Below are 288358 nucleotides of genomic sequence, written 5' to 3'. Positions count from 1 at the left end.
TGTGACTTCCTTGATTCCTTCCCCCCCCCTTTTTTAATGGTTCTTCCTCCTCCTCCTCCTCTAGGTCTGAGTTGGAGGTGATTTCCTCATCTGTCTCAAAAACATTTAAACGTACAAGCTCTTCAATAGGGGGATACAGCCTGGTAAAGGCCCCTTTAGTCCCTTTCTCAGGCAAGTGATGACTTATTTCCCCCATCTCTTCAAGCTCCTCCTGCAGGCTTTTATCTTTATCTTGTATATGTTTCTCCTTCTTTATATCTCCTTTTTTCTTAGGCCTAACTTTTGACTCCCCTGAATCAGACTCAGAAAGACTATCCTGATGTCTTGCTAGAGCTTCTCGTCCCCTTTTAATAATTTCTATGTGGTTTCCTTTACTTAAACAAGAATGGATAAGGCGCCAGAACGGCATCGTGCCTTTTCCTATTCTATCCTCCTCCTTTGCCCGTTCTAAATCGCGACCTAGCTTCTCCCACGTAAGGAGGGAAAGATCACCCGACACCGCGAACCATGGCGCGATCTCATCTAGGTTTCTGACTATTTTCTTAATGGTCGCGGATGAGATCTTAATGTCCCTCTGCTTAAGCAATTCTTTTATGGGTTGGACAAAATTATCGGGTGCAAACTTTGTACTCTGAGAATTGCCCATGGCACACGCTGTTATCTACCAGTGATTTATCCGCCTAACAAAAGAAGCAATACAGTGAGTGACAGATCGAAAAACCTTGTTATCTACCAAGGTCTTTTATTTTCGATTCCGTGCTGCGAGGTTAGTCCTCACCTAAGCAGTGACACTCTCCTCAGGTTCACAGCAACAGCAACACAAAACAAGAAGGAGAAACCACACAAGAAGCCAAATGGCAAGAATAAAATACGGGTCCGTCAATAGATCTAGCATGACTGGGGTAACTTACCGCGGTCTTCCTCTCCGTGTGTCAAGTTCTGGATCCTCTTCGGCCCCTCGCCTGATGCCCTTCTGGCACCCGGCGTCCCGGGCTTCTCGGCACCACTTTGCTGTGAGCTTCCTGACCAGCAGGATAAGAACGACCAGCAAACAAAGATCCTTCTCGATCACACTTTATTGGAGAGCCTCTTGGTTAACAGAAAAGTTGATGGCGAGGGGCCGGGGCACAGGAGTGTAGCTGCTTTTATAGGGTGTAATACTACTAGACACCTACGGATTGGCCGCCACCTGCTCCCCCATCACCCAGGGCCATGGGATAGGCCCAGGATGCATTACATCATGTGCACGCGCAGCATCAAGCAAGACTGTTGCCAGGATATGACCAAGTAGGGGGTTGTTCGTCACCACTCTCAGCAGGAAGCCAGCGCCATCTTGTAATGGCGTCTGTAGCCGCTCCCTGCAATAAATGATCCCTTTTTGTCTAGTAGAGGAGATTGACATCTTGTGTATTTAAAAAAAAATATGAGTGAGAACCTGCTACCTTGGGAAAGGACATGACTGGACCTGTTACCCTCAGTGAGTTAGAGAAGGTCTCATTCTTAGAGCTCTGGAAGAAGCATAACGAGTTGAATACTGGAGGAGAAAGCCCATTGTTACCAATTTCCTCAAATCCAAAGTTCCTTTCTGAGAGTAACGCTGGCCTTACTCTGCCGGCTGGAGGGAACGCCACAATGGCACAGTGGTTAACGTGTACAGTGCAGCAGGTACCTGGGGCTCAGTTTCCAGGCAGACTGTGGGTTCATAAGGGCAGCTGGCTGCCAGGTGTGTGCCTGCAGCTGCTTACATCCAGGCCTGGCCAACCTGCTCAGGCCTTGTGTGGATACACAGCAGAACTCACCTTTTCTGTCCCCTGCAATCCAAAAGGAGCAGAAGGCTCTCATCTCAAAGGGGATGAGAGGTAGTTTATTCTGGAGCCAAGATGAGTGACATGGTCCGGGAATACAGATTTAGATCACCTCAAATTTAATGTTCTAATGTCCAAAAATTTTATGAAGGTTTAATACTTTCAGAACAAAAGAAAGTCATAAATCAAGGCATTTTTAAAATACATTGGCTGACCATCAGGTAGGCAGGTTACAGCAAAGCAGGGAAATCTCCACCATAGGCCTTAGAGGCTATTTGATGACATTAGTTCTTGGGTTGGTGGAAGCTGGGTGTCCTTGCATTCTAAAAAGAACTACACCTGATCAACTGATAGTCACCAGAATGTTAGCTCATACACACAGGTAGGCAAAAATGGCTAAGGGGTTAAAGGTAGCTCAAGGTAATTTGGATCTGACTTGCAACATTCCATCTCTGTGATCATAGGTGCTTTATCAGTCCTTGTTCAAAGTAGGTATAGCAGGTATAGCTGTCTTCTGGGAACTTTAGTTCACAGTTCCCCCTGTTGGCCAAGCATCACATTTGGTGCATTCAGAGGCCAAACATAATAGTTAATCTGTCCCACATAGCTAGGAAGGCTCATTCCTAGGATCTAGTATAGATGAGGCTGAGTCATTGGCAGGAAAACCTTCTTCAGGAGAGAGGAGTTGCTGCTAAAGCCATTAAGGAAGAAACATTTGGATCATGTTAAATCTATTAGCCATCATGATCCAGGTATACTTAATGTTTTGTTGTTGTTTTTCCTCTGTTTCCGATATAACATGTATGCATGACATATAAAGTTAAATATAATCAAGAATAAGTCTGGCTTTGTAATGGGTCTGGGGTTGCTCAGAGATTCACCAGTCTGACATGAACATGGTATTAATAAAGTAGAGGCATGTATTTCTGGCCAAGACTACACTTGGAGCTGGGGACTTGAGTGCAGCCCCCCAGTTACATCTAGTCAGGGGTTATAAGGAACAATTGCTAAACAAGTCTATGTGATAACAGTCAAGAGTGTAATTACAAAAGCAGAGAAAAAAAAAATGGTTAGTGATTATCTCACTCAAGCAAATGGTCTGGTATCATCCTGCATACCAAAGGTAACATTTGCAAGACACCACATCCTACATACCAAAGATAACATTTCTTTGTCACATTTCTTTATCCATCACATTCCCATGTTCCCTTATCCATCACATTTCATTATTGACTTATCCATCATAGCCTAACAGCAAATGAGGGAAGCAGAACTTTTTGAACCAACTAGACATTATTTATTTAAAATTAGACTGACCATACAGACCCTTGTGTTTATAGTTATTTGTATTTTATGAAATACTTTATTCATAATGTTTAAAATAATTTATTATCTTTTAATTTTGGGGGGCAGTTGAACTTTTGTGAATTGGCTAGTTCTAATTTTAGAAGAAATTATTTTTAACATGCAAATTATTGCAACTTGTATTTGTAGATAATAATTTGATCTCTATTATTATCTTAGTATTATTGTATCAGGTCCCCATGTGGAGAATATGGACAGTCAAAATCACTGAAGAAATCAGCTAACAATACAATATTACAACAGTTGTCTTTTTATTTTGACTAAATATTTTAGTGACTAGAATAGAAATGTAAAGGTATATTTTACAAATTAGGATTTGTAGGTTTCGTGGACATAACTAAATGTTATTTATTATTTTAGAGTCGGAAAATAACATCTGGACTCTAATAGGAGTCATTGTTAATCTCAATTGGCTGTACTATAGGACATCTTAAATATTGACTGAAGAAATATCAACTTTTGGACCCCAGTTTCCAGGCTCTTCCCACATCCCTGATCTGGGTTCCCTGCCCTGGTCTGTGTGTGAGTAGGCACAGTGAATGGGAGTGAGGAGGCCAGATACCTGTTTCCAGGCTTCTCCCAACTCCCTGTTCTGGGTTTCCTGCCCAGACAATGTGCAGGTGGACCCTGCTGTGTAGAGTGAGTAGGCCAGACCCCTCCTTTCTGGCTCCTCCCATTCCCTGATCCAAGTTCCCTGAGCTGCTTTGTGTGCTGGAGGGTGCTGCATAGAGTAAGTAGGCCAGATCCCTATTCCCTGGATCCTCCCAGTCCCCCAGTCCTGGTAGGTCCCATTGTGCCTTGCTTGGGGAGGCCAGGTCCCTGCCTAAGCTGTGGAATCAGGCCTTTGGGTAGCAACACCCCTGTTCACCTGAGTCAGAGGGTGCACAGGCCAAAGGACAAAAACTTGCTTCCTCCTCAATGAAATAAAGAGTTTTCCTAACATGGGTAGATAACAATGCAAAAAAGCTAATGAGGGCTGGAGGGATGGCTTAGCAGTTAAGGCATTTACCTGCAAAGCCAAAGGACTCAGGTTCAATTCCCCAGGACCCTCGTTAGCCAGATGCACACAGGGGAGCACATGTCTGGAGTTCGTTTGCAGTGGCTGGGGGCCCTGGCATGCCCATTCTCTCTCTCCTTCTTTCTCTGTCAAATAAATAAATACAAATACTTTTTAAAAAAAAACAATAAAAGTTAGAAATCTGAGAGAACTCCACCAAGGATGCCTAGACCTACAATGGATGCCTCCAATGAAACCATACAGAAATCAACAGAAGAAATTCATTCCCAAAATGAAAACTCTGATCAAAGAAATCACTGAACAAGGAGAAAACCATCAAAGAAGCAGCAATAATATCAATGAAATTGAACAGAATTATCTTCTAGAACATTCAGCTTTTGACAGTAGGCTTAACTTGATTGAAGAAAATGTTAGAATCCTCAAAAAGATATGAATAAATTGAGAGTAAGTCAAGAAATGGAAGATCTCAATAATCAGTTGATTAAGCTTAATGAAGACTTGATCAAATGTAAGAATGAACTCCAGGGCTGGAGAGATGGCTTAGCGGTTAAGCGCTTGCCTGTGAAGCCTAAGGACCCCGGTTCGAGGCTCGGTTCCCCAGGTCCCACGTTAGCCAGATGCACAAGGGGGCGCACGCGTCTGGAGTTCGGTTGCAGTGGCTGGAAGCCCTGGCGCGCCCATTCTCTCTCTTTCCCTCTACCTGTCTTTCTCTCTCTGTCTGTCGCTCTCAAATAAATAAATAAAAATATTTAAAAAAAAAAAAAAAGAATGAACTCCAGGTAGCATATGAACCCAACATGGCTCAGACAAATTTGCAGAAGGGGGGCAGAAAGAATATTAGAGCCACACATGATACACAGAGACAATGCCTCCTACCCATAACTAATGGATAATCCCACAATGCACAATGCATATTCCCCAGTGTCCCTGCAGAGGGGGAATTACAAATGGCAAACACACACTTAAGAAAATGTTCAACATCCCTAACCATTAGGGAAATGCAAATTAAAATAATTATAAGATTCCACCTTACTCCAGTAAGGACAGCAAACATTAATAAACCAAATGAAAACAAATATTGGCAAGAATGTGGAGAAATAGGAAACCTCATTCACTGTTGGTGAGAATGTAAGCTGGTCCAACCACTATGGAAATCAATGTGGACACTCCTAAGAGGATGAATATATAGTTACCAACAGACCCTGTTATTCACTTACTGGACAACCAAAAAGCTTCACATCTCAGTTCAGAAATATTTGCTCAACCATGTTTATAGTTGCTCAATTCATAATAGCTAATAGAATCAACTCATGGTGCCCATCATTGTATGAATAGAGAACACAATGGAATTCTACTCAGCAGTAAGGAAAAAAAAATGGCACAATGAAATTTGGAGAATAATGGTTAAACTTGGAACAAATCATTCTAAGTTAACTCACAGAAAGACAACCATCACACGGTCTCACTCATCTGTGGTTCCTAACCTAGATCAGACCACATGACTGACATACCTGAATAGCATCTCCAGGCTTGGACAGGAGGCAACAGAAAACTGAACCCAAATTGAACTGGTATCATATAATCCTATATCCTGAAAGTCAGACTAACAGGTGGAACCCTCAAGCAGACCTTAGGGGGAACACCTAAGTTGAAGGGACCTGGGGAGGGTGAGAAGAAACCTAACCTTAAATTTCTCCTGTTTCTCTTTCTTCTCTGTCTTTTTCTTTACCCTTGGCATAGGCCTGCAATTTCCTGTACCAGGATGTGGTCTATATCATATTGAGCTATTGATCAGAGAGACTAATAGATCTCCCAAAACAAATAAGACAGACTTCTGTCAGAGCACTTGATTACCCACCAGAGGCTAATGGTAAAACCCTACTGCTAAAGACACCATATGTTGTTGGCACAGACCATGGAGAGACCTTGTTGGAATCCAGAAGAGAGCCAGTACACAGAAAATTAGCCCATCTAGTGCTTGAAGGCCCTAAAAGAGCTACTGGGGGAAAGAGGCCAACATCTGTCCAAGCAACTCAAAATCTAAGTGACCCAGAAACAAACAACCTGACATGATGCTCACACAAGTGCAATAGTGGCACACAGCCATGGTGGGTAACCAGCTGCTCTTGGATAGGACAAAAGATACACTCAGTGGAAAGGAAACCATATCTGGAACTGGGAAACAGGTCAGAATCATATCCAGACAATGAATCTGCTTTCCATTGTCAAGCACCCACTACTCTAGGGTATAAGATGGTATACACCCTTGTAATTCTCTCTAAATTAATAATGGTTATCCCATTTAACTGGTGCTGACTTCACTCTCCATTGGAGAATCTGCTTCTTTTTTTCAGAGAGGAGCTATACCTGAGGAGATAAATAACCCATTGCCCTTCAGTCCAGCCCCAGCTAAAACCACAGAGCAATTGGGTAAATGAGCAAGGGTGCTGCTTTCTTAGTGAATCTGATACCAGCACAAGGGTGAAGGAGATAGACACTGAGGATATTTATCACCTACCTAACTAGAGATCCAGAGGCTCCTAAGTGCCCATCACTGAAGTAGAGTTAAAATGCTCTGAGCATGGCTTAGAGAATTTTATGGAAGAGGGGGTACAAAGATTTTTAGAGCCACAAGTTCACACATTTTGCACAAAGACATCCCCTTTCGCCCACTCTTCCCCCCATAATGCATGACCCACAATCCCATGGGGCTGACTTGAATCCCCCAATAAGGAAGGCCTCTTCAGAAAAGGGTCAGGGAAGAGGTAAAGGATGCTACCAAAGTGTGTTGTTTATATACCAAATATGTCCATATGTAATAAAATAAAAAATAATTAAAAGAAGAATCATAAACTCTCGAGTTATAAAACAATATTGTATGAATATTATTAGAGATTGATGCCTTTTGTATAATTTAGATACAAAGAGTTAACCCAAGTCTTTAGGTACTTCTATGAGTAAAGGAAATTAAACTTACATTAAAATTGTCAGTTTGAATAGTAATTTAATTGATTACATTTAAATAATATATATTTGGAATACATATAGAAAAAAATTTATTTTTGCTCTAAAATTTTGGATTAAGTTTTTCTTAAGAAGGTTAGAGAAAATCTTTGTCAATTTAAAGTTAGACATTTGTTTTGTAGCTACATTACATTGAATAATGAGAACAACTTGAATTCTTTTAAATGTAAAATCTTGACGCAAATATTGCAGTTTAGACAAGCAAACAATTATGACAAACACATGCTAAATGAAAGAACTTGATCTTATTTGATCTTATTTGATCTTATTTGTAGCTGCATTAAAACCAACATTAGAATTATGTTTGCCACTTAAAGTATACCAAAGAAAAATTTAAATATCTTAGACAATTTTAAAAAAAGTTTAAATGTAAAATGATTTAAAAATATAAAATAAAAGTTAGAGATGTTTAGTTACTTGGACTTATTTAATTGCTGATGAAATTGAAGATTAGTGTCACCCAGCATTTCTGAAGTCCCTGTGGATGCTTAGATGTTTGAAGAGGGAAATATGAACCTGAGAGTCCATCCCTTGAAATTCTGTAGCATAGGAGTTAGAAGTACTTGGTAGAGAACTTTCTCTGTAGGCATAAGTCTTTTATTTTTTTATCTCCCAATAGCTTATTGTGGAAAAACTGTAAGACATCCTGCTGGGCTCTGCCTTCAGGCAGGTAGTACTGAGGAAGGACCAGACCTGCTGGTTCCTCCCAAGGGGTTGAGAAGGAGGGTGAGTGTCATATGACCCAGCATCTCTCCTAGTCAGTGGAGAAAAACCACACTGAGTCTTGTGGAAGCAGGAACTCACAGGAACTCACTTTATTGCTATGAGCAGTTGCCTATATAATGTTGGGGATGAAGGCAGGGATTTTAGGATGGGGGTGGGGTGGAGAAGTAAGGGCCAATAGTAAACTGTGACTATTGAAATGGAATTTCAACTGCCACACAGAGGTGGCAGGCAAGAAGCCATTAGGCATCTTGCTGAGTCCTAGCTGGCCAGAGACAGGTTGCCAAACTTTAGCTAAGCTCAGGAAGTTCCACCAGGCCTCATGCCTGGGCCTTTCAGAGCCCAACATCACCCCCTTTTGTTTTCATAGAAACATTAGTCTCCATGGCCCCTGTCTTAGGTTGTCTCCCTCTGGGGATCTTACCGTCATTGGTCACATGGAGGGCAGAGGAGGTGGCAGTGGGTCATCTGAGGAAGTTAATTTCTGAGTTGCCAGCCTGTGATAATGTATCTCGACCTGATGAAGTTTTATTGCCTGTAGCCATTGGTGAATAAATTGTGTAATCTTATTAATTACACAAGGCCCAACAGTGAGGAGAAGGAGAAGGAGAAGAAGGGGGAGGGGCCCAAGTAGAGGGAGAAGGTAGGGTAAGAAGTCATGTAAGCCCATCTGCAGCAGGTTGTCCTGGAGGTCCCACTGCCTCCTCTCCAAGTCTTCCTGGAACCTCTTCATTTTGTCTTGGACAATTCCCGATTTATTGGTGTAAAAGTGGCATTTTTCCTGTAAAAACAAACATACGCCTCCCTTTTTGGCCCTTAGTAGGTCTAGTCCTCTCCTGTTTTGTAGGACTACCTCAGCCAAGGAATCTAGCAGTTGTTGGAGATAGGTCTCCCTCCGATATAATCAAAAGAGGGCATAGGGAGGGCCTCAGTTCCAGGAATGATATCTACATCTGTGATTAAGGTGGCTGGGGCACAAAGGCCCATCCATCTGGTGGGCAGAAAGTCATAGGCCATCCTTCCTCCACAAGCATAATCCATTCCAGAATGCAGGCAGCGTTGAGCACTGGGCTCAGTTGTGTTAAAAAAGGATGAATGTATCTCACATCTATACTGGAATTATTAGGGAAGGCGGGGCCCAAATGCCCAGAGGAAACATTGGGAAAAGCTGGATGGGGATGGGAAAGGCGGCTGAGCAATTTTTTAAGGTCGTATGGACAACTGTACTGTAATTAGCCAGAGAGACCCAGATCGGAGGCAAAGCCAGCAATCTTCCACAAAGGAGGGAATTATTTAGTTTAGCAGGGTGAAGGACCATTTTAGGAACAGTCCTCAGGGTGGGACACTCCCTAGAGAAGTGATTGTTAGTGTCCCCTTGTTGGGACACATATTTTAGGTCTCTCGCTGGTACCCAAATGGGCCTTTTTTTTTTATATAAAGTTTTTCCATGGACAAAAATTCCATGAGCTTCATATAAGTTTCTATCAAAAAAACTCCTTTCTGTTACAGAGTTTCTGTACTTTAATTACTTCTCAATACAAAGGTTGGGAAACAAACAAACCCTTTGACCCCAGCAATACAAACATAAATCTTAAGGAATGGCCAGTAACACTGAATGTGTATAATCTTGTTTACATGTAGGTGTTAAAGTCTTGCTGTCAAATGGCCCAGAGCTATGGATACAAGGCCAGCCAAATGGCTTTAGACAATTTACCCTTGTTTATTTATTATTTTTTATGAACTGAGCCCTTCTGGGCCTTGGTGTAGAAAGACTGTGTCTATCTTAGGTTGTCCTCTATGATATTTAGGCCTTACCCATCATCAGTACACGAATTCCATCATTCATGCCCTGTCTTAGGTTGACCTAACTCAAGAGAATCTTACCCGTCTTTGACTACCAGCCTCTGTAGGGGCTTTAAGATAATGTCTCAGGAAGCTGGGGTTAGGTCTGTACCTGTATTCCGTGTATTTCTGTACCGATATCCATAAAGGATCTTAAATGGCGTTTAATGAGTAAGGATAGCAGACACAGAATCAGCAAAAGACAAACACCTATAGTAGCAAAGCTTCCTATCTAAGAAGTGAGAGAATTCAATCTAGGCAAGGCAGACTTAAAAGTATATATTAAATCATCAGCAGCTTTAGCTGCATCAAAAATAAGATGATTATTTTGTAAAGACAAAATCTCTGAATGTAACCGAATCAGATCTAAGGAAATATTATCGCTGTGCTAAATATCTCTTAAATGCTTTTTCCCAATGCTATTGATTGTTATTATATTTTTTAGAAGTATCACAAATTCATTGAAAATCTACATGACACTCCAAACAAGTTTTAACTTTCAACCCTAGTATATAGAGCGTCTAACAGGTGAAAATGTATCTAGGGGAAGAATAAAGCCCAAGATCTTAAAGGGAGGTATAGTTTGAACTTTTTCAGGAGCTACTTTAAAGCTGTGAGTATGAAGGATAGCTAGACATTAAAAGTACAAGCCTGAAGCCAAATGTCACAACACACTTTAGGAACTCCTGCTAGGCACACTTTGTATATCTTTAGATTGAAATCTGAAACCCACCATCACATCTTAAGATAAACAATTAAATATATTGGGGGCCATTTATTTAAATTACCACATTTTGCCCCTAGCTCTCAATTGATTTATAACTATCACACATTATAAATTGCTAGAAAAATTTAGAATATTTAGGGTAAATATGCCTTTTTTTTTTTAGCTGGTCATGTGGGGGTAAGGATTCCCCCTTTTGTTTTTGTAATTGAGACTTGAGAGTTTGATTATATCTTTTAACAATAGCCTGGCCCTGGGGGTTGTATGGAATGCCTGTGGAATGTGAGCTTTTCCAGGTCCGGAGAAAATCTACAAAGTCCTTGCTTACAAAGCAGGGGCCATTATCTGTTTTAATTTGATCAGGCAGCCCAAGAGTGGTGAAACCTTATAGCATATGACTACTGGCATGTTTAGATTTTTTCCCAGCATGTGCCGATGCCAAGTAGGGGTGGGAAAAGGTCAGTGAGCCCAGTCACCACGAGAGGGCAGAATTCTCCCCTGACCCCACCTTGGTCAGTCCAAGGGGGCCACGTGGCCGTCTCCCAGGAGGTGGATTGCCTGCCAATTCCCAGTACAGGAGGGTCAGGCACAAGCTGCCAGGAGGGGGGCCATCTATTTAAATTACCAAATTCCACCCCTGGCTCCCAATAGATTTATAACTATCATATGTTATAAATTGTACTCAATTCAATTTTAAAGGTCCCCACAGTCTTGACCAATTTAAGATATTATGACCTGTAAAATTAAACAAGTTAAACACTTCTAACATATAAAGGCACAAAGTAAACATTTTTTACTGTTATAAGGCATAGCAAGGAGAGACTAAAACAATGTAAACTGAACCACCATCCAAAAGTGTTTGTATTTTTGATATTCTTCCCTCAGGCATCCTTTCCATGGTAAAGCAATTGGACCATCTTCCTTTAAGATTGTTAATGTGTTTGACAATAGCAGATTCAGTAACCTAAAATTAGTCTCAGTACCTGTAATTTTAACTTGTTTGAGGCTTAAAATCTTAAGTCTCAGCCAGGAATGGTGGTGCACACCTTTAATCCTAGCACTTAGGAGGCAGAGGTAGGAGGATTACCATGACTTTTAGGCCACCCTGAAACTCCATAGGGAATTCCAGGTCAGCTTGGACTAGAGTGAAACTCCACCTTGAAGCACCAAAACAAAAAAACAAAAATTCTTAAATCTCTCAGTCTAATATCTCTAGCCAAGCACATCAGTCCATTACAAAGTTAACCTTGATTAAACTCTCTGGGCCTGGGCAGCAGGACACAACCAGCCCTTATTCCAGTAGCCCAGTTCCAACAGAGTCCCCTGTAGTCTTTCCTTCCCCTTAGAAAGCTCATAAGCCAAGCCTCAAAGTTTAATGCTGACTTTACTTAGTATTCTCAGACTCTCATCAGAATAGCCCATAAAATTTGGCTTACCACTCCAGAAGACACCTTCAGTTGTAAGCACCAAGTCTATGCCTTTTTCTCCAAAACAAAGTGTCCGACAGATTAACATCCACATGGTCAGGTTCATCTCAGTTCATTCCTCAGTAAATATGAAGACTGCCTCATAATTCATGAGGGTATGCTCATCTGCACACCGATTGACCTCCTCAACGAATGCCTCTCATGGGGCACTAGTCTGCCAGGTTCCCAGAGCCCCACGTTGGGCGCCAGATGCCGGGCTCTGCTGGTGGGCAGGTAGTGCTGAGGAAGGACCAGGCCTGCTGGTTCCTCCCAAGGGGTTGAGAAGGAGGGTGGGTGTCATACGACCCAGAATCTCTCCTAGTCACCAGAGAAAAACTACACTGAGTCTTGTGGAAGCAGTCACTCACAGGAACTTGTTTTATTACTATGGGCAGTTGCCTATATAATGTTGGGGGATGAAGGCGGGACTTTAGGATGGGGGGAGAGGTAAGGGCCAATAGTAAACTGTGACTATTTGCCGCACAGAGGTGGCAGTCAAGAAGCCATTAGGCATCTTGCTGAGTCCTAGCTGGCCAGAGACAGGTTGCCAAACTTTAGCTAGACTCAGGAAGTTCCACTAGGCCTCATATACCTGGGCCATTCAGGGCCCAACAACAGCCTGATTTAGTTGTTATTTTAAATTAGCTTTAAACTCTCCTTTCTAGAGATGACATTGTAAAGTAAGCAAAATGTTATATTTTCTACATTTCTTTATACCTAGCTTAGAGAAAAATAGAAGTCACTTCCTTGCAGGAGCTCATAAAAGAATGGAATGAAACATTTGTTTAAGCAGATGGGGATGATAAATAAACAGGAGGCTCTGCTAATGGCAGGTAAACAGGATGCCCAGGCCTGCATTGTTTAGCAAACTCCTTAAGGGAAGATAAGCTGGAGACTTTGGGTCACCTGCCTACCTCACACCCCCCCAGGCTCTTCCTATAACTGACTAACACACCTGTTTACAAGTTCCATTTTTTCCTCTTCTAAGATGCACAAAATTCCCCACTATGTTTAAGATTGTTTTTATGGCTGTAACTGTCACATGTAAATTGTGGTTTATGGTTTAACTCCCATCCTGCTTTGTTTTGTTTTGTTTTCCCTATAAACATCATGTGGTTATTTCCAATCAAAGCTGACACTCAGAACAATTTGGTACTGCACTTTGAGATTCTGGGGTGTAGACCTGATATACCAGACTTTCTTCTTTTTCTTATCTTTATTTTTTACCCAATAAAACTTTGCCTCACATTCTGTTGACAGTCTTACTTGTTTGTGTGACACTAGACCCCATAACATTTTGGGGGCTCACCCTGGACCCACATTTCAATTCTTCCATTCCCAACTCTGGGGTGATTAAACTTGGGAAAGACCCCTAATCTTAGCCCAAGAACCATATCCCATCCATCTGCATGTTCCTAGTTTTGGAGTTGGTAGCAAGCCATTGATGGGGAACTCTTGCTTAGGACTGTGCCCCCCCCCCCCCTTTATTGTGTAAGAAACCTCTGGAGGTGCTTTTTCCACTCTTCTTTTCACTTTTCCTTTTTTTCTGATTTTTCCGGTTTTCTGGTTTTTTTTTTTTTATTTTATTTATTTATTTGAGAGCGACAGACACAGAGAGAAAGACAGATAGAGGAAGAGAGAGAGAATGGGCGCGCCAGCGCTTCCAGCCACTGCAAACGAACTCCAGACGCGTGCGCCCCCTTGTGCATCTGGCTAACGTGGGACCTGGGGAACCGAGCCTTGAACCGGGGTCCTTAGGCTTCACAGGCAAGCGCTTAACCGCTAAGCCATCTCTCCAGCCCTGGTTTTCTGGTTTTGAGTGCTTTTCTGGGTCCAAGAAAGAAGCTGGATGCAGCATTAATTCTCCTGGACAAGGGATCACTGTCTCTGGCTCTGTTCAGAGATTTCAAACATAGGTCTGTTTCTGGTTCAGTTTTTGTTTGGCAGCTGCATGGCAGTGTCAGGAAAGCTATTATTGCTAGCATGTTTGTGTTTGGTGTTGTGTTTGTTTGTCTTGTCCTCTTTTGAAGATATGGGTTAAAAATCATTCTGCTGAAAAATCTCCTTTAAGACTGGTTAAAAAGCACTTTAAAGCTCTCCAGGGAAAGAAAGATAAACAATAAAATGAGCTAAGCATATTATCCTAGCTACTTGGGAGGCTGAGACCGGAGGTTCCAATATGATAACCTGACTCCACATTTTAAACCATGTAACTTTTAAGTTGCTTGATAAAAATAAGTACATAATTTTAATTTGAACTATGCCTGGTACTTCCTCTTTTGTTCAGGCTTGAGACAAATAAGACATTGTTTATTAACACATTTTGGTTTCTTTATTAATCCAAATAGTCCAACAGGTCTCTCCTAAAGTTTTTGTTGACATTTGATTTATTTCAAGGTTTTTGGTTTTTTGTTTTTAAAAGTCAGATTTAACTAAAGCTTATGGCTAGCTAAAATTTTATGTAAATAAATACATATTTTGTTACATGAGCTCATAAATATAATAACTGAGTTTATGTTCTAGGTCAACTTCAATTTACATAAAGGATTATTAAAAACAACAAAGTTCTTTCTGAAGTGATGACTCATAATTTGCCAGGTATTTAAAGGATTATAATGTCCTGTTATTTAATATGAGGAGGCAACTGGCCTGAGTTCTAGGCCAGCCTGTCTCAAAATAGAAACAAATATATGCCTTAGTTACTCCTAAGGAAAACATTTCCAAATGTGTTAGAGGTATTGATAAAGATTATCCCCAAAATGGTTGTCATATTTGCCTCTATTCATAGATAGTATATTTTGTGGAGTTTATTAATAGAAGCTATCTCAAATCAATTGGTTATATAAAAGCTGAAGGTATATATATATATTGGTATTATAAAGCAAGTCTGGTTGTCAGGAAGATATTTTTTGGTGACGTAAATACTAAGGAAGGCTTTTTCTCTACAAATTTTCAATAACAAGATGATTAACTCTTTCAAGCCAGACTACTTGCTTCTTTGTCAGTGGGTAATAAGATTAATCAATTTGGTGTAGTTTTCATTTATAGTCTTACAAATAAAGATGGTTAATTATGGGCTAAGATGAGATTGTTGATGGAACTGGGAAGGTACTTTTTAATGTTGGACGTAGAATACTTGTTAAAAAGCATTTTTGAGTGAAACTTAGATCAGAATGTTAAAGTATGTGGACAAAGATGTGTGTATGTAGAAAGAATGTAAAAGATCTAAAAAAAAAAAAAAACCCCGAATTTTGCCCAAGATTAATTTCCTTTTAGAAGAAACATCAGGCTAATTTTCAGGCTAAACCTAAATACCATCCTGAAGTTACAGACTTGCAAGGATGCTCTAAAAGTTTTACATAGGGACATAGACTTAGTGCAAATTCAGGTGATGTCCTATGCTAGGTGGGTGACAAAGTCATAAGCACAGATGTAATTCATATTCTTTAGAGGTCTAACCAGGTTAGACATAGGCAAGACCCTATCACTTTATGTATTACAAATGAACATAAGAAATTTCCTAGATTAAAAAACAAACAAACTTCAGAGTAAGACAAGGAATAGGAATGTCAGGATGCTTAGCTCTCTGCTCTTGCTCTACCATTTGCTTTTGCTCTTGCTTACTAATATAGGCTGATTAAAGTCGTGGCAAGCTGGACTCTGGAAAAAGGGATGATACCCCCTTTTGACCCAAAGCAACTTTAAGCCATGTGTCCCCCTGACCCTGTTCAGAGATGAAATGGCCAATTGTCTCTGATAAGGAAAAGGGAATGACAAATGACATAAAACTTTTTTTCTTTTTATAGTTCGTCTCTTTGGAACACCTAAAGTCACATTTGTTAGATAAAATTTCTCAGTAGACAAAAAGTTAAATAGGTAAACCGAGTCAAGGTACTTGATCAAGTTACAAACTCCTTACATAAGACAAACATCAGACTTACCTAAAATGTATATCAGAATACAAACAGATGAGCCGGGCGTGGGGCGCATGCCTTTAATCCCAGCACCAGAGAGGCAGAGGTAGGAGGATCGCCGTGAGTTCAAGGCCACCCTGATACTACATAGTAGTGAATTCCAGGTCAGCCTGGACTAGTGTGAGACCCTATCTTGAAAAAAAAAAAAAAGAAGAAGAAGAAGAAGAAGAATACAAACAGATGATTAAAAACAATAGATCAAATAAATGTTGGCTTAATGGTTAAAGTGCTTATCTGGGAAGCCTAAAGGCCTAATTTAGGTTCCCCAGAACCCCCATTCTTATTACTAAACCTAAATCTGTTTTAAAGCAGGTTCTCTGATATCCTTTCTCTAAATAGTCTTCTATCCCATCAGCCCTCATGGGAAGACTGTCAGCAAGTCTTACAGACCCTCTTCACCACAGAGGAACATGAGAAAATCTGAAAGGAAGCCAAAAAACTACTGTTGGGAGCTGACGGCTACCTCACAGAGAACCCTAATGTTATTGAAGAGTTCTTCCCTTCCACACACCTGGACTGGGATCCCAACACTGCTGAAGGTAGGGCATCCTTTAACCTCTTTCACCAGACTCTGATGGGTGGTCTCCAAGCAGCCATTCATTTGGTGCCCTACAAATTTGTCTAAAGTGAATGAAATGACCCAAGGGCCCACAGAATCCCCTGCTGCTTCAAAAGCATATAGGACATGCCCCCAACCCCATAGATCCTGAGGCCCCTGAAAATAGGCAAACTGTTAACATTGCTTGTATAACTCAGTCCACACCAGATATTAGAAAGATTAAGAAAATAAAAGGCTTTGAGGGTAAACATCTTTCAGAGTTAACAGAGATTGCTGCCAGTATATTATTATATTATATTGTATTATCATATATTATACATTTTTATGTTTTATTATATATTAATATAATATATAATATATTATTATACATTATATTATTATATTATATATAATATAGATTATATTACACATATATTATATATATATATTAGAGACACTCTAGAAGATAGGCTACAAAATGGCTAAGGTTATGGTGGCTACCTTCCAGAAGGCACAATGCCCCATGAGACAGCCCTTATACTTAGCTCAGTATGACTCCACCTAAAAGGCAAATATATAATGTGCTGGACCTAAAAGATGCTTTCTTTAGTATCCTATTGGCAAAGAAAAGTCAACCCATTTTTTGCATTTAAATGGACAGACTTGGAACAAGGCACCAGTGGGCAACTAACCTGGACTAGGCTCCCACAGGGATTTAAAAACTCCCCCACCCTCTTTGATGAGGCTAGGCCATCACAAAGAAGCACCTAAAACCACTCTCCTACAATATGTGGACGACCTTCTCTCAGCTGCAGAAATGGTGGAGGAATGCCTCTCTGCCATCTTCTGGACAACTTAAAACATCTGGGCTGAGTGTGATGGTGCATGCCTTTAATCCCAGCATTTGGGAGGATCACTATGAGTTCTAGGCCACCCTGAGAATACAGAGTGAATTCCAGATCAGCCTGAGCTAGAGTAAGAACCTACCTCAAAAAAACAAACAAACAAACAACAACAATAATATATATATATTATTGCGTATCAGCCAGAAAGGCTCAACTGTATATAAATCAGACAATCTACTTAGGGTACAAACTCCAAGGAGGTAAAAGTATGCTGTTGGCCTCTAGGATTCAGGCCATTACTCAAATCCTTACTAAGAGACAGAGTCAAGAATTCCTTGGAGCTCTAGGGTATTGCAGAATTTGAATCCCAAGATTGTTGAATTATCCAAGCTGCTATATGAGGCCACTAGATGACAATAATAATAATAATAATAATAATAATAATAATAATAATAATGGATTTTACTTAGGCTGAAAATGGAAAACAAACATTCCAAGAACTGAAGACAGCCCTGACATTAGCCCTTATCCTTGCACTTCCAGACTTAGCCAAACCCTTCCACTTGTACATGGATGAAAAGAAGGGGACAGACAGGGGGGTCCTAACTCAAAGTCTGGGGCCATGGCATTGCCCAGTGGCCTACTTGTCTAAGAAGCTAGACCCAGTAGCTGCTGGTTGGCCCCCTTGTCTCTGGGCTATTGCAGCTGCTGCTATTCTGACAGAGGATGCTGACAAATTAACTTGGGCTGTACTTTATCAATTATGGTCCCACATGTGATAGAGACTCTTTTAAAAAGCCCCTGTACTGGTGACTCTCCAACTCTCACATAACACACTATCAGGCCTTTCTTTTTTTTTTTTAAATATTTTATTTATTTGACAGAGAAAGAGGGAAAGAGAGAGGGGGGATGGGTGTGCCAGGGCCTTGTGCATCTGGCTAATGTGGGTCCTGGGGAATTGAACCTGGATCCTTCAGCTTTGCAGGCAAATGCCTTAACCACTAAGCCATCCCTCTAGCCCAGGCCTTTCTTTGAAATCAATCAAGGATACAGTTTTGCCAAACTGAGGCTTTGAATCCAGTCTCCCTGCTGCCAGAAACTGATGAGACATCAACCCCTCTGCATGACTAACTAGAGATCACCTCCGCCTTCCATGGACTCCACCTGGACCTGACAGATGTGGCTTGGCCCGAGGCTGATCTGGTGATGTATTATGATGTCAACAGCTTTGTTGTGGACAGAATCAGATATGCAAGTGTGCCTATGGTGACTTTGGAAGAAACCCTGTGGGCTGAGGCCCTAACTTGGGGTACATTGGCTCAGAAAGCTGAACTAATAGCACTGACCAAGGCTCTGATGCTGGGAAAAGACAAGACTGAATGTCTACACAGATAGCTGTTATGCTTTTGCCATGGCACATGTAAGAGAGAGGGCTATTAACAGCAGAAGGTAAAGACATTAAAAATTAAGAAAATATAAAATTCTGGACTTATTGGCTGCCATTTCAGTGCCTACTAAAATGACTATAATCCATTGTCTGGGTCATCAGAAAGGGGATACCACAGAAACAAGAGGGAACAGACTGGCAGACCTAAAATCGAAGAGTGCTGCCTCTCAGCATCCATCAGAATGTCTGGTCACCCTCCCGGCACCCACACTTCCTGAGTGACCAACATACACAGGACAGTACCTATAGCTCATCTCTCTTCTGTTAAAGAAATAGACCCTAGAGGATGGTACCAACTGGAGAATGGACGACTGTTGCTGCCCCAAGCCCTAGGGTGGAAACTGGCTAAGCAACTACATGAAGGAATTCACTTAGTAAGCAACAAACTAGCTGAGCTAATAAGGAAATGGACTCAATCATCAAAGGCATCACCACCCAAGGCCTGCCAACAGACAAATGCCTCCAGGGGGGATGAAAAAATGGAAAACAGAGCCAGATAGATATTGAGAAGTTAATTTCACAGAGGTAAAGTCAGATCAATATGGATATAGATATTTACTTGTTTATGTTGATACCTTTTAAGGATATATAAAAAAAATCTTTCCCAACCAAGACTGAGAGAGCCCAAATAGTAAGTTAAGAAATTGTTAGAGGAAATAATTCCCTGCTATGGGTTTCCACTCAAGATAGGATCAGATAATGGGCCTACCATTGTGTCAAAAATCTCTAAGAAATTGACTAAGATGTTGGGGATTAATTGGAAATTACATTGTGTCTATCATCCACAAAGTTCAGGACAGATAGAAAGAATAAATCGGACCTTGAAGGAGACTTTAAATTAACCCTAGAGACCAGCAAAGGATGGATGGGATTCCTTCCCTTTGCCCTGTTAAGGGAAAGGTGTACCCCATATGTAAAAGGAATTACTCCACTTAAAATTATGTATGAACTACCCCCCATCCTGCCATGAATGGGTCTTGAACCGATAACTGACTTTACTAATGAAAGGCTTCTTCTGTTCTATCCAAGTCTTGACAAAGAGTCCAGGAGTCCATTGTTCTGGCAGTCAAGGCTGTTTTTCAGACACACTGTGTTTGCCCCCATCCCTTTCAGCCCAGTGATAAAGCTTGGATCAAGAGACACTGTATTGGGACATATTGGAACGTTGAAAGGGCCCCCACCAGGTCATCCTAACCACTCCAGTGGCTGTGAAAGTAAAGGGGACAAAATAAAAGAGGATTGGACTTACTTTTTATAAAACAAGGAGGCCTATGTGTGGTTTTAGGTAAAATAATAATTGATTTCAGTTTATGTTTAATTGGTCTCCATGATGAACTTCCCTTATCTGTTCTACTGCTGGCCCCCTGATACTACTACTCTTTGGCCTTACCATAGGACCCTGCATTATTAATGTTTTAAATATATATAGTTCTGTTAAGCTTATTGTATTTTAGACATAATATTCCCTAACTGAAACTGAACAAACGCTAGACTTTATCCCTCACAAGTCAAACATTCAACTCAGTGCCATGTCAGAGGGGGAAATGTAAAGTGAGAAAAACATTATATTTCTCTACATTTCTTTATACCTAGTTTAAATAAAAATACTTCCTTGTAGGAGCACATAAAAGAATGGAATGGAACACTTGTTTAAGCAGATGGGGATGGTAGATAAACAAGAGGCTCTGCTGGTCTGAGTGGCATTACCCAGGCTGGCATTGTTGAGCAAACTCCTTAAGGGCAGATAAGCTGGACACTTCTGGTCACAGATCTACCTCACACACTTCCTGTAACTGACCAACACACCTGTTTACAAGTTCCTTTTTTTCATCTTCTAAGATGCACAGAATTCCCCACTATGTTTAAGATTACTTTTATGGCTATAACTGTCACACGTAAACTGTGATTTCTGGTTTAACTCCCATATTGTTTTTTTTTTTTTTCCTGTAAACATCATGTGGTTATTTCCAATCAAAGATGACACTCAGAACAATTTGGGGCTTCACTCTTGAGATTCTGGGGTGCAGACCTGGAATACCAGACTTTTTTCTTTTTCTTTTCTTTCTTTTTTACTCAATAAAACTTTACCTCACAGTCTGCGAGTTGATGGTTTTACTTGTGTGAGACTGGACCATATATATATATATATATATATATATATATATATATATATATATACACACACACACACACATATATATATATATATACACATACACACACATATACATACACACACATACATACATATATAATATATACATACATATATATACAAACATATACATGTGTATGTATATACACATACACACACATATACATACACACACATACATACATATATAATATATACATACATATATATATACAAACATATACATGTGTATGTATATACATATACACATACATATACATATACATATACATATACATATACATATACATATACATATACATATACATATACATATACACAGAGCAAGGTTTCTTAAATATTCTGTTTTTGCCAAAATAACTTACAAGGCTTTAATGTATCATCCTTTTGCTAATGAAACCTATGTATTGCCATAGTAGGCTATGGTTAAATTACATCTAAATGCTAAGTTCATATGCTTCCCCATTTAGATAAGCCTTCATTTATTAGATTAAAAACTTATTTAAAAATTATTTACTTATTTATTTGAGAGTGACAGACAGAGAGAGTTGTAAGTGTACAAGTAGAGGTTATTTAGCAAACAAAATAAAGGCTTACTCTAATGAAAAACATATAAATTTAAAACTTTTGTAAACCTTTTAGTGTGCATTAGTAAAAGCATGGTAATACCCAAAAAAACTATTGTTGGAAACAGAATTAGACATTTTGTAAACATTACTAAAAGCAAAATCATTTCAGCAAAATTTGAATTTTGGATTGTAAAATTTAGTAACCTTTTTTTAAAATATATCTTATTCAGGAACTTAGTAACTTTTGACCTAGATATTTTATTTAACATCTTAAGCTTAGAAATATAGTTTTTAATTTCTTTTTGTCTCTTAGACCAGTTCTCAGTCACAAGTTTAATAAAAAGGACCCTCAATTGATCACAAAAGTGTGGTGGTCTGTAATTCTTTTTTATGTACCATAATACCTTAAGTCAGTTATGTTCTTTGAGGGTAGAGGTCAATTTTGGTCTCTCTGGTGTCACATTTCCCAGGTGAGGACTAAAGATTAGCAGGACATAACATTCTCTCTGTTTGAGCTAAGAACTAATGTTCCCAGAAAACAGCTGTATCTGGTACACCTACTTCCAGCAAAGCTGAATGGACTGATAAAGCTCCTGTGATCACAGAGAGATGGAATGCTACAAGTCCGAGCCAAATTACCTTGGGCTACCTGTAACCCCCTTAATAGGCATTTATTGCCCAACTCTGTGTCTGAACTAACATCCTGGCAACTAACATCCTAACTAACTAACTAACATCCAGTTGACCATGTGTAATCCTTTTTGGAATCTAAAAACAGACCTTGAGCTTCCACTACCCAAGGACTAAAAATGTCATCAGATAGCATCTGAGACCTATGGTCGAGATTTCTCTGCTTTTTTTTTTTTAACCTGCCTACCTGATGTTCACCCAATATATTTTTAAAACTACCTCAATTAATGACATTATTTTGTTCTCTATAAAACTCTCATGAAATTGTGAACACATTAGAACATAAAATTTGGAGTAAAGTAAATCTGTGTTTCCTAGCTACTATCTCTTCTCTCCTTTGAAGTGAGAGTTGTGACTTTGGGGGGTCAGTACTTACAGTGCCCAATGTGGGGCCCGAAGGACAAGCCACTTCCACTTAGCTGGTCAGAGCCAAGGTTACCAACATGGGCCCCTTGTGTACAACCATCTTATGTTGTCTCCTTAAGTGCAAATTGGTAAGTTCATTCTGGGGCTTGGACCCCCCTTTGATTTGGTAGATGCTCCACTTGTTTATTCTGAGCTGGTTTTAGGATACTTTTTTGTTGTTGTTTGTTTTGTTGTTGGATGCTTTTCTTGGTTTTCTCTCACAATATTTGTTTTAAGGTATCGATTTTGTTTGTTTGCTTTAAATTCTGGTTTTGACCTGTTCCGTTTGTTGTTTGCATGCAGATCTTTGAGAACATTTTGGTTTCTGACTATTGTGTTCAGTTTGTCTCTGTGAACATTAAGCATTTTTTTTTCTCTTACCATTCCTCCAAAAAAGGGAGGAAATGTTTGAGGAAAAACTACTGTTTGGTACTCCAGCTGGTATGAAACTTGTGTTAACTTGCAAGTATTTGGGAAAAAGTGAGAACACCTAACTAAAAATAAAGTGGGTTTACATTTCCCACAATGGGGAACATTTAATCCTAAATTGGGGTTTATTTTATTATTTTTTAATTTTTTGAAATGCTAAAGTCCTAGACAATTATTTTTTGTTCTAAAAAGAAAATCATCATGGGCAGTCTACTTTAATTAAGAATTTTAAACATCTAAAAAATAATTAAACTGGTAATTTACAAACTAATCAATAAGAATTCTAGAACCTGTAAATTAAAAGGACATATTCAAAATGAGTAAGATTAAGAAAATTTGAAAATAAAGATAAACTGTACAGAACCTATTTTCATTTCCTCTCCTTTCTTTGCCCTTGTCTCCTGCTCTCTCCAAGCATAACAAAATCTGGTATCAAATAAAATATTGCTATTTGTAAGCTAAAACTCTCTCCTAACAGACTCAACACCCATATTCTCAGGTATGCTTTCACTCTGCATCTGAGTACCCCTTCCTTTGCCTAACCCTCCTACTTAAGTCCCTAAAATTTTTCAAGTATGTTTGATACTGGCTCTTCCTGGAATTCCATTAATCCTAGAAACAACCTGGGTTGAGGTCCCTAAAAGTATAGGGGGACTCTTCAGGCAGTCCAAGATGACTATGTGGAGCTGTGTCTCAGTCTCCTTGCTGCTGAAATTTTGGGGGCTCACAAAAGATTCATCTAAAACATTGTGGGTAAATCTTGATAACTACTGTTTTCCTCAACTATATTCTTTGATTGTATGACATCTTGATTAATCTATTTTGGGGGAGGGGGGAATTCATATAGTGTTTAATGAGTGCCACAGGCACCAAATATAAGAATCCCTTATACCCTGTTCCTGGGTCAGATGGAGTAGTACATGGCTTTTCTGGGGCAGGGGAGAGACGTCACATAAGGCTTGATCCCCAGGTGTCCTAAGGCACTCTCTTGCCCCCAAGACAACACTCTGAGGCACAGTGAAAAAAAAAAAAACAAAAAACCCGACTGCTAAAAACAGCACATTCTGGATCCTAAACACAAGGAATCGCCACTTGTCTCTTGATCTTTCCTTGTCTATCTTCTTGCTCTCATCTTATCTACTCTGTGAAACTGATAGCATCAGACAAAGAGATTCTGCCTAATGTTGTCCTACCAGTCTTTCACTTAAAAGAAGTTATAGCTATACCTTTCTTCTTATGAGCCTGAGTCTGATCTGTCATTAGATCTACATCATTACTGGATGATATTTTAAATGAGTTTTCCTAGCTTTCAAGACAAAAGTAGATCATTTGAATAACGAATAAGACATTTCCATCTGTAAAAATCTTTTCTCCCTTTTTAGCTCTCAAAAAAGAACAGGAATAATTATCTGCTGTATATCTGGTCTGGCACACAAACACGCAAAGAATTCCAAAAATTCAGCAAACAACAAAGGATTTAAAAAAAACTGGGGAAAAGATCTGAAATAAATGTATCTTATAATTGCATTGTTACAAAGATGAAAATAGCAAATACATATAGTATATGAAAGGATGCTGAGCATCAATGTCTTCAGGGAATTTCAAATTCAATCAGCAATGAAATATCACAGCACATCTATTGGAATGCTTAAAATATCAAGCACTGACAACATCAAGTGCTGATAAGGATCTAAGGCAACTCACTCATCAGTGATGGGAATGTAAAGGAGAACAGTGTACAGTTTCTTATAAAACTGGAGCTAATTTTGCAATACAATCTAACAATCATACGCCTAGGCTTACCCAAATAAGTTAAAAATTCATCTACAACTATAAATTCCAACATTATTATACTTAGGGAAAGTAATAAATACTATGGAGATAGTTTAAAGATTAGAGGTTGCCAAGAAGCTCAGAAGAAAGAAAGAGGAAGTGGCACATAGAAGAGAATTAAAGATAAATATTTTGTATAATATTTCAATATAACATAGCTCAAAGGCAATGCAAGTATAGACCACCCAACCTGGAAGAATATGTTCAAAATAGTGTATAATACTCTACTGAAAACAATATTCCTATGCTATTTTCCTTTCAATTGTAAGTCAAATCACTTCAAACACTGTGGAGGCCAATAGCACAGAAAACCATTGCTTTTCTAAAACCCAACTCAGTAGCATATACACTATGTATTTTCCACAACTTCTAGTTACAGGAACTAATGCTTTCATAGGAGACTGCTATGCTGTGAATATAGATCAGAATTCTGCAAATTTATTTCATTTTAATGTGTTTAATGTTGAGTAAAAATTGAAAGCATCTTTTCAACATGAACATTGTGAAATATTTCATTTCCTATATCTGCAAAAGTGTAATTTTACAAATGAGGAGCCTTATGACCCATACAAATATAAAATGAATGCAATATGCTTTTTTACAACTCATAGAATTGTTAACATAACACACAATTCACATTTTTTCATAGCTCAGAATTGTTCAAAAATAAGCATTATGATAAACTATGGACTTCAGTTAAAAAAATCAATATTGGCCGGGCGTGGTGGCGCACGCCTTTAATCCCAGCACTCGGGAGGCAGAGGTAGGAGGATCACCATGAGTTCAAGGCCACCCTGAGATGACAGAGTGAATTCCAGGTCAGCCTGGACCAGAGTGAGACCCTACCTCGAAAAACCAAAAAAAAAAAAAAAAAAAAAAAAATCAATATTGGGCTAGAGAGATGGCTTAGCTGTTAAGCGCTTGCCTGTGAAGCCTAAGGACCCCAGTTCGAGGCTCGATTCCCCAGGACCCATGTTAGCCAGATGCACAAGGGGCACACGCATCTGGAGTTCGTTTACAGGGGCTGGAGGCGCTGATGTGCCCATTCTCTCTCTCTCTGCCTTTCTTTCTCTGTCTGTCACTCTCAAACAAATAAAAATAAACAACAGAAATTTTTTTAAATCAATATTAGCTCACCAATTATTTGAAATGTACTATACTATAATACAAGATAGTATAATAGGGAAACTATATTCAGAAGTAGAAAGAGTTAATAAATTTTTAAACTGTTTTTTGTTTATTTTTATTTATTTATTTGAGAGAGAGAAAGAGAGAGATGGAGGGAGGGAGGGAGAGAATGGGTATGCCAGGGCCTCCAGCCACTGCAAACGAACTCCAGATGCATGAACCAACTTGTGCACTGGCTTACATGTGTCCTGGGGAATTGAGCCTCCAACCAGGGACCATAGGTTTCACAGGCAAACGCTTAGCCAATAAGCCATCTCTCTAGCCCCATAGAAACCTAAAATGCTTCTATAAACCAAGTCTATAAAGAAAACTTCAGGGTACATAAAATGTTTAATACCCACATGAATCTCTATGGTGGGCTACTGGCAGAGTATTTGGAATATAGAACTCTACTATTAATGTCTCTTAATTCACATTCAATAAAAGTAAACAATCCTAACAGTAATATCCCTCCTATAATCCTATTCATTTTATTTTATAATTTTATTTTACAATCCCTATTCATTTTATTCATTGCTGACCAAAACTCTCTGATGGAAAAATATTAGTATTGAGTCAAATCTTTAACCATTTCCCTGCACTCTTGCTCACAAAAGCTATAGTCAGTTCTTCCAGATTCTTGTCTCTCTACCATGAGGAATGGCGTGGACAGGCAGTGAAGGGTAAACAAAGAGGGCTTTATTCACAGGGAAGCACAACTCAAAAGGAAAAAAAAATAAGTAAAAACTCTGAATTCTTGGTGGCAGGATAGCAATTGCAGTGTTGACATGCCAAGCTCTTGGAAGGCCTTGTAATACTAGCCAAGAATGGTTTTGTTGAAATGGGAGCCTGGACCTCCTGGAGCAATGGATCCCATCAGAGTAGAAGCTGGAAACTATAGGTCTCTCTCTGAGGCAGGAGGGAGTACAGACACAAAAAATGTAGGTTTGATTACTGCGATCAGCTCTGGTAGATCTCAGAGGCAGAAGCAGGTTCAGCACACAAGCTCAATTGGCTGGGGGTAGGGAGGAATGTTTGAGACAGGAGTGGTCAAACAGCCCTAGCACAAATGGATTCAGCATCTGGCCCCAAACCCAGAATATGCAGTGACAAGTCAAATGAGCCAGAGTCAGGGAGATTATACACAGGGGTTTGTGTAGGCCCAGGTGGTCCTGATTAGTTAAGGGAAGGCAAAAGAGTTGAAAATCATGGTGACCAATCAGGAGAGAGAAATGGCCAAACTGAGAAAGGTAACTGAAAGCTAGCCAAAAGATGTGATCTCTAGTTCCCTTGTTTCCATGACAGTGACAGCTATCAAAAATCAAGTGGGAAAGCAATTTGCAGCTGAGGTTTTGTGTGTGTGTGTGGGTGGGTGGTGGTGGGGTTTCAATCCCTGGCACATCTAGGTGGAAGGGCCCTGCTATCTCTTTCACTATCATTGTCATTATTAACCTAAAACCACTTACAGACACTGTAATGGGGAAATTGGGGTTCTGGGTGCTTCCTGGAACCCCAACCCAGAGTTCATATCTACAAATTAACCTAAGACATGGCAATTTCAGATTTAAGAGAATGATTTTTATTTTTAATTTTTTATTTTTATTAGCATTTTCCATGATTATAAAAAAAAATCCCATGTTAATTCCCTCCCTCCCCCCACACTTTCTCCTTTGAAATTCTATTCTCCATCATATTACCTCCGCATCACAATCATTGTACTTACATATATACAATATCAACCTATTAATTACCCTCCTCCCTTCCTTTCTCTTCCCTTTATGTCTCCTTTTTAACTTACTGGCCTCTACTACTAAGTATTTTCATTCTCACACAGAAGCATAGTCATCTGTAGCTAGGATCCACATATGAGAGAGAACATGTGGCGCTTGGCTTTCTGGGCCTGGGTTACCTCACTTAGTATAATACTTTCCAGGCCCATCCATTTTTCTGCAAATTTCATAACTTCATTTTTTCTTTACCGCTGAGTAGAACTCCATTGTATAAATGTGCCACATCTTCATTATCCACTCATCTGTTGATGGACATCTAGGCTGGTTCCATTTCCCAGCTGTTATAAATTGAGCAGCAATAAACATGGTTGAGCATGTACTTCTAAGGAAATGAGATGAGTCCTTAGGATATATGCCTAGGAGTGCTATAGCTGGGTCATATGGTAGATCAATCTTTAGCTGTTTTAGGAACCTCCACACTGATTTCCACAATGGCTGGACCAGATTGCATTCCCACCAGCAGTGTAGAAGGGTTCCTCTTTTCCACATCCCCGCCAGCATTTATGTTCATTTGTTTTCATGATGGTGGCCAATGTGACAGGAGTGAGATGGAATCTCAATGTAGTTTTAATCTGCATTTCCCTGATGACTAGTGATGTAGAACATTTTCTTAGGTGCTTATATGCCATTCGTATTTCTTCCTTTGAGAATTCTCTATTTAGTTCCATAGCCCATTTTTTGATTGGCTTGTTTGACTCCTTATTATTTAACTTTTTGAGTTCTTTGTATATCCTAGATATTAATCCTCTATCAGATATATAGCTGGCGAAGATTTTTTCCCATTCTGTAGGTTGCCTCTTTGCTTTTCTCACTGTGTCCTTTGCAGTGCAAAATCTTTGTAATTTCTTGAGGTCCTAGTGATTAATCTGTGGTTTTATTGCCTGAGCAATTGGGGTTGTATTCAGAAAGTCTTTGCCAAGACCAATATATTGAAGGGTTTCCCCTACTTTTTCCTCTAGCAGTTTCAGAGTTTCAGGTCTGGTCTTAAGGTCTTTAATCCATTTGGACTTAATTCTTGTGCATGGCAAGAGAGAAGAATCTATTTTCATCCTTCTGCAGATATATATCCAGTTTTCCCAACACCATTGGCTGAAGAGGATGTCTTTTCTCCAATGAGTATTTTTGGCATTTTTATCGAATATCAGGTGTCTATAGCTACATGGTCTTACATCTGGGTACTCAATTATGTTCCACTGATCTACATGTCTGTTTTTGTGCCAGTACCATGCTGTTGTTGTTACTATGGCTCTGTAGTATAGGTGAAAATCAGGTATGGTGATACCACCAGCCTTATTTTTGTTGTGTAAGACCCCCAAAACGAGGACCCCACGCTCTGCCCAGATATGGTGACACCCCAAATCACTCACGAGAAGCAGTCTTGATGCAAACTGCAAGAGGATTTTCTTACAAGCGTGCTGGGGCCCACAGTCGTACACCGCACAGGGGTAGAGGACTGCAGAGCCCCGAATGCAGGAACGGGACAGTTTTTATAGGGTTTCTAACAAAGCCTGTGCATTAGACCAATCATTTTTTTAATATCAGGAGCCTGCGGGGTACGAGCCAGTCAGTTTGTGCCACTCCATAGTTTCTAAGCCAATTAGTTTAATTTGTTCAAGCCCCTCGTGGACCAACCAGTCTCTTATGACCTTGGTGGTCAGCATTTGCGCAGGTCTTTGGGTGGGAGTAGCAGAGTGTGGTATCAGTCTCCTATGACCTTGGTGGTCTGAGGCAGGCTGCTACAGCTTATGGTGCAGGCTACTAAGGCTTACAGTGTGGGCTATTAAGGCTTATGGTGCACGCTATTTACAGAAACCAAATAAGTGGTTTACTTCATTACTCATTTCCCATCCTTGAAGGCTATCTCATGCCCTTTTTACCTAGTTTTATATTAGGAGCGGGCTCTGATATAATGAGAAGAGGGATTCTTTACTTGCTTTCAACAGAGAGTAAAGCCTGGAGTTTGAGGTATGCAGGGGCCCGCTTAAGCTCCCTTTGGAGCGTGATAGTATTTCTGGGCTTCTGAATTCTTGGGCCTTTCAGTTGCTCAGTATTATTTTAGATATTCGAGGTTTTTTGTGATTCCAAATGAATTTTTGGATTGTTTTTTCTATTTCCATGAAGAATGCTTTTGGAATTTTGATAGGGATTGCATTAAATGTGTAGATTGCTTTTGGTAAGATTGCCATTTTCACAATATTGATTCTTCCAATCCAGGAACAGGGGATGTTTCTCCACTTTCTACTGTCTTCTGCAATTTCTCGCTTGAATGTTTTAAAGTTCTCATTGTAGAGATTCTTTACTTCCTTGGTTAGGTTTATTCCAAGGTACTTTATTTATTCTTTTTTTTTGATGCAATTGTGAATGGGAGTGATTCTCTGATTTCATCCTCTGTGTGTTTGTTGTTAGCATATATGAAGGCTACTGATTTCTGTGTATTTATTTTGTATCCTGCTACATGGCTGTAGGTTTTTATAAGCTCTAACAGTTTGTTAGTAGAGTTTTTAGGGTCCTTTATGTATAGAATCCTGTCGTCTGCAAATAATGATAACTTGATTTCTTCCTTTCCAATTTGTATCCCTTTTATGTGTGTCTCTTGCCTTATTGTTATGGCTAAGACTTCCAAAACAATATTAAATAAAAGTGGGGACAGTGGACACCCTTGTCTTGTTCCTGATTTTAGTGGAAAAGCTTCCAGTTTTACTCCATTTAGTAATATGTTGGCTGTAGGCTTGTCATAAATAGCTTTTATTATATTAAGATATGTTCCTTCTATTCCCAGTCTCTGTAGGACTTTTATCATGAAGGGATGTTGGATTTTTTCTAATGCTTTCTGTGCGTCTAATGAGATGATCATGTGATTTTTGTCCTTCAATCCATTTATATAATGTATTACATTTATAGATTTGTATATATTGAACCATCCCTGCATCTCTGGGATAAAGCCTACTTGGTCAGGGTGAATGATCTTTTTGATATACTCTTGTATTCTGTTTGCCAATATTTTGTTGAGAATTTTTGCATCTATGTTCTTGAGAGAGATTGGTCTGTAATTTTCTTTTTTTGTTCTATCTTTGCCTGGTTTTGGTATCAGGGTGATGCTGGCCTATAGAAGGAGTTTGGTAGAATTCCTTCTTTTTCTATTTCCTGGAAAAGCTTAAGAAGTAATGGTGGTAGCTCTTCCTTAAAGGTCTGGTAAAATTCAGCAGTGAATCCATCTGGGCCTGGGCTTTTTTTAGTTGGGAGATTATTGATAACTGTTCGGATCTCCATGTTTTTTATACGTCTATTTAAGTGAATAATCTCATTTTGATTTAATTTAGGTAGGTCATATAAATCAAGGAAATCATCCATTTCTTTCAGATTTTCATACTTTATGGAGTATATGCTTTTATAGTATGTCCCTATGATTTTTTGAATTTCTCTGTAATCTGTTGGGGTGTTACCTTGTTCATCTCTGATTTTATTAATTTGTGTCTCTTCTCTCTTTTGGTCAGATTTGCTAAGGGCTTATCAATCTTGTTTATCCTTTCAAAGAACAAACTCTTTGTTTCATTAATTTTTGGATTGTTTTTTTTTTGTTTGTTTGTTTCTATTTCATTAATTTCTGCCCTAATCTTTATTATTTCTTCCAATCTACTGATTTTTGGTTTACCTTGTTCTGCTTTTTCCAAGGCTTTAAGGTGAAGCATTAGGTCGTTTACTTGCTACCTTTCTAGTTTCTTAATATAGGCACTTAAGGCTATAAATTTACCTCTTAGAACTGTCTGCATTGTGTCCCAGAGATTTTGATATGTTGTGTTCTCATTATTGTTTGACTCTATAAATTTTTTGATTTCCTTCTTGATTTCTTCATTGACCCATTCATCATTTAGTAATGTATAGTTTAGTTTCCATGATTTTGCGTATGCTCTATAGCCTTTCTTGCTACTGATTTGTAGTTTAATTCCATTGTGGTCAGATAGAATGCAAGGAATTATTTCAATTTTCCTGAACTTTTTAAGATTTGCTTTGTGTCCTCATATATGGTCTATTTTAGAGAATGTTCCATGTGCTGCTGAAAAGAATGTATATTCTGCAGCCTTTGGATGAAATGTCATGTATATGTCTGATAGGTCCATTCCTTCTATGACCTCATTTAGTCCAGATGCCTCTCTGTTTAATTTTTCCCGGGATGACCTGTCAATTGATGAGAGTGGAGTGTTAAAGTCACCCACAACCACTGTGTTTGGTGTTATCTGTGACCTTAGTTCTTAAAGTGTTTGTTTGACGAATTTGGGAGCCCCTATGTTAGGTGCATATATGTTTAGGATTGTAATGTCCTCCTGTTGGAGTGTGCCCTTAATCAATATAAAGTGACCTTCCTTATCTTTCTTGACTAACACTGGACTAAAGTCTACCTTGTCAGATATTAGGATAGCAACCCCAGCTGGTTTTCTAGGCCCATTTGCTTGAAACACTGTCTTACAACCTTTCACCCTAAGATAATGTCTATCCTTTGTAGAAAGGCGAGTTTCTTGGAGACAACAAATTGTAGGATCCTGCTCTTTCACCCAGTCTGCAAACCTATGTCTTTTCGTTGGGGCATTGAGGCTATTGATATTAAGAGATATTATTGAAAGGTGTGCATTTATGTTTGCCTTTTTTTTTTTTTTTTTTTTTTTTTGCAGTTCCGGTTCTACCTGTGCTCTCTTGTGTTAACTAGTATTTGAGTATTGTTTGTTTTTTCTAGGTTCTTTATATGTGTGCTTTTCCTTTGCTTCAGCATGGAGGATTCTATCAAATATTTTCTGTAGAGCTGGTTTTGTCTTCAAATACTCCTTTAACCTGCTTTTGTCATGGAATGTCCTTATTTCTCCATGTATTTCTCCATGTATCTTTCAGAACTTGGAATATATCACTCCAAGCCCTTCTGGATTTAAAAGTTTGTGTTGAATAATCTGCTGTAATCCTGATAGGCTTGCTTTTGTAGGTAACTTGATTTTTCTCTCTAACTGTTTTCAATTTTTTTCTTTGGTGTGTGTGTTTGGAAGTTTGATTATAATATGGCGAGGAGAGGTTCTTTCCAGGTTTTGTCTGGCTGGGGTTCTAAAGGTTTCCTGTGTCTGCATTGGCACCTCTTTCCCAATTTGGGGGAAATTTTCTTCTATGATTTTGTTGAAGATGCCTACTTTGCCTTTGGAGTGGAATTCTTCTCCTTCTACTATGCCCTGAATTCTTATATTTGATCTTTTCATAGTGTCCCGAATATCTTGAAATTCCCACTCATCCTTTTCTATAAGTTTGTCTTTCTCTTTGTTGGACTGTATTAGATCTGCCACCTGGTCTTCTACCTTAGATATTCTGTCCTCCTCATCCATCCTACTGGTGAGATTTTCTACAGAGTTTTTTATTTCCTTAGCTGTGTTCTTCATTGCTAGTAATTCTGAGTTGTTTTTCCTTATTATTTCTATTTCCTTATTTATGTTTTGTATTGCCTTCTTTATTTCATTAAATTGGTGTCCTGTGTCTTCTTTGATTCCTTTGATTTCCTCTTTGATTTCTTCTTTGATTCTTTTGATTTGTTCTTTGACCTCTTTGAACATATTTACAATCATTCTTTTGAACTCTTTCTCAGGCATTTCCTCTAACTCTTTCTCACTGGAGGACATTTCTGATGCATTAATACTTTTAGGTGGATTTATATCGTCTTGCTTTTTAGTGTTTCTTGTGTTATAATGTATATATTTTTGCATCTTGGATTAAGTTAAAGCTTGTATTTTCTAGCTAGCTGGGTAATCTTAGCTGTATCAATTGATTTGATGATATATATTTTCAGGGTAGGAGCTTAAGGTGTTAGGTGTGCCTCTTAAGACTCTCAGAGTATCTACAAAGGTGTTCCTAGGGGTTGAGTTTCCCTGCTATGGGAGTATTCAAGCAGGCTGAGTGGGATAAAATACAGGTAGATTCTAAAATTTAACTAAGCACTGTACACATTCAATCAAAAACAGCCCCAAGTATGTATGCAAGAGTAGTTATTATAACGACCAGATCCTCTATCAACAAAGAGGTTAATATTTCTGGTCTGTTGAGGGATCCAAGTCAGCTTGTGACACAGTGAGACCCTTCCCTGGTGCAATCCCAGTTACCTTGGATGATTTTGGTCTCAGTCAAGTTGCTGCCTGGGCAGTCAGGCTGCTGTTCTGATTTCTGGAGCTGGGCACTGGCTTTTCCTACAGGGCAAACCGAGCCTGGCAAGTATGGCCCTGCAGATCAGCACCCCTGCTGATGGAACTGCTGCTGCTAAAGTTGCCGCTGCTGGGTCTGTAGCCGCTGATGTTGAAGCTGCTGCTGAGCCCACTGCTGCTGCTGCCTCTGCTGCTGCTGTAGCTGCCACTGCTGGAGCCACCACTGCTGTTGAAGCTGCTGCTGCTGGGTCCACTGCTGCTGCTGCCACTGAAGCTGCTGCTGTGGGATCTGCCACTGCTGCAGCTACTGGGTCTACTGCTGCAGGGTCCTCTGTTACCGGTGCCGGAGCCGCTGATGTTCCTGCCGGACTCTGCTCCTGCTTGGGTCCTGCTATAGGCCCAAGTTGGAGTGGCCGGGTCCCAGATCGCTGCTCTGTTCTCTGGAGCTGTGCTCAGGCAGTGGGGGAGGGGAGGGAGCCGCAGCTGCTCTGGTTCTCTCGCTGTTCCACGTGTTCTTCTACCTCGCGGTCTGTTCCTCCGTTGCTCACTGCTGCTCTCCCTTCACATTTCCTGAGTTGCGGAGAGCGCCGGTGTGAGTGGAAGCTCCCGCACCTGGCTTTTCCTGTGGCTGGAGGCGAGTCTGGCGCCTTTCTGGTGCGCCGCCAACACCGCCCTGGTTGGCAGAGCTGCCAGAGCCACTTTTGCCGGCCTGTGCAGTCTCTGGATGCTCTGGATCTCTTCTACTTCTCTGCTGCTGCTTCAATTTCCTATACATCTCACTTTTTAGTAAAAGGGTGTATTTTGCTGGGTTTTTTTGGTCTTTTGTTCCCTCCAGCTGCTTTGGCATAGTACCTACACCGCCATTTTAACTGGAAGTCAAGAGAATGATTTTTAAATACCACATTTTATTCATATTTTATAAAGGCGTGTGGAAAGGAAAAGGCTGGGAGGTAAGGGAAGAACAAGTGGGAAGAAGAGAAGTACACCACTTGGAGGCCAAAAGTCCATGTGGGCCACGTGTACCCCAGAAATCCATGTGACCAGATTGTGGGGGGGGGGGGAAGTGGAGGCTCATGGAAAGAAAAAAGAAATTTGAAAGAACTCCTGCCATGTGGGGAGCAGGAGGGGACAAAAAACCCATGACGAGAGTAAGTTCTAGGGAGCCCTCCTGGCTGGGCCCTGGCTAGGGCCTAGGCTTAAGCTCTCCCAGATGGGCATGGGCCTGAGCCTGAGCCTGGGCCAAGCCAGCCCAGGCCCAGAGGAGAGACAAACCTACAGCTAGAAGTTTCCAAGTGATCAGAGAGAGCAACTGCCCTCCCCTTTCAAAGGTATTTATAAGTTTAGGGTGGTGGGCTGTCTTTTGGCCCAGGTGAACCAGAGGGCCAGCTGGTTTGTTAGGCCTAGGGCTGTCTCAGAAAGGGATTAGTTCTGATACCAAGTTCTGGGGGCTGAACTTGAGCAACCTAATGCTTAAATCATATGAAAGGCCTCCCTCTCAGGAAGGGTCCTTATTGTGGAAAAACAGGTCTCTAAGAAACTATGAGATTAAAAAAATCAGAATATCTTTGATATTTAGCAAGTGCAAGCTTTCCTGTCTGTTTCACTTTCAGGGGTCCAGTCACCCTAACTACCCTAACTCTACCCCCTTTCAACACTTCCTATCCCACCATGTTAAGCAATTTTTGGTTCCCTGCAATACTGAACTTAAGTAAATTCCATTAACCACTTGCTACTTTCAATGACATTTATTCTAGACATTGTTCTCTCCATCTATCCCAGGAGTTGTCAGCATTTTAGTTATTGTGATACAGGATTTTGTGGTGTCTTTGAGAGCATCAAAGTTCTTGGGTGTGTACTAATTCATGAACTAGGACCCAGAAGATCAATGGTCATAAGAAGCTTTCAGAGTCAATGGCTTTTCCGATTATCTTTATTATTTTCAACAAATGAAATCTAAAAGACCAGAGGATAAAATTCAGAAAGATTTTCTGATAGTTTAGGAAAGGAAGAGCTTAGACCTTTAAAAAAAAGAAAAGAAAAAGAAAAAGAATAAAACGCAGGGCTCCTGTTCAGTGAGTTTCTCAGAAAATAGGAAAATCCACCCAATATCCAGGTTGGGTCTTTTATGGGAGTTGGGGAGTGAACTAATTCAGTCCTGATATCAGGTGGTATCTGGGGTCAGGTTTTCTAGGAAAAGACAATCGTCTCAGAACTCTTGATCTTTCTGGAAGGGGGAATTATCTCTCCTAGGATGGGAGAACACCTCAAGGGGAAGAGATAAGAAAAGGCCAGACCGTTCTGACATTTCTGACTCATAGCAAAGTGGAGTTACCCGGATTCTGCCCCTACAAACTCCAACATATTCCTTGGTTTTACTTTGGAGTAGGGGAAAGCTTGTTATCCCTAAACTGCCTCAACTGCTTGGTATACTGTCTGTGAGTGGACAACACAGCTGTTGAAGACAACTGCCCAAAGATGCTCACTGAATTTAACTATTTTCATAATAGACTCAAGTGCAACACAAAGAGGAGGGAATAAAGAAAATAATAGGAGGAAACTATGAGTCATTATTTACATTCATGAATATTGTCAATAAAAAGGTTTTAAAAATTCATTTTAAAAAGATTGAAGGAAGGCTTGAAAAGATATGTATCTCATATTACTTATAAGATACTGAACATTTTATTCTAGTTCAAGGAGTTTTAAAAGTCATACCTTCTCACACACACTTTCTATACATTTCCTCTTTTTTTTGTTTTTTTTTTTGGGGGGGGTAGGATCTTGCTCTAACCCAGGCTGATCTGAAATTCACTATGCAGTCTCAGCCTAGGCTCAAACTCACAGAAATCCTCCTACTTCTGCCTCCCCACTGCTGGGAATAAAGGCATGTGCCACCATGCCCATCTTACTCTGGATTCTGAAATAATCTCTATCATAAAATGACTCAGCTATGAACATAATGAGTTTTGCAACCCATACCTTTTTTTTAATTATTTATTTATTTATTTGAGAGCGACAGACACAGAGAGAAAGACAGATAGAGGGAGAGAGAGAGAATGGGCGCACCAGGGCTTCCAGCCTCTGCAAACGAACTCCAGACGCGTGCGCCCCCTTGTGCATCTGGCTAACGTGGGTCCTGGGGAACCGAGCCTCGAACCGGAGTCCTTAGGCTTCACAGGCAAGTGCTTAACCACTAAGCCATCTCTCCAGCCCAACCCATACCTTTTAAAAGCATGCTTTCAATAGATTTCCTCTGGATTCTTAACTAGCTTCTCTCATAGAAATACTCATAGTCATGAACATAATAGAGAGTCTAGATACTTAAAATATTAGTGAAAATGGGAGTGTGGAGTTCAGAAAAAATTTATTAACTCCAACTTTTGGATTTTGTCTATTTTAACAAAAAATTAAGATAAACAGACTGAGAATCACTACATTTATTTAGGGGACTTCATGAATCAAGAGAGGGGGCTGGTAGCCTATATGAGAAGCTGAGCATGAGAGTAGAGGAAAAACATGAAGGGGCCTTTCCATGAAAATTGGAAAAGGAAAGGAAAACTAAAAGATAAGAAGAAAATAATAATAAAAAACTTTGGGGTTGGATTTGTTCTTTTACCAATGCCTTTAGGTGGATAGTTTAGGGATTTATTTGATCTCTCTCTCTGTCTTTGTTATGAAGGCATTTAGTGCTATTAATCAACTTTGACAAAGGAGCCAACAACAAACACTGGAGCAAACAGCATTTTCAACAAATGATGCTGGAGAAGTTGTATAACCACAAGTAAAAAAAAAAAAAAAAAAAAAAAGGAAACTAGACCAACTCCTCTCACCATGCACAAAAATCAAGTTCAAATGGGTTAAACCTCAATAAAAGACCTGAATCTCTCAAACTACTGGGTGAAAAATAGGGGGAACTCAACATGATATAGGAGTGGAGAAAGACTTCCTGAACTGGAAGCTTCCCCAGTAGCCCCGGAAATTAAACAATCTTTCAACCAGTGGAATCTCATGAAGCTTTTGTACAGACAAACATACCATAAGCAGGGCTAACAGACTACCCACTGACTGGGAGAAAATCTTCACCAGCTATACCACTGACAGAGGTCTAATATCCAGATTCTACAAAGGACTCAAAAAAATGTAATAAAAAAAATCAAATAAACCACTCAAAAAATTGGGCAGAGAACTCAATAGGGAATTCTTTTTTTTTTTTTTTTTCGATGTAGGGCCTCACTCTCAATAAGGAATTCTTAACAGAAGGAAAACAAATGGCTAGTACTTAGCTAAGAAAAATTTCAACATCCTTAACCATCAGAGAAATGCAAATTAAAACAACTATGAGATTATACCTTACTCCAGTCAGAATGGCAATCATTTAAAAATAAAATGACAGTAAATGCTGGCAAGGATGTGAGGAAAAAGGAACCCTCATTCACTGCTGGTGGGAATGCAAACTTGTACAATATGGAGATTCTGGAAAAAGATGAATATAGAACTACCAACTGATTTAGCTATTCCTCTACTGGGCACCTACCCTAAAGGCTCTACTTCTCACTGCAGAGGTATTTGCTCAACCATGTTTATAGATGCTCAATTCACAATTTCTAAGAACTAGAATCAACCCAGATGCTCATCATTTGATGAATGGATAATGAAGAAGTGGTACAAATATACAATAGAATTCTACTCAATAGTAAAGAAAAACGATATAACAAAAATTTTTGGAAAGTAGACAGACTTAAAACAGATCATACTAAGTGAACTCACACAGCAGAGAACTGCAAGCACTGCATGGTTTCCTTCATCTGTGGTTCCAAAACTGCAACAACCTGAATTGCTGCCACAGCGGACAGCTGTGTGAGTTCGCTTAGTATGATCAGTTTTTTGTTTTTTTTTTCTTTATGGAGGAAGGGATTTATTGAAGCTTACAGATCCAGGAGAAGTTCCATAATGGCAGAAGAAGCTGGCCTGCCTTCACAGGCCCAAGCAGACAGAGAGAAGCACAAGCCTAAAGGTCAAAAGCCACAGCACACTTCAGGAACTCCAGCTAGGCACACTTTGCAAATCTTTAGATTGAAATCAGAAACCCACCACCACACCTTAAGAGCCACCCAGTGACATTGCCTCCAGCCAGGTAGCCAGCAGATACAAACTACAAACAATAAAGAACTGAATATATTGGGGGCCATCTATTCTATTCAAACCACCACATTCCACCCCTGGCCCCCAATAGATTTATAATCATCACACATTGTAAGTTGTACACAGTTCAATTTTAAAGGTCCCCACAGTCTTGACCAATTTAGGATATTAAGACCTGTAAAATCAAACAAGTTAAACATTTCTAACATATAAAGGCACAGAGTGAACATTTTTAACTGGTATAAGGCACAGCAAGGAGAGACTAAAACAATGCAAATTCAACCACCATCAAACAAACATCAGTATGATCAGTTTCAGGTCCATCCACTTTCCTAAAATTTTTGCTGCTATATGCTATATCCTGACAAAATGTACACACCTGTGCAATAGTAGTACCTATTCTAGGTAGGTAACCAATGGCTTTCTGATTGGCTAGGAAATCCACTCATTGGAAAGGAAATCATAGCTGGAACTGGGAACCAAGTCATAACCTTATAGAGACTAAGATTATGGACTCTAATGAGAAGCTTCCACTAGTCTTTGCCCCAAAGTGAGGCTATACACATCAAAATCTCTCTAAATTAACAATGCTTATACCCTTTACCTTGATTTTACTCTCCTGTTGGAGAATATGTTTTTCTTTTTCAAAAAGCAGTGAGAACTGAGGACAACCAAAATCTACCAGCAAGACAAGGATAGCTGACTCCATGTAAACCACTCCTAGCACAGCAGCTAGGGTCCAGGTAAAAACACAAAGGAACTGGCAAGATGAGCAAGAATGATACTTCCATGGTGAGTATGACAAGCTGAGCAGGGTGATGCATACAGACACTGAGGATGCTCAAAATGCACCAAAGCAGAAATCCAGAAGCTGCAGAAAGCTCAACTCTAAAGTACATTTAAAGCACACTCACCACGGCTCAGGGAATTTTGTGGAAGAGGGAGCAGAAAGGATGTCACAGGATAGAAAGGAATATCCAGAGACATTGGACTGCACCCTCCCTCCCCCACACAATTCCTGACTGCTGCTCTCACAATTCATGACCCACAACTCCATGGTGAATACCAGCAATCTCATTAAGGGGGCCCCTCAGTGGAGTGGGGACAGGTAGGAGGGGAATGATGGTACCAACACTTAAAATATTTAGACAACGTTCAACTAAATTAAAAAAAAAAAGTATTTATTTACTGGAGGAAAAAAAAAGAATCATCAAATCTTGAGGGGGAAAAATGTAAACAGCACTGGTTCCAGCCTAGCAGCACAACAGCAGGGTGAGGGGAAGCAGAAACTTCATCCAAAAGGCTAATTAGGGGGTCCTGGTAAAAAGCAGACTTACATTCAAGACTATGGGCCTCACAATCCTCAAAGCCAGTTGTGAATTTTGGTTAGACAGTGATTTCTCCAGTAAAACAGGTCAACAATGGAAAAAAGTACTACTTTATCATTCCCCACAAGACAGAGGAGTGTGGCTGGGAACCATCTTCAGAAGGAACCTATTGTTTAAAATTGAGCCACATGGAGGTCCAGAGAACAGACGATAATCATGTTAGAGAGCATGAAGTCAAACTTCCACAGTCCTTTGGTGAGAGATAGCTGCAATTGACTTCTGACAAGATAAAAGAAATTATTTTGATTCTTTTGTATATATTAAAATTTGCTATATGACCTGAAATTTGGTCTTAGAGAGGTTCCACATGTTGCTGAGAAAATTGTGTATTTCAGTTATTGGTTAGAATATTTTAGAAGTGTGTTAAATGAAGTTTCTTTGCAGATTTGTTTACAGAGACAGAGCTCAAGTTTCATTCATTTACTTGTGGATATCCAGCTCTCTCAACATAATTTCCCAACAACCATTGTTAAAGTGAGCCATAAGAAGGCGCGCGCGGGAACATTTCTAGTTGCTCATCTCTGGTCAGCAGACTGCTTGCAGATCCTATCTTTTGCAAGGGGGCGGAGGCCCCCAGAGCTAAGTATTTCTGGAATGTCCTGTTGAGCAAGCGAGCATGAGTTACAGAAGCAAAGGTCGGCACTTTAATCAGTTAGTTCCTTATCTGAGCCGAGCCCGGGATCCTCCTTTGTTTACAATGATTTGTCCTACAATGGCAGTGTCATTGTTTAATTAGTTACGTGTTATTTCTTTCTGGTCTCTCAGTAGCAGCATACAAAATGGCCAAAGCTTATTACGTAACTATGATTCAACACCTTTTATGCAGATGAGATCATTATGTGGAGTGCGCCTGTGCATGCACTCCCCATATAAGCACCCTGTAACTGGAATAAAGAGCTCATCTCAGTTCAGTTCTGTTCTGCCCTGACTTCCATTGCAACTGGTATCTGTGAATGTCTACTCCCTGGTCCTTTTTCCAGATGGGCTTACCCCTTCCGCAAATTCCCCTGGAGCTGCCTACTTCTGACACTTTGCATAGTTGGCAGTCTGAGGATGAGGATGAATGAGTCCTCAGTCCTTCCAATACTACCCCATGGTGATCCCACTTGGGACATGTGCCCTACCCCTGACTGAATGGTAGTATCTGGTGGCAGCCTTCTTGATGGACTGGGTTCCTCCTGAAGATTGGGGAGTGGAAAAGGCCCTGGAAAAATTGAAGGGAGGAACCCCACTGGCATATTGGGAAATGGCCAGTCTGATGGCTTGACTGGTTCTGTCTGTCTTGAGGCAAATCCAGCCAGACAGCCAAGATATCCAGGTACTGAAAATTAAGGTTCTGACTGTATGGAGACAAGTCTGGGAGGATGGCCAAGATTTGATGAGCAGCTGTTGGCACTGAGAAGAAACTAAAACTTGAAAACAGCCAAACAGCAGTGTAACAACATTTGCAAGTCTTGGCCTTAAAAGAGAACCTTGAAGACAAAACTTCCATAGAGGTGAGTCCCACTCCCATGAACTCCTGGCATACAGCCACAGAATTATAGGAGCTGACCAAACAATGGCAGGGGGAGACAATTCCTACCTGGCTGCTGAGTTTATGGGATGATGGGGATAACAATATACAGCTGACTCCCAAGGAAATGACAGATAATGGCTAGGCAAGTTCCTTTAACTTTGGGAGCAGATGCTGGACATGGTGGCACATGCCTTTAATCCCAGCACTTGGGAGGCAGGGGTAGGAGGATTGCCATGAGTTCGAGGCCACCCTGAGACTACATAGTGAATTCCAGGTCAGCCTGAGCTAGAGCGAGACCCTACCTTGAAAAACAAAAACAAAACAACAACAACAAAAACAAACAAAAACTTTGGGAACAGGACAACTTCCACCTTGTCACTAACACCATGTTTGTGTCACCCATAGCTGAGTAGATCCTGGGGCTGGCTGTGCTGCAAAGCTTGCAAGTTACCACAGTGGGAGGGGACTTTTGTCTCCATATACATACTGTGGGATGGTGGTGTGGGAGCATCCACACCATGCCCCAGTGCAATTACCACAGACCTTCCTAAAAGTGATGGTGAAGGAATATCAATTGCCATGAAGACATGCAGAGGTCAGGTCTACTATTCTGAAATTTGAAGAAGCAGTCATCATCTGGCTGACCCATAGCCCATACAACTTCCCAGTATGGTGTGTCTGGAAGCCTGATAATGCCTAGAAAATGACTGTGGACTATTAAAAACTGAATAAAGTTACACTGCCATTGCATACTGTAATATCAAATATCAGAACCATTATGGACTGCTTAACAGGGAACTTATCATTATGTCCTGGATTTAGCTAATGCCTCACACTGTGCCTGAGAGCCAAGATCAGTTTGCTTTTATTTGGAAAGGCTGACAATGAGTTTTCATTGTCCTTATCCAAGGCTTTTTACATAGCCCACAATATACCTTGGCTCGGTGGCCCAGGACTTGGCCATGTGTGAACACCCAACATCTGTTTGTGAATATCACTATGTTGACGAAATAATGCTTACTTCTTATTCTCTTGCAGATTTGGAGACCAATGCAACCAGCCTAGGATTAGGTGAATGGAGGTGGGTGGTGAATGCCAGTGAAGTCCAAGAACCTGGATTGTCTGTCAAATATTTGGGTGTTATGTACTTGGGTAAGACAAAGACATTGCCTAAGGCTGTCATAGACAATGTACAGGCATATTTCTGACTAGAAACTGAAATAATTTCATGTTTTTTGGGGGTTTGCTGGGGTTCTGGTGTACCTTTGTACCCATTTAGTTCAGATGAAAGGGCCCTTATACTGTCTAACAGAAGCAGGAAATTTAGGATTGGACCTTTGACACAGAGTCTACTTAGGTGCAGACCTTAATGGTATTAGACCCATATGACCCCTTTCATTGAGGTGAATGTTCCTGTAACCCTAGAAAGGTATAGTTGGGGTTTGTTGCAATTCCAAGGGAGAAAACGAGTCCCTATAGTTTTCTGGTGTCAACTGTGGAAGGGAGTTGAAGAATAGTAACCTCTATTGAGAAACAAGTAGCTATGGCCTATGCAGCCTTGCATACCAGAGCCTATCACTAGGCACCAAGCTGTACAGGTACATCCATCCAGTAGAGGGGTGTGCCCAAATATGGGTTGCACAAACCCAACAGGCTTGTTTTTACTCTAGCCAGCTGTCGCAGGAGTTGCAGACAGTACTTGAGCCAGTGATAGATGTCACTAAAAATGATATGCCATGTGAGGAATCAGGAACTCCAGACCCTGTGACTGCCCTAATGGGCTTCCAAGGAATGGGAGTTCGGGAGACAATCCTTGTGGGAGAATATATTTGGCAGGGACTATGGGAAATAGGTCCCTGAAGGGGACTCCAATTTATCATGTTTCAGGGCACAAAAATTAACCTGTCCCCTATTAATGATACAACATATACTGTGACACAGGATAGTACACAGGCATTACAGGAAATGGATACAGAAATTGACACAACTCAGAAACTTTACTAAAGACCCTCTTGGTAAGTATACTAGAGATGTACCTTCTCTAAAGTTTGGTTTCACTTGCAGAACTAGGTTGTTCTTTATATTGCTGTTGTTTGTGAGCACAAGGCTCTACTCTCTGGGCAAAAAAGTGTATGCTCACCTGTTCCCTCAAGCTCAGGGGTGGAATGCACATACTTTAATAGGCTTAACTTTCAGCTGAGCATACAAAATGGCTAATGCTTATTACCTAACCATGACTCAACAACCCTTATGCTAATGAGAGCATTGTGCAGAGTTCATCTGCATGTGCACATGTAGATGACATCATTTTATGGAATGCACCTATGTGTGCATGTGTGGATGAAATAATTACATGACATGCACCTGTGACTGGAATAAAGCATGGCCCTCTCCTGATACCTAACTTCACTTCTCCAATACCTTCATGATGATTTGTTAAACAATCAGTCTGCTGTTGCTATGTGGATTTAATTCTGGGTACTGTATTCCACTGATTTACATGCTATTTTTGTCTACTACCCTTCTATAATATAATCTGAGACCAGGCATCACCATTCTTCCAACTTGGTTCCTTTTGCTCATGATTGCTATGGCTATTTGAGATCTGTTGTATTTCCATTTAAGTATTAGCATAATTTTTCCTTTTATTTTTGTTTCTTTGCAGGGTAGGGTCTCACTCTAGCCCAGGCTGACCTGGAACTCATTCTGTAGTTCTAGGCTGTCCTTGAACTCACAGCAGTCTTCCTACCTCACTTTCTGAGTGCTAGGATTAAAGGTGTGCTCCACAAGGCCTGACTCATTTTCCGTATTTCTTTGAAAAAAAAATGGGATTTTGATGGAGATTACATTGAATCTGTATGTTGATTTTGGCAATACAGATATTTTTGCAATATTAATTCTGCCAACCTGCAAGCTTGGCCGGCATCTCCACCTCTCATTGTCTTCTTCAACTTCTTTCTTCAAAGTTTTAAACTTTTCATTGTAGAGGTCTTTCATTAGGCTTGTTCCAGGGTACTGGAGTGGGGGAGGGATATTGTAAATGGAATTGTTTTCCTGATTTCTTTCTCAGTGTGTTCATGATTTCTATAGACAGGCTACTAATTCTGTATATTGGTATTGCTTCTAATTATTCGGCTGAAAGTGTTTATCAGTTTTAAGAGTTTTCTGGTGGATCTTTTAGGGTCTCATGTATAGGAGCATGACATCTGCAAATAAGGTTATGCTGACTTCTTCCTTTCTCCTTTCTTTTCTTCTCTTGTCTTCTTGTTCTAGCTAAGACTATATATCTAGCAAGTTCTATATTGAAATAGGGTACAGAATTTGGACAACCTTGTCCCATTCCTAATTTAACTGGAAATGCTTTTTTTTTAAACCTTACTTACTATAATGCTGGCTATAGGGATGGTATATGATTAAACACCATTGAAGATGGGTCACTGACTAAACTGAAAGGGAAATTTAAAAATTCCTAGAATCATACGAAAATGAAAACATACATGTCTAAATCTGTGGGTTACAATGAAAGTGTACAAAGAGAGCAGGTTATAGCTATAGTGCCTACACTAAAACCTCAGAGCACTCAAATAAAGAACTTACTGATGTACTTTAAGAGTCCCATGGGGGGAAAAAGAAGCCAAACCTGCCAAACCTGAACTTAGTAGATGGAATGAAACAATAAAGAGCATGATAGAAATGGGTAAAATGGAAATGAAAAAAAAAAATACAAAGAAACAAACAAAAAGATGATTGTTTAAAAACATCAGCAAGATTGCCAAACCCTAGGCTAAACTAAAAAAACACCCAAATTAATGAAATTCAAGATAAAAAAGGAGACATTATACAGGCACCAATGACATTTAGGCCATACTTTGAAAACCCAATTTCCAAAAAATTAGGAAATCTAAAATAAGCAGATGTATTTCTAGGCATATATGACCTACCAAAATTAAACCAAGATGATATAAACAACTTAACCAGATCTGTAACTAGTAATGAGATTGAAACCATAATAAAAAGTCTCCCAGTGAAAAAAGCTTAGGACCAGATGGATTCACTGCTGAATTCTACCAGACCCTTAAAGAACGAAAAGAAATGCTCAAGTTCGTCCATAAAATAAAAAGGGAAGGAACACTACTTGAACCTATTACATTACCCTGACATCTAATCCAGATAGACGCTACATAAAAACTCTCTAGATAAATTTCCTGATCACAGACATAAACATTCTCAAGAAAACATTTGTAAACTGAAGTCAAGAACAAATTACAATTATATACCTTGAATAAATTGGTTTCATTCTAGAGATGCAAAGATAGTCTAATAAGCAAATAAATCAATAAATGTAATACAAACTTATACAGCACTAATACACACACATATACATATGTATGTATATATAATGTCATACAGCATTATATAGACTTAAGTACAAAAGTCACATGATCATCTCAATAGATATAGAAAAAGACCTTTAACAAAGCTTAATGATAAAAGCTCTTTGCAAACTAGTAATAGTTGACAATATCCCAACACAGTAAAGGCTATATATGACTGACCTGTAGCCATGATAATACCAACTAGGGAAAAAGTTTTCTCTTGTGAAATCAGGAATGAGACTACAATGTCCATTCTCTGCATCCTTATTCAGTTCAGTGTTTAAAGTCTTAGCTAGAGCAGTAAGAGAAAGAAACAAAAGGGCTACACATAGGGAAGGAAGAAACAAATGATCCCTATTTGCAAATACATTACTCTATTCTTAAAGTGTCTTAACGACCAGAAAACTGTCAGATCTGATAAAGAGAACAAGGCAGCAGAACATCTGCACACAAAAACCCATTTTCTATATACCAACAATAAACTTGGAAAGAAATAAGGAAAACATCCTATTCACAATAGCCACAAAATAGAACATAAATAAAACTAAATGCTTAGTATAATGGTTGAATTATATGTCTGTCATAAACTCATGTGTTTTGAAGGCTAGGTTCACACCTGATGGTGATTTGGGAGGTGGAGCTTTGCTAGATGTGTGTTATGAGGGTTGGGCTTCTGGATGTTATAGCCTCTTTCCAGACCTCAACTGATTCATTCTCCTGCTGTTGCTTGCCACCAGCTGTAGCAGAGGTGATGTCAGCCTGTGCTCATGACTGTTTTCTCCTACCATCATGGACTTTTCCCTCAAGACAGAAAGGCAAAATAAAGTTTCTTCCCATCAGCTGCTTTTGGCTGGGTGCTTCATTCCAGTAACACAAAGGTGAATGTAACGCTTAGGAACACACCTAACCAAGGACGTGAAAGACCTCTACAATGAAAACTTTAAAACACTGAAGAAAAAGAATTGGAGGACACACAAGAAGATGGAAAGACCTCCTATACTCAAGGATTGGCAGAATTAATATTGTGATTAATATTATTAATATTAATATTGAAAGTGATCTCCAGAGCTAACACCATCAAATAATAACCATATCAGAAGAATGAAGGGAAAAATTCCACATGATCATCTTAATTATACAAACAACATTCAAATATCTACAATATAGTATTATCCTCTAAAAATATTTCACCTGAATCTAATCATGAGAAACAGACAAATCCACACTGTGGCACAATCTAAAAGTAACAAATGTTATAAAAATCCATATATTCTCTGCAAAGGGGCCTGGGAGAATTGTTTAGTGGTTACAAGTACTTTTTTTTTTTTTTTACATCCAACAAACTTTTTACTACATATAAGTTTAGTATAACATACATGTTATTCAACTGTTTAAATATACCTTTCAAATATTTAATAAGAAAACAGGAAAGAACAGAAGCACATTTTGTTAAAATCTACTACAAGTTTCTGAAGGAGAACAACCACTTATGGTGAAAACAGCGCCTTTTTACAATTACTGTAGATATTACCATAGCTCCCGCCCCTCTGTTCTCCCTTGCTGCTTTTCAAACTACTCCTGGATTTTGACATTCAATGCAATTCAGAATAACTCGTAAGTTTGTTCAACACAACCACTCACACAAATAATACACATCAGTCCTGACTCACTGCTTAGTAACTGAGTACCTCACATTATGTGGGCAATCAGTTACATTTTCATACATGCACATTACTTACAGAAACATACATTTATATTAGTTAGAGTATTAGGGGGCAGATGCGTAATAATTCACATTAAAATCCAACATTTTTGTTTTTTAATTCATGGCCAGCACTCGGGAGGCTGAGTTAGGAGGATTGCTGTGAGTTTGAGGCCAGCCTGAGACTACATAGTGAATTCCAGGTCAGCCTTGGCTAGAGCAAGACCCAACCTTGAAGAACAAAAAATACATGGAAGGAAAGCTAGCTGTTAAAGAGTTATTTTGTTTTAAACTTAGGTAAAGAAAAAAAAAATTGATCCTTCTAAAAAAAACAAAAACCCAAAATTACCAAATAATCTAGCCAGAAAAAATTAGTTTTGTAACTGAACTAACTAATTACCAAAAAGGATGTAAGAGGATGTATGAAGTTGACTCCCAATTCTGTCACAATGATGTAAGAACCATGAAAAGGCATCACAAAGAAGAGACAAGCTGGTATTTCTTCCCAGAATTAATGCACTTCTGTGAAGAAACGAAACCAAATATAAAAGCTACAAACAGAGGTAACTCTCCAATATTAAACATTCTAGTAGACTTAGAGAACATATATCAATATCTGCTCCCCAGCAAATAGGCAATAAACCAAAAAGACATGGACATGAAAATCATATAACAAAACAAAGTTCGGAAGGCACAGTCTGAAGAGTAGACTCCAGTAAATGAAGGAGAATGAATACACTAAGAAAACAACATTCTCTGTAGCTCTTGAGGCTTAGGAAACAATTTTTTTTTAAATTTTTTAAATTTATTTATTTGAGAGCAACAGACACAGACAGAAAGACAGATAGAGGGAGAGGGAGAGAATGGGCGCGCCAGGGCTTCCAGCCTCTGCAAACGAACTCCAGACGCGTGCGCCCCCTTGTGCATCTGGCTAACGTGGGACCTGGGGAACCGAGCCTCGAACTGGGGTCCTTAGGCTTCACAGGCAAGCGCTTAACCTCTAAGCCATCTCTCCAGCCCAGGAAACAATTTTTTAAATGATACCTTTAAATCTCACATAGAAACAAAACTTTCTTACAGAATTAAAAATTTTCATTATCATTTAGCTCTAAAAAAGGGTTTAAAATTTCACAAAAGAAATGAGAAAATTTTCTTCCAATCTGAATTTTATTTTATGAAGCACCTCACCTGCTCCTAATTTCTCCTTAAGGCATAAACTAAAAGAGAACCAGTTACTGTTACTATGGAAGAGGGCTCACTGCAGGCTTGCTGCTGTTTTCCTTATTCTGTGTTTCTTCGTTCTGTGGTGCCTCTGGTTCATTTCTGCTGTGCTCTCCCTCACTGGAGTCACTGTCCATTCCACGTTGGGCTGGAGACTTGTTTGTCCCAGGAAGAGCTTTCACAGGCAGGAATAGCTCCTTTCCTCTGGGGTAAGATAGTGAAAAATGCCTCTTGCCAGTCTCTTGTCTCCAAGTACTCCAGAATGATTTCAAATACATGATTAACTGCCAAAACTTTTCGACTATTCATCTTCACATAATTTCCAAGGGGGAGCTGTGCATGCTCAATTCCATAATCTGATGCTTGTTTATACGTGAACCCCTTGTGATGGTTGTGATCTACCAACCCTCCAATCACATAGGCCTTTGATTCATCTAATTCCTTCAGTATATTTGGTGAATCTGATGTAAGATATACCAGGTCTTCTTTATGAGTTCACTATAGTGTTATGCTTTGATGTTGATATCCTTCCAGTTGACCCATCCTTTGTCATTTTCATCCATATTCTTTTTTTTTTTTTTTTTTTTTTCGAGGTAGGGTCTCACTCTGGCTCAGGCTGACCTGGAATTCACTATGTAGTCTCAGGGTGGCCTCGAACTCTCGGCGATCCTCCTATCTCTGCCTCCCGAGTGCTGGGATTAAAGGCGTGCGCCACCACGCCCGGCTCCCATATTCTTTTTCAGTTGGCCTCCATGGCTTGTCAAGTAAAACACAGGATGCAGTGCTCATCTATTTTCTGCATAACACCGTTCAATCTGCTTATGAAGTTTCTTAATGTCCTTTAATACCATCAAATCATCAAAGCTACAGTCAATGATAAGACGGAGTGTGCTATGAACACCATGTCTTCGAATATGTTTTCTGTCATTTCCATCTGAGTTTGATTCCAGTTGACATTGCCGCTCTAATTTCTTTCTCTTGCGTTTTTCTTTTCGCTTTTGTTTGCGGAGCTCTTGTTGCTCTTCCCACTGTTTCTGTTTTATTAGCTTCTTCATTTGTCGTTTAGATAATGGTTCAAGCCCTTCATCTAATCTTGGTTTCTGTCCCTCCTCTTGAGTTCCACTTAAGTATTGTTTTTCTTCCACATTAGAAGCTTCAATACAAGCTGGCAACATTTCAGAAGACATATTTGTTGTCTCAAGCTGAGGAGCTGATGGGGAGCATGAGAGCGCGTTCAGAAAGCCTTTGTGGAGTGGTCTCGCTACTGCTCACCCGGTCCTCCTACTGGTTACAAGTTCTTGCTGAGCAAGAATGACAACTGGAGTTTAGAACCAGGACTCAGATAAAGCTAGACACCAGCAGCATATGCATCTGTAATTCCATTGTGACTATGGCAATGGGAGGCTGAATCAGGAAAATCTTGGAGCTCACAGGTCAGGTACTCTGGCATTTGCAGTAGCAAAATATCAGTCTCCATCTCAAACAGAGTAGAAATGAGGACCAACAACCCAAGGTTGTACTCTGACCTCCACTCATGTGCATGTGTGCGCATGTACACATGCACACACAAACACATGAAATTCTCTGCAAAAAACTTAAATGTTGTCTTTGGAGATGCTAAGTTGGAAATGTCATGAGTCTTAAATAAATACCTGGGTTATATGTTATAGCTTAAAAAGTGGCTTTGAAAAAAATCCTTTTTTTTTTTTAAAACCTCTTAGTGTCTGGCAGCATCTTATTTGCAGCAATTTAGAACTCAGTTCAGTGGAGCAGGGGAAATGGAAATGAACTACTTGACAAATGTGAAAAAGTCAAGGAAGATGGAATCTTTGAGTTGACGACTAATTGTGTTAGAACATAGTATAGAAGATGGAATAGTAAGACCAGATGCCACTTCTAGATTATTAATCCCTGGAAACTGTGAAACACATTAGACTCCATGGCAAAGATGAATTAAGGTTGTAAATGAAGTAATGTTACTAGACTACACATCTGGGATGTCCTGTCCAAAGACCCACGTGCTAAAGGTTTAGTTAACAGCTTGGCACTGTTGATAGGTGGTGGAACCATTAAGGGATGAGCCTATTAGAACTTCTAGTCACCAAGAACATGTCATTTTAGAGTACAGGAGTATCCCAACCCCCTCCTCTGTCTTCCTTATCACTTCCCTGCCACACAGAACATCTGGTCCCACTGTGAACTTCCCCATGTGTTTTGCTTTGTCACAGGCATAGAGCAATAGGCCAATGGATCATGACCTAAAACCTCCAAAATGTGAGCAAAAATCAGTTTCTCTTTACAAATTACCTCAAGTATTTGTAACAACAACAGAAAGCTAACCAGAGTTACTAATTAGGTGGCTTTCAAATGTGGGGATGATCCAAGTAGGCCCAATACAACCCAAGGATCTTAAAATGAAAAGAGGGATGCAGAAAAGAACCAAAGAAATGGTAGTGTGTGAGTGACTGAGTCACTCTTGTGTAAAGTGGTGGTAGCAGTGATGTGTGTGTGCATATGTGTATGTAATGTGGAAGTGGTATGCCTGTGTATGTTTGTGTGTAATGTGGTAGTGGTGGAGTGTGTATATAATGTGGTAGAGATAGTGTGTATGTGTAGTATGGAGGTGTGTGTATGTGTAGTGTGGCAGTGGTGTGTGTGTGTGTGTGTGTGTGCATAAGTTGTGGTGGTATGTGTATATAATATGCTGGTGGTGATGGTGTGTGTGTGTGCATATAATGTGGTAGTGGTGGCGGGTGTGTGTGTTTGTATGATGTGGTGGTGGTGTGTGTATATAATGTGCTGGTGGTGGTGAGTGGTTGTGTGTGTATAATGTGGTAGTATTGTGTGTAATGTTGTGATGGTGGTGGTATGTGTGCTTATATAATGTGCTGGTGGTGGTGTGTTGTGGTAGCAGTAATGTATATAATGTGGTTGGTGCTGGTGGTAGTGTGTGTGTACAATGCTGTGTTGGTGGTGGTGTGTGTATACTGTGGTGGGGGTGGTGTGTGTATAATGTTATTGTTGTGGTCATGGTGTGTGGGTATGTATGTGGTGATGGTGGTGTGTGTGTATACTGTGGTGGTGTTGTGTATATGTTATTGTTATAGTGGTGGTGTGTGGGTATGTATGTGGTGATGGTGGTGTGTATACTGTGGTGGTGGTATGTATGTTATTGTTATAGTGGTGGTGTGTGGCATGTATGTGGTGATGGTGTATGTGTATACTGTGCTGGTGGTATGTATATGTTATTGTTATAGTGGTGGTGTGTGGCATGTATGTGGTGATTGTGGTATGTGTGTATACTGTGCTGATGGTGTGTATATGTTATTGTTATAGTGGTGGTGTGTGGGTATGTATGTGGTGATAGTGGTGTGTGTGTATAATGTTATTGTTGTGGTGGTGGTACTATGTGTATAATGTTATTGCGTTGGTGGTGTGTGTGTATGTGGTTGTGATGTGTATGTTTAATGTTGTGGTGGTAGTGTATATGTAGTATAATGTGGTTGGTGGTGGTGGCGGTGTGTGTGCATAATGTGTTGCTGTTGGTGGTAGTGTGTGAGTGTATAATGTGGCAGTGGAGTTGGTGGTGTGTGTTTATATAATGTGGTGGTAGTGTGTATAATGTGGTGGTAGTATATGTGTATGTATAAAGTTATGGTGTTGGTGTGTGTGTGTATAAGGTGGTGGTAGTGTATATATGTGTGTAAATTTATGGTGATATATGTGTATAATGTTGTGGTGGTGGTGTGTGTATGTGGTTATGGTGGTGGTGGTGTGTGTGTGTGTGTGTATATAATGTGGTGGTGGTGGGTGTGTGTGTGTATACTATGGTGGTGTGTGTCCGTGTGTATAATGTGGTGGTAATGTGTGTGTGTCTATGTGCATAATGTGGTGGTGGTGTGTATTTTACCTTTAGGCAGGGTTTCTACTTCCAGGTTAAATAAACGAAGATATTCTCATGACTCTGGAAGCTACTTTATCTTCATAGTTTCTTAACCACAAGTTTAGTGAGAGAAAATACACTCCACATGTCCTGACTTCAAAGAGTAAGAGAACAAATGCTTCATAAACTATGGAGAGTCATGAAACACGGGTGACAATGTGACAGAAAACAATACTCCAGGGGGTATAAACAAGTGTCTCTGGTGAACAGGAGCTATTTTCCCAACTCTGACTCTCCATTGTGAATCACTAGGAGACAGCTTTTGGGATAGGCAGATAAGGTAAGAGCCCGTTGGTAAAAGATGGCAAAGACCATCTGATTCTCCTTCCTTGCCTAGAAGTACTAGACACACCTTAAACCAGCACCTCTCACCTTCGCTCAAGCCCAACAACTACACCCTCCCAGTGGGCGGGGCTTCCCATTCAATAAGTTTCCTTCCCAGGGAAAACAAGTATTTTCTGATCTCTTGGTACACCCTCCTCTCTGAGGAGTTTGCACTCTTTTTTCCTTTCTTCTGCTTACTCTAAAATAAACTTTATTCTTTTAAACTACTTTCCTGCCTCTTATTTTGTAATAAAAGAAGAAATGAACCCCAAGTTACCCCTAGACAGTATCAATTGACTTTTGTAACTTACCTTCTCCCCAAAGTGTACAGAATATGTGACTCTCAGCCACAGAACATATATCTATATAGCAATGTTAATTTTTCAATTCTGAGTTCAAGAAATCAGATTATTATGAATAAAATAAACATTCATTTACAAGTCTGTTAATGAGCATTTTTTATTTGTGTAAAAAGATGGTTTTAAGTATGTTAAGAACCTGACCAGGGTGGTGTATCTTTCATTCAAAACTTTAGAAGGCAACCCAGGTGCAGAGATTATATTTAAGTGTGAACAGCCTGGCTAAAATGGATTGTTTTTGTTGGTGTTAAGAACAGCTTTAGTAAACTTCATCAAAATTTTATCCTTCCTTCATACTGGAGTCTTTCCTAAGAGTCAGAGCCTCTGCATTTGGAAACTGCTCTACTGGACCTACACTTGGGTATCTTGTACTAACATTAACATATATCACACTCTTTACAAAAAAATGTGCTTTCTGCTTTTTGACATGGACTGAATCTGTCTGGAGACAGTAGGCATAAAAAAGCTCAAATATTAGCAAAATCACTGGGATATGCTCCATCAAAAGCCTTTTTGTTGATTCTCACATCAAAATATTATAAATTTTTATATTTTTAAATTTGAAGTTTTTAAAGCAGCAGTTCCTTTATTGTCCACCTCAGACATACATGTTCTAGGACTTAATATCATCTAATTGATTGTAGACAGGGTCTCATGTATTCCAGGCTGTCTCAAGCTTGCTATATAGCTGATGCTGGCTTTGAACTCCTGCTCCTTTTGCTCCCATCTCCTCTCTCATGTACTTGCAATGTATGTGTATAAGCATCCCAGGCCAATTGTCCCTGAAAATGAATACCATATACTTGTGCCACTTATCACATCTAGCTTACATGGGTGGCTTGGAAATTGCACCTGGGCCAGCAGGCTTTGTAAGCAAGCATCTTTAACTGCTGAGCCATCTTCCCTCTGCTCTTATTTCTAAGATATGAGATTGCAATTTAGGGAATCTGTGGCACCAAACTGCTCAGATATGTACAGACCCTTTCCTGATAACTGACTAAATAGCTCACTAACTACCAACAGCAATGCCAGAGGAACTGAGTTACAAAAAGATACCATGACCACCTTCCTGGAGAGTGAGACCACTGCTTAGATGTTTCAGAACAAGGGTGGCATTTATAGGGTATCTCTAGACTTCCACTGGTAAAGCTGAAGTGTCAGGTCCCATCCCAGGCTACATTTACATGTTTTAGTAAAGTCTCAGTCTTTGATTATAATGGAGAAAACCCACAAGATTGACTCCCACACCTAATGTTTTGGCAATTTGGAAACTTGAAGCCAAATCTGTTGGAAAACTAGAAAGATGTCTTACAGAAGTTCATAACGAGAAGACAACACTATTCGCTGAAATATACAGATTGGCCTGACTATGTATTCATGGTACTTATGTTCTAAAATCCCCATACCTTGCTAGAAAGGCTGTGAGGAAAGAGCTATTTGGTCAATGATAATAAACTGTGAGAAAGAGTAAGTCTTTGTGTTCTAGTCAAAGGTTTCTTCTGTGTAGCATATTTGTGTCATTGAAAACTCAGGGTGGAAGCCTGGCATTAAAAAAAAAATTATTTATTTATTTGAGGGGGGATATGGGTGTGTCAGAGCCTCTAGCCTCTGCAAACAAACTCCAGATGCATGCACTGCCATGTGCATCTGCCTTACGTGGGTACTGGGGAATCAAACCTGGGTCCTTCAGCTTTGCAGGCAAACACCTTAACTGCAAAGCCATCTCCAGTCCTTTAAAAAAGTTTCATTTTTATTTATTTATTTGAGAGAGAGGAAGAGAGAAGGGGGAGAAAGAGAAAAGAGCCTGGCATTTCTAGAACATTCCTGTGTTAACATTAGGCATCAGAAAGGCAAAAATCTTTTGTAAAAAATTTATTTCTCTGTAAATACAAATTCCAACATCAAGAAACAATAGTCCAGTGGAAAAATACTACCATTAACATTGAAAACATTTTTCTTAGTTTAATAAATAGAACTTTGGCATTCAAATTTCTAGCTGTAAACCCTATAAAATAAAAAGCAAAAACTCCTTTACAAAAAAGGAGGCAAAAATGATAGGTCAAAAGGCATAAGCCAACCAGTGGCTTCACATTTATTTTTCTTAAACAATAACTGCATTTGCATTAAGTCATGAACACTGTATTTACACATGAGGTATTCTGGGTGGTTCAGAAACTGAACCTAGTTTACAAAAACCACCAGTCACAGTGACTGATTATGCACTCTGCTGTGCTTTTAATTTAACTATCTAGCACCTTCTACTTCTGCTCATCACACCATTGTGATGCTGAATTTCACACTCACTTATATAAATAACTACTACATATATGTACACATATATACATAAATCAATACATTCTAAAGGAATTTCCTGGTTACTATAGAGAGAAGGCTTCAAACACACACAGATATGATAGTTCTCTCATGTTTACTAAGGTAGTCAGTCAGTCACCTTGGAATAAGAAATTTCTCCTTGTTTTAAAGTAAAAAATACCAAGTCCCTTAATTCTATTTACAGGAGAACAAGGTGCAATAATCAACACTGCTATAGCCCATATAAGATAGAAATAAACACTGCTGGCAAAAGGCACAAAAGGTTCTCTCTGTGTGCAGTTGCAACAGTGTAGATGATTTACTGATTTAATGTACACGTATAGTATATTCAAGACCTACTTTAAATAAGAAAACAAAATCCAAATCTTTCCCCTTCATGATTAAATGTATGATATAATCACAGAGCAATTACCACCAATCACATTTTGGGGCAAAGTTGGAAATTTTACTTTTATACTAAATAGAAAAGTACACTGAAAAGAACTGACAGAAATGCAAATGAAATGAACTGATGTTAGCTCAGAGCTACAACTATCAGCAGTTTCCAATGATGCAGTCTGACTGCATGGTTATCATGAGAACTTATTACCATAACCGCATATCTACAATGACAGAAATCTACATGAGAGAATGTCAACAATCCAAAGTAAAGGTATGAACTGAATTAGGCTACTGAAAACACAGTTCAGGTGCTGTTTGATAGTTACCCAAAGAACTATCACTTAGTTTAAAAGAACACTCTTCAATATATAGTTCCACTACAGATATCCTCTAAGAGATTCCTATTCAGTCTTGCACAATAACAGAATTAACATTCAAGACAATAAGTCAGAAATGTATATATTTAGTTTAGTAATACTTTCTAGCCCTGAAGATTGTTTCTAACAAGCTATTGAAATTAGTGTAATTCAGTTTAATAAACTGCTATGACCAAAAAAAAAAAAAATCAGTAAGATATAATACTGTTAAACCATTAAATACTGATTTGGCTTTCAAAGGTGAAAAGGGACCATAGCAACAAAACAAATTTCATGTATATCTTACCTACTCAAGACTTACACTTTAAAAATCAGAGGCCACTAAATATTTGCTAAGTTTAAAATCATCCTGTTTTTCTGACATCAAATGAAGACAGCTATTGTGCCCTTGATTTAGCTACTTTTATCTGATAGAGTCAGAAGGAGCTCATTTTGAAATGATGAAAAATTCATGTTAACACTGACACTTCCTAGGCAGATAAGTACTTAAAATACAAAAGCATAATTTAAAAGAAATGTCAATACCTAAGAAAATTTTAGGTTACTTCATTTCAGATAAATATCATTATAATAACTTCCATATATATATATATATATATATATATATATATATATATATATATGGAATATATATATATATATATGGAATATATATATATAATATATATTTCAAAACAGGGATGAAATGCTATAATATTGCTATTTGCCCAATTAACCTAATCATAAAACCTTTGTTCTCAATGTGACACTACTGTTATTACTGTTGTTACACAAAAGGGTATCCTGAGGAGAGGTATTTAAAAAAACTTCAAAATAAAAAACACAAATATTAACTAGAATACTACCAGTTTAATTTTCCTCAAAATCCCCTCCAAGGCTGTCTACCTATTGTTGAGGCCTACTAACTAACTCCAGCCTTTAAGAGATTATATTCTGTAATCCATTATAGTTATACTATCATACCTTAACACCTTTTAAGGTTTAGTACACAATTTAGAAATTGAAATGCCTCAGTAGCACTTTATTAATTTCCTAAGTTAAAAATATCAACTCCAAAATGTGAATTAAATTTTATAAGAAAAGTCACTAAAACAGCATTTCATATCAAGAGGGTAAACCTTGAATCTGTACCTACAAATTAAGACAAATAACTATAAATTTGTTTCAACCAACCATAACAATAACGATAAAATCCCCAAAGTAAACTAAAACCTAAAAGAAACTCAAGAAACTGCTGATCAGAATTGGTAACGGTTTCTCATGAGGTCTACCATTTTAAGCCTTTCTATTTCTGAAGTCATGGCAAGGGGGTGGGGAGAAGATAAAATGCCCCCTTGCTGGTATCTCCTGTATGGGGTCATCTGTGCAGATATTAATTTTTGCAAAGAATTTTTTTGTATCTGAATTTTGGCACAAACTTATGACTTCTTGATTGTCCTTAAAGCACTAACATTAACGAATGAATGAATACATTTTCATCCTAAGAGAAAAGTTGGGGGGAGGGTGGAAACTCAAGCACTAAATAGAAATCTAATGTCTTTATGATGTATTATAATAAATTCTTGAAAAATAACTATAGAAACAACTTTTGGAGAGTATAATATAAGCCAAAATTCTGAACTGAGTGTCTTTATAGTCTCCTTGAAAGCCCTATCCCACGATCCTTTACTATTAAGAAAAACTTTTTCTAGAAACAACCTTTACATCAGTATATATGTGATATCCTCTCAGTCAAGATCCTGCTTGTTTCACATCTTTTCTTATTTTTTAGTGTAGCCTGAATGAAACTTGGTTACATCAAAAAAATCAAATCAACTTTTAAAAGACAATATTTTACCTACACTTTAAAGAATATAGTGAATTTTCCGAAGGTAATAAACTTAGTATAGTCTTTACAAATATCAACTGAAACATGGACAATATTCAAATGGAAACTTAAATGACTGTGTATGTCTGTTTAAAATCAGTTGCATTTTGCCGGGCATGGTGGCGCATGCCTTTAATCCCAGTACTCGGGAGGCAGAGGTAGGAGGATTGCCGTGAGTTTGAGGCCAGCCTGAGACTCCATAGTGAATTCCAGGTCAGCCTGGGCTAGAGTGAGACCCTACCTCGAAAACCAAACCAAACCAAAACAAACAAACAAACAAAAAATCAGTTGCATTTCATAGTAACACCCTGTGTTCCATATGAACTAGCCTACCAATTTCATGCTGCATGAAAAACTCTGTTTATAATGTAATAAGCCAAATAAAACATATTAAAATAGCATTGACACTTAGATTTTGTTTCATGTTAGTGTTAATTCAGACATAAATATAGCCAGGCATGGTGATACTTTTACCCTAGCACTCAGGAGGCAGAGGTAGAGGATCTCCATGAGTTTAAGGCCAGTCTGAGGCTACATAGAGACTTCTGGGTCAGCCTGGGCTACAGCAAGACCCTACCTCAGAAAAAACAAAAACCAAACAGATGTAAATATGAACTGGTTCTCTCTTAAAGTAGTTTCAACTCTAAAGTAGAAATTGTTAAAATGTAAATAAGCAATTGTTCCACAACTATTTTGTTAATTTTTCATTTTACAACAGACATTTGAGGTTGTAAAAGGTATTAATTATACATGGCTTTGCTTATATTGGTATACATACAAATATATAAAAAATTGTAAATAATAAGGGTCATGTTCAAATTAATTTAAATTATGTTAATTTCCCTTCTAATAATAAACTATAATGCTAATGAAAAAGATCATTGCATCAAAATTTTACACCCCTAAGACGATCCATCATCACTGTGGAAAAACATATCCGCTCAGTACTATCAGTCCAATCCTGCACCTGACCATCTACACACAATGATTCTTTTTGTTGTCTGCTGTCCTCCTATATCAGAACACTGCCCTGGTGTTGGAGGTCATCAGCCAACCCTTGAAAAATCCCCAACAGTAACAGAAGCCTCTATACAAAATGAATAAACTGTGTGCCTTTCTTAGAAGCTTTGCTTTATGACTACTGAAATCTGTAGGATTTTCTGAATAAAGTGCATACATACATGCACAAACACACCCAGAAAACAGGAGAAAAGGAAGCCCTAACCCTTTGTCTGAAGGGTACTGTTCACAGCTTGGTCCTACAATCAGTAGTTTGAGAATACAGATATTTTTCTTTTCTAGTAGGCTTTGTCTCAGTTTTCAAATAGGAATTTGATTTTTTTTTGGCCTGATTTGATAACTTAATACTTCCTCAATAAAACAAACAAAAACCCTATATGCAAGGCATGTAGCTAGGAATTTTCCATTTCAACTCCTAAAAAGAAAAACACAGAACCATGACACAGCAGCATTTAACTATGAATCATTATTGCTGTGGGACAAACACTTCGTCACTGTGTAACACAGTTGTCTCCCATGTCCTGAGCATAGCGGTCTGATATTGTAGTCCTTAATTCATCAATGTCCCTCCGTAACTGGCACACATCTGACAGTTTTTTAGTGAGTGCTTCTGGACTGTGATCATTTTCAGTCTCTTCAGCTGAACAGTTCATTGCTGTGGAAATAAAGCATGGAGAAAATGTCTCATTTCTTTGAATAAATGTTTTAGGATTTTCATCTTAATCATAGATATATGGTATACACTGAATATCAATGAGGCTAATGTTTAAATTACATCATTTGATAGTAAATAGATATTTTCTGCATGGTCTTTTTAAACTTTGTTAATTAAATATATTAAATTCATACAGTGATTTACATAAAAATTCTTTATGTTTAATGGACATTTTAATAAACAAAAATCACATGCTCTGATGTCTCTTCTAAGCTCAACTGGAGCACATAATTCTTCCTGCTTGTCAATGTCTGAAAGTTTGCAGTGACAGGGTGTACTTTAAATTTTTGATTGCAAAATGGGTTATTATTGGCATACAAATATTAGTTTTCTTCTAAATAACTGAATCAAACTGATAGCTAGTGGCCCAGTGTCTGAATAACAGATTGAGTTTCTGATTCAAGCTTGTAGTTGCTGATTCTAGTTTCTCTTCATAAGCGTGTCCCAACGTAAAGGCACATAGATCACAAAACAGACCCTTCCTTCTACCATCATTAGCCTTGGTAGTAGAGGTATTAAGAATCAGATAATTCTTAACAAACATGAATTGAATATTTGCCATGATCAAAGGGTTATGGTGTAAGTTGAGGTCAATGGCTTATCCTCAATGCTTTACATATAATTTCATAAACAAATGGACAGTCTATATTGAGCTAGCCCACTACTGCCCACAAGACACAGAGGCACAAAAAGAATACATGGATGTAACTGAAGAAATGATGGGTATTTGTTCACTGGGTGGGCTAAAAAAGCAAACAACTAAGTAGTGTCAAAAAATTTGGGAAACTTCAAGAAGATTTGTGTCTAGCTCTAAAATTATGGTAAGAGTTGTAAGGAGTAAAGCTGCAGAGGCAGGTAGGGAGATAACCATCCCTATTAAAGGGAGTGTAAATTAGAGAAGCAGAAATACAAGCCCAGGTTCAGGATTATGAAAACCTGAATTAAGGCAACAGCAATAATTTATATATAATGGTAGGCAGAAATCAGTACAAGACCTAAGACAGCCCAATTAGCATCACTTTGGGTAGGGATCACAGATGAGGAAAAAGCAGAGTAGAGTATAAGATCTGGGCCTGGGTGGAAGTAGGATGTAAGTGCAGGGAGGGGTGTCTACTTACTATAAGGAAGAATAGGCTTAGTGGAGGTAACAGGTTCTGTTTTAGCCATGCTGAGTGTCTGATAACTGTGAAATATCCAGTTCTAATATAGACACAATTGACCATAATCAGGAGACCTAAGAGACAGGCCTTTTAGGCAGCACCAGAGACAAATGTTTATATAGGAAAAAGGTATGGTGGTAACAGAAAACAAGAGTACAAGAAAAAAATTACTGAGTGGCAAATAAAAGGAGAACTAAACAAAAAACCTAACAACTCACAGTTCTTGGGGTCCCAGTAAACAAGTTCAGAGAAGTGCACAGAAGATGAAGCTGAGCAGTCATAAAGGTAGAATCAGAATGTGGAAAGTGATGTCATGGAACTCAAGGAGGCAGAGAATTTTAAGAAGAGTGGGCTATGGCATTCATATATGTGTGTATATATCTATGAAATGGAATTTAAAATTCTTCCAACATTACTAAGAATATATATTGTTTCATTTATCAAATGATATATTTTAGGGCATTATTTAATTTTTTGGTACCACAATAACTACTATAAATTTGGAAATAAAAACAGTTTTCTCCAGTAACCTATAAGCAATATTATAAGGCAAATAATATAATGTAGACTTCCTCTGCTCTTTACTATTTTTATTGAAGTCTATTTCTGCTATATTAAAAAGAAATCCTCGCAACAATAATCTACTACTTGGAAGCCACATGCAGAGATGAGCATTCCTATGAAGCGGCAGAGAAAAGAAAGTTCACGGGTTGGCTATTGCTCACAGTAACTGTGAAGGAAGAACTGAGGCACAGAGGAGAGCTGGTGCATGGAAAGAACAGCTGACAGGCATGCCTGACAAGAGCAGTGCATCTGTGGGGTGTGAAACTGACTCATGGGAAAGCTACTGGCATTCAACACATCCAAGTGGTGAGTATATCTTACAAATAAATGTTCTACTGTGGACATAGATGGCTGGCTCATTCTATGGAAATATATGAAAGCAAAAGAAAGAATCATTACTTTTTTTGGTTAATTTTTATTTATTAATTTGAGTGCAACAGACAGAGAGAGAAAGAGGAGGAGGAGAAAGAGAGAGAGAGAATGGGCACGCCAGGGCTTCCAGCCACTGTAAACAAACTCCAGATGCCAGCACCCCCTTGTACATCTGGCTAACGTGGGTCCTGGGGAATTGAGCCTCGAACTGGGGTCCTTAGGCTTCACAGGCAAGCACTTAACTGCTAAGGCATCTCTCCAGCCCCAGAATCATTACTTTTAAAAGAGTAATTATAAAACCATTCCTAACTACACTGAAGGCACACATTTACAGACTCAGTGGAAAACATCTTTAGGTATTCTTCCAAGTGGCAGTCCATAGAAACTATGACCTTACTAAATTCCTGTTCTTTTCAAAATATTTATTTATTTATTTGGGGAAGCAAGGAGGGAGAGAGAGAAAGTGACAGAGAAAATTAATTTGAATGAATGAATATGTAAATGGTTGTGCCAGGGCCTCCCTGCTACTGCAAATGAACTCCACCTGCATGTGCCACTCTGCATCTGGCTTTACATGAGCACTGGGGAGGTGAGGACAGGGTGGCAGGTTTTACAAGCAAGCACCTTTTACTGCTGAGCCATCTCTCCAGCACCTTGACCTTGCTGACTTTCATACGTATTAATTAGGTCAGTTCTAATAATGAGGCAGTGACCCATACAACTAATCCAGATTGAGTCAAATATTTGTAAGTCCAATTAGAAAAGATGATCACAAAAACAAAGGGGATAGAGGCAGTCAGAAGCTCCTGAGTCATGAAGACAGGTTTCCAACTGTTAGGCAATAAAGTAAGGACAAGTCAGCAGCTACTTACATCGGATTCCCAGTAATAATGAAAGGTTAGGCTCTTTGCCCTGAGCTCGCTGATTAAGAATACTGCACAACGCTTTCAAATCAAACAAACAATAGGACATTTCCTTGAACAGCTGATCAATCACAGTCAAGTCAAATCGAGGCCATTTAGAATGAGTAGTCTGTTGTCTAGATTGGTCTGCTTCGTGGCTCTGATCTAATAAACAGCATGTCTCTTCTGCTTGTCTTTGGTTCTGCAGTGGATAAAAGGAAAAAAAAAATGGTTAGAACAGAGGAAAGGTACCCTTAAGATATAAAGATTAAAATTTTCCCCCCAAACCATAAATAAAAGTCTAGTATCTAATATCATGTTCACTTTAATCAAATTTGATTGTACACATAATAGAAAAACAGAAACTTATTAATCTAAACCCAAGAAATGATTCATCTGTGCTGTCTGATATCCTGGGTGACACAGTTCTAGGCTTTCACACATAATAAGCATCTGGATTGTGCATATATTTTTCTATAATGAGATCTACTCTAAAAGCAAGAAGAACTTCAAGGAAACTTTACAACTTCTATAATGTTGTCAGTAGCAAAATGACTTAGTTTGAAACTATTTTTGTATATTGAAAAAAGCATGTTAATGTTGGTAGGAAACAAAAAATTTAGTTTCAGACAGAGAAATACAAATATAATGTCAAAAAGGGGAAAAACTCAGCCATTCATAAGTGTTAAATTGGAGGTAGCAATATGAATGCATGATTTATACTTAAAATATATTATAAAAATGCCAGCTAGTAAGTGTAAGAGGATGAAAGAAATAGCAAAATGGTCATTTTTAAAATCATCTGCTGATCTGGGAAGTAATCACTGATAGCAACTAAATCCATCATGGGAGAGGTGCTGGCAAACTGTATGCACTCTACGCAGATGGCTAACCACTTGCAATGCTGTGCCTTTATAGTGGAAAACCAGGCTGCTGCCAGCACCTTACTCCAGAGTGATCAGTGCCATATGTCACTTAGTATGGGATGAAGTGTCAACAATTCTTACAAAGTGTTTACTCACAGTAAAAACTTTGACATGAATCTCATAAGGCCTTTAAACTTTAGTGTTTGGCTTACTAGAAATAGGAGAGTAAAAATGCTAAATGACATTAATTTGGAAGAAATAAAGTGTGACAATTTGAGACAAATAAGCTTCATGTTTCTTCAAAAAGAAACGGATCTTAGATTTATGAGACACTATAATGAAATGTAATGCCTGGTCCTTTATGGAATAATGTATTCAACAGACACCAAAATTGTTTTGAGTGAAGTGGAAAAATTACAATATATACTAGGAATTATCACATATCAAGAAGTTACTATTTTTTAATGGGTGTGATAATCATATTATGGTTACATGAACAATATCCTTAACCTTAGGAGTACTTAAGTACTTAGAGGCAAAATGTGATGATGGGAGTTAGAATATGTAATACTGTATTATGTGTCCTTAAACATGGGTCACATACTTCATCTCACACTTAGGACAATGGGTGATCTGTTACAATAAGGTTCCATTTATATTCAATTTATGCCTCATTTGTTTGCTTTGGGACTTTACTCAGTTAAGTCCTGAAAGTTGTATCTAAGACATAAAAAAAAGTTAGGGCTTGTCTTCGTATTAAAATTTTCTTAAGAAATCTAGTGGATTTACTTAACTGGCACATCGAAGTTAAGTCTTCAATTTAAAAATGTTCCATTAATTAAAATGTGTAACATAAACACTGACTTAAAAGTTAAACAGGTAGTGGATCATTCTTGCAGGTAACAGAGTTTCTACTCACTTCTCGCAGGGCTTTTGTCAATCTCTGCAGGTTTCTTTCTTTCTTTTCCAATTCTTCCATCATGTTTTCTGTAGCCAATTTCTCTTTAGAAAGTTTCCCTTGCATGGACTAAAATGACAATAAGAACAGTAAAGCAAATATATATATATTAAAGATTTTATTTTTATTTATTTATTGGAGACAGAGAGTAAGGGAAGGGGAGAGGGAGAAGGAGAGGGAAAGGGAAGGAGAAAGAGAGAGAGAGAGGGAGGGAGAGAGGGAGAGAGAGAGGGAGAGAACGGGTGCACCAGAGCCTCTAGTCATTGCAAGCGAACTCCAGATACATGTACCACCATGTGCATCTGGCTTACGTGGGACCTGGAGAATTGAATCGGGATCCTTTGGCTTTTCTGGAGTTTGCCTTAACTACTAAGCCATCTCTGCAGCCGGTAAAGCAAATATATTAACACAAAAAGGAAAATGTTAATCTAACATATGTGAATAAATACTGGCTTGAAGCCTTTTAGACTTTGTTTTTCTTCCTAGTCTTGGATGATAAAGATAAATCTTTAATAAAATAATTCATATTATTTATATACAGTGCACCACTCCAAAAGAAGGGGAAAAATACAAAGAAAGTTTAAAATACATAAAACATGCCAAAGCTACAGTTACTATTTAGGGTTTTATTATACAAATTGTTTTATACATTAAGAGTGTGTTAGCAAAAAAGTAATACTTCTTAACATTTTCTTTATTAAAAAATATTTTATTTATTTACTAAGTTGAAAAAGAGGGAGGGAGGGAGGTGGGGAGAATGGGTACACCAAGGCCCCTAGTCCCTGCAAATGAACTCCAGATGCAAGTGCCACCTTGTGCCTCTGGCTTTATGTAGGTACTAGGAAATTGAACCTGGGTCCTTTGGCTTTGTAGGCAAGTACCCTAATGGTTAAGCCATCTCTCCAGACCCTCCTTACATTTTTCTTATGGTTAATATAATGTAAACTAACAGCATCATTAAAAAAAATCTTATTTTCAGGCAGGGAGGGGAGGGAGAGCCTGTGCATAGTCTGATGTGGAACTTCATGTTTTTTCAGGTGTTAGAATTATTTAGATTGTCACTTAATCTAAAATGCCAAATATCATACTGGTTTTATTATAAGACTATTTAATGGGAGGCTGTCATGTCAAAATATGGCCCAAAACATGCATCTCAGTTTTTGTCATTACAATATAACTTAAGCATGTCACATAATATCCACATAAAATTCACCATATCATATTACCACCACCACCATGATCACTGACAACTGCAATAAACAACATTGATAACCATGACAAAAAATCTTATTTTCCATTATACTAAGCATAGCTAAGCTCTCTTCTCTCTGTTTTTATTAGTGAATATGATGTTTCACACAGCCAAAAGGTCTCTTAGGGGGGATTACTCCACTATAAAATGCCAAATTATGTAGGGAAGCTATTATTTTAAACAATTATGGGTATACAAAAGCAGCAAAGAAAACATGTAAGAATATTTGGGTCATTTCAGCTGATTAATCTCATTTTTAGCTACACAACAAAAGAAAACTTGCCATAAACCTGTAGTTACTAGGGAAGTCCAGATTTTTCTATCATTTTTCCCTTTGGTTAAACCATAAAATCAATAAACATATGATCAGAGAGGAGGAATAGCATTTTTCTCAAGACTATATTTATTCTTAATTCTGAAAATACTTCAACATACTACTGACTACCTTAAGCAGCATACAATCTATGATGAAGCTTTTAGCCCCCTTACACTATACCATACCATACACACAGCCACATGTAATGTGTGCGTGTCAAAAAAAAAACAAAACAAACCAGACAAAATAGTGTCATTTCAACATGTCATGTTGGGTAACCACAAGTCCCAAAACAGGGGAAACAGCTCACAGATATGAATATCCTAAAATGTCCCAATTCTGTATGCTTCCTAATATACCAGTAAGAATTTGCCTAAAACATTAATGACTTTGTTATTCCAAGTTTTATGCAAAACTCATGTTTAATTCAGGTTTAGAGAAAAATAGGAAGAAGAAAATTTTGACACATCTTCTTATGGTCTCCTCAGATTAAAATTAAGAAAAAACAAAAACAAAGAAAATGAAAAGAGAAACAAAGCTTGTTTATTAAGCTAGGTCTCCAAAATTAAACACAATTCAGCCTATATACTATCCCCATACAATTCTATTTCTCTTTAAATCATTGTGTTATTTAGCAACAGAAGGAGCTGTTGGTAAACAGTTCTTTTTGGCATTTTTTAAAAAATTTATTTATTTATTTATTTATTTGAGAGTGACAGACACAGAGAGAAAGACAGATAGAGGGAGAGAGAGAGAGAATGGGCGCGCCAGGGCTACCAGCCTCTGCAAACGAACTCCAGACGCGTGCGTCCCCTTGTGCATCTGGCTAACGTGGGACCTGGGGAACTGAGCCTCGAACCGGGGTCCTTAGGCTTCACAGGCAAGCGCTTAACCACTAAGCCATCTCTCCAGCCCTCTTTTTGGCATTTTTACCTAATGTTCTTATGAGCTTTTGAAATATAAGTATTTATAAATGCAAATAAAATATACATGAAACATGTATCTATAATACTGAATTATTAGCTTTTATTCTATGTGGACCTCAAAAACTCTAGTAAACATTTCAGTTTACTCTCTGCACAATAAATATACATGTAATTTCACAAATAATTTTCAAAGCATTTTTGACATCTCAAGATTCTTGAAATATAATTGCTCAAGATTGTAATACTCTACTAGGCATAGATGAATGACCCATATGTTTTGAAATATTTGACTTTGTGAAATTAAAAATATCAATCTGTTTATAATTCATTAGACTTACTGAAGATTAATAAAATTAAAGCTTTTAAATTCTATTGCCTTTAAATTAAATTTTGAATGTCTATAATCTCTCTCCAATTGCTAGTTTAGTTAGTAATAGCCTTAAAATTCTTGGGTTAGTGGCTAGAGTGATTAATCGCTCAGTAGTTAAGGTACATGCTTGAAAAGCTTGAGGACCTGGGCTCAATTCCCCATTATGCATGTGAAGCCAGATACACAAGGTGGCACATACATCTGGAGTTCATTTGCAGTGGCTGGCGGCTCTGATGCATCTATTCATTCTCTCTCTCATAAATAAATAAATAATCTGGTTAGTAATCTACTAGTATTTGTTATGACCATTTTTTAAGTTGAAAAGCAGTTTTAAGTGCATGTAATTATTTGGGTATATAAGTATCCAGAAACCTCCCATCCAAAAAGTAGCCCCCCAAAAGCCAAGCCAGGAATAGCTAGCCAGCAAGTTCTGTAAACACAGTTTAAGAGGAATCATTAAAAAAAACTTACCATTTTTACTACATAGATAGACAGACAAATATGCAGACATGCACAGGTATACACACACATACATTACAAATTTAAGTTAAATATATTACATGATTTCATGAATTTGTAAACACTAGTCTGTGTACTGAGTGAATAAAATAGTCAAAGCTTTTGGTCTCTGTGGAACTTTTATTGAGGAAAAAAAGACCAAAGGAAATAAACAAGATAAATATGTTAATTATATCATACTTTGTATTAGAATTTGTATAGTATTGAAGGGAACAAATAGAAAATGGTTAAGGAAAAGACACTGAAATCTTAAGGGTTAGGGTAAGCAAGAATTCATGGAAAAATTAATTTCTGAGCAAGGTTTGAGGTAAGCAAGAGACTGAGTCTAACCAATACCCAAAGGGAGTATTTCAGTCAGTCCAGAGGTTATCGGGCAGATGATGATGCCTAATGTTTGATGAACATAAACATAAACATAAAAAGACAGTGTGGGGAATATGTCTAGAATCTGCTACCTTATATCACTCCTCCTCCTCCTCCATTGTCACCCAGTGTGGGGAACAGACTATACAGACAATGTAAGTGACCTTGGGATGACTCAGAAGGTATCATGATGCTGGAAAGAAGTGACAGGAGTGCTCAGCACTGCAATACCTCTACCACACCTTCCAAGGCTCAGGGTCTATTGCAGAAGAGGTGGCTGAAATAATTTAAGAGCCAAAGGAAGGGTAGAATTCCTTATAACATGCTTCCCCCAGACACAAAATGGCCTGGATATCCATGACCTCATAGTGCCTGACACTACCTACAGACAAGACCATCATAACAGGAGGAAAAGATCATGATATCAAAATAAAAGAAACTGATTGAGAGAGGGAGGGGATATGATGGAAAATGGAGTTTCAAAGGGAAAGTGGAGAGCAGGAGGGCATTACCATGGGATATTGTTTACAATCATGGAAATTGTTAATAAAAAATTATTAATTATTTGATTGGTGCTTTTTCAAATGCTAATTTATGAGAAAATATTTTAAATTTTTAAGTAAGATAAAGAAATTTTACAAAGGTTTTTGTTTTATTCTTTTATTTATTAATTTGCAAGCAGAGAGAGAGAGAGAGAGAGAGGGAGGGAGGGAGGGAAAGAGACAGACAGACAGACAGAAAGGAGTGTCTGGGTCTCCAGCCAGCAAATGAACTCCAGACACATGTGCCACTTTGTGTATCTGGCTATACGTGGGTACTGGGGAACTAAACCAGGGTTACTAAGTTTTGCAGGCAGACACCTTAACTGCTAAGCCCTCATAGGTATTTTAAAAATTAAACTTTAAGAATAAAGAATTTTGTATCACAAAAATAATATAGCTAAAGAGAATACTGTACAATAATGAAAAATATTAAAGCAATTCATATTTATTTAGGTTAAAGAACTTATGTTCTTCCTGCAAAACATTCTATTGCCTTATGATCCATTTTCCTCCACTATTTATATTGAGGAAACCTACCAAAGGAAGGTTTTATGAGAGATGTGCTATAAACTGGAATAGAATCTTCTGACGATGTAGAAATGCCTTCTTTTGATATGCTATAAGTAGGACAATCAACAATTTTGAAATTGGTAATGCCAATCATGCCCTTAAGAGTTACCAGTTATTATGACCTCTACCCACCATCCTGTTTTTGAAAAAATATTTTTATTTATTACTTATTTGATATATAGAGAAAGAGGCAGACAGAGAAAAAAAGAGAGAGAGAGAGAGAAATAATTGGTGCACAAGGGTCTTCAGCCACTGCAAATGACCTACAGATGCATGCACCATCTTGTCATCTGGCTTACCTGGGTCCTTTGGCTCTGCAGGCAAGCGCCTTAACCATGAAGCCATCTCTCCACCAACCCTCCCCCCCTGCTTTTTTTAATTTTTGGTTTTTCAAGGTAGATTCTCTATCCCAGACTGACCTGGAATTTACTACATTCTCTCAGGCCGGCCTCAAACTCATGGCCATGATACTCTCACCTCTGCCTCCTAAGTGCTGGGATTAAAGGTGTTTGCATCATAGTAATTCATGAATAGCTGAAGTTCATTTTAAATATATACATTCTTCCAGTGAGGAAACATTTCAATGTTAGAGAAAACAGGTAAACATAGCTGGGGTTTTTAAATTCTGTACCACCACTGCCAAAAACTTACAAATATAAAATACAATGGTAACAGCTAACTAGAACCAGAATTATGAGATGACATGTACTTTGGGAAATAGGTAGGTAGTGCCCAACGAAGAACTAAATAATATTCTGAACTATCAAATGCCATTTTTATTATAAATGGAAAGAAGGAAAGCCTGAAGAAGAAGAAGCCAGGTTAGCTTTACTGGTCTTATGAATGTAAAGAAAATCAATCTTTCTAAAAGATTAATGAATAAACAAGATGTTCATACCAGTTTACAATATCTTGATAGGTGAACAAGAGATCAATCTATTTTTACAGAATCCAGTTTCAAATTCAAATTTAGCATGTTGCTATTTTTTTATACTAAGCACTAGGTTTTAACCATTTATATTTATGACAGAGAAAGAGAGAGAGAGAGAAAGAGAGAGAGAGAGAGAGAGAGAGAGGGAGAGAGAGAGAGAGATTGAGAGATTGACTGACTGGAGAATCTCTTGCCACTGCAAAGAACCTTTAGACACATGTGTAACTTTGTGACTTTATGTAGATACTAGGAGGTCAAACTGCTGAGCTACCTCCCTAGCCCAGTAAGCACTATTTTTTGATATTAAGCAACAAATACTAACAGAAGACCAACTCTGTCCAACTGAAACTATGAACCACACTTACCAGTGACATATACTAGGTAATACTTTTTTGTTTTAATTCTGGTACTAGGTGGTAAATAGCTGCTATATTTTAAGCAGTATTTTTACTACGAAACAAGGTATTTTTTTCTTTTCTATAAATTAAACATAAAATTTACATGGGACATGATTTTATATTTCCCTTCTGGGATTAAATTTGAAACTGTCGAATTACCCAAACAATGAACACAAAATCAATAAAATGATCTTCAAATAGTCTTCTAAGTCATTTATCGGTTATAAATATAAGCAGTGAACAGTGAAATTTTAATAACACAATTTTCTTTGTCTACTAAGAATCTAAGATATCCTGCCACTGTTAAGAAATACAGAATATTTGCCAGGCGTGGTGGTGCACGCCTTTAATACCAGCACTCCGGACTCCGGAGGCAGAGGTAGGAGTATTGCCACGAGTTCGAGGCCACCCAGAGACTACGTAGTTAATTCCAGGTCAGCCTGAGCCAGAATGAGACCCTACCTCCTTGAAAAACCAAAAAAAAAAAAAGAAAAAAAAAAAGAATATTAAACTTTAATGGTAGTGAAATTCACATTATAGTGATAGCCAAAATGCAAAAATTTATGTTAGAAAAAATTGGAAGGCACTCTGTTATTATTGTTACATAGCATTTTATTAGTATTCTGGCTATTTGAACAATGGGTTACAGCATATGAGAGGACATAATCTATACAGTTCTCATAAGGCTGGACATCCTCTGTATAAGCACATGAGGAACAACTAGGCAGGCTTTTACGAATTAGCAATTGAAGACCACCCATCTACTAAACTACCACTAATCACTTAATAAACACCCTGCAAAATAACAAAATAACATTTTCTCAATCCAAAGTGTTCCGTTTAGGATTTCCAATGCTACAGAAAAAACTGGCCCTCACATGTTCACAACTAACAATACCTTCAAGTTTCTTTTTTTTTTTTCCCAGCAGAATATACATTTTTAAAAAAGGTTATTACAAACCACTAAATTTTAAAAAAATTAAAAACTTTCATAAAGGGCCAAAAAAGCATAAGTTTAAACAAATCAGTTTGAAGAAAGAGGTATGAATTATATTTGTTTCCATCTATAATTTCCACTCAAATATATTGATAAATACAGCTGAGTTGGCCCATGATCCAGCTTACTGTCCATTTCAGTCAGTGAACCATATATTAAATTTATCTAACATTTAGGTAGCCAAAATAAATGAGATGTTGAAGCTACTAAAGAAAAATAAAGAAGCCAATGTTTTTGAAAAACAATAAATATTAGTTAATAGACTGTCTAGGCCCAAATATCTGACAGTAAATATACCTTCCTAATGTGATTTAATTCTCTAAAGAGTTTTAGCTCAGGCTAACCTGAACTCACTTAGCAGTATCATGGCAAAATTTTATAATGAAATGCAAGTTCTAAATACTATTAAATTTAGAGGAGGAACAATTTTGTTAGATCTACTTCTTAGAAAATATTATTCCACAAAACAGAAATTGATCATGGCCTATGATAAGAAGTCAAATAAATGAGAGCACATAACAAATTCTGTTGTTTTAGTGGCTTGTGGAACAACTAATGCTATGTTTATAGAAATACAAAATAAAAGTTTTAAACTCTATGACTTCGTATATTCACATATACTCGTTACACTGGAGTGTTGTCTGAAGTAATAGCCCACATAACAAAGGTAAAATGGAAGCATGCTATATAATTTTATATGAATACTAAACATTATTTTATTTTTCACCTTAAGAAGTAATATGAAAGATTTGAGGATGATGTTGCTTTGATAGGTCATCTGTTGATTGCCAGGTTTCACTGGGCTCATCAAACTGTCAGGGAACGTGTCCCTTATCTCCCTCGCTGGTCCATGTGGTTTCCTACCAAAACTATGCACTCAAAGAAGATAACCTTCTCCAAGAGAGCATATCCTTTCTTTGGGAGGGCAGATGAATATCTGTGCCTCCCTCCTAGTACTTAAAAAGTATAAGAATTAAGGGATAACACTAAAAATTTCTTCAAGCAGTACTTTTGAAGGATTTTGAAAGACTGAAAGATTAATATTAAAGAATTTTTAGCCAGGCATGGCGGTGCACGCTTTTAATCCAGCACTCGGGAGACAGAGGTAGAAGGATTGCCGTGAGTTCGAGGCCACCCTGATACTCCATTGTGAATTTCAGGTCAGCCTGGGCTAGAGACCCTACCTAAAAAAAAACAAAACAAAGAAAAAAAAAAGAATTTTTAGAGTTGGGGAGAGAGCTTAGTGGTTAAGATGCTTGCCTGCAAAGCCAAAGGACCCAAGTTTAATTTCCCAGGACTCAAGAAAGCCAGATGCACAAGGTAGCTCACGTGTCTGGAGTTCATTTGCATTGGCTAGAAGCCCTAGTATGCACATTCTCTCTCTCTAATAGATAAATAAAAATAAAATAAAATATTTAAATAACTGACTGCTGCTCTCACAATGCATAACCCACAACCCCATTGAGGAGGGCCCCCTACAGAATGGGGGCAGGGAGGAGGGAAAAGATGATACTAACACATGATGTACCCATACAAAATATGTTCTTAATAATAAAAAAATTTTTAAAAGAATTTAAACTTTACCACAGTAATGTTAACATTATCTTTTCATATAAATACACATGCTGTTTAATACTTTTAGGTAATATGGACAGTATGAATACATTAGCATATAGCTAAATTAAAATAAGTACAAAATATTCCTTACCTGAATTTCTAAACTCATTCGGTTGATTTCATCTTGTTGGCTCTTTATTATCTAAAACAGAGTATATAAACCATCCTGAACGTTTTCTAATGCTTTTAAAGTAACAATATTTCAAAATATTTTAAAAGTATAAGAAATTTAACAATTACTTCTAAAGCATCTTTGTTTTGAAAATATTCAATTATGAAAACATGACATGTACCACAAAGAAGTAAAGTAGTAAGTCTTTCTATAGTTTTAAATAAGACTTTTCTATTTGAGAAAATAACTTTTATAAGACTTTGAATAATTTAGGAAAGATGAAGATATCCTTTTGTTTTGGCCTTTATTTAAATTTAAAATAATTCTCATTTGCTTAAACTGGTATTTTCTTTCTAAACCAAAGCATTCAAGCTATAATATTTATAAGCTATTATATTAGCAAAATTATAAATCATATACTATGCATTTATATTCCCCACAGTAAAGTTTACTGACCTTACTAGCAGTCTCATTTTGCTCTCTGAGATTGTCATTTTCATTTTGAAGCTGTTTGGTATCTAACATGGGAAGACGAATTCCATCTTCAAGGCATTTTTCTACTTTTTGTTGCAAGCTGATTTTTTGTAGAAAGATATAATTAAAGAAAAAATAAAGTAGGAATGGTCCATAATTAGCTAAAGGCTGATCACCTCTTCAGAAATGGCACATTAGAGAGCACAGTTGCTTAGTATGTGACATCTTTAGGTCCCACTGAAGTCTATCACCCAAATCTGAGCTCCATAATCTAGTCTTTCATTCTTCCCAAGAAGCAGAGCATTACTTGACCAAGATGACTAGGGTTGGGAGATTACAGACATGAATACATGTCTCTTCCTTTTACTCTAAGCTGTTGCCTAAATAAGCAAAATTCATATCACCTTCATTATTAAGAGCATAGTTCGTCTTACAATTTTGTCTACCAATCTGCCATGCTCTTTGTGACAAGGAAACAACAAAAGGAAGTCCTCTTGTCACAATAAAGATACAAGATAAGGGGAACAGTTGACTAGAATGACAAGAAACCATACAGCAACAGCTACAGAGCACCCAGGAGAAGCTCTTCACCAGCTTATCAGCATTCACAGGAATGATGCACTTCTAGGCAGGGTGCACACCTATAATCCTAACATGTAAGAGTGTACTATAAATTCAAGGCCAGCCTTTGCTACATAGCAAAACCATGTTTCTGTAGACTCAAACAAACAAAAATGCTGCAGAGTATTAAAAGAGCATTTTCTTATAATTTGGACTTGGACTTTCTTTTTATCAAGTATTATGCCTACCTGAAGCATTTTTTTTCTTCCCAAAAAAGCAACAGTGTTATATTTAGGCTATGGGCAGAGAACTAATATCAAATAGTAGAATCAGATATATTTATAGATAATGGCAATAGAAACATTTTATGTACTGTCAATGTAAGTATACTGCTTTGTAATACTGTTATTTGTTATTAAAAAGTATGTTTTTCTTTGCTTATAAGTAAAAAAAATTATTTTGCCAACTCAAATGTAGAATACTATCTTCCATGTACTTACAGGATTTCAAAAGATAAAATACATTTAAAAAATAATCTTTTAAAAATTTAAAAAAATGAACCAACAAGAGGGGGGTAAGTGTATATTGTGTCATGATAATTTATCAATAAAATTTTCTTTCATGTATACATGTTCAGGTTATGTAGCAAGGCCATTTCAAAAGCAGTAACTCTTGAATAGCTGAGGGCAAATTTCTGCATTACTACATTTGTACTTCAATTCCTTAATTCCTTCCTTCCTTCCTTCCTTCCTTCCTCCCTCCCTCCCTCTCTCTCTTTGTCCCTCCCTTCCTTCCTTTCTCTCTTCCTCCCTACCCCCTTTCTTTCTTTCTTTCTTTCTTTCTTTCTTTCTTTCTTTCTTTCTTTCTTTCTTTCTTTCCTTTCTTTCTCTCTCTCTCTCTCTCTCTCTCTCTCTCTCTCTCTCTTTCTCTCTTTCTTTCTTTCTTTCTTTCTTTTTCCCCATGCAGGATCTCATTCTAGCCCAGGCTGACCTGAAATTCACTATCTAGTTTCAGGATGGCATCAAACTCAAGGCCATCCTCCTACCCCTACCTCTTGAGTGCTGGGATTAAAAATATGTGCCAACACATCTGGCTCCTTTCCATTTTTCTTTTTCTAATGAAGTTTTCCTTATTTATAAATTCTAAAGGTTTTTAAAAATCTAAAGCATGAAGTTTAAAAAATTTATGTAAAACAGACAAGTGTAATTATATAATTCATAGTCACACATATATGATTGAAATTCTTTTAAAGACTGAGCTTATGATCCATAGGGGTCTAACACAGAGCAGATACACCTACTCTATCCCCAAAGATGAAGATAAGCTGAGCAAATTAATGAAAATTAGCAAGTCATTTTGAGTCTAAAAACAGGTTCAAAATGACAACTCATTAAAAAAAGGGAAGGAAATTAAAGTGTAAGAAATCAGAAAACAAGATAAAAACTATATGGTCATTTTGGAGCTGTCATCTGGAACACTGGATAGTAAATTACTACAGAAATAAGACATTTTCTACATTGAAATCCAAGAGTAAAAAGTAAATGAAGGGCTGGAGAGATGGCTTAGCGGTTAAGCGCTTGCCTGTGAAGCCTAAGGACCCCGGTTCAAGGCTCGGTTCCCCAGGTCCCACGTTAGCCAGATGCACAAGGGGGCGCACGCGTCTGGAGTTCGTTTGCAGTGGCTGGTAGCCCTGGCGCGCCCATTCTCTCTCTCTCTCTCTCTCTCTCTCTCTCTGCCTCGTTCTCTGTCTGTTGCTCTCAAATAAATAAATAAAAATAAAAACCAAAAAAAAAATAATAAAAAAAAAGTAAATGAAGCATTAAAGATTTTAAAAGTATCAGGAGAGCAATATTTAACAAGAATTAATATGGAATCTGATGGAATCTGATTTAATAGGAAATACAACTAGTTTATAATTGACAAAAACTTGAAGACTACTTCACATTTAGGTCTCTGTTCCATGTTACCTTGTTCTTCAGGGCAGTTGTATTTGTTCATGATTGGTAATATTAAGGTTCAAGCATTACTAAGGAAAATATAAATTTATGCATAGAAAAATTCTCTGAGCTTTGTAGGTATCTAATATTAATTTCCAAGCTTAACATAACCTGGGAAGACAAAAACAACAACAACAAAAAAAAAAACACCTCACTGTATTTCTAACTGTAGTGATTTTTCATGTAAAGTCAGATCAGAGCTCATCACACCCTACTAAGGAGTGGTAGCTTTTTGTTGTTGTTATTTTTATTTTTTATAATTTTTGTGGTGTTGGAACCCAGGGCCTTGTGGATTCTAGGTAATTACACTACCACTGAAGCTCTAGTTCAACAGTGATATATTTTATAGGCTTCTTTTTGTTATGTAGAGTTTTTATCTATGCTTTGATAAAGTCATCAAGTAAAAGGTTTATATTAAAATATTCAGTCTTCAGTTTTGGGCTGTTCTTGTTCATTATTTTACTATTCTCATCTAAAACTTTGGAAAGGTATTGGTAGTGAGCTTCAGAATAGTAAATCATAAGTCTACGAATCTATTTCAACAAAATCATATAGTGTATTTCTAAGGAAAATAAATTACTAATTATAAATTCATATATTTAAATGAAATATACTAAAAATAATGTAAAAGGTTCAGAAAGGGTTGGTACCTCTGAATAGAAGTTACTAATTCCTTTTCTTTCTTTTTCTGGCATACTAATTGTGTTTCTTTGTCTTGACATTGTCTTTTGATCTCTTCAAGTTTTTTGTCTGTATTTGTCAAAGCTTCTTGCAAATTCTTATTTTTTTCTTCAAGAACCTGCAGCTAAGGGAAAAGATTTTTATTGTTCACAACAAATGTAATACTTAATATATTTCCACCAAAAATTATTATAACTTATAATAGAGATGGGGTAGATGACTCAGTATATAAAGGCACTTGCTTGCAAAGCCTGCTGGCTCAGATTTAATTCTTAAACTGCCCATGTAAGCCTGGTATATTCACTAGCAGTGGAAAGAGGTCCGGATGCACCCATATATTCATGCATGCATACACAAGCAAAATAAAAATATTATTCTCAATTGACTATTCTCAAGAATGAACAGACTTGTTGCTAAAATCACACTATCTTCATTTCATCTAGGACAACTTGGCACTATCTCTTCCTTTGTTTGAGATGGAAGAATAAGATTATGAAGAAGTTTGGGTAAAGGTTTATGTTTTGAGTGTAGTGAAACACACATGTTTTATAAATTTAACAGCACACTCAGACTGCTGTATCAATAAACCTAAGAATTCCAAGAAGAAAATAAACATCTACAAATAATTATGCAACTACCACTCACCCCATTTTTTGACAAGCATCCTTCCACTTTCTCTTTTAGTCTGACTGCTTTTTTTTTAATTAAAATTTTTTTTTGTTTATTTTATTTATTTATTTGAGAGTGACAGAGAGAAAGAGGCAGAGAGCAAGAGAGAGAATGGGCGCGCCAGGGCTTCCAGCCACTGCAAACGAACTCCAGATGCGTGTGCCCCCTTGTGCATCTGGCTAACGTGGGTCCTGGGGAATCAAGCCTCGAACTGGGGTCCTTAAGCTTCATGGGCAAGCGCTTAACCGCTAAGCCAACTCTCCAGCCCTCTGACTGCTTTTTGACCTAGCATAAAACAGAATCAGAGAGTGTTTGCCTTTTCATAACTGGCTTGTCACTTAGAAATGTGATTTAGGTGAAGCACATGTCAGAATTTTCCTCCTTTATGCACCATCTGTTGTTGATCTGTTCATCCACCCTTGGACAACTATACTAACTCCATTTGTTGACTACTGTAAATGTTTTTATTCTAAACAGGATAGACAAGTGTCAGTCAGAATATTTGGCAGGAGCTATCCTAAGGGATGCAAGGTGGTATGACTTCATGTCCTGTGAATCCATATCACGGCCTGTTTCTGCTCATTCAACCACCTAGAACCCTAAAGTTCTTTTGTATTTTTAAGCTTTAGAACATATAAAGAATGCTATATATGTAGATCTTAGGTATATGAAAAATACAAGTCTGTAAATCAATAATTCTTTGTTTATAAATTTTTTAAAAATTAGTTTGTTTATTTATTGCAAAGAGAGAGAGAGAGAGAGAGAGGAGAGGGAGAGAATGGGTGCACCAGGGCCTTTTGCCATTGCTAATAAACTCCAAATCTCCAGATATGTGTGCCACTTTTGGCATCTGTCCTGGGGAATTGAACTTGAGTCCTTAGGTATTGCAGACAAGTGACTTGACCACTGAGCTATATATCTCTAGCCCCAAGTCAACAATGCTTAAGTGTGGGCAATTTTACCTCCACAGGAAATTTATGTTGACATTTTTTGTTTGTTTGTTTGGGAGAAGGGGTAAGCACTATTGTCATTGAGTAAGCAGAGACCAGAGGGACTGGTTACCAGAAATATGCATCCTTCAATGCATAAGGCAGACCTTGATAACAAAAACATTTTCTGGTCCTAAATGTTCTCAGTGTTAGGGCTGAGAATCCATCTACTGACTGAGAAAAGTAGACTGAATGAATTTGTAAGATTTCAAGCACAGTAGGTGGAAATATTTGGGTGAGGAGCTTAGAGGGAAATATATAAATATAGTGTAATTACCTAGAATGCATAAGTGTGAAAGGAAGTTAATAACAAGTCATTAAAAAAGTATGACAGGCCAGGTCTCTTACACACAAGTGCAGTAGTGGCACACAGCCATGGTGGGAAACCAATTACTCTTGATTTGGGTAACTGATCCCCTCAGTGGAACGGGACTCATTGCTGCAGCTGGGAAACAAGTCAGAACCATATCCAAACATGAGTCTGCTCTCCATTATCAAGCTACCACCAATCGTGGGCTACAAGAGGGCCTACACCTATTAAATTCTCTATAAAAAAAAAAATCAAGGGTTATCCCATTTGTCCGGTGCTAACTTTACTCTCCCTTGGAGAATCTACTTTTCTTTTTCAGATAGATGCAGATCCTAAGGAGAGAACCTCAAAAGGGCCCCAGCTGAAACTAAGAACAATTGGTGAAAAAAGCAAGGGTACTGTTTTCTTGGTGAACTGAGTACCAGTACAAGGGTGAAGGAGATCAACACAGAGAACAATCAACTCCTCCCAAATCAGAGATCCGGAGACCCAGAGGCCCCCAACACCTCATCACTGAAGCAGACTAAAAATGAACCTAACATGACTCAGGGAACTTTTGCGAAAGAGGGGACGGAAAGAATGTCAGAGCCACACGTTGGAGAGACATTTCTCCTACCCATAACTGTGGGCTAACTCCTCAATGCATGACCCATATACCTCAACAAGGAGGGGCCAGGGGAGGGGGTAGGACACGGATGAACCTAACAATGGTACCAACTTGACTGTATTTACTGAGTACAAAACTAATCAATAACAAAAAAAAATTATGACAGGGTTATTAATAATAGTGAAGAAAATAAACATCTACAAAGATACTCAACAAAAGATCTTAAAGAGCCTTGAGTCTCAGCAAATATTGGAAAAAGGTAGACTTTTAAGTCAGTTAGTACATATGGGGCAGGGTTACCAGACTGATTTTAGAAATTACCTTTTTTTGTTTTTCCTTACAAGGTAGGATCTCACTGTAGCCCAAGCTGATCTGGAATTCACTATGTACTCTCAAGTTAGCCTGGAACTCATGGAAATCCTACCTCTGCCTCCCGATTACTGGGATTAAAGGCATGCACCACCATGCCCAGCCAGAAATTATCTTTTAAAAATAGAAGAGTGGGCTGAAAAGATGGCTTAGCAGTTAAGGTGCTTGTCTGCAAAGCCAAAGGACCCAAGTTCAATTCCCCAGGACCCACATAAGCAAGGTGCACAAGGTAGCACATGCTTCCGGAGTTCATTTGCAGCAGCTGGAGGCCCTGGAGCACCCATTCTCTCTCTGTACCTCTCTCTCTCAAATAAATAAATAAATAAATAAAATTAAAAAACAGAAGATAGTTACCACATAAGCGTATTTGGAAGATAACTTCATAAATGAGCTTAATTCATGATTTCATAAACAATTTCTGTTCAACTTAAATACTAGAAGCAGTAACTGAACATAATATTCATTTCTAATTAATTAAATTTCTAGCATTAATTTAAAAATAATATATTCTCACGAAGTTTAAAAGATAAACAATAAACAATCTGGGTTGGGGAAATGTCTCAGTGGGTCAAACACTTGCTGTGCACAGATCCCAACATATATGTAAAGCTGGATGTATCACCATACATCTCTAATCAAAGTGTTCTTGTGACAAGATGGGAAGCAGAAACAGGAAAATCCTTGGAAGATGGCAGGCCATCCAGCCTGGTCCACAGCAGTACACATGAGACCCTCTCACAATAAAGAGGAAGGAAAGAACCAACACCTGATGTTGTCCTCTGACCTCCACATATATGCTATGGTACATGCATGTACATATGTGCATGGGCATGCACACACACATGCACATTCAAAGAGCAGATGAGCACTTCATCATGTTACCTGGAGACTCTGACTCTGCACATCCTCTAGAGTTGGAAGATCAGCCAGATACTTTTCCAAAGTTTCAATTCTTCTCTGCTTTTCTTTATTTTGTTCAGATTCCTTCTGGCATTTCTTTTTCAGACTGCTGATGTATCTATCTCTGGTTTTCAGCTGCAGAAAAAGATTATGAATCTTCAGTTGTTTTGAATAATTAAAAATAATAAAACCTGGGAATTAAGTCAGAATCCTATAGATACCGGGATCATGGACTCCAACGAGAAGCTCCCTACTAGTCTTTGGTCAAAAGAGAGGCTAAACCCATCAAAATCTCTTAATTTGCTATGCTCATCCCCTTTAACCTATGCTGATCTCACTCTCCAATGGAGAATCTGCTTTTCTTTTACAGAAGGCAGTGAAAACCAAGGACAACCAAAACCTGTCAACAATATAAGAAAAGAAAACTGACTCCTTATTAAGTAAGAGAAGAGTCACCCCTTGTACATCAGCTAGGGCTCAGGTGAAACCACAGAAAAACTGGTGAGATGAGTAACAGTGCTGCTTCCATAGCAAACCTGACTGTGCCAGGGGGATGGTGATAGACATTGAGGATACTCAAAATGTACCAAAGTAGAAATCCAGAAGTTTCTAAGCACTCAACATTAAAGTAGATTCAAAGCATACCCACCAAGGCTCAGGGGAGTTTGTGGAAGCAGAGACAAAAAGACTGTAAGAGGCCCATGGTGGCAGGAAATATCCAGAGGCATTGCTTCACCCCAAGCAATGACTGCTGCTCTCACAACTCATAACCCACAACTCCATACTGAATACCAGCAATTCCACCGAGGAGGGCCCTCAGTGGAATGGGGGAAGAGAGGAGGAAAATAATGAGACCAACACAAGATGTGTCCACACAAGGTTCTTACTTAATAAAAAAAATAATAAAACCCACATTCCAATCTTGGGTATCACTGAATTTATCAATGACTCCTACATAATAGTCAAGACCACCAACAGCTCAATTAAAACATACCTATTTTACTCGAGATTCATTTTCTTTCAAATTTTTGTATCACTGAAGCAAACTATAAAATATAAAAAACTATAAAATAATGATGTCTTAACACTCAGGTCAAATTAGGATGGATGAATTATGCTAAATTAACATTTACTACAGAATAAGGAGTACATGATTGCAATAAATCCTAAACAGAACATGCTAAACTTTAGATTTTTTAATTATTATCCACAGCTGGAAGTTCCCACGTGGTCAGAGAGGAACTTTAGACTTTTATGTACTCATTACTAGCTTAACTGTTCATCTCCAAAAATCAACTCACAAACTAAACACCAAAACAACCAAAGAACCCAATCAATAAGTGAGCAAATAAAAGAAGGAACAGACTGCATTTTTTAAAAGAATGCCTTACTTTATTTTAAAAATATAGAATGCTTTCCTTTATTTAAAAAATATATTTTATTTAGTTATTTTATTTATTTGAAAGAGGGAGAAAGAGGGAGAGATAAAGACACAGACAGAGAGAAAGGGAATGTCAGGTTCTCCAGCCACTGCAAGTGAACTCTAGAGGATTCTTAGACAAGTGCTTTAATTACTAAGTCATCTCTCCAACCCCATACTACTTTCAAAAGATGAAGTATAGGGCTGGAGAGATGGCTTAGCAGTTAAGCGCCTGCCTGTGAAGCCTAAGGACCTCGGTTCAAGGTTCAATTCCCCAGGACCCACGTTAGCCAGGTGCACAAGGGGGTGCATGAGTCTAGAGTTCGTTTGCAGTGGCTGAAGGTCCTGGCACACTCATTCTCTCTCTATCTGTCTCTTTCTAACAAATAAATAAAAATAAACAAAAAAGTTTTTTAAAAAAGATGAAGTACGGGCTGGAGAGATGGCTTAGCGGTTAAGTGCTTGCCTGTGAAGCCTAAGGACCCCGGTTCGAGGCTCGGTTCCCCAGGTCCCACGTTAGCCAGATGCACAAGGGGGCGCACGCGTCTGGAGTTCGTTTGCAGAGGCTGGAAGCCCTGGCACGCCCATTCTCTCTCTCTCCCTCTATCTGTCTTTCTCTCTGTGTCTGTCACTCTCAAATAAATAAATAAATAATTTAGAAAAAAAAAAGATGAAGTACAGTGAAAAATGTTCAACATTTTAAGGTACTAGGGAAATGCAAATTAAAACTACCATGAGACTCCATCTTCCTTTGGTTAAAATGAGCATCATAACCCAAACAGCAGCTGATGCTGGTGAAGATGTGGGAAAGGAAACCCTTACATACTGCTGGTAAGAATGTAAATTGGTCTAGTCATACAGGAATCATGATTCTTCAAGAAACTAAGAAAATTGATAAAATTACTTGGTGTACACTCAAATAATTCCAAAGTCAACATGTCACAAAGATACCTGAACATACATCTTTACTACACCACTATTCACAAGTTATGGAATCAGTCTATGTATCCATCAATGGATGAAGAAAATGCAGAGAGAGAGTGTGTGTGTGTGTGTGTATGTCTGTATATGTATGCAAATATATATGTATTTTTCACATATATATAATAGGGTTATGTATATATCTACAGCAAACAACAAAAATAAGTTTGCAGGAAAACAAATTCAAGTAGAATACATCACACTCAGAATAAAATGTTTTCTCTTATTTGTAGAACCCAGATTATATGTGTGTGTGTCCCATGTATTTATATAAATATGAGATATGAAAGCAGATGGGAAAATGGGTAAAGGAAAAAGAACAGTGTGAGAGAGGAAGGAGGGGGGAAAGAAGATGTGCAGGGTGATCAGAACACATGATATATCCAAATGAAAATAGCTTTATGAAACCTATCACAACAATGCTATAACACATCAGTAATATGTATGTATCTTTATAAAAGAGAGATGATGTTTATAGAAATAAATGTCTATAGTAAAAATGAAGGTCTATAAAACAAAGACTTATTTTAAGTGAACTTCTGGTCAAGATAGCAGCCTCCTAACCACACTTCAGTTCCTGGGGTATTATTAGACAAGAATTGTGGGGGCTCCAGTACAAGTGGGTCTTAACAGACCTCTGCTGGGCAGCCATGGGATGGGGAGAACAGTCAGAAATCTGCTGATTCCCTCACTCTCAGGTAATTTACTAGATCCTCAGAGCCCCTCACCATTCAATGCAGCTAGCACACATGCCCCTACTTCTCTAAGCAGGTTCTTGGTTGTACTCCCCACAGATGGCCCTGAGTACACCCTTCAGTGCACAAGTTGGCCTGTACAACCAGGTTTGCCTGCTGCAAAGGTGGCCCTTAGAGTACCTCATGTTTCTCTTTCCACCCCAGTTCACAGCCCCTCCACACCTTGTGCTGCCTGAAGGCTCCTTGGGTGCACATCTTGACCAATGAACATGTCTCTCCCACAGCAGTCAACTCTGATTAGGCCTGGTCTGTGGAGTCCAGTGACCCCCACAACCTCTTCACTGCCCCACCATCTCCCAGTGACTACTTGGGGTATCACCTCAGCCCCAGAAGTGGAATACAGGGACATCTAGCAACCACCTACCAGGGGGAACCAATGACTCCTCCATAACATTCCCAGCTGGGCCCAGTAGGGGAACAAAGGCAAGTGCTAAGACCCCTGAACCACTGGCAAGACATAGGTGAAACCACGTTGGAGAGATTCCAGACCTCCAACCTCACCTTTGGTATTAAGAACCAGCCCAGAGCTGCTGGTGTACTTGTACCCTCCACAACCTGCACATCTCTAAATATAAAGCCATCACATACCCATTGTATTCAAATACAAAATAGAACACTTACTGCAGACACTACAAGGGAAAATTCTTATCTCCTGTTTAATTAAATAAGGCTTCCACACTGAGATGGGTAGACCACAATGCAGAAAAAACAACACTAAACATCAAACTGAGAGGTTTCCAACAAGGTTTCCTAGTCCCACAATGGAAATCTCCAATAAAAACAGAAGAGACAACAGGAATATAATCCCAAAACAAAAACACAACAAGAGATATGACTCTGAGCAAGTGAACTGCAGATCTGGAAGAAAATCACCAAAAAAGCAACAATCACATAAATGAAATGCACACACTAGGCTTAACTTACTTGAGGAAAAACAGAGAGACATCAAAGGAGAGATAAATGAACTGAAGGTGAGCCAAAAAAGAAGATATTAATAATCAGCTGGTTAGGTTAATGAGAACATGATTACAGGAATCTAAGAAGCACTAAGAAAATCAAAACATGACTTGAAATGGGAACTCAACAAAAGAATGGATATTATACAGATAAAGCCAACAGAAAATACAAACCAAATACACCTTGTGAAAACCTCTCTAGAAACCCTTAATAACAGAGTTAATCAGACAGAATCTCAGATTAGGAAGATAAAACAGAATAAACAGTTCATGAGTTAAAGATTTGGTAAGTTCAAAAAATCTTGTGAACAGAACATGAAGGAACAATGGGATACCCTAAAACCACCTAACCTATGGATCATGGTATGAAGGAAGGTGATGAAATTCAGACCAAAGGAATCAAGAATATATTCAACAAAATTATTGAAGAAAACTTCCCCACCCTCTCTAAAGAGAGACCCATACAAGAAGTTAACAGAACTCCTAACATACTGGACCAAAGAAGAAATGCAAGGAACATGATTTTTAAAATTCTAAATGACAAAAGCATGACAAAGTGCTAAAAACAAGAGAGAAACAACTTATTACATACAAAGGTAATCCTATCAGAATGCCTCAGATTGTTTTTAGTGGAAACTCTGAAAGCCAAAAGGACCAGGAAGGGAACACTTTAAAGTCTAAAAACTAATGGCTTCCAACCTAAACTGCTATACCCAGTGAAAGTACCCCTCATAATACATGGTGAAAGGAAAACTTTCCATGATAAGAGCCAGCTCTATGATTATATGAACACAAAGCCAAACCTACAGAGAATACTTTAAGGAGTACTCCACACAAAAGAGAGAAAAACAAACAAACAAACAAAAACAAAAACTTGAGAGCCTACAAGAAGAAGATCACAATAACCAAAACTAGAGCAGGCTTGAAAATTACAAAGTCCAAGCAGCACAAAACTCCATACAACACCAAACATGGCAGGGATTCAATCAAAACTCACAGTTATAACCTTAAATATTAATGGACTTACTCATCAAAAGATAGAAGTTAACAAGGTGGATTACAAAAATGAACATTATATCTGCTATCTTTAAGAAATCCACTTCACCACTAAAAACAGACACCACCTCAGGGTGAAAGGATGGAAAATGATATTCCGAGGAAGTGGAAATAAGAAACAAGCAGGTTCAGCTATATAGATATTTGGTAAAATAGACTTCAAACCAAAAGTAAAAAAAAAAAAAAAAAAAAAGGCCAAAGGACAAAGAAGTCCACTTCTTAACTCATCAGGGGAACAATCCAACAAGAGAGCATCACAATCAAAAATCAATATGTACCAAACACAGGTGCACCACAGTTTATAAAACAAAACCTACTAGACAACAAAATAGAAATAAATCCCGACACCATCATAGTTGGGAACTTTAATACTCCACTATCATCACTTGACAGATATGCAAACAAAATCAACAGGGAAATAAGACAGCTTAACATCACCATAGATCAACTAGACCTAATGGATATCTATAGAATATTCCAAGCCATTTCTACAGAATACATATACTTCTGAGTAGCCTGTGGACATTTCTACAAAATAGACCATATATTAGGCCATAAAGCTTGCCTCCACAGATTCAGGAAAACTGATGGAACTTCCTACATCATATCCAATCACAATGTGTTAAAGCTATAAATTAAAAATAAAAGATAATGCCAGGTGTGGTGGTGCACACCTTTAATCCCAGCACTCAGCAGGCAGAGTTAGGAGGATCGCCATGAGTTTGAGGTCACCCTGAGACTCCATAGTGAATTCTAGGTCAGCCTGGGCTACAGTGAGACCCTACCTCGAAAACAAAAACAAAAATAAATAAATAAAAGATACAATAGAAATTCCACCAGTTTCTAGAGACTGAACAACACACTTTTAAATAATGTATGGGTTATGAGAAATCAAAAAGGAAAATGTAAAATTTCTAGAACTTAATGATAATGAAAACATAACATACTAAAACTTATAGGACACAATGAAGGTAGTCTTAAGGAGAAAATTCATAGCACTAAGTGCTTTATATCAAAGACAGAGAGATCTCAAATTATTTAACTATCCACCCAAAAACATTGTTAAAAAAAAACAATAAAAGCCTAAGAGCTTCAAAAAGAAAGAAGCAATAAAGATAAGAGCAGAAATTAATGTATTAGAAACTAAGTACACAATTAAAAAGCATCAATGAAACAAAGAGCTGGTTCTTTGAAAAAATAAACAAGATGCTAAATCCCTGGTCAATTTGACCAAATTGGAAAACAAACAAACAAACAAACAAAAAAACAACAGAGAAATCTCAAATTAACAAAATTAGAAGTGAAAGGGAGAGGTCACAACAGACATGAATGAAATTGCAAGAATCATCAGGACATACTTCTAAAACATTTACTACATAAAACTGGATAATCAGGAGGAAACAGATAAATTCTTAAACATATACCATCTACCAAAACTAAATTCAGAGCATACTAATCACCTAAACAAACTTATCACATCTACCAAGATTGAAAAAATAATCAAAAACCTCCTCAAAAGGAAAAGTCCAGGACCTGAACCAAAATCACTTGAATAGGAAGAAATCACTTAATAAAAATGGCATGGGTTTATTGAGGAAGAAGTCTAAATTTAGTTCTCTAACTGCCAATATCTGTCTCTTCAATCAATTAAGAGTAGTATATTGAAAACAAACAAACAAAAAAAAAACAACTGAGACTACATAGTTAATTCCAGGTCAGCCTGAGCTAGAGTGAGACTCTACCTTGAAAAACAAACAAAACAAAACAAAACAAAAAAGAGTAGTATATTGCCCTACTTGATCTTTACTAATACTACAACAGAATGAGATAAAATACTTTTAATAAAGGCATAAAGTTCAAGGAAGTATGTGTTATGTACATCGTGTAGCATGTATTTGGATTTTAGTTACAGGTCAACTTAATGAGGCAGTGTCCTTATGATACAAGGACCAACCAACTCCACCTTATTTTCCAATACTTCATGCTCAATGAGACAAAGAAACAGAATGACAGGCTCAATAAGGAAAAAGATCAACTGTACAGAAAACGAACTTTAAAAAGTTTTGCTACTAGTTGGGTTGATATAAGGCTCCATTTATTCCCCAAGAAAATATTTATGTTTTTGCAAACAGCACAGGATTTCTCAGTTGTTACATATAATACTCATCATTTTAATATGAATATGTAACCTCTCTCAGGGTAAAAGCCAAATATATTTTGTTGAAGAAATATTGTTGATCCACTATAACCTTATGAAAAATATTTACCTTTTCCTCCAGTTTCTTTTTTTCTTCACCAAACTGGTTTATTCTTTGCTTGAGAAACTCATTGAGCTGCAAAACCTCTTTCTCAGTGGAAGCAAGTTTCTGCTCAAGCTCCTCGTGCTGAGGTTGGGACAGTAACTGCTCTGAAAATGGTGTCTGGACTGAAGTGTGGTCATATTGTGGCTATTGGGAAAGAAAAAAATAGCAAATAGATAGTTAAGTTTACTGTCTTGAAAAAATGAAGACAACATGAAAATGGATTACAGTTCAAGGAATACATATGTACATCTATGTTAGCAATAGACAAGTGTTGTTGGACTCCAGTCCCCAGCTGCCTAGACAGACACCATGATCAAAATAAGTTACCATCAATAAGTTTTTATTTGTTCATCTATAAGGCAGAAATAATACAGTCACTTGGCAATGCTTTTTGAGGAATTATAGTATGTAAGCTCTTAGCACACAGAAGCCCAAGAAAGGCAGCTACAAATTGGTTTTAAAGAATATTTAGAAATTGTAAACTAACTCATCCTATAGAAGTAAAAGTATTAACAAAGTAAATAAAAACTAATGAAAAATCAGGAATCATGGTATGCACCTATAATCCCTAAGCAAGGAAGACTGTGAAGTTGAAGACAACCTGGGCTACATTGCAAGACCAGAGCTCAACAACTCAATCTCTCTATCCACCCCCTCCCATAAAACAGTAACAACAAAAACACCTAAGAAAGCTGTTTTACAAGTGATCATCTCCAGCTAAAAATTCCATAGGAATTAACAGAATGCTTCTCTAACTAAAGGTGAGATTAGGGATTTTTATTATTTTAAATAGTGACTGACACAAATAGATGCTTTATTAATATACATAATCATATAATGAAAAAATACTGTTACTTCTATGAGAAAGATTTTTATGAAAATTCTTTCAAAGGCTCCAGAGAGATGATTACCTTCCCTTTTTCTTCTACAGAGTTAAAATCTGGAAGGTGTAGGCAGTGAATACACATTCTTTTTTGGTTCAAATTATTTTATTTTATTTTGTTCTATTTTTAAAAATTAGTTATTTACTCAGTGAATACAGTCAAGTTGGTACCATTGTTAGCCTCCTCCCTCACCCTGGACCCTCCTTGTTGAGGTATATGGGTCATGCATTGTGGGGTTAGCCCTCAGTTATGGGTAGGAGGAAATGCCTCTGTATCATGACCCAAGATGTGGCTTGGCATTCTTTCTGCCCCCTCTTCCACAAATTTCCCTTAGCCATGTTGGGTTCATTTTAGGTCTGCGTCAGTGATGAGGTCTTGGGAGCCTCTGTGTTTCTGGATATCTGATTTGGTAAGAGTTGATTGTTCTCTGTGTCAAACTCCTTCACCCTCGTGCTGGTACCTGGTTCACCAAGAAAACAGCATCCTTGCTTGTTCTTCCAATAATTCCTAGTTTTAGCTGGGGCCCTTTTGAGGTATGATGGGGTGGTTTTCTCCTTAGGATCTGTGTTTATCTGAAAAAGAGAAGCGGATTCTCCAATGGACAGTAAGTTAACACGAGATAAATGGGATAACCATTATTTTTTTAGAGAAAATTTAATAGGTGTAGGCCCTCTTGTAGCCCATGATTGGTGGTAGCTTGATAATGGAGAGTGGGCTCATTTTTGGATCTGGCTCTGACTTGTTTCCCAGCTCCAGCTATGGGTTCCATTCCACTGAGCAGCAAATCAAGAGCAGTTGGTTTCCTACCATGGCTGTGTGCTGCTATTGCACTTGTGTGAGCATCATGACAGGTTATTTGCTGCTAATTAGTAGGTTATATCATGAGTTGCTTGGACAGATAATAGTCATTTTCTCCCAGCTGACCATGTAGCACCTTGTGGCACTAAAACACGTTGTCTGGGAACTGATTCTCTTCCAGCTTCCAGCCATGTGACTCCATGCTACATGTCAATCGCATATGGTGTCTTCATCAGTAGGGTGAACTAACCTTTGGTGGGTCATCAAGTACTCTGACAAAATTTTGTTATTCTTTTAGAAAACCTTGTAGATCTCTCTGATCAAAAGCTCATTGTGGATGATAGCCACCTGCTAGTACTGGGAGTGACGTGTCAGTGGCCATGAAGAGAAGGATGAAAAAGATAAGTAATATAAAAGAGTTAGAGAGAAGAGAGAGGAAGGGGGGGGGCAAGAGAAGATTAAGGTCAATCTTCATTGTACCCTCTCCAGTGCCTTGTGACTCAGGTGTTCCATCTAAGGGCCTGGTGAAGGTTCAACCATTTGGTCTGCCTTTTAAGATGTAGAATTTTATGGTACCATTGCCATTTGGGTCCACATTTGTATCCCCCAACCCACCTTTGCCCTCCCTCTCGCCCGACCCACCCTACTGTCCGGTCCTCGAAATGTTTGCTGGGTATGTTGGCATCTTGGGTAGATTCAGGTTAGGTGCTGTAGATGAGTGAGACTATGTTGCAATAATCTTTCTGTGACTGGGTAAGTTCACTGAGAATGATATGGTTCCAGGTTCAACCATTTTTCTTCAAATTTCATTGTGTCTTTTTTTCTTACTATTGTGTAAAATTCCATCATGTAGATATACCACATCTTAGTTATCCATTTGTCGAGTGATGGATATCTGAGTTGATTCCAATTCTTAGCTATTACGAATTGAGCCGCTATAAACATGGTTGAGCAAATCTCTCTGGACTGAGGCTTGGAGGTTTTAGGGTACATGGCCAGTAAGGGAATAACTAGGTCTGTTGGTAACTCTATAGTCAGCATTTTTAGGAACCTCCATATTGCTTTCCAAAGTGGTTGTATCATCTTACATTCCCACCAGCAGTGGATGAGGGTTCCTATTTCTCCATATCCTCCCCAGCATTTATTTTCATTTGATTTTTAAATGTTTGCTATTGTTACTGGAGTAAGGTGGAATCTCATGGTTGTTTTAATTTGCTTTTCCTTGATGATTAGGGATGATGAACATTTTCTTAAGTATGTGTTTGCCATTTGCATTTCTTCTATGTGAACTGCCTGTCCAGTTCTTAGCCCCATTTTGTGAGTGGGTTGTTTGACTTTTTATTGTTTAGGTTTTTGAGTTCTTTGTAGATTCTAGACATTAGGCCTCTGTAAGTTGGATATTCAGCAAATATTTTCTCCCATTCTGTGGGCAATCTATTGGCTCTGTTTATTGTATGTCTGTCTGTGAAGCAACTCTCTAGCTTCATGTGATCCCATTGGTTGAATGATTATTTAACATCCTGTGCTACCGGGGTTTTGTTCAGGAAGTCTTTTTCCATTCCTATGTCATGGAAAGTTCCTCCTATATTTTCCTGCAGTAGTAGTTGAGTTTCTGGTCTTATGTTGAGGTCTTTGATCCATTTGGAATTGAGTGTTGTGCATGGCGAGATGTGTGGATCAAGTTTCAATTTCCTGCTTATGGTTATCCAGTTTTTCCAGCACCATGTTTGAAGATGCTGTGTTGTTTTTTTTTCCCCTAGCCTATATTGTTAGGGCCTTTGTCAAATATCAAGTAGCTATAGTTGGTTGACCCAAAGTCCAGGTCCTAGATTTTATTCCGTTGGTCTATATTCCATGCTATTTTCATTTCTATAGCCTTGTAATATAACTTTAGATCAGGTATGGTGATGCCTCCAGAGGTGTTTCTTTTGTTTAGGATATGCTTGGATATCCGACGCCTTCTGCCTTTCCATATGAATTTTGAGATCATTTTTTCTATCTTTGTGACGAATAATGTTGGGATTTAAATTGAAATTGCTTTAAATCTGTATATTGCCTTTGGTAGGATTGCCATCTTAACAATGTTAATTCTGCCTATCCTGGAGCATGGGAGGTCTTTCCATTTTCTCAAGTCCTCAATTTTTTTTTGAGTGTTTTTATGTTTTCGTTGTATAGGTATTTTATTTTTTTGTTGCTATTGAAAATGGGACAATGTCTTTTATTTCTTTCTCTGTATCTTTGTCATTTGCATCCAGAAAGGCAACTGATTTTTGTGCACTGATTTTGTATCCTGCTACTTTGCTAAAGGAGTTAATCACCTTTAAGAGTTTTGGGATGGAGTCTCTCGGGTCTCTTATGTATAGAATCATGTCGTCTGCAAATGGAGCTAACTTAACTTCTTCCTTTCCAAGTTGTGTCCCTTTACTTCTTTCTCCTGTCTTATTTTTTGAACTTAGTGAAACTTTTGAACTCTGTTTTTTCTGTCTTATCTTCTAGATCTGAGTTTCTATCCTCCACATGACCGACTCTTCTTGAGAGCTTCTAAAGAGTTTTGGGCTTCTTCAATAAGTTTGCATTTTCTACTACTTTTCTATGTGTAGTTTCCATTCCTCTGTCAAGTTCCCTTTTCACATCATGTTCTGATTTTCTTGATGCTTCTTGGAATTCATCCTCGCATTTCTTTATGTCTTCATGTAACATCACCAGCTGATTTTTGAGGTTCTCTTTTTTTTCACTCTCCTTCATATCTCTTAACTGTCTTTGAACTCCTTCCATTTTCTTATCCATTAGGTCTAGTCTAGTGATGGCAGCATCCACACAATTATCCATCCTTTGTTGTTTTTCTGCAATTTCTACCAGTAGCTTGGTCAGAGTTGCATTGCTCATAGCTTCATTTTGGTGTTCAGATTCTGCTGTCTCTTCTATGTTTTGATTAGAGGCATTCATTGTAGGTCTGGGTGATCTTACTGGATTTATTTGCATATGATTTTTCACGTTATTTTTTTGCGCTGTGGTCTGCCCATCACAGTGTATGGGCAGGGAGAGTAGGACTGTGGTCTCCATGGTTGGGGGAAGTGGTGCCTCTTGGGGGAACTGACCTGAGATCAAGTGTGGGTGGGTGGATCAGCCTGCGCTGGGATGTGGCTTGCGTGTGGGCAGATGGAACAGACCTGTGCTCATGTGTGGGCAGGCCACCTAAGCTTGCATGCTGTGGCAGATGGGCAGGTAAGCGGCTGGTGTGGCAGACAGGGGATTGGGCCTGAGCTGGTGTGGGCAGATGGGCAGAGTGCATCTGAGCTTGTGAGTGGGCAGGTGGAATGGGCCTGAGCTCATGCTTATATAGGCGGCCAGAGTGGTAAGCAGGCAGATGGGCACATCAGGCTGAGCTCGCAAGGGTGGATGGGTGGCATGTGCGCAGTGGACAAATGGACAGATCAAGCCTAAGCTCACTTGTGTGTGCCAGCAGGCGGAGCTGGCTGGAGGTCATGCGTGGGCGGGGGTAGCAGGGCAATTGCACCTGCATAGTGAGGCAAGTGGAACTATGCTGGCCTGGGTTCACTTTCCTGCAGTAAGTGCAGGAGTATCCTGAGGCTGGGACTACGGCTAGGGCGGCTGCTTGGGTTGATTGGGGAACTGGTGGGCTACCTGAGAGCAAGGGAATCAGATGATTCCCCTTATTTTTCCCCCTCTGCACCCTCCCACTGGCAATCTATTAGAGATTTCTCTCTCCTAAAAGACGCAGTGAACCCTGAATGTCTTGCCTTTTCTTCCCTGGGAGGAGCGACACGGTTAGGTGGACACCATCTTGACTGGAAGTCCCCTAAATACACATTCTTTTAGACAAATCAAAACCAAAGTATTCCGAAAAAAGAAGTTTGGCTGTGTGTGTGGGTGAGCACACACACATACACACGGAGACCACAGGACAACCATGAGTATCCTTTCTTAGCAATTGCCCAGCTTTTTTGAGATAGGGTCTCTCATTGACTAGAATTCTTTAAGTTAGATAGACTTGGGTGTTCAGCAAGCCTAGATGATCTTCCTGTCTCTACCTCTACAGCACTGGGACTACACCTGATTTTATTTTTTAAGTATTTTATTCGCATGCAAATAGAGATGAGGGATGGGTGGGGGGAGGAAGAATGGGCACGCCAAGGCCTCTAGGCACTGCAAATGAATTCCAGATGCATGTGCTACTTGGTGCATCTGGCTTTATTTGGATAGTGGGGAACTGAACCTAGGTTGTTAGGCTTTGCAGATAATTGCCTTAATCACTAAGTAATCCCTCTAGCCACAACACCTGACCTTTTTTTAAACACGGGTTCTGAGGGTTGAACACAGGTCCTCATACTTGTAAGGTAAGCACTTGACTGACTGAGGTATCTCCATAGCCCAGATATTTTGCCATTATTTAAAAATATTTACAAGTACATTATGTTAGAAGGTAAGGATTGTAAAGCTTAATAAAATAAGGTCTTACTGGTTTAATTAAAGTATCACAGGAAAAAAAAAAGATTCCCCCTCCAAAAAAAACCACAATGAACTCTAAAATGCTAAGTTGTAAGAGTTGTAGGTGTGGGAAGGTGTATATTAGAAGGAAACTTGTCATAGGCCTTGAAGAACTAAACTCTGTCAAAGGTGGATATTCAGTTTGATATATAAATAGCATTTATCATGTGCAGAATATGGCAAAATGACAGGCACCAACCTTTATAAACTCAAATTTTAATTTGACATAAAAGATACACACACACACACACACACACACACACACACACACACACGTATTGTATATAAAGTTGTTTCCTATATTAGACATATAGAGAAAATAGGTAGATAAATATAGGTCACAAGAAGTATAAAGTATTGGAGAGGGGGATAAGTGAAGACACCAAGAGAATAGGGGAATAGGGCTTTATTGAGGTAGTGACTTTTGAGATAAATATTGAACAATAGGTGGATTTTGCCAAGAATGGAAAAGGAAGAAAGGCATCCTGAAAAGAACATTAAATAAAGTCAAAGACAGAATATGCTGAGACCATCTACTGCATGCTGCATGTCTAACCCATTGCCAGTGAGCTTCAAGTGGCCTAGGAGAGCCATGAATGAGGACTAACACATAACTGTAAATTCACTTAAAATATCATGGGATTTTTTTGTTTGTTTTTGTAACTTGACTACAGTTCTTGAGCATGACCTTTGAAGGTGACAACACCATGTTGCAATGTCAGAGTTGGACATGCCTGGGACATTCACAGGCAGAAATGATGGGCACCAGAAACACATACACACACACACCCCTGAATCGTAACTGATGAAATGAAGGAGACTCAAAGCAGGCAGATCTGATCTGAGAATTAAAATTTTCAAAGGGACCACACATTTATCTTAATATTTTTTGGGTGTGTTTTTTCCAGGTAGGGTCTCACTCTGGTCCAGGCTGGCCTGGAATTAACTATGTAGTCTCAGGATGGCCTCAAACTCATGGTAATCCTCCTACCTCTGTCTCCCGAGTGCTGGAATTAAAGGCATGTGCCACCACGCCTAGCATATCTTAAGTTTTTTTTTTTTTTTCGAGGTAGGGTCTCACTCTGTCTCAGGCTGACCTGGATTTAACTGCATAGACTCAGGGTGGCCTCAAAACTCACAGCAATCCTCTTACCTCTGCCTCCAAGTGCTGGGATTAAAGGCGTGCATCACCATGCCTGGCTCTTAAGTTTTATACCTAGGAATTCTACATGGTACTCAGTAACAACCAGAGGGAAATCTCTTGTTTTTGCAGGGAACTACTGGAATTAAAATTACAAGGAGTAAATTTGAAATAAGACAAAGCATTCTGTTCTTAAAAATAACTGACTTCTGGGACCCATCTCTTACCAGCATCACACATTCTTCCCAAGTTCCCTTGAAACATTTTCCAAAGGAAAAAAAAAGAACACTCTGATTCATAAATCACATCTCAACAACTTTAAAAGACAAAATAATCATCTCATGCCTACTCAGTTAACAGCTAAATTAAAATAGAAATCAAAACCAGAAAAAAGATGAAATCCAAAATACTTACATACACTTACAGTGCTAAGTAATAGGTGGATTGAAAAAGAACACTCACTGGAAATTTTGAAAGAAAACTAAATTAAAGTGAAACTATAACTCAACACTGGAGAGGGCCAAATAAAGTGATACTTAAGAGGGAACTTTATACCAGTGTATGTGTATGTATACAAGAAGACCTAAATTTAACCATCTACCAAAACCTCTTAGGACTCATCAGTGAGCTCAGTGAAGAAATAGGATAGAAAGCATAAAAACTGGCTCATGTAAGTAGAGTCAAAAGATACATCTTATTTTTTAAAGCTGCTACCTAAAATGTATAAAGAACTAGGGCTGGGAAGATGGCTCTAGTTAAAGGTGCTTGCTTGCAAAGACTGTTGCCCTGGATTCAATCCCAAGTCACCCATAAGCCAGACACAAAACTGGCACAATCATCTAGTGTTCATTTGCAGCTTCAAGAACCCATGGCATCTAAAAAGTTTGTGTGTGCATATGAGTGTGTCTGTATGTATCTTAAGTTTAATGAAAAACAACTCAATTAAAAAATGGGTGACAGCTGACAGACAGCTGGATGAAGCCATTCTACATATGGTTCAATGGGAGAAAGACATACCACCAGTGAAGATACTCAACAGCGGACACTGCAAGCCTTATAATTGGCCAGCCAGCCCAAATGAGCCAACGGGTACAATAGTGGCACGTTTGTCATGGTGGAAACCAACTGCCCTCCAATTGGACTGGAGGCCTGCTCCATGGGGGGGAAACACATCCCTGATACTGAAAACTTAAAACAGGGGTAGTCATGAGCCCTAGGAGTGTAACATCTGCTGATGTCTGGAAAAATGTATACAGTATGCTTATCAAACTGCCCAGTAAGCACTTCTCTTAATATTTATACCCTTATATTAATGCTACTCTCACTTTGGGTAGAGAATCTTTTCTTTTCAGATGGCAGTGACTTTGGGATGACACAGAAAGTTATCACAGTGCTGGAAAGAAGTGACTGGAGTACTGAGAAACATCTCGATCACACCTTCCAAGGCTCAGGGTCTAATGCGGAAGAGGTGGCGGAAAGAATATAAGAGCCAAAGGAAGGGTAGGACTCCGTACAACGGGCTCCCTCCAGACATAAAATGGCCTGGATACCCATGACCTTATAGTGCCTGAAACTACCTATACAAGACCATCATAAGAGGAAGAAAAGATCATGACATCAAAATAAAAGACAGACTGATTGAGATGAGGAGGGGATATGATGGAGAATGGAATTTCAAAGGGGAAAGCAGGGGGGGGGGCATTACCATGGGATACTTTTTATAATCATGGAAAATGTTAATAAAAATTGAGAAAAAAATTAAAAAATGGGTGAAAAAAATCTGACCACATACCTCTATTAATTAAACTATAAAATGTCAAATAAGCATATAAAAGAAGTGTTCACTAGAGAAACACTTACTAAAGTGGGAATCATGTAAAGCTATGCAATTATTAGAATGGTCCAACCAAATCAGAAATACCGACATAATGGTGAGGATAGGAAGCAATGGGGCTTTCACTCATTGCTGGTGGGAACACATGCAGAACCATCATTATGATGAGTCCAGCATTTCTTACAAAATTGAATATACTCAAACTACACACACTTTAATCAAATGAGCCAGAAATTTTTCCCATAGTATTTATTCATTATGATAATATAAAAACCTTTACAGATGATTGCAGTAGCTATAATCTTATAACATTTATATTTTGTGTTCACCCTCAATTCCTAAAGTCTTTAGAGTATCTTCAGTGATAAAAAAGATTGTCTTTTATGATGAGATAACTGTGGCTACTGACCTTAGATATCTTCAGTATGAGGTTTTGTCACTAGAAAGACAAGACATGATTAGAAGATTGGAATTTTCACTATCCCAACAGCCAGCATGTAGGAAGGGAGAGGGATTGATTGTCTCATGATTTAATAACAAATTATGCCTACATAATGGAGTTGCTGTATACACCTGACATGTTCCAGATAGCTGAGCATGTAGAAGTTCCTCCTGATGGCATGCTTGCAAACAAAAATGAAATTCTGCCCTTTTGCCCACATAGCATCAGAACAAAATTGTTAGGACAGATACCGAAATGTTGTCCACTGGAGAATCATCAAAACTGATTGCTAGTATCAAAAGTGACTATGTTGAGCCGGGCGTAGTGGCGCACGCCTTTAATCCCAGCACTCGGGAGGCAGAGGTGGGAGGATCGCCGTGAGTTCGAGGCCACCCTGAGACTACATAGTGAATTCCAGGTCAGCCTGAGCCAGAGTGAGACCCTACCTTGAAAAACCAACAAAAAAAAGTGACTATGTTGTATTGAGAATAGGAATAAAGGTCTGTAGAGATGGCTCGGCAGTTAAGGTGTTTGCCTACAAAGCCTAAGGACCGAGGTTCGATTCCCCAGGACCCACATAAGCCAGATAGACAAGGTGACAGATGGGTCTGGAGTTTATTTGCAGTGGCTACACGTCCTGGTAACCCACTGTCTATCTGCCTCTTTCAAATAAACAAACAAAATATTAAAAAAAATAGGAAGAAGCACATCTATGATTGTTCGTAATCACTAGCATTTATTCATAATTTCTAAAACTTGGAAACAAGATGTCATGCAATAGGTGAATGAATAAGCAATGATACAGAACAGACAGTAAAATATTATTCAAGACTGAAAAGGAAATAACTATTAAGCCATGAAAAGAGCAAAGGAGAAAGTGGGGGGGGGGAATTAACACGTTTTTTTTTTTTATAATCATGGAAAATGCTAATAAAAATTTTAAAAAAGAGGATTATGAACCTTAAATATATAGTATTCAGTGAAGTTGAAGAGTATTACTGTAAGCTTTCAATTATGTAACATTCTGGGAGAGACAAAGCTACGGGGACATTAAAAAGTTCATTAGTTGTCAGAAATAAGTAGCATGATGCTAAGATGGTGGATATGTCCAAGGTATGTAATACTATTTTGCTACATGGTACTAAATAGTAGATATATGCAATTACAAGCTATATGGTACCAAATAGTAGATACATGTAATTACTAATGTGCCAAGACTCATATGGGGAGAGGGCCCATTTCCTGCTCAGAGGACAGTGTATGGGCAGGTATGGCACTGTGGAGTGAGTAAGCCAGACCTTCTAAACTCTTCCCAGATCCCAGGTCTGGGTTCCCAGCATGGGCAGTGTATGGGCAGGTGGGTATGGCCATGTGGAGTGAGTAGGCCAGACCCCTGTCTTCAGGCTCCTCCCAGCCCCAGGTCTGGGTTCCCTGCAAGGATGGTGTGTGGCAGGCTCAAGCCTTGGGGTGAGTAGGCCAGACTCCTGTCTCCTAGCTCCTCCCAGTACCCTGGTCCTGGTAGGTCCCATTGTGCCTTGCTTGGGAGGGCTGCTCCCTCAGTGAGCTGTGGAATCAGGTCTTTAGCTCTAGTATTCTGAGTGACCACTGGGTACCAACATTTCTGTTCACCTGAATCAGAGGTTCACTAGCCAAAGGATAAAACCATGCTTTCTCCTCAGCAAAATAAAGAGCCTTCCCAAAATGGGTAGAAAATAATGCAAAAAAGCCAATGAAAGTCAGAAAACTGAGGGCTCTCCACCAAGAATGTATAGTTCTACAATGGAAGCTTCCAATTAAATCATATAAAAACCAACAGAAATTCATTCCCAAAATGAAAACACAGCAACCAATGAGACCCTGATCAAAAAAAAAAAAATTTGCTGAACTGGAAGCAAACCATCAAAGAACCAACAATCATATTAGAGAAATTGAACAAAATTGTTTCCTAGAGCATTCAGGTTTTGACAGCATGCTTAACTTAATGGAAGAAAACATTCGAACCCTCCAAAGAGATACCAAAAAATTGAAGTTGAGTCAAGAAATGGAAAAAAACCAAAAACCAAAAAACAAAAAACAAACAGTTGATGAAGCTCAATGAAGATTTGATCAAATGCAAGAATGAACTCCAGAAAGCACCAAAAAAGTCAGAATTTATATTGAAATCATATGGACATGATGTAAAATAACAACAAAAAACAAAAATCAAGTAGAAATTATAAAAAACCTCTCTAAAACCACTCACCAACAGAGTTACTCATGTGGAAGACAGAACCTCTGACCTGGAAGACAAGACAGAAGAATTTGATCAGGAAGCCAAAAACTTTGTTAAGTTAAAAAAATCAGGTGAACAGCAAATAAGAGAACTGTGGGATACCCTAAAATGACCAAATATCCAGATCATGGTATACCAGAAAGAGAGGAAATCCAGGCCAGAGGCATAGAGAAAATATTCAACAAAATTATTGAAGAAAATTTTCCAATTCTCTCAAAAGAAAGGCCCATCCAGATGCAAGAACACCACCCACAGAACACCCAACAGACAGGAACAAAGAAGAAACTCTCCAAGACACATCATAGTAAAAACTCTTAACAAAAGAATGGTGTTAAAAGCAGCAAGACAGAAACAATTCCCAACATACAAAGGCAATCCTAACAGAATAATGTCAGATTTCTTAATGGAAACACTGAAAACCAGAAGGCCCTGGAACAGAACACTTCAAAATCTACAAAACTATAGCTTTCAACCCAAGCTACTTTACACAGCAAAAGTATCCCTTATAATAGATGCCTAAAGAAAAATGAAAAAAAGTCAATTCTATGGTTATATGAACACAAAGCCAAACAAACCTGCAGAGAATACCTGAGGGAATACTCCACATAGAACAGTCAAACCACTAAGCTCAACAGCCAACAAGATCACAATAACCAAAACAGACTAGGTTCAAAAATAGTACAAAACACAAGAGGGTAACAAACCCCATAAAACACCTCATCATGGCAGGGATTAATTAAAACCTCACAATAATAACCTTAAATTTAATGGACTTAACTCACCCATCAAAAGAGAGAGGTTATTGGGATGGATCAAAAACCTAGACCCTTCTATCTGCTGTCTTCAAGAAACCCAACTCAATACCAAAGACAGATACCTCCTCAGGGTAAAAGATTAGAACAAGAATATGGAATTAAAAGCAAGCAGGTATTGCTATATTAATACATGACAGAATAGATTTCAAACCAAAAGTAATCAAAAAGGACAGAGAAGGCCACTTCTTACTCATCAAAGGAATGACCCAACATGAGAATATCACAACCATAAATCTATATAACTTTTCATCCCAACTCTACAGAATCCACATTCTCCTCAGCAGCTCCCAGAACCTTCTCCATAACAGACCATATATTAGGCCATAAAGTGTGCCTCCTGAAAATCAGGAAAAGTGAAGTAACTTCCTGCATCATGTCAGAACACAATGCTTTAAAGTTAGAAATCAACAATAAGAGACACATAAAGAATTCCACCAGCTCCTGGAGACTAAATACCACACTTTTAAACAATGAATGGGTTGGGGAAGAAATCACAAATGAAATTGTAAAATTCATAGAATTTAATGATAATGAAAATACAATGTACCACAACTTATGGGACATAATGAAGGCGGTCCTCAGGGGAAAATTCATAGCCCTAAATGCCTTCATTGCAAAGACAGAGAGATCCCAAATTAATAACCTGACTGTCCATATGAAAGCACTGGAAAAACAAGAATCTAACCCAAAGAGCTCCAGACGGAAAGAAATAATCAAGATTAGAGCAGAAATTAATGAATTAGAAACTAAGAAAACAATTTAAAAAAAACAATGAAATGAAGAGTTGGTTCTTTGAAAAAATAAACAAGATTGAAAAACCCTTGGCAAATTTGATCAAGCAAAAAAGAAAGACGTCTCAAATAACAAGATCAGAAATGAGGAGATCACAACAGACATCAATGAAATCAGAAGAATCATCAGCGCACACTTCTAAAACATCTACTCCACAAAACTGAATAATCTGGAAAAACTGGGTGAATTCCTACACACATACAACCTACCAAAACTAAACTCAGAGCAGATTAATCTCCTAAACAAACTTATTACAACCATGGAGATTGAAAAGGTAATCAAAACCTGCCCCCCTCAAAAAAGTCCAGGATTGGATGGCTTCTCAGCTGAATCCTATCAAATCTTCACTAAAGAACTGAAAAAAATTTTTCTCAAAGTGTTCCACATAACCAGAGACCAGAGAATCCTCCCACTCCTTTTATAAAGCTAGCATCACCCTAATACCAAAAACAAACAGAGGGCTGGAGAGATGGCTTAGCGGTTAAGCGCTTGCCTGTGAAGCCTAAGAACCCCGGTTTGAGGCTCGGTTCCCCAGGTCCCACGTTAGCCAAATGCACAAGGGGGTGCACGCGTCTAGAGTTCATTTGCAGAGGCTGGAAGCTCTGGCACGCCCATTCTCTCTCTCTCCCTCTATCTGTCTTTCTCTCTGTGTCTGTCACTCTCAAATAAATAAATAAAAAATTAAAAAATAAAACAAACAAACAGAGATGCAACAAGGAATGAAATCTATAGGTCTATATCCTTCATAAACTTAGATGCAAAGATTCTGAACAAAATTCTTGCAAACCAAATTCAACAATACATCAAAAGCATTATCCATCTTGATCAAGTAGGCTTCATGCCAGGAAGGCAGGGATGGTTTAACATATAGAAATGGGTCAACATAATACACCACAAAAATAAACTTAACCATAAGAATCACAGATCATCTCAACTGATGCAGAGAAGGCCTTTGACAAAATACAACACCACTTCATGATCAAAATACTGGAAAGAATAGGCATGGAGGGTTCATATCTCAACATAATAAAGCCTATATATAAAGTTCTAAAAGCCCAAATAATACTTCATGGGGAAACATTTAGGAGTTCCTACAAAGAACAGGAATAAAACAGGGGTGCCCACTCTCACCACTGCTCTTCAACACAGTACTAGAAGTACAAGTCCAAGCAATACGAGAGTAGAAAGAAATAATAGGGATTCAAATTGGAAAAGAAATTAAGTTAGCCTTATTTGCAAATTACATGATCCTATATATGAGTGACCAAAAAAATCTCCATCTCAAAACTTCTAGAGGTGAGAGATTCCTTCAGCAAAATGGCAGGATACAAAGTCAATACACAAAAATCAGTAGCTTGTCTATTTGCAAAGGACAAATATATAGATAAAGAAATCAGTGAAGCTGTACCATTTTCAAGAGCAACAACAAAAAATTAAATACCTTGGAATAACACTAGCCAAGGATGTGAAATACTTACATAATGAAAATATTGAAAAAAAAAAAAACTCAAGAAAGAAAGTGAGGAGGACTTGAGAAGATGAAAAGGCCTCCCATGTAAATTTGTGAAAATGGCAATTCTACTAAAAACAATATACATATTTAATGCAATACCAATAAAAATACCAGCATCATTCTTCATAGAGGTTGAAAAATGATCTTAAAATTCACATGGAACGGTAGCCGGCCTTGGATATCCAAACATACATAGCCTCAGTAAAACAAAACAAAACAAAACAAGTCAGGAGGTATCACCATACCCAATCTAAAGCTATATTACAATGCCACGGTAAAAAAAAAAAAAGTATGGTAATGGCATAATAACCAAAACATAGATGACTGGAACAGATCTGAATACCCAGAACTTAAGTCAAGTAACAATAGCTGCTTGATATTTGACAAAAGTGCCAATAATGAAGACTGGAGAAAAGATAGCATCTTTAATAAATGGTGTTGGACAAATTGGAGGACCAAGTGTAGAAAAATGAAAGTAGACTCATTTATCTTTTCATAAACAAAAATCAAATTGAAATGGATTAAAGACCTCAATATAAGACCTGAAACTCTTTTTCTACTGGAAGAAAAACTAGGAGGTATTATCCATGATACAGGAGTGAGGAAAGACTTCCTGAACAAAACCCAAGTAGCCCAGAAAATGAAACAAGCATTAATCCAATAGTATCTCATGAAGTTAAAAAGCTTTTGCACAGACAAACACACCATAAGCAGAGTCAATAGATTACCCACCGAATGGGAGAAAATCTTTGCCAACTGTACCACTGATGGAAGCATAATGTCTAAAATCTACAAAGAACTCATAAAATAAAAAAATAAAAAAATAAATCAAACCACCTAGTTCCAAAGTGGGGCAGACAACTAAATAGGGAGTTCTCAGAGAAAGAATTACAAATGGCTAACACACACTTAAGAAAATGTTCAACATCTCTAACCATTAGGGAAATGCAAATTAAGACAACTATGAGCTTCCACCTTACCCCAGTAAGGATAGCAAACATTAAAAAATCAAATGAAAACAAATGTTGGCAAGGATGTAGAGAAATAGGAATCCTCATTCACTCTTGCTGGGAATGTAAAAAAGCACAACCAATATTGAAATCAATATGGTGACTTCTGAAAAGAATGAATATAGAGTTACCTACAGACCCTGTTATTCCCTTACTGGACATTTACCCATGACCCTAAAAGCTCCATGCCTCACTTCAGAAATAGTTGCTCAACCATGTTTATAGCTGCTCAATTCATAATACCTAAGAACTGGAATCAACCCAGGTGCACATCATTAAATGAATGGATAACAAAGATGTGGTATATCTACACAATGGAATTCTACCCAGCAGAAAAAAAAATGACACATTGAAATTCGTAGAAAAATGGTTGAACTTGGAACAGATCTTCCTCAGTGAACTCACACAGTCAGAGAAAGACAATCGTCACATGGCCTCATTCATCTGCGGTCCTAACCTGGATCAGCCCATGTTGCTGACATACCTGATAGGCATCTGGAGGTCTGGACAGTTAGGAGAGTCTGGCTTGTGGGAAGGGGAAGGGTGGAGGGTGGGTCACAAAACTGAATCCAAATTGAACTTACCATAGAAACCTATATCCTGGATGATAGACTAAAAGGTTGAGTCCTCAACAGGACCTTAGGGGGAAACACCTGAATTGATGAAGCTGAACCTTAAATTTCTCCTGTTTCTCTCTTCTTTTTTCTTTCTTTTTCTTTGGCACTGGCCTATAACTCCCAGCATTAGGATGGGGTTAACACCCACAATGAGCTGTTGACTACAGAGACCTACAAAGTCTCCCAAAACAAGACAGACTTCTATCATAGCATTGGATTACCCACCAGAGGTTAATGGTAACACACTACTGCTAAAGAAACCATATGCTGTCAGCACAGAACATGGAGAAACCTGGCTGAAATCCAGAAGAGAGCCAGTCCCAGACAGCCCATCAAGTGCTGGAAGGTGCTACCTTTGACACTGGGGGAAAGTGGCCAAGATCTGCCCAAGCAACTGGAGGTCTAAGCTACTCAGAAGCAAACAAACTAATGTGAGGCTCACAGAAGTGCAATAGTGACACACTATTGGGTAACCAACTGCTCTTGGAATGGTTAACAGATCCACTCAGGGGAATATTTGGGAGTGGGAAACAAGTCAGAATCATATCCAGATTTATGATTTTGCTTTCCAATAACAAGCTCTCAGTAATCTTGGGGTATAAAAGCATCTACACCCATTATTTTTTTTTCTAAACTAGTAATGGTTATCCCATTTAACCAGTGCTGACTTCACCATCTGTTGGAGAATATGCTTCTCTTTTTTAAATGGAAGCAGGAGCTGAGGAGATAATCAACGTAATGCACTTCAGTCTGGCCTCAGCTGAAACCACAGAGGAATTAGGGAAATGAGCAAGAGTGCTGCTTTCTCAGTGAACCTGACATCAGCACAAGGGTGAAAGGAGGTAGACACTGAGGACACGTAACACCTACCAAATGAGAGATCCAGACACCCCTAAGTGCCCATCATTGAAGTAGATTTAAAACATACCCAACTTGACTCAGGGAATTTTGCAGAAGAAGTGGTAGAAAGATTGTTAGAGCCACAAGTTGGCAGATTATACACAGAGACATTGCCTCTCCCCCATATAAAACTGCTGCCCCCACAATGCACAACCCATAATCCCCCTGGGATGACCTGCATCCCCAATGAGGAGGGCCCCTTTGGCAAAGGGGCAGGGATGAGAGAAAGGATGGTACCAACATGTGTTATTTACATACTAAGTATGTCCATAACTAATACAAATAAATTTTAAAAATTCAGTTGGAGAAATGGCTTAGCGGTTAAGGCACTTTCCTGCTAAACCTAAATACCCAGGTTCAATTCCCTAGAACCCACACAAGCCAGATGTACAAGGTGGCATCAAGAGTTCATCTGCAGGGGCTTATACCCCTGGCATGCTCATTCTCTGTTTCTCTCTCATAAATAAATAAAGTATATAAATAAATAATAATAATAATTCTCTGTTTCTCTCTCATAAATAATAAATAAATAAATAAAGTATTTGAAAATATCCCAACAATCTTAAGTAAATTACAAATAATGTTCCTCAAGGTCCTAAGAAAAGATCAGTCCAGACTCACATGTAGTAGATGGCAATAATAATTGGAGCAGAAATTAATGAAACAGAAAGTAACCTAATTCTATGCACATACTGAACGACTTGGTTCTTTGAGAAAGAAAAAAGTAAACAAGATGGACAAACCCCTAGACAAATTAACAAAAACAAGGAGACCACAAATTAATAAATGTAAAGATTAAAGGAAGGATGTACAACTTATTATAATAAAATCCAAAGGATCATTAGGAAATATTTTGAAAACATACTTCATGAGAAAGGAAAATCCAGCAGACATGGACAGATTCTTAGACCTGCATGACCAACCACAATTACATCAGCTCAGTTGGTAAAGGGCTTGTTCAGCATACACAAAGCTCCTATTCAATTCCCAGTACTGCATAAACCAGGAATGGTGGTACAGAACTGTACTCAAAACACTCAGTAGAAGCAGGAGGATTGGAAGTTCAAAAATCATCTTTGGCTAAATAGTAAGTTTGAGACCAGATTCATATACATGAAATACTGTCTTAAAAGAAAAAAAAAAGGGTCATACATCATGTAAATGCACCCATTAAAAAGTAACCTGACTGAAGTAATAAGTTTCCTAACAAAGAAAAGCTCAAGACCAGAATCATTCACTTTTTAAAAGAAGAATTGATAACAGTGTTCTCCAAACTGCTTCATAAAACAGAGAGAGAAACAAACTGCAACCCTCATTCTACAAAGACAGTATTAATCTAATACCACAACCAGATAAAAATACAACAATATAAAAGCATTAAAAAACCACCCTATAGACCTATATCTTCTATGAACACCCCCAAAAATTCTTAGTAAAGAACTTGGAAGCCAAAGTGAAGAATACTGACAATATATCACAAGATGATTCTTTACCAGGGATGCAAGGATGGCTGAACATACTGCAAATTCAATAAATGTAATACATCAAATAAACTAAAGGACATAAATCATATATTATTCAATAAGTATAGAAAAGACCTGACAAAGTTCAACATCCCTTTCATAATAAAAGGTAACTAGGAATATATATATAATAAAGGATACATATGACATTATACCAAATGGGGAAAATCTGAAAATGTATCTGTTAGGTCAGGACAAAATGGAGTTACAGCAGGAGGGCAAAAGAGATAAGGAAGTGGGTCATCCACATTCCTTAAGAAATTTGGGAGGGAATTACCATGGGATATTTTTTTATAATCATGGAAAATGTTAATAAAAACTTAAAATTTAAAAAAAGAAAAAGAAATTACCCAGCCATTAAGGATGCCCCAGGTCTAGATTTACGGCCCCCCTATCTCTCACCAGGTCACTTCTGGTCTTACCCTATGGCTAATGTAAAGAACAGAGATTTACTGCCCCAATAAAGAAATTCCTTCCCTTCCTCACCTTCCCCCAACTGAAGAGCCTATCAAGCCCATTATCTGTAACCCCAAGCTGTCTGCTCTGCTCTTGAGAGTCAGACCTGGCAGCTCCTGTTTTATCTCCCAAATGAAAACTTTCATCTTTTCCTCCGAGTAGTCTTGTGGTCTTGATCACTCCTGAACCTTACATGTGGTACCCTGACTCAAATAGGAAGGCTTCTGATTGCCCTCCTAGACGGCCATACCTCCTTTTCTCACTGAGCTGCCGTTTGACCCTCTGAAGGCCTCGGACCATCTCTGATACAGTCTCTCATACCCACCACAATTCGGCCTCGCTCTTCTTCCCTTCTCCTCCCTCCTTCTTGGTAAGCGTCCCTCTATCTCAGGTTGGCCTGTCTCAGGTTTTACCCCTCCTTGTGGAAGCTGTGCCCTGCCAGGCTTCACACCTCAGCCACTAGGCCCCCAAGCCCAGGTCTCCAGAAAGATGCACTCTGGACACCTTGGGTCTCTCGCTCTCTGGTCTACCATACCCTACGGGGCACCTTTTGGTTCAGCTGCACCATCATGGGACACCGCCCCCCCCTTCTGAGCATTCATCTTCCACTGCCAGCTGCTTTCGCCAGGAGCATAGTGGCCCTCCTTGTCCACTAACAGGCTAAAAAGCCAACAGTTGCGACCTGTACGACCTCTGCCCATGTGGGAGATGCAGGCCCCATTCACCCTAATGGGCCAGGGGGGTCATACTGGTATCTGAGTAATCCCAGCTTCAGCTCTGGTTTATCTTTCTCTCACCCTTGTTTTGCTCCTTTCCTGTCTCCTCTTTTTCTGCAACTCTGCTTGGCCACAGCCATAAGCTGGACAATGAGTACAAATAGTCTGAAAATGATACTTTTGATTTCAAAATTCTCAGTTGATTTAAAAAACTTCTGCCGGGCTGGAGAGATGGCTTAGCGGTTAAGCACTTCCCTGTGAAGCTTAAGGACCCAGTTCAAGGCTTGATTTTCCAGGACCCACGTTAGCCAGATGCACAAGGGGGCGCTCCCATCTGGAGTTCGTTTGCAGTGGCTGGAGGCCCTGGCGTGCCCACTCTCCTCTCTCTCTCTCTGCCTCTTTCTCTGTCACTGTCAAATAAATAAATAAAAATAAACAAAAAAATTAAAAAAAATATACTTCTGCCAATATACAGGCAAATGGTCCAAAATACCCTATTTTCACTCTGAATGCCTGGCCTTCTGTCTGTTCTACCTGCTTTTCTTATCAGGTCCTTCTAGACCCTCCTCCATATTCGTTCTCACTCTCTGCTTTTGACCCTGACACCATAAAGGACCTCGCCCCAACAGTTCCTCTGGCTCCTCCAGCTCCCTCAGCCTCTCCTGACACCCTACCTGGTAATAAGGTTTGGTTTTAATCTCCAGAGTTATAAAAAATAAATAGAAATTTAAAATGGAAATGTATAACCTCTGAATAAAGGAATGAATGAATGTGTGAAAGGGAAATGGTTGTCTTAGAGTCTATATGAAAAGTGTACTTGAAATGAATGTGTGTATATGAATATATACGTGGCTCATAGCCCTAAGGTTGCACAATGATTTCTGTTGTGAGCAATGCCGTTTCATTGTTGGATGTTTTCCACCAAGCCCACTGTACTACACAGCACAATCAACTGTTACTGTTGCATGTCCCCAAGAAGGAACACTAAAAGTAATTAAGGAAATAGAAAAATGCAAGATTCTCCTACTCTTAAAGAGTTGTAAAATGGGGCTGGAGAGATGGCTTAGCGGTTAAGTGCTTGCCTGTGAAGCCTAAGGACCCCAGTTCGAGGCTCGGTTCCCCAGGTCCCACGTTAGCCAGATGCACAAGGGGGCGCACGCGTCTGGAGTTCGTTTGCAGAGGTTGGAAGCTCTGGCGCGCCCATTCTCTCTCTCTCCCTCTATCTGTCTTTCTCTCTGTGTCTGTCACTCTCAAATAAATAAATAAAAAATTTAAAAAAAAAAGAGTTGTAAAATGGTAGGATTGGAAAGCAGCCTATAGCCCTGAGGGAACTGTCCCTGGAATTTAGGGGGGGAAAAAAAACCCGGCACTTTCTGGGGCTGGAGAGATGGCTTAGTGGTTAAGACATTTGCCTGCGAAGCCAAAGGACCCAGGTTTGATTCTCCAGGATGCACACATAAGCCAGATGCACAAGGGGCACATGCATCTGGAGTTCATTTGCAGTGGCTACAGGCCCTTGTGTGCCCATTCTATGTCTCTTCTCTCTAGCTCTCTGCTTGCAAATAAATTAAAAATTAATTAAAAAGCTTATTTATTAAAAAAAAAATGGCACTTTCTTAGCTTCCCTGCCTTGGAGAGCCAGGAAACTGCAAGCACAGGGAATCTCGGGATCCTGGCCCCAGCATGATGATGAATGAATGCCAAGTTGCTATGGGGACTTCTGCCAAGTCACTATGGGAACTTCTTGTAAGAAAATTTTAACTATTTTATGCTTATAAAAAATCTAAACTATGAACAGGCAATAGCCTCAAGATTTTAAAGTATTTGATACTAAATTTGTAAAAAAAAAAAAAAATCCTAAAATTTCTATTATTTAAATCTGCTTTCATGTTAAAAAAAAACATGTTTCAGAAAGTTATATAAAAAAACAAAGTTCCAAAATCTATATGTTTATTCTGAGTAAATAGCGTAAATCAAATCTGATCTACTATTCCTTTAAAAGAGTTATTTCAAAAGGACTTTTGAGAAAAAAATGGCTATATTAAAAGCATTATGGTAAGAACAATAAAAGTTTTTGTTGGTAGTTATGAGATGAACTGATAAAAAAGATAAACTGGAGAGAAAACTTTGTATGTTGGATGTTAAATGTTTGATGAAAAAAGATTGTTACAGAGTGGTTATATGGGTTGTAAGGTAAAAGTATATAGATGAAGGTATGAGTAAAGTATGTAGATGAAGATATGAGTTAAACTTACTGTAAAGTACTATGAGCCTAGGGCTTGCATCAGACTAACAAAATATGGCCCTGGCTGGTAAGCAGGTTGCTATGGTATTCATGTTGTAAACTTAATTTTAACTTATTGATGTTAATCTGGTCATAATATTGGTCATGAAAGACTGAACTTAGAGCACCCAATCAAGTTAACTAGGTTCCTCCATTTGTCAACCTTTTAACTAAATCTATAATTTAGGTTAAAACTGACTCACTAATATTTCTTTCCTAAGGTTATTACATCTAAAACCCTGACTCAAAAAAAAAAATCTCATAGAGGAACTATTTTGTCTTTTTTTTCCCTATTTTATAAGGTTAGTAGACCACATTTGAAACATTAAACAGTATTAATCTGTCACATACTTAAAAAACTATTTCATGGTGAACAGTTAAAAAAAATCGAAACAAAGTTATATTGCAATTTAAGATGTAATTACTCAATTCCTCCAACAATCAGTCTAAATGCATTAACTTTAATTTACATCATTACTGAACAAGTTTACCAAAGCACCACTGACAGAATTATAAAGTTGGTTAAAGTTTTAATAGTTATAGATTGTGTTATAAAATTTTGTGTATGTCTGGAATTAAAAATAATTCTATAAAATTTATTTGGAAGAGATGAAAAATACTTCTTTTTAAAATTTTTTTAAATTTATTTTATATTTGAGAGCAACAGACAAAGAAAGAAAGAGGCAGATAGAGAGAGAGAATGGGCGTGCCAGGGCCTCCAGCCACTGCAAACGAACTCCAGATGCGTGCACCCCTTGTGCATCTGGCTAATGTGGGTCCTGGGGAGTTGAGCCTCGAACCGGGGTCCTTAGGCTTCACAGGCAAGTGCTTAACCACTAAGCCATCTCTCCAGCCCGAAAAATACTTCTTTTTGACTCAGCAACTAAAGGTGCTTATTTGCAAAGCCAGATATGCACAGTGGAACATAAATTTGAAAATTGTTTTGGAAATCGTTTGCAGTGACAAGTGGCCCTGGCATGCTCATTCCCTCCTCTCTTTTTCATGAGACTTTTCTCCTTTTGTATTAGATCATGGCAGTTTAATCCAGTTCCTCTATTCTCTGGGAATGTTAAATATAACTAAAGTAATTTCAAAAACTGACTTATAGATTGGATAGACATCTTATTTAGCTTTTAAAAAAGCTAAATCTCCTCATAAACATATATATTATATAAAGGTATTCTACCTCTGATGAACTTTAAAAACTTATAAAATTTTTCATGTCTTCATATTTAAGCCAAAAATGTTACTACAAAATATAGATTTTTTTGTTTATTTTAAATTCTGTCAGCAGATCTTTTTTTTTTTTTTTTGGTTTTCTGAGGTAGGGTCTCCCTCTAGCTCAGGCTGACCTGGAATTCACTATGTAGTCTCAGGATATCCTTGAACTCATAGTGATCCTCCTACCTCTGCCTCTGAGTGCTGGGATTAAAGGTGTGCACCATCACACCCAGCTTAAGATCTTTTGTTCACAGTTTACTCTCCGTAGCCTCATGTGCCTTAAATATGTGAACTCTACTTTTTGTTAATATCAGACTTTCCCAAGTATCAGAATACTGTAATTTGGTTTATACAAAGTCCATGATGTTTAGCTATCAATAAGCATGAATCATCATGCCTGACTAAAATTCTATTTTTTTTTGTTGTTGTTCTAAAACTCTGTGATTTTAAGATGGTTCTTGTTGCTTGACTAAAACTCTATAATTTTAACATGGTTCTTGTCTTGTTCAAGCTGATTTTGCTAGATGATTATCACTGAAGTTATAATGTAAGTCTTATAAAAAGTGATTTATTGTCATTTTTGTTCTTAGAAAAACTAAAAATAAGTTCCCCATGTCTTTGAAAAATCTACTGTATACAATGTTAATATAGTTTGTCTAAGCTTCATGTAAGAGTTGTAAATATTTCTTTAATTTGGCCTTAAAATTGTTCAATGGTAAAAGTTACTTTTTAAAAAATTACTTTGTGTCTGTCATACTGTCTAATGCAGTCTTGCTTAACTCAGCAATGACAAACTTTTAGTTTACTCTTGAGCTATTTATAATCAGTCTCAGTCAAGGTTTCATTAACAGGAGGCTGGGATGTTAGGTCAGGACAAAATGGAGTTACAAGAGGATGACAGAGATAGTGGGTCATCCATATTCCTCAAGAAATTGCCCAGCCATTAATTATGCCCCCGGTTTAGATTTACTGCCCCTCTATCTCTCAGCAGGTCACTTCTGGTCTTACCCTATGGAAAATGTACAGCACAGAAGATTTACTACTCCAACAAAGAAATTCCTTCCCTTCCTCACCTTCTCCCAACTGAAGAGCCTATTAAGCCCACAATCTCTAACCCCAAGCTGACTGTTCCACTCTTGAGAGTCAGTCTTGGCAGCTTGTGTTTTTCCATGGTCTTGGTCACTCCTGAACCTTACAATATCTTCTATAATGCAGTGCTTCTTGTTATAGCTAAAGCAATAAGGCAAGTGAAAGAAACAAAAGGGTGTGCAAATGGAAAAGAAATATATCAAATTATCCCGATGACATGATTCTAAATACTCTACAAAAGAAAAATCTTATATCTAATAGGTACTTTCAGAAAAATAGTAAGCTACAAAATCAACACACAGAAATCAGTCCTTTCCTATACATAAAAAAATAAACTTGCTGAAAAAGAGATTTTTTTAAAGTCCCATTTAAATAGAAACAACAACAAAAAAAGACAGGGAGAGAGAAATTAACCTTTCAAAGGGGGCATGTACACTGAAAAGTTTAAAACACACTGAAGAAATTAAGAAGTAATTTGAATACTGGAAGCCATACCATAGTAGTTTGGCAAATTGTGATGCTAGAGTAGTGCAAGTGATCTACAGATTTAATGCAATCTCCACCAAAATTCCAGTAACACTCATCACAAAACTGTAACAAAAACAAAAATATACCAAACACTCTAAATAATCAAAGTAATCCTAAGCAGCAAGAGTAATGGTGATGGAATTACTAAACTGGTCTCAAATGATACTACAGTCATAGTAACAAAAACAGCATGGTACTGGCACAAAACAAGCATGCAGGTCAGTGAAATAGAGGACCCAAAAATAAATACACACATTTATAGCCTCCCAATTTTTGACAAAAGTGCCAAAAATATACACTGAAGAAAAGATAGCCTCTTCAGCAAATGGTGGTAAGAGAACCTGATATCCATATGCAGAAAAATGAAACTAGACCTTTATCCTTTACACCCTAAACAAAAAATCAATTCCAAATAGATCCAAGACCTGTAACTTTTTAAAATTTGCCAGAGAAAAACATGTAGAAAACTTCCCTAAGCAACTAAGTACTTTGGTAAAAGGACTCTAATAGCCCAGGAAATAATTTAAGAATTGACAAATTAGATGGCACAAAATTAAAATGTTTTTAGGGAAACAAAGGAAACAATCAACAATGTGAAGAGACAGCTAATATAATAGCAGGAAGCCTTTGGCAACAATGTATCTCACAGTTGTTTATCATCTAGAATCTAAAAAGAACTCAGAAAGTTCCAACACCATCCTCCCCACCTTCTTATCAATAAATGGGCAAAAGAACAGTTTTCAAAAGAAGACACACAAATGGCCACTGAATATCTGAGGAAATGTTCAACATCTTTAGGCATCAGGGAAATGCAAATTAAAACTTCACTGGAATTTTATCTCACTGAAATCATTTGGCTAACATGAAGGAGACAAATACTGGTAAAGATATAGGGAAAGAGAAACCATTAAACACACTGGAGGGAATATAAACTGGTACCAGCCTTTATAGAAATTAATAGTGAGGTTCTGCACACACAAAAAACCTAGAAACAGAACTAACATATGACCCAGCTATACCACTTCTAGGTATATACTTGAAAGATTGTAAGTCATTATACCACAGAGATACTTGCACATTCATGTTTATTGCTGCACTAGTTACAATAGTAAAACTATGAAGTCAGTCGATCAACAGATGAACAAGCAAAATGTGGCATATATGGAATTTTAGTCAGCTTTAAAGAAAAATAAGACTGTCATTTGCAGGAAAAGAATGGACAGAGACTATTATGTTAAGCACAGAAACCTCATTTCTAGTAACTTATAAAAATACTTGTACATGAGGAAACAATATTTACTTCTCACAGCTTTCTTTAAAAATAGCCTCAAATAGCAAATAACTTAAATTCGGATCAGTCCAAGATGTGTTAAATGAATTTTCTCTATAAAATGGAAAACCATATTGTTATAAAAGCAAGTAAAAGGAAAGTGACTTATGTAATTATATGGAAATAATTATTGTACATTAGATAATTTTGTACTAGGTAAAGAGTAATACAAGGTACCAAACAATGTATATATCCTTACTGTTTGTAAATTAATAGGGATAAAGTGATTTTTTATTTGTTTATCATAGACATCAACTTTGGAAGAATACACTAGAAACTGTAGCTCATATATGTGTGTGAAAAAGGAATGTGAGCTGAACAGAGAGAAGATAGCAGTTGGACATCTTTACTACACATATAAGAATGAACTATGAAAATACATTATTTACAAAACAACTTCACATTACAAAATGTTATATGGTATTACCTGTAAACTAGTCATGTAAGAGTCTTCACAATTTACATACTGTCCTAGCATGGCATGCTGTGCTCGTAATTCATTATCCCTTATCTTCTCATGCAGGTGGGTAATTTGTTGCTTTTGCCTAAAAAACATAAATTGAAGTCACATTGTAATTAATACACGTTTTTAATTTTTTTTAAAGGTAGGGTTTCACTTAATCCCAGGTTAACCCGGAATTATTAAGAGAAAGTTTAGGATTATAACAATTTTATATAAATGCTTAAAAGTGTTGGCTATTTTAGAAAATCAAAACACCATAAGATATGTAGAATTAGAGTAAATTTAATTAGACTGTAGAGTATTTGATATCAAAGACAGTAGTATTCTGCAGAATATACTTCTTAGATTCCAACAGTCATTGCTTTCTTCTTTAGCAAAACATAAGAAATATTAGCACCTCAGTTTGGAATACTGTTACATTAATACCTTTTTTGTTTTGTTTTGTTTTGTGGTTTTTCAATGTAGGTTCACACGCTAGCCCAGCCTGACCTGGAATTCACTATGTAATCTCAGGGTGGCCCTGAACTCACAACAATCTTCCTACCTCTTCATCCTGAGTGCTGGGATTAAAAGCATGTGCCACTACACCAGGCCTTAATACTTCTTATTCATTCAAAATCTCAATATTTAACATCATTAAAGGTTATTGAGGGCCTCACTGTCAAGACAGAATTTTGTATAAATTCTAGTGCATGACCTATCACCAAAGAGTAACAAGTCACTCAGGAACAGATCTGTATCTTTGCATAGCTATGATATTTCATTTGGAGATGTAGCTTCACGTTGCAATAAAATATACTGAAGAGCAAATGATTCTTCGGCAGTTCACATATGGATATATTTTGACATAATTTAAAACAGTCACTCAACCAATGGGATCACATGAAGCTGCAGAGTTTCTTTACAGACAAGCATACAATAAGCAAAGCCAATAGACTAACCACAGAATGGGAGAAAATATTTGCTGATTATCAAACTGACAAGAGACCTAATCTCTAGAATCTACAAAGAACTCAAAAACCTAAACCATAAAAAGTCAAACAACCCACTCATAAAAAGGGGCAAAGAGCTGGACAGGCAGTTCACAGAGGAAGAAATACAAATGGCAAACACACACTTAAAAAAATTGTTCATCATCCCTAATCATCAGAGAAACACAAATTAAAACAATTATGAGATTCCACCTTACCCCAATAAGGACAGCAAATATCAAAAAATCAAATGAAAATAAATGCTGGCGAGGAGGTGGAGAAGTAGGAACCTTTAGGGGTAGATGCCCAGTAGAGGAATAGCTGGGTCATGTGGTGGCTCTATTTTCATTTTGTTTTTCAGGAATCTTCATACCAATATCCACAGAGGTTGTATAAGTTTGTGCTCCTACCAGCAGTGAATTAGGTTTCCTCTTTCCCCACATTCTCACCAACATTTATTGTTTTTTAATTTTTTTTTAAATGATTGCCATTGATTCTGGAATAAGGTAGAATCTCATAGTTGTTTTCATTTGCATTTCACTGATGGTTAAGGATGTTGAACATTTTCTTAAGTGAATTTTAGCTCTCTGCATTTCTTCCTTCCTCTATTCAGTTCCCTTGTCCCCTTTCCTTTTCTGGAATTTTTGTTTGTTTATTTGTTTGTTTTGTTTTCCAAGACAGGGTCTCACTCTGGTTCAGGCTGACCTGGAATTTGGAATTCACTATGTAGTCTCCGGGTGGCCTTGAACTTGTGGCCATCCTCCTACCTCTGCCTCCCGAGTGCTGGGATTAAAGGCGTGTGCCACCATGCCCAGCTTGGATTGTTTTTTATTGCTTAGTTATTAGTTCTTTGTAGATTCTACACATTAAGCCTCTATCAGCAGTATTGCTAGTGAAGATGGTCTACCATTCTTTGGATAGTCTGTTGGCCTCTGTTTATGGTATGTTTGTACAAAAGCTTTTTAGCTTCATGAGATCTGATTATTTGTGTGATTGTTTAATTTCTTGGGCTACTAGAGTATTGTTCAGGAAGTCTTTCCCCACTCTTATATCATAGAGAGTTTCCCTTACTTCTTCTTCCAGTCATTTAAGAGTTTTGGGTCTTATATTGAGATCTTTAATCCATGTGAAGTTGATTTTGTGCAAAGTGCAAGGAAGGTGTCTAGTTTCATTTTTCTACAAGTGGTTATCCTATTTCTCCAGCACCATTTGTTGAAGATGCTATCTTTTCTTCAGTTCATGTTGTTGGCTTCTTTGTCAGAGATCAGTAGCTGTATTAGGTTGAACTAGGGGTTGGGTCTTGAATTCTGTTCCATTGATCGATACATATTTATACCAGTACCATGCTGTTTTTACTACTATAGCTTTGGAGAATAACTCTAAATAGAGTATGGTGATACCTCCAGAGGTCTTTCTTTAACTGAGGGTAGTTTTTGGATACCAGAGACCTTCTTCTATTCCATATGAATTTTGAGATTTTTTTCTACCTCTGTAAAGAATGATGCTGGTTTTTTTTTTATTGGTATTATGTTGAATCTATATATTGTATTTGGTAGAATTGATATTTTTACAATATTTATTCTACCTATCCAGGAGCATGGTGGGTATTTCCATCTTCTTCTGTCCTCCACAAGTTCTTTCTTCAGTGCTTTTACGTTTTCATTATATAGGCCTTTCACTTCCTTGGTTAGAGTTATTCCAAAATATTTGATTATTTTTGTGACTACTGAAAGCAGAACAGCATTACTGATTTCTTTCTTCATGTATTTGTCTTTGGTGTATAGGAAGACTATTGAATGTTCTGTGTAGAATTCATATTCTGTCACTTTGCTGAAGGAATTTATCACCTTTAGAAGTTTTATGGTAGAGGTTTTCTGGTCACTTATGTATAGGATCATGTCATCTAAAAATAGGGCTAGTCTGACTTAAAAAAATAATACCCAACATATAATGTTTAGCAGAATATTTAAAAAGTAGTATCAACAATACCTTTTCCCAAAGTAGGAAACACCTTTACTCTGGTCACTCCATCTGGATGCAAAACCCTGCCAATGCTATCTTTGTGTAATCTTCTACACGTACTAATATTTTAAAGACTATATTTATAAACATATGTCCCCCTAAAAATAAATGTTACATATTTTGTTTGAAATTTAGGCACTATATACGTTACATAAATTTGTATATATAAATAGTTTTATTTTCAAATGCTCTTTATGTTGCTTATAGTAAGAAAATCTTAATATTTTCTTTTTATTTTTCTATATAGTTATATAATACATTGATTATAAAAATTATAACCAACATAAAACAATTCCAAAACTTATTTAAAAAACTGAGTGGCATACTATGGTGGTTTGAATATATGGCCTCATATACTCATGATGAGCTTTGTAAACTTCGGTATCCAGCATCCTGGCTGAAGGAAGTATTACTGAATCTTGAGTCCCACCCTAAGGTATGTGGAAAGTCAGTTTGAGCTTTGCTTGGTGCTTGCAGTGAATGGTTTTATGGGCTATTCTGGTGAGGGTTTAAAAATGCTAAATGCAGATATACTTATGAACTGTTAAGACTTATCTTACAAGCTTTCAAAGGGGAAGTAGAGAACCTTGTCAGAACTTGGGTATTAATGGATAGGCTGGTTGCATTCTGCAAGCCCTGAAAATTTGAGCAAAGTTAAATTTTAAAATGTACTGGTATGCTTGGTGGAAGATACAGAAAGATATTATACACACACACACACATATATATACACACAAACATATATACACACACACACATATACATACACACACATATACATACGTATACATATCACAGAAAAAAATTGAAGTAAGTTTAATATTAAGGCATAGAGACTGGTTTTAGGTTACTGAAGCTGCAGTTATTAACAGATTACCACCATTAAGCATGGGAAAACTGCTTTACATTGGGATAATGGAAAAGATGCCTGAGGGTGAAATTCACCCAGGAAAGGCTCAATGAGTACAAATACAGATTTTTTTTTGAAATGAGACTTCTACAAAAGTATGCTATTCTTCATTTATCTCCCTCCCTGAATTTATGATTAAGCTATGCTGCTCACCTGGTATTGGTTTTGCAAGTAGTAAAAATGCAGGAAAGTAGGCCATGAAGTGCAAATTATTCCAGTAATGTGAAGCAAGGATAGGCCCCTGTATGGAGGCCCAGTAAAGCCACTGTATGAAGAAGAATCAGCTCCTGTCACAGCTGAGATGCAACAATGGGAAGCAGAGATAAATCCCTGTAGATGAGGCAAAATAGGCCATTGTATGGAGTTGTGAAGATGGACCGTGTCCTGCAGTGTAGATCTGAAGATGATTTGGATGTAGCAGGACTATGAAACATGGACAGCTGGTGGCCCAGAACAAAATGTTTTTCCAGTCTGTCCCAGCTGGAGGGGCTAAATTGGAATCCAGAGATTTTGTCACTGGTTATGGATGTTGAACTTTGAACTGCAGATGTGTGATGTTTACCTGTTAGCAACTGATTTGTGTTAGTCCATTCTCTCCTTGTTATGCTTTATTACAATAGAAATGTTTAGTATGTGCCATTATGTGTTGGAATATATGTAAATTGTGTTTTAATTTTACAGAGTTCATAGTTCAGAGACAGCATTAAATCTGAGAAGAGACTTGGGACTATGAACACTGTTAGTTGATATAGACTATGGGGCCTTTAATGTTGGACTGAGTGCAATTTACATTGTGGGATTATCATGAGTCTATTGGGGCTGGGATGAAATATGAAAGTTTGAATGTATGAACCCATAGACTAACCTTGACTCACACTGAGGAGGTATCACTGAGGCCGGATCTTGCAGTCTAGCCCTAAGGTGTGTGGCAAGCCAGTTTGAGCTCTGACTGTTGGTATTTGCTGGCATGTTAGTGACATCTTTCTGTTTGGATCTATGGAACTGAGCAAGCTTCTTCCACCATTGATGATGTTCCCTTGGAATTTGTAAGCCTGAAATAAACCCTTTCCTCCTATAAGCTGCTTTTGGTTGGATGTTTGTCCAACAATGTAAAGCTGACTGCAACACATAATGTTTACAAGTATGTTTATACTCCTTATATTAATGCCCCTTTACAATGTGATTTTGTTGTTTCTACTGTCCACGTGAATCTACTGGACCTGTGACCAACACAATTTATTGGAAGTGATATGGGACCAGCTCTGAGCCCATGTTTCAAAAGACCTTATATACTTCATTTTCTCTTAGAACTATTCCCAGTTAGCACATGAATAAATCCATGCTAGCCTGCTGAAAACAGAAGATTCTATGAAGTGAAAGCAGGCCATTCAACTAAGGCCATTCTAGAAAAACAGGCCACGGGTGCCAAATGTTCACAAATGAGCCTAGTTATTTAACTGGCCAACTAAGTAAATGGTATCATTTTAATTATTGCTATTCTCTTCTCAAACAGACACAACTGAAAATATTTTTAATAAAGTATGTCAATAATTATCTACATTTCTTATTGACATACCTAATATAATGGTATTCAAAAACAATATAAAAGCTAAACAATTCCCAGTGTTCAATGGAGGAACAAATCCATATTAATATTTTGAATTTTAAAAAGAATATTAATTTCAGATATGTACGGTAAGGTATTATACACGTTTACATAACTGTACTATAATTATTCTATGTAAGATTCATGTGTACTATAAGAATTAATAATTTTATTTAATTTTTTTGAGACTGCATCTTGTAGTACATTCCTGGCTGACCTGGAATTTCCTATGTAGTCAAAAGTTGGCTGTAATCATGGGATCCTTCTGCCTTAACCTCCAGACTACTAAAACTACAGGCATGCACCACCAAGCCTGGACAGCTAATAGTTTTATATGTGAGTGAATATATGTAAGTGTGCATTTGTGTACTTTTGAAAAAATATTTTGTTTTTATTTATTTATTTGTTTGACAGAGAAAGAGGGAGAGAAGAGAGAGAGAGACAGAGGGCATGCCAGGGCCTCCATCCACTGCATATGAACTCCAGACACATGCACCCCCTTGTGCATCTGGCTAATGTGGGTCCTGGGGAATCAAACCTGGGTCCTTTGGCTTTACAGACAAACACCTTAACCATTAAGCCATCCCTCCAGCCCCATTTGTATACATTTGTGGGTAAGAGTATGTGCATCATGCCACTGTGTGTATGTGGACATCAGAGGACAACTGGGTCTTCACCATTCCAAATAATTTTGAGATTGGCCTTCTCTCTCTTACTGTTCTTTTGCTGGGCTCACCAAGAGCTTCTAGGAAATTCTGTTTCTCTGCTTCCCATCACCCCATTAGTGTGACAGGATCACCAAAGCCTACCATGGCTTCCAGACTGTTATGATGGTTTGGAAAATCAAACAAAGGTACCCCTGCTTCACTGGCACACTTCATCCACTCAGCTATTTTCCCTAGTCTTTAACTAACACTTTTAATTTTCATTTATTTACTGAATATAGAAATATCAAGTTTTAAGCATTCACAATATCTTAGGATAAGTTCAAAATGCTGGAACACAGTGTAGAACAAGATACCAGATGTCTGTGGTCTATTACAGTAGATCTTGTTTCATATTTCTAAATTTCAATACAAACCTTCTAAATTCCAACTATTAATGAATTCTGAATCAGTTTTTAAGATGAAGATGTCTACTACCTTAATACATGATTACACACAAAAATAATTAGCACTAAGAAAAAAAATCCTCAAATCTTTTCCTAAGTGCTATATCAAAAAACATTTAATTTTCCTACAAGTTTGTGTGTGTGTGTGCTTTATATATATAAATATATAAAATATATAATATATAAGTATATATTTTATATATACTTATAGATATATATAATATGCTTTAAAAACAATGTGACAGAAATATTATAATATACTGCTTAGATACATCAGAGGGCTATTTATCATCTTATTAAATTTCTTCATAATAGCTTTGCTACTAAAATATTTAAAGTTTTTGAAATATCCTCCTAAAACTTCTATAATTTTTAATCTAAGTTACCTAAATTTAAACATTGATCATGTTCATAATTTGTGTGGTTGCAGGGCTTTATATTAATTAAAAGAAATCATGACTTTAAAGTAGCTCTCTAAATTTGACAATCTCAAATACATACACATGCTGTTGCAAATCTTGACAGTTCATTAGTACTGCAGCTAACAGACTACATGTATGGAAAAGATGGAGAGGGCCTTCCAAATAATGAGTTCCACTGAAGTGTATGAAGAGCCTGACAGAAACCAGAGAGACAAACCCACCCTTAGTTCTCATAGTTCTTCAAAGGAAAGCAGTTGGTGAGGAACAGATGTATTTGTAAATTTTAGTTCTCAAATTCAAAGCAGTGGATGCAAATGTATTTGATTCATTAATCTATATTTCTAAATGCCTAAAATACTGAGCAATTTGTAAAATCTTTTTTTTAAGACTCACCTATCAATTACAATTTCTTTTTGCCTTAGAAGTCCTTCTTTTATTTTCAGCACTGATTCCCACTTATTGAAATCTTGAAAACCAGAGGGTGAATAACTTTGACGAGATGATCCAGTAAAAACCTGCACAAATAAGTTTACATTGTTAGTATGCTATAGTTGTCGAAAGGGAATACTTACATGTCATCTATTATTTCCCCAGTGGTTTCATCAAAAAAGGGAACTTGCTCTTTAATTTTAAAAACCACTTAATATATTATTTGTTAATTCTGCATCGCAAAGAACTTTAAGCAAGCTCCAAAGTAAATAAGTAAGCTTAATGAAGAATTGTTGATAAAATATCTGGTAAGTGATAACACTACACAGAATAATATATGTATAAATTGTATAAGCAGAAGCTTTATGAAATTTAAAAAAACCTGATCATTCTGGAACACAATAAAGGAATGTACTACACCTCAAAAATAAAAGCACTAACAGAATTCCCACAGTGAAATAAATGTAGTCTTGGTAGAATCCAGACTGTAAGCAGACATGCATATTTAATTACATTAAAATTTCAAAATCACAAATATTTTCACAAATATGTATATTTTCACATATACATAATTATTATTCTGGTAATCTGGATGACTACTTCTCTCCACTATAAATTATGTAATGTAGAAAAGATATCACTTAAGGAAATTTTTAGATAATTAAAACACATTAGCAACAATAAAATCAACACATGTTACAAATGAGGTCATTAGGGTGACCTTTAATCTAATATGGCAAAAAACACATAAAAAAAGGAAAATTTAGTTCTATGCACAGAAAGACTGTGTGAAGAGACAAAGAAAGAAAGCATATTAGATAAAAGCACAAAGTGATGGTGATTGATTATAAACTAAGGAATATAAAGACTGCTAGTAAAACACCAGTGTTTAGGACAGAAGCCTTCAGAAGTAATCAATTCTAACACACTGATTTCCAATTTCTACCTGCCAGAACCGTGAGACAGTATTTGTAACTTAAGCCACCCTCTGTGTGTCACTTTACATGGATGCTCTAGGAACTTATCTCAAGAGTAAATCAGTTACAAGTGCAAGCTCCTTTGTAAGTGTATGATACTGTGTAAACACCACAAAGAAACTTTAGAATTCAAATGTAAGGTGGTATTATTATTATTATTATTATTATTATTATTATTATTTTCTTTCCAGTGCTGAGGACTGAATCCAGGGCTTTGTGCTTACTAGCAAGTGCTCATCCACTGAGCTAAATCCCTAACCCCTACAGCATTATTTTTTAAAATATTTTATTTATTTATTTGAGAGAGGGTAAGAGGCAGAGGAAAAAGAGAGAGAGAGAGAGAGAGAATGAATGAATATGGGCACACCGGGGCTTCCAGACACTGCAAACAAACTCCAGATGCCTGCACCACACCTTGAGCATCTGGCTTATGTGGGTACTAGGGAATCAAACCGAGGACCTTTGGCTTTGCAGGCAAGCACCTAAACCACTAAACATCTCTCTGGCCTCTATAGCATTATTTTTAACCTCTGCTTTCCAAAGATGCTTCTACTGATAGAACCTACTGCTAATTAAGCCACTAATGGTGTGACACCAATAAGTATTGCCAAGTAATGTTAGGGAGGTATGTGTTTCACACAGAAGATAAATATGATAAGATGAACAGAACAGGAAATAAACTATGAAATCAGTTTTCTAAGGAGAGCACCATCTATTACTGAGCTACTTGTCTTAACAAAGAAACCACTCTTCAAAAGTCACTGGCTAACAGTTTTCCCCTGGCTAGCAATTCCCTTAAGGAGAAGTCTTTGCTTGATATCTTTTGCTTTGTTTCATTTCTAGCACTTGTTGCCATCAAGAAAAAGTAAGTAAGAAGGAGCAAAAAGGTCTGCATGAAAAAGGCAGTTGATAACAAACACTACTTGTTTTCACAGTACTTGAACGTTGTCAAGGTGGGTTGCCAAAACACCTGCAGAATACTTTTACGATACACATAAAACATGGGGTTTTATTAAGATTTAGATCCAAAGCATGTGACCAAGAACTGCTACAAATGTAGTCCAAAACAAAATTATAAAATTACTTAAAACTTTGAGATTTATAATGTATTTTTGTTGTACTCATTTGTGTGATTCTTGAGCAAGAACTCTGTAGAAGACATACCCTCATTTGTGTAACAATGTCAAAAGTTTAGACATGCCTGACCCTAAACCCTTTAGAAACAAAATAAATACAAAAGAGCTATGAAACTAAGCACAGATGAATAAAGAAAATGTATGCTTTTCCCTACAATTAAAAGAATATTACACAAAGAACAACTAAAATTAGTAGGAGTCTTCACTAAACCTTAATACTGATACACGAAAATAATTTTTCAGGAAAGGAAAACAAAGCCTTATACACAAATATATCATTGGAATGAAAAGAAATTTGTCAACATATATATATATGCGCCTATCTCAAAAAGTGATAGTAATGGAGGCAATTTACATGTATACCTTGAAACTGTAAGTAAAAATAAACTCTTCCTCCCTTAAGTTGCTTCTGGTCAGGTATTTGGTCACAACAACCAAAAAGTAACCTATAGGCTAATAAGAACTTATAAAATCATAAGGAAAGAGGCTTTTATAAGGAGGTGGATACTATATTAAAGTGACCGACTGCAATTTGACCATCTCACAAAATTTTAAATAAACAAAAGCGAGCAGATGGCTCAATGGGTTAAATGTTTGCCACACTAATGTAAATGCCTGATTTTGGAGCACAAAACCCACATAAAGGCAGACACTGTGGTAGGCTTCTGTAATCCGGCAAGCTACAGTGAGATGGGAGGTAAAGATGGAGAATTTCCCAGAAATGTATGGATCAGCTAGTCTGGCACACAGAACATGGAACAAGAGACACTGTAGTGGATGTAGTGGAAGGCAAGGACTGACACCTAAAAGCTGACCTTTGACCTCCATGCATGTGCCTGCACGGACACATACTCATACCCGTAAGAATTAATATAGTGAAGTTTGAAATAGCAAGGTAGTAGCAGCTCTTGTGCCTTTATGATTTTGTATTTGATACACTTTTTATACTACAAAAGACATGTAGAAAAAGAACAGTTTCTAAAACTGTGTAGTGGTTTGAATATATATATCCCAATAGACTCATGTTTTATTAAAGCTTGTAACTTGGATTACCAGTTTCATAGCTGGGAAAGGTGTCACTGTTGGCAGATCCTAGGGTCCAGGGTTAATATATTGTGGGGGCGGGGGAGGGTTTGGGGATGGATCTGAATTCAAGCCTAAGTTATGCAGTGTGAGCTCTGGGGGTCCAGCTTCTCCAGGTTCCTGTATATTTGTGCTTGCCTGTGGCTTTTTCCCTCCCTCTCCTTCCCCTTACCCCTTCCCCCCCCCCCCGGGAAAAGGGGTCCAGCTTCTTCTGCTGTTATGGAACTCCCGTAGGATCTGTGAGACTGAAATAAACCACATTTCTTCCTTAAACTGTGTCTTGTTTTAAGGTTCATCCCAGCAGCATGGAGCTGACTATGACAAAATGAGTTTCAATAAGCAGCCCAGAAGAGGCTTATCCCCCAGTGATGGAAATATAAGTATATGTGACCATATCAAACATCCTTCACTTTAAAGTAAAAATCATCTTTTCTCATTTACACATTTGGCAAGTGTGATGGTTATTCTTTGTCAACTTAACTAGACTTATAATCACCATGCGAAAAGACCACAGACATTTCCACAACCAATTTAACCAAGTAGGAAATCATCCCAAGGGTTAGAGTCCCAGGCTACATATAAAAAGGAGAAAGTGAGTTAAGCACCAGCTTTCATCTCTCCATGCTTTCTAACTTCAGACACAAAGTGGTAAGCTAAAATAAAAACATTTTGCCCATCAGCTGCTTCTGGCCAAGTGTTTCATCCCAACAATGAGAAGGTAACTGTAACTACCACTGAAAATTGGTACCAGAAGTGGGGTCACAACTGTTAGAAACCTGATTGTGTGGCTTTTGGCCTCTTGAGACTAATTTGTAGGATGAATGTGAATTTGAAAACTTTGCCGAACAAATGCCTTGCAGTATTGTAAGCAGATTTTTTTTTAATTTTTTTTTTAAATTTTTTATTTATTTATTTGAGAGTGACAGACACAGAGAGAAAGACAGATAGAGGGAGAGAGAGAGAATGGGCGCGCCAGGGCTTCCAGCCTCTGCAAACGAACTCCAGACGCGTGCGCCCCCTTGTGCATCTGGCTAACATGGGACCTGGGGAACCGAGCCTCGAACCAGGGTCCTTAGGCTTCACAGGCAAGCGCTTAACCGCTAAGCCATCTCTCCAGCCCTGTAAGCAGATTTTGATGGACCATTCTAATCAATAGTTTGGGAAATCTAAATGCAGAAAAACTGTGGACTATGTAGGTTTGGCATATGAGGAAAAGAAAGAGCTCTTTCTAGATTGGATTAGAAGCAGTTTCTGTAAGATTGAAACTATTCTCATTTACTACATGGGTGGTCATGAGTTTATGGGGCCTAGGGGCAGAATGTGGTGGTTTGAATTGGGTGACCCCCCCAACTCATGTGTTTTGAATGTTTGGTCCCCCCTCCCCCAGCTGGTAGCAATTTGGGAAGTGGATCATTGTTGGAGAATTTGTATTCTCAGGGGCAAGCTTAGGGATGTAGTAATAGTTTCCCCATGCTAGAGTCTGGCTTACTCTCCTGCTAAGGTTTTCCACTTGCTATGGCAGATGTGATGTTCAGCCTCTGCTTGTGCCATGCTTTCCCCTGCCATCATGTAGTTTCCTTGAGACTATAGGCCAAAGTAAAAACTTCCTTCCCATTAGCTGCTTTTGGCTGGATGTTTTGTCCTTCCAACAGAAAGGTAACAGCAACAGAGTACCAATATGAAAGTTAATGTTTTCTTTGTCCTGTGTGTATCAGGACTTATAGAAACTGTTAGTCTATGTTGTTTCACAGTTCTTGTTTACAGCAATTAAAAAAAAAAACAACAACAAAGAGTGGGAATGTAATGAAATCTACTATTCCTCTCAAAAAATCCTGAAATGAAGTTTTATATTGGTAAAGGTAAAGTTAATCATAAAGCAAATAGCCAGAATTATTCATAGACTATAAAATGATATATTTCACATAAGAAAAAATATTGAGAACAAATTAAAAAATAAATTAATAGTCATAATGATGGCTTTAATATATGTCTCTGGAATAAATTAGACACAGTGGAGATATGAATAGGATATGGCATGATGTTTAGCACAGCAATGTAAATTTATTCAGCTTTAAACATCAGTCTAGTTTATCACATTAATAGACCAATAAAGATAACCAAAAATAGAGTAAGTAGCTTTAGTAAGATTGTACAATTCTAGAGCTGGGATAGCACAGTCAGTGAAGTGCTTGCCTTCTAAATATAAGGACCTAATGTTTTTTTAAAAATCCAAACATGTGAGATTTATAATCTCAGTGCTAGAAAGGTGTAGCCTATTTAGTGAATTTGAGGACAATGAGGGACACTATACAGCATGAGGTATGACACCCAAAGTTGTGCTCTGGCCTACAAACACACACACAGGTGCACTTGCACACACAAAATGAAAGACTATACGATTCAAAATCAAAATCAATCATGGAGTAGGAAGATAGCTTGGTTAAAGGTGCCTGTTTGTAAATCCTACAGGCTGGGGTTAAATTCCCTAGTACCTACATAAAAGCCAGATGCACAATGTGGCATAAATATCTGGAGATCACTCGCAGTGGCAAATGGTCTTGGCACATCCGTTCTCATTCTCTTGCTCAAATTATTAAATAGATTTATAAAAATAAATGAAAACTAATCATATTTCCATATACTAGCAATAAAATTAGTAACTTGAACTTTTTTTTTTAATTTTTTTAAATTTATTTATTTGAGAGCGACAGACACAGAGAGAAAGACAGATAGAGGGAGAGAGAGAGAATGGGCACGCCAGGGCTTCCAGCCTCTGCAAACGAACTCCAGACGCGTGCGCCCCCTTGTGCATCTGGCTAACGTGGGACCTGGGGAACCGAGCCTCGAACCGGGGTCCTTAGGCTTCACAGGCAAGCGCTTAACCGCTAAGCCATCTCTCCAGCCCGTAACTTGAACTTTTTAATGTTTATATTTTAAAATGTTAAATGCTCAGAAATAAAACTTAGCAAAGCCAGATATGGTGGCACATGACACATACCTGTAATTCCTCACTCAAGTGGCTGAAACAGGAGAACTGCATTTGAGTTTCAGTTGAACTAGAGCTACATAGAGAAAACCAACCTCAAAATAACTCTCCTAAAATCTGAAACACTGCATGTAAGATCTATAACATGAAGCATATAAATTACCACCACATTACATAAACCGTTTTTTAGAAGTACTAAAACTTAGATTTGTCACATCAACTGTTCCTTCCATGCTTTACAAATTAAATAAAATCCATATCAAAATACAAGCAGATTTTTTTCCAAACTTTTTAAGAAAATACAAAGAATTTAGACTAGCTCATTCAAGAATTATTGTACTCATTATACTGGTTAATGAAGATGCAGTGTTGACATATAAACAAGTGGAATAAAGATTTGCAAATGCACACACATGCACGCATGCGCACGATAAACTGATTTTCATCAGAGGGTCAATAGCAATTAAATAGAGAATGGAATTTGGTATTTACTTAAAAATGAAAATGTGTGCACAAAGCTCTGTAAGCAAATATTAACTCAAAATATATATTGAAAATTTTTATGTCCATATAATCAAGAGATAAACTAGGGCTGGAAAGATGGCTTAGATGTTAAGGTACTTGCCTTCAAAGCCTGAGGACACAGGTTCAATTCCCCAGGGCCCACATAAGCCAGATGCTCAAGGTGGAGCATGTGTCTAGAGTTTATTTGCAGTAGCTGCAGGCCCTGGTACAAGCATTCTATGTTTATCTCTCTCTCTCAAATCAAAAGGAAGAAAGGAAGGAGATAAACTGTACTACATCCATAAGACATAATACTGTTAAGAAATAAAATGAAATAAAACAAGATACATGCAACTACATCATGGATGAAAGCCTAAAACAAAGGAACCATCTTCAAAGGTTATGCATTATCTGATTCTACTAATATCAGTTCTAGAAAAACTAATAAAACAATTGAAACAGCAATCATGTCAAAACTTGCCTAGGGCTGGGATAGAAGACATGAAGGGCAAAAAGTAACTTTTGATACTTACTACACTTTTCAAAACCCAAACTATATATTTTTTAAAGCTATTTTTTATTCTATTTATGTTTTATGCTAATAATTAAAAGTTTTTAATCCCAGCACTTGGGAGGCAGAAGTAGGAGGATCATTGTGAGTTCAAGGCCACCCTGAGACTACATAGTGAATTCCAGGTCAGCATGGTCTACAGCAAGACCGTACCTTGAAAAGCCAGAAGTATTACAGTAAGTTTAGTCCTAAACAATAACTATAAAATTGATCTCTTTTTCTGGCATGGTGAGAAGGCTCATGGATTTAGAGTACTAGAGCTTAAGCTTCGGAGATGCCTGGACTGATGAGTTTGATCCTACTGAGAGCCCATATAAAAAGTTGGACATGGCCACACACACATTTTGTTCTAAAAGTAATTCCAAGTTAAAAAAAATGTGTATATCCCATTATGCAACACTAGAAACAAAAAGAACTTCTCATAATAACTTTGAAACAAGCCAAATGGGTATCAATAAAGAAATGGCTAACTAACTGTGGTAATGTATTGAGTGGAATCCCACACAGCAGAAAAATAGAGCTGTAATTATATTACATGCTAAATGAAAAAAATCTTAACAGAACCACTGCAGTAGAAATATGTTGGATACAGGATGTTTGTAAATAGACTTAGAAGAGGCATAAACAAAACTTCTTGGGCACTGGAAATTTTGCATAGGCCTGAAAGGTTAATATTATATTTAAGTTTAAAAACAGCTATGGACTTCTGGTTAAGATGGTAGCGAAGGAACCATGCTAAAGAAGCCTAGGGGAGAAAACAACAACAACAACAACAAAAAACGAAAGAAAGAAAAGAAAACCAACAAAATATACTCTGCTATTAAAAAGGGAAGGTACATAATAAATTATCAACCACAGCAGAGGAGTAGGAGAGACCAAGAACATCTAGAGACCACAGAAGCAGGAAGAAGTGGCTCCAGTAGCGGCAGCAACAGGTCTGGCCATAGCAGCCAGGCTCAGCCTGAGCTGCAGGAAAAGCCTAGTGAGGAGATTTTAAACTCATACCAGCCTCCTTGCAAACTCAAGAAACATGAAAGGGAGGATGGCAGGTACCAACGCAGCAGCTCATGAGGAACAGGATCGTGAGGACCAGCAGGAGAACTTCACCTACCATCCACAGCCTCCCCTCCCCCACCACCAGCAAGCACCAGAGACGTGGCAAAGAGAGCTCACCTACACAGCACCTGGCACAGGTGATCAGAGCAGCAAACCACCGACCCAGTCAGCCTACGTTAGCCTACAGCACAGCAAAGAGGGACCAAAGTGAGCATGCAGTAGAATTGAAACCAAAGCTGTCCCAAAAGGATACTGAGATTACACCAGATCAAGACCCGCCAACTAAGCCTGATATATAGACTTGCATCGGAAATGCTAATTGCACTTTCCATGTCAGGGTAAATTATATGTTAAATCTGATGGATGGTTGGATTTGCTATTCTTAAATAAGCTATATTTTGGGCTTGTCATTCGTTGCTTCCTGATTTATACTGCCTTTGTTTCTTCTGTTGTTCTTTGAGGAAGGGTCTCACTCAGTCACAAGTTGACTAGGAACCCTCTATAGACCAGAAATCTTAGCATCCCAGTTGACAGGATTAAGGGTGTGGGGTAACAAATAGCCTTAGGGACTGTGACTTGTTACAGGATCTGTTTGTCATAATACTTACTCTTGCATAAATACTCTTGTTTAGTTAAATTTTAGAATTTTCCTATATTTTGTTCTACTCAGCTGACTTAAATATTCTCATAGCAGGCAAACCCAACATCTAGGGGTCACTTTTGTGGTTACTCTGAGTGTCATAAGAGCCATACCTAGCACCTTAAGCTCCTACCCTGAAGATATATAACTTCAGATTGATTGATACATCTAATAATACTGCAGATAATTAGAAAACCCAAGCATATAATTAAACCAAGATGCAAAAATCTCTACATTATAATACAGGAAACACAAACAAAACCAAGACAATATAAATCAACCAAAAACTATTAATGCATCAGAAATGACCTCCAGTGAGACTGATTGAGAGAAAATGCCTGAGAAAGATTTCAAAAGAATGATTATAAATATGTTCAAAGAAATGAAAGAGGAAATCAAAGGAATCAAAGAAGACACAGGAAACTAATTTAATGAAATAAGGAGGTCAATACAAGATATAAATAAGGAAACAGCAATAATAAAGAAAAACCAGTCAGAAATACTAGCAATGAAGAACAGTCAGTGAAATAAAAAACTACAGAATATCTCACCAGTAGAATGGATGGAGAGAACAGAATGTCTAAACTAGAAGACCAGGTAGCAGATCTAATATAGTCCAACAAAGAGAAAGACAAACTAATAGGAAGTTATGAATGGGACTTTCAAGATATTCAGGACAGTATGAAAACATCAAAAATAAGAATTCAGGGTATAGTAGAAGGAGAAGAATTTCACTCCAAAGGCATAGTAGGAGTTTTCAACAAATCATAGAAGCAAACTTCCCCCAAATTGGAAAGAGATGCCAATGCAGATAAAGGAAGCCTTTAGAACACCAAAGGGACAAAACCTGGAAAGAACTTCTCCTCGCCATATTAAATTAAACTACCAAACATACAAACCAAAGAAAATATACTGAAAGCAATTAGAGAGAAAAATCAAGTCACATACAAAGGCAAGCCCATCAGGATACCAGCAGATTAGTCAACACAAACTTTAATAGCCAGAAGGGCTTGGAATAATGTATTCCAAGTTCTGAGATATAGCAACTGTCAACCAAGGTTACTGTATCCTACAAAGCCATCTATTCAAATAGACAGAGAAATAAGGACATTCCACAACAAAACAGGCTAAAGGAGTATTTGAAGACAAAACCAGCTCTACAAAAAATACTACAGAAAAGGATCCTTTCTATAGAAAAGGATCCTCCATGCTGAAGAGAAAGATAAGCATACACATAAGGAACCTGGAAAAAAAAGAAAATACTCAAATACTAGTTAATATAGGAGAGCAAAGGTAAAACTGGAAGTACTATAAAACAAGAAAAATGGCAAAAACAAATACACATATTTCAATAAAAACTCTGAATATCAATGGCCTCAAATGCCCCAACCAAAAGACACAGATTTGCACACTGGGTTAAAAAGCAGGCTCCTACAATTTATTGCCTTCAAGAAACTCACCTTTCTACAAAGGAGGGACACTATCTTAGGGTAAAAGGTTGGAAAACAGTGTTTAAAGCACATGGGCCTAGAAAACAAGCAGGGCTTGCTATCCTAATACCTGACAGGGTAGACTTCAGACCAATATTCATTAAGAAAGATAAGGAAGGTCAGTTTATATTGATTAAAGGAACACTCCAACAGGAGGACATTACAATCCTAAACATACAGCTAATACTGGGGCTCCCAATTTCATCAAGCAAACACTATGAGAACTAAGGTCACAGATAACATCAAACAGTTGTAGTGACTTCAACTACCACTCTCATCAATTGACAGGTCATCCAGGCAAAAAACTAAATGGAGATACATCTGGATTAAATGAGGTCATAGAACAAATGGACCTAACAGATATATACAGGACATTTCATCCAAATGCTGCAGAATAAACATTTTTTTCAGCAATACAGTGAAAATTCTCTAAAATAGACCATATATTAGAAGACAAAGCAAATCTTCACAAATATAGGAAAAGTGAAATAACTCCTTACACTCTTATCTGATCATAATGGGATCAAACTACAAATCACTACCAAGAAAAGCTAGAGCATACACAAAATAATGGAAAGTAAATAATACACTACTTAATGATGAATGGGTCAATGAGAATACAGCATACCAAAATGATTGGGATACAATGAAGGCAGTCCTAAGATGGAAATCTATACCTTTAAGTGCCTTTACTAAAAACTTCTATATCCTAAAAGAATAAATGGCTGAACCTTCATCAGGTCCTTAGAGGGAATACCTGAATCACAGGAGCCTGGAGGGGGTAAGATGAAGACTAACCTTAATCTTCTCCTGTTTCTTTCTCTCCCTCTTCTATCTCCTTTATATTAAATAATTCTTCTTCCTTCTTTTCTTTGGCACTGGCCTGTAACTCCCAGTACCAGCATGTGGTTAAAATCCACAATGAGCTGTTGATCAGAGACCTACAAGCTTTCCCAAAAATAGACAGATTTTTTTGTCAGAATACTTGATGGCCCACCAAAGGTTAGTGGTAAGACCCTACTGCTAAATACACCATATGCTGTTGGTACAGAACATGGAGGAGTGACCTGGCTGGAAGATGAAAGAGAGTTAGACCCCAAATAGTTAGCTTGTCTAGTGCCAGAAGGAGCTACATGAGTGACTGGGGGAAAATGACCAACATCTGTCCAAGCAACTCATGGTCTAAGCTACCTAGCAGCAAACAATCTGATGTGATGCTCATACAAGTGCAATAGTGGCACCCAGCCAAGCTGGGTAACCAACTGCTCTTAATTTGGCAAACTGATCCACTCCATGGACTAGAACCCATAGCTGCAGCTAGGAAAATGAGCCAGGTCTCTACTATCAAGCTGCCACCAATCGTGGGCTACAAAAGGACCTACACCTATTAAATTCTCTCTAAAATAATAATGGTTATTCCATTTATTTGGTGCTAACTGCCCTCTCCATTGGAGAATTTCCTTCTCTTTTACAGAGGATACAGACCCTGATGAGAGCATCATTCTATTGCAACACAACAGGACCCCAGCTGAAACCATAGAGTAATTGGGGAAATAAGCAAGAGTGCAGCTTTTTTAGTGAACCTGGTATAAACACAAGTGTGAAGGAGATAAGACACAGAGAACACTCAGCTCCTATGAAACCAGATATCCAGAGACACAGAGGCTCTCAGACCTCATCACTGAAGTATACCTAAAATGAACCCAACACAGCTTGGGGAAATTTGTGGAAGAGGGGGTGTAAAAATGTTAGAGCCACAAGTTGGGTCATTATGCACACAGACATTGCCTCTTACCCATAACTGCTAGCTAACCCCACAATGCATGACCCATACTCCCCAATGAGAAGGGACCCCGTGGAGAGGGGAGGACAGAGAGGAGGCTAACAATGGTACCAACATGACTTTAGAAAGGTCATAAATAAACAACATAATGCTTCACCTTAAAGCATTGGAAAAAGAATGAGGCAAAGCAAAAATAAGTAGACGGGAAAAAATAATAAATATTAGGGCAGAAATTAATGAAATAGAAACTAAAACAACAATCCAAAGAATCAATGAAATAAAGAGCTGGTTCTTTGAAAGGATAAACAAGATTAATAAATCCTTCACAAGTCTGACCAAAAGAAAGAGGAGACACAAATTAATAAAATTAGAGATGAAAAAGGCAACATCACAACAGATACCAGAGAAATTCAAAAAATCATAGGAACATACTATAAGAACATATATTCAACTAAGTTTTAAAATCTGAAAGAAATGGATGATTTCCTTGATTTATATGACCTAATTAAATTAAATCAAGATGAGATTAACCACTTAAATAGATCTATAACAAGTATGGAGATCCAAGCAGTTATAAAAAAATCTCCCAACTAAAAAGTCCAGGCCCACATGGATTCACTGGTAAATTTTACCACACCATCATGGAAGAACTAACACCAATACTTCTCAAACTTTTCCATAAAACAGAAAAGGAATCTTAAGAAACTCCAATAAGACAGAATCACTGTGACACCAAAACCAGACAGAGACAGAACAAAAAAAGGAAAATTAAACACCATTCTCCTTCATGCAAAAATTCTTAACAAAATACTTGCAAACAGAACAAAGGAATATATCATAAAGATCATTCACCTCAACCAAGTAGACTTCTTCCCAGACATGCAGGGAAGGTTTAACATACACAAACTGATAATGCAATATATTATATAAATGGACTGAAGAACAAAAATCACATGACCATCTCATTAGATGCAGAAGAAAACTTGACAAAGCTCAATATCCCTTAATAATAAAAGTCCTACAGAGACAGGGAATAAAAGGAACATATCTTCAACATAATAAAGGCTATTTATAACAAACTTACAGCAAGAAAATATTAAGAGAAAAATTTGAAGCTTTTCCACTAATATCAGGAACAAGACAAGGGAGTCCACTGTCCCCACTTTTATTTAATATAGCACTGGAAGTCTTAGCTATAGCAATAAGACAAGAGACACACATAAAACGGATAAAACTGGAAAGGAAGAGATTGCATTATCATTATTTGCATATGATATGATTCTATACATAAAGGACCCTAAAGACTCTACCAGCAAACAGTTAGAGCTGATAAACACCTAAAGCCATGTAGCAGGATATGAAATAACCACAGAAATCAGTCACCTTCCTAGATGCTAACAACAAACACAAAGAGGATGATATCAGAGAATAACTCCCATTCACAATTGCGTGAAAAATAAATAAATAAATAAAGTACCTTGGACTAAACTTCACCAAGAAAGTGAAGGATCTCTACAATGAGAATTTTAAAACACTCAGGCAAGAAATTGCAGAAGACACTAGGAAATGGAAAGACTTCCCTTGTTATCAGATTGGAAGAATCAATATTGTGAAAATTTCAATCTTTCCAAAAGCAATCCACACATTTAATGCAATGCCCATCAAAATTCCAATGGCATTCTTCACAAAAATAGAAAAAACAATCCAAAAATTCATTTGGAAGAGCCAAAAACCTCAAATATCTAAAAGAATTTTGAGCAACAAAAATAAGGCTGGTGGTATCACCATACTTGATTTTAACCTATATTAACAGAGCCATATTAACAAAAACAGCATGGTATTGGCACAAAAGCAGACATGTAGATAAATGGAAAAGAATAGAGGACCCAGATATAAGTCTGGGTAGCTATGGCTACCTGATCTTCAACAAAAATGCCTAAAATAGTAACTGGAGAAAAGACAGCCACTTCAGCAAAAGGTGCTGGGAAAACTGGATATGTATCTGTAGAAATAAGAAAATAGATCCTTATCTCTCTCCATGCTCAAGAATTAAGTACAAATGGATCAAAGACCTTACCACCAGACCATAAGTTCTGAAACTGCTAAAGGTAAGAGTAGGGGAAACCCTTCAAAACATTGGTATTGGCAAAGACTTTCTGAATATAACCCCAATTGCTCAGGAAATAAAACCACAAATCAACCGCTCGAAACCTCATGAAATTACAAAACTTTTGTACAGCAAAGGGCACTATGAATAGAGCAAAGAGGCAACCAATAGAATGGGAGGAAATGTTTGCCAGCTATACATTTGACAGAGTATTAATACTTATGATATACCAAGAACTCAAAAAATTAAATAAGAAATCAAACATCCCAATTAAAAATGGGCTATGGAACTAAAGAGACAGTTCTCCTTTTGAGAAATATAGATAGCACATAAACATTTAAAAAAATGTTCTACATCCCTACTCATCAGGGAAATGAAGATTAAAACCACGTTGAGATTCCATCTCACTCCTGTCAGATTGGCTACCATCATGAAAACAAATGACCATAAATGCTGGTGAAAATGCAGAAAATGGGAACTCTTCTACACTGTTGGTGGGAATGCAATCTGGTCCAGCCATTGTGCAAATCAGTGTGGAGGTTACTGTGAGAGCTAAAAATAGATCTATTCACCTATAGCACTCCTAAGTATATATCCTAAGGTCTCATCTCACTACCTCTGAGACACTTGCTCAACCATGTACATTGCCATTCTATTCACAATAGCTAGGAAATGGAGCAGTCTATATGTGCTGATAAGTGGATAATGAAGATGTGGCACATTACACAATGGAATTATACTCAGCAGTAAAGAAAATGAAATTTTCTGGAAAATGAATGAATCTGGGAAGTATTATATTTTGTGAGGCAACCCAAGCCCAGAAAGCCAAATGTCACATGCTGTTTCTCATATGTGGGTCCTATCTACAAATGATTGGACTTCTATGTGAGTAGGAATAAAACTCAGTAGCACAGGCTACTAAGCTAGAAAGGAGATATAAAAGGAATAGAAAGTGTGTGTGGGGGGGCTTAATAGGATGGTATTGATATATGTTGGTATAACAGATTAATGGGGGTGAAAAGGCCTAAGTGAAGTCAGGGGAAGAGACTGAGTAAAGGAAAGGTGGAGGGAGGGGCAATCAAAATCTAACAGTGCATAAATAAGTCATATGGAAACGTACTCTTTTGGACTATGGAACACAGAAGTCATATATTGTTTCTTCAAATTTTCAGTACCAGGGATAGGATACCTTCCAGTGAGTTGTTGGCCAGAGAGGTCCCTGATAGTCCAAAAACATTTACAGGCCATTGCCACCAGGTTTTCCACCAGGAATAGATGGTAAGACCCTATTGCTGAAGACTCCATCTGCAAAGCCACTGAGAAATCCTGCTGCAGCTGAGCTGAAAATCTCCTCCATGTAGACCAGCTAACAGAAAGTTGGAAAAAGCCATGCTGCATGCAGTTCAATGGGAGAGAGAAAAATCACCAGTGAAGGTACTAAACAGTGGACACTGCAAGCCTTAAATTTGTCCAACCAGGCCAAATGAGCCAATGGGTGCAATATTGGCATGTCTGTTATGGGAGAAACCAACTGCTCTCTAACTGGACTCAAGGTCCACCCCATAGGAGGGAATACATCCCTGAACCTGGAAACCTACAACAGGGGTAGTCATGGGCCCTAGGTGTGTAATGTCTGCTGGTATCTCGTTAAACGTACAGACTATGCTCACTAAACTGATCAGGAAGCAATTCTCTTAATGTTCATACCCATATATTAATGCTACTCTCACTTTTGGCTAGAGAAGCATCTCTTTTCAGATGGAAGTGACCTTGGGATGACTCAGAAATTACTGTGGTGCTGGTAAGAAGTGTCAGAGGAGTGCTCAGCACTGAAATATCTCTATCACACCTTCCAAGGCTCAAGGTCCATTGCAGAAGAGGTAGCAAAAAGAATCTAAGAGCCAAAGGAAGGGTAGGACCCCTTACAATGTGCTCCACCAGATACAAAATAACCTGGAGATCCATGACCTCAGCGTGTGTGACACCAGATATAGAAGAAAAAGATCATGACATCAAAATAAAAGAGAGATTGATTGAGAGGGTGAGGGGATATGATGGAGAGGGAGTTTCAAAGGGGAAAGTAGGGGAAGGGAAGAATTCCCATGGGATATTGTTTACAATTATGGAAGTTGTCAATAAAAATTAATAAATAAACAAAAATACTTTAATGTAACCTAAAAATACAATTACAAAAGTAACTACACTTTATTTTACTCATATTTCTAATGGAATGCCTAGGTACTCCAACATATAGCACAGATGACAAAATGAACTATCTCGGCTGTAATTTCCCATTCTGTCATCACTTTGGTACTATCCTTCACCTGAAAATAGTCGAGATAAAAGTCCAAAGAAATAAATAATCTTCATGTTCTCTCCTCTTCTCTTATTAAAATCTCTTTATTAGAATAAAGTCTCCCTAAACTTTGACAAAAGCACAAGGGAAAGACTTGGCTACTAATAGCTGTTAGTATTCTAAGAGAAAAAGGCTTTCTATTATGGTAGAAGTTAATCCACTTTCTCACAAGGAAAAGAAGAATATGTTTTATAGGCAAATAAGCCTCTCCCCAATGTCCTCTTAGTAATGCATTTTCCCCAAGTGACTGGAAAACAATATAAATTTGAAGGCATAACATTATGTGGTAGTTATATCAGTATGACAGTAAAACGTACATTTTTAAATAAATCACGCAATGTAAGTTTTATTTGATAGAAAAAATACATATCAAAATTCAAATATCAATACAAGAGAAAATTACTGTTAATGATTTTTTGTTTAGAATTTAAACAGCAGGTCATGTTTCTACCTGACTGAAGCCAATATATGTTATAAGATGAGCATGGATGGTTGTTTAAGCTTATGAATGTATAATCTCCATAGCTTTATAAATAATGAAATATCAACTAGATATGAACATGAAATATATATTGTACCAGCTAATTTGATTAGGGAACAGAATGCTTACCATCCGATATTTCAAGACTTATAAAGATGAGACAAAAATACTTTTTTAGGGCTGGAGAGATGGCTTAGCGGTTAAGCACTTGCCTGTGAAGCCTAAGGACCCTGGTTTGAGACTTGATTCCCCAGGACCCACATTAGCCAGATGTACAAGGGGGCGCACATGTCTGGAGTTCGTTTGCAGTGGCTGGAAGCCCTGATGCACCCATTCTCTCTCTCTCTCTCTCTGCCTCCTCTCTGTCTGTCACTCTCAAATAAATAAATAAAAATAAACAAACAAAAAATTTAAAAAAATACTTTTTAAATAATAAATACGATTGGTAGTTGCCAGATATAGGGAAGGAAAGAATTTCTCATTAAGATGTTTTACCTAAAAATGTGCTGTAACTCTTCTGCATGTATGACTTAACTATACAACTTTTATATTCAGAGGACATACACACATATTTCTATTATAAGCAGCAACCTCCACTTTCACAACTGAACACGGATAGTACGCACACTTTTACAATACCAACATGTTTTTGAGATGAGTCCCAGATGCTATGAAAAATTGCCAAAATATGTCACTTAGTGGCCAAACATGCCTCTAATACAAGTTTACTACAGTGCAGCTGAAAATAACTCAGAATTCTTTGGCCTGAACAAATTGTCTTAGATAATGCAGGGCTACCACACTGGTGGAACACAACCTCTGCAAGTCTTCAGTTTGCTATCTCTCCCCTTCACTTGCCTCTGTCCCTGAGCTCAAGCATCACTCACAGCATGTCAAATATCAAGGTAAACCTTCCTTTGTTTCCTAGAATTGCCTATCTGAAAAGATATTTCACAGTGCTTTTTCATAAAAGAATAGTGCCTCCTCACTAATACATTCACAAAGCCCAATCAGGGATATGAAATATATTAAAACTAACACAGATTTAAAAGCTTTTGTTTAACAAGTGAAGAAAAACTTGTATGTTTGATAAAAAAAAAAAACCAAGCCCATGTCCTTTTCTGCCACTGATTTTCCTCCAGCAAAGCAAAGCAAACCAAAATTACATTTCCCCAGTCACCATTACAGTTTCCATCTTGACCTCAAATTTGTAAATTAAAGAAGGAACTGTGTTTTTGTTGTTGTTTTGAGTTTTTTATGTTTTGAGACTTTTTTTGTATAGTCGAGGCTGACCTAGAACTTGCTGTTTAGCCAAGGCTGGTCCCTCACCTGCTTCAGAAACTATTTTCAGTAATCTCATTATTTCTTCAATTTATTTTTATTTATCTTATTTATGGCCTCTGCCATACTAGTATATTCACTGAATTAAATTTCAAGTGTAGTGAATTACTTCAAAGGGAAAATATGATTAGAAGAAATAATGGGAGTTTATTAAACACACAATTATATCTTAAAAATATATATACATGAAAATAAAGAAAACCTTAGAAGTATTATTTCTACAATGATAAACAACAAAACTACCAGTTTTCTTTTAGTGGAAAGGGAATCTTCTCCGCTTAAACATTAATCTAGTTTTTAACTATGATGTGTTAGTATAACATGTTTTATAAAAGGGCCAACAAAAAAAGAATCCGGACTTCCGGTCAAGATGATGTCTGCCTAATGAGGCCTCACCTCCCAGGGAAGGAAAGGCAAGACCCTTAGGGTTCACTGAGGTTTTAGGGGTTTGCAGATTCTAGTAGACCTTCAGTGGGGGGGGGGCACAGAGGAGCAAAGTAGGGATTCCACTGATTCCCACACTTCAGGTAGCCTACCAGACCCCAATCCCCTCAAGCAACTGTCTAGCTGCAGTCCCAACTATAGGTTCCTCCTGCACTAACCACAGGCAAAGTAGACAAAGGCCAGCAGGATAGCATAGGTCCACACACAAACACCATCCCACTCACTGCCACTCCCCCACCCCCCTGCATGGACCCAGGCCAGCAGACTTCCCAATGCTGCGGAACTACACAGGCGAACACTGTCCCACTCACTGCCGCACCCTGCCTCCCATGTGCAGACCCAGGCCAGCAGACTAGTGTTCTCCCCTCCTTAGGCTTTCCCTTCCACAAGGGACCTCCATGCCCCTCCTGTGCATCACCTGACCCATAGCAGTCCCATATCCCTGCCCTGCCTTGTCAAAGGACAGGGAAATCCCATCCAAGCCATGCTACATGGTCCCAATGGACAGGCTGTCCCAACCCCTTACACCTCAGCATCCCAGACTCATCACACATTCCCATCCTCCCCCTCCTCTGCAGCCCAGCCACACCAGTATGCTTTATCCCATTCCCTCCACCCCCTGTCCCCTCAGGCCACTTGACCATGCAGTCCCACACCTAGAACTACTGAACAACAAGCCTCTTCATCAGGTTCCTGGGCCACCACCAGAACCTCAAGGGCTCCTTCCCTCTGAGCAGGCAGGCCCAATTGCCATCTGAAGCCTAGTCAAAGAAAACATAAAGGAATAATCACTGAAGACACTTCAAGGATAGACTAAAGATTCCTCCTAAATTAAGTAAGATTCCTGCACTGTGATGGGCAGACCACAGCAAAAAAGGAATAACATGAAAAATCAAATGCAAGTAAATCTGACAAGATCACCCAGTCCCATAATGGATGTCTCCAATCAAAACATAGAAAATAGGATCAGAACCTCAAAATGAAGATACAAGCTATGCAACCCTGGTCAAGCAAATAGCAGAACTTGCAGAAAATCAAAAAGGGCTGTCCTCACTAGATTAGACCTAATAGAAAAGAACCAGGAAGGGTTCCAAAGACAGTTAAATGATCTGAAGGAGAACGGGGAAAAAAAGAGGACCTCAATAACCAATTGGATAAGCTCAATGAAGACAAATAAATGCAAGGATGAATTCCAAGAAGCATTAAGAAAATCAGAAAATGGCATGAAAAGGAAACTTGACAAAGGGATGGAAACTATACATAAAACAGTAGAAGCAGGTGCAGCAGTCTGGAGTGAGCAGGTCAGACCCATTTCTGGGTTCCTTCTACCACCTGGGTCTGAGTTCCTTACATGGTCAGTGTATGGCCAGGCCAGGGAGTCTGGAGTGAGTAGGCCAGACCCATATCTGGACTCCTCCCACCACCCCACTCTGCTTTCCTTGCACGGTCAGTGTGTGGGTGGGCGCAGTCAACTGGTCTAAGTAAGCCAGACCTCTGTATCTGGGCTCCTCCCCCCTTCCAAGTCTGGGTTGCCTACATGGTATATGTCCTGGAAGACAGAGCATAAAGTAGGCCAGATCCCTGTTCCCTCATTCCTCCTAGTCCCCAGGGGCTGGTAGATCCTACTGTGCCCTGCTCAGGGAGGCCTGGCCCTGGTGTAAGTTGTGGAATCAGGCCTTTTGCTCTGGTATCCTGACTGGCAACTAAGTACCAACTTCTCTGTTCACCTGAATGGGCCAAAGGACACAAACATGCTTCCTCCTCAATAAAATACAGAAATAAAATACTGAAATGGGTAGACAACAATGCAAATAAGCCAAGGAAAGTCAGAAAACAGAGATCTCCACCAAGGATAGCTAGTCCTACTATGAAAACCTTCAATGGAATCATAGGCAAAACAATAAAAATTCATTCCCAAATGAAAAGACAACAACCAATGAGACCCTGATTAAAAAAAACCAAACACTGTACTTGAAGTAAACTGTCAAAAAAATAACATTTCTATCAATGAAATTGAACAGAATTGTCTCCTAAAGAATTCAGCCTTTGACAATAGGTGTAATTTTATGAAGAAAATGTTAGAGCCCTCCAAAGAGATATGAATAAATTGAAGGTAAGTCAAGAAATGGAAGACCTCCCCAACTGGTTGATTAAGCTTAATGAATATGTGATCGAATACAAGAATGAACTACAGGAAGAATCAAGAAAATCAGAATTTGAATTGAAAGCATACCTCAAAGAAGAGATGGACATGACACCAAATAATAAAACAGAAAACAAAAATCAAACAAAATTTATAAAAACCTCTTTAGAACCCCTCACCAACAGTTACTCATGTGGAAGGCAGAACTTCTGACCTGGAAGATAAGACAAAAGAAATTGATCGGGAGGCCAAAAACTTTGCTAAGTTCCAAAAATCAAGTGAAAAGAATATGAGGGAACTGTGGGACACTAAAAAACAACCAATCATCTGGATCATGGGCATACCAGAAGGAGAAGAAATCTAGACCAGAGGCATAGAAAACATACTCAACAAAATTATTGAAGAAAAATTTCCAAATCTTGTGAGAGAGGCCCATCCAGACACAAGAAGTCCATAGAACTCCAACATGCAGGACCAAAGAAGAAACTTTCCGGGACACTTCATAGATAAAACTATTAACAATGAAAACAAAGAGAGAGTATTTAAAGCAGCAAGAGGGAAGTAATTTACAACCCACAAAAGCAATCAATCCCATTAGAATAAGATCATATTTCTCAATGGAAACCCTGAAAGTTAGAAGGGCATGGAAAAGAACCCTTCAAAGTCTAAAAAACTATGGCTTCTAACCCAAGCAATTTTACCCAGCAAAAGTATCCCTCATAATAGATGACGAAATGAAAACTTTCCATAAAAAAAGTCAATTCTATAATTATGTGAACACAAAGCCAAACCTACAGAGAATACTTGATGGAATACTCTACACAGAACAGTCAATCAATCAATCTCAAAAGCCAACAAGAAGATCACAATAACCATAATAAACTAGGCTCAAAACAGTACATAAGAAAGTAAGCACCAAACCTCATAAAACACCTCAACATGGCAGGAATTAATGCAAACCTCACAGTAATAACCATACATATTAATGGTCTTAACTACCCATCAAAAGACACAGATTGTCAGGATGGATCAAAAAATGGGACCCTTCTATCTGCTGTTTCAAGAAACTTACCTCATCATTAAAGACAGACAACTCCTCAGGGTGGAAAATGATATTCCAAGCAAATGGAAATAAAGAACAAGTGGGTGTTGCTATATTATTATCTGATAAAACAGACTTCAAACCAAAAATGATCAAAAAGGACAAAGGCGGCCACTTCTTACTCATCAAGGGAATGATCCAACACGAGTACATCACAATCATAAATATATTTGCCACAAACATAGGGGCACCGCAATTTATAAAACAAAATCTACTGAACAATACAACAGAAATAGACAACACCACCATCATAGTTTGAAACTACAATATTCCACTATCATCAATAGACAGATCATCCAAGCAGGAAATCAACAGAGAAAGAATAGAGCTCAAAACATCATAGCTCAACTAGATCTAACAGATATCTAATAAACTTTCTACCCCAACTCTACAGAATACATTCTTCTCAGCAACTCACAGAACTGTCTCCAAAATTGACCACATATTAGGCCATAGAGCATGCATTCATAAAGTCAGGAAGATGGAAGCAACTTCCTGCATCATGCCAGATCACAATGCTTTAAAACTAGAGATTAACAAGAGACACATCCAGAACTCCATCAACTCCTGGAGACTAAACAGCACACTTTTAAACAATGAATGGGTTATGAAAGAAATTATAAAATTCCTAGATTTGAATGATACTGCAAACATAACCTACCAAAATGTATGGGACTCAATGTAGACAAGTCCTAAGGGGAAAATTCATAGCTTTAAATGCATTCATTACAAAGACAGAGAAATTAAAAATCAATAACCTAACTGTCCACCTAAAGGTGCTGAAAAAACAAACAAGTATCCAACCCAAAGAGCTCAAGACTGAAAGAAATAATCAAGATTAGAGATGAAATTGGAAACTAAGAAAGCAATTTAAAAAAAATAAATGAAACAAAGAGCTGTTTCTTTGAAAATATAAAAAAGATTGACAAACCTCTGGCCAAAGTGATCCAGCACAAAAAAGAGAAGTCTCTAATTAACAAAATAATAAATGACAAAGGAGAGATCATGACAGACATCAATATCAGGGCATACTTCCAAACCCTCTACTCCACAAAATTAAATAATCTGGAAGAAAGGGATGAATTCCCCAACACATACCACCTCCCAAACTGAACTCAGAGCAGAGTAATCTCCTAAACAAACCTATCACATCCACAGAGATTGGAAAGGAAATCAAAATCCTCCCTAAAAAGAAAAGTCCAGGACTGAACAGCTTCTCAGCTGAATTCTATCAAACCCTCAAAGAAGCACTAAAACCAATTTTTCTTAAAGTATTCTGCATAATTGGAGACCAGGAAACCTCCCGCCCCAACTCTTTTTATGAAGCTAGCATCACAATAATACCAAAACCAGACAGAGATGAAACAAAGAAAGAAAATTATAGGCCTATATCCCCAATGAACTTAGATGCAATGATCCTTGCAAAAAAAATCCTTGCAAACCAAATTCAACAACACATCAAAAGCATTATCCATCTTGATTAAGTAGGATGAATCCCAGGGATTCAGGGGATGGTTTAACATATGGAAATCAGTCAACATAACACACCACATAAATAAAGTGAGCCATAAGAACTATATGATTATCTCAATTGATGCACAGAAGACCTTTGACAAAATACACCACCACTTCATGGGCAAAACACTGGAAAGAATAGGTATGGAGGGTTTATATCTCAATACAAAAAAGGCTCCGAAAGCCCAAATAATTTTTTTTTTTTTTTTTTTGGTTTTTCGAGGTAAGGTCTTGCCTAATCCAGTCCAAGCTGATCTGGAATTCACTACGTAGTCCCAGGGTGGCTTTGAACTCACCGCGATCTTCCTACCTCTGCCTCCCAAGTGCTGGGATTAAAGGCATGCACCACCACACCTGGTCCATTTTTTTTTTTTTTTTTTCGAGGTCAGGTCTCACTCTGGCCCAGGCTGACCTGGAATTAACTATGTACTCTCAGGGTGGCCTTGAACTCACAGCAATCCTCCTACATCTGCCTCCTGAGTACTGGGATTAAAGGTGTGTGCCACCACACCCAGCCCAAATAATTCTTAATAGGGAAAAACAGACCAGGAACAAGACAGGTGTTCCCCCTCTTACAACTGCGCTTCAAAATTGTTAAGGAAGAAGTCAAGCCCTATTTGCAGGTGACAGGATCCTACGTATAAGTGACCCAAAAGTCTCCACCCAAAACTTCTAAAGGTGATAAATTCCTTCAATAAAGGGGCAGGATACAAAATCAATGCACAAAAATCAGTAGCTTTTCTATATGAACAGGAAAAATATACAGAGAAAGAAATCAGTGAGCTCTCCCATTTTCAAAGGAAACAAAAAAAAACTTAAATACTTTGGAATAATACGAAAAAAGGATGTGAAAGAACTTTATAATGAAACCATAAAAGTACTCAAGAAAGAAATACAGGACTTGAGAAGATGTCCCATGTTCCTGGATACATAGAATTAATCATGAGTAAAGGGTAATTCTACCCAAACCAACATACAGATTTAATGCAATACCAATAAAAATACCAGCATCAGGCTAGAGAGATGGCTTAGTGGTTAAGCACTTGCCTGTGAAGCCCTAAGGACCCCAGTTCAAGGCTGGATTCCCCAGGACCCACGTTAGCCAGATGCACAAGGGTACACATGCATCTGGAGTTCGTTTGCAGTGGCTCCAGGCCCTGGTATGCCCATTCTCTCTGTCTCTCTGTCTGTCTGCCTCTCTCCCTCTCTCTCTCTCTCTTTCTCTGCCTCTTTCTCTCTTTGTCGCTCTCAAATAAATAAATAAAAATAGACAAAAAAGTTTAAATTAAAAAAAAACAGCAGCATTCTTCACTGAGACTGAATAAATGATCACAAAATTCATATGGAATGGCAGTATGCCTCGGATATACAAACATATCCTCAGCAAAAGAAACACTGCTGGTGGTATCACCATACCTGATTTAAAGCTATATTACAAAGCCATAGTCACAAAAACAGCATGGTACTGGAATAAAAACAAAAACATAGACCAATGGAACAGAAGTGAAGACCCGGACTTTAGTGCTAGCAATTAGAACAGCTTGATCTTTTACAAGGTGCCAATAATGTAGATGGGAGAAAAGACAGCATCTTCAACAAATGGTGATGGACCAATTAGTTGACAATATGTAGAAAAATGAAATTAAATCCACTCATTTTGCCATACACAAAAATCAAGTATAAATGGATTAAAGACCTCAATATAAGACCTGAAACTCTTCAACTAGTAGGAGAAAAAAAAATAGGAAACACTCTCCACAATATAGGACAGGGAAAGCACTTCCTGAACAAAACCCCAGTAGCCAATGAAATTAAACAACTCAGCCAATGGGATCTCATGATGCTGAAAAGCTTTTGCACAGACAAACATACTATCAGTAGAGCCAATAGGTTACCCACTGATTGGGAGAAAATCTTTGCTGGCTGTGCCACTGAAAGAAATCTAATATCTAGAATCTACAAAGAACTCAAAAAACTAAACAATAATAAAAAAAAAAAAATCAAACAACCCACTCCAAAAGTGGGGCAGAGAACTAAATAGGGAGTTCTTAAGAAAATGTTCAACATCCCCAACCATCAGGGAAATGCAAATTAAACAACTGTGAGATCGTTCCTTAGCCAGTAAGAATAGCAAACATTAAAAAATCAAATAAAAACAAATGGTGGTGAGGATGTGGAGAAATAGGAACATTCAGTCACTGTTGGTGGGAATTTAAGCTGGTACAACCACTATGGTAATCAATATGGAGACTCCTGAAAAGGATGAATATAGAGTTACCAACAGGCCCTGTTATTCCATTATGGGAATTTACCCTTAAAGTTCCACATCTCAGTTCATAAATACTTGCTCAACCATGTTTATAGCTGCTCAATTCATAATAGCTAAAAACTGGAATGAGCCCAGGTGTCCATGATTGAATGAATGGATAACCAAGATGTGGCATTTCTACATGATGAAATTCTACTCAGCAGTAAGAAAAAAATGACACATTGAAATTTGTAGCAAAATGGTCAAACTTGGAACAGTGAACTCACACAATCACAGAAAGACAAGTGATGCATGATCTCACTCATCTGCAGTTCCTAACCTAGATCAACCCAGGTTGCTGACAAAACTGAATAGCATCTTGAGGAATGGACAATAGGAAGAGTATGGCTTGGGGGAAGGGGATGGGTGGGGGGGGACACAAAATCTGAACCCAAATTGAACTGGTACCATAGAATCCTACATTCTATAAATCATACTAATAGGTAGAACACTCAAGAAGGACCATAGAGGGAGGACCTGAATCAAAATGCACTGGAGAATGAGACAAAACCTAACCTCAAATTTCTCCTGTTTCTCTTTCTTTTCTGGCTTTTCTTTTTTCTTTTCTCTTGGGGCTGGCCTGTAATTCCCTATACTAGGATGTGGTCTACATCCATAATGAGCTGTTAATGACAGAGACCTACTAGATCTCTCAAAACAAACAAGATAGACTTCTGTCAGAGCACTTGATTACCCACCAGAGGTTAATGTTAAGACCCTGCTGTTGAAGATACCAAACACCCTTGTCACAGCCCATGGAGAGACCTGGTTGGAATCTGGAGGAGAGACAGTCCCCAAATAATTAGCCCAACTAGTGCTGGAAGGCAATACATGAGCTACCAGGGGAACGTGGCCAACATCTGTCCAAGCAAATCAAAGTCTAAGTGACTCAGAAGCAAACAATCTCACGTGATGCTCAACAGTGGCACACAGCCATGGCAGATAACCAACTGCTCTTGGATTGGCTAACAGATGTCAGTGGAAAGGAAACCATGTCTGCTGGAAGTGGGAAACAAGTCAGAATCATATCGAGATAATGTTTCTGCTTTCCATTGTCAAGCTCTCACTAACCTTAGACTTTAAAATTGTTTACACCCTTTTAATTCTCTCTAAATTAATAATGGTTATCGTATTTAAGTGGTGCTGGCTTCATTCTCCGTTGGAGAATCTGCTTCTCTTTTTCACATGGGAACTGGACTTGAGGAGATAAAACAACCCAGCGCACACCACCCCAGGCCCAGCTGAAACCACAGAGGAATTGTGGAAATGAACAAGAATGCTGTTCTCTTAGTTAAGTTGATATCAGCACCAGGGTGATGGAGAAAGATACCGAGGACTCTCAACACCTACCAAGGCAGAGAACCAGATGCTCCTAAATGCCCATCAAAGAAACAGACTTAAAATGCTCCCACCATGGCTCAGGTAATTTTGTGGAAGAGGGAGAGGAAAGAATGTTAGAGCCACAATTTGGGATATTTTGCACAGAGATATTGCTTTTCTCCCCCACTCCCACAATGCATGACCCACAGTCTCTATGGGGTAGACTTGCACTCCCAAGAATGAAGGCCTCTTTAGAAAAGGGGCATTGAGGAGGGAAAGGATGGTACCAACATGTGATGTTTACATACAAAATGTATACATATCTAGCAATTTTAAAAGTATGAAAAAAAAAAAGCAGTAGAAAATACAAACTAAATTGAACAAGCCCAAAACGTTAGAAGGTCTCAAAAACAGAGTCAGCCATGGAGGGTAGAAACTCAGATCTGGAAGACAAAACCAAAGAAAGTTCATGAGTCTAAAAGTTTCAATAAATTCAAACATTTTGTAAACAGAACATGGCAGAACTGTGGAATACACTTAAATGTCCCAACATTCAGATCATAGGAATACCTGAAGGGGAAGAAATTCAGACCAAAGGCATGAAGAACTTATTCAACAAAATTATTAAAAGAAGCTTTCTCACTCCCTCTAAAGAAAATCCTAAGAATTTACAAGACTTTAACAGAACTCCAAACAGACAGGACCAAAAGAGAAATTCTCTAATACATATTAACTTTGAGACTCCAAACATCGATAACAAAGACAAAGTCCTAAAAGCAGCTAGGGAGAAACAACACATTCCATATAAAGGAAACCCCACCAGAATTACATCAGACTTCTCAATGGAAACCCTAAAAGCCAGAAGGGCCTGGAATGGAACACTGCAAAGTTGAAGAACTTATGGCTTCCAATCCAAACTACTCCACCCAGCAAAAGTATCCCCCATAATAGATGGTAAAAGAGAAACACTCCACAGTAAAACTCAGCTTTACAGCTATATGAGCACAAAGCCAAACTTGCAGAGAGTACATCAAGGAATTCTCCACACAGAAGAATCAAATAACCAACCTCATGTCCTACAAGAAGCAGATGACAATAACAAACTCAGAGAAGGCACAAAAAACTACAAAGTCCAAGAAAATACCAAACCACATACACCAGCACAATATGGCAGGGATTAAATCAAACCTCACAATTGTTACCCTAAATATTAATTCACCTATCAAGAGACATAAACTAATAGGATGAATCAGAAAGTTAGACCCCTTAATCTGCTGTCTTTAAGAAACCCACCTCACCACTACAGACTGATACCTCCTCAGGGTAAAAGGGTGGAAAATGAGATTCTAAGAAAATGGAAATAAGAAAAAACCAGACATAGCTATACCAATATTGGATAAAAGAGACTTCAAATCAAAAGTAATCAAAAAACACAAAGAAGGCCACTTCTTTTTTATATTTTTTATCTATTCATTTATTATTATTTGAGAGAGAGAGAGAGAGAGACGGGGGGGGGGAAGGGAGGCAGAGAGAGAGAAAGAGAATGGGTGCACCAGGGCCTCCAGCCACTGCAAACAAACTCCAGATGCATGTGCCCCTTGTGCATCTGGCTTATGTGGGTTCTAGGGAATCAAACCGGGGTCCTTTGGCTTCACAGGCAAATATCTTAACCGCTAAGCTATTCCCTCAGCCCAGAAGAACGCTTCTTACATATTAAGGGAATGATAAGAGGATATCACAATCATCAATCTTTATGCACCAAACACAGGTGCACCACAATTCATAAAACAAAACCTACTTGGCAACAAAACAAAACCACCAACACCATCATAAGTGGGGACTTCAACACTCTACTATAAGCAATAGATATATCATCCAAACAGAAAATTAACAGAAAGAGAGCTCAACAAGACCATAATCAATTAGACTTAAAGGGCATCTATAGAACATTATACCCAAAATCCAGATTACACATTATTCTCAGCAGCCCACAGAACCTTCTCTAAAATAGATCATATACTGGATCATAAAGCCTGCCTCCATATATTTAGGAAGATCAACGTAATTTCCTGCATGAGTGACTGGGGGAAAATGACCAACATCTGCCCAAGCAACTTGTGGTCTAAGCTACTCAGCAGCAAACAACCTGATGTGATGTTCGCACATGTGAAATAGTGTCACACAGCCATGGTGGGTAACCAACTGCTCTTGATTTGGCTAATGGATTTGCTCAGTAGAACAGAAACCATAGTTGGAACATGCAAATAAGTCATAACCACATCCCAAAACTGAGCCCTCTCTCTATTATCAAGATCCCACCAATTTTCAGCTTCAAGAGGGCCTACACCTATTAAATTCTCTCTAAAATAATGATTATCCCATTTATCTGGTGCTGACTTCACTTTCAGTTGGAGAGTTTGCTTCACTTTTTCAGATGGATGCAGAACCTGAGGAGAGAATCAGCCCATCACACCTCACCAAGGTCCCAGCTAAAACCATAGAGTAATTGGGGAAATGAGCAAGAGTGCTGCTTTCTTGGTGAACCTGGTACCAGCCCAAGGGTGAAGGAGATAAACACAGAGACCACTCAACTCCTACCAAACCAGATATATAGTCACAGAGGCTCCCAAGACCTCATCACTGAAGTAGACCTAAAACAAACCCAGCATGGTTCAAGTAAATTTGCAGAAAAGGGGGCAGAAAGATTGTTAGAGCCACATGTTGGGACATTATGCACAGAGACATTGCCACTTACCCATAACTGATGGCTAACTCCACATGCATGATCCACATTTTCCAATGAGGAGAGTCCCTTCAGAGGGAAGAGGACAGAGAGGAGGCTAACAATGATACCAACATGGCTATATACACACTGTGTACATAACTAATTTTCAAAAAGAGATAAATTATTCTGAAGGTGTTGAGAACACTGTCAAACAGTTAGCTGGCCAGTACTATAATCATGCTATGTATAACGTGATTAAAAACATCTAGGTAGAAACTACCTAGCTCCAATCAGAGGTCATTATGTGAGAAGAGGCAAGGCTTGGGATGTAAACAAAACTAAATGAGAAAATTAAGTTGGAAGAGTTAATGGAAAACCATTGCAGGAATGAGTAGTATGTGAAAGGCCAAGTCATACACAAGAATGGCTTTTTTCTTTTCAATCACAAGAACTTAAACATGGCTGGGAAATAGGTGTACAAGTAAGGCTGGACAGGGGCTATTTGAAACAGCTACTTTTCAAGAGGCCCCACCTGACTGGCACACATTCCCATGGCAACACTGAGAGTTTTTCTTTGGACAACACATTGAGGTGAGCTCAGCTCCTTTGAGCACTATACTTACGAATATGTTTTCTTGCATCTCACTTCAATAGAAATGTGAGATGTTTTACAAACTGAATAAAAATAAGATCCGTGCAGGAAATGATCGTGGTGCAAGAGGTGGGAATAGGATATGAAAAAGTGAAGAGCAAATCACTATCCTTAAATCTATTAGAAGGTAACAACAAATGAAATTTGTCTTTTTATTGCTGTATCTACTTTATTTTTTATTTATTTATTTTTTTAAGTAGGGTCTCAATCTAGCCCATGCTGGCCTGGAATTCATTAAAGAGTCTCATGATAGCCTCATATTCATGGCAATCCTCCTACCTTGGTCTCCCAAGTATTGGGATTAAATGTGTGTGCCAGCACAGTCAGCTTGTAACTCCTTTTTCCTTCTTCTTTTTCTTTTTTTTTTTTTTCCGAGGTGGGGTTTCACTCTAGCTCAGGCTGACCTGGAATTCACTATGTAGTCTCAGGATGGCCTCAAACTAAAAGGCAATCTTCCTACTTCTGCCTCCTGAGTGCTAGGATTAAAGGTGTATGCCACCACGACCAGCTTGTAATTACTTTTAAATGACATATATTGGCAGAATTTAATGGATTAATCCCTTGTCATTAATAGATTATATATCTTCTACCACTGGAAATCAAACTGGAAAACAGTTAAGAATATAATTGATGATTAATAACTACAAAATGGAAATAAAGAGGCCAGGAATGGTGGTAACATCTGCAACCCCAACACTTGGGAGGTGGAGGCAAGGATCAGAAGTTTAGCTCATCTTCAGCTACAGAAAAAATTTGAGACCAGGGTACATGAATCCCCACAGAAGGTTATCAACATGAAATATTCAGTATAATGTTGGTCTATTTTATATCCTGCCAAGGTTATAAATAACAAATATACCAGATAATACAGTTAGCTTCCATTAAGTCAGAGCTGTTAAATACTAGCCTAACTAGTTTTTAAATCAACATTAACAAATGAGTCTTTTGCCATATTTTACTACCAAGAAATGAAGAATTAGTAATAAATTTTCTCTGATTGGGTGAATACCAGAAAACCCTCTAAAAAAGGACCTTACTGGAGTGGGAGCTTCAGGAAGAGGGAAATAATGGTCCCAACATGTGATGTATTCATACAAAATTTCTTCTGAATACATTTTTCTCTGGAATCAAAACACTGAATGCATTATTTTAATATGCAGGAAAGACTTTTTGTAAAAGGAGGGATTAATATTGGTTATCTTGATAGGATATGGGCTTTTATTTTAAATGAGTTATCTAGGGACTTCCGGTTAAGATGGTGGCGTAGGTACCACGCCAAAGCAGCGTGGGGGGGGGGGAAGACCAAAAAAAACTCAGCAAAATACACTTTTACTAAAAAGTGAGGTGTATAGGAAATTGAAGCGGCAGTGGAGAAGTAGAAGAGATCCAGAGCATCCAGAGCCCGCACAGGCCAGCAAAAGCGGCTCCAGCAGCTCCGCCAACCGCCACAGTGGCGGCACACCAGAAAGCGGCCAGGCTCAGCTCCAGCCGCAGGAAAAGCCAGGTGCGGGGATTTTACACTCATACCGGCACTCTCTGCAACTCAGGAAATGTGAGGGGAGAGCGGCAGTGAGCAACGGAGGAGCAGACCACGAGGTAGAAGGACACGTGGAACAGCAAGAGAACCAGAGCAGCTGCGGCTCCCTCCCCACCCCCACCACCTGAGCCCAGCTCCAGCAAGCAGAGCAGCGTCTCGGGGCCGGCCACGCCAACTTGGGCCAACAGTGGGACCCAAGCAGGAGCAGAGTCCAGCAGCAACATCAGTGGCTCCGGCACGGGTAACAGCGGCCCCAGCAGTAGCAGCTCCAGTCGCGGCAGACCCAGGAACGGCAGCAGCAGCAGATCCCGCAGCAGCAGCTTCAGTGGCAGCAGCAGCAGTGGACACAGCAGCAGCAGCTTCAGCAGCAGCAGCGGTGGGCCCAGCAGCAGCTTCAGCATCAGCGGCTACAGACCCAGCAGCGGCAACTTTAGCAGCAGCAGTTCCAACAGCAGGGGTGCTGATCTGCAGGGCCACACTTGCCAGGCTTGGTTTGCCCCGCAGGAAAAGCCAGTGCCCAGCTCCAGAAATCAGAACAGCAGCCCGACGACCCAGGCAGCAACTTGACTGAGACCAAAATCATCCAAGGTAATTGGGATTGCACCAGGGAAGGGTCTCACTTGGTCACAGCTGACTTGGATCCCTCAACAGACCAGAAATCTTAACCTCTTTGTTGATAGAGGATCTGGTCATTATAATAACTACTCTTGCATACATACTTGGGGCTGTTTTTGATTGAATGTGTACAGTGTTTAGTTAAATTTTAGAACCTACCTGTATTTTATTCCACTCAGCCTGCTTGAATACTCCCATAGCAGGGAAACTCAACCCCTAGGAACATCTTTGTAGATACTCTGAGAGTCTTAAGAGCCACACCTAACACCCTAAGCTCCTACCCTGAAAATATATAACATCAAATCAATTGATATAGCTAAGAATACCCAGCTAGCTAGAAAATCCAAGCTTTAACTTAATCCAAGATGCAAAAATATATACATTATAACACAAGAAACATTAAATGAGTTATCTAGCTTTCTTATCATGCACATACAGGTTGTTTTCTATTGCTTCAGCTACAGACATTGAATGTTTTCTTTTATACGGTAAAAGGACTATTTTTAAAAAACATTTTAAACCTGGCTTAAAATGGTCAACACATATAATTCTAGCACTGGGGAATTTAAAGCAGCACGATTGTGAGTTTGAGATCAGCTTGGTCTATACAGTCTCACTCACTATGTCTCAAAAAATATATGTATTTCACGAGTCTACAGTGGAAAATCTCAGGGCACAAGTGCTGAATGGAGTTTAGAGAACTTCTTGTATGATGAAAACTTAAGAAAAGCAAGTGTCATGATGGTTGATACTGAATTTTTTTTCACCACCAGAGTATAGTTAGCCTATAACATATAATCAACAAAAGGATGAATACCCACAATTCCCCAGTGTATTTCTCAGCTTTCAAGAACTGTGGAGCTATTTCAACAGCACACATAAGTGTGCCAATGGCAGTGTGGTATACAGATATGCAACAGTTCTTCCAAGTCATTCTGAATAGACACTCTTGTGCTCTTTAAACTTTCATACTTAGCACAGAACCTCCCAATGTGTTCTAAATACCCTTACCTACAGAAGGTTTTACCTTCCAAGCTATCAACACTTCAAATCTGTTATCATTTCCTAGCAGTCACAGATGCAATAAAATAAAAAGTCAGTGCTTTAAAGATTACAGCTCAAGTCCACAAACTTCATTTGAATAAAAATAATTTCCAGCCCCTAAGTTATAGCTGTGCTTCAGACCTCGTTGGGATCAATGTGCATAACTAATTTAATTTTAGCTTTTGATGAAATAAAGATAAATTTAAAAAATAATGTTGCACTGTATTTTGGAGGTATAAGGTTTCAAAGATACTCTTTAAAAAGTTATTTTTATTTGAGATAAAGAGAGGGAGAAAGAGAGAAAGAGGAGAGAGAATAGGTATGCCAGGGCCTCTACCCACTGCAAATGAATTCCAGATACATGTGCCACCTTGTGCATCTGGTTTACATGGGACATGGAGACTCGAACCTGGGTCCTCAGGCTTTGCAGGCACATGCCTTAACCACTAAGCAATCCCTCCAGCCCCAAAGATGAGAGAGAGTGAGAGAATTGGTGTGCCAGGGCTTTAGCCACTGCAATCAATCTCCAGATGCTTGGATCTGGAGAGTAGAACATGTGTCCTTAGGCTTTTCAGGCATGTGCCTTAAGTGCTAAGCCATCTCTCAAGCACCCAAAGATACTTTAAAAAAAATTATTTATTTATTTATTTGAGAGTGACAGAGGAAAAGAGGCAGAGAAAGAAAGAGAGAGAATGGGCATGCCAGGGCCTCCAGCCACTGCAAACGAACTCCAGATGCATGTGCCCCCTTGTTTATCTGGCTAACGTGGGTCCTGGGGAATCAAGCCTTGAACAGGGGTCCTTAGGCTTCACAAGCAAGCACTTAACCGCTAAGCCATCTCTCCAGCCCCAGAGATACTTTTTGATTCTCTAGCATTCATTATTCAGGTTCCAAATTCTATGAACTAAATGTGCAGATCTTTAACAAGTTAGATGATAAAAAATAAACAAATTGACTCAAAAAAAGAAACTAGCATCCTGCTCCTGCCACTATAACTTTCCTGTTCTTACTGTTAAGATTTCCCTGTCATGATGGACCATATCCCCTGGAACTGTAAGATGAGAAGAGAAAGAAGAAGGGAGAAGGAGGAGAAAGGAAGAAGAGGAGAAAAAGAAGAGAAGGAGGAGGAAAAAAATGAAAGGGACAGTGGGGAAAAGAGGAGATAGAAGAGGAAGAGGACAAGGGGTTAGGGGATGGCTGTAAAGGTACTTGGTTGCAAGCCTTCCAACTCAGACTCAATTCTTTACAGTACCTGCATAAAGCCAGTTATGTACATCTCTGTGAGACTAACACACTTATGGAAATGGGAGGTGGAGCCAGCAGAATCCAGAATCTTGTGGGCCAGTTAGTCTGGCATAAACAGTGGAAAAGCAAGAGAGACCCTGTGTCAAAAAATGTAGTACAGGACATACTCCTGGAGATGGTCCTCTCACCTCCACATGTGCACTGCGGCATGCCCACACCTATACACATGATGATGAAGGAGGAAAGAAGATAAAATATATTAATGCTGAAGTCAACAACAAGGTTTTAAGTTATCCATGGCACCACCTAAATAATAACCTGTTTTCAAGAGAATGCATTAATATAACAACCTAAACATGAGTTTGGCAAAAGTATATTCTTGATCTGAATGATGGCACTGGACTTGGCCACAAGGGCAACGAGAATAACAGATGCCATTGCTTCATACACCTTTTTAATGCTATAAAAAAAATTACTGGGGGGGGGGCTGGAGGGATTGCTTAGCGGTTAAAGTGTTTGCCTGCAAAGCCCAAGGACCCTGGTTTACTTCCCCAAGGACCCACGTTAGCCAGATGCACAAGGGGGCACACATGTCTGGAGTTTTTTGCAGTGGCTGGAGTCCCTGGCATGCCCATTCTTGTATTTCTTTCTCTCTCTCTCTCTCTCTTGTTCTCTGTCAAATAAATAAATAAATAATTTAAAAAATATTACTTTGGAGAGGGAGGAAACACAATTGTACTGAAATGTATCAAACAATGTACAACACTCATGGTATTCATTAAGGCTGCTGGTAAAATGGTAAAGTATCTACATATAAGAAAAGTCAGCTTACTAATCTCTTCCACTGGGACACTTAGCATTGCTTGCTTTATAAGGTGTGGTGGTTTGATTCAGGTGTCCCCCATACACTTAGCTGTTCTGAATGCTAGGTTCCCAGGTGATTGGAGCTTTGGGAATTAACGCTTGCTGGTGGTGGTGTATTGTTGGAGGCAGGTTTATGGGTGTTACAGCCAGTTTCCCCATGCCAGTGCGTGGCACACTCTACTGTTGCTATTGTCCACCTTATGTTGGCTGGAGGTGATGTCAACCCTCTGCTCATGCCATCATTTCCCCTGCCATCATGGAACTTCCCCCTGGAGCCTATAAGCCAAAATAAGCCCCCTTTTTTCCCACAAGCTGCTCTTGGTTAGGTGATTTCTACCAGCAATGTGAACCTAACTGCAACAGTAAAGCAAATATAAATTTCATATTTGAAATCAAAATTTACAGAAACCTCTGCTGAAAAACAATCAAGGCTCCCCTTCAACTTCCACCTTTTTTGAATTATAAAAGATACTCATTTTAAAAAAATTATTTACTTTTTGAAAGGGAGAAAGATGCAGAGAGAGAGGCTCCATTTTTTGTTTGTTTGTTTGTTTTTACATAATGAAAGTAAAGAATAAACTAAGCAGGTCACTTTCCTTCCTATTTCTGAACAATGAAGGTACTCCAGAAGAATAAACAAACATTCTTTCTGTAAGACAAGTCATATAATGACAGCTATTTGACTGTGGGGATGAGAATGGATGACAATGGTCATAAAAGAAAAGATATTGTATGCAATGCTATAAAATTTAGATTTTAGGGGAAATGACTATAATGGAAATTTCTCAGCACACAAGGAACGATCACAGTTGCAGAAAAGCAGACCCTGAGCCATGGCCTGCGCAGTGGTAGCAGCTAGGCTGACAAGAGCTGCTGCAAGTCATTAAGGTTCACAGCCATATTTGCATGTTTAAATATCAAAAACCAATGTTTTTTTGGTCATGTTACTCTCATCCTATGTTCCCTAATCATTCACATACTTCTCTTTCTCACACTGACCTTTAACACTGAAGATTTCAGAACTGTCCCTAACACTTCCACTTCATAATTATCTAGGGGTCTTTTCCAGTGCCCACTTTCTTATCTTGTTCTATTCTTCACGCAATGAGTATTTAAGAACCACTAACAGCCAAGCATGGTCGCACATACCTTTAATCCCAGCCCTCGGAAGGCAGAAGTAGGAGGATCACTGTGATCCTGGGCTAGAGTGAGACCCTACCTCAAGGAAGAAAAATTAATAAAAACTACTAAGGTTGCAGACCAGGTAACTACAGTAATAAAGAAAAAAAAATGCTGCTTAGTATAATGGTGCACACCTGTAATCCCAGAATATGGGTGGCTGAGAGATGAGCTCTGGGAGTTTGAGGCCAGTCTGGGCTACAAAGCAAGACCTAATATCCACACAAAACAAGCAAAAGACTACAGAAAAATGAGTTAGTGAATTGGCTCTGAAAAAACCTGTAACCTGTCTAAGCATATACTCAAACAATAAATAATGAAGATGTACATGAAAAATTATGTGGCATAAAGCATGGAACACTTCACTGAAAAACTGAAGAGGCATTTTGATGGGAACAAGGGTTTATTTAGGAGGAATGACATTCCTACAAAAAACATCCAGACTTAAAATAGAACAGTAACCTATCACCAGGTCACAGGGAGCTGTATAGAGTCAGAGCACAGCACACAAAGGAATGTGATAACAGACAAAATGCCAAGCTGAAAGATTGAAAAATTAAGGACTGTGCCATGAACAGAAACATTCTCTAGCACAAGGATCCTTTCCTTTTATTGACACTTTCAGCAAAGTGCTGAACTTATTGGCCAGAATGTTTTTGAACACTTAAAACACAGAATTCCAAACAATTGAGGGTAAGTCCATGTGTAAGGCAGTATAGTACAAGTATGGTCTAGACAAAATGACCTTTCTGATGGGTTTCAGTCTCCTGGTATCTAAGGAAACAGAAGCAGGAAAGTCATGTTTATTTTTCTCTCACCACCTTTGAAGCATGTCATATTAAAGTCAATCTTGTCTTTCTCCAACTGTTTCCTAGAGCAGACCCCATGACCCTTACTAGAGAGATTATATCCCCCTTATCTTCTCCATCACTATCTTTCCATTCATAAAACCTAATCATAAAAAAGTCCACAAACTTTCCTGTTTCTTTGGGTCTTCATTTTCTTTTTCTTTCTTTCTTTTTTTTTCCTTTAATTTTAGGTAGGGTCTTGCTGTAGCCCAGGTTGACCTGAAATCCATTATGTGGTCTCAAGCTGGCATCTAACTCACAGCAATCCTCCTACCTAGGCCTCCCAAGTGCTGGGATTAAAGTGTGTGCCACCACATCTGGCAGGGAGTGGATCTTCATTTTCTGATGAAGGCTCACATGTCATGTGAAAGTTAAATTTGTATGCTTTTCTCTTATTAATCTGTATTATGTCTTAAAGGCATTGACTATGAATACCCAGCAATGAGTGAGAGAGAAATCTTCTCTCTTATACCTCCAAAGAGCACAATTAGGAAAGATGAAAAAGAATAACTTGCTTTCCAACTTGGGCCTAGCAGAATGGCTCCCACAAAGGGTGGCAAGAAAAGGAAGAGCCATTCAAGGAGGTGGTGACCTAAGAATATTCCATCAACATTCACAAGCACATCCATGGAGTGGGCTTCAGGAAGCAGGCCCCTTGGCCCTCAAAGAGATCTGCAAATTTTCCATGAAGAAGATGGGGACTCCAGATGTGCACATTGAAACCAGGCAAAGATGTCTGAGCCAAGGGAATAAGGAATGTCCCTTATGGTATTTGTATACAGTTGCCCAGGAAACAGAATAAGGATGAAGATTCACTGAACAAGCTTTATACTTTGGTGACCTATGTCCCTTTTACCACATTCAAAAATCTACAGACAGTCAACATGGATGAGAACTAACATCTTAAGTGTCAAATAAAGTTACTAAAAATTGTTTTTGAAATAACTTTATGAGGAACATGACAAATACTAACTAAACCTCTGCCAGGTGATCAAGGTTAATAACAACAGTGATAAATTGTGGGAAGTGAACAGAATGTGATGAAATGGCATTTTACCTTTTTGGCCTTAATTAAAAAAAAAAAAAAACTGTCTCCCCCCCCACTTTTTTTTCCTCTCTCTCTCAAATAATAAAATGAAATAAAATAGAATAAAGTAAAATAAAATACTGTTAACCAGCCTAGCCATGAGAAAAACATCAGACAAATCTTAACTTGGACACAATCTACAAAACATCTATCATCCTTCAAAACCACTAAGATTATCAAATTGTAAGGTCTGGGGCTCGAGAGATAGTTGAGTGGTTAAGACACCTCCCCGTGAAGCCTAAGAGCCCAGATCCCATGTAAACCAGATACACAAGGTGACCCTCATGCAAGTTTGCATATACATATAAAGTGGTACATGTGTCTGGAGTTCGATTATAGTCGCTGGAGGCCCTGATATGACAATTTTCTCTCTCTCTTAGAGAAAGAAAAGAGAAATGAGAAAAGGAAGATCTGAGAACCTTTCAGAGCCAAGAAGGCTTAAGGAGACATTACTAAATGTAATGTGATATCTTGGATAGGATCCTAATTCAGAAAAGGTGATGTTAGGGAAGATTAAGCCAAGACTTTACTAACGCTCTATAACAACATTGCTGCTATGGTAAGGACAAGTCTACCACAGTAATATGATCTTCTGGGTATGAAACACATAGAACACTCTGTACTAGGCTTGCAATAATTTTGTTCATTTTAAACTGTTCTTAAAATTTATAAGAAATAGCAAGTAAGAATGGATAGGACTATATAAGAAGAAAATTACAATAAAACTGGTGTTTTTACATAGCAAATCTGAGATGTACTAATATATATGTTCTATGCATGCATTTTTTTTTTTTGAGACAGTGTTTCTTGAATCCCAGGCTGACCTTCAGCTTGATGCTCAAATTCCTTACATAAGATAGCATACTATGTGCAAAAGAAATGTGGCATATATCACGTCATGCAATATCATTTGTAAATGATTAACATCTAAGGTAATATAAATGAAATGTTAATAGTTATCAAACTACTTAATTTTATAATCATAAAAAGGAAAATAAGTTCAGGACAAATTTGTTTCAAATATTTTCTTTCTGCTTTTGGTTGAATACATGGTTCGGATTCCAAAGACTAAAAATACCTTAGATTTCTAAAGTGACAAACATACTGGTAACATTTCTGCAGCTTGTGGTCTACAATCAAAGCTGAACAAACACTAAATTTTTCATTTAGAGTTTAGTAAAAATAAAGATGCATTCAAGGACCCTGAACTCTATTCACACACCACAAGAATCTATTCTGTCAAGGGAAAAAAGCTGAGTACTAACCCTAAATGAATACCTTGTTATGGAAACTCTGATAATCACTATACACACTTTATGTCATTAAACCCCCAATCACAATGTCCTTCACTCCACACATGATTTAGTCATGTAACTAAAGGTGGTATTCAACCATGTAATTCCAAATAAAGACAAAATACTTCTAAAACTTTTCTAGCTCCTAGTTGAGTAATTTGAGCAACACTCTGTAAACTAACTGGTGTTCCTATTAAACACTTTTCTGTTGGTGGGATAAGGTTAAAACTAAAATACAACACTTCCTAGACTTCCATAAAGCAGCAACAGTTACCTGACAGCCTCATTCCCATGCACATCTACACTGATTCTACTCTCAACTTTCACACACACCTAGTCTAGCTTTATATGGTATGCCTGTGCCATGTGCACTTTTAAAATAAACTTGCACACATGTGAATTACTAGGAGATATTCAATTTATGGCAGTTCTTTAATTTATCCAATTAAATATTACCAACTGTTTTCTTATAATATGAAGTTCTTGATTGGTATACTATTCTTTGAAGCCTATGTCCATAATTATTGTTTTCTCCCTATAATATTCCAATTTTATCAGGAATAACAACAAAACTTATTTCTAGCTCAAAATTCTTACCCACTCTTCACCAGCTATGTTATATTTGATAAGCTACTATAAACCATTTTACATTGCTAAAAGTTTCATATTACTGACAACGAGTAATAAGAATATTGTATAAAGACTGAAAGAAAAAATTGTTGCAAAGTATTAAGGAAAGCATCAAGCACACATTTTTGGTACTGTATATACAGAGATACAAGTTCCACTAGATAATCTTACTTTTGCATTTACTCATACATGGTGAATTTTCCATTATCAATGTTTATAGAGGATCTTTGCTAAAATATTTCAGTGAGTTTAAGCTAACAAGTGATTTGTTGAAGAAAAGGACTGCACCTTTCTTTGGAAGAAGCCACGATCATCTCCATTTAAGGACACAGAAGCAGGGGCTCCCCACGGACAAGTGAGAGGCTGAGTTCATTCTGCTATGAGCATTCAAAAAACTACAAAGAGCTCTTCCAGCACTAAAGAACAAATTTAAAACTTGGGAATTTCAAGTGTGGTGATTTAAATGAAACTAATATAAAAAGAGAATGATTCCCTCTATTGAACTTCCTGATAAATTGTTTTAGCTCGTCCACACTCTCCCATCAATATACATTTCTCTAAGCCTAAAGATGAACAACTCTTCAACCCAATCTTAGTTTTCCGATCTCAGCTATCTGCTCTAAAATTTTTACACCTGAAAAATCACAGTGTTAATGACCTTTCCACGTGTAAAGTAAAATACATGAAGTTCTAAAGTTTGGCTGTGATAAGACTAAAGCTAACCAATCATAACTTCAGAATTCCTGTGACATCATAAGGCATCGCTAGAAGACTTGTCCTCCACGACTGCAGCTGTTCCCATAAGCCGGGTGACAGTCTGAAAACCTCCGAGTTAAACATTTCCCAAGATTTCATCCAACTTGACATACTGTGATGGTCACAGAAGGCAAGGTAAGAAACTGATTCCACTGCTTTTAGAATTTTTTTCCTTTCCATAATTCAAATTTAAACTTTTAAAAAGAACCTTATTTTCTAAATTTGAATTCAAAGTTAGATAATACAATGTTTCTGATGATAAAAAAGATTAATTTCTAAATAAATTCTTATTCATTTAGTGACAATAAAAATTAGACCCAACTTTGAAAAGGATCACATCTTTGATCTTAGTTACTGGTTTGTTTTAATTTTACTTGTATTTGTGTTTTTGTTTTCAAATGTGAACCTCTCCCAATTTAAAAATCTTCTAACTATATTACTTTATTTAGAGGTAGTAATAAATTAATTTTTCCATGCATGACTTCATTTTTATATGTTTCTCTGCAGTGCAGGCTGGACTGCTTATTTCCACTTTGATAGAATAAATGGTTGTGGGACAGCATGCACATTAGCAGAACACCTCTTCCACTATTACTATGGCTCTGCCTGGTAAGGAGATGTAACAGAGTTCAAAAAAAGATAATGCAAGCTACTTGTAAATTATCTTGAAGATTACTTTAAAACATTTCCTAAAAATACCATCATTTTAGTAAACAGGACTACTGATAGATTAATGTCAGTACCATATCATAAACATGTCTGAAAATAAAAAACTTTGTTACAAACAAAAAAAAGTTCTTGTAAGGTCACAAAATTAAAGGGTTTTTCACACATAAACATTCCTATATATCTCATTTGAACAGTTGGTAAAATGTTTACTTTGTTAACTAAGGAATATATTTTTCTCAAGTTTTTTGTCCTCCAGTGTTGCTAAGTTTTCTCTCATGAATTTAGAAGTAGAAAGAAAAAAAATAGAAAAATGAAAGAAAGACAAAGAGAGGGAAAGAGCAAACTATTCCAAGAAGGGAAATGCTACAATAAACCTCATGACTTCCTTTCAGTGCTCTCTTCTTTCTGTTAGTCCTCAGCTTAATAAATTGCCTCAATATTCTGTTGGAGATTTTTGTTCTATTCTATTCTCATATCATATGTGTGTTAAAATAAATTTACTCTAGAATTATCAATTTCTTAAACAAATGTTACCTTTGCTGCTCACGAAAACAAGGCACTTTGTAGTGCCAGGCCGCTTTCCTGACACACAGGCACTTCTAGTATTTGTCTCTACCACTGAGATAACTGTCTCTCAGTATTTCTGTATTCATAGAATACTTTTCCATTGCTATTACACAAATGTCACTCAGCACCTATTTCTATGTGTAAAAGTCTGCATTTCTATTCAAATATCTATCAAATTACAACCTTGAACTTCAATTAGCCTTTTCATGGGTATGGTGTGGGGGATATTTTGTGTTTTTTTCACAGCACATTTTATTCCAAACACTAGGCAACTTCTAGAAAGAGCAGAAATTCTGTTATTGGAATATCCTTAGCAGGTTAATGGGATCACAGTTCTAATGATGGCTGTTAAAAATTTAAACACAATGCCATAGGTACCAGATGTTTGAAATGTACAACTCTATCATAAGGTGATGTTTAAGTTCTTTGTTTATAAAAACGTATGCTTTACTAAGTGCTGTGGGTTGGAGAGATGGCTTAGCAGCTAAGGTGCTTGCCTTCAATGCCGAAGGACCTCAGTTTGATCCCCCTGTACCCATATAAGCCAGATGCACAAGATGATGCATGCATCTGGAGTTTGTTTGCAGTGCCTGGAAGTCCTGGTACACCCATTCTCTTTCTTTCTCTCTCTTTCTGCCTCTTTTCTTCTCTCAAATAAATAAAAATAAAATATTTAAAACCAAGTGCTGGGCTGGAGAGATGGCTTAGTGGCATTTAGATGGCAAGCCTGAGGACCCCGGTTTGAGGCTTAATTCCCCAGGACCCATGTTAGCCAGATGCACAAGGGGGTGCCCGCGTCTGGAGTTCGTTTGCAGTGGCTGGAGGCCCTGGCATGCCCATTCTCTCTATCTGCCTCTCTCTCTCTGTCTGTCTGTTGCTCTCAAATAAATAAATAAAAATAAACAAAAAAATTAAAAATAATAAAACAAAACTAAGAGCTAAAAAAAAGTCAGATGAAATCAAATGGAAGAAATGTAAGAGATTTATAACTTATGAAGCATTTTTTTAAAATTTTTATTTATTTATTTATTTGAGAGCGACAGACACGGAGAGAAAGACAGGTAGAGGGAGAGAGATAGAATGGGCGCGCCAGGGCTTCCAGCCTCTGCAAATGAACTCCAGACGCATGCGCCCCTTGTGCATCTGGCTAACGTGGGACCTGGGGAACCGAGCCTCGAACCAGGGTCCTTAGGCTTCACAGGCAAGTGGTTAACCGCTAAGCCATCTCTCCAGCCCTTATGAAGCATTTTTAACACAGGTAAATGAATAAGAATTTTATTAAGAGGGACCATATCAAATTTATTTTAATAGTATCTCAGTAAACATAAAGGAGAATCATTACACTTATACTGTATGTTAGCATATAGTTTCTTAATCTGTATATAGAGAATATTTGCATAAATAGTTCAACAAATAAAATTTCATGTATTAAACATAATATGTGTATTATGTAATATAATTTATATAGCCATGAGTTCAAGTCCACCCTGAGATTACATTGTAAATTCCAGGTCAGCCTGGGCTAGAACGACTCTACCACAAAACAACAACAACAACAAAAAATTCCTTAGTCTTGAAGTTCAATTTTCTGAATAAGCCTGTGTATACAAACACTTCATTTGATCCCCTTAATTCTCTGTGTCTGACAGGATTACTTCTAATTTATAATTTAAAAAAAACAGATGCACAAAAGGTAAGCTTATTAAGGTCACAGAACTACATGCAAGCAGAATTTCAGCAGGAGACAAGGTTTTTTATGTCTCTAGGTCACAGGCACCTCTTATCCTGTTCCCTGCTTAATATGGTTTAAAAATAAATAACAATGCTAACAAAGCACAGTAAATTCCATATTCCGAATACTGAAAATGTCATTTTGTAGTGCTCACTTTGGCAGCACATATACTAAAAGGGGAATGATACAGAGAAGATTAGCATATCCCCTGCACAAGAATGACATGCACATTCATGAAAATGGGATTTGATAAAGCAAATTCAAAGAATACAAACTTAAGCTAATTCAAAATCATTCTATCTTATCTAAATGTACATGTTATGTAATTTACCTTTAATAACCTACATGATGTAGTACAAATAATTCTCAAAGTCAGGATGTAAAAAAGTTATCAAGCAATAAATTCTGATAGGAAAAATTCAAAATAAACATATTTTTGAAATGACAATCAAATTAAAGTTCCTGATAATTTAGTTTGTTTCATTGATAGAAATATACCTTCAATTTATCCAAGGCTTGTTAGATAAAATCCAGATTAATTTATTCTCACACTTTCCATAAAACCTCATTTCAGTACTTCATATCGCTAGCTTTCTTCAATTTCCTTTCTGTTCTACTCACAATATATGTGCTTAAACAGAAGAACCTTTGTTACTCATGTGATGAAATGCTTTTTTGCTCATGTGATGAAAATTGCTTTCATCTGATCATGCCAACAAAGGAGATAACTCAATTGAAGGTTGGGATCTAAAACATAATCCTTCTAAATTACACTGGCACATAGATAAGATGCAGTGTCTTTAAACATTTCCCCAAAGGCCATCAATGTTCTTATCTTACACAATCAGGAAGCAGGTATTAACAAATAAACAAATGAAAATAAAGCCTGAGTGTTTCCACTCTAGTATACTCAGTTAACTGAGGCCCTCTAGTGTGTAAAAGAATGTACTCCATCTTTAGAGCTTTCAGAAAACAATCAGCAATATTACAACGACTTACAATAATAAGGGTCTCTGTTAAGTTAAGTTTCAGCAATTTTTCCTTCACATTTCCCAACTTTCTTACCATACCCTCTAAAAACAAAAAAACAAAATAAGTCTTTGTACTTACAAGTTAAAAAGAATTTAGAAGTGATGCAATCTATTATCCCAGGTGTAAGCAAGACTACAGTAAATTGAGACTAGTATGAGCTAAACAGAATTCAAGGCCATCCTAAGCTACACTCGGAGACCTTGTCCTCCCCCCCTCAAAAAAATTGGGGGATAGAGAGATTGCTTAGTGGTTAAGGCATTGCCTGCAAAGCCTAAGGACCCAGGTTCAAGTCCCTAATAGCCATATAAAGCCAGATGCACAAGATGGCACATGAGTCTGGAGGTCATTTGCCAGGACTAGTGACCCTGATGTGCCCATTCCCCCACCCTCTTTCTTTCTCACACTATCAAATAAATAACAACAGCCATTAGACAATTTCAAAAAGAAAGTTTCTCTGCTATTTTTAATGTATTAATGAACATGTCTCAAGGTAAAAAAATTAAACTAGAATATTTCATTACAGAGACAATTTATGAGTAAAGAACATTTATTTTAATTATCATTAATTATTATTACAACCAGACAGATGTAGTTTAAAGATTCTTTGAGGTATTCAGTTTATATGCCAATAAAGTAAAGTAACTTCAAATAGAACTTTCAAGTTTAAAATCAGGCAACCTTCTGGAAAAATGTATCAGAGTAAACTTTGTGAGCCAACAGACTGATAACTGTAACAGTAAATTGCCCTAATATGCCATCACTTCTAGCTTATTCTTGGAAATGAATGACCACCAGGAAACAAATTCCAAATAATACTAACACAGAATATACTGCTTATTCAAAATCTATAGAGAAAAAAAATCTACGGGAGACTTATCTTCTAAACTAAATGGAAAAATACTAAATATATCTGTCAGACTATGGTCTTAGAAGTTGATTTTAATTTGTGAGCAAAGTGAGCCCACAGTCACTAAAAGAATAATAAACAACTGGACAAAAATAAAGAGAGTAGGTAGCAAAATTCTAATGTTAAAAAAATCATTTGCGGGCTGGAGAGATGGCTTAGCGGTTAAGCGCTTGCCTGTGAAGCCTAAGGACCCCGGTTCGAGGCTCCATTCCCCAGGACCCACGTTAGCCAGATGCAGAAGGGGGCACATGCGTCTGGAGTTCGTTTGCAGAGGCTGGAAGCCCTGGCGTGCCCATTCTCTCTCTCCCTCTATCTGTCTTTCTCTCTGTGTCTGTCGCTCTCAAATAAATAAATAAATAATAAAAAAAAATCATTTGCATAGTAGGATCTGGAGACATGGTTCAGTGGTTAAGGCACTTGCCAACAAAGCCTAATGACACAGGTTTGATTTCCTAGTACCCACATAAAGACAGTTGCACAGTGGTGCATGCATCTGAAGTTTGCATTGGTTGCAGGCCCTGGTGAGCCTATTTTCTGCCCCCCCCCCATACACACTGCCTGCAAATAAATAAAAGTATGCTAAAAAAAGAACTTGCATACAGTAGAAGCAACACTAACAAAATCTAAATATGTAGCAACACCAAAGCACTGGTAGTGTTTGCAGGTGTGATCACTGCTCAGCATAAAAAGTGCTAATGTGGCAATAATCTAGCAAGGTGTGTGCAGGCTGCCAAAGGATTTCCAGAATCTACTGAAGTTTCTTTTGGGTCAGGCTGATTCTGGTATTATGTTGTTGCAATAGGACTCCTGCAAGCAAAGTAAGCATTCCTGCAGGAAGTGGATAAATAGTCTTTCCATCCAACAGGCTCCTCATATGGCATATGATACTTGTCAAAGGAGCATGGTTGTCTGTGATTTGTCATCTTCTTCTATTGTAAAAAGAAGATTCTCTCTGTACCTTGATATTTGTTTGCAGTGCCAAGTTTACCTTCTTTGAGGAAAAGATGGAAATAAAACAAAAGGCTTTATAAATCCTACAAGGAATGGTCAGTTACAATCATCACATCCTTCCAAAATTTAGAATGAATCCCACATACATACATTTAGGTATAGAGCTGACAAGATGAGGTGGGGTTTCATGGACCACATAGGAGACTAGGGGAAAAAAAGGAAATCCAGTACCTATTACATGTAGTAATATATTTACACAGACATATCAAATAATGTTAACCAACCTGCCTCTGGGCACTTAACTATGATATTTTAAGTCATTTTTATTTTTGTTATTTTTAAACTAATTAAAAACTTAGCTGGGCATGCTGGCATACAGCTACAATTCCATCACTAAGGTGGCAGAAGCAGGAGCATAACCTCAAGTTGGAGGCCAGCCTGGATAAAATCCTAAAGAACAATATTTTTTTTAAAAGCCACTTAAAATACTCCCAAATACTACTACTATTTCTAGATAGTTAACACACAGTTCATTTTATGTCTATATCCATTTTCATGATATATGATTTCTTTTGTCTTTAATAATTATCAAAGCTTTAGACTCCACATGTAGTAATAGATTTTATAGATTCTTAGAAGAAAGGGAAGACAAAAACCCCTCCTGGCAAGCAAGGGAAACTGGAACTGTCCGTGGTAGTAAAATAACAAGAACCATTATGCCTGCCAAAAACTTTACAGTCTTTTAATACTTCAATCAAATCCTGTTAAAATGTTGTTTGAAGGCTGGAGGGATGGCTTAGTGGTTAAGGCATTTGCCTACAAAGCCAAAGGACCCAGGTTTGATTCCCCAGGACCCACAATAGCACAAGGGGGAGCATATGTCTGGAGTTTGTTCACAGAGGCTGGAGGCCCTGGCATGCCCAATCTCTGTCTCTCTCCCTCTTTCTCTGTCAAATAAATAAGTAAATAAAAATAAAATGTAGTTTTAAATAACATTTAGTCAAATCAGGAAGCAGAACTAGAAGCAACTGAAATCTTTTTTTCATGTAATATTTTACCTTATTTAACTCTGTTATGAGATTAGCTCTAAAGCCATTAGTGTTTGCAGAGAAACAAACTTACTTAAATTATAAGAACTTTAGACCAAAGGAGTAACCCAAGTGAGTGCATCATAAACCAAATACTTGCTGCAGTCATTTTGGAAGAAGGCTAAGACTTAGGGGGGTAGGCATATGCACAGACTACAGAGCCATCTGATGCTATAAAATACAAATAGTATTGAAGAAGATTCATTATCTCCAAACTGTGGGCTACCTTTTCAGAAGAGGTACAACATGGGATCCTAATCAAGTCACTATTTTTACATTCCAGGCATCATAAAAGACTGAAGTTACCTCACACTTGGCTGCCAGCTCTTTCTTTCTCTTGACCACTTAACAAGTCAGACTTCCTGTCTTACTGGCATCATGGAGAAAGTCCAATATCTTACTCGCTCTGCTATAAGAAGAGCCTCAACGATTGAAATGCCTCAACAAGCACGTCAAAATCTCCAGAACCTGTTCATCAATTTCTGTCTCATCTTAATCTGTCTCTTGCTCATCTGCATCATTGTGATGCTCCTATGAAGCTCTGCTGCAGTCTCCAGATCTGAACTTAACACTATGCCTACTTCCTGCACAGAAGAATTTCTTTGTGAAAAGTCAAGATTAAAAGCAAAAATATTGTCAGTGAATGTTATCCACTGGATTTTTTCAACACTCAAAGGGCTTGTTTGCAAACTACAGTGACTTAGTGTGTGTAATTTAATTGCTGGTTTTTTCACAATGGCTCATAAGTTTCTTTTCTAAATATTTGAGAATCTATATCTGATGGTGAAGTGTAAGTTTTAATTTTGAAGCAGCACTGCTAAAAATTTCACTTTACACACACACACATGCATGCACACACACATACACACATAACCATTAGCTGTATTGCTATAAAAGTTCACTTTGCACACAGCACATGCATGCATGTACACATGCACACATATACACATAACCATTAGCTGTACTGCTAAAATGTTCACTTTTTATATTTAACGGCTTCACTCTTTGAGGCAAATATAATTTAGTTTGCACTATAAACACTTCTTTGATAGAAACTAAGTATTTTTCAGGTTTCCAGCTCCTAAATAATAATTTAAATGAAGAGTTATGATTCAAAGCAGCCCACTAACTCTTCACGTATGTTGTTATTATTAGACAAAAGCCTTGGTAGTTACTGTCAGAACCAAAAAAAAATATGGAATAGAAATTGTATTTTTTTCTATACACATTTTTAAAGCATGTGAGAACCAAATAGAAAAAGTAAGATAATAATCTTAGACAAACAAAAGTCATCTTAACTAATTTTATCAAAAAATTACAGAATTCTAGAACATGTAAGTTAATCATAAATTTTCTCTCTAGGATACTCTGATCAACAGACAAAAAGTGGTGGTCAATTTAAAATTGATTGTTAGATTGCCATAATCACTAATACTAATAAACTCTAACCCTAATTTGAGGTTGAGGTGGATTATCTCAGTTGGTATACTTAATCTGTAACATCGTATCCTTGGTTTCATAGGTTACCTCTTACTTCTACTTCATGATCAAATTTAGGCAAGTAAAATATTATTTTCAATCACAAAAAGGAATGATTAATAAATATTTGGAATTTTCTTTTCAAATATTAACTTATTCCTTTAGTACATATTAAAATGAATTTTTTCCTACAAATTATTTATAGTAGACTATAGCTATTTTCCTTCATCTATCAACCACACAGCAAACATCTGTTTTATAGGCCACTCTAATGAGTGAAATAGTAGATTCATAATGTTGACTATAATTACTTTCTTGCTAAATCTTTTTCAATTTCCCTCTGATTATTTTAAAAACATTTTCCAGCAATATAAGTAAAAACTGTTGTTATAAAATATATTTGCTGGGCTAGAGAGATGGCTTAGCAGTTAAGATGTTTGCTTGCAAAGCCAAAGGACCTTGGCTTGATTGCCCAGGACCCACATAAGCCAGATGCGCAAGGGGGTGCATGCGTCTGGAGTTCATTTGCAGTGGCTAGAGGCCCAAGCGTGCCCACATTCTCTCTCTCTGTTTGTGTCTGCCTCTTTCTCATGCTCTCAAATAAATAAATTTTTTGAAAAGAAAGTATATTTGTCAAAAAATTAATGATTTATACTGGCTCAAGTAGAAAATAGGTTAGACCTAGATTTCATGATTCTATAATTTTAAATTCAATTCAACACATGCTACTAATTTAGCAGTTACTAAAGAATGTAGAATGTATACTTACCTGTATTTTCCAAAATATGAGTATTAAAAGAATTTGAATCATCAACATCAATTTTGGTTTCTAAGAAAAATGTTTCAAACAGAATAGTAAAGTATATTGGTTTTAAAGTCTTTGGATACCTAAGAAATACTTGACGTGAAAATGGAGACAGTCTTGGTACTGGAATTATATTGTATTATTATAATTATTATTATATATTTTATTATATTATTGTATTGTACTGTGATGCATTTTCTCAGAGAAGGCTCACCTACAAGTTGTAGAGCCCTATCACAGCCAAAAATGTATTAAGTAATAATATTCATAATCATATAATCATAATTGTATAATCATAAGCTCTACTAACTGATCTCAGAAACTATGCAAAAGTAGTCAAGAGTTCTGGAATTGCTTGTACTGATATTAAAAGTAGAAAATCGAAACACAAAGTCCCCTGCCTTTCATTGCATTGCTCATTACAATATCAACCTTATTTATTAATGTCAGATTACAGAGCTTTCCCTGGGTAAAATGTCTTGTTATTCTTCATTTTGTCTCATATAAACAAAAACTTCATAAAGTGAGTATTTTAGAATAATATAATTCATTAAAATGAAGAAAACCCATTCTAGAAATGGAATTTATTTTGCTTATGATGACACATAAAGAGGTAAGCTGTAAAAAAATTATATATTTAAGCTTTCAAAATATTAAAGGTTTAAATGCCTTAAGGGCTTAAGGGGAAGGGATCGTAGATATATAAGTAGAGAAATGGAATACTGGGGGCAAAATGATCTAGGTGGGAAGAATATGTAGGAGTGGATGGGAGGAGGATTAATCGAAACTAAAGGTGTTATGAATAAGACATATGGAAACCTCCTTTGATATATACATATATGTATATGTATATGTATATGTATATGTATATGTATATGTATATGTATATGTATATGTATATGTATATGTATATGTATATATATATATATATGAAGAGAATTCAGACAGAATACCCTGTGGGTAGTGTGGATAATGTTGTGCACTGAAGCCATAGGTTGTTTAAGAAAAATTTCAAATTCAGTGAGTTATATGTCAAGGAGGCCCCCAAAATAATACAGGCTACTGCCAAGGCTCTTGGTTGCCTATCAAAACTAGATGATAAGACCCTACTGCAGACACCATAAACTTGGGTTGCAGAACACTGTAAAATCAAGCTGCAACTGTATTGGATGCTTCCTCCATGTTAACTAGCCCTTATAGTGCTGGAAAGTGCTATGCAGTCTACTAGGGGAGAAAAGTCATTAGCAGTCTTAACCAGCAGTGGACCCTGAAAGTTATACAACTGGCCAGTTAGGCAAGATGTTATGGGGAAACCAGTGGTTCTCAGAATGGATATGAAGCCCACTCCACAGGAGGGAATTCATGCCTGACAGTAAAAACCTAGTCAAAAAGACTACGCCTGGGAAGGTCATAGGCCCTAGTTGGGGAAGCTATTTTGTTGTTTGGCTACATGGATATATCATACCCACCAAACCCTCTAAATATCTATGTTTATACCCACATAGCAGAGCTGCTCTCACTTTTGGTTAGAGAAATTTCTCTTTTTGGATGTCAGTGACCACTGTGAAGACTCAAAACTCATAAAAGTGTTCAGAATAAGCGAAAGTTGAATGTTCCCCACCTAATGAGACATTTCTATCACACTCCAATGGCTCATGGAATATTTCAGAAGTGGAAGAAAGAATGTAAAAACCACAGGATACTTTGAAACTGTCTTCCAGAGAAAGTAGTAGTGTATTCGTGACCTCAAAGCAGCTGTCTAGCTGTTTCTACACATATGCACAAATACTGGGTTCATCAACATGCTGTCATGGATGATGGAGGAGGCCAGAAAACAAAAATAAAAGACATCAGAATAGAAAAGGGAGAAAACAGGGAATTCAGTGGAGAGAGATTGGGGAGGAAGACAAAAGGAAGGAGGAGAGTGACGGGAGCAGATTATGGAAACTTTTCAATACAGTTTTTAATTTTAAAAAACAAATACTTCTTGCTACAGAATAAATTATAATCTTATTTGTAGTATACTAAAAGTAACTAATTTTTATATGTTTAATGCTTCCTTTTATATTTCTTTTTTTTAAATTTTTTTGTTTATTCTTATTTATTTGAGAGCGACAGACAGAAAGAGAAAGAGGCAGATAGAGAGAGAGAGACAGAGAGAGAGAATGGGCGCGCCAGGGCTTTCAGCCTCTGCAAATGAACTCCAGCTGCATGCGCCCCCTTGTGCATCTGGCTAACGTGGGACCTGGGGAACCAAGCCTCGAACCGGGGTCCTTAGGCTTCACAGGCAAGCGCTTAACCGCTAAGCCATCTCTCCAGCCCTTCCTTTTATATTTCAATACAATATTTGTTAAATGCAAGTGGTCAGAATCACCTATATTAAAATGAGTGTTTTTAAATTCAGTGGAATTCTCTGTAATATATGCTTGGTTGATAATGAATATAAAATGTTATAATTAGTTTTGATGTTATAAATGCTTTGGGGGTACTCTCCCCAAATAAAATAAAAATCAAGATTTCCCTCATGCAAACACAAGAAGGCATGCCTATATAAAATAATAAATTTTCTACTAGGTAGAGGTTACTTATCTTTGATTAATTTTGAGAATTCTAGCAAGGTGAAAATATGAGCAATCTCAAAAAATATGTGCTTGTATGTTAACAACAAAATGCAACATATAGAAATATTTACAGAAAAATATGTATACAGTATTACATGCTTGTAGCTACCTAATAAATGTGACATATTATATCCTATGCACAATATCAATGTCAACTTCTCTCAATACATAAATTCAGTTAAAAAAAACTAGACAAAATAGAATAGAAAAATAGAGAAAACTCATTCTTTTCAGAGAACATAATAAAATACATAACTTCCAAGTATAAAGCCAAGCTTTTTCATTCATGTTTCATGTTAAAGAAATATCAGTTTTTATATTATTTAATCAAATTCATTTTATGAGATCTCCATATTAACTCTGACACAATAATATAAAAATCATTTGGTAAAATACATTGATTAAAATCCATTATATATAGGTGCAAAGTTTTATCCCCCTTTTTAAAATGAAACTTAGAGTTTAAAACATCTCAAGGAACATAGCCTCAACAACAGTTACCAGTGTGGGGTAGATCTGAGGCAGACAAGCATAGGGAATACCTTAGCTATCTGGGATTCCACTTGGCTTGGGCTATACACACACCTCTTTCAAAACAATGCACCTAGCAATCTGTTGGCAATTTCAGACCTGTACCTACATTAAAATACACTTACACCTGCTTTCAACAATGGAAATAGGTTATTCCTTTAGCAATTTATTGGTAAACCACTGTTTTTTTGATTCAAACATGTTCCAGAATATATCTGGGATTGGAAGACAGATGCCACATTCAGCCTTAACTAGTTTTGAGTGTATATGCAGTAAGGCAAGTTGTATCTTGAGTTAAATTTTAGAGAAAATTCCCTATTATCAATCTTATTCCTATTCTTAATTGGGCATATGCTGCATCAAGAAACTGATTTACATAATATAAGCTGGGTCAATCAAAACAGACAACAACCCCTAATAACCAGCTATTCCTTTCCCTAGATCCCATTAAAAAAGAAGCCCTAAACAGTAACCCACTGCTGTAGGGCAATCAAGTTCAAGGAACCTCCTGCTCTCTTGCAGGACATCTCCCTCACTTTGCACTTTTATTTATTTTTAATAAAGTTTCCTTCTACTTTATTGTGTATGTTTTTTCAATTATTTGAATGAGATGCCAAGGACCTAGAAACTACAAGTGACCATCATGGGCCTACAGGGATCTAGGGCAGCAGCAAAAAATACCTTGAAGTAGAAATGTTACCAGATTAAGATATTTACATGTTATTCCCCAGATAGGGATTAATAAACTATGCTTATGTATAAATAGTAATATCATAAGTTTTTATTTTTTGGTTTTTTAGAAAAGTATTTTCTTTAAACTGATTAACAATAAATCTTAATGCTAAATTTGAATTTTAAGTGAGTATAACTGATTTGTAAACATAAATATATAGCAGCCATTACCACAATATTACAAATGACTTTAGTTACAGAGTCTTGTCTCATAAATGATGAAACTCAGGCCCAGAAAAATAGAAAGGTGAAGAATCACCTGGATTCCAGGTATTCCACACTTGGGCATATACCCAAAGGACATTAAGTCCTATCACAGAGAGATACCTGTGCACCTAGTTTCGTTGCTATTCACAATCTCTAGAAGATGGAACCAGCCTAGATGTCCATCAACAAACAAATGATTAAAGTACATGTAGTATATATAATAATGGAATTTTATTTGGCCATATGGAAAAATCATATGTCAGGTAAACAGGCAGAACTGTAAATTATTATATTAAGCAAAGTACAGACTCAGAAAGATAAGTAACATATTTTCTCTGATATGCAGATCCCAGATATTAATTTTTAGTAGACATATGAGTATGTGAGTAGGTAAAGGACATGAAACAGAAAAGGGAACATGAGAGAGGAAAAAGAAGTCTTCAGAGAAAACAGTAACAGAAGCCATTTGACTTGAAATCAGCAGGGGTCTATCTAGTGGGTCTAGGAAAGGAAAAGGATTGGGGTAGAAGAAGAGGTCAACACAAGTAATGCATGCATTATAAAAAGTCTACAGGACTTCAGGTAAGATGGAGGCACAGGAGTCATGCCAAATAAGCCTAGGGAAGGATTTAAGCAAAAACAAAGCAAACTACACCCTTCTTCCAAAAAAATGAAGGTGTGTAGCTTTTTATTAGCCACAACAGAGAAGCAGGAGAGACCAAGATCTACCAGAAATGAGGAATGGAAGCCACCCCAAAAGAAAACAAAGCTGACAAGAAAACAAGGAAAAAAGCAGGTACATAGGCCTGCACTGGAAACGCTAATCTCTTTGTTCATGTAAGGGTAGGCTATGGGTTGCATATTCTTGGCTGGCTTTACCATTTTCAAATAAGCTGTACTTGGGAGTTGACTATTATTGCCTTTGATGCTTTCAGAATTGGAAGGCCTTTGTCTTTTGCTTCTGTCATTACTGGGGCCAGGGTCTGATTCAGATCCAGGCTGACCTGCAAACCATCTCAGAACAAAATTTTCCAGCTAACAGAATTAAGAGTGTAGAGAGCAACACACACTCTTAGGAACTTTGGCTTTATAAGGATATATATTTGTTTTAATCTCCCCACTTGCATACTCTGCGCTAGGTTTTATTGAATGTATATATTGCTCAGTTGAAGTTCAGAATTTGCCAGTAAATTGTTCCACCCAGCCCACTAGAATACTTGAATAGCAGGCAAACTCAACACCTAGGATTACTTCTGCACTAGGACTGGAGTACAAGAGCTACACTTGGCACCTTAAACTCACATCCTGAAGGCATATATAAAGTTGAGTCTCCACATATAAGAACACGGCAGTTAAGGAGGAAACCCAAGCATCAATTACCTCAGGATGCTATATTATAATACAAGAAACAGAAAGAATCAACACAATTCAAGCAAAAATTATAAATCCATCAGGAACTATCCCCAATGAGACTGTTTTAGATGAAATGCCTGACACAGATTTCAAAAAAAATAATTTCATCTATACTCAAATAAATCAAAGAAGAAATCAAAGGAATCAAGGAATACAAAGGAATTGAGGAGGAAAACAAACCCCTGAAAGAGAACACAGGAAACAAGCTTAACGAAATAAGAAGATCAATAAATTCATGGATTCCAATGATGTAAGAATACAACACACCAAAACCTTTGGGACATAATGAAGGCAGTCCTAAGAGTGAAATTTATAGCTCTAAGTGCCTATATTAAGAGTTCACAAGTAAACAGTTTAATGCTTCACATTAATGCCTTGGAAAAAGAAGAATAAGACATATGAAAATCTACTTCCTTAAATAATGACACATCCAGAAGCCATAGATTGTTACTAGAAAATTTTCAGTGCCAGGGAAGCGATAACTTCCAGTGAATTGTTGGCCAGGGAGGTCCCTGTTGCCTCGAAAACATTGCAGGCTATTGCCAAGGCCCTTGGTTCCCCACAACAAAGAGATGGTAAGACCCTATTGCTGAAGACTTCACATGCTTGAGAGCAAAGCCACTGAGAAATCAAGTTGGTGCTGAGCAGAAAACTTTCTCCCTGTAGCCCAACCATCTGAAAGCTGGAAAAAGCTGCACTGAATGCAGTCTTATGGGAGACAAAAGTCATCAGCGGTGAAAACAGTGGACACAGGAAGCCTAAAGTTTGGCCAGATAGGTCAAATGATTGAACAAGTACAATAGTGGCATGTCTGCTCTGGGGGAAACCAATAACTCTCTAACTGGACTGAAGGCCCACTCTATGGGAGGGAATACATGCCTGGTACTGAAAACCTAATCAAAGCCTATGGCAGGGAAAGTCAAGAGCCTTAGGGGTATAAAGCCTGCTCTTGTCTGTATAAATGAACATATTACTCTCACCAAATTTCCCTGAGAGTACTACACTTAATGTAATCATATATTAATGCTACTCTCACTTCTGGTTAGAGATACTTCTCTTTTCAGATGGTGATGACCACTAGGATGACCCAAAAGGCAACAGAGTGCTGAGAAGGGACAGAGGAGTGTCCAGCACTGAAACATCTCACACCCTCCAAGGCTCAGGGTCCATTGCAAAAGAGGTGGCAGAAAGAATGAGCCAAAGGAAGGGTACCACTCCTTACATACAACTGTTCGGACAGAATTTAGCCTCACTACGCAGTGTCTAGAAATACCCACACGAGACCCTCATAATAGAAGAAAAAGATGATGATAGCAAATTAAAAGAGAGACTAATGGAGAGAAGGAGAAGATGTGACAGAAAGCAGAGTTATGAAGGGGAAAGTGGGAGAAGTAAGAGGAAGGAATTACCACAGTTTGCTGTCTGTAAGTATAGAAGTTGCATACACACACACATATATGTATATATTAAAAAAAGTCTCCCCATCTAAAAAAAGTCCAGGCACAGATGGATTCACTGGTGAATTTTACCAGACCTTCATGGAAGAACTAATACCATTGCTTATCAAACTTTTCCATGAAACAGAAAAGGAAGGAATTCTACCAAACTTCTCCTATGAAGCTAGCACCACCCTGACACCAAAACCAGACTAAGACTGAACAAAAAAGAAAATTACAGACCAATCTCCCTCATGAACAATGAACATAGATGTAAAAATTCTCTACAAAATATTGGCAAACAGAATACAAGAATATATTAGAAAGATTATTCACCCCAAGAAGGCTTTATCCCAGAAATGCAGGGATGGTCCATCATATGCAAATTGATAAATGTAATACACTAACTATATGAATGGACTGAAGGACAAAAATCACATGATCACCTTAATAGATGCAGAAAAGGCATGCAACAAATTCCAACATGCCTTGATGGCAAAAGTTGTACAGAAACTGGGAATAGAAGGAACATATCTCAACATAATAAAAGCTATTAAGACAAGCCTACAGCCAACATAACACTAAACGGAGAAAAACATGGAGCTTTTCTAATAAATTCAGGAACAAGACAAGGGTGTCCACTGTCCCCACTTTTATTTAATATAGTATTGGATGTCCTAGCTATAGCAACAGGGCAAGAGACACTCAGAAAAGGGATACAAATTGGAAAGTAAGAGATCAAATTACCATTGTTTGCAGATGATATGATTCTATATCTAAAGGACCCTAAAGACTCTACCAGCAAACTGCTAGAGCTGATAAACACATTTAGCAAGATAGTAGGATACAAAATAAACAGACAAAAATCAGTAGCTTTCCCACATGCTAACAACAAACATGGAGAGGATGAAATCCGGGAATCTCTCCCATTCACAACTGCCTCAAAAGACAAATAAATAAATAAGTAACAAGTACCTTGGAATAAACCTAACCAAGGAACTTAAGGATCTCTATAATGAAAACTTTAAAACACTCAAAGCAAGAAACTGCAGAAGACGCTAGGAAATGGAAAGACATCCCATGTTCCTGGATTGGAAGAAGCAATATTGCAAAAATGTCAATCACACACTTCCCATTAAAATTCCAATGGAATTCATCACAGACATAGAAAAAAAGATGATCCTAACATTCATTTAGAGGCACAAAAAACCTCGAATAGTCAAAACAATTTTGAGCAACAAAAATAAGGTTGATGGTATCACCATACCCAATTTAAATCTTTATTACAAAGCCACAGTAACAAAAACAGCATAATATTGGCACAAAGACACACACATCAATGGAACAGAACAGAGGACCCAGATGTTAATCCAGGGCAGCTACACCCATCTGATTTTTGACAAAAATATTCACTGGAAAAAAGACAGCTGCTTCAACAAGTGGTAATGGGAAAACTGGATATCTGTATGTAGAAGGATAAAAATAGATCCTGGTCTTTTTCCACACACAATAATCAAGTCCAAATGGTTCAGGGACCTTAATATCAGACCTGAAACTCTGAAACTGCTCGAGGAAAAACTAGGGGAAATCCTTCAACTTATCGGCATAGGCAATGACTTTCTGAATACAACCCTACTGCTGAACACTTAACACTGCACATGCCTGGGCAGCAAAGTCACTGACAAAGCAAGCTGGTGCTGAGCAGAAAACCTTCTCCCTGTAGACCAGCCAATGGAAAGCTAGAAAAAGCTGCACTTTATGCAGCCTTATGGGAGAAAGAAGTCATCAGCAGTGAAAACAGTGGACACTGGTAGCCTCAAGTTTGACTACACAGGCCAAATGACCAAACGGGTGCAATAGTGACATCTCTGCTCTTGGGAAAACCAACTGCTCTCTAATTGGACTGGAGGTCTGCTCAATGGGAGGGAATACATGCCTAGTACAGAAAACCTAAGCAAAAGCCTATGGCAGGGGAGGTCATGAGCCCTAGTATAAAGCCTACTCTTGTCTGGATAAATGCATATATTATTCTTACCAAACTGCCCTCAAAGCACTACACTTAATGTTCATATTCATATATTAATGCTACTTGCACTTTTGGTGAAAGAAGCTTCTTTTCAGATGGCAGCGGCCACTGGGATGACCCAAAGAACAGCATAGTGCTGAGAAGAGGTGACAGAGGAGTGTCAAGGACTGAAACATCTCTATCACATCCTTCAAGGCTTAGGGTTCATTGCAGAAGAGGTGACAGAAAGAATGTAAGAGCCAAAGGAAGGGTACCGCTCCTTAAAATGCAACTGTCCAAAGAGAAATTGGCCTTGATATCTACGACCTTGCAGTGCCTAGCAATACCTTTACAAGACCCTCATAATAGGAGAAAAAGACAATGACATCAAAATAAAAGAGAGACTAATGGAAAGAGGGAGGGTATATGATGGAGAGTGGAGCTGTGAAGGGGAAAGTGGAGGAGGGGAGGGAATTAATATGGTTTATTTTCTGTAAGTATAGAAGTTGTCAATTAAAAAAATTAAAACAGAAACAGAAAACTCTGTGGAATTTATTAGTAGAGTGGATGAAGAAGAGATCAGAATATCTAAACTAGAAGACAAGGTGGTCAATCTAATACAGTACAAAAAGGAGAAAGACAAGCTAACAGGAAGGTATGAATGGGAATTTCAAGACATTCAGGACACTATGAAAACCAATGCAAATGCAGGAAGTTTTTAGAACACCAAACAGCAAAACCTGGAAAGAATCTCTCCTCCCTATGTTACAGATAAAAACACACAAACCAAAGAAAATATATTGAAAGCAGTTAAAGAGAAAAAGCAAGTCATCTACAAAGGCAAGCCCATCAGAATAATAGTAGATTACTCAACACAAACTCTAAAATGTAGATGGGCTTGAAATGATGTATTCCAAGTTCTGAAAGATAACTTTCAACCAAGACTACTTTAGCTTGCAAAGCTACCTATCCAAATTGATGGAGAAATAAGGACATTCCAAAACAAACACAGGCTAAAGGAATTTATTACAACTAAGCCAGCTCTACAGAAAATACTTGAAGGAATCCTTCATGCTATGGAGAAAGCCAAACATACACATGAGGAAACAGGAAAAAATAAACCATACTCAAATAACAGTTAAAACAGGCAAGAAAAGGGAAAACAGGAAGCATTGCAAAATAAAAAGAATGGAGAGGATAAATACATACCTTTCGATAATAACCCTTAATATCAATGGCCTCAATACCCCAATCAAGACACAGGCTTGCAGACTGGAATAAAAGGCAGGATCCTGCCATTTGTTACCTCCAGGAAACTCATCTCTCAATAAAAGACAGACACTATCTTAAGGTGAAAGACTGGAAACCAGTATTTCAAGCAAATGGGCCTATGAAACAAACAGGGGTTGCTATCCTAATATCTGACAGGATAGACTTCACACTAACAATAGTGAGGAAAGATAAAGTCACTTTATCCTGATTAAAAGAACAATCTAGGGCTGGAGGGATGGCTTAGTGGTGAAGGCATTTGCCTGCAAAGCCAAAGGACCCAGGTTCAATTCCTCAGGACCCATATTAGCCAGATGCACAAGGGGGCACACACATCTGGAGTTTGTTTGCAGTGACTTGAGGCCCTGAAGTGCCCATTCTCTCTCTCTCTCTCTCTCTTTGCTCTGTCAAATATATAAATAAAAATAAAATATTTTTTAAAAAGAACACTCTAACAGGAGGACATCACAATCCTAAACATATATGTACCCAACACGGGACTCCCAATTTCATCAAACAAACAGTATTAGACTTAAGGTCACAGATAACGCCAAACTCAACTGTAGTGTGTGATTTCAAAACCCCACTCTCATCATTGACAGGTCATCCCACCAAAAAATAAACAGAGAAACATCTGGATTAAATGATGTCAAGGTACAAATGGACCTAACAGATATCTACTGAACATTCCATCCAAATGCAACAGAATACACATTTTTCTCAGCAGCACCTGAACATTCTATAAAACAGACCATTTATTAGGACACAAAGCAAATCTCCCAATTACAAAAGCCCTAGCCCAGATGGGTTCACTGATCAGTTTCACCAGACATTCATAGAAGAACACCACCGTTTCTCAAACTTTTTCTATACAAAAAGAAAAGGAAGACACTCTACCCAACTCCTTCTATGAAGCCAGCATCACCCTGATACAAACACCAGAGAAAGAACAAAAAAAAAAAAAAAGAAATAAAGAAAAAAGAAAATTACAGACCAACCTCCTCACGAACATAAATGCAAAAATTCTCAACAAAATACTGGCAAACAGAATACAAGAATATATCCAAAAGATCATTAACCCTGACCAAGTAGGCTTCATCCAAAAGATCCAGGTATGGTTCAACATACACAAATCAACAAGCGTCATACACTACATAAAGGGGCTGAAGGACAAAAATGACATGATCATCTCAATAGATGCAAAAAAGGCATTTGACAAAATCTAACATCCCTTCATGGTAAAAGTCCTACAGAAACTAGGAATAGAAGGAACATATCTCAACATCATAAAAGCTATTTATGACAACATACTACTACCTGGGGAAATCTTAAAGCTATTCCACTAAATTCAGGAACAAGACAAGGGTATCCATTGTCCCCACTCTTATTTAATGTAGAACTGGAAGTCTTAGCTATAGCAATTAGATAAGAGACATTCATATAAGGGATAGAAATTGGAAAGGAAGAGATGAAATTATCATTATTTCCAGATGATAAGATTCTATACCTAAAGGACCCTAAAGACTCTACCAACAAACTGTTAGAGCTGATAAAAGTAAGAAACTGCAGAAGACACTAGGAAATGGAAAGACATCACATGTTCTTGGATTGGAAGAATCAATATTGTGAAAATGTCAATTTTACCAAAAGCAATCTACATATTTAATGTAATCCCCATTAAAAGACCAATGGCATTCTTCACGGAAATACAAAAGCAAAATCCTAAAATTCATTTGAAAGCAGAAAAAAAACTCGAACAGCCAAAACAATTTTGAGCAACAAAAATAATGCTGGTGGTATTACCATATACAATTTTAAGCTATATTACAAAGCCATACTAACAAAACCAGTATGGTACTGGTGCGAAGATAGACACATAAACCAAGGGAACAGAATACAGAATCCAGATGTTAATCCAGGCAGCTACAGCCATCTGATTTTTGACAAAAACTAAAAAAAAAAAAAAAAAAAAAAGAAATCACTGTACAAAAAGGTAGCCTCTTCAACAAGCAGTGCTGGGAAAACTGGATATCTACATGTAGGAGGGTGAAAATAAATTCTTGTCAATTTCTATACATTAGAATCAAGTCCACATGGATCAGGGACCCTAATATCAGACCTGAAACTCTGAAACTGATTGAGGGAAAAGTAGGGGAAACCCTTTAACATCCTGGCATAAGCAATGACTTTCTGAATATAACCCAAGTTGCTCAGGAAAATAAAACCACTGATCAACCAGTGGCATCTCTTGAAATTACAAAGCTTTTGTACAGCAAGAACACTGTGAATAGAGCAGAGACAACCTACAGAATGGGAGAAAATGTTTGCCAGCTAAACATCTGACAAAGGATTAATATTGAGAATATACAAAAAAAATTCAAAAAAACTAAACAATGAGAAATCAAACCCAATTAAAAACTGGGCTATAAAACTAAACAGAGAATTCTCAAAAGAAGAAATACAGATGGCATATAAACATCTAAAAAAAAGTGTTCTGCAACCTTAGCCATCAGGGAAATGCAAATTAAAACTACTTTAAGATTCCATCTCACTCCCGTCAGAATGGCTACCATCAAGAAAACAAATGACAATAAATGTTGGCAAGGATACCTAAAAAGGGGAAGCCTTCTATACTGTGAGTGTGGAGTTTCCTGAGACAGCTAAAAATAGATTTACCATATGACCCAGCTATCACACTCCTAGGCATATGTCCTAAGGACTTGTGTCACTACTTTAGAAATACTTTCACAACAATGTTAATTGTTGCTCTATTCACCATACCTAGGAAATGGAACCAGCCTAGATGTCCCTCAACAGATGAATGGATAATAAAGATGTGGTACCTTTACACAATGGAATTCTGTCCAGCAGAAGAAAAATGCAATTATGAAATTTGCAGGGAAAATGATATATCTGCAAAGGATTATACTAAGTGAGGTATGCCAGGACCAGAAAGCCAAACATTGCATGTTTTCTCTCATATGTGGATCCTAGTTACAAATGTTCAGTCTTGTGAGTTGGAGTAAAAATCAGTAGCAGAGGGCCAGTAAGCTAGAAAAGGGCTATAAGGGCAGGAGGAGAGAGGTGGACTTAAAGGAGATGGTACTTTATATATGTAAGCAGATAGACAGATATTGTGGGTGGAATGGCTTAAGTCAGGGGTACAGATTGAGTAAAAGGAATATGGGGGAAAAGATAATAAAAATCCAGGATATTGTGAATAAGCCACATAAGAACCATTTTTGGATAATGGCACACCCAGAAGCCACAGACTGTTAATAGAAAAATTTCAGTGCCACAATGGGATATCTTCCAGTGAGTTGTTGGCCTGGGAGGTCCTTGATGTCCCCAAAATATTGTAGGTTATTGCCAAGGCTCTTGGTTTCCCACCAGGAACAGATGATAAGACTTTACTGCTAAAGACTACACATATCTGGGCTGCAGGGTTACCAAGAAATCCAATTGGAGCTGAGCTGAAAAAACCTGCACTGCACGCAGCCTTATGGGAGATAGAAGCCATCAGTGGTAAAAGCAGTGGACACTGCAAGCCTCAAGTTTGGCTAGGCAGGCCAAATGAGCCAACTGGTACGATAGTGGTATGTCTAATGGGGAAACCAACTGCTCTCTAATTAGACTGGAGACCCATTCTATGGGAGGGAATACATGCCTGATACTGAAAACCTAATCAAAAGCCTATGGTGGGGGAGGTCATGAGCATTAGGAGTGTAATGCCTCCTCTTGTCTGGCTAAATGCATACATTTTTCTGACCAAACTGCCGTGTAAGTACCTTACTTAATATTCATACCCATTTATTACTGCTACTCTCACTTTTGGTTGGAGAAGCTTCTCTTTTCAGACGGCAGTGACCACTGAGATGACCCAATAGACACCACAGTGCTGAGAAGAAGTGACAGAGGAGTGTTCAGTACCAAAACATCTCTTTCACACCTTCCAAGGCGCAGGGTCCATTGTGGAAGAGGTCACACAAAGAATGTAAGAGCTTACAATGCAATTGACCAGACAGAAATTGGCCTTGATATCCATGACCTCGCAGTGCCTAGCACTATCTTCAAAAGACCTTCAAAATAGGAGGAAAAGATGATGACATCAAAATGAAAGTGAGACTAATGGAAAGAGGAAGGGGATATAATAAAGTGTAGATCTGTGAAATGGGGAAGGGGAGGGAATTATCATGGTTCACTTTCTGTAAGTACAAAAGTTGTCAATAATAAGAAAAAAAAACCCAACAAAATGTCTATGAAGAAACCCATTGTTTTATATACTAATTATAAAAAAAAAATGAACAAGTCACCCAGGTTATAAATGGATAAAACCAGAAATAAAATCCAGGAAAAGTCAGCTTCTTTCTCTTACAACATGTCAGCCACTGTTTACTTCAGTTTCTCTAGACTGAATTCTTTTTCAGCCCACTTAATAAATGAGAGTAAAGAACAAATAAAACACAAGTTTTAAGGTTTTCATATTAGCAAGTCTCAAATGCTTTGTAAAGTTTTTGGTTTTTTAAATCATCAACATGTGTGAAAGTTAAAGCATTTATGTTTAACTTGTGAGAGAAATAAAAAGAAAAAAAAAAAGACTGAGCAGTCATATACACACTGCAATAAGCAGAATATCCACTGGAGGGAAGCAAACACTAGATTTTTGAGGGTTACCTGCATTGGTGTTTCACTTCCTTGTTGAAACTCTTCAATTTGCTGCTGTTGCCAAGGGGTTAAGCTGTACGAATCCTCTGTAGTTCTGCCTTCCAGTGGGTTTGTACGTAACTGTTCTGTTAGCCACATCTGAGTTCTCACAGAAGGCTGAATGGGAAGTCCACCTACTGCCTGCTGACCAAGCATTAAAAATTTTGGAGGTTCATAAACCTCTGAGCTTTTCACAATGGGCTTGCTCTCAGGTAAGGCACTGTATGTCATGTCTAAGGTCTGTCTCCTAAAAGTGGAGGAAGAGCTTCGAAAGTCCTCTTTGTTACAACTCTCAAATTTATACTTGCAGTCCAGAGTTGATGACCGTTTCTTATACATTTCTTTGTCTTCCAGCTTAAGCATCTCCATACTATCATGTAAACAGTTAGGCCCAAAGGTCCTTAATTGTGTCATAAAAGCCTTACCCTTCCCTGTCTTTTCCAAACCATCCCTCAAGTCTTCTGTGCATATAGTGCCAGCCTGGCTGCAGTTATCCGAAGCAGTAAGTTTGGACAAAGATGACCATTTTCGCAATGGCCGGAAATCCTTCATGTCTAGTGAAGAGTCCTGCTCACCCCTATTGTGGCCTCCCAATGTTTGCATGAGGCTTGTACTCCACTTAGAGACATCTGATGCTAAGGACTCCCTATGTTTGGAAGCTGAAGCACTGGAGTTGGATGGCATCACATGGGCAGTGGGAAGAGTAACCAATGACTGGCTGGGCTTAAAAGATAAAGTGCCACTTGAAGTTGAATGATCTGGAAAGACAAAGATTGCCAAGTTAGTTTCAATTAGCAGGTAAAAAGAGAATGAGATAAATATAAAATAAAAAAATGCTCAAGTAAAAATCTGAATATGGCTTTCCTCCCTTCTCCCTAAAGTGTAGAAGTCAACACCAAATGTAAACATTTCAGCTACATTAGATACTTGGAATCTAGTACCTTACTCCCAAGAGATTCTAATTTAGTACAAATTAGGACTTAAAGACAACAGAAGCATAAGCAGGTTTTTACATTTTACTTCAGGTCTTAATTTCTTTTCAAGAAATTTCACTACTGGATCAAACTTATACAAAGATGTTTCATGATTTCAAAGTCTGAAACATCTCAAACCAATAACAGTGTTACTGAAGTATGTATCAGATGACGTGTTCAGTTTCCATGATAGCTAAAAGTACTGACACCATAATCACCCACACTGGCTGCTGCATGGATCTGATACATGCTACTTCCCCGTCTGACTAATAGCTCAGGATTTCTTAATTGCATAGATCAACAATTATGATTTTAAAAAAATCCACATTAAGCCGGGCGTGGTGGCACACGCCTTTAATCCCAGCACTCGGGAGGCAGAGGTAGGGGGATCACCCTGAGTTCAAGGCCACTCTGAGACTACATAGTAAATTACAGGTCAGCCTGGACTAGACTGAGACCCTACCTCGAAAAAAAAAAAAAAAAATCCACATTAGACTAGGGTTCAGCCTTATAAATATAACTGATAGGTGCTGTTCATAGAATATGACCTTTAGGATAGAAGTTACTCTTAGACACTCTTCTCTACAAATTCTGAAACCTCAGCATACTTAAAAAGTTACCTGGGCTGGGAATGGAGGCACATGCCTAGAGTCCCAGTACTCAGAGGCTGAGGTATGAAGATTGCTGTGAGTATGAGTCCAACCTGAGGCTACAGAGTGAGTTCCAGGTCAGCCTGGGCATGGTGAGCCCCTGTCTCAAAAAAAAAAAAAACAACAACAACAACAAAAAACAAGTTACCTGGTATCTAGTACCCTACTCCAAGAGATTAATTTAGTACAAATTAGAAAATGGTTCAGGAAAAGCCACTTTTAAATAAGTACCTGCTGCTGTTGCATTCACCAAAATTCTATCAAGTTCTTTCTGATTGCCATTCTGAAGCCTTTATGCTTAAAATTCTAAGTTCAACTATTACCAGTTCCTGAGTTCTAGGATAAAATTTTACTTACATTCAGAATTCACTGCTGTCAAAACTAAAACTTAATGCACATACACATATACACATACATAAACAAACATGTATATGTACATACACATACACACAATCCATGACTAAGTGAATAAAAAGTTAACTACTTGACACATGAATGTCTGAGGGAAAGGGACCATTCTTTCCTAACAGAGATGAGTCTAAATAATGCCAATTTTAAAACTGCAAAATAGTATTTTATCCAAGGAAACTTAGGTGAAATGTACTTCCTAATATGCTTTAAACTATTTAATTGTAGTCATAAATCTAAAATGAGTTATTACAATGGTATCTATCCCACAGCTAAATTAAAACAATGAAAGCTGCACTTTGCACAGCAGTCCTTTTAAAAACCAAAGACCAGACTGTTGTTTCTTGGTCTTCCAGCTAAGATCAAGTATAAAAATCAGAGACCAAGATCTGTAGCATGAAAAGATCATGGGAGAACAAATGGCTTCAGTCAGAAAAGGATATCACTATAACCTGATAATGTACGTGAATTACACTTAAGCTAACATATTTCAAGATTTCAAACAAATTCCAATCTTTTGCTTCAGTGAATACACTGCTTCCCACCCTCTGTTTTCTCCCTTCCCTCTTTTCAGATTTATCCTTCCTACAACAGAAAGGAATTAAATACAGTAAAGACCACCCTCTGATCTTCAAGGTCCAACGTTATTATCATAAGTCATAAACTTTTACAGTGAAAATATAAAACCCTATATTCAAAACATTCTGTTAAAGTGTAAAAATTTGGGCCAGGAAATTAATTGCACAGTAGTGATGTTTGCAAGCCTTCCAATCTTAGTGTGATACTCCCCCATGACCCATGAAAAGCCAGAGCAAAATGGGCTGAGTATAAACATCTGTTAGAGGCAGAACCAGGAGAGCTCCAAAGCTTGTTAGGCTAGATTAGTGTTCTTCTCAGGGGAGGCGGGGGGGGGGGGGGGGATAAAAGTGAAACCTAATCTCAAAGAAGCTAGAAGACGAAGGACATCTCGAAGCTATCCTCTGATCTCTACATGCACTGTGGAATATGAGTGCCCATAATACACACAAAATGTTAATATCTTACAGGTAATACCTTATTAAGCAATATGAAATATTGTAATTTTTAAAAAATAAAATGTTAACCCTAACCACAAAGGCAGTAATTTTTACACAATATAATGACAGTTGTTTTCCTTTTCTTGATACTACCATGAAGATGTAGCATAGCATAGCACACAGCACAGCACATAGGGAAAAACGTTTTTAAACCACAAGCAACCTTTTCCTTTTCTAAAACTAGTATTCTATGTATTTTAGGTAAATATTCTTAAACATTCTAAAATGTTGTAAAGTAATTAAACTATTGGAATAATTTCCTAAAAATGTAATAAGCAGAAGGAACTATAATAAGTACAAAATACAAATATGTTATTTGCAATGGATATCTTAGAATTTCAGTATTACACAGCTGCAGAGGAGGATTAAAGTTTATCAAATAAACACCAAACACCAGACAGTGTGCTCTGACACAGAGAAGGCAGATTAGACGTAGTATAGTTACACAGAGAGAAGGAAGACTACTTATCAGAATACAGGAAACATCTCCACAGCCATCACGGAGTCAAGAGCACAGTGAACTAATAGCTTCAGAAGGTTAAACACCTGATGTCCCTAAGTATTTTTTTAATTTATTTTTATTTTATTTATTTATTTGAGAGTGACAGACAGACAGAGAGAGAAAGAGGCACATATATAGAGAGAATGGGCACACCAGGGCTTCCAGCCACTGCAAACAAACTCCAGGCGCATGTGCCCCCTTGTGCATCTGGCTAACATGGGTCCCTGGGGAATTGAGCCTCAAACTGGGGTCTTTAGGCTTCACAGGGAAGCACTTTCACTGCTAAGCCATCTCTCCAGCCCATCCCTAAGTATTTTTAAGGGGAGTAATCTTTTAAGACTGAGGACAAATATGCTTTCACAAAGCAAAAATAGAAATAACTTCCAGTAATCACTACAGAACTCTAGGTTTTTTTTTAATAAATTTTCTTTCTACAATAACAAGAGTAGCAATGATTGCTTTAAAAAAAAAACATTTAATTTGTGGGTAAGAAATACTGCTGTGCATATAATTCAAAACACAGGTGGTAAGCATTACAGTGTTCCAATGATTCTGATTACTATTATACACAGGCAAGGCTATATATTATAACTTTTATGTTAACAACTAAAAGAAGTAGAGCTAGTACAGCCAGACAGACACAAGCAAGAAAATGAAATTAGATACCTACTTATCATCCACGAATATGATTTCAAACAAATTATAGGCCTAAATATAATACCTAAAATTATAAAACTCTAAGGAAAACTTCAGGTGTAACTCATCAGCACTTTGAGTTGGGCAATGGCTGCTCATATCCAATACCAAAATCTTAATTACACAAACAAATGAACATAAATGACTATCAAAAGTTTAGTTTTGAGCTGGAGTGATGGCTTAGCGGTTAAGCGCTTGCCTGTGAAGCCTAAGAACCCCAGTTCGAGGCTCGGTTCCCCAGGACCCACCGTTAGCCAGATGCACAAAAGGGTGCATGCATCTGGAGTTTGTTTGCAGTTGGCTGGAGGCCCTGGCCACCCATTCTCTCTCTCTCTCTCTCTCTCTCTCTATCTGCCTCTTTCTCTCTCTGTCTGTTGCTCTCAAATAAATAAATAAAAATAAACAAAAAAATTTAAAAGGACTAAAAAAAAGTTTAGTTTTGCTGCAAAAAAATCAAAAAAGATAATCTACAAAATGAAAGAAAAGGTTTTCATATGATGTATCTGATAGGGACTTTACATTATATAAAGAAGTCTTGGGCTGGAGAGATGACTTAGTTGTTAAGGCCCTTGCCTACAAAGCCTAAGGACCCATGTTCAACTCTCCAGGTCCCATGTAAGCCAAACACACAAGGTGACGGATGCAAGTATGCAAAGTCACACATGCACACAAAGTGGAACATGCATATGGAGTTTAACTGCACTGGCTGGAAGTCCTGGTGTGCCAATTTTCTCTCTCTCTTTATTGCTCTCACTCTCTCACATAAAAAGAATAAGCCCAGTCTGTTGGGCTTGCCTCAAAATGAATGAATAAATAAACAAATAAATAAATAAATGTCTCACAGTCAATAAAAACACAATGTAAAGTAGGTACAGAATTCGTATGTACATTTTCCAAAGGAGGTAGGCAAATACTTTCATTTTTAAAACACACAAAAATGGAGTCAGCATCATTTGTTACCAGAATACAAATTAAAACCACAATGTGCTAATAATTGACTTTATATCCATTATGATAGCTGCAATCAAAATGACAGGTGAAAACACATCTGCTGAAAGTGGGCCTTCAGTGTTCTGCAGCTACCTCCTCTGAAGTAAAATATCTGCTGCTAGAGGGAGAAAGGTGTCTCATAAGACACAGAAAGCTAACAAAACTTAAGAGGCTCAGGAAGTTCACCAAACTTACAAGACTTAGGAAGCTAAAAAAGTTGTAGGAAGCATATGTTCATCCTCAAGACTGTATGATATAAGCAAACCAGTTAAGAATTGTTGGAGGCGAGCAGCCTCTTCAGTGGAGTTGCCAACTGTTACGAGTCAGTACAGAGTTCTAGGATAAATGGGCGAGAATCATAACTCATGATAGAGTGGGCTTTTCTGTGATGCAGCTGCCTTTGAGTAAGTAACCCTCTACTCACGCTCCCATAAATAACTTGTTTTTTTGATGTGTTGTGGCTGCACTATTGGGGAAAGTAGATGTTTATTTCTAACTCTCCAGGAAGTCACACCACACACACACTACTAATGAAAATGTAAAATAGCGCCACATAGGAAATTAACCATTCCTCAAAGACTTAAACAGTTACAATGTACCCTAGCAATCCTGCTCCTAGATGTATACCCAAGAGAAAGGAAAAGACACGGCCACACAAAAATATAAACAAGAGTATTCAGAGGTGTGTGTGTGTGTGGTGTATGTGCGTGTGTATGTGGAGGGGGGTGCACGTTGTGTGGGTATACATGCATGTGTGTGTGCAGGTGAACAGAGAGTGACCTCAGGTGTCCTCTTTAATCACTCTTTATTTTACTGAGGCAGGGTCTCTCATTTTAGCCCAGAGCTCCCAGAAAAACCTAGTCTTGCTGGCCAGTTTGTTCCAGCAATTCCCTGTCTCTTCCTACCACATTCTCAGATTACAGGTGACTACCACACCCACCCAACATTCACATGAACATTGGGCATCCAAAACCCAGTCCTCATACTTGCATGGCAAACACTTTACCAGAAATGCTAATTTTAATAACTACAATGTAGGGACAATCCCTATTTCTATCAGCTAATGAATAGATAAATTTATTATACTTAAAATAGGTAATCAATATATTAAGTTAGAGAAGTCAGTTACAAAGGACCACATGAAACGTTCAGAATGATAAAAATACAAAGATAATGGTTGTTTAGGGCTTCAAGGTAGACAAGTATGAGGAGTTAATAATAGCTAACAGCTTTCTTACTGGAGTATGAAAATGTACTTTAAAATAAAATTGTGATGGTTGAACAATTCTAAATAAATTGTAAATTTTAAGTGAGTGAAGTGTATTATATTTGATGTATATCTATGATACAAAAAGCTACACTTTCAAAGGTAAATACAGTGTATGATATAAAACTGACACACCACAAGGAAATTGGGATGAAGAAAAATTCAATCAAAAGAAAGCATGTCTTTATAAACAAAAATCCAGGAAAAGCAGAACAGAAAGAATATAATATGATAATTCCATCAAAATACACAGCATAGGAAAAGTACTCAAAAGACAAGCAGGATCCAATTTTTTCATACTACTAAGAACTATGTATTTACGGAACACTAATTTCATAGCCAACTACCAAATCATCTCAAAATACATTTTTAGTTTTTTTCAAGATGAAACCTAATTGCCCCAAATTCTGTTTTTTTTTAATTTATTTATTGATTTTTTAATTAAAAAAAGTTTTACACTCATATCCTCTCTCCCCCAGCCCCATTCTACTAAAAGTCCTTAAATCTAATTAAGATGCTGATTAAAAACATACCAGGCATCATGGAGCATGCCTTTAATTCCAGCATTTGAGAGACAGAAGAGGATCGCTGTGAGTTCAAGGCCAGCCTGAGACTTCACAGTGAATTCCAAGTTATCCTGGGCTAGAATAAAACCCTATTAGAAAAACAAAAACAAAAAAATACCTGGGCTGGAGAGATGGCTTAGTGGTTAAGCGCTTGCCTGTGAAGCCTAAGGACCCCAGTTCGAGGCTTGGTTCCCCAGGTCCGACGTTAGCCAGATGCACAAGGGGCGCATGTGTCTGGAGTTCGTTTGCAGAGGCTGGAAGCCCTGCCGTGCCCATTCTCTCTCTCTCCCTCTATCTGTCTTTCTCTCTGTGTCTGTCATTCTCAAATAAATAAATTAATTAATTAATTAAAAAAATACCTAACATATTATCATATTTTGATATTTTAGAATCTTCCGAGAATATGAAGATAATCACAAGAATGAATCATACAGTAATGGTCATAACATTTAAAGATGTGACATGACTGTTGTGAGGGTAAACAACTGCTATCTGAGGCCTGTTCCATGGGATGGAGTTCATGCCTAGTACTGAAAGCCTAGTCAAAAGCCTTATGGCTAGGGAGGCCCTAGTAGGGAAGCTACTATTATTGTTTGACTAAATTGTGCCTATTAACTGCCCTCTAAATATTTATGCCCGTGATTAGTGCTGCTCTAATCTTTGGTTACAGAAGCTTCTTTTTGAAGTTGGTGATGACTATGAGAGACTCAAAACTTATCAAAGTGTTGGAACGGTGGAGTGCTCAGTGATAAATTTAGACATCTACCCCCTACCCCAAAAGCTCAGGGAACACTGAAGAAGAAGAGGTGGAAAGAATGTAAGAACCAGAGGATAAGGAGAAGTGCTATGGAATGCTTTCTTTAGACATGGCATGACCTTATAGCAACTGTTGTTACCTGCACAAGATCAGCACAATATTGAGCCCTCTGGCAACCAGCCCAGTCTGCATACTCTGGTCCATACAACTCAGGAATCACAGAGTAACTAAAGCAAGCAGCCAGGCCTGTGGACCCAGGTTCTTACAGACCTCTGAGGCCCCAGCAGGACAGGCACAGGCAGTCTTGCCTACATACCTGGGAAGGTGAAACGCTTACCCTAGTGCTCTATCCCTATTTGTAGATGACATGATTCTATTTAAGTGAATGGACAAACTTTATCACAAAAGTCTTGCAAGATATGAAATCCACACATAAAAATCAGTTGTGTGTGTGTTTGTGTGTCTATATTTTCCAACAATGAACTTGCTGAGAAAGAAATTGGGGAAAATATATCACTCACAGTAGCTCTCAAAAAATTAAGTTCCAGCTGGGCATAGTGGTGCATGTCTTTAATCCCAGCACTTAGGAGCCAGAGATAGGAGGATCACTGAGTTCGAGGCCACCCTGAGACTACATAGTGAATTCCAAGTCAGCCTGGGCTAAAGCGAGACCCTACCTTGAAAAACCAAAACAATAATAATAATATTCCTTGGAATAAGCCTCACCAAGGATGTAAAAGATGGCTACAAAGAACATTTTAAGGCATTGAAAAAAATAAATAAAAGAAGATAGGAAACCTTGGAGACATTCCATGCTCCTGGACTAGTAGATTTGTGGACATATTTACAATTAATACAACTCCCATTCAAAGTTCCAATGATATTCTTCACAGAATTAGCTTTGAAAAATCCAATAATTCATATGGAAATACCAAAGGCCATACATAGTTGCAAACCTAAGCAGGAAGAACACTAGAATATAGAGTTATAGTGACAAATACAGCAAAGTAATGACACAAAAACATAGACCAACTGAAGAGGACCCAGAAAATAAACCCCCATCACTATGGTCACCAAATTTTGGGCAAAGGCATTAAAACCATACACTGGGAGGTGGGGGAGGCAGCCTATTCACCAGATGGTGCTGGCAAAACTGAACAACCATCTGCAGAAGAATGAAATTAGACCCACATCACTCACCCTGCACAAAGATCAAACCAAAATATGTCATTTTATGCAAAGCAAGAAATGCTGAAAATATTACAGAAAAAAACATAGGCAATATACTGGAAGTTACAGGTATAACTTTCTGAACAGAACCCTAACATTATGGGAACTAGCCCCCCAAAATCAATAAATGGGGACTACATGGAATGAAAAAGCTGATTCACAACAAAGAACACAAATCAGCAGAGTGAACATGAAGTCCACAGACTGGGAGAAGATCTTTGCCAGCTACTCCTCTAATAGGGGGTTGATATCTAGAATACATAAAGAACTGCAAACACTAAAATCCAAAATTAAAAAAAAGTAATCTCCAAAACTGTCAATCATTAAATGATCCAATGAGATGAACAATTCTCAAAAGAAGAAATACAAATGACCCACAGATTATTTTTTCAAAAATGTTCAACATCCTTATCCATCAAGGGATGCAAATTAAAAGCCACTTTGAGATTTCTTTTCACTGCAGTAAGTTCAGCTACCATCAAGAAAACTAATAACAACAAATGCTGGAAGAAGAGCCTCTTATTTGATATTGATGAGAGTGTAAACTGGAGTGACTACTATGGATATCAGTGTGGAGGTTTCTCAAAAATCTAAAAATTGAACAACCATGTGATCAACAATATCATTCCTGGGCATACACTGAAAAGACTCTATATCCTACAACAGGGATACTTGCACATCCAAGTTCATTGCTACTTTATTTATGATAACTAGGAACCTGAATCATCCTAAATGTCCACCAACTGATGAGTGAATAATGAAAGTGTAGTACATATATATAATGGAATTTTACTCAGCTGCAAAAAAAAAAAAAAAAAAAGAGAGAAATTGTAAAGAATCATATGGAGGTAACCTAAGTCCAAAAAGGACAAAAATCACAGGTTCTCAATCTCATATGTGGATTCTAACTTTTAATGTTTGTGTGTAAATAAAGGAATGTGAGGCTGAGTATAGATGATTACTCAAGATATGAGACCATGAGAGGAGAACAAAGGATGAGAAAAGGGAGGATGACAAAAGGAAATATGTAATATGAAAGCAAAAAAAGAAGGTCGGAAAGCTGAAGAGATGGCTTAGCAGTTAAGACTCTTGCCTGTCAAGCCTAAGAACTCATGTTCAACTCTCCAGGTCCCACATAAGCCAGACACACAAGGTGACACAAGTGAGCAAGCTCACACATGCACAGTAGGTGGTGCACACATCTGGGGTTCAACTGCAAGGGCTGGAGGCCCTGGTACACCAATTCTCCCCTCTCTCTCATGCATTAAAAAAAGATCAGTCTGCTGGGCTTGCCTCAAAAAAAAGAGATGGCCCAGTGGTTAAGGCACTTGCTTGCAAAGCCCGGCAGCTGGGGTTCAAGTCCCCAGTACTCATGTAAAGCCAGATGCACAAGGTGGCACATGGGTCTGGAATTCATGTGCAATGGCTGGAAGCCTGGCATGCCCATTCTCTCTAGACATCTGCTTCTTTCTCTCTCTCAAATAAATAAGCATTTATTTAAAAAATTAACAAGTCAATTAACTGATCTTGTATAAAGTCTACTGGGCTGCTAAGTGAGAAAGTCAAACACAAGAGGGAGAATTCTCTGAAAGTACCTCCTAAAGAAAAACAGGTAGTGCTAAGATTTGAGGGAGACCCAGCCTGCTGGAATAGTAAGCCTACAATTCAAAATAGAACAAAAGAATGAGGGCTAGCAGCTAAGGTGCTCAGCTGCAAAGCCAAAGGATGCAGGTTCAATTCCCAAGGTCTCACATAACCCTGATACACAGGTGGTGCAGTGGCTGAAGGTCTTGGGATGCCCATTCTCTATCACTCTGTATATGTATGTATGAATGTATATATGTGAATGTGTGTGTGTATATATGTACATATACATGTGTGTGTATGTATATATATGCCTCTCTAATAATAAAATAAAAATTTAAAAATGAAAAGATAAAGCTGGGATGATAGCTCAGCAGGTAAAAGGATTTGCTTGCAAAGTCTGCTGGCTCAGGTTCAATTCCCAAAACATACAAGTAAAATCAATGCAAAAAAAAAAAAAAAAATCAGTGGCAGAAGTTTCTGGCATTCATTTGCAGCAGCAAGAGGTCCTAACGCATGCATAAGTGTGTACATTCATACATATACATACATAGATACACTTTTTGAAGACATCATAGTAGAAGAGGTACTAGTTGGAAAGAAGATGGGCTTCAGTGAGAGAGGAACAGAGAAGGAGAGACAAAAGAAGATAACAAGAGGATATCTTACTCAAAATATATTTTATATGTATATGAAAATAAGCAACTTAAAATAACAAAAATATTATTAAAAGACCATTCCTCAGGTATCAGGATCACAAAATCATGCTTTCCTGAACTGCTTGTTTCTATTTCTTTAATTTTTTTGTCAGGGTTTACTGGACAAAATAGTGGTTTTCATTTTCATATGTGGATATAATGTATTTTACCATATTCAATCCCATTACCCTCTTTTTTTTCACCTTGCCCCTACTACTGGGTCCCTTACCTCTTCCCAACATGTCTTTTTTATTGTTTAAAACTAGACTACATATGAGAGAAAACACAAAATATTTGTTTCTGTAAGTTTGGCCAATTTAATCTAGCGTTATCATTCATTTCCAGTTCCATCCATTCTCCTATAAAATTACAAAAATGTTTTTCATTATGACTCCTTTTCTTGTTATCTTAATTATGATAAAAAGCATCAATGTATTTCCCTACAGGCAAATACATAGTCTTTTTCTTTCAGTATCTATGAAAGATAACAGTAGTATTATTCTAAGCAAGTTTTAGTTCTCATTTTATCTAACTATAATTCTTAGCCACCTTGCTTTCTTGACTGTATTTTCCCAGCTGTATCATGGGAAGCCACTTTAAATCTACTGTGGCAGAAAAAAAATACTTGCCTAAAATAATTATAGATACCTATTTTCACAAATTAGTTCCTAGGCTATTTTTATAATTTTATAATATCTTTTACTTCAAATAGTTTGGGTATTTTTATTTCGTTTTCTTTTGTTTTTGAGGCAGAGTCTCACTTTAGCCCAGGTTAATCTGGAACTCATTCAATAGCTCAGACTAGCCTCAAGTCAAACTCATTTGATTCCTCTACCTCAGCCTCCAAAGTGCTGAGATTACAGGAGTGAGCCACCATGCCCAGCTATTCACAATTTCTTAATAATCATTCACAACAAACTAAGAAATTTTTTATATGCTTACATAAAACAAGATGAAAGCTTGTCCAAACAAAAAGGACAGGGGCATTTCTGTTCTCCAATTAAGGTTGCAGGAACATAGAGAACAAACTAAGGCTTATTTTGCAAAGGGTCAATACTTTAAAACAAAGCTAACGTGAAACAGTGTTCTAGAGGTGGGAAGCTATTCAAAATAAAGCCCATTTTTCTATTTATATGAAATTGTTTTTTTAATTGTCTGCCTTTTAAATTTTTAGTTAGCTGTATCATGTTTTGAACATTTCATAATCGTTTCCATTTAAGATTTAGTTCCATTGCACAATTTACTCACAAGAAGCAGAACTACCTCTCACCTATAAAAAATTTATAAATCAAATAGAATGTAACCTCTTCAATTATGTGATTTTTAAAATTGCAGACTTCCTCAAAAAAGTTCCTACTACTTTCTGTCAGAAATCATCATTTAGTCTTTTATCTTCTTTCTTCAATTAGGAAAAATTAATCTTGTCCCTACACCCAAGGCTACATGACTGAAAGCCTTTTAAGGTCAGAGACCTATGGGCTTGTACAGGTCTCTAAAAATCAACTCATTCCAGTTCAGTTTGGGCAGGCTCAAATTTAAACCATTTCACACTGAGAAGCACTATAACAGAAAGTAAAAATGAATAAACAAATGGTTAAACTTGAAAGTAACAAAGTTTGTAAAGACAAAAGTTATCCCCCAACAGCTTTAATTTCTGCAAATTTACTCTAGAGCTCTAATGGTATCAAGCACCACATTTAAGAATTTAGAATTCAAATATTTTATTTTTAACAATAACGTACATTTATGAGAAGTAGAATTAAGGAAGGAAAGGAATAAGCCCATCATTGCTTTGAATATACCTGGAGGTAATTTGATTTCACAATAAAAAAAAAAAAGAAAAAGAAAAAGAAAGAAGCGCTCTGTACATAAACATTGACCTACAACCACCTGTAAATGAAGTAATGTCCACAGAGGTTAAACTACTTGACCAGGCAAAGAACTCAAAATAGAATCCTAGTCTCCTGTTTCTCACTCTGGTTTACCTACGCTACACAATGCTACACTGCTCCAGGTTTCTCTCCTAGCACAGTGCACAGTGGTTAGTTAAGGACACACATGTAGCCAGGGCTGGAGAGATGGCTCAATACTTAAGGCACTTGTCTACACAGTCTAACAACTGAGTTTCGATTCCCCAATACCCACATAAAGCCAAAGGCACAAAGTGGTACGTGCATCCAGAGTTCATTTGCAGTGACTGGAGGACCTTTCATACCCATTCTTTTCTGTCTCTCTTCTCTCTCCTGGGAATGATGGTACATGCCTCACTCAAGAGGCAGAGTTAGGAGAATCACAAATGAGTTCAAAGATAGCATGAGACTACATGGTGAATTCCAAGTCAGCCTGTACTACAGCAAGACCCTACATCAGGGGGGAAGCAGGGAGAGACAAAGAAGAGACATATTCTGACTTAGAGAAGGTCTGCTCAACCCTCTCTGAATATCTAACCAACTCTGAATATATTGCTAACATCCTCTATGTCTACAATACTTTCACTTTATTTCAGGATTTTGTAATGAATCCTAAAAATCTTTAAATCATATATAATGTAGAAAGCTTTATATTGCAAAAATGTGTAAGTTTGCTTTAAGATAAAGTCAAATTTGTTTTAAGATAGGGTTTTACTATATAGCTAAGTCTTGCTTTGAACTTGCTATGCAGCTTATTCTGCCCTTGGTGTGCCTAAGGCTCCAGAGTGCTGAGAATACAGACAATATACTACCGTACCCAAGTTGCAACAAAAACTTAATGACTTCCTATTTTACTATGATAACTAAAGCCATACTATTGCAGTATCTATTATCACAATCCTGAAAGTTATAAAAATATAATATGATTTGTCAAAAACTAATAAAATATATTAGAAAATATTCTCAATATCACTTACCTGATCTAAAGTGCAAATGTAATTGCACCTAGCATACTTTTAATTAAATGAAACAACTTATGTAAGCCTTTTATCATGATACACATAGTAAATAGCACAAAGTAATATAGCACATAGTAAATGCTCAACAAGTGTTAGTATTATCATAATCAGACCATTGAGAATGAACTCTCCATTTGCTTAAAAATAGTACCAGAAGCTGGGCGTGGTGCACACGCCTTTAATCCCAGCATTCGGGAGACAGAGGTAGGAGGATTGCCATGAGTTTGAGGCCGCCCTGAGACTACATAGTTAATTCCAGCTCAGCCTGGACCAGAGTGAGACCCTACCTCGGGAAAAGAAAAAATAAAACAAACAAAAAAAAATAGTACCAGAGCTGGGAGTGGTGGTGCACGCCTTTAATCACAGCACTAGGGAGGCAGAGGTAGGAGGATCAATGTTAGTTCAAGGCCACCCTGAGACTACATAGTAAATCCCAGGTCAGCCTGAGCTAGAGTGAGACCCTACGTCAGGGGGAAAAAAAAAGTAGTACCAAAGGCTTGAGGGGTAGCAGTAAGGAGGACAGGAGAAATTTTTTTTAGGCAGTTTCATATAGAGACTGAGGTCCAGAGAGAACCAGATGACATCCCATGCGCCATTTCCCACAGGTATAAGAACAGAACTCCTGGCAGAAATGAAACTGGTGTCTGATAGATACTGATCTACAGCGCCCCTGCTGCCCACAGTGTAGCATGCTGTCTAGATTGATGGCCCAGGTGGGCTGGTCCTGGGGGTCTGCCCTCCAAATCTATAAACCAATCAGGTTTTCCCCTTGCATATAAAGGTTCTCATGGTCTTGCTTTTCTCTCTCTGTGGGATTATGGTCTTACCTTGTGCTACTTGTATACACATGTGTCTGGATTCCCCCTTACCCACCCTGCTGAGGAGAAAGCATAGCACTGCTTCTTCATCTGAACCTGAATCAATCGAACCCATAACCTTAAGTTCTGTCTTCCAGGTACTTGCAACTCTACTCCGATCTCTCCTTGAAAGCCTTAGTTTCTCTTAAATGGGCTTTATGAAGTCTCCTCCATGTGTTTGTGGCTCTACTTCAGTCTTTCCCTAAGAACCTCAATTTTTCTTAAAAGGAAACTTATAAACTATGCAATGTTTTCCATATGACAGCATGTTTCCTACTTACCATGTGTTTATAACTCTGCTCCACCCTTCCTTCCTAGATCCCATCTCCCTTAAAATAAACTCCACAAATAATCAAATAACTTAAATAATAATAATGCATAATTTATCCTTCTTTAGTCTATCTTTATCAATTCTTTGTTAAATGTAGGACATAATCCAAATTTGGGGTTCATAAATTTGGGGAGCTCCTCCTAATCCCCAAATACTGCATCAGTAGAGAAGTAGTCACCAACATAGGTTTGTCATGTATTTTATCTGTATATATTTGATATTGTACACATGTTTATGGATTCACCAATTTACATATTTTATATATTTATGTATTTGTAATCCTATATTGCCAAGTAGTCTCCTGACATCCAATTTTGCCTTATGACCCATCCCTGGCACACTAGCACATTAACCACAATATTTTTACTCCTCATACTGACCAAGCTATCTGTCTCTCTGTCTCCCCAGTTTCTATTCACCTTTTAAGAACTCCTCCACAAACACACACACACTTAAATATCACTTCAGAGAGTCTTGACTATGAGTTAATCATCTCTCAGTATGCTTCACTTACATTGTTCATCATATTGAATAACACTGATTTACTGTCTTCTCCAATAGACTTTATGTATACAATAACTAGGTTTCCCTATCTGTTTCATTTCTCACTCTTAAAGCAGTATCTAAGTACACAGTAAACAATGGGTATGTAATGACTAATCAAGAAAGGATTTCACAAGCCCTTATCCTACTTTTTTCCACAAGATGAAGACAATGTACCAAATGACTTAACTACAAACATCTCTGATGCATATCGAGAGGATAAGCTTAAAATAAAGAGAATGCAATGGCTATTTCCTTAAAAACAGCTAATGAATACATGACCTAACTAAAGTTCTTATTGGTCCTACTAGCTTAAAATAAATGAGGTTAATCAGATAAAATATTCTCCAATGAAAATTAGCAGTGGGGAATTATCAAAAACAAAATCTTAACACTATCTGTACCTTTTTGTCTAATATAAACATACTCAAAAATTAGCTCCAAACTGAATATTGAAGGCTATAATAATAATATAGATTTTTAGGCAGGAGAGATGGTTCAGTGGTTAAGAGCACTGCTTGCAAAACCTACCAGCATGAATTCAATTCCCTAGCACTCACATAAAAGCTGGATGCAAAAACTGGCACATGCATCTAGCATTGGTTTGCAGTGGATTTAAAAATCCCTGATGCACAGATACATACACACACATGTGAAAATAAAAGTACATGTTTTTAGAAAAAGAATCTAGATTTTTTAGTTTTTCAAGGTAGGGTCTCACTGTAGCTCAGGCTGACCTGGAATTCACTATGTAGTCTCAGAGTGACCTTGAACTCAAAGGAATTCTCCTACCTCTGCCTCCCAAGTGCTGGGATTAAAGGTGTGTGCCTCCATGCCCAACTAGATTTTTTAACAGATAAATGAACTACCTCAGAGCCTATTAGGAGCCAAAGGATGTAAGAGAAGAAGAGTGTCTGATGGAAAATTCAGAGACAAATTTAAGCCAAAAGTAAGAGTTTCTGCCTCAAGGTGATAATTCTCCGTTTCTCTATGCCACTTCCTAAGTCACTCAACTCTGGTGCCACATCTGCTATGTTCTACATAAGTGCTACCACACTTTACAATGTCCTCTCAAACCAATTTCTATAGTGATGGCAGTTAGTTACATGCCTCTAGGTTTCAGCAAAGAAAACCTAGGGAAAAAGTGATCACAGGTTTAGTGTTACAATATGATAGTCTTACAGATGCCTCTATCTTCACAGCATAGATCTATTTCCTACTGATCTGGAATCTAACATCCCACGAAAGGGAATATGGCTAAGAAGGGCACTGCTGCTGCCAGTATCTCAAACTCGTCATAATGCCAAAATTTCACATCCTTATCAGTGTAAATTGAAACCTCAAAATATTACAGCCAAAAGCCCATCAGTCAGGTTGATTTTACACCACTATTCTCTATTGAAGCTCCAGCCCTGCAGAGATAGTGACATGATCACTCTCCCCTTCAATCTCCTTGCAATGCAGCAGTGTTACAACATAGTAAGTAGTAAGTTAGTATTTTTAAGTGAACACATAGATAAATCTTTAGAAGACCTAGATTAGAATGGAGGAAAAGGAAAGGTACAATTATTCATGTAATAATTATTTGTAAAATACAATAATTTACCCAATAAAAATATATGGATAATTTGTAAGAAATAAAATAACATTAAAGTAAAAAAGCACAAGTTACTACTTTTGAATGTCAATGGATACTGTGAGAATTTTTCAGTGCCCCCAGTTATGATCAAACACCACAAATGAAAGGAGTAAGGGTTTGGTGAAGAGAGTCCAACTAGACAGTGGCCCCCAAATTAATGTTAGATGGCTTACTTCACAGATATACTATGAAAGTTATGTAACATGGAACCAAATTAATATACCTGAGGATTTTACAACAATAATTATTGTAAGAATTCAAATGCATTCATACATTTCACCTAAAAAATGTCACAGCAAAGTCTGAAGAGATGGCTCAGTGGTTAAAGGTGCTTGCTTACAAAAGCCTGACAACCTAGACGCAATTCCCCAGTACCAACATAAAGCCAGATGCACAAGGTGGCACATGTATCTGGAGCACATTTGAAGTGGCAGGTGGCCCTGGTGTGTCACCTCTTTTCCTCTTTCTCAGTCTGTATCTCTCAAATAAATACATAAAATATTTTTAAAGTTACAGCAGATCAATATAATTGTCTTTCATGCCATCACATGTCTGAAACCAAGAAGAAATATATACCTTTCTCCAAGCAAAAGATTAACAGTAGTAAGTGTTAAAGACAGTCAGCTGGGACAAACTCTGAAACCCCAGAACTTGGAAGACTGAGGCAGGATGACTGTGAGTTCTAGAACAGCCAGTTATATATTGCAAGACCCTGTTCTCAAAAAAAAAAAAAAAAAAAAAAAAGGATTTGAAGACTGCTAACTAAACACTCTGTAGATACATTCTAACACAGATTCCAATTCTGTTCAAAAACACTTGATAAAGTCCCATGTATATTATTAAGAAATCAGTGTAATTGGGCTGGAGAGATGGCTTAGCGGTTAAGCACTTGCCTATGAAGCCTAAGGACCCCGGTTTGAGGCTCGGTTCCCCAGGTCCCATGTTAGCCAGATGCACAAGGGGGCACACGCGTCTGGAGTTAGTTTACAGTGGCTGGAAGCCCTGGCGTGCCCATTCTCTCTCTCTCCCTCTATCTGTCTTTCTCTCTGTGTCTGTTACTCTCAAAAAAATAAATAAAAAATGAACAAAAAATTTAAAAAAAGAAATTAGTGTAATTGTATGCCATGGGAATTTCCAGCTAGAGCTGTAGTAAAACCAAAAGCTGAATATTATCCTATAATGTTTGGAGTTAGCAAGCATAGAGTTAATGGTGAAAACATAGACTTAATGGTTAATGGATGACAAAAATCAAAGATCAAGTCCATGAAGAACATACACCTGAGACAGACAATAAAGTAACCCAGCACATCGCAGCTCTCATTAGAAATATCAATCAATTGTTTTAATACAAGGCTATATCTAACACTCAACAATCCTCCATAACATTTATTTTCCTGGATCCTTTCAAACCCAGCATGCAAACCAAAATTTGTAATTAGTCCTTAGGATGAGCACAATTGCCAAAAGAACAGAGAGGTTGAGAAAGATAGCAATCACCCTCATTCAATGTAAATCATGAAAGGAACAAAAATGCAAAGGAGAAAACATACATTAAAAGAATCAAGTATTGCATCATCAAGAACAGCTGCTTTTCCTTCTAAACAGTCTTTGATATGCCGTTCAAACTCCTATATTCAATTTTTATTTAAAATAACTGTTTTAAAATGGAGTACTTTCACCTCTCCAAAGGAGAAAAAGTGCAATCAGTAGCATTCATCACTCAAATCTACAGTTCTGATTCATTTTCCACTCTTTTTTTCCCCATTCTTTTATCTATGTTCAGTTCCAAATCCTACTACTGTCTTATTTGTTAATCACAGTTCCATATTTTCCTTATCCTCTCTTAAAACTCCTGCCCTGTCTGTACCATCTTTAAGTCTGGACAATTTTTACATATAAAATAGCATTTAAATAATACTTTATACTATTAATTTATATAATACTACTATGATCATGTCTTAAAAAATACTTTTGGGGCTAGAGAGGTGGCTTAGTGGTTAAGACATTTGCCTGCAAAGCCTAAGGACCCATGTGTGACTCCCCAGATCTCATGCAAGCCAGATGCACAAGGTGACACATGTGCAAGGTCACAAATGTACACAAGGTGGCACACACGTCTGAAGTTCAAATGCAGTGGCTAGAGACCTTGTGAGCCAATTCTCTCTCTCTCTCATTAAAAAAAAAAAAATCAGCATTTTATTCCATGAGAATATGCTGTATTGCACTGTATAACTATCAGGAAAAATAACTCATTGTTTCTTTTGTGATAGAAAACAGAATGAGAAAGGGTCAAAGTTAAGCTTAGAGGAAACAACTCAAGCTAATGGAAGATAAAAAAAATTCAACATCTTCCATCAGCCTCAATTTAAGTGAAAAGGGGAAATCATGCCTTTCACCCCTAAAAGATTACAGCATGTATTTACCACAACTGTTTACTCTGGCACTTTTTTTATCCCTTTCTGTTTAACCTTAGTCTAGACAGAATGTTGGGCTTGAATTGGGTTTAGTATGATATGTTATATCATACTTAAAGACACACTGAAATGTTCATCCCTTCACCTGTAAATATGACTTATTTGTAAATAAGTTCTTCACCACTCCAATCCAAATTAACATAAGGTCAATACTGGATTAAAGAAAGGACCTAAGTCCATCGACTGGTATACTTACAAAGAAAGAAAAAGACTTGGAGAAAAAAAGGCTACCAAAAAAAAAAAAAAAAAAAAAAAAGATAATAAAAACAAAAGGGAAAGAAACTATCCACGGCCAGTAGCCAGTGTGGACAGCCCTCGGGCCAAGCCCCAAAGATGGCGCCTGACGGAAGTTCTATGCTTGGGACAAACAAGTCCATATTTGGAGGAGCTCGCCCTCACCGCTGCTCATTGGCTTCTGATGCTTGCCTGGAGAGGTTGCATAGCCTGGGGTGATTGGGCGGAGTGAGTGCGCTTATAAGGAAGCCCCACCCAAGGCTCGGGGGAGATGAAGCTTGAAGTTGCCTGAATAAACAGCTGTTAAGAAGAACTGGTGGTTGTGTCTTCCTTGCTGGTCGAGGTGGACGCGACAAGTGGTGGCCCGTACGGGGAACCCGACTCCCCCACCGAAGAGTTCAGAACTTACAACAGTCAGGGGTGTGCGCAGGGTAAGTCCCCGGTAAGTTGGGCTTACAACCCCAGGGTTTGGGGAAGGTCCTCAGGAAAATTAGAGGCTATTTAGGACGCCAGGAAGCAGGCGCTAGAAAGGTAAAATTGAAAATTAGAGGCTATTTAGGACACCAGGAAGTAGGCGCTAGAAAGGTAAAATTGAAACTATGGGTGTGTCATCATCGCATCTGATCTATTCAGCGTTGCAGGAACTGCTCAAATTACAGGGGTTGGAATTGAGTAGAGCCACTCTGCAACATTTCTTGAAGGAATGTGATACAGCAGTCCCCTGGTTTGCTGTGTTGGGAAACTTGACAGTGACCAGTTGGGAAAAACTAGGAAGAGATTTAGATTTTGCTAGAGAACATGGAACATTAAAACCAGGAGTAAGAGCAGTCTGGAAAATGGTTAGGAGCTGTCTTGAGGATGATAGGTGCTGTGGCGCTTTAGAGGCAGGAAGACAAGACTTAGATCAGTTAAGAGAGGAAAGATCTTTACAGTCCGAGAGAAGTGTCTCTTCCTCTGGTAGTTCCAGTGAAGATTCAGAAGAGGAAGCAGAGGGACTCGTGCAACAGCTCGAAAGGACTAGCCTTTACCCCTCCTTGGCTCCATTCCAAGAAAATTGGAAGCCTAACAAAGAGGAAGTAAAACCCCGGAAACTCCCACCAAATACTAAGTTAGGGTATAACAACAATAGAAAGGGACAAGACATTGAAAGTATGTCTGTGGCACCCCCTGCTTATGGGGTGGAGCGTTCGAGCTCTTTCACTCAGCAAATTTCATTTTGCCCAGACATTTGGCGCGAGGTTAGGTCTTCACAAATTGGGTTCCCAGTGTTCCAAGACCAGGCAGGTAACAGATTCCATGAGCCGCTGGATTTTAAAGTCATTAAGTCTTTGGCAGAATCAGTGAAAACATATGGCATAACAGCTGCCTTTACTGTGGCTCAGGTTGAAGCTTTGCAGAGACATTGCATGACGCCTGATGACTGGTCTAGGCTGGCCAAAGCTTGTCTTTCTCCCGGACAATATCTAGACTGGAGAGCATTCATGTTTGAGTTTGCAAATGCACAAGCAGCCACCAATCAGGCTGCAGGGCACGCCCCTTGGGACAGGGATATGTTAATGGGGCAAGGCAGATTCACCAATGCACAAACAGGATATCCTGAGGAGGTTTATGGACAGATAAATGGCATGGCTATTAAGGCATGGAAGGCTTTGCCCAACAGGGGAGAAGTATCGGGTAATCTTACCAAGATTGTGCAAGGATCAACCGAACCTTTCTCAGACTTTGTCGCGAGGATGGTTGAAGCTGCAGGGAGGATCTTTGGTGACCCTGATAGTGCAATGCCTCTTATCCAGCAATTAGTTTTTGAACAGTGCACCAAGGAATGTAGAACCGCCATCACCCCCTATAAACACAAAGGTATAGAAGCATGGATGAAGGTCTGCAGGGAACTGGGTGGGCCCCTTACTAATGCAGGATTTGCCGCTGCAGTAATGCAATTGCAAAAAAGAAAGAAGACAATTCCTCCTGGGGCCTGTTTTAGATGTGGGAAGCATGGACATTTGAAGAAAGATTGCGCAGCAAGAGGGGCTGAATCAGGAGGGGGTAGAACGAGACAGCCAGGACTATGTCCTAGATGTAGAAAAGGTAATCATTGGGCTAATGAATGTAGATCAGTTAAAGATATTAATGGCCAGCCCCTTGTTTCTGGCTTTGGTGGAGCACGGCCAAAAAACGGGCAGCGGGGCCCTCGTCCTCAGGGCCCACAAATATATGGGGCAATGGACAATTCACAGCAGAAAGAGGAGACCTGGCCAACACTGAGACACCCTCGGAACCAAGGAGAGCCACTGAGGGCTCCACAGGATTGAACCTCCGCTCTACCACCAGACTCATATTGACCCCTCAAATGGGAACACAATTAATTGAAACTGACTTTTCTGGCCCTTTACAAGAAAATTCAGTGGGATTATTGATAGGGAGATCTTCATCGGCCTTACGAGGGCTGATAGTCCACCTGGGCATTATAGACCCTGACTATCAAGGGGTAGTTAAAATAATGGTTTCCTCCCCCAGGTGAATAATGTCCATATCACCCGGAGACCGTGTGGCTCAATCAGTTCTTTTGACCAGTCTACATGACCAATTTCCTGCTAGAAATAAACAATGGGGGAAACAGGGGTTTGGATCTTCTGGCACAGAGTTAACTTTCCTGTCTTTACAACTAGATCAGCGCCCAGTGCTGGAACTTAAGGTAGATGAAAAAAGGATATTAGGATTGTTAGATACAGGGGCTGATCGTAGCATTATTGCAAAAAAGGACTGGCCATCAGGATGGCCAGTACAGTCTTCTAATCAGGTGTTACGAGGACTAGGCTTCGCAAAAACTCCTGATATCAGTTCTAGAACATTGAAATGGACTGATGCGGAGGGACATTCAGGTGAAATACAGCCTTATGTGCTATACTTGCCCATTTCTCTTTGGAGCAGGGACTTATTACAAAATTTAGGGATGAGACTTACAAATGAGTATTCTGCTGTTTCTCAACAAATGATACAAAATATGGGATATCATCCATCTTTTGGAATAGGTAATTATTTGCAGGGTCGGCGATCCCCTGTCCAACCAAGTGAAAGAAAGGGTAGAGCTGGAGTGGGTTGTTCCTAGGGGCCACTGAGGAGGGAATTCCCATTACTTGGAAAACTGAGGATCCGGTGTGGGTTCCTCAGTGGCCCTTATCCTTGGAAAAATTGATGGCAGCCCATGAACTTGTCCAAGAGCAACTTTCTCTTGGACATATCCGACCTTCTGTTTCCCCCTGGAATACCCCAATATTTGTAATCAAAAAGAAATCTGGGGCTGGAGAGATGGCTTAGCGGTTAAGCGCTTGCCTATGAAGCCTAAGGACCCCGGTTCGAGGCTCGGTTCCTCAGGTCCCACGTTAGCCAGATGCATAAGGGGGCGCACGCATCTGGAGTTCATTTGCAGTGGCTGGAAGCCCTGGCGTGCCCATCCTCTCTCTCTCCCTCTATCTGTCTTTCTCCCTGTGTCTGTCACTCTCAAATAAATAAATGAAAAATGAACAAAAAATATATTAAAAAAAAAAAAAAGAAATCTGGAAAGTGGAGGCTTTTACATGATCTAAGAGCTATCAATCAACAGATGCAAATTATGGGACCTATCCAAAGGGGCCTTCCCCTATTAACCACCTTGCCTCAAGGATGGTCGTTGATAGTGATAGATATCAAAGACTGTTTCTTTTCCATCCTGTTGAATGAGAAAGATGCTGAACGTTTTGCTTTCACCGTACCTTCTTGTAATCATGAACAACCCGACCAAAGATTCGAATGGATAGTTTTGCCCCAAGGGATGGCTAATAGCCCGACTACATGTCAACTTTATGTAGGAAGGGCTTTGGCTCCTATAAGAGAAAATTTTAAAGGCTTAAGATGCATCCATTACATGGATGACATATTACTTGCTGCCAAAGAAGAACTTTATTTAAAAGAAGCCTATAGTAATCTAGTAAATGAATTAAAAGGTTGGGGTCTTTATATAGCCCCCGAAAAGGTACAACATGAATCAATCGTTTCTTACTTAGGGGCAAAGGTTTCACCTAACATGGTTTGGCCACAGAAAGTTAGTTTACGGTTAGATAATTTACATACCCTCAATGATTTTCAGAAACTGTTGGGAGATATAAATTGGATTCGTCTGTATTTAAAAATCCCTAATTATGTCTTAAAGCCACTATTCAAAATATTAGAGGGAGATACAGCTTTAAATTCACCTAGAATCCTGACAGAAGATGCCCGAAAAGCTATTAATGTTGTTAATGAAGAGATTTCTACTGCCCAATTACATAGAATAATAGAAGGAACACCTGTAGACCTTTGCATCTTGCAAACAGTAGAACAGCCCACAGGTGTATTATGGCAGCAAGGTCCTCTGTTGTGGATACATCCTAAAAGCTTCCTGGAAAAACAGTGGAGCATATCCCCATGGCTGTGGCTGTTCTTGCTACTGAAGGACTCCGCCAGTGTCTACAACATTTTGGGTTCATGCCATAGACTTTTATTGTGCCTTATGACAGTTATCAAGTCAGAGTCTTAACTGCAACTATAGATGCTTGGGCCATTTTAAGTTGTTGCTTTGATGGAAAAATAGTCATTATCCTAAACATCCTCCTATGACCTTTTTTAAATTGTATCCGGTTGTGTTCTATAAAGTGACAAAAACCCAGCCTATAGTTGGTGCCAAAAATATTTTTACAGATGGATCTAAAACAGGCTGTGGTGCTTATATGGTTGATTCTCAAGACCCTGTTATCAGGCAGTTTCTCCCTAACACTCCACAATTAGTGGAGCTTCAGATAGTGCTAAAAGTCTTTAAGGACTGCCCTTTTCCCTTTAACTTAATCTCTGACTCTAATTATGTAGTCAATTTGGTTAAAGATTTAGAAATAGCTGGAAAGATTAAACCCTCCACTGTTATATTTAAATATATTAGTGAATTACAACTTTTAATCTGGAATAGAAAAAATCCCTTTTTTATACATCACATCTGAGCACATAGCAGCCTGCCTGGACCTCTGTGTGAAGGAAATGATGTGGTTGATAAATGTTCTAGAATGCACTTTATATTTTTGGCCTCACCTTTAGAACTAGCCAGAGAATTCCATTCTCAGTTCCATGTAAATGCCGAGTGTTACAATTAAAATTTAATATAACACATGCAGAAGCCAGAGAAATTGTATTAGCATGCCCGCAATGTATAGTTTATCAAAATCTCCCCTCATTTGGTATCAATCCCAGAGGGTTACTTCCATTACAATTATGACAGATGGATGTTACACATATTCCTGAATTTGGGACATTAAAATATGTTCATGTATCTGTGGACACATGCTCAGGCATTGTCTTTGCTTCTCCACTCAGTGGGGAAAAGGCATCACACGTAATACAGCATTGTTTAGAAGCCTGGGCTGCATGGGGAAAGCCCAAACAATTAAAAACAGATAATGGTCCAGCATATACCGCACATTCCTTTAATACTTTCTGCCAACACATGGCGGTACAGATTAAGCATGGACTTCCCTATAATCCACAGGGTCAAGGTATCATTGAAAGAACTAATAGGACTTTAAAAGAATATTTGCAAAAACAAAAAGTGGGAATTGGCCATGGCCGGTCTCCGAAGGTTAGGGTTTCCTTAGCACTATATACTTTAAATTTTTTAAATTTGGATAAGGAGGGTTGGACAGCAGCTGATAGACATGCTCATCATGTCCCAGTAAATCGGGGAATGGCAAAATGGAAAGATATTCTCTCAAGACAATGGAAAGGACCAGATCCTGTATTGGCGTGGGCGAGGGGATCCGTTTGCATATTTCCACAGGATCAAACTGACCCAATTTGGGTGCCGGAGCGCTTGGTTCGGCGTTGTCAACATGAAGTCCAAGATCCTGTTAGTCCTATGGATGATGATGATAGCCCCGACAACACAACAGGAAGAGTGATGGGGGATCTTGTCGGTGTTCCCAAAACCGATGCCCGTCTGTCATGATGCGCAAGTGTTCCCCCGTTTTTTCTCTACTAATAAAACTTCAGGACTGCCTTTTCTACCAGATGATAAAAGTATATCACCTGTGGGGGAAAGCATTGCATTCAAGCTAGAAGGGAATTTGTGCTTTCATATTATTAGTAATATTAGTGAGAGTAGCCAATATGTCATGCTTTATAACCAGACCGCAGCTTGGTTTGATAAAATAGGTAATCAAAATCACAATATTCCTGCAAATCGAACTAATGCTACTATTTTTAATGATACTTATTTAGACTGTAAGAATGATACCTGCTTTTATACTTTATGCTGGAATGGGACTGCATGTCCCTTAGCTGAAGTGACTTGCATGCCCAGATTTGTCCCTGTGCCTGTCCTGGCCCCTAACTCCATGACCTTCTTTAGGAATAAGAGAGACTTTGGTATTACAGCAGCTGCGGTGGCAGCTATCACAGTGGCGGCAGTGGGGGCTACTATGGCTGCCATTGCTATGACGCTTAATAACCTATTGGCAACTGTAGCTTCTGCCCTTGACAAACAGGCGAGCCTTAATTCGCATCTAAAAGGTGGCATTATGATTTTGAATCAAAGAGTGGACCTGGTTCAGGAACAAGTTGATGCTTTATGGCAACTTGCTCAACTTGGTTGTGAATGGAAGCTACCCGGACTGTGTATTACCTCTGTTCAGTACCAAAATTATACGAGAGCAGCTAATCTGTCCAGGCTCTTATCCTCCCAATTGCAGGGAAGCAGGTCTCAAGGTTTTTAACAGTTGTTGCGGGATCTACGGCTTGAAATAGTGACGGTGAATTCTACTTGAGTGGATCTTTCTCTGGCAACTGGGCTGACGACATGGATCTCCACTGCAGTGAATCATCTAAAGGAGTGGGCGGGCATAGGAGCCCTGGGGGGAATGCTGATATTAGTTTGCGTGGTGTGCATGTGGTGTATTTGTCGCCTCAAAAGGGCACAGGCCCGCACCTCTGCCATGATAGCTCAGGTCTTTGCTGCGATAGAAGAAGGACAGTCTCCCCAGATTTGGCTTGTTGCCCTTAAATAGTGGCTTCCTAAGTATTCATCGCACTCGGGGTGCGAGGCAAAGCACTGCACAGGGGGTTGCCTACGAGCAGTTGGGTGACTCTCTGGGAGGCATGTTTGATTGCATGAAGGTTATACTCATATTCCTTCCCCTGGGAAAAGGGTACTTGCATACCAGGGATCAGACCTCTACCTCCACCCGTTGTGTCCTGCTGTTGCGCCTTTTAAAATAATAAATAAGGGGGAGCTGTGGAGAGCCCTCGGGCCAAGCCCCAAAGATGGCGCCTGACGGAAGTTCTATGCTTGGGACAAACAAGTCCATATTTGGAGGAGCTCGCCCTCACCGCTGCTCATTGGCTTTTGATGCTTGCCTGGAGAGGTTGTGTAGCCTGGGGTGATTGGGCGGAGTGAGTGCGCTTATAAGGAAGCCCCGCCCGAGGCTCGGGGGAGATGAAGCTTGAAGTTGCCTGAATAAACTGCTGTAAGAAGAACTGGTGGTTGTGTCTTCCTTGCTGGTCGAGGCAGACGCGACAAGCCAGAAGACAAGCCTCTTTCCTAAAGCCTTTAGGAGATAGTGGTTTCTCAATGCATAGATTTTAGACACAGTTTCTAAAATGAGGAAAAAAATATTTTTTGCTTTTTTAAGTCATCCAGTTGGTAGTGATTTGTTACAGTAGCACTAGGAAACTAATATAAGAAAACTAACAATGCTGAATGAAAATAGATACTAGGTAATGGGAGGTGTCTGTTCCAGATAGACACAACAAATAAATGAGAAAGAAGGGATCCAATGAATTTTGCTATTCTGGACTAGTCAAAAACATGAAAATAAATTCATGTTTGGCCTAGTATTAACACAGAAATAATTACAAATAACTGTATTCACAAGGCCTAGTACTACACTTTGGGAAAGCCTATAAGCAGAGGCATCCCAGTAGTAACAAAGCAACTCCAGCCCCTAGATCTTGGTCTCTAAATACCATTCTTCAAAAAGAAACAGGGCTGATTGAGAAATGACTAATCCAAAGACTATGACAGGAAAAGGACAAACATGGCACATCTTGTACTTACATAGCCCTTAAAAAGTAAAAGGATGAGGGCTAAATAGATGACTCCAATCTCATGCACAAGAACCTCAATTTAATCCCCAGCATCCTCATAAAAGGCCAGGTATGACAGCACATGCCTGTAACCCCAGTGCTAGGGGGGTAGGGTACAGAAAAAGAGTATTGCTGAGGCTCCCTACTCTGGTCAGGCAGACTAACCAAAAAAATAGCAAACACCAGGTTTTAGTTCATACTGTCTCAAGGAAATAAGACAGAGTGATAAAGGAAGACACTCTAAGCCTTCCTTTGGCTTCTGCACGTATATACACTGAAATGTGGGATGTGCACATACACACAGTTGCTTGTGAAGACATTAAAGTGAAAATTCTAGAATTCAGAACTTGAAAGTAACTTTAAATACTGGGTTACATAAGGCCATTTTCATGAAAACTATACTGAGATCCAATCTTGCTCTAGTCAAAATGGCAGTTATCAAGGATGCTGGCAAAAGGAAACGTTTAAATGCTACTGATAGAAATGTAAGCTAGTCAAGCCACTAGGAAAATCAGTATGGAGGTTCCTCAAAAAAACTGAAAAGAGATTCATCTATACAACTCAAGGGTATTTACCCAAAAGACTGTAAGTCAACATATCACAGATATATTTACATATCAGAGTTTGGTAGGTAAATTTTAATATGTTGTGTATTGATTGCTGACTCTCTGTCACCAGATGAACCACCCCTAGCACAGCAGGAACTGGCAAGACGAGCAAGAGTGCTGCTTCCACTGTGAGCCTGACAACCTGCACCAAGGTGATGGAGACAGACACTGAAGATACTCAAAGCACACCAAAGCAGGCATACCAAAGCTCCTGAGAGCTCAACACTAAAGTAGGCTTAAAGCATACCTACCACGGACTCAAAGAATTTTGTGTAAAGGGGGCAGAAAGAATTAAGAGCCACAGGGTGGGAGAAAATATCCAGAGGCAGTGCCCCCCCCCCATACACAATGACCGACTGCTGATCTCACAACTCATAACCCACAACTCTATGGTGAATACCAGCAATCCCACTAAGAAGGGTCCTCAGTGGAATAGGAGGCAGGAAGAAGGGAAATAATGGTACCAACACATGATGTATCCATACAAAATTTCTACTTAATAAAAATAAATTGCTTACTGATATATTTTACCTGTAATTTGTCTGTTCGGTTTTTGAGGTAGGGTCTCACTCCAGCCCAGGCTAACCTGGAATTCACTATGTACTACAAGGGTGTCCTCGAACTTACAGGTTTGTTCTACCTCTGCCTCCCAAGTGCTGGGATTAAAGACATGAGCTACCACACCCAGCTTGTAATTTTTAAATTGAGGAAATATGTTAAATTTGTAGATATTAATCTTTATTGGTAGTTGCTCTTTAAGTGCAACAAATATTCCCTGCCTTATTCTTAAACATTTCCTAGCTTTATTTATTGGCCTGGGAGACTACACCAGGATCTCCTGCAGCTACTAACAAACACATGCCATTTTGCATCCAGTTTTATGTGGGTGCCAGATATTATACCGGGGCTGGTAGGCTTTGAAAGCAAACACCTTTGACTACCAAGTCATTTCCCCAACTCCCATTTTTAAAATTTTTATGTTTTATTTTCATTCTTTTAGTAGTATTCAACCAGTTTAGATGTTTAATAAGTAAAATGTTTTACAATTTGATTTAAAAGAGTATTTCTAACCAAAAATATCTTATATCCTAGTATTTTCATGTCTTGTGTGTGTATATGTGTCTGTATATGTATGGTTTGTGAGTACATATGGACACAGAGGCACTCATGTTTGGAGATCAAAGGACAACCGTGGGGTATCAGTCTTCACTTCCTACCTTGTTTGAGAAAGGGTGTGTCTTGTTTTTTGTTATTTTGTTTGCCACTGCAAATGCTAGGCTTGGTGATACACAAGCTTCAAGTTACATGATTCCACCTCCCATTGACACAGACATTCTGAGATTACAGATGTGTGTGCCATTTTACTTGAAGAATTCCAGGGATCCAAATTCCGGTTGTCAGGTTGGCACAGCAAGTACTTTTAACTGCTGAGCCATCTCCCTATTTTTATACTTTTTACTTAACTTCAAACTTACAGTGTTACAGTATATGAAAAAGGATTTAATACAACCTTTTTCATTTTAACCTTCCATTACTGTTTTAAAATATTTGATATCACAAAACTTAAAGCATATTTTTTTAAAGTGCTTAAGCAGGGATTGGCAAGGTGGCTCGGTAGTTAAAAGCATTTTCTTGCAAAGCCTAATGGCCTGGGTATGACTCTCTAGTACCATGTAAAGGCAGATAACAGAGTGGCACATGTCTAGAGTTTGTTTGTAGTAGAAGAGGCCCTGGCACACTCATTTCATCTTTTAATTATTTCCTCTCTCCCCCCTTTCTCTCCTTAATAAAAAATATTTTTAACAAAAAATAAACCAGGCGTGGTGGCGCAGCCTTTAATCCCAGCACTTGGGAGGCAGAGGTAGAAGGATTTCTGAGAGTTCGAGGCCACCCTGAGACTACATAGTGAATTCCACATCAGCCTGAGCTAGCATGACACCCTACCTTGGAAAGCCAAAACTAAAAAATTTAAAAAAAAAAAGTACTAGTCTTAAGCAGATAGGTCAGTGGGTAAAATGCTTGCATTGCAAGCATGAGGACCTGAGTTTGGTGCCCAATACCCACGTAAATGCCAGGCAGGCATGGTGGCATGTACCTGTAATCCCAGTGCAGGAATGAGGAACAAAGACAGGTAGATCCCTGGTGCTTCAGTCTAGCCTAATCTGTGAGCTTGAGTCCAATGAGAAATCCTTTTACAAAGAGGAGGTAATTACCTAAAGAGGTCATACTCTGGCCTCCACATGCATGAATGCATGTGTACCCACACAAAAGTGTGCCCACTCATAGATAAACATGAATACATAGATGAACATCACACACAAAAATTTTAAAGTACTTAAGTTGATATTTTGTTATTAAATTCAATATAAAATATGTGGTTTTGTCACCAAGTGGTAGAACAGAAATTCTAGATCTTTGTTTTATTCTGATTTGTTGTTTAGCTCATATATTATAAAAACCAACAGGATGGCTTTTATTCTATCTATATGTTTCAACACAAAAATAAAGAAAAACAGACCATCACAAAAGCCTGCTTTACTCTTTTTTTTAAATTTTTATTAACATTTTCCATGATTATAAAATATATCCCATGGTAATTTCCTCCCTCCCCACCCCCACACTTTCCCCTTTGAAATTCTATTCTCCATCATATTACCTCCCCATTACAATCAATGTAATTACATATATACAATATCAACCTATTAAGTATCCTCCTCCCTTCCTTTCTCTTCCCTTTATGTTTCCTTACTTACTGGCCTCTGCTACCAAGTATTTTCCTTCTCATGCAGAAGCCAAATCATCTGTAGCTAGGGTCCACATATGAGAGAGAACATGTGGTGCTTGGCTTTCTGGGCCTGGGTTACCTCACTTAGTATAATTCTTTCCAGGTCCATCCATTTTTCTGCAAATTTCATAACTTCATTTTTCTTTACCGCTGAGTAGAACTCCATTGTATAAATGTGCCACATTTTCTCTCTTAAGTGTACATGGTGCTCAAACCCAGGCTGAGGCTTATCTTCACGGTTGAATCTCCTTGAAGAATAAACCAGTTCTAGAAATGTTACGTGGTGCATTAAAAAGCTATGCAATGGGACACATTCTCCTGCTGGTGCTGCTATCCACCTGATGTTGTCCAGATAGTGATGGAGGTGAGCCACACCATCATATGCCCCCTAACATCATGGAGCATCCCTTCAAGTCTGTAAGTCAAAGTAAACCCTTTTCTCCCACAAGGTGTTCTTGATCAGGTGTTTTCTGCCAGCAATGCAAAGTTCATTCACTGTATTGGTGAAACTGGTACCAAGAAGTAGTATTTTGTTGCTAAAAACCTGACTATGTGGCTTTGTCAAGTGGAACTAATATGAAGGAGGAATCTGAAAGGATTTAAAACCTTAATCTAAGAGATACACTGTAGTGCTGTAGCTCAATGGACTATTCTGGTCAGAGTTGAAAGATCTGAAAGCAGTAAGAACTAAGGACTGTGAGGTTTGGCTTATAAGGGGAAGAAAAAGCTTTGCCTGGACTGGGCTAGAAGCAGTTTGTGTGAGAGGTTTCCTGTTATGCCTGTGTCCTGAGAACTCGTGCAGGGTTGCAATATGTAGAAATGGACTGGTGTGAGCATAGGGACACAGCATAAAAATAAATAGAATTTTTGTACTAAAAATGCTACTCATTAAGTTACAACTGTCTGAGAGATTACAACCATTGAGATTGGGCCAGCTGACCTGCATTGGGACAACATGAAGAATGTGGACTCTTTTGAAGGGGCCTGAATGTTGAAGGAGTGTCCCATTCTTCAAAGTCTGCATTATTCTCCCTGCCCCCACCCCCCCAAACTAAAAATATGGTAGCTCACCTGGCACTATATAGTATAACAAATGCAGGGAAGAGAGGGTCACTAAATTTGCAACACAGTTTTGGTTTTTGGAAATAGCTATGGGCAATGTGAAGCAAGCTTTTTGGATTATCTGCATGGAGGCCCAATGGAGCCATGAGGATGAAGTGTGAAGATGCCAGGACTATGGGATGGTTGCCAAGGAGAGCTGCTGGCCCCAAATGAAGTTTTCTTGGACTACAAATAGCCTAGCTGGAGGCGAAATTGGAACACCATAGACTTGTCACAGGTTAGAATTATCTGACATTCAGACTTGTCACTTACTAGAATTGTGGGACTTGGAGCTACAGAGTTTCATGTTTTCTCTGTTTGTTTTAAACCTTGTATTGGTTGAATATTTCTTTGATATGCCCAATGGCATCTAAAAGGCCTTGGACTATATAGATATTTTAATATCATTTTAAAGTTGGACTGAATGCATTTCATTTTATATCATGTATGGTTACCAGTTTATGGGGACCATAGGCAGAATATGGTGGTTTGATTCAGGGGGCCCCCTTAAGCTTATGTGTTCTGAAAGCTAAGTTCCTGGCTGGTGGCAATTTGGGAACTGGATCCTCCTGGAGGCAGTGAGGGTGGGGCTTATGGATGCTATAGCCAGCTTCCCCTTGCCAGTGTTTGATATACTCTCCTGCTACTGACTGCCCACCTGATGTTGACCAGGAGGTGATGTCTACCCTCTGCTCATACCATCATTTTCCCCTGCTATCATGAAACTTCCCCTTGCATCTGTAAGCCAAAATAAACCCTTTCCTTCCAGAGAAGAAAAAAAAAAAAATAAAAAACATCTATATATTGGAAGAAAATATTTGAATCCAACATATCTAACAAAATAATGGCATCTAAAATACAAAAAGAAGGGCTGGAGGGATGGCTTAATGGTTAAGGCATTTGCCTGCAAAGCCAAAGGACCCAGGTTCCATTCCCCATGACCCACATTAGTCAGATGCACAGTGGCTGGAGGCCCTGGCATTCCCGTATCCTCTCCCTCTCTCTCTTTCAAATAAATAAATAAATGAAAATAAAAAATATTTAAAATACACAAAGAACCTCAAAACTTAACAGTAAAGAAATAATAAAAATAAGCATAGGTAAAAGATAGGAAGAGAATTTTCAAGGAAGAAAATGTTCAATATTAGTAGTCACTTTAGTCAAGTTTTCAGGGTGGCATATTAAAGGTGTCTAAGTCACCCCCCCCACCCAATATTAACAAGTAACCTAAACAAAATGAAAAAGAAACATTCTTCTCAGTTCCCAGGAGCACAGGACAAACTCCTATACCAAAATAAAAATAAATAGCAGCCAAATGCATAGGGTCACAATTTACTGAACTAAAACCTCCCTTTAATCCACAGCCTTGCAGGAAAACCTGAACTGTAACTGAAAATCCTGAAGCTCAAGGTGGACAATTCTGAGTAAAAAATTCTCCTCAAAAGGCAGTCATACATTTGTACATTTCACAGCCTAATTCACACAGGGAGTATCAATTAAAATCTGAGAGATGGCTTAGCAAGCAGTTAAGTCACTTGCTTATGGAGCCTAAGGACCCAGATTCAACTCCCCAGAACCCACATAAGCCAGATGCACATGCATCTGGAATTCATTTGCAGAGGCATGCACATTCTCTCTGTCTGTCTGTCTTTCTCTCTCTCTCTCTCTCTCTGTGTGTGTGTGTATGTGTGTGTGTGTGTGTGTGTGTGTGTGTGCATGTGTCTGTCTGTCTCTCTCTCCCTCAAATAAAGTAAAAGAAAAAAACCTCATTCTACCCAGAGGGGAGAGGAGAAAGTAATCATTTTGAAATACACAAGAAAGTTCTGTTCTCCTTGACAAGACCTAACTTTAAGGAGAAAGTGTAACACAGCCCAACCTGCTGAACTCAACAGACCAAAGAGCAGAAACATAATTAACTCCAGCCAACTGTAGCCTTGTGAATATATGAAGGGAAATACTCCCTCTATTCTTCCATAAAAAAGAGAAATTCCCAAGTGAAAAAGGAGAACTGGGCTTGGTGAAATGACACATGACTATAGGTGAAATGACACATGACTATAATCCCAGTACAGGGCAGACTGAGGAAGGAGGAACACAAGGTCAACCTGGACTAGACAGGAAGAACCAGTCTCAAAAACAAAACAAAGATAAAGCCTAAGAAGTACTTGTGAAATTCACTGCCTAAGGACACAAATCACTAAAACAGAGACCTAATCATGGAACTAACTCTTGCCTTTTCAACTTACCTTCCCACAACACTACACTATGTTACCAAAGAAATGTTCAACACAGTTCCTTTCACCCTGTATGTCATAATTGCCTTTTAAAAAACAAAAGTTGTATGCAATAAATAAAAAACAAAATATATGGTTGGAATAACAGAAGATTCTTAATTTTGTTTTTTTTCTTTTTATAATTTTTTAAAACATTTTCCATGATTATAAAAAATATCCCATGGTAATACCCTCCCTCACCCCCACCCTGCACTTTCCCCTTTGAAATTCCATTCTCCATCATATTACCTCCTCATCTCAATCATTGTACTTACATATATACAATACCAACCTATTAAGTACCCTCCTCCCTTCCTTTCTCTTCCCGTTATATCTCCTTTTTAACTTACTGGCCTCAGCTACTAAGTATTTTCCTTCTCACGCAAAAGCCCAATCATCTGTAGCTAAGATCCACATATGAGGGAAAAGGTGGCGCTTGGCTTTCTGGGCCTGGGTTACCTCACTAACTATAATCCTTTCCAGATCCATCCATTTTTCTGCAAATTTCATAACTTCATTTTTCTTTACCGCTGAGTAGAACTCCAATGTATAAATGGGCCACATCTTCAATATCCACTCATCAGTTGAGGGACAACTACACTGGTTCCATTTCCCAGCTATTATAAATTGAGCAGCAATAAACATGGTTGAGCACGTACTTCTAAGGAAATGAGATGAGTCCTTAGGATATATGCCTAGGAGTGCTATAGCTGGGTCATATGGTAGATCAATCTTTGGCTGTTTTAGGAACCTCCACACTGATTTCCACAATGGCTGGACCAGATTGCATTCCCACCAGCAGTGTAAAAGGGTCCCTCTTTTTCCACATCCTTGTCAACATTTATGGTCATTTGTTTTCATGATGGTAGCCAATCTGACAGGAGTGATAAGGAATCTCAATGTAGTTCTAATCTGCATTTCCTTGATGACTAATAACATAGAACATTCTTTTAGTTGCTTATATCCCATTCGTATTTCTTCCTTTGAGAATACTCTATTTAGTTCCATAGCCCATTTTTGATTGGCTTATTTGATTCCTTATGATTTAACTTTTTGAGTTCTTTGTATATTCTTGATATTAATCCTCTATCATATGTATAGCTAGCGAAGATTTTTTCCCATTCTGTAGGTTGCCTCTTTGCTTTACTCACTGTGTACTTTGCAGTGCAAAATCTTTGTAATTTCATGAGGTCACAGTGATTAATCTGTGGTTTCATTGAAGAGCAATTGAGGTTGTATTCAGAAAGTCTTTGCCAAGACCAATATGTTGAAGGGTTTCCCCTACTTTTTCCTGAAACAGTTTCAGAGTTTCAGGTCTCATGTTAAGGTCTTTAATCCATTTGGACTTAATTCTTGTGCATGGAGAAAGAGAAGAATCTATTTTCATCCTTTTGCAGATATATATCCAGTTTTCCCAACACCACTTGCTGAAGAGGCTGTTTATTCTCCAATGAGTATTTTTGACATTTTTATCGAATATCAGGTGGCTATAGCTACCAGGACTTACATCTGGGTCCTCTATTCTGTTCCACTGATCTACATGTCTGTTTTTCTGCCAGTACCACGCTGTTTTTGTTAATATGGCTCTGTAGTATAGGTTAAAAACAGGCATGATGATACCACCAGCCTCATTTTTATTGCTCAGTATTATTTTAGATATTTGAGGCTTTTTGTGATTATAAATGAATTTTTGGATTGTTTTTTCTATTCCATGAAGAATGCCTTTGGAATTTTGATGGGGATTGCATTAAATGTGTAGATTGCTTTTGGTAAGATTGCCATTTTCACAATATTGATTCTTCCAATCCAGGAACAAGGAATGTTTCTCTACTTTCTAGTGTTTTCTGCAATTTCTTGCTTGAGTGTTTTAAAGTTCTCATTGTACAGATTCTTTACTTCCTTCGTTAGGTTTATTCCAAGGTACTTTATTTTTTTTGATGCAATTGTGAATGGGAGTGATTCTCTGATTTCATCCTCTGTGTGTTTGTTGTTAGCATATATGAAGGCTACTGATTTCTATGTATTTATTTTGTATCGTGCTACATGGCTGTAGGTTTTGATCAGCTCTAACAGTTTGCTGCTGGTAGAGTCTTTAGGGTCCTTTGTATATAGAATCATGTCATCTGCAAATAATGATAACTTGATCTCTTCCTTTCCAATTTGTATCCCTTTTATGTGTGTCTCTTGCCTTACTGCTATGGCTAAGACATCCAAAACTATATTAAATAAAAGTGGGGACAGTGGACATACTTGCATTGATCCTGATTTTAGTGGAAAAGCTTCCAGTTTTTCCCCATTTAGTAATATGTTGGCTGTAGGCCTGTCATAAATAGCTTTTATTATATTGAGATATGTTCCTTCTATTCCCAGTCTCTGTAGGACTTTTATCATGAAGAGATGTTGGATTTCTTTTCAAATGCTTGCTCTGAGTCTAATGAGATGATCATATGATTTTAGTCCTTCAACCCATTTATATAATGTATTACATTTATAGATTTGTATATACTGAACCATCCCTGCATCTCTGGGATAAAGCCTACTTGGTCAGTGTGAATGATCTTTTTGATATATTCTTGTATTTTGTTTGCCAATATTTTGTTGAGAATTCTTGCATCTATGTTCATGAGGGGGGTTGGTCTGTAATTTTCTTTTCTTGTTCTATCTATGCCTGGTTTTGGTATCATGGTGATGGTGGCTTCATAGAAGGAGTTTGGTAGAATTCCTTGAGGTGAAACATTATGGTCATTTACTTGCAACCTTTCTAATTTCTAAATATAGGCACATAAGGCTATAAATTTACCTATTAGAACTGCCTTCATTGTGTCCCAGAGATTTTGGTATGCTGTGTTCTCATTATCATTTGACTCTATAAATTTTTTGATTTCCTTCTTGATTTTGTCATTGAGCCATTCATCATTTAGTAGTGTATTGTTTAGTTTCCATGATTTTGTGTATGCTCTATAGCCTTTCTTGCTAGTGATTTGTAGTTTAATTCCATTGTGGTCAGATAGAATGCAAGGAATTATTTCAATTTTCCTGAATTTGTTAAGATTTGCTTTGTGTCCTCATATATGCTCTATTTTAGAGAATGTTCCATGTGCTGCTGAAAAGAATGTATATTCTGCAGCCTTTGGATGAAATGTCCTGTATATATCTGTTAGGTCCATTCCTTCTATGAGCTCATTTAGTCCAGATGCCTCTCTGTTTATTTTTTCCTGGGATGACCTGTCAATTAATGAGAGTGCGGTGTTAAAGTCACCCACCACCACTGTGTTTAGTGTTATTTGGGACCTTAGTTCTAACAGTGTTTGTTTGATGAATTTGGGAGCCCCCATGTTAGGTGTATATATGTTTAGGATTGTAATGTCCTCCTGTTGGAGTGAGCCCTTAATCAATATAAAGTGACCTTCCTTATCTTTATTGACTATCATTGGACTAAAGTCTACCTTGTCAGATATTAGGATAGCAACCCCTGCTTGTTTTCTAGGCCCATTTGCTTGAAACACCATGTTCCAACCTTTCACCCTAAGATAGTGTCTATCCTTTGTAGAAAGGTGAGTTTCTTGGAGACAACAAATTGTAGGATCCTGCTTTTTAACCCAGTCTGCAAACCTATGTCATTTGGTTGGGGCATTGAGGCCATTGATATTAAGAGATATTATTGAAAGGTGTATATTTATGTTCTCCCCCACTATTTTTTTTGTTTTGTGGTTCCGGATTTACCTCTGCTCTTTGAGTATTGCTTGTTTTTTCCAGTTTCCTTATATGTGTGTTTTTCCCTTTCTTCAGCATGGAGGATTCTATCACGTATTTCCTGTATAGCTGGTTTTGACTTCAAATACTCCTTTAACATGCTTTTGTCATGGAATGTCCTTATTTCTCCATTTATTTGAATGGATAGCTTTGCAGGATAAAGTAACCTTGGTTGACAGTTGTTATCTTTCAGAATTTGGAATACATCACTCCAAGCCCTTCTGGCTTTTAAAGTTTGTGTTGAATAATCTGCTGTAATCCTGATGGGCTTGCCTTTGTAGGTATCTTGATTTTTCTCTCTAAATGCTTTCAATATTTTTTCTTTGGTGTTTGTGTTTGGAAGTTTGATTATAATATGGTGAGGAGAGGTTCTTTCCAGGTTTTGTCTGGCTGGGTTTCTAAAGGCTTCCTGTATCTGCATTGGCACCTCTTTCCCAATTTGGGGGAAGTTTTCTTCTCTGATTTTGTTGAAGACGCCTAGTATGCCTTTGCAGTGGAATTCTTCTCCTTCTACTATGCCCTGAATTCTTATATTTATCTTTTCATAGTGTCCCAAATATCTTGAAATTCCAACTCATACTTTTCGTATAAGTGTGTCTTTCTCTTTGTTGGACTGTATTAGATCTGCCACCTGGTCTTCTAGCTTAAATATTCTGTCTTTACCTTCTTCCCTTCTACTGGAGAGGTTTTCTACAGAGTTTTTTATTCCATTAACTGCATTCTTCATTGCTAGTAATTCTGACTGGTTTTTCTTTATTATTTCTATTTCCTTATTTATGTCTTGTACTGCCTTCTTTATTTCATTAAATTGGTGTCCTGCGTCTTCTTCGATTCCTTTGATTTCCTCTTTGATTTCTTCTTTGATTCCTTTGATTTGACTTCTTTGAACATATTTATAATCATTCTTTTGAAATCTTTCTCAGGCATTTCTTCTAACTTGTTCTCATTGGAGGTCATTTCTGATGCATTAATACTGTTATGAGGATTTACACTATCTTGTTTTTTACTGTTTCATGTTTCTAGTGTTTCTTTTATAGTGTATATATTTTTGCATCTTGGACTAAGTTAATGCTTGGATTTTCTAGCTAGCTGGGTATTCTTAGCTGTATCAATTGATATGATGTTATATATTTTCAGGGTAGGAGCTTAAGGTGTTAGCTATGGCTTCTAAGACTCTCAGAGTATCTACAACGGTGTTCCTTGGGGTTGAGTTTCCCTGCTATGGGAGTATTCAAGTAGGCTGAGTGGAATAAAATACAGGTAGATTCTAAAATTTAACTAAACACTGTACACATTCAATCAAAAACAGTACCGAGTATTTATGCCAGAGTAGTTATTATAACAACCAGATCCTCTATCAACAAAGAAGTTAAGATTTCTGGTCTGTTGAGGGATCCAAGTCAGCTTGTGACCAAGTGAGACCCTTCCCTGGTGCAAACCCCATTACTTTTTTGGATGATTTTTGGTCTCAGTTACGTTGCTGGCTGGGTCGTTGGACTGCTGATCTGATTTCTGGAGTTTGGCACTGGCTTTTCCTGTGGGGCAAACTGAGCCTGGCAACTGCAGCCCTACAGATCGCAGCCCCACTGCTGGATGTCCCGTTGCTGCTGAATCTGCTGCTGATGGATCCACCACTGCTGCTGCTTCTGCTGCTGCTGTAGCTGCTACTGCTGGATCTGCCGCTGCTGCCTCTGAAGCTGCTGCTGCTGGATCTGCCACTGCTGCCACTGAAGCTGCTGCTACTGGATCCGTCACTGCTGCGGCCGCTGTTACCGGTGCCGGAGCCACTGATGTTGCTGCTGGACCCTGCTCCTGCTTGGGTCCTGCTGTCGGCTCAAGTTGGCATGGCTGGATCCCAGGACTACTGCTCTGTTCGCTTGAGTTGGGCACAGGTGGTGGGGGAGGGGAGGGAGCCACAGCTGCTCTAGTTCTCTAGCTGTTCCACATGTTCTTCTTCCTTGCGATCTGCTCCTCCGTTGTTCACTGCTGTTCTCCCTTCATGTTCCTAGAGGTTGAGGAGAGCGTTGGTATGAGTGGAAGCTCCCTGTACGTGGCTTTTCCTGTGGCTCAAGTTGAGCCTGGTGGTTTTCTGGTGTGCCACCGCGGTCGACGGATGCCGGGGCTGCTTTTGCCGGCCTGTGCGGACTCTGAATTCTCTGCATCTCTTCTACTTCTCCGCTGCCATTTCAATTTCCTATACACCTCACTTTTTAGTAAAACTGTGTATTTTGCTGAGTTTTTTTGATCGTTTTCCCCCCTAGGCTGCTTTGCCGTAGTATCTACACCACCATCTTAACCGGAAGTCAAGGGACAGAATATTCTTAAGGCAGTGAAACTATTCCATGTAATTCACAATAGTGAATACATGCTTTTATAAACTTGTCCAAACTTAGGATATCCCAAATACTCAGAATGAACCCCAATCTACACTATAGACTCTGGGTATGTATTATTTTTCTCATTCAGTGACTGAGTTAACTGACAGGAAGAAACCTAAGGTAGGAAGGATTTATTCTGGCTTGCAGTTTGAAGGTGCAATCCATAATAGCAGGGAAGGCAAAAATGGCTAGTGGAGGGAGAGAAGTTGCTCACATCTGGGCAGATGAGGAAGGAGGGAGAAACGAATACCAGCACTCAACAGATTTTCTCCTTTTCCCTTTTTCCAGTCTGGGATCCCAGTCTATAGGCTGGTGTCACCCACATTCACATTCACATTCACATTATCTTCCATCCTCAGTTAAACATTCTGGAAATATCTTCAAAGTTATGTCCTTTCAGAAGTTTGGCTCCTACCTTGACAATGAAAAGTAAGTAACCAGGGCTGGAGAGATGGCTTAGCAGTTAAGTGCTTGCCTATGAAGCCTAAGGATGCCGGTTTTAGGCTCGATTTCCCAGGACCCACATTAGCCAGATGCACAAGGGCGCACACACATCTGGAGTTGCTTTGCAGTGGCTGAAGGCCCTGACATACCCATTCTCTCTTTCTCTATCTGCCTCTTTCTCTGTCTGTCACTTTCAAATGAATAAACAAAAATAAAAACAAAAACTAAAAAAAGAGTAACCATTAAAGGGAATAATATATCAAAGTAGCTCATCAAATATAAGAATGTTATCACTCTAGTGTATGGCTTGTGGGAGAACGTGATATTGGAGGTGGGGCTGAGCATGTATGGGGAAACATGGGCAATCTCTTCATACGTTTTGCTGTTCCACAAAAAAGTGCTCTAATTTTCCCTTCTTCTTGGTTGTTTATCTCTCTCCACACCTGAAACTCAGGGGTCCCAGTATCATGTATGTCCCTCCCCACTGGGTGGGGAGAGATGTATTTTTTTCTCTACTCCCTTATTACCTTTTAAGCTCTGGCATTTTTAATTTTCCTGAAAAATGAAAAGAAAATAAATAAACTTTGTACATCTCCCTCCATGCCATACTCAGTAATCCCCATGGGCTTTCAGGTATGTGGGTATATCCAGCCCCATCTTTTGAATCACAGGCACCCTGAGCTCCCTAAATAAATGTAATAGTTTATAATCTAAAAAGAGTGCTCTAGGACTGGAGAGATGGCTTGGTGGTTAAGGCGCTTGCCTGCAAAGCCAAATGATCCAGGTTCGATTCCCCAGGACCCATGTAATCCAAATGAACAATGTGGTGCATGTGACTAGAATTCGTTTGTAGTAGCTAGAGGCCCTGGCATGCCCATTCTCTATCTGCCACTTTCTCTCTCAAATAAATCAACAAAATATAAAATTGAATTTTTAAAAATAATGCTCTAAAAATTAATCTATTTAAAAATATTGGAGCATAAGAGAAAGATAGCTCCTTTTAGGCAGTTTCTGTTAGAGATTAAGGCCCAGAGAGAACCAGGAGATGCCACCCCATGTGATATCTCACCCTGACATGAGAACAGAACTCTTGGCAGAAGTGAAACTTGTGTCTGATCAAGATTGATCTACAGTGCCCCTGCTGTCTACAGTATAGCATTCTACCTAGATAGATGGACAAAAGGGGCTGGCTCAGATGGGCGGGTTCTGGGATCCACCAATCAAATCTACAAACCAGTGGGGTTTTCTCCTTGCCTATAGAGGCTGCTGTCTTCTTCCTATAGCCACTAGCTAAGTAGGGAGGGGAGAGGGGGACACAATACCCCCCTCAGTGGGGGAACACTTTTCTGCTTGCCTCTACTTTATAGTTTTGGGGTAACTTTTCACTTTGATATTACATGCATGATTTTCCTTTGGCGTCTGAATCTACCAAGTGTGTATTTCCCTTACACTCTAGATCTATGATGTGCATGCTCTCACTAACTTCTGGCTTCCTACCTGTGTAATTTCCTTAAACTTGGGGTAACTATGAGTGTAACTCTCTTCATTACTCATTTATCTTCTAAATTTCTTGGTCTATGCTTTGATATTTTTCCCTCTTATACTTCCTTGAGCCTCACCATTTGCTCTCTTAACCCCCCCCCTCCATGGGAAACCACATGACAGATGCCATGTGTGTTGTTTCTAAGTCTCCCTACATACATACATACATATATATATACATATATATATATATATATATATATATATATGTATATATATATACATATATATACATATATATATATGTATATATATATATATACATATATATATATATATATATACTGTCATCTGCATTCTCATGCTCTACTCCTGTTTTCTCCAAAAAACCTTCAATTTTTTTCTTAAAATGAACCTTATAAACTATGCATTGTTTTCTACATGAGCATGTTTCCTACTTCCCACATGTTTATGATTATGCTCCAGACCTCCTTCCTAGAGCCCAATCTCCCTTAAAATAGGCCTATAATTTGTGATTTCTCCCTAAATAAACTTAAAAATCATAATTCATCCTTCTGGAGCCCAATTCTTCATTAATGGTAGAACAGAACCCAAACCCTCCTGAGTCACAAAAATTTTTCATCAATATGACATATAACTACATAATTTTAAAACATCAAATGATAGCAAGGATAAAGACAAGACTTAATCCCTTACACATGCACTACTAATGGCAAATCTGAAAAACTGTGTGGAAAATACAACCCAGAAAATACACTCCTGAGCATCTATCCCAGAAAAATGAAGACATAGGCTTCACAACAAAACTTGTACATGTATACTTATAGCAGCTTCATTCACAATAATCCAAAACTAGTAACAAATGAGATGTTTTCCAATAATCATGAAAGTATAGTCTTTCCAATATTGCCTCTGGTGAATACTACTCAATAGAAAAGAATGAACTATTAATACATGCAACAATCTATATGTATTCTACAGAGAAAAGGAACCATTCTGATGATTACATATCTGTATGATTCCATTTACTCATTATTCTTGAAATGAAAAAATTACAGAAATGGAAAACAGGTTAGTGTTCTCAAAGGTTTAAAGGGAAATGAAAAGAAAGAAAGAAGTGACTTTAGGCACATATACAGAAAGTTCTGCTTTATATATTTATGTATTCATTCATCCACTGGCTGTTCTAGGGCTTAAACACTCTACTACTGAGTGACATCCCCAGCATGAATCTAGAACTTTACTATGCCAGTATCATTTACCCTGGATGTGATATTATAATATAGATTTATATTTGGAAAATGGACAAATAGTACATAGAATTTCTTTGTATTATTTCTCAAAAACTGTATGTAAATCTACTGTCTCAGAAAAAAAAAATTAAGAAATTAAAGGGAAAAATGTATAACATGACCAGAGACACACAATTTAATTTGGCATCTGATATACAGCAACAATGAATATTACTAGCAACTCAAATGCTACCTTATAAAGTTTAGAACCATAACTATCTTGAATATTCGCAATTCACATCATTCTTCAGAGAGTCATATTTAGCCATTAAGAATTTTGGCTTACCTTCCACGCTGTCAGAACAGGAAGTGCCAATGCCGGTGTCTCCACTGTCAGATGCTATACTATGTCTCCTGATATGGTTATTTCGATGGTTAGATGGAACAGCTGTGGTCGGCCACAATGATTCATTACCAGGTAACCATGCTGATGAATAATCTGGGCCTATTAAGGAAGATATATACAATTAAAATATGTATAATGCCAAAGGTTTTTTTTTAACCTTAATGAAAAACACAAATAGAAGAGGCTTTCTTCTATCCAACATGAAAACAATCAACAAGATCTAAATATGCCAAACAAGCCTGATATATCACAGATAAAAATCCAATGGTAATTGGGCAGCTTTGTCTGAGTGAAGAACTCTTCTCCTTCCTGTTACTGAGCTTTGAAATATATACTTCTGTCTTAAAATATTAAAGCTGACCAAGTGTTATGGCACATGCCTGCAATTCCAACCCTCAAGAGGTGGAAGCAGGAAGATCAGGAATTCAAAAACATCCTTAGGTACAAAGTCAGTTGGAGGCCAGCATGGACTACATGAGTTCTATCTCAAACAAATAAAATAATTAAGTCTATTTATTTATCTTCGACAGTTAACAGATTTTTTCTGGAATATTTCACAAGTAGACATTTATGACTCTATATATGGGTCTTAGCTGTGAATAAGACTTCAGGGAAATTCTAATTGAATCATCTTACATGGCAAAAATATATACAATGTGTCCTCATGAAAGGTTAAAAAAAAAAAACCCTCCTACCACAACCTAATCACTTGCAATATAAAATAATTTAAGGGTTGGAGAGGTTAAAGGCACTTGCCTACAAAGCCTAACAACATGGATTTGATTCCCCAGTACCCACATAAAGCCAGATGCACAAAGTGACACATGCATTTGTTTGTTTGCAGTAGCTGGAGACCCTGGTGCACTCATTCTGTCTCTCTTCTATCTTTCTCAGCTTGCAAACAAATAAATATAAAAAATTATTTTAGGGCTGGAGAGATGGCTTAATGGTTAAGGTACTTGCCTACGAAGCCAAAGAATTCCGGTTTGGTTCCCCAGGACCCAATGTAAGCCAGATGCACAAGGTGGGACATGTGTATGGAGTTTGACTGGAGCATCTGGAGACCCTGGCATGCCATTTCTTTGTCTTCCCTATCTGCCTCTTTCCTTCTCAAATAAATAAATAAACTTTTGTTAAAAAAAAAAGTTTAAAAAATATTTTATATCATTTTAGTAGAATTTGTTTTCTTTCTTTAATTATTCTTTTGCTGAAAGTTTAACAACATAGCACTTTCCTTCTTTTAGCTCAATGGATCCTTTTGGATTAACACTAAATAATTTTAGCTACTTGGTATCTTACTAAAGTTTACTTTCACGTTTACTTTTTTACTTTCCTTTACTGTTTTAATCACTTAATAATTTCATGCTTTTATTATCTACTACAAAGCCAATCAAAGCATATCCATGCACCAGTGTTAGTGTGAACTACTTGTGGCAAGTCAGATGTAGAAGCCAGTGTGGTGACTCACACTTGTAATCAATCCTAGCAGTCAAAAGGTTGAGGCTGAAAGATCATCATTAATTCAAGTCCAACCTGGAAATAGTGATTTCCAGGCAAGTGTTATACAAAGTGTTAATCTCTCAAAGCAAAAGAGAAGCTAGATGCACAAATAAAGAGTAAGCAGAAAATTTTACAATAATTAGAGTACTTTTAAATTTGTTAAATTTAACACAAAAATGGTATAAGTACCTCTTTAGTGATGCCTAACACAGTATTTGTCAAATTGGAGCTACAGATTTATTAAGAAAATTCTGTATAGGATTCAGCTTTGATTTCAGTGACAATCCCTAAAAACTTAATAAACACATTACAGAATATCTGAATAACTATCTTTAAGCAGATTACTTCCACAGCATCTCTATGCCTTCATTTTTATGTAGCTACCTTAAAACAAATTGATCATATACCTTAAAGTCCCTACTTATGTTTTTTATGGTACAGAAAAACATTTTAATATCAAGCTTCTTCAGGAATGTTTACAAAAAGTGGGATGTAACAAAAAAAAAGGTACTGAACAGTGTCATTATAGTCTACTTTGACAATTAACAGATGTTTCTCACAGTTATTTCTTACACAAACATGACTTATGTCTACAACTGTGAAAAGAGGAAATGACACCTTTGGACATTATGATTTGAAACAACACAGTCTTATAAAATTTATCATGTTACATAATGACCCAAATTGGCTTGTCAGAAGTGCCTTCCAGCTGTTTAAAGATCACAAAATGGTGCTGGAGAGATGGCACAAAAGTTAAGTTGCTTGCCTACAAAGCCTAAGGACCCATGTTCTACTCTCCAGATCCCATATAATCCCAGCACTCAAAATGCTCAAAAAAGCAACAAAAAGTCAAGCAACCCACTAAAAAAATTGGGAAGGGAAGTGAAGAGAGAGTTCTGAAAAAGAAATTCAAATGGCTAATAAATAATTAAAGAGTTGTTCAACATCTCTAGCAATCAAGAAAATGCAAATTATAAACAATTTTGAGGGACTGGAGAGATGGCTTACTTGTTGGAGCACTTGCCTGAGAAGCCTAAGGACCCAGGTTCAATTCTCTGGAGCCAATTTAAGCCAGATACACATGGTGGCACATGCATTTGGAGGTGGTTTGTAGTGGCTAGAGGCTGTGGCGCACCCATTCTCTCTCTCTCTCTCTCTCTCTAGTAAATAAATTAATTTTTAAAACATTTTAAAAAATGACTGAGATACTATCTCATCCCAGTCAGAATGGCAATCTTCAATAAATAAAATGGCAACAAATGATAGTGAGGATATGTAGAAAAAGGAACCCTCATCCACTGATAGTGGGAGTGCAAATTTGCACAACCTGATGGAATCAATATGGAGACTCCTCAAAAAGCTGAAAATTGACCTATCCAGCTATACCACTCTAGAGCACATACCCTAAAAACTACTCTTTAATACTCAGACACTTACTCAGCCATGTTTGAAGAACTGGAATCATCCCAGATGCCCATCAACAGATGAATGGTTAATAAAGATGTGGTACATTTACACAATGAAATTCTACTCAGCAGTAAGGGAAAAAATAAAATATGCAGGAAAATGGAGGGACTTGGAAAAAAATCATACTGAACAAACTCACACAAACACAGAAGCAAATGTCACATCTTCTCCCTCATATGTGGTTCCTAACCTGGAACAGCTGGAGGTATGGGTAAAATTGACAGGCAACTTAAGGTACAGATAATAGGGGATAAAAGGGTCTTAAGGGAGAAAAGACTCTTAAGAGCCACAGGGTAGGAAGGATAGGCATTGCCCACCTCATCCCTACAGTGACTGACTGCTGCATTCATAACCCATAATCCCAGAGTGAATACTAGTAACCCCACTGAGGAGGAATGGGGGTGGGGAGACCAGATGGGACCAATACATGATTTGTCCATACAACAAAGCTTCTAATTAATAAAATGTATTTTAAAAAGAAAAAAGGTAATATTTTTTCAGGAACATGCAGCAAAGAGTATAAATGGGATAAAAGTAAACATAAATTGAAAATAAAATTAAAATGTTTAGTCTTGCTAATAATGGGAGAAATAAAGGCAATAAGGTTTTGCAATTTTTTTAATTGTCGTAGTGGTAAATATTTGATAGATGTGACGACAAAGTAAGGGAAATGTTCATATGTGTCTGTCCCACATGAATTAAGTACAACATTTCTAACAATAATCTGTGAACCAATATATAAATTCCAACATAGACAAGACCTACTGAAATTATATCCTGATGAAATATCAAGTAAATACAAAAGTACATAAGCACAATTATATTCCTGACTATGCTACTAGAAAAAAAATCTTAAAATATATATATGAAGCCGGATGTGGTGGCGCACGCCTTTAATCCCAGTACTCGGGAGGCAGAGGTAGGAGGATCACTGAGAGTTCGAGGCCACCCTGAAACTACATAGTGAATTCCAGGTCAGCCTGGGCTAGAATGAGACCCTACCTTGAACCACCTCTTGTGCGCGCGCGCGCTCTCTCTCTCTCTCTCTCTCTCTCTCTCTCTCTATATATATATATCTCATATGTATATATATATATATGACATATATATGTGATATATATATATATATATGTGATAATATTTAAGAGCTAAGAACTTTATTGACCGATTTTTTTAGCATACAGAGATATCTAAAATATTTTGTATATGTGGGAGAAGCATTTCACACAGCTGTACATATGATTTCATGAGCTTTCAAGGAACTATACCTAAACATTAACATTAGTGCTTTACTAAAGGAACAGATTTTCAGCACTTACTCCAACGCTTGTTTCAATTACTACTACTGCTAGTCATAGCATCGACTTATGAGAAAAAAATGCTAAAGATTACACATACTAATTTTTAGATAATATCAACATCTGATTGAAATTATTCCATCTATAAATTACAATAAAAAGTTTAAGCCACATGTGATAGATGCCTTATGCCTATAATCCCAGCACTTCAGAATCTGAGGCAGAAGAATCACAGTTTGAAGCTAGTCTAAACTACATAGTAAGTTCCTGGGCACACCAGGCCTACAGAGTGAGACTCTGTCTCAATAAAACTAAAAGCAAGGGCTGGAGAGATGGCTCAATAGTTAAGGTGCTTGCCTGTGAAGCCTGCAGATCCATGTTTGATTCTCCAGATCCCACGTAAGCCAGATGCACAAAATGATGAAAGTATATAAAGTCACATATGTGCATAAGGTAGTGCATGCATCTGGAGTTCAACTGCAGTGGCTGAAGACCATGGGGTGCCAATTCTCTCTCTCATAAAAAAATTTAAGAACTAAAAGCAATATTTTAAAATCCAATAAATTCCTAGTAACAATTTTTGTAAAAGCTCCACTAAACCACTAATGAAAAGGCTTAGTTTTTTTAGATAATGTGACTTTTTTTTTTTCAACTATAGTCTCATGCTAGCTCAGGCTGACCTGGAATCTATTATGTAGTCTCACGGTAGCCCCAAACTCACAATGATCCTCCCATCTCTGCCTCCCAAGTGCTGGGATTAAAGGGATGCATGCACCACCAAACTCAGCTCAATGAAACTCTTTTGAGCAATACAAAACAGTGCATTTTAACTCACAACACACCTCCACCTCATTTCATAACTGGCACACCTTGGCCAAAAAGACTATCAACAGATTAAAAGGTCATTCTCAATCTCTCTCCCCTCTCCTAGCAGAGGGAGAAACAATCTCACTATATAAACTAATGCTATAATGCTATTAGAACCTAAGAAAATCTTCAAAAATTAAGTCTTATGTAATTAACTATTAGTATTAAGCTCGACTTTTTTCTGTAAAGAGCCAGACAGTAAATATTTTTGGTTTTACAAGCCAATTAACTATTTGGTCACTGTAATGTCAATCAACTATAGACAACAAAGTATGGCCAGATTCAACAATGGGCTATATGTATGGGTTACAGAGGGCTATCTAGAGTAAAACATTCTAATTGGAAATATTTTAAAATATAACTGATTCATAATGAATGACTCCAATCAGCATGAAAATTCATACCTTTATTTGGAAGAATGGCCTGTTAGCCTGAAAGTACATGCTGGCAACCTTGGATGTTCATGATGTTCAGAATTCATGAAAGATCTCTTTCTCCACAATAAAATATCTGTTTATCTGTATGTTAGATAATGTGAGTAATATATGGGTAACTTTCTGTGGAAACTTTACTGGGTCATTTGGGGTCCATCTATTTGGAAATATGTTTCTAGAAGAGTATTTTTGGGTGACAGTAACAAATTGGTAGACCCTGTAGAGGAAACTGTCATTATTAAGGTTAGTGGGTGTGGTGGTTTGATTCAGGTGTCCCCCATAAACTTAGATGTTCTGAATGCTAGATTCACAGATGATGGGAGATTTGGGAATTAGCATCTCCTGAAGGCAGAGTATTATTGGGGACAGGCTTATAGGTATTATAGCCAGTGACCCCTTGCCAATGTTGGGCACACTCTCCTGCTGCTACTGTCTACCTTTCGTTGGCCAGGAGGTGATGTCCACCCTCTGCTCATGCCATTGTTTTCCCCCTGCCATCACAGAGCTTCCCCTTGAGTCTATAAGCCAAAATAAACATTTTTCCCCAAAAGCTGCTCTTGGTCAGGTGATTTCTGCCAGCAATATGAACCTATATTTAGATTTAGACTAGAGCATAGGCTCTTTTGAGTGTTGAGCCTGATGGCCTTAAGACTAAAACTATACCATCAACAAAGTTAAGTTAAACAATAACAACAACGAAGTTAAGCTTGCAACTCACCCACAGAAGAAACGTCTGAGGATTTTGCTAGCTTTCATCATAAGTCAATTCCTTCTAATGACCTCCTATTGGTTCCATTTCTATGGAGAACACCAACACAGTACTGGGGAAGACTAGGGCAACTATAAAGAGAACACTGGCCAGAAGCCTCAGTTTTTCTTGTATTTTTCTTGTATTTCAGTATCACCTACTCAACATACTTCCATAGCAAGTGAGTGCAATCTCAACTATCTGAAATCTACCTCCTGCTAACCATTTCTGAAAGTATTTATGAAAGAAATACAGAAGAATAGTCAAAACCATTCCACCCCTCTAGAAACTACAGATTTTATCTTTGAATCACAAGAGTATAGTACTCCATGATGTATGAAGTTGTATTCTAATAAGCTCAGCATAAATTACAAATATCACAAGTTATAAATTAATTTAAATATATACACCAAGTATGCTCACTTAATAATATACCAAGCATGCTCACTTAATAATACCCATTCTTACCAATGTAACTCAATGGCTAACTGGGGCTGTCAGCTACAAATAGCAAGGCACTGAAGCTCAAGAAATGATCAACACTCATGTGCACTGATTTTACACCACAGTAAAGTTGAAAAATCTTAGATCCAGCCATATAAATCAGAAACTGTCTACATACAGCCCATTGAATCAGCCACTCAGGAAAATGATTTCAGAATTTCCTTCAGTGGCCTACCACTTTTCAAGCTTGTACCCCTTACCTTTTATACAAATCACAAAAACAAGAAATTATCAAATTGTGAAGTCACCAATCTGTTATCTATAATTAGAACAAGCTTATGCAAATTATAACCTCCCTTAAAATTTAAAAAAACTATGGACAAAGCAAGAAAGATGAAAAACATGGAAAAACCCAAACTCACATATAAATGATATTAAATTCCAAAAGCATACTAATTTTTACATCAACCTAGGAAGATAGTGAAACAAAGAACATGTTCGAAAATATTCCCATAAACTAGGAAAGTACTATAACTAGTTTATTATAAAATAGAAATTTTTGAAGCCAGACATGATGGTACATGCTTAAAAATCCCAGCATTTGGGAGGCAAGAGTAGGAGATTCCAAAATTCCAGGCCAGCCTGTGCTACATAGTGAGCTGGAGGCCAGGTTGGTGGGTACAAGGGGATAGGGTATAAAGACCCAGACCTTTGAAAGAGCTAACAGTTTCCTGCGTATCATGAGCTTAAGTGGACCATCTCACTGATCCTACTCATAAAGAAATATCCAACGTTTGGAGGAGAGAACTTCTAGAGAAGATTGTTCCTGAAAATTATGTACAAGGGACTGTAGAGATGCCTTAGAGGTTAAGATGCTTGTCTGCAAAGACAAAGAACCCAGGTTCGATTCCCTAGGACCCACATAAGCCAAATGCCCAAGGTAGCACATGTGTCTGGAGTTTGTTTGCAATGGCTGGATGCCCCAATGTGCCCATTCTCTCTCTCTCTTTCCCCCTCTCCCTTTCTTGCTCTCAAATAATTAAATAAAAATAATTTTTTAAAATTTATGCCCAGGGTCTGCAGAGATTGCTCAGTGGCTAAAGTGCTTGCCTGAAAAGCCTAAGGACCCAGGTCCAATACCTAGGACCCAAATAAAGCCAGATGCACAAGATGGTGCATGCATCTGGAGGTCATATGCAGTGGCCAGAGGGCTTGGTACTCACCCATATTCATATTTTCTCTTTCTCAAATAAATAAAATATATTTTAAAATTATGCCCAAGAAAAGAAAAAAAAACACAAAACAGAATTTAGCAGGAAAATAATGTTAAAAAGAAGGATCTAACATGTTTACATTGACAATCTAAATAACAGCACATAAAACAATGCACAGGACATTCACCACCTCAGATTTCACTAAGAATTCTCTGAACTCTTCTTTACCTATGTCTGCCTTAGACTACTACATCAAACTGCAGTTACATGTGTATGTATCTGTTCTCTTTCAAGTCTGTAATACTCAGGAAGGGTGAAGCCCAAGGGGCCCAGTCTGGTAGAGGCAACAAAAATTCAACCAAAGAAAAGTAACTGGAAAAAAATAAACCACACTAGTGACTTTCTCTAGGTGGCAGAACAGCTGATGACTGCTGACTTTTATGCTTTTACTTCCCTTTCAGGTAATACAGTTCACTTGAGGGTCACAAAATAGTCTTACAGGGCATGATAGCACATACCTTTAATCCCAGCACTTTGGGAAGCCAATCTAAGAGGACCACTGAGAGTTCAAGGCCAGCCTGAGACTACATAGTGAATTCCAGGTCAGCCTGAGCTAGAGCAAGACCCTACCTTAAAAAAAAAAAAAAAAAAGTTTCGTGTTTTGAAAATGTTTTACTCTAATAAGCCAAATAACTTATCACTGAAGCACCACTCACTTGGGATATTTCTCCTAGAATGGGAACAGAACTTCACTTAGTTGGCCTATTTTGAAATTAAACCTATTCTTTCACATATGCAAAACTACTACAACTTTCATAAGTGGTTGAAAATACAAATTATTTTTGTAGTTTTGTATCTCTCAGTGGGAAGGTAACAGCACTGGCTGCATAAGCATCAGGGCCTGAGACTGAGTTCAATTCCTCAGCACCCAAGTAAAGATCTGGGAATGGACACACATGTCTGTAACCACAGCCCTGTGGAGGGTTGGGGAATCAGAAAAGTACTGTCTGAACCCCAAACAGCAGTTTCAGGCTCAATGAGAGACCTCATCTTAAAGAAATAACATAAAGAGGTATAGAACAGGACATTTAGTGTTCTCCTTTGGCCTTTGCATGTGTGCACGAGGGGCATGCCCATCTACACACATGTGCATATAACTACACACACATATACTCATACCACAGCATACATATTACACACCATACCACATATACTACATATAAAAAAAATAAGAAACTTAAAAAATACAATTACTCCGAAAGTAAACAAAGGGAGAAAAAAATCTTTAGAGCTCAAAATAAACCCTAGAATAGACTGCCTCTCTGTTCTGGTTGACAGAGGTTCAAATCTGTCTCAATAATGTCACAATTAGCTTCAACCTTAGAGGAAAATCCCTGAAGCTTTGTAAAGCTCTAGAAGGCTGTGCTGGCAAAGCAGAGCTGCTCATGTACTTTCACAAAGCCCAGTGTGATGGCCATGCTTTCCTAAGATGGCAGTAGCTCCTCACAGGAACTCAGGAGCAAAGATGCAGGTACAGTTCCTGCCACCGCATACAGAGCACTGGAACAGCAGCTAGTGGGGAAAATGGATGGGCTGCCCACTACAGCATCTTATCCTGTAAAATCACTATGCATTTGAATCTAGCATGAAAGTATCAAATCCTTTCCACTGAATCACTTATTTCCAATTAGTCTCTGCTAAGGTGAGGTCCACTTACAATGCTGTCCTCCAGACAGGAAGTTGCATTCATATTTATGACCTCACAGTGGATGACATAACCTACACAAAACCTGCATAATAGAAGAAGGAAAAAAGATGACACCCACTATATTTCTGAAGTAGTAAGGACATTAAAACACTGCTGTCCAGCCAGCGTGGTGGTGCATGCCTTTAATCCCAGCACTCGGGAGGCAAAGGTAGGAGGATTACTATGAGTTCGAGGCCACCCTGAGACTACAGAATGAATTCCAGGTCAGCCTGTGCTACAGTGAGACCCTACCTTGAAAATCCCCAAAAAAACAACAACAACAAAAAAACACTGCTGTCCATTTTCCTGGCCCTCCTGTTAGCAAAGATCAGCTGGATAGCTGTAGGCATCCTTTGGATGCTCTCTGCTGGAGTAACTCCACCCAAACCAGCCACTACCCTTCTATCAAAATTATATCCCTTAGAATCAAGTATGTTCATGTTATTCTCCTCTTTTAAAAGTCTGTGGGTTCCTTATAGCTAGCATAGTAAATAAAACTGAAACCCCTTATATTTGAGGAAGTTTATTAATTGGAAATCTCCATTTTGCAGCTCCTGCCTTCCTTATCTAGCTCCTGGAAAAACAGGAATATCTAGGCATACTTACCTCATCACTACCTCCCAACAGATGACACTATTCTTAGGTCCAACTATTTCCATTTGCTAACTTAAAAAGTTAAAAAAAAAAAAAAGCAGTCTTATTTGCTCCGCCTACCTGATTCTTCCATTAGGCACTGACTACTACTTTGTTCATTTACAATATATGATTTAAAATTCCAGTGTAGAATTTACTAAAGTACAGTAACTCGCACGTGTGTGTGCTTTTCTTCTGTCTCATCAAACTAGGAAATAAAGAGCACCCCGTTTTAAAAAGTATTTTCATCTACCAGAGAGCTGCACACTTAGGCAGGGTTCTCAATAAATGCACTCATTACTGCATACCAAAAAAATGTTCAATGAATAAAATTAGAATTTTGTAGGCCTTATAATTAAAGCTACAAAAATATCCTCCCCTTTAAAAGAAGGATTAAAATCAGGATCTGTTTGGAAGCTATTTGCTTTAAAATCCAAGATATTTTAGACTACTCCTTGACCCACTATACATTCACTTATCTATTTAAAGGTCAGAAAATATTTATCAAAGCAGCACTTTAAAAAGTAACTTAAAATAGTTTGAAGAGCTGCTAGCCAAAATGTTTAAGAAATACAGGAAAGCAGTCACAAATAGATCAAAAAGAAACAAAAGTCACACATAGACAAACTATAACACTGAACCATGTGGAAAAATATTCATATTAAAAGTAGTAGCCAGGAAAGAAAAATCGTGTAGCATGTTGAATTTCTAGCAAACATGGCAGAAACAACACAATATTAATATTCATCCCAATCCTCCACTCCAACACAATTTTTCTCTAGGTCAAGTGAGTGCAATCATTTTTATTTACTTTTATAAGGAATCAACAGTATAGCTAGTAGAAAAGGATATGGACTATAGAACATGTGTTCACTGAGTGAGAACTCAAGAAAACTAGGTTCTTATTATGTAAAAATATATAGAGAAAAAATATAGTGTCTATCCTCATAGGATTATAGTGATGAGTACATAAAAATATTTCTCAAGTGCCAAGCATATTAAGATCAATAAATTTTAGTTGTTATATTACTGAAAAATGAAGACAAATTTCCCAGAAGGAAAGCAAAAAAACTAGAGAAGACTAACAAGACAAAGAATTATCATCACTTTAGCCTCTTTCAACAAAGTCAGGTATAACTAATAATTAAAGAAAAAAATCACCTGGCAAATACCACACAATCTACTGTCATTTTACATGAATTAGAAGTGCCCTCCTCTCTTCCATGTTTTTAACTTTGTGTCCATTTGTTCTTGTCTATTCCATTTAATTAAGAATGTAAACACTATTGCCTGCTACACTGCTTATTTTTTTTTTCTTGTTACCATGTGTACAACCACATTATCACTTTAAAAAACATAAGGCCAAGGCCCTTGTCTTTGATAGCACTTTTATAAGCATCTGTATCAAGATACTAAGCATACAAGATTTTTGCTATGGCATCTAACCAGAAGAAACCATTATACTTCTGTTTATATTTAAGAAAAGTAATGCATCTGATTTTACTAATATTTTACATACAGGTTAATGCTGGTATACTCACTTGGGTTATCACTTGGGACATCACCTTACATAAATGTGAGGTTAAACTGAGATAAAAGGGAAGAGTTTTTCTACACCGAGGGCTTGGTAATGACATTCTCTTTCACTACTATAGTGCATGTACACAGGCAATATGTTGCAGTTTGTGCCTATTTAAGTTATTTTATGACATGTTATATAGTTTTGTCCAAACAAGCATGTACAAAATGAATTAGTGTCTTACACTTGTTAGCACAAAGAAACTGAAATTGACAACCCTGAAAAAGAAATCAAGTACAAGAAAATAGGCACACTGATAACTCCCATGTTCTCATCATTTCCTCTGCAGTACAGAGGGAAGGGTGACCAGTCAGATCTGACAATTATGACACCTAATCTTCTATTTGAATAAAATAGCAAGCAATCCCATTAAAGGTAAAATTATATTTTTCAAATGAAGCCTCCAGTACAGATAGAGCACACTGGGAATCAACATGACATATTTCAACAATGAAATATTAACATTAAGATATACCACTTTATATTCCACCAAAAAAATGAAAATGAGATACCATGAATTATATGATGATGTGTTAATGTGCTTCACAGATATTAAAATGCTATTTTAAAATTACCTAAAATTGATAAATTAAGATAAATATTGCATATACAAAATGAAATTTTTACTGATAGGACTACAGCTATATTTATTCTGTTTCTCTACATTCTCAAAAATATTTTTGGTGTATAATGTATAATTATACATTAATTTATAATGCATAATATTTTTATCACAATGTGCCCCATAATATATACATTATTTCCAAATTAAAAAGAAAACTTAAAAGCCAGATGTGGTGGCACACACCTGTAATCCTAGCATTTAGATGGGAGGCAGGATGTTCAGAAGTTCAAGAACAGCTTTGGATACACAGCAAGTTCAAGACTAGCTAGGCTGTTCATACACATAAAACAAAAAAAATAAAATACTAATATAAAAAAGTTTATATAAGGCTGGAGAGATGGTTTAGTGGTTAAGGCCCATGCCAGCAAAGCCAAAGGACCTGGAGGTTCGATTCCCCAGTACCCATGTAAAACCAGAGGCATAAGGTGGTGCATGCATCTGGAGTTCACTGTCAGTGACTAGAGGCCCTGGCATGACCATTCTCTCTATCTATCTATCTATCTACCTACCTATCTATCTATCTATCTACCTACCTACCTACCTACATACCTACCTACCTACCTACCTCATTCTCTCTTTCAAATAAATAAAATACTTTTAAAGTTTACATAAATAAAAGGCAAAAATTTAAAAAAACTTTCACAAAGACTGGAAATTCCTGTTCATTATATATTATAAATAATTATTAAATCATGACCACAAAACGTATTAAAACAAATTTTTCAAATATGATTCTGAATCTCATTTTTAATTTGACTGTGTCAAGGGCTTTAAACAAGGCAGTGGTTAAAACAGCTGCAAAAATTGGGGCTAGAGAGATGGCTTAGCAGTTAAGCTCTTTCCTGTGAAGCCTACGGACCCCAGTTCAAGGCTTGATTCCCCAGGACCCACGTTAGCTACATGACAAGGAGGTGATAACAAGGGTGATGACAACAAGTCTGTTGCTCTCAAATAAATAAATAAAAATTAAAAAAAAAATTAAAAAAAAACAGTTCTAACAATGATCCAGATATGTAGCTCACCTTTCACAGAAAAACTATGAATTCACACACACATTATTCACCAAGTACTTCTTACACACAAGAAGCAACTCAAAAAGGTTAGGGCAGCAGCAAACATAGGTAAGACTATCCCCAGTGAAAAACATCACTTGCCTGTTGACTTCAGGTTGTGGACAGGCCAAAAACCTCTACCTGCTTTATTATGTGAAAATCCATGTTCCAAGAAGACTTTGGCAGCTATTCAGAATAAGAATCATGTATTTAATCATCTTATTTATTTATGTTTAAGAACTGGAAAAATGAGGTATGTGTGGTGGTTTCAATCAGATGCCTGCAATAAAGTCATGTGTTTAGGGTTCTTAGTTCCAAGCTGGTGGCAATTTGGTAGGCAGAGATTGGCTTGAAGAGTTGTGTTCCTGAGGACAGGCTTTGGATGTTATAGCCAGCTCCTTGCGGGAGTTCACCACAAAGCTATTTCCATATGCTGTAACAGAGGTGATATCCTGCCTCTTCCCATGCCATACTTACCCCTGCCATCTTGAAGCTTCCCCTGAAGACTGTAAGCCAAAATAAACAACTTTCTTCCCATTAGCTGCTTTTAGATGCATTGTCCCAGCAATGAGAAGGAAACTCAACAGTGTGCTAAAAATGACTGAGAAGTTGTCAGTGAAAGCACTAGCAATACAAAGAAACACATCAAATGGAATTCCAGAGGCTTCACCTTAGTCTTGGAATAGAGCTAATTCACAGTATCACCTAATAAGGAAAACTCTGTGATAGCAAATTATGTCCCCAAAAGGCAAAAAGTGCTTCAGAAATGTCATAATACGACCAGATGTATGCAATCTTACAGTAAGTACCTAAGTTCTGTCTTGACAAAAGCAATACACTTTAGTGGTAGAAAAATGTTAAGCATGAAACAGCTACTCCCGGGGTTAACTGAAAACTGAGGTTCATTTGAGAGCTTCAAGCAACACTGAAAAATATTTACACCTAGTATCAATAAAGCAACAAATTTTATTCATTATATAGCCATGAAAAGACAAAGGGTACACTGGGTTAATTCTCTTTAAAGTATCTTCAAATGCTATCAGCCACTTGAATGTAGCACTACCTAACAAAGTCTGAATTTATCATATAAAAAGGAAAAATTCATGTAGATTCTCAGCCCAGAGGGATGTTAACAGAAGCTTGAGATAAAACTAGATACCAAAGTGAGTCCTTAAGAGAGTCTTATTTTCACTATTAACCCCCAGTCAGATGCTCTGAGTTAGAGCAATCTACTCAAGGTTCGGTATAAAGCATCCCAGGAAGCCCAGGGAAGACGGTGGCTTCAGCCTAAGGAGGCATGAAGGGAAAGCACTTCAAAAATTTACTGAGGACTTCTGTATCTATTTCTATGTGTTTTTAATGTCTAGCTGACAGTGGACATAGCATGCATCCATTTCTTTTTAGCTTCTTTCATATGGCCTCTTGGAAACATGAGACTTTGATGAGCACTCTTGCTTTCAGCTGCCTCTCTATGACCACATTTTCCTGGTTGTACTGCCTCCTCCCCTGTGCCCTTCTCAATTTCTTTGGATATCCATCTTTCTCTATCCAAACAGAAACCATTAGTGTCCTAGAGGTCAGCCCTTTGCTGCTCCATATTCTCCATTGCCTCTTCTATAAGCTCTCCAAGTGACCCATCCAGCTCCCATAAACCCTAAATACCACATATACACAGGTAACTTAAATCTCCTCTATCCAGTGACCTCTGCCCCTGTACACCAACTTCCTACTCAACATCTCACCTGAACTCTATAAAAGATCTGATCTCACACTGATCTCACATGGCCATAACAGAACTCCAACTATCTCTCCCACAGTCCTCTCTACCTGCAACCTTCCCCATCACAGAACATGGCACCACAACCCACTGTAATAATGACACCAAAACTAAGGTAGCATCTTTGATTCTCCCTTTCCCTCACTTGCCACCTCCAGCTTCTTCACTGATGTTCTCAACCATCCTCTTGTCTCCAAATCCAATCTAACCACTCTAATCCAAGCCGTTATCCTTACCACATAAAACAGCAATAGTAAAGTAACTGGATTCCCCCCAGCTATTCTTGTCCCTACCCTCCAAACTTCCTCTTCCACAAAACAGCCAGAAGTGAGTTATTAAAAAGGACAGTGTTACATGTCCCACGTACACAGAACAATGTTTGCCACATGGTAAGCACTGCAACCACTGAGTGAAAAAATGAAGAGTCAGTTCATCTGCCTTTTCAGGTAGCTCCTCACATTGCATAAAATCCATGCCTTGCATTATTGTAAAGTCTTCCCCGTCTCATGTTCCTATAACTGAACCCAAGACTCACTAGTTTTGCTATCTCTGAAACTCTTCAAATTGCTTTGGAAGTCACACTCCTCACTTCATGTCTGGTACCTACTCACTATTCAGGTCTCAACACAACCAGGGGCCTTTGCTGACCAGATTGTGCAAAGTTGCTCTTCTGCCCATTCTTGGCCAAATTCCTTTTCTTCCTGATACTTAACACTAACTCATTTTACTATCCATTTATTTATCGTCCATCTACTCTCCAATAAAATGTAAGCTCCCTTTCAGCAGATGTGAACTTTTTGGTTCAATGATGTAGCCCAACAGTCTAGTACAATACCTAGCATTTATTCACAGAATAATTCACATTTACCAATATGACACACACTATGCTAGGTAACAACAAAATTTTTTAATCAAAGATAAACAGAAAGCCAAAGTAAAATATAGGGATAGAAAGCAATTTGATGTTTTGCTTTGTTTTGTCTTTTTTTGTTGTAGTGGTTTTGAGGATTTTTTTGGGGGGGGTGGTGAGGTAGGGTTTCACTCTAGCTCAGGCTGACCTGGAATTTACTATGTAACTCAGGGTGGCCTCAAACTCACAGTGATCCTCCTACCTCTGCCTCCCAAGTGCTGGGATTAAAGGCCTGTGCCACCACACCCAGCTTAATTTGATGATTTTTTTTATGCAAGTCATTCCTAGTCTTTGCTTGGTTTTGTTATTGTTATTAACTGTGTTGTATTGTATTTTTTGACACATGGTCTTCCAATGTAGACCAGGCTGGTCTAAAACTCCCTATGTGAACTAGGCTGGCATCTAACTTGCTATGACTCTCCTGCCTCTCCCTCCCAAGTGTAGGGGTTACAGACATGTGCCACTATGCCTGGATTTTTCTATTCTTAGTAAGTGGTCTTTCATAATATATTCCTTTCTTTAGATTTGTAGAGATTAAAACATAAAATATGAAAATCCTTCAAGCAGTAATAACTACTAAGATACACTGGGGCTTAAAAGTACTAAAATGACCACATTCTTCTTATTTAATGCCCAACTTACAAAAACTAATTAAGGTGTAGCTCAATAAAACAGTATTTGGAAGACTCTGAGCCTTCATTATTTTCTCAGAATACATATTTCTTCCAGATTGAAAAGTTGTAACTCTCTATAACCTTTCTGTTCTCAAAATACATAAATATTTACAACATATCAATATCAACCAACTCACCATTTATTGCCCAAACTCAGATTGATAAATACACCAACTTCATTCAAGCCAAGAGGAGATGGAATCCAGCTAGTAATCAAGTTCATTTACAAAAGTCATCACTGAGGCCAAGACTTAACCCTCACCCCTAAACACTTATTATGAAAGAACATGTTGACTTTAGGCTAAGGAGTTGGGTTTCATTGTTACCAGAGTACTAATAGCTCCACCTAATTCAGAACTATAGTGGAACACCTTACTATGTGGTGTAATATTCCTGGTCACTACCACTGCCATTATGACATCACTGAGCCCCTGTGGGTCATACACTATGAAAATGCAGATTTAAAGGTCAAAGAAATGAACAGATGACATTGCTTAAGCTCAAATATTTCCTGTAAAATTTTTTAATTTTTTTGTTTATTTTATTTATTTGAAAGCTACAGAGAGAGAGAGAAAGAGGCAGACAGAGAGAGAGAGAGAATGAATGGGCGCACCAGGGCTTCCAGCCACTGCAAATGAACTCCAGATGTGTGTGCCCCCTTGTGCATCTGGCTAACATGGGCCCTGGGGAATCGAGCTTCAAACCGGGGTCCTTAGGATTCACAGACAAGCACTTAACCGCTAAGCCATCTCTCCAGCCCTCCTGTAAAATTTTTAACACATCTTAAAGTATAATATTCTACCCCCAAACTATCTTACGGATTAGATCTACTAAGATTTGAATATGATTTACAGAGTCAGGCATGGAGAATCACAGCAATAATGACAGCACTGGAGAGACTACTACAGGAGGATCTCTATAAGCTTGGCTACATAACAAGATTCTTTGTCTCAAACACAACACAATCAAACAAAAAAAAATGGGACATATAATGAAACATTCAGGATAGCCAGAAGTACTCAAAATATCAGCACATCATTCTAGATTTCAAAAGCCTTAGGGAAATACAATCAATCAATTTTAAAACTAGTAAATTTATAATAGGACAACTTCAAATGCACAAATTATACACCACTTGTTCAACTTTAGGTCAGCTTTTGCCACACTTTCCAATAGAATGATCTGGCATGGATCTGTATAAAAATATTCACTTTGGCTGGGCATGGTGGCACACGCCTTTAATCCCAGCACTTGGGAGGCAAAGGTAGGAGGATAACCATGAGGTCAAGGCCACCCTGAGACTATATAGAGAATTCCAGGTCAGCCTGAGCTAAACAGTGAGACCCTACCTCAAAAACACAGCAACAACAAAAAAATTCACTTTGTTTTATACCATGACTACTCATAAACCTGGAACCCTTGGAAAAGCCAAATGTCTAGTTATTTTCTTTTTAGAAAGCTGTAGCTATACTACTCTTGGTTTTCCTTTGAGTCCAATTACCTATTTGTATCCACAAACCAGATTCATAGCAACTAGAATTATTGTACATACTGAAATGAACTCTTTTTAATGCCAGAAATTATTTTCACATCATGGTCTTCAAAATGATGCTTAGAAGCAGAAAGACTGCTAAGTAACTCAATCAAAGGCTGGGTTGTGCCTACATTCTGGCAGATGACTATAACCCTAGCACTTGGAAGCAGATGACAGAAGTTCAAGAGCAGCCAGATGTGGGCTCCATCTCCTTAAAAAAAAAAAAAAAATTAAATAGCAAGGCATGGTGGCACACAACTTTGATCGCAGCACTTGGGAGGGAGAGATAGGAGGATGGCCTGAGACCAAATAGTGAATTCCAGGTCAGCCTGGGCAAGATCCAGACTCTACATCAAAAAACCAAAAATTAAATAAATAAATAAACTCCAGTTAAAAAAAATCAATTAAAAATAAATACAACCCGGGCTGGAGAGATGGCTTAGCGGTTAAGCGCTTGTCTGTGAAGCCTATGGACCCCGGTTCAAGGCTCGGTTCCCCAGGTCCCATGTTAGCCAGATGTACAGGGGGCGCATGCGTCTGGAGTTCGTTTGCAGAGGCTGGAAGCCCTGGCGCGCCCATTCTCTCTCTCTCCCTCTATCTGTCTTTCTCTCTGTGTCTGTCGCTCTCAAATAAATAATTTAAAAAATTTAAAAATAAAAATAAAAATAAAAAAAATAAATACAACCCAACTGGTTTCTTTCCTATAGTTTTAGATGGGCCTTAAAATTCCTCGAATTTGGCAATGGAGTGTATGCAAAGAGAATGAGTAGGCCACAGCTCATGGTTTGTTCCCCTCACTGTAGGAGTTGACCATTGGTTCCTAGCTCCCCCCAGCTTCCCTATTCTTGGTTCCCCAGTGCTGAAGAGTGCACATAAGCAGAGTGAGTAGGCCTGAGCTCCCCATTCTCCACCTCCCAGTTCCCCCAGTACCCTTGCTGCACTTGCAACCTCCACAACCTGCATATCTATGGTTATAACCCCATCCTACTCCAATCTGGGTCAAACATAAAACAGAACACTCACTGAAGATCCTGCAAGGACAAAAACTTGCTTCCTCCTTAATAAAATAAGACTTTCATCTCAAGGTGGGTAGACCACTACACACACACACACACAGGAAAAAAAAAAAAAAAAGGCAGAAAACTGAGCAATCTCCACCAAGAATATCTAGTGCAATGAAGAAAACCTTCTATGAAAACATAGAGAAATTGAATTCCAAAATAAAAACACAATAAGCTATGTGAACCTGACCAAGTAAATTGTGGAACTGGAAGCAAATCATCAAAAAACTAACAATTGCATAAATTAAATTAAACAGAATAATCTCATATAGCACACAGCATTTGTCAACAGGTTTAACTTAATTGAAGAAAAAAAAAGGAAAAACTGCAAAAGAAACAAAGTGAAGGTAAGTCAATAAATACAAGATCTCAATAACCAGCTGATTAAGCTTAATGAAGACATAATTAAATGCAAGAATGGATTCCAAGAAGAATCAAGAAAATCAAACCTCAGCCTGAAATGAGACCTCAAAAGAGAGATGGAGGGCTGGAGGAATGGCTTAGTGGTTAAGGTGTTTGCCTGCAAAGCCAAAGGACCCAGGTTCGATTCCCCAGTACCCACATTAGTCGGATGCACAAGGGGGTTCATGCGTCTGGAGTTCATTTGCAGTGACTGGAGGCCCTGGTGCTCCCATTTTCTTTCTCTCTCTCTCTCTCTCTCTCTCTCTCTCTCTCTCTCTCAAATAAATAAAAAGAGATGAATATGACACACACACAAATCAAATACTACATTTAAAAACCTCTTTAGAAGCCTTCACTAACACAGTCAATCATGTGGAGGACAGAGCCTCTGAGTGGGAAGACAAGACAGAAGAAATTGATGGGAAGTCCAAAAATTTCACTAAGTTCAAAAAACTCATACGAACAGAATATGAAGGCACTGTGAGATATACTAAAAGGACCAAGCAACTGAATCATGGGTATACCAGAAGAGGAAGAAAATGAAGCCAGTGGCATAAAAAACATATTCAACAAAATCAATGAAGAAAATTTTCCTGATCTTGCAAGAGATGCCCATCCAGATCCAAGAAGCTCACAGAATACCAAACAGATAGGACTAAAGAAGAAACTCTTTTAGGCACATCATAGTTAAAACTCTTAACAATGAAAACAAGAGAGAGTGATAAAAAGCAGCAAGACAGAAACAACTCATTACATACAAAGGCAATCCCATTATAATTACCTCAGATTTTTCAATGGAAATCATGAAAAACAGAAGTGCATGGAATGGAATGCTTCAAAGCCTAGAAAACTATGTCTTCCAACCCAAACTACTAAGTATCCCTAACAACAGATGGAGAAAAGAAAACTTTCCCTAACCAAAACCAGCTTTATGATTATATGAACACAAAGACAAATTTACAGAAAATACTACAGGAAATATTCCACATAGTACAGTTGAATAACCAACCTCAAGAACCAACAAAAGGACGAACACAATAACCAAAAACTAACTAGAGCAGGCATGAAAAAGTTCAAAGCAGCAAAACCCACAAACGCCCCAGCATGGCAGGGATTAAATCGAACCTCACAGTTATAACCTTAAATAATAATGATCTTAACTCACCCATAAAAAGACACAACTAAACAGGGTGAATCAGAAGAATGGAGCCTTCTATCTGCTGCCTTCAAGAAACCCACCTCACCACTAAAGATAGACACCCCCTCAGGGTGAAAGGATAGTGTGGTGGTTTGATTCAGGTGTCCCTCATAAACTTAGGTGTTCTGTATGCTAGGTTCCCAGCTGATGGAGATTGAGGAATTAATGCCTCCTGGAGGGAATATATTGTTGGGGGCGGGCTTATGGGTGTTAAAGCTAGTTTCCCCATGCCAGTGTTTGGCACACCCTCCTGTTGCTGTGGTCCACCTTATGTTAGTCAGGGGGTGACTTCTACCAGCAAGGCGAAGCAGACTGCAACAGATAGTAAATGATTTCTCAAGCAAATGGAAATAAGAAGCAAGCTGATAGGGCTATATTAGTATCTTACTAAATGGATTCAAACCAAAACTAATTTTAAAAGACCAAGAATGGGCTGGGGAAATTGTTTAGAGGTTGGGGTGTTTGCCTATGAAGCCTAAGGACCCTGGATTGATTCCCCAGAACCCACGTAAGCCAGATGCACAAGGGGGCACATGCATCTGGAGTTCGTTTGCAGTGGCTGGGGACCCTGGCATGCCCATTCTCTCTCTCTCTCTCTGTCTTCCTCTCTCTCTGTCTCTCAAATAATAAATAAATAAAATATTTTTTAAAAAACCAAGAATGCCACATTTTACTCATCAAGGGAATGATCCAACAAGAGGACATTCCAATCATAAATCTATACACACCAAACACTAATGCACCACAGTTTATAAAGCAAAATCTACTAGAAAACAAATCAGAAATAAATCCCAATACCATCATAGTAGGGGACCTCAATATACCACTGTCATCATTAGACAGATTACCTAAACAGAAAATCAAGAGGGAAATAACAGAACTCAACGCTACCATGTATCAATTAGACCTAACAAATATCTACAGAACATTCCACCCCTTCCAGTTAAGATGGCGGCGTAGGTACCAAAACAAAGGAGCCTGGGGGGAAAAAAGACCAAAAAATCTCAGCAAAATACACACTTACTAAAAAGTGAGGTGTATAGGAAATTGAAGCAGCAGCGGAGAAGTAGAAGAGATCCAGAGCATCCAGAGCCTGCACAGGCTGGCAAAAGCGGCCCCGGCAGCTCTGCCAACTGTGGCCTCGGCAGCACACCACAAACCTGCCAGACTCGGCTTCAGCCACAGGAAAAGCCAGGTGCAGGGATTTTCCCCTCACACTGGCACTCTCTTCAGCTCAAGAAACGTGAAGGGAGAACGGCAGTGAACAATGGAGGAGCAGAACACGAGGTAGAAAAGCACATAGAACAGCAAAAGAACCAGAGCAGCTGCGGCTCCCACCCCTCCCCCACCGCCTGAGCCCAGCTCCAGCAAACAAAGCAGCAGTCCTGGGACCTGGACATGTCAACTTGAGCCAACAGCGGGACCCAAGCAGAAGCAGATTCTGGCAGCAACATCAGCGCCTCCAGCACCAGTAACAGCGGCCCCATCACCAGCAGACCCAGGAGCGGCAGCAGCAGCAAACCCAGCAGCAGCAGCTGCAGCGGCAGTGGCTCCAGAACTGGCAGCTACAGCAGCAGCAGTGGGCCTAGCAGCAGCAGCTTCAGCTGCTGACAGATCCAGCAGAGGCAGCTTTAACAGCAGCAGTTCCAGCAGTAGGGGTGCTGATCTGCAGGGCCACAGTGGCCAAGCTGTTTGCTAAAAGGGAAAAGCCAGTGCCCAGCTCCAGAAATCAGAACAGCAGCCCGACGACCAGGCAGCAACTTGACTGAGACCAAAATCATCCAAGGTAACTGGGATTGTACCAGGGAAGGGACTCATTTGATCACAAGCTGACTTGGATCCCTCAACAGACCAGAAATCTTAACCTCTATGTTGATAGAGGATCTGGTTGTTATAATAACTACTCTGGCATACATACTTGGGGCTGTTTTTGAGTGAATGGGTACAGTGTTTAGTTAACTTTTAGATTCTACCTGTGTTTTATTTCACTCAGCCTACTTGAATACTCCCATAGCAGGGAAACTCAACCACTAAGATCACCTTTGTAGATACTCGGAGATTCTTAAGACCCACACCAAACAACTTAAGCTCTTACCCTGAAGATATATAACATCAAATCAATTGATACAGTTAAGAATACCAAGCTAGCTAGAAAATCCAAGGATTAACCTAATCCAAGATGCAAAAATATATACATTATAACACAAGAAACACTAAAAAGCAAAACGATATAAATCCACCTAAAAGTATTAATGCATCAGAAATGACCTCCAGTGAGAACGAGTTAGAGGAAATGCCTGAGAAAGATTTCAAAAGAATGATTGTAAATATGTTCAAAGAAGTCAGAAAACAAATCAAAGGAGTCAAAGAAGAACTTAAAGAGGAAATCAAAGGATCAAAAAAGATGCAGGACACCAATTTCATGAAATAGAGAAGGCAATACAAGACATAAATAAGGAAATAGAAATAATAAAGAAAAACCAGTCAGAATTACTAGCAAAGAAGAACAGAGTTAATGAAATGAAAAACTCTCTAGAAAATCGAGGACAGAATATCTAAGCTAGAAGACCAGGTAGCAGATCTAATACAGTCCAAAAAGAGAAAGACAAACGTATAGAAAAGTATGAGTGGGAATTTCAAGATATTTGGGACACTATGAAAAGCTCAAATATAAGAATTCAGGGCATAGTAGAAGGAGAAGAATTCCACTGCAAAGGCATACTAGGCATCCTCAACAAAATCATAGAAGAAAATTTCCCCCAAATTGGGAAAGAGGTGCCAATGCAGATACAGGAAGCCTTTAGAAACCCAGCCAGACAAAACCTGGAAAGAACCACTCCTCGCCATATTATAATCAAACTACCAAACACAAACACCAAAGAAAAAATATTGAAAGCATTTAGAGAGAAAAATCAAGTTACCTACAAAGGCAAGCCCATCAGGATTACAGCAGATTATTCAACACAAACTTTAAAAGCCAGAAGGGCTTGGAGTGATATATTCCAAATTCTGAAAGATAAAAACTGTCAACCAAGGTTACTTTATCCTGCAAAGCTATCTATTCAAATAGATGAAGAAATAAGGAAATTCCATGACAAAAGCAGGTTAAGGAGTATCTGAAGTCAAAACCAGCTATACAGGAAATACGTGATAGAATCCTCCATGCTGAAGAAAGGGGAAAACACACATATAAGGAAACTGGAAAAAACAAGCAATACTCAAATACTAGTTAACACAAGAGAGCAAAGGTAAATCCGGAACCACAAAACAAAAAAAAATAACAGAGGGGAACATAAATACACACCTTTCAATAATATCTCTTAATATCAATGACCTCAATGCCCCAACGAAAAGACATAGGTTTTCATACTGGATTAAAAAGCAGGTTCCTACAATTTGTTGTGTCCAAGAAACTCACCTTTCTACAAAGGACAGACATTATCTTAGGGCGAAAGGTTGGAAGATGGTGTTTCAAGCAAATAGGCCTAGAAGTCAAGCAGGGGTTGCTATCCTAATATCTGACAAGGTAGACTTCAGTCCAACTGTAGTCAAGAAAGATACGGAAGGTCACTTTATATTGATTAAGGGCACACTCCAACAGGAGGACATTACAATCCTAAACATATATGCACCTAACATGGGGACTCCCAAATCTCAAACAAACACTATTAGAACTAAGGTCACAGATAACACCAAACACACTGGTGGTGGTTGACTTTAACACCCCACTCTCATCAACTGACAGGTCATCCCGGGAAAAAATAAACAGAGAGGCATTTGGACTAAATGATGTCATAGATGGAATGGACTTATCAGACATATACATGACATTTCATCCAAAGGCAGCAGAATACACATTCTTTTCAGCAGCACATGGAACATTCTCTAAAATAGACCATATATTAGGACACAACTCAAATCTTAACAAATTCTGGAAAATTGAAATAATTCCTTGCATTCTATCTGACCACAATGGAATTAAACTACAAATTAGTAGCAAGAAAGGCTATAGAGCATATGCAAAATCATGGAAACTAAACAATACATTACTAAATGATGAATGGGTCAATGAAGATATCAAGAAGGAAATCAAAAAATTTATAGCATCAAATGATAATGACAATACAACATATCAAAATCTCTGGGACACAATGAAGGCAATTCTAAGAGGTAAATTTACAGCCTTAAGTGCCTATATTAAGAAATTAGAAAGGTCACAAGTAAACGACCTAATGCTTCACCTTAAAGCCTTGGAAAAAGAAGAACAAGGCAAACCAAAAATCAGCAGGCAGGAAGAAATAATAAAGATTAGGGCAGAAATTAAGGAAATAGAAACAAAAAAAAAAAATCCAAAGAATTAATGAAACAAAGAGTTTGTTCTTTGAAAGGATAAACAAGATTGATAAACCCTTAGCAAATCTGACCAAAAGAAAGAGAGAAGAGACACAAATTAATAAAATCAGAGATGAAAAAAGTAACATCACAACAGATTCCTGAGAAATTCAAAAAATCATAGGGACATACTATAAGCATATAGTCCACAAAGTATGAAAATCTGAAAGAAATGGATGATTTCCTTGATTTATATGGCCTACCTAAATTAAATCAAAATGAGATTAATCACTTAAATAGACCTATAACAAACATGGAGATCTGAACAGTTATCAATAATCTCCCAACTAAAAAAAGCCCAGGCCCAGATGGATTCACTGCTGAATTTTACCAGACCTTTAAGAAAGAGCTAACACCATTGCTTCTTAAGCTTTTCCAGGAAATAGAAAAAGAAGGAATTCTACCAAACTCTTTCTATGAGGCCAGCATCACCCTGATACCAAAACCAGGCAAAGATAGAACAAAAAAAGAAAATTACAGACCAATTTCCCTCATGAACATAGATGCAAAAATTCTCAACAAAATATTGGCAAACAGAATACAAGAGTATATCAAAAATATCATTCACCCTGACCAAGTAGGCTTTATCCCAGAGATGCAGGGATGGTTCAATATATGCAAATCTATAAATGTAATACATTATATAAATGGGTTGAAGGACAAAAATCACATGGTCATCTCATTGGACGCAGAGAAAGCATTTGACAAAATCCAACATCCCTTCATGATAAAAGTCCTACACAGACTGGGAATAGAAGGAATATATCTCAATATAATAAAAGCTATTTATGAGAAGCCTACAGCCAACATATTACTAAGTGGGGAAAAACTGGAAGCTTTTTCACTAAATTCAGGAACAAGACAAGGCTGTCCACTGTCCCCACTTTTATTTATTACCGTTTTTGAAGTCTTAGCCATTGTAATAAGGCAAGAGACACACATAAAAAGGATACAAATTGGAAAGGAAGAGATCAAGTTATCATTATTTGCAGATGACATGATTCTATACATAAAGGACCCTAAAGGCTCTACTAGCAGCAAACTGTTAGAGCTGATCAAAACCTACAGCCATGTAGCAAAATACAAAATAAATATACAGAAATCAGTAGCCTTCATATATGCTAACAACAAACACACAGAGGATGAAATCAGAGAATCACTCCCATTCACAATTGCATCATAAAAAAAAATAAAGTACCTCAGAACATTCCACCCCAATTCTACAGAATACACATTCTTCTCAGCAGCCAATGGAACCTTCTCCAAAATAGATCACATATTAGGGCATAAAGCATGTCTCCATAAATTCAGGAAAATTAATGTAACTTCTTGCATCATATAAGACCTCAATACTTTAAAGCTAGAAATTAACAAGAAAAACAACAGAAAGTTCACCAGCTCTTGGAGACTAAGCAACATGCTACTAAACAATGACTAGGTCATGGAAGAAAGCAAAATGGAAACTGTAAAATTGCTTGAACTGAATGATAAAAATACAACATACCAAAAATTATGGGGCAAAATGGAGGAAGTCTGAAGGGGAAAATTTATAGCAATAAATGCCTTCATAACAAAGACAGAGAGATCTCAAATTAATAACCTAAACCACTTAAAGCTGTTGGAAAAACAAGAGCAATCTAACCCTAAGAGTTCCAGACAGAACAAAATAATTAAGATCAGAGTATAAATTAATGAATTGAAATAAGAAAACAATTAAGAAAATTGATGAAAAGAAGAGCTGGTTCTTTGAAAAATAAGATTGATAAACCCTGGGCCAACTCAATAAAATGAAAAAAAGAGAAGTCAAAAAAAATTTTTTTAATTAGATATAAAACGGGAGAGGTCACAACAATCAACAATGAAATCGGAAGTATCATGAGGACATAAAAAAACCGCTACTCCACAAAATTGGATAACCTGGAGGAAATGGACCAATTCCCAGACCCATACCAACTACCAAAACTGAGTCCACAGCAGACAGAACACCTAAACAAACTCATTACATTCATTGAGATTGAAAATGTAATCAAAAACCTCCCCAAAAAAGTAAGACTGGATTGATTCTCAGCCAAATGCTACCAAACCTTTACCAAAGAACTGAAACATCTTTTTTCTCAATCTATTTCACATAACGAGACAACAAGGAATGCTTCCCAAATCTTTATATGAAGCTAGCATCACCCTAATACCAAAGCTAAACAGAGATACAACAAGTAAAGAAAACTGTACACCTCTATCTCTGATGAACTTAGATGCAAAACTCCTGAACAAAAATCCTCACAAACCAAATTCAGTAACACATTAAAAGCATTATCCACCTTAATTGAGCAGGCTTCATCCCAGAGAGTCAGTAATGGTTCAACATGCAGAACTCAATTATTATAATATACCACAAGAAACTTCTCAACACAAGAACCACATGCTCATCTCAATAGATTCAGATAAGGATGCTGATAAAATACAATATTACTTCATGATCAAAACATTGGAGACTGTAGGCATGGAGGGTTTATATCTCAACATAATAAAGGTCATATACAAAGCACCTAAAGCCCAAACCATACTTAATGGGGAAAGACTCAAGCAGTTCCCACTAAGATTGGGAACAAGGCAGGGGAGCCCACTCCCAGCACGGCTTTTCAACATAGTATTGGAAATCCTAGCCCAAGCAATAAGACAGGAGGAAGATACAAAAGGGATACAAATTGGAAAGGAAGAAGTCAAACTAGCCATATTTGCAGATGACATATTCCTATACATAAGTGACCCGAAATACTCCCCCACAAAATATCTACAGGTGATGAGTTCATTCAGCGAAGTGGCAGGATACAAAAATTAACACACAGAATCAATAGCCTTCCTATACACAAAGACAAATATAAAGAGAAAAAAATAAGCGAGGCATTTTAAACACACTCACACACACACACACACACAGAAATCAAATAACACTAACCAAGGATGTAAAAGATCTATACAATAAAAAGATAAAAACAGGACTTCCAGTTAAGATGGCGGCATAGGTACCACGCCAAAGCAGCCTAGGGGGGAAAAAGAGACCAAAAAAACTCAGCAAAATACATACTTTTACTAAAAAGTGAGGTGTATAGGAAACTGAAGCGGCAGCACAGAAGTAGAAGAGTTCCAGAGCATCCAGAGCCTGCACAGGCGGGAAAAGCGGCTCCAGCAGCTTGGCCAACCGCCGCAGCCGCGGCGCACCAGAAAGCCGCCAGACTTGGCTCGAGCCGCAGGAAAAGGCAGATGCCGGAGCTTTCCCTCACACCACACTCTCCACAACTCGGGAAACATGAGGGGAGAGCGGCAGCAAGCAACAGAGGAGCAGACCGCAGGTAGAAGAATGCTTGGATCAGCAAGAGAACCAGAGCAGCTGCGGCTCCCTCCCCTCCTCCACCGCGTGAGCCCAGCTCCAGCGAACAGAGCAGCAGCCCGGGACCCAGCCACGCCAACAGCGGGATCCAAGCAGGAGCAGAGTTCGGCAGCAACATCAGAGGCTCCAGCACCGGTAACAGCGGCCCCAACAGCACCAGACCCAGGAGTGGCAGCAGCGGCAGATTCGGCAGCAGCAGCTTCAGGGGGAGCAGCGGCAGTTGACACAGCAGCAGCAGCTTCAGCAGCAGTGGAGGCTCCATCGGGGCAGCTACAGCAGCAGCAGAGGCAGCAGCAGCAGTGGGTCCAGCAGCAACACCTTCAGCAGCAGTGGCTACAGTCCCAGCAGGGGCAGCTTGAGCAGCAGCAGTTCCAGCAGCAGGGGTGCTGATCTGCAGGGCCACACTTGCCAGGCTCAGTTTGCCCCGCAGGAAAAGCAAGTGCCCAGCTCCAGAAATCAGAACAGCAGCCCGACCACCCAGGCAGCAACTTGACTGAGACCAAAATCATCCAAGGTAACTGGGATTGCACCAAGGAAGGGTCTCACTTGGTCGCAAGCTGACTTGGATCCCTCAACAGACCAGAAATCTTAACCTCTTTGTTGATTTGTCATTATAATAACTACTCTTGCATACATACTTGGGGCTGTAGATACTCTGAGAGTCTTAAGAGCCACACCTAACACCTTAAGGTCCTACCCTGAAAATATATTACATCAAATCAATTGATACAGCTAAGATTACACAGCTAGCTAGAAAATCCAAGCATTAACTTAATCCAAGATGCAAAAATATATACATTATAACACAAGAAACACTAAAAAGCAAGATGATATAAACCCATCTAAAAGTGTTAATGCATCAGAAATGTCCTCCAGTGAGAAAGAGTTAGAGGAAATGCCTGAGAAAGAGTTCAAAAGAATGATTGTAAATATGTTCAAAGAAGTCAGAGAACAAATCAAAGGAGTCAAAAAGGAACTTAAAGAGGATATCAAAGGAATCAAAGAAGATGCAGGACACCAATTTCATGAAATAAAGAAGGCAATACAAGACATAAATAAGGAAATAGAAATAATAAAGAAAAACCAGTCAGAATTACTAGCAATGAAGAACACAGTTAATGAAATAAAAAACTCTGTAGAAAATCTCACCAGTAGGATGGATGAGGGAGAGGACAGAATATCTAAGCTAGAAGACCAGGTGGCAGACCTAATGCAGTCCAACAAAGAAAGAGACAAACTTATAGAAAAGTATGAGTGGGAATTTCAAGATATTCGGGACACTATGAAAAGATCCAATATAAGAATTCAGGGCATAGTAGAAGGAGAAGAACTCCACTCCAGAGGCATAGTAGGCGCCTTCAACAAAATCATAGAAGAAAATTTCCCCCAAATTGGGAAAGAGGTGCCAATGCAGATACAGGAAGCCTTTAGAACCCCAGCCAGACAAAACCCAGAAAGAACCTCTCCTCGCCATATTATAATCAAACTTCCAAACACACACACCAAAGAAAAAATATTGAAAGCAGTTAGAGAGAAAAATCAAGTTACCTACAAAATCAAGCCCATCAGGATTACAGCAGATTATTCAACACAAACTTTTAAAGCCAGAAGGGCTTGGAATGATATATCCCAAGTTCTGAAAGATAACAACTGTCAACCAAGGTTACTTTATCCTGCAAAGTTATCCATTCAAATAGATGGAGAAATAAGGACATTCCATGACAAAAGCAGGTTAAACGAGTATTTGAAGACAAAACCAGCTCTACAGAAAATACTTGATAGAATCCTCCATGCTGAAGAAAAGGAAAAGCACACATACAAGGAACCTAGAAAAAACAAGCAATACTCAAATACTAGTTAACAGAAGAGAGCGCAGGTAGAACCAGAAACACACACACACACACACACACACACACACACAGAAAAATGGCAAACAAAAATACACACCTTTCAATAATATCTCTTAATATCAACGGCCTCAATGCCCCAACGAAAAGACATAGATTTGCAGACTGTGTTAAAAATCAGGATCCTACATTTTGTTGTCTCCAAGAAACTCAACTTTCTACAAAGGATAGATATTATCTTAGGGTGAAAGGTTGGAAGATGGTGTTTCAAGCAAATGGGCATAGAAAACAAGCAGGGGTTGCTATCCTAATATCAGACAGGGTAGACTTTAGTCTGACGTTAGTCAAGAAAGATAAGGAAGGTCACATTATATTGATTAAGGGCACACTCTACTAGCAAGCTGTTAGAGCTGATCAAAACCTACAGCAATGTAGCAGGATACAAAATAAATACACAGAAATCAGTAGCCTTCATATATGCTAACAACAAACACACAGAGGATGAAATCAGAGAATCACTCCCATTCACAATTGCATCAAAAAAAAAATAAAGTACCTTGGAATAAACCTAACCAAGGAAGTAAAGAATCTATACATTGAGAACTTTAAAACACTCAAGCGAGAAATTGCAGAAGACACTAGAAAGTGGAGAAACATCCCTTGTTCCTGGATTGGAAGAATCAATATTGTGAAAATGGCAATCTTACCTAAAGCAATCTACACATTTAATGCAATCCCTATCAAAATTCCAAAGGCTTTCTTCATGGAAATAGAAAAAAACAATCCAAAAATACATTTGGAATCACAAAAAACCTCGAATATCTAAAATAATACTGAGCAACAAAAAAGTGGCTGGTGGTATCACCACACCTAATTTTAACCTATAATACAGAGCCATAGTAACAAAAACAGCATGGTACTGGCACAAAAACAGACATGAAGATCAGTGGAACAGAATAGAGGACCCAGATGTAAGCCCAAGTAGCTATAGCCACCTGATATTCGATAAAAATGCCAAAAATACTCATTGGAGAAGAGACAGCCTCTTCAGCAAATGGTGTTTTGAAAACTGGATATATATCTGCAGAAAGATGAAAATAGATTCTTCTCTCTCGCCATGCACAAGAATTAAGTCCAAATGGATTAAAGGTCTTAACATCCGACCGGAAACTCTGAAACTGCTAGAGGAAAAAGTAGGGGAAACCCTTCAACATATTGGTCTTGGCAAAGACTTTCTGAATACAACCCCAATTGCTCAGGCGATAAAACCACAGATTAACCACTGGGACCTAATGAAATTACAAAGATTTTGCACCGCAAAGGACACAGTGAAAAAAGCAAAGAGGCAACCTACAGAATGGGAAAAAATCTTCGCCAGCTATATATCTGATAAAGGATTAATATCTAGGATATACAAAGAACTCAAAAAGTTAAATAATAAGGAATCAAACAAGCCAATCAAAAAATGGGCTATGGAGCTAAATAGAGAGTTCCCAAAGGAAGAAATACGAATGGCATATAAGCATCTAAAAAAATGTTCTACGTCACTAGTCATCAGGGAAATGCACATTAAAACTACATTGAGATTCCATCTCACTCCTGTCAGATTGGCCACCATCATGAAAACAAATGATCATAAATGTTGGCGGGGATGTGGAAAAAAAGGAACCCTTCTGCACTGCTGGTGGGAATGCAATCTGGTCCAGCCATTGTGGAAAACAGTGTGGAGGTTCCTAAAACAGCTAGAGATTGATCTACCATATGACCCAGCTATAGCACTCCTAGGCATATATCCAAAATACTCATCACATTTCCTTAGAAGTACGTGCTCAACCATGTTTATTGCTGCTCAATTTATAATAGCTGGGAAATGGAACCAGCCTAGATGTCCATCAACAGATGAGTGGATAATGAAGATGTGGCACATTTATACAATGGAGTTCTACTCAGCGGTAAAGAAAAATGAAGTTATGAAATTTGCAGAAAAATGGATGGACCTGGAAAGTATTATACTAAGTCAGGTAACCTAGACCCAGAAAGCCAAGCACCACATGTTCTCTCTCATATGTGGATCCTAGCTACAGATGACTGGGCTTGTGCGTGAGAATGAAAATACTTAGTAGCAGAGGCCAGTAAGTTAAAAAGGAGACATAAAGGGTAGAGAAAGGAAGGGGGGAGGATGTTTAATAGGTTGATATTGTATATATGTAATTACAATGATTGTAATGGGGAGGTAATATGATGGAGAATGGAATTTCAAATGGGAAAGTGTGGGGGTGGGGAGGGAGGGAATTACCATCGGATATATTTTATAATCATGGAAAATGTTAATAAAAATAAAAATAAAAATAAAAAATAAATAAATAAATAAATAAATAAAACATAAAAACACTCAAGAAGGCTGAAGAGATACAAATCCAAAGCTACACTACAAAGCCAGAGTAACAAAAACAGCATGGTACTGGCACAAAAACCATAATTTAGACCATTGGAACAAACTAGAAGACCCAGCCTTTATTTCTTGCACCCACAGCTACTTGATCTTTGACAAAACTGCCAACAACATTCACTGGAGAAAGGACACCATCTTCAATAAATGCTGCTGGAAAAATTGGATAATCACATGCAGAAAAATGAAACTAGACTCCAAATGGATTAAAGACCTAAACCTAAGACTTAATACTCTTAACTGCCTGGAATATAAATTAGGAGTAACTCTCCACAATACAGGAGTGAGGAAAGACTTCCTGAATAATACTTCAGTAGCCCAAGAAATTAAATAATCACTCAACCAGTGGGATCTCATGAAGCCTGAAAGTTTTTGTACAATCATACCATAAACAGAGTCAACAACCCACAGAATGGGAAAACATCTTCACCAGCTATATCACTAACAGAAGCCTTATATCTAAAATGTAAAAAGAACTCAAAAGAACTAAACAATAAAAAATTCAAACAACAGGCTAGAGAGATGGCTTAGCAGTTAAGACACTTGACTGCGAAGCCTAAAGACTCATGTTCAACTTTCCAGGTCCCACATAAGCCAGATGCACAAAGTTGACAAGGTCACACATGCATACAAGGGGTCACACACGTCTGGAGTTCAACTGCAGTGGTTGGAGGCCCTGGCATGCCAATTCATATTCCTTCTCTCTCTCTCTCATATTCATATTCATATTCCTTCTCTCTCTCTCTCATAAAAATAAAAGGCCACTTTGTTGAGCTTGCCTCAAAAAAAAAAAAAAAAACACCAATACATTCAAAAAATGGGGCAGAGAACTGAATAGGGAATTCACAATAAAAGAAACACAAATGGCTAATACCTAAGAAAATGTTCAAGGGCTGAAGATATGGCTCAGCAGTTAAGGAACTTGCCTGCAGACTAACAACCTGGATTGGATTCCCACTACACATGTAAAGCCAGATGAACATGGTGGTGCATGCATTTGGAGTTTGTTTGCAGTGGCTGGAGACCCTGCCATGCCCATTCTGTTTGTCTCTCTTCTCTCTATTACTAATTGCAAATAAAAAATAAAATAGGGCTGGAGAGATGGCTTTGCGGTTAAGGAGTTTCCTGCAAAGCCGAAGGATCCAGGTTCGATTCTCCAGGACCCACATAAACCAGATGCACAAGGGGGGGGCACATGTGTCTGGAGTTTGTTTGCAGTGGCAGGAGGCCCTGGCGCAGTTGTTCTCTCTCTCTCTCTCTCTTTCTGTCTCTCTGTCTGCCTTTCTCTCTCAAATAAATATGTTTAAAAATAAAATAAAATAAGAAGTTTTTTAAAAAAGAAAATGTTCAACACCCTTAACCATCAGAGAAATTCAAATTAAAACAACTATGAGATTCTTCCAGTCAGGACTGCAATCATTTAAAAAAAATAAATCAAACAAAAAATGTTGGTGAGGAGGTGGGGAAAAGAAGAACACTCATTAACCTGCTGGTAGGAGTGCAAACTAGTACAACTACTATAGAAATCAATATGGAGACTACTGAAAAAGATGAAAATAGAGCTACCAAGTGACCCAGCTATTCCTCTATTGGGCATCTACCCACCTGAGGTAAAAGGTTAAGACTGTATTGCCGAAGAGACCCACATGCTGCCAACACGGATCATAGAGAGATCCAGATGGAATCTTGAAGGAAGACAGTTCCCAGAATTCTGCCTGTATAGTGCTGGAAAGTACTACATGACTCCCACAAGAAGTTCCCACTAGTCTTTAGCCAAAAGAGAGCCTACACCCAACAAAATCTCTCTAAATTAACAGTGCTTATCCCTTCGGACCTAGGCTGACCTCAATCTCCTTTGGAGAGTCGGGTTTTCTTTTTCAGAAGGCAGCTAGAACCAAGGAGATAAATGACTCCTCACACATCAGCCAGGGCCCTAATGAAACCACAGAGTAATTAGCGAGATGAGCAAGAGTGCTGCCTCAATAGTGAGTGAGCATGTCTACCAGTGCCAGGGTCATAGAGACAAACACTGAGGATACTCAAACCGCACCACAGCAGAAACCCAGAACCTGCTGAGAGCGCAACACTAAAGTAGACTTAAAACACACCCACCATGGCTCAGGGAATTCTCAGAAGAGGGTACAGAAAAACTGTAAAAGCCATAGAATGGAAGGGAATGTCCAGAGGCACTGGCCCTTCCCTTACAATGACTGACTGCTGCTCTCACATTTCATAACCCAAAAACCAAGGGGTTATACCAGCATTCTCAATGAGGAGGGCCTTCATCAGAATGGGGGGAGAAAGAAGGGAAATGATGTTAGTAACATATGAGGTATCCATAAAACCTATTTAATTAAAAAATGTAAAAAATAATTTAAAAATCCTCAAATTATCCAAAAGATATATTTATGGGACAATAGTTTAAAAATAAATTTTTCTTCAAATTGTAGTAAACAAAAAATCTACACATTATCTCCTCATTGGCTAAAGAAACCACAAAAATTGTTCCTCTAAGGCATAAACTTTAACATTTAATCTTAAATAATTTCAGAATTACATTTGTGCTTAGACTGCAGGTCACTGAGAACTCAAGATAGAGCTAAGCTGGAAACCCTCCTTGTTGACCAGCTGACAGAAAGCTGGGAAAAGTTATACTGCATGCAGCCATATGGGAGAGAGAAGTTATCAATTGTGGTAAACAACAGTGGACCCTATAAGCCCTAAGACTGTCCAGTCAGGCCAAATGTGCCAAATGGTGTAATACTGTTATGTCTGTTATGGGGGAAACTAACCACTCTCTAATTGGCAGGAAGGCTCACTCCACAGAAAGGAATACATGTCTGGTACTAAAACCCTAGTCAAAAGTCTATGGCTGGGGAGGTCATGAACCCTAGGGAAGTAACACCTGCAACTATCTGGCTAAATGCACATATTATATCCACCAAACTGCCCTGGAAAAACTTTTAAATGTCTATACCCATATATTAATGCTCCTCTCACCTTTGGTTAAAGAAGCTTCTTTTTTCAGACAAAGTTTCCTTGGGAGTGGCTCAAAAATCATCACAGTGCTGAGAAGAAGTGAGGGTGGAGCACTCAGCACACAGACATCTCTACCACACCCTCCAAAGCTCAGTTGTAGAAGAGGTGGCAGAAAGAATTTAAGTGCCAAAGGAAGGGTAGGACTGCTTACAATACAAATCTTCAGTCACAAAATGGTCGTGATATTCATGACCTCGCAGTGCCTGATAGTACCTTCCTACCCAAGCCCTTCATAATAGGAGAAAAAAGAATGATGACATCAAAATAAAGAAGAGACTACTTGGAAGAAGGACAGGATTCAGTGGAGGGTGGAATTGATGGTGGGGGGGAGAGGGAAAATGGGAATGAAGGGAGGGAAGTATAGTTTTATTATCTATATTTAAATGGAAGCGATCAGTCGAAAATTTGGATAAAGAACTATATTTGTTCAAGAACATAAATAATTGCATCATTAGTAGCAAATAATTCACTATACAAATAACTCACTCTATGAATTTTTTTCCACTGAAAAGGTGTGTCCTGATTTACCAGGTTTATCACTGTAAAAAGCTAAAACATGCGATAAAGATATACTGTCCACATTTCTTAAACATGAGTAAGTTTTATGTTTTCTTCCACCATATTTTACACAACAGCAAATGTCTAGAGATTATAATATAACATCAAAGCCTTTCAAAAATTACTCCACTTCTAAAGTCTAAGATGGTCTCTTAGAAATGAGTAAATGTATGTAAGGCTTCTGTAATATACCTCCAAGCATAGATGATCACAAATAAATTTCAGATTAGGTTACAAAGATCACAGATGGCTTTTGCCACATACGAATAAATGGAAACCACTCTTGGCAGCCCCTAGAGATAATGGAATATCTTTTCCATCACATATCACTTAGACCTCAGGATTTGTGACTACTGAGTAAGCATCAGAAACCTCTAAATGCTGTCAACCTTCTCAGGACAATCAATACATTTTAGAAAAAGTAATTCCCTGCATGTTTTTCTGTTCCATTCATACATATTCTAAATTCTATTATTTCCAAACATGTTGTAGGTCTGTATCAAAAGAGAATGGTTTCAAATCTAAATCTGATTATTTTTAATTTTTTTTAAAAATTATAGAACTGCTTGAAAACTCAATGGCAATATTCTTGGTACCTTTTTGTTAGCAGAAAATATTATCAACGGTCTCCTTCCAACGGCTACTTTCTTGTCTAGCTAGTAAATGGCTTTGAAAAGTAACACAAAAATGTGTCTAAGTTCCAACAAGTCAAGTTCAAACACTTTGTTCAACAGGGCTACTTAACTAGGGTTGTCACCTAAATATATAGGATAAAATTTGTGTAGGGACATGTGGCTTTTTCTTCTGGATAAAAAGTCCATATATCTTACAGTTTTTCAGAGACATCAAAGTGCCTGAAAGGACTGTCATTAGCTAACTTGGCACAGGCAAACCAAATCTCATTTTTCTATTCCATTTTAGAGGAGGATTTATCCAACTCAACTTCGGAGTGATGCAGGCATGAAATGGCTGTCCGATACACATTAACCCCCTTCCACCCACAGAAAAAGTGGTAACCCCCCAATTTTCCTTGAAGGGACCAAAAAGGGGCCAAGATTAACAGTGGCATCCTCAGAGGTCAGGGCTCGGCCGGGATGCCCCGCGGCCACCGGCGGATGAGCCTTTGGGGACCCCCCCTCCCGCGGTGGCGGGCGGCGGGGGCGCCGTGGCCGCGACCTCCCCGGCCGGCCCGCGCGCGGGGGCCACACGCCCCAGCAGGGCAGGGAGCAGGCCGCACGACAAAGCCCGGCCCTCGAGGGCCCGGGACTGGACGCCGGAGCGCGGGGACGCCGCCCCAGGTCAGGGGCGCGGGGCACGCGAGCCGCGGCGGGCGGAGGGACGCGAGGCGGCGGGCGCGGGGACGCGGGGGCGCGGGGGCGCGGGGTCGCCCACCCTCGCGGGCCGCCCGGTTCTTACCCGCCGGGAAGCTGCGGGCTCCGCCGGGGCTGTCCCGGCCGCCGGCCTCCGGGGCCAGGAAACGGCCCCACATCTTGGGCGGTGGGCCGGAGCCGCCCAGCTCCCCTCGTCAGCCCTTCTCGCTCCGGCCTCGGCTTCCTGGGCGGCGGGAACTTGTGCGGAGCCGTGGGCCGCGGCAGGCAGCGCGGGAGGACGGTTGAGGGCACGGCGACGGCCGGTAGCGCCGCGGCCGGACCTTAGGCGACGGCCACCATGGCCCAGCCGGGATGAGGCGCGGGCCGGGAGGCGGCGGCTCCGCGGTGACGGCGGCGCGATGCGGCGGCGCCGTGGCTCTGAGGCTCCGGGCGAAGTCGCAGCTGCGGCTTCCCCCCGCCCGCGGAGCCCGAGCCAGGCCCGGCCCGGCCGGGAGGGGGCGGGGAGGGGCGGGGCTTCGGCCGCCGCGGGCGGGGCTCCGGCGCCCTCGGCGGGCGCGGGCGCGGGGACGGGCGCGCGGGCGGAACGGGGCCTGCCCTGGGAGAGCCGCCGGGCGCCCGGGGCCCCTCACGTCGCGCTCTCTAGGGCTCGAGGGGCTGCCGAAGGCATCAGCACCCACGCCTGCGTTGGCGGTCTCTCAGGCCTCCAGGGGCATCGCTCTTAAAGGGGCAAGGGACCTGCCACCGCACCAAGGCGCCTCCAGATTAAGAGACGCAATTGGAGGAGCTAAAGGACACCCAATGGCACCTGTAACTGAGATGGGAATTAAAATCAACACTCATCCCTTGAACGCCGGTTATCGGTCACTGTTAGAATAAAATGGCCTTTTCCTGAACTGATTCAATGCTAAGAAGACATGAGAGTAACAACTGGGATAGAGAAAAGGGCCAAAGAGTGGGAGGACCAGAAAGTTCAGCGTGTAACCTACTCGCCCAGAATTTTAGATAAGCAACCAGAAACGAGTCAGAATGGCACGGAAGTGTGTAATGCCATCTTCTTCTCTGCCTCTTACACTGAAGGTCTGCCTCCTTCAGAAGTTTCACCTAAATTCTTAGCGTAGGAGCACTCATGGTGAGGAGGGATTAAAGGAGGCAGCATCATTTTACCTGCACATCTTCTTCTTGGCATATGATGATCATTCCCATACTTAGACACAAATTGCTGCATTTAATAAACACTGGTAAAGCACTAAAGTAGGAGGTGGGCTCTGCCCTAAGCATGTCAGTCAGAAAAGACCCTGCACTCAAAGGTTTGCGTCCAACCATGTTTTTTTCTGCTGTACAAGTTCTGGAACAAAAGCCTCATATTTGTAGTTTTCTTTAAAAATATTGTAATTAAGGGGCTGGAGAGATGGCTTAGCGGTTAAGCGCTTGCCTGTGAAGCCTAAGGACCCCCGGTTCGTAGCTCGATTCCCCAGGAGCCATGTTAGCCAGATGCACATGGGGGCGCACACGTCTGGAGTTCGTTTGCAGTGGCTGGAAGACCTGGCGCGCCCATTCTCTCTTTCTCTCTCTCTCTCCCCGCGTCCTCTTTCTCTCTCTGTTTGTAGCTCTCAAATAAATAAACAAAAAAAAAGTTTTAAAAATATTGTAATTAAGAAATAGTGCTCAAAGCCTATATTACGTCTTGGTGTATATGCTATCACCATGTCATGATTGTAATTTATCAGATCCAAACTGCACATTTAGTCTCCTTCCTGTAGACATTCCATTATTTCTCCAAATCATACAGTATTGGCCAAGGGTTAATTGTTCCTAATGCTAGAAACTAACAACTATTTTTAAAAGAATGAAATGGCTCTTTATTCTGAGTTCAACATGTATAAGCTCACTTTAAGTTATACTTCAATAAGATATGTTTTAAAAAAATACTTTATAAACTTCTATATTTTGGGACTGAGGAGAAGGCTCAGAGATTAAAAGGTGTTTGTTGCAAAGCCTGCCGGCACCAGTTTAATCCCCTAATTCCCATATAATAACAGATGCAAAAAGTGGTGCAAGCATCTGGCATTTGTTTGCAGTAGCAAGAAACCCTGGTGTTCCCATACATACTATTGTAGAAAACTCCACGTTGCTGGCGTGAACATTCAAACCAGGCACAGTTTAGGGGAAGAAGGGATTTCATGCTTACAGATCCAGGGGGAAGTTCCATCAGTGGTGGGAGGAGCTGCTTCCATACGTCCAAGCAGAGAAACTATCACCAGCCAGCAAACACCAAAAGCAGCAATCAAAAACCGACATATGCAGGACCCCAGAACTCACACTGCTCTCTTACACCTTTGGGCTGGAATTCAGATCCGTCCCCAGTGACACCTCCTCCAGCCAGGTGACTGGAGATCCAAGTTGCAAGCTTTAATAAAACACCTGAGTCTATCGGGGACATATATTCATACCACCATACACACACACACGCAAACGAAATAAATTTTTTTAAGATGTATTATTTGGGTTCCTGGCCCAGTCCCACTATTTAAAAAAGCAAAAGTTCTATGCCTCAGAAATGCTAGGAGCAGAGTACAATATCCAAGTATATATCTTTTCCTGATTTATAGTTACATGATCTAATATGCAGCGTGTAAAAACCCAAGGTAGTTTTGAACCTATTATGTAGCCTAGACTTGCCTCACTATTCTCACTCACTATTCTCCTGCCTCAGGCTCCTACCTTTTTCCATATATATATTTTTAAATCTAGTTCAGACTTCAACTTTTTCCATTCATAACACAGCACCTTTGCATGTAAGAATTGTTTTGCAGAATCTTGAGTATATAGATAAAATAATTACTCAAACCAAATGTTTGCTTATAATTCAAATTTATTTTAAAACATTTTTGTTATTCATATAATTTTACTATTTATTAAAGATTAAAGCAAATTTATATGCTAATGAGATGGATGTGCCTGTTTACATAAAGAATTAAATCTTGGGGACTGGGGAGATGACTGTTAAAGGTGCTTACTTGCAAAGCCTGCTAGTGGGGTTCAGTTCTCCAGCACCTACATAAAGCTGGATGACGCATTCATCTGTGATCCCAACAAGCCTAGGCAATGGGAAGCAGAGCCTGGAGAATCTGAAGCTTGCAGGCTAGTTAGTCTGACTTGTTTGCAGTCTGGCAGTTTGAAGTAGCAAGAGACCCTATTTCAAAGAAAGTGGAGCAGAGACACCTCAACATCGATCCCCTGGCATGCACTCCTATTGCTATGGCACACATGCACAAGAGCATGCTCACATGTGCACACACATACATACATACACACCACTCAAATAAATACATAATTTTCTAAAGGCTAAATCAAAAGCAAAGAAGTTTAGGCTAAGATGGCATAGTGGTTGAAGGTGCTTTCTTGCAAAAGCCTGCCAGTTCAGGACTCCAGATTCAAATCCCCAGTACTCACATAAAACAAGGTATACAAAGTAGCACTATCATCTGAAGTGCATTTGCAAGCAAGAGGCCCTGGAGCTCCCATTCTGGCATGGTAGAACATGCCCATAATCCCAGTACTTGAGAGATGAAGGCAGAAGGATCAGATGTTCAAAGACAAGCTGTATTACAACATAATGAGCTTGAGGTCAGCCTAAACTATATGGCATTAGACACTGTCTAAAAAAAAATGGAAAAGAAAGCCATAATAACATATTTAATACCAAACAAAAATTTCTTTTAAAATGTTGTATTCCAAAATAAAAAGACATTATTGGGGCTAGAGAGATGGTTCGTTGGTAAAGGCACTTGCCTGCAAAGCCTAAGAATCTGAGTTTGATTCCCTAATACCCACATAAAGCCAGATGCACAATGTGGCTCATGCCTCTGGAATTTGTTTGCAGTGACTAGAGGCCCTGGCACACCACCCTCATTCTCTCTAATCTGCCTCTTTCTCTTTCTCACTCTCAATAAATGAATAAAATAGTTTTAAAAGACATTATTTGAAATAAAAAAATAAGTTACATTCATAAATCTATGTGCTAAGTAAATTGAACTTTCTTACATGTATTTTTCAGATTCAAGTGTATCCAACAGAACAAACCACTAGAAAGCCAAGAAGGCTAGAATAATGGACAAAACTGAGGTCTTAAATCAGAAGAGAATATTTATACTAACATCAAAAGCTTTTTTTTTTTCTATGTACAAAAATGTGGTCAATTGAAATAAAATAAAACATAGGAAAATTAAACCAATCCATAACAACTTAAATAGTTCCTCAAAAACAGTTGCCAATAGATAGGGAAAAATTTATGTACAAAGTCTAAAAAGAAATCTCACCAACTGGACAATTCTGTTGTATCAAGGATATATGAATAATTATAACTTATAATCTTTTCCATATCATATAAGTGACACATTTCTTAATTTATGATGTGATTAAATGGCCACTCAATAACAAATAAACTAAGAACATGCTTTCTCAAGATGGATTCAAAAATCTTAAATGGATTCTTGGCAGACAGACTTCAACTATACAGTAGCACCCAGAAGACAAATGGATTACTTCATTTGTCTATGCCTCAGTTGTCTCACTTTTGATTTGAAACAAAAAGTGTGACTACCTCATGGGTTTGTTGTGGGGAGTAATGTATGTAAACCACTTAGAAAGTTTTGTGTGTGCTCCATATTTGGTAGTACAAACAAGGATATAGAAATAGAACTTTATTATATCTCACCAAGAATCAGTAATTCTGGCAGATAGGTTTGGGGAGGAGAAAATGGGGGTGATAGGAGGAAATTATCATGGTTTATTGTCTATACTATACACACACACACACATTAACACAGCCTTCTAGCTGACCTGCTGTGCACAAGAGAACAGTTACACAAATGGAAATGTCCAAAATATTGTAGAATTAGGTTAAGACGTTTTGAAAAGAGCATCATCAATGTAGTATAGTTGGTAGCAGTCATTGTAGGAAATATATATATATACTTTCAGTGATTTAAGACAGCTACAGAGACTGGGAAGGAAACTCAGTGTGTAAAGTTCATGCCACACAAGCATGAAGATCTAAGTTTAGAACCCTAGTACCCAAATGAATGCCAGGTGGCTGTGGCATCATGCCTGTAGTCCCAGTATTCAGGAGACAGATACAGGAGCTCCCTAGGCAAGCTGGTTAGCTAGACTAGCCTAATTGATGAGCTCTGGTTTCAAGTGAGAGAACCTGTCTCAACCAATAAGACAGAAAGGGATTGAGGAAGGTACATGACTTCAAACTCTGCCCTCCACATGCACACATTTGCATGCACACCATACACATGTTCACACTTGATGAGCATACATGTGTACATGCATGCACACCCACACGCATATTCATAGTTCATGAGAATATACATGTACCTGCAAGCACACCATACACACATGCAAATTTTTTAAAAAAGAAAACAGCTACATGTTTTATATAAGTAAATAATCTTGGCTGGAGAGATGGCTCAGTGATTAAAGGTGCTTCCTTATAAAGTCTGACAACCCAGGTTCAATTCTTCAGTGCTCACGTAAGCTAGATGCACAAAGTGGCACATGGGTCTGTAGTTTGTTTGCAGTGGCAAGAGGTCCTGGTGCCCCCATACTCTCTTTGTCTTCTTTCTCTCTCTTCCTTTCTCTACCTACAAATTAATTAATTAAATTAAATTGAAATCTGTAATGAAGAGCTAGCTTCATTTTATGACTGAGGGAAAGACTCACAGAAGCTATTAAGAGCTGGACAAGAAAAGTTATATTTCAAGCCTGATCTACATGGCTCCATAGTCTTTAAACATGGAAACAAAAATTGCAAAACTTTTCTTCAGATGCAGTGTAAGAGAAAAAGTGCCTAGGGTTTCTGTGTAATGTGTTGGATTCTGACAAAATAAGCAACTATGATATGATTCTGTGGGGCCATATAGTTTCTTTTAGCTGCAGCCAGTAGGATGAGGACAGGAGAAAATATGATGGTTAAACAGGGCTTTACTGTATGGACACTTAGAAAAATGAACCAAGGTATTTCAGGATATTATCAAGAGAATGGTTGAAATAATTGAAGTGCTGAGTCTAGCTTATGTGGAAAAAGCAGTGAGATCCAGAGGGGGCTGAGAAGTCAAGGACATGGAGAGAAAAGAGAGTGGGAGTTATACAACCAAAGAACAAATACAGAAGCATTAGACAAGGAACACTGAAAGACAGGAGCATAGGGTGCAAAGAGGGAATGATTAAGATTTTGGAGGGCGACAGTGGAAGAATTAGACATGGGGCAGCATTGAAGGCATGTCTCTGATTTCTCCTCAACAAAGACCTTGAGGCTCCATTGTGGAGAGAGCAGTTGTCTATATCCATCGACTGCCACCCACAGGGCCTGCCTCAGCCTCTAAGGGGAGGCTGTTCTGATACTAGGTGTCCTCAGTCAATGACTACCTATGGCAATAGTGCAGAATGGCCATTGTTTTCGGCAAAGAGCCCTTCTAATCATCAGCTATTGTTCTCTGCCTCCACTGAGTTGATTGAGCCCTTGTCCCATCATCTTTGTGGTCTGAGCCTTTTCTGCCCAGCCCTGCTTCTCAACCCTATTATCTCACAGATTATCATCAATGGCATTTTTACAATTTTCACTGCATTTAGCATCTGCTTCCTGAATTAGCTCAAGGTCACAATCTGTGAAGATCAGTTGGACCTTTATTTGTTTGCTGGAAAAATGAAAATATCTCAGAGAGTACAGCAAGTATTCCAAGGTGAATTCACTACCAGAATGGCAGAACAAAGCAAGAGCAACATGGACCAAGACAGTTCAAGAGCAGATGTGGAAGTGCCTGAAATTTCACACCAAAGACATAGATGGGACAGCATGAGTAAGTGAACTCAGAATAGCACACAGTCACACACCAAACTCCTAGAAAGAAGGCCTTCCATGCATCTGACTAAGCTGGGCCTAAGAACCATTGTCCCAATTAGAATTTTGCTATTATCCATAGTAGTTCCAGGAGCAAATTATAAACATGTATAACTTAATTAAGTTCATTGAGATCAACAGGATTTTAATTAGTTAAGACAAATTAATTGCTTACAACTTCACTACTCAAATAATTTTAAACTATTAAGACAATGTTCATGGCAAAAAAAAATTTACTCTAGACAATAAACAATAATTCAACTTAGTATACTCTATTAATTGGGAAACTAGGTGTGAGGCATATACTTTTAATCTCTGCACTTGGGAGGCTGAGGCAAGAGGATCGCTGTGACTTCTAGGTTACCCTGAGTTACAAAATTACCCCTATCTCAAAACAATAACAACATATCTGTGTGTTCACATTTAAATTTGGTAGGTCTTTTCAAGAATTCTTAAAGTGTTTAGGCTTGGTGGAAGGATGTGGGGGACCACTGGAATTTTAAATAGAGCTAGCATCACTAAACAGTCTCCTGAGAGATCTGGGCTAACACAAAGAGTAAATCCTTTCCCTAAAATGTCAATAGATGTCTGGAATTTTAACAAATATAACATATTCAGACAAACAAAACGAGTGTAGTTTCAATTTTTAGATTTATGAAAAGGAAATAATTTTTTAAATCTTTTTGCTGGTTGCAAAAAATACTTAAAAAATTGAATGGTAGTATATAATACAATCACTAATTATTCATCTAACAATTGGCAGACCCTAAATAGTGTAGGAAAATTAAACTAGGGACAAATGTGAAAGATTAGCTACTGAACTATAACATTGCATAGTGATTTAACTTTCTACTTTGTAAATACATATACCCATTTATCTGTAAGGGCTGTTTTGTTATTTTTTTTTAACATGAGCTGTCTCCCACAAAACTGAAGAATCCTTTCAGCTCCTCTGGATTTTCTCAACTCTTTGCATCTAGGGTGTCTGCCCCATCAACTGCTGGGGTTGGCCCTGTCTTATGTGGGCACCTTTCAAAGTCTAAATGCATTCTTTTGGACCTCTCTCTCTCATTTTTTCCTTTCAAATAAATAAATAAAAATAAGCAAGTGAGCCGGGTGTGGTGGTGCATGCCTTTAATCCCAGCACTCGGGAAGCAGAGGTTGGAGGATCACTGTGAGTTTGAGGCCACCCTGAGACTCCATAGTGAATTCCAGGTCAGCCTGGATTAGAGTGAGACCCAATCTTCAAAAAAACCAAAAAAAAAAAAAAAAAGGTAAAAATAAGCAAACATTAGAGACTTTAAAGACAGGTGTGGTAATCCCAGCATTTGAAAGATTGAATCATGAGGGAGTTGTGAGGTCACTGGGTCCAATGCTAGCATGTTTAGTCAGCACTTGAGGAGGGGGGTGGGAAGAAGTGTCTAATAAGGCAGGAGGCTTGAGTGCTGCAACCTTCTCTGCTGTCCCTGGGAGGTCAGTCAGGTTCTGACCCAGATCCAGGTTCTAAATTTCAGATCATGGCAGGTTTATCCTGGAACATCTAATCCCACCAGCCTGGCCAGAAGCTGCCCTGAATTTGTCTGGCTCTTTAAGCCCACTACAGTCACTGCCTGTGGCTGTTCTCCAGAAACAAAGCCCAGAAGAGCAGGGCTGTATTTACTCGGTTGTAATTTGGGGCTTTATCACATTAATTTTATAAAAGATTTTTCAGCTTCTCATATACCAACTTTTAGAACAGATGGCTAAAAACGTCTTGGAGGAAATGAGCTACAATCAGCACATGAGCAGATGGATGTGCTGGTTGGTTGCAGAGGACCTACTTGGTTCAAGAGCTTTGGGCTGACATATGTGTGGGTACCCACCTGCCAGTGTAACACAAAGAGAACTGCACAGCCGCTGGGTGACTCAGAGAAACTGCCAGCCTCCACCACAAGCCTAGTGAAGCACAGAAGCTTTGCTCCCTTTGCAGGTACTGGCGAAAGGCTAGACCTCTGCAGTATTGCTTTATGAAGTAGCTGGGTGAAGTGGTAGTTTCCCAGCAAGGGGACAATACTGTCATGTATGAGGCAATGGCTTGCAGAAACTACTAGTAACCCACACTGTCATTTATGAAACCCCAAGGCTTTGGGGGCAGGGGTTAGTTTACTCTCCTATTGGAAGGAAATCTAAGCTTAGGCTTGTGGGATTCATATTAAATGTCTTTGTATTTCAGTATACCCTTTTCATGTTCACATGTCCATAATTTTCTTGAGCCTTGGGGTGCTCTTAGCTCTCCTAGTCCCTTTTGAGTGTCCTTTATCCTTCCCTGGAGACTTTGTCATGTTGTAACTGTCTCATTACCTCCCACCTTGACTCCTCCTCTACATTTGATTTTCTTAAAATGTCACTGAACATGAGAGGTGCCAAAATATTCAAGGGAAAAAAAGAATACTGACAAACTGATTAAAATTGATAATGTCAATCTAAAATATTCTTGTAGCTTAATATTTAGATAAACAAAACTGATATTTCCTAATATGTTCTATTAATGCATGAAAGAATACATATAATTTGTATCCAGAGTACGTTTTCTATGCCTTGGACAAACAAACTATAAAATACTATAATATTTATTGTAATTTTCATTTTAAATTAAACTTTTATAACACTTTAATTCTATACACAGACTATTAATAAACGTCCAGGATCATTAGGAGGTAATTTTAGCTGAAATGTTCAGGATTAGTACATTAATGAACCAAAACAATAAAGAAGGAAGACAGTTGCAAGTGGCAGAGACACAGGGCTCTATCTGCAAAGCTGTGTTGAAGAACAGTACAAAACTACCACAGAGACAAGTAGTAATGTTCCATGGAGTAATCTGCTAAGTGCCAAGCTGATGGAGCTGCCACAGACAACAGCAAAGCTTTCTGTTGTTAAGGGGATCACAGCACACTCACTCATACACCCATCATGAAGAGTAAATATTTTTATTTTTGAAAAGTACTTCATAAGTTAAGCTAATTTCATCTTTCTATAAAGGACAAGGGGCAAATATTCCCACAAAAAACTAAAGAACTAGTTAAATATATCTTGAGTGCTGAGTACTGTTTAAGAATTTTATATGCACTGGCCTATTTCCTCTTCATTGCAACATGATATAGATTAATAGGAATGGTATTCTCTCCATTTTACACATCTGGAGACATGGGACCAAAGGGGTCCAGAGCAACATGACTAGGAAGTGGCAGTCAGGAAGCTCAAAGACAGGTTTACCTAACTTTAGAACCTAAGCTATGCCAAAAGCTCAACTTCATTAATAATCAAAGATTTAACTACTTAAACATATGAAAATAAGAATGCAAATAAATGGTGTGTCAAGTTCCAGTTGTCTTTGTAGCAAGGAGGGAGGGGAGTGAAACTGAGAAGGATGTTCAAAGACTTAATAATATGTAATACTATTTTTAAAATATGTTATACTTTATTTTTTGTGAAAATAAGAAAATTGTTTGAGATTTGATTAAGATGCTGGATCATATATTTTTCCTTCATACTTTTTTGTGTGACTAAAATAATTTATGGAGAAAAGTAATACAATGAGCTAGTATTCTTTTATTTCTTTTACAAGAAAATTAAATAATTTAGGAAATAATTCTGATGAACTTTTTTATCAGTTTGGAGGAACTGATTGTCTCAATAGTTCTGGATTATAAATTGGCCAACTCTTTTGGAAAGCATTTGATGATATGTGCTACTTAAGTCCATAAAAGTAATTATACTCTTTGGTTTGGAAATTTTCCTTTGGGGATAAAGAAAAAAGCACCAAAATATGTGTGTGCATACATAAGTACACATACTGAAAAAAAATTATGCTTCATAGGTAAGAAAATATCAGCTGCAATGATATTTATAATAGTATAACACAATAAACTATCTAAAACTTTAACTATAGAGACATAGTACTTCACAAATTAAAAATGTTGATACTTAGTAATATTAAAATAACATTTTAATAGTAAAATAGCATTGTAATATTAAGTACAACATAGGGCCATATAGCAATTTGAATAACGATTGTGATATAACATTAATTAAAAATAGAATGTGAAATTTTATGTCCTCTAGAATTAATAAGAAGGTAAGCACAGAAAGTAAAGAAGAAACACTAGAAAATGAGTACATAATTTAAAATAAGATGAAGGAATTATAAATATTTTTAATTCTCTGTCTTCCAGATCTTCAATTATATTCATCTGTTGCACCTCACTTGAGAAATAGCAAGACAGGGCTGGGACTTCCGGTTAAGATGGTGGCGTAGGTACCATGCCAAAGCAGCCTAGGGGGGAAAAAAAACCCCAAAAAATTCAGCAAAATACACACTTTTACTAAAACGTGAGGTGTATAGGAAATTGAAGCGGCAGCGGAGAAGTAGAAGAGATCCAGAGCATCCAGAACCCGCACAGTCCAGCAAAAGCAGCTCCGGCAGCTCTGCCAACCGCGGCGGCCTCCAGGCTCGGCTCCAGCTGCAGGAAAAGCCAGGTGTGGGAGCTTCCACTCACCCCGGCGCTCTCCGCAACTCAGGAAACATGAAGGGAGAGCGGCAGTGAGCAACGGAGGAGCAGATCACAAGGTAGAAGAACACGTGGAGCAGCAAGAGAATCAGAGCAGCCGAGACTCCCTCCCCTCCCCCACCGCCTGAGCCCAGCTCCGGAGAACAGAGCAGTGGTCCCGGGACCCAGCCACGCCAACTTGAGCCAACAGCGGGACCCAAGCAGGAGCAGAGTTCAGCAGCAACATCAGTGGCTCTGGCACTGGTAACATTGGCCCCAGCAGTAGCAGCTCCAGTCACGGCAGCAGCGGCAGACCCAGCACCAGCAGACCCAGCAGCAGCAGACCCAGGAGCGGCAGCAGCGGCAGATCCCGCAGCAGCAACTTCAGTGGCAGCAGCGGCAGTGGACACAGCAGCAGCAGCTTCAGCAGCAGTGGTGGCTCCATCAGTGGCAGCTACAGCAGCAGCAGAGGCAGCAGCAGCGGTGGGCCCAGCAGCAGCAGCTTCAGCAGCAGCAGCTACAGACCCAGCAGTGGCAGCTTTAGCAGCAGCAGTTCCAGCAGCAGTTCCAGCAGCAGGGGTGCTGATCTGCAGGGCCACACTTGCCAGGCTCAGTTTGCCCCACAGGAAAAGCCAGTGCCCAGCTCCAGAAATCAGATCAGCAGCCCGACGACCCAGGCAGCAACTTGACTGAGACCAAAATCATCCAAGGTAACTGGGATTGATTGCACCAGGGAAGGGTCTCACTTGGTTGCAAGCTGACTTGGATCCCTCAACAGACCAGAAATCTTAACCTCTTTGTTGATAGAGGATCTGGTCATTATAATAACTACTCTTGCATACATACTTGGGGCTGTTTTTGATTGAATGTGTACAGTGTTTAGTTAAATTTTAGAATCTACCTGTATTTTATTCCACTCAGCCTGCTTGAATACTCCCATAGCAGGGAAACTCAACCACTAGGAACACCTTTGTAGATACTCTGAGAGTCTTAAGAGAAATAGCAAGACAGGGCTGGAGAGATGGCTTAGTGGTTAAGTGCTTGCCTGTGGAGACTAAGGACCCCGGTTTGAGGCTCAATTCCCCAGGACCCACTTTAGCCAGATGCACAAGGGGGTGCACACCTCTGGAGTTCATTCGCAGTAGCTGGAGGCCCTGGCGGGCCCATTCTCTCTCTCTCTCTTTCTCTCTCTCTCTCTCTCTATCTATCTATCTATCTATCTGTGTCTTTCTCTCTCTCTGTCACTCTCAAATAAATAAGTAAAAGTGAACAAAAAAAATTTTAAAGAAATAGCAAGACACCACTGAAAATAAACTGAAATTAGAGACAAAATGAAGAACTCCAAGATAGATTTGCAGGAAGTCAGCTGGGATGAACAGCAATGCTTTCTGAATAGAGGCCATCAGTGGCCTTAGTCAAGAGAGTAAGGAAAGGCTAGAAGCAGGAGGAGGGCTGAGGGAAGGGGGCATATACACTGCAGAGTGGGAGATGTGAGATGTTCTCAGGAAACAGCACTTCATATCATAGAATATTTTGTTTTCAGTATTATCTTCAGATTTTTCAGAATATGTGATTTTAATGTTTTCACCATTGAATTCAGTCCACAAAACAGTTGCTTGAAGAATCATAGCAACATAATTATGAGTTGTGTCTCTGACTCCAAATCGTTCATCTAAAAATAATTGCAATGACTGCAGCTTAGGAAAACAAAGCCATTACCTATTCTTGTACTCCAGCTATCTTGGTAGTCATTTACTGGAAAACAGATTAAGAGTTAAATAATGGCATGTTTTTAGAGCACTGCTTGTCACTCTTCTTAGTATGTTAATTAATGAAATGATTTCAAAATTTTGAGGCCACAGGCTTTCTCTCAAACATGAAAATGACTTAGAAAAACTCTTTTACCATCATACAAGCCTGTCTGTGCTTACCAGGGAGCACACAAACACTGGCATCTGCTCCTGTAAGCCCATATGACTCCTTAACGAGTGCATTTCCTTGAGCAGAAAGGACAGGCAGGCTGGGGTGGAGATTTGGGGAGGTAGAGGCAAATGTTTGACTAGTTGGTGTGGAATGTTTCCCTGGCCCCATGCGTTCCAGCTGCTCCTTGCCCAGCACCTTGGGTTAGATAAACATTTGTTGAATAATATGTTAGTCAACAAGATGAACGATGATAGCTGTCACTTATCAAATCATTACTTTGTGCTGGGAGTTTACACCCATTAACTTGAGTTGTCATAAAAATCCTGCCCAGCAGCTTCCTGGTAAGATGGTGGTTTAGGAGCCACACCAAACCAGCCTAGGGAGGGATTTAAGCAAAATTCCAGCAAAATACACTCTTCTTCTGAAAAGTGAAAGAGTATAGGTTATTCTTAGACACAGCGGAGAAGCTGGAGAGACCAAGCCCCACCAGAAAGGAGGAAAACTGCCAGAGACCCACTCAGCCGATCATGACCAGTGATCTGAGCTACCTCTCCCCATCCCCAGTCCTGCCAAGCAGCAGCAGCAGCAGAGACCAAGCAACAGATGTTTCAACTCCATCAGCCTTCTTGCAAAGTTAATAAATCTGAAGGAAAGACAGCTAAGATCAACTGAAGAGCTACTGAAAGTGCGAGCAATTCCAGAAGTTTGAACTCTCTCATCCTCCACCATCAGAACCCCGAACCTCCAGCATTCAGCCCCAGTGGCAGCACAGCCAGCAGAGCTGATCAGAGGTACAGCTGCACAGCACAACATGGAGGGCTCAAGGCCAGCACTCAGCATTGGTGAGATTGGAAGCCACCCCAAAAGGTAACAAGGCTCAGTGACCAAAGAAAAACAAAAAACAAAAAAAACAAAAAACAGGTACACAGTCCTATAAGAGCTAATCTCTCTTTCCTTGTCAGGGGAGGTTATGGGGTATATATTCTTGGTTGGCTTTACTATTTTCAAATAACCTGCATTTGGGGGTTAAATTTTGTTGCCATTGTTATGTCCATATATATAGGGCCTTTGTTTTTTGCTTCTGTCATTATTGGGGGCAGGGTCTGAGCCATATCCAGGTTGACCTCGAACCCAATTCAGAACACAAATCTCTACCTCCCAGCTGACAAGATATAAGGGTGTAGAACAACACACACCCTTAGGGATTTTGGCTTTGTATGACTACCTGTTTGTTTTAATCCCCATAATTGCATACTTTGTGCTTGTTTTTATTGATTGTGTATGTTACTTGAAGTTTAGAATTTATCAATAAATTATTATTTCACCCAGTCCACTAGAATACTTACTTAGCAAGCAAACTCAACACCTAGGATTACTACTGTGGCTTGATTGGGGGTTAAGAGCTGCACCTGGCACCTTGAACTCATATCCTGAGGGTATATAGAGGTAGGTTGTCACATCTGGGAACAGTGCAGATAGGTAGAAAACCCAAGTATCAAATCAATTCAGGATGCAAAAGTCACTAAAATATAATACAAGAAACTCAAAAATCAAGACAATACAGTCCCACCAAAAACCATAAATCCATCAGAAATGATCACAAATGAGACTGTTTTAGATGAAATGCCTGACAAAGATTTCAAGAAAATGATGGTACCTATGCTCAAATAAATCAGAGAAGAAATGAAGGGAATCAAAGAAGAAAACAAAGGAATTAAAGAAGAAAACAAACTTCTGAAAGAGAACACAGAAAACCAGCTAAATGAAATAAAGAGGTCATTACAAGACATGAGTAAGGAAACAGAAATACTGAAGAAAAACCAGGCT

General features: G+C 38.4%; 2 protein-coding genes, 1 non-coding gene and 1 pseudogene across 4 annotated transcripts; 2 read left to right on the top strand and 2 right to left on the bottom strand.

Moving 5' to 3' along the window:
• Positions 1-49337: 49337 nt before the first annotated feature.
• LOC101598634 lies at positions 49338-50515 on the bottom strand (annotated as a pseudogene).
• Positions 50516-57717: 7202 nt separating this feature from the next.
• On the bottom strand, positions 57718-273335 carry Cep85l (centrosomal protein 85 like). 2 transcript variants are annotated; one of them, XM_045159149.1, is made up of 13 exons: positions 273258-273335; positions 234945-235103; positions 189948-190735; positions 123974-124095; positions 116503-116620; positions 89366-89545; positions 81913-82065; positions 78056-78210; positions 74830-74947; positions 74353-74403; positions 65422-65529; positions 63607-63838; positions 57718-60578 (listed from the first exon to the last, which is right to left on the bottom strand). In XM_045159149.1, the coding sequence occupies exons 1-13, from the start codon at positions 273328-273330 to the stop codon at positions 60415-60417; spliced, it is 2421 nt and encodes an 806-aa protein (XP_045015084.1). In that variant the 5' UTR covers positions 273331-273335; the 3' UTR covers positions 57718-60414. The 2 variants fall into 2 exon arrangements, with proteins under 2 accessions (XP_045015084.1, XP_045015085.1); XM_045159150.1 differs by lacking the exons at positions 234945-235103; positions 273258-273335 and adding an exon at positions 212067-212199.
• LOC123463773 lies at positions 168944-169050 on the top strand. Its single transcript, XR_006639156.1, has one exon. It is a non-coding gene; the product is annotated as a U6 spliceosomal RNA (small nuclear RNA).
• On the top strand, positions 173154-173437 carry Pln (phospholamban). The gene has a single exon (XM_004651242.2). It carries the CDS (start codon positions 173154-173156, stop codon positions 173310-173312), a length of 159 nt encoding a protein of 52 aa, XP_004651299.1. The 3' UTR covers positions 173313-173437.
• Positions 273336-288358: the final 15023 nt, after the last annotated feature.

This window comes from Jaculus jaculus, chromosome 9, assembly GCF_020740685.1.
Source record: "Jaculus jaculus isolate mJacJac1 chromosome 9, mJacJac1.mat.Y.cur, whole genome shotgun sequence".
NCBI lineage: Eukaryota > Metazoa > Chordata > Mammalia > Rodentia > Dipodidae > Jaculus > Jaculus jaculus.
The sequence above is the reverse complement of the archived record's forward strand: the minus strand, read 5'-3'. Positions and strand labels throughout refer to the sequence as shown.

Excerpts from the sequence above, each read along its gene's own strand:
- Pln (XM_004651242.2), top strand. The coding sequence starts at position 173,154 with ATGGAGAAAGTCCAATATCTTACTCGCTCTGCTATAAGAAGAGCCTCA.
- Cep85l (XM_045159149.1), bottom strand. The coding sequence starts at position 273,330 with ATGTGGGGCCGTTTCCTGGCCCCGGAGGCCGGCGGCCGGGACAGCCCC. Across the intron at positions 190,736-234,944 it reads CTGTTCTGACAGCGTGGAAG|ATCATTCAACTTCAAGTGGC; the intron begins GTAAGCCAAAAT and ends TTGTCTTTCCAG. Across the intron at positions 65,530-74,352 it reads GAATGAGTTTAGAAATTCAG|TCCATGCAAGGGAAACTTTC; the intron begins GTAAGGAATATT and ends TTGTCATTTTAG.